The 253,907-nt window shown below is 47.8% G+C and overlaps 3 protein-coding genes across 9 annotated transcripts; 1 reads left to right on the top strand and 2 right to left on the bottom strand.

Annotated features, from left to right (window-relative positions):
• Nucleotides 1–24,885: 24,885 nt before the first annotated feature.
• LOC144724496 (uncharacterized) lies at nucleotides 24,886–126,792 on the bottom strand. Of its 2 annotated transcripts, XM_078603693.1 has the most exons (16): nucleotides 126,491–126,792; nucleotides 95,055–95,130; nucleotides 93,929–94,062; nucleotides 92,973–93,069; nucleotides 90,841–91,361; nucleotides 88,760–88,834; nucleotides 85,632–85,709; nucleotides 80,396–80,555; nucleotides 78,317–78,438; nucleotides 75,619–75,684; nucleotides 74,019–74,162; nucleotides 61,786–61,896; nucleotides 56,572–56,670; nucleotides 54,239–54,359; nucleotides 37,375–37,508; nucleotides 24,886–36,348 (listed from the first exon to the last, which is right to left on the bottom strand). In XM_078603693.1, exons 3-16 carry the CDS (start codon nucleotides 94,046–94,048, stop codon nucleotides 34,588–34,590), a joined length of 3,609 nt encoding a protein of 1,202 aa, XP_078459819.1. In that variant the 5' UTR covers nucleotides 94,049–94,062; nucleotides 95,055–95,130; nucleotides 126,491–126,792; the 3' UTR covers nucleotides 24,886–34,587. The 2 variants fall into 2 exon arrangements, with proteins under 2 accessions (XP_078459819.1, XP_078459820.1); XM_078603694.1 differs by lacking the exon at nucleotides 88,760–88,834.
• A 25,534-nt stretch (nucleotides 126,793–152,326) lies between these two features.
• On the bottom strand, nucleotides 152,327–177,322 carry XXYLT1 (xyloside xylosyltransferase 1). Of its 6 annotated transcripts, XM_078603691.1 has the most exons (8): nucleotides 173,653–177,322; nucleotides 168,941–169,207; nucleotides 165,176–165,693; nucleotides 163,452–163,555; nucleotides 162,851–162,998; nucleotides 157,975–158,107; nucleotides 156,822–157,041; nucleotides 152,327–154,998 (listed from the first exon to the last, which is right to left on the bottom strand). In XM_078603691.1, the coding sequence occupies exons 2-8, from the start codon at nucleotides 169,012–169,014 to the stop codon at nucleotides 154,957–154,959; spliced, it is 1,239 nt and encodes a 412-aa protein (XP_078459817.1). In that variant the 5' UTR covers nucleotides 169,015–169,207; nucleotides 173,653–177,322; the 3' UTR covers nucleotides 152,327–154,956. The 6 variants fall into 6 exon arrangements, with proteins under 6 accessions (XP_078459817.1, XP_078459811.1, XP_078459818.1 ...); XM_078603685.1 differs by having other exon boundaries at nucleotides 152,327–157,041; nucleotides 173,653–175,974; XM_078603692.1 differs by lacking the exons at nucleotides 168,941–169,207; nucleotides 173,653–177,322 and adding an exon at nucleotides 166,829–168,917.
• Nucleotides 177,323–180,482: 3,160 nt separating this feature from the next.
• Nucleotides 180,483–224,052, top strand: LOC144724776 (uncharacterized). Its single transcript, XM_078604162.1, has 6 exons — nucleotides 180,483–180,889; nucleotides 191,078–191,530; nucleotides 193,829–193,927; nucleotides 199,077–199,193; nucleotides 201,438–202,104; nucleotides 218,704–224,052. The coding sequence occupies exons 2-6, from the start codon at nucleotides 191,125–191,127 to the stop codon at nucleotides 219,545–219,547; spliced, it is 2,133 nt and encodes a 710-aa protein (XP_078460288.1). The 5' UTR covers nucleotides 180,483–180,889; nucleotides 191,078–191,124; the 3' UTR covers nucleotides 219,548–224,052.
• Nucleotides 224,053–253,907: the final 29,855 nt, after the last annotated feature.

The raw sequence follows: 253,907 nt of genomic DNA, 5'->3' as shown, positions 1-253,907 counted from the left end.
GCAAATGGATGCCCGAATCTGGCCGACAATGCCCAACGAGCCCCCATTTGCCGCGTAAAATGGCACGTCCACCGGAAGCAGAGGTCGACATTGGACGGGGAGAATGTTGTAAATGAGGTCGGAAATTATAGTCGCCGACGTCCCCGTGTCCACTAACACCCTGACCTCGACCCCGTCTATGAATCCCGTAACGACCAATGAACCCGCCGACGCAGCCACTATCCTGTGACCCAACTCAGACCATTTAATGTCCCCCCGGTCCTGCACGAACCCCCCTCTCTGAACCAAATCCCCGACCCTTAAACGGCCCTCCTCCACCGCAAAGCGACGGCCCATGTGTGTCGTGCATGTAGGCCGAGCATGTGAAGTGCCGCGACTTGCCGGGGGTAGTAGGGATGACTTGGGGCCTTGGTCGTCGTCCAGCCGAGGTCCCATGGCGCGCTGACGTGGAGCGCGGCAACCGGACGCCACGTGGCCCCGGAGGCCGCAGTTGTAACATGTGATGAGGGACGTCGGAGGTCTCGGTTGCTCCAGCTTGCGGGCCGATCGCAGAGGCGAACGACCCCCCGACCTCCAGTCCCCCGGTCATCCAGCGGTGAACGCCTCCTCCCGTGGGCAGACGACTTGGGGCTCGGTGACCACCGGGCCCGGAGCTGAGGCCACGGCAGCAGTGCAGACGACACCCTGTTTACGCTTGAGGACCTCGTACGCCTGGATACTTGTAGCGACCCGCAATGAAGATATGTCGACCTCGTCGGCCGTGTTGATGGGGACCCCCAGGTCCTGCGCCAACTTGAGCAGTTGCTCCAAGACCATTGCATCCTGGCCCTCCTCGTCCATATGAGGGAACGCGGCGTCGGCGAGAGCCAACAACGCCGTGCGGTAGGCGAGCGCGGACTCCGTGTCCGCCTTCCGTCGCTCGTAAAACTGATGGCGACAAGCCGAAGGAGGTCCATAGACCTTGGCCATGAGGCCCAACGCAGCCTTAAGTGTGGAGCGGTCCGACCTCTGTGCGGACCTGAAGGCCGCTAGCGCGTCGTCGTCCAACATGGCAGGCAGTGCCCGCAGCGCCGTAGCGTCGGACCAGGCCGACATTTCTTGATGCGCCAGAAACCTGCGTTGGAATGCGCCCCAGTCCCCGCCTTCCGCCTTGAAGGCTGTCAACGTGGGAAGGCGCTGCTGGAAGATGAGGTCGTCCTCTGCCACGTGGCTCCTCTCCGCCGCACCGTCGGTCTGCAAGATGGCGGCCCCTATGGCGGGTGGTTGATGGCGGTCCGTAGCGTGCGCTGATGACGTAAGCGGGCGCGCTTGGAGAACTCCCGCCACGTGGTTCTCGCCGTTCCCGCCAAAAGACGTCCGCGTGGTTGAAATGGCGGGAACTGCCAAGTCATTTTGGCGGGAATCTGCGAGGCGAGCCCGTTGAATGTCCGCCGACGTCCCCGCTCCTCCCGACGTGGTGATCTCCGCCAGGATGGACGCCGCGGCTAGTAGCAGCTCTGCCAGACGGGAGTGCGCCTCGCGGAGTCCGGCATCAGCCCCCAGCCGCTCGTCCGGCGGCCCCGGTGGGTCCTGCGGTGTCGGCATCTCCTCGTCCTCTCCCCCCGATGCCTGCTGGCCCGAGTCGTCGTGGTTATCCTCGTAGTCAATCCCGTGAGTCCGACGAGTCTTCCTTGTATCCATGCCTGGAAGACTGTTTCACTTCTGACGCCAGTTGAAGTATCTGAATGACGGCGGGAAACCACTTGACGGGTAGCACACTTTATTTTCACTTGTCTTCCACAATAACACGTGTGGTCACTATTTCTCACACTACACACTCTACCTGACACGCGTGGTTACTACAGCTCACGCTACACGCTCACTTGACACGCGTGGTTACTACAGCTCACGGTACACGCTCACGGGCACTCCAGCCCCGTAGCGTCCGTGGCACTACAGACCCACCCCAGCTTGGGCATGGGTCTCGACCTCTGGGTCCCGCGGCCCGGCCCTCACACGGACGTCCGGCCCCGGGTCCCAAGATCCCGCCTCTGAGCCACACAGGGCCCCGGTCCTGACAAGGACGGCGGGACTAGGTGTCTCAGGGCCCTATCTCTTCCTCCTCCATCTTCTGTCTTCACTGGTTACCAACTCCCCGTGCGCCTGCGCGCACCGCCTTATATAGCCTCCCCTCCCGGGAGACGGAGCGTATGCGGACCGCGACGTGAGCACCCCATTAGTTGACCAATCCCCACACGCTTCCACACGATCCCTTCGCTGTCAGCGCGCGTCACTGATACCCAGCCAATCACCGCCTCACAATGACCCCGCGCTGACCTATGATCCTTCACCGTCAGCGCGCGTCACCAACACACACAGCCAATCAATACGCGCTGCCACACGATCCTCACCCCAGCGCGTATCACCACTACACATAGACAGAGAGAAACAACGCATCTGTGTCGAGGCCTTAAATATAGAGGGGGGGTGGGGCAGAAAGAGAGGGGGGGGTAGAGATATTAGGCAGCTGGGACCATAGCCACCAAGAAAACAGTTGGTAACACACTAAGCCGTGAAGAAAACTGAAATCCTGCAGCGCCCGCAAGGTCCCCCTGCTCAAGAAAGCACATATACATGCCCGTCTGAAGTTTGCCAATGAACATCTGAATGATTCAGAGGACAACTGGGTGAAAGTGTTGTGGTCAGATGAGACCAAAATGGAGCTCTTTGGCATCAACTCAACTCGCCGTGTTTGGAGGAAGAGGAATGCTGCCTATGACCCCAAGAACACCATCCCCACAGTCAAACATGGAGGTGGAAACATTATGCTTTGGGGGTGTTTTTCTGCTCAGGGGACAGGACAACTTCACCGCATCAAAGGGACGATGGACGGGGCCATGTACCGTCAAATCTTGGGTGAGAACCTCCTTCCCTCAGCCAGGGCATTGAAAATGGGTCGTGGATGGGCATTCCAGCATGACAATGACCCAAAACACACGGCCAAGGCAACAAAGGAGTGGCTCAAGAAGAAACACATTAAGGTCCTGGAGTGGCCTAGCCAGTCTCCAGATCTTTATCTCATAGAAAATATGTGGAGGGAGCTGAAGGTTCGAGTTGCCAAACGTCAGCCTCGAAACCTTAATAACTTGGAGAAGATCTGCAAAGACTGGGACAAAATCCTTCCTGAGATGTGTGCAAACCTGGTGGCCAACTACAAGAAATGTCTGACCTCTGTGATTGCCAACAAGGGTTTTCCCACCAAGTACTAAGTCATGTTTTGCAGAGGGGTCAAATACTTATTTCCCTCATTAAAATGCAAATCAATTTATAACATTTTTGACATGCGTTTTTATGGATGTTTTTGTTGTTATTCTGTCTCTCACTGTTCAAATAAATCTACCATTAAAATTATAGACTGATCATTTCTTTGTCAGTGGGCAAACGTACAAAATCAGCAGCGGATAAAATACTTTTTTCCCTCACTGTATAAGAATAGGTTTTCAACTTTTTACTGGCACTGAAACCTTTTTTACAAGGAATTATGTCGGCATTAACCAAAATACTTGTCGTCAAAATGCAAATAAAAAACACTGATAACACTCGATTTAAAGCTTTCGTGACTGCAGGGATACATCTTCTTGGTTCTTTCGGTAAAGTCACGTAGAAGGGAAGTAATAAAATAATAAAAATAAAACATAATAAAACAATGTTTTATTATGTTTTATTTTTATTATTTTATTATTTTATTATTTCCCTTCTACGTGACTTTACCAAAAGAACCAAGAAGACTGATAACACTGATAATTGTTTTTTTACCCTTTTATCTGGCAACAAAACTGACACCTTTTTTAGAAGGAGTCATGTGGTTCCAATGAGGTTCCAATGGTGTAAATGCTTACCCTGAGCTCTCATACTCTGGTGGTGCATTGTCTTTGAGTTGTGCGCCTTTTGGCGTCATCTGGTCCAACACCATGTGAGACTAGGCTCTAAGGAAAGCTGTCTCGGATGTGGACCAATCAACTTCAAGGACAGTGCATACATTATCAGAGTTATGCTTTTTGTTTGCATTATGACTGCAGGTATTGTGGTCTATGCAAACATGACTCCTTGTAAAAAAAAGGTGTCAGTTTTGTTGCCAGATAAAAGGGTAAAAAACAATTATCATATTTTTTACTGGCAAATGCGGTTCCAATGGTGTAACTGATAACACTGGTCAACAAAAAAAAAATCTGGCCTGGACTTCTGCAGCTGTTTTAGACTAATTTCAGGGTGCTGATTCCAAATCTGATCTCAGATTTGCTCTATCACATCTCATTTTTATGCTATCGGCATACCCCATTTTCATTGATTTTACCCGAAATTAACTGTCACTTATGATTGCAAGTTGTTGCGAGTCAGTGACTGCTTTAGTGTTAAAATATGGTGCTGTATTTTTAGGATAGTGTGTTTATAATATCATTTTATGTAGATATCCACATTTATTTAATATTTTTCTTCTGCAGGGCGTGATCTAACAATGGATACAACATCCGAAAGAAGGAAATGCAGTAATGACCCAGATATCTTCTGCTACATCTGTGGCAGCTTCACTTTGCAGGATCAAAGGCGCAACATCAATACCTTTGTCAAGAAGGTTCATCTTGCCTACTTTAAAGTACGACTTGGAGACTAAGACAAAAATTGGGCTCCTCACAAAGTGTGTAAAACCTGTGTTGAAACTTTGCGATCATGGTCTAAAGGAAAGAATGCTAAGCTGAAGTTTGGTGTGCCAATGGTTTGGAGAGAACCTACAAACCATTTTGATAACTGCTACTTCTGCCTTATCAATGTAAAAGGTTTCAGTAAGAAAAACAAACAACAATTACAATACCCAGATATCCCATCTGCCAGACAACCAGTTGAGCACTGTGAGGAAATACCTGTGCCTGTATTTACTGAGCTACCAGAGATTGATTTTAAATCCCTCAGTTTACCTGCTTCTACAGATGATGATGATGATGCTCAAATCGAATATACGCCATCTGATGCAGATTGTGATAACATTTTCTCTGTTTAGTCAGCCTGAATTGAATGATCTTGTAAGAGATTTGTATTTGCCAAAGCAGTCTGCTGAATTGTTGGCTTCCAGGCTGCAAGAGAAAGGACTACTCAGACTTGGCACTAGTGTCTCCTTTTATCGTAACAGAGAAGCAGCACTACAAACGTACTTCTATTCAGATGGTCAACTTGTTTATTGTAATGATGTTGAAGGGCTTCTTCTCAATATGGGACTGCCCACATATGATTCAAGTGAATGGAGACTTTTTTATTGACAGTAGTAAAAGGAGTTTGAAATGTGTGTTACTTAACAACAGAAATAGATATGGTTCAATCCCAGTAGGACACTTTGTAAAAATGAATGAAGAGTATGCCAACATCAAGATTGTTCTGGATAGATTGGAATACCATGTTCATGTGTAATGCGAGCAAGGATTGAGGGGGGGGGGGGGAGTCTGGGTCACGTGGGGAGTGGGTGGAGTTAGGGTCACGTGGGGGAGAGGATTTAGGGAGAGAACTGGAAGGGGAAAGGGGAGTTGAGACGGAGTGAAATACGAGGAGGCCACGCTGGGCAAGACGGAGAGTGTGGCGCGGTTGCCACGCGGTGGGAGACGTCGACACCGACGGCCATCGGTGTCAGACGAAGAGAGCTAACGGGGCAGTGAGAGGCTAGCTGTGAAAGGGGCAGCAGTGACGCTAGATAGCGGGGCAGCGGTGAGGCTGCAAGGATTGCCTGACGGGGCAGCAGTGAGACTGCATATTGGAACAGCAGGGAGCCTGCACAACGGAGCAGCCGAGGGCTGTGGAGAGGTCGTCGAGCGGGACGCGGGCCTGAGCGAGACGCCGTGGTACGGAGACTCTAAGAACCCAATAAAGGACAACGGAGATCGACATCTGAGAGAGAGTCCTTTATTACACATGGATGGCTAATTTGTGTTGATTTGAAAATGGTTAATTTTCTGCTGGGTCAGCAAGGAGGTCACACCAAATACCCTTGTTTCCTGTGCTACTGGGATAGTAGGGCTACATTAGAACACTGGCTTAAAAAGAACTGGCCACCAAGAATCAGTTTGACGCTTGTTGACAAGAACATCAAGAATGAGCCTCTGGTTGATAGGAATAAAATTGTATTTCCCCCACTGCACATAAAACTTGGGTTAATGAAGCAATTCGTCAAAGCTCTTGATCACACTGGAGACTGCTTCAGATATATATGTTCAACCTTTTCAAGTCTCAGTGCCGAGAAGAAAAAGGCAGGAATATTTGATGGCCCTCAAGTAAGAACACTCATCAGGGATCCACACTTTGTTACAACAATGACTGCGGCAGAGGCTAGAGCTTGGAATGCATTCTCTGATGTGGTGCGGAATTTCCTTGGGAACAGGAAAGCGGACAACTATCGAGAGATTGTGGAGGAGCTGCTCTTGAGTTTCCAAGCACTTGGATGTAGAATGAGCATCAAGGTTCACAACTTACATAGTCACTTGGCCCAGTTTCCAGAGAACATGGGTCACGTGAGCGAAGAGCAAGGTGAACGCTTTCATCAAGACATTAAAGTTATGGAAGAACGTTACCAAGGCCGATGGGACTCAAACATGATGGCAGATTACTGCTGGTCCTTGATGAGAGACATTCCACAAGCTGTACATCGGAGATCGTCAAAGAAGAGGTCGTTTATGCAGATGTAACATTACTATTGTGAATGACCTTTTTGTACATATTTTTCTTATCTTCACAATTCAATTCTTACATGGTAATATGCATTCAATCACATTGATATGCAGTCACTCTCACAACTTTGTGCTACGGCTCATTAAATGTTTGTTTCATCATTATTGTATATTGTATCTTATCTTTTTGTTTAGCTATTCGTATATGAGCATAAATTTGCTATTTTTATTGAAAATTCAATATTTGATATCTCAAAAACCTGATGTGATAGACAAAAACTGATGCCAGATTTGGAATCAGCACCTCAAAATTACCTTAAAACCGGTGGAATACCTTATGCCAGAAAAAGTGTGTTGACCAGTGTAATATATGCATTGTCCTTGAAACTGATTGGTCCACACCAGAGACAGCTTTCTTTTGAGCCTCGTCTCAAACGGTGCTAGACCAGAGGACGCCAAAAGGCGTACAGCTCAAAGACAATGCATTATCAAAGTAATGAGAGTTCGGGGTAAGCGTCTACATCATGATACCTCCTTTGCCAGTACCAAAATATACGAATAGTTTTTCCCCTTCAAATTTTTCTGGCAACAAAACTTAAACGTTTTTACAAGGAATCATGTCTGCATTAACCACAATACTTGTGGTGAGAATGCGAACAAAAACACTGATAATATATGCATTGTCCTTGAAACTGATTGTAGTAAACTTATAAATATAATGCAATACAACACAGAGAGTCATCTAAAACAACAGTCAACACCCTACCTGGTTGATTATGTTCTTCCAAAGATTGCTAAATATGAGAGAGAGACAAAACACAGACACAGAGATACAGACAGACACACAGAGAGAGACACACATACACACAGGGAAACAACGCCTCTGTGTTGAGGCCTTAAATAGAGAGAAGGGGGGGGGGGGCAGAGAGAGGGGAGGGGTAGAGAAATTAGCATGTCAATGAGAGAGTTGTGTGGAAATCCTCCCCGTAGCGGCTGGAGGAGGGAAATTGACCGATCAACAAACAAACCTGGCACAATTTAGAGAGAGAAATGGGAAGTTTGAGAAAACAGACTCAGTAAAATTTGGAAATTTAATGCAATGCAACATGGAGAGTCGGTTAACACAACAGTTAACGCATAGCCTGGTCGATTACGTTCTTCCAATGATTGCTAAATTAGAAGTTAAGTGTGAGTAGTGTGGAAATCATTCCCCGTAGAGGTGGTTCAAACTTGATTTGAAGCTTTCGTGACTGCAGGAATTACTCTTTGGTTCTTTCAGTAAAGTCACGTAGAAAGAAATTAAATTAAATAATAGAATTCGATGTTTCGATTGCAACACAAGCAACCGTCATTAGGTAAGAATGGATGAGAAAACAAACATAGTAAAATATATAAGAATAGGTTTTTCCCATTTTTTCTGGCAACAAAACAGAAACCTTCTTATGAGGAATCATGTCTGCATTAACCACAATACTTGTGGTCAGAATGCAAACAAAAAACACTGATAATATATGCATTGTCGTTGAAACTGATTGTAGTAAACTTTTAAATATAATGCAATACAACACAGAGAGTCAGGTAACACAACAGTCAACACCATACCTGGTTTATTATGTTCTTCCAAAGATTGCTAAATTTGAGAGAGACAAAACACAGACACGGAGACACATAGACAGACACGCAAGCAGAGACAGACACACACAGAGACACACCAAGAGAGACACACACAGACACACAGAGAAAAAACGCCGCTGTGTCGAGGCCTTAAATAGAGAGGGGGGGGCAGAGAGAGAGGGGGGGTTCTAAAAGACCAAGGTTTACAATTTACAATCTACATAATATACAGACGTAAAATTTTAAAACGTAAATATCTTGGGAACAGTAGCCAATCAGTTATTTTAATTGTCATATTCGAATTCATCACATCAAAATCGATAATAAACAGCGTATTTCATCTCTGAAATTGTAGACCAGTGAATTATCGGGGCTTGGTCAAAGAGCTGCATGTCTAGATATTGCCTTTTGTAAGGTGGTCTTCATCAGACGGAGATAAAAGAAGGCAAGCCTCTAAATGTAACTACTTATAAGGGTTTCCAAAGTGAGTGGGCGGGGGACGAGAGTTGGGGGGGGGAGGAGAGCTTGTGCAGCGTAAACAGCATGGACGGGGCAGCCAGTCAGCCAGTGCTAATATAGGTGCAAACAATGGGGAGTTTGGAGGGGGACTGTGTGTACACAGCATGGGCGGGGAGACAATGGGGGAAGAAGGGGGTAGAGATAGGGGGACAGAGAGGGGGGTAGATATAGGGGGAGAGAGGGGGGGTAGAGTAGACAATGGGGGAGTTGGGAGGAGGACTGTGCGTATGTAGTGCCGTAACGCGCGCGGGGTTTGCAAATAGCGGTTGCATTATGTGCGGGTTTGCAGACAGTGCGGTCAGCTAAGGATAAGCAGGTGCAAGCGGGTGGCCTGGATGACAACAGACAGAGAGACGCCAGCAATTAGGGAAAGTGCATACGTAGAGTAGGTGCCACGTAGGCGAGAGATAGTGGCGATAAGGAAGAGAACACGTGCGTGAGGCGTGAGGAGGATGCCAGCTTAATGAGCGCCATCTGGGAGCACTTAATGAGGAGGAAGATAAAAGAGGAACGTGTGAGGAAGAGGAGTTGAGTTGGTGGGAGTGAAGACAAGAGAGAATTCAAGAGAAGTCCGGGACTCCGCTCTCCACACCTCATCCTCTCCAGTGGTGTTGGCTGATCCCCCACTGGAGGCAAGGGCGAGGATGGAGGAGTGAGGGTAGACAGGCTAGCAGTAGAGAGGCTAGCGGAATCCTAAGTGTGAGTGTGATACGGCGAGCAGTAGGGAAGCTAGCAGAGTGTATTGTAATAGGCTAGCAGTGGAGAAGCTAGCAGAGTGTGTAGTAATAGGCTAGCAGTGGAGAAGCTAGCAGAGCATATAGTAATAGGCTAGCAGTGGACAAGCTAGCAGAATGTGTGGGCTCCGTGACCGCCGGGTGGTCCACTGGGTGCCTGGCTCCTTCTGTCTCTGTGGCACACACTGCACGTTCTCTCACCAGAGGGGGGTTAGTCTCAGCGCGCTCCTGGGGGGCCGTTACCTGTCGGCAGCGTCCCCCCGTGAAGCACGGGCAGGCCTCCTCCACCCTTGCCTCAGCGCACACCGCGAGTCACCTCGACAAGGCGTCCGCGTTTGCGTGCGTCCGCCCAGCCCTGTACTCGATTTGCAGGTTATATTCCTGCAACTGCGTCAGCCACCGGGCCATCTGCCCCCACGGCTCCTTGAATGTGAGGAGGAACTGCAGAGCATAATGGTCAGTGCGCGCGAGACATTTCCTGCTGTACAAATACGGCCGGAACTGCTTACACGCGAAAATCACGGCATACAGTTCCTGACGGGTCACGCAATAATTCAGTTCGGCTCCAATCAGGGTCCGGCTGGCGTATGCGATGATCCGCACTGTCCCATCCTGCACCTGTGACAACACCGCGCCCAGCCCACTGCTGCAGGCGTTGGTGTCTAAAATAAAATCGGTGGAAAAATCGGGGAAAGCCAGGGTTGGGGTATGGGTGAGGTGGTCTTTGAGGGTGGTGAAGGCCGTCTGGCAGGCCTCCGTCCACTGATAGGGGTTCTTAGGGGAAGTGAGTTGGGTGAGGGGGCATGCAATCTCGCTGAATCTCTTCACAAATCGACGATAATAAGTGGCTAGCCCCGAAAATGACCTGATCTCCATCAGGTTCCTTGGCCGTGGCCATTTCACTACGGCGCGTACCTTTTCCGGATCGGTGCGTACCTTTTCCGGATCGGTGTGCACCCCTGCCTCGCTGACGCAGTGTCCGAGGTACCCCACCTCGCGCTGCACAATTTGACACTTACGCGACTTGAGTTTGAGATGGGCTGCTCGCAGTCGTTGGAACACCTCCCGTAACCTGGACCAGTGCTCAGACAGGGACCTACTGAACACTATCACATCATCCAGATAAATTAGGCATTGTTTCCATTGCAAGCCCCGCATCACCAACTCCATCAACTGCTGGAATGTCACCAGCGCGTTAGTGAGTCTGAATGGGAGGACTCGGAACTTGAACAGTTCCAACGGGGTGATAAATGCGGTCTTTGGCCGATCCTCCTCCGCCATCTTCACCTGCCAGTACCCGGACGTTAGATCGAGGGTGGAAAAATACCGCGCCTCTGCGAGGCTGTCAAAGGTGTCATCGATGCGGGGTATGGGGAAGGCATCGCCAAGGGTGACTGCGTTGAACTTTCGATAATCAACACAAAACCGGGTCGACCCATCCTTTTTCGTCACTAGTACAACCGGGGCAGACCAGGAGCTCGCTGAAGGCTGGATTATGTTATCGCGGAGCATATCCACGACTGCCTCTTTAATCTGGGCCCACTCAGGTGTGCCCACTCGGTATGCGGGGAGTTTAACGGGCCAGGCAGCACCTGTGTCAATTTGGTGCTTAATGAGGTCTGTCCGGCCCACGTTCGAATCGTGCTCACTGAACATGTCGGCGTACTCCCGCAATAACCCACGCAGCTGATCGGCCGCCCCCTTAGGTAAATCTGCCCAGGGCACATGTAATGCGTCAAGTAGTGGGATGACCTTGGCTCTGGGAATCGGGCCGACTCGCCAGGTTGTACTCGAGGTGGTAGGGGTCCTCAGCCCAGAGGGCAAACACTGAATCGTTAAAGTGGAGTGCGTGCAGGGGGTGTACTGTGGCTACCATGGTGTGCCGTCGCAGCATTGCCGGGTACTGTGGGGGTTAAATACCCGCATAAACAGTCGGTCCCCATCTGTGTTTACCAGTGTGGACGATCCCACAACCCCGTACCGTGCCGCCAACTCCGGGTGAGGAGTCAGCATTACCTCACCCGAGGGTCGGTGTGCGGGGTCGGTGTAGGGTGTTGCCACTGGTACCAGCATCTCGGCGAGCGGGCCGACGGTGACGGCTGATGCCAGGATAGCGGCCACGGGCTCGAAGCAGGGGTGCCCCGGCTCTTATCCCAGGAACGGAATCCGCTCCCCGCTGCCTTCCACAGTGGCGCATCGCTGGCGGGGCTGCACGTTGAGCCCCAACTTTTCCAGGAGGTCAGTACCTGCAATGCACTCATGGCACAACACACTCGAGACATATAACTCCTGGGTACACACCTAGTGTCCGAGACGGACCTCAAGGGTGACCCTCCCCAGCAGCCCCATCCCAGCTCCGCTTGCAATGTGCAGCGCGCAATCCGGGGCCTGCAGGCGGCCCACGTCAACCCCGAGCACGCTGCAGTGTGTGGCGCTCATGAGTTAGGCCACCGCCCCCATGTCCAGCAGAATCAGGGTATGCCGCCCGTTCACCTTCCCTTCCACCAGTGCCGTGGCCCCCGTGATTGCTGCCACCAGCTCCCGCAGCCAGTTGCCCAAAGTCACCGCGTTTTTGTGTACTGTGGCCGGAATCTGTGTGGGGGTCACTCGCTCGCAATTACCATTACAGTTTATTTGTGTTGGGACCACGTCGATTGCACCCCTTGGTAGTCCCCTCTCTAGGGAGGCCTTGGTATTTGACCTTGGCGTTTGTCTAGCTCGGGCGATCTGGGGACAGTCCCTCACGCGATACCCCCGTTGGCCGCATATATGGCATGCCCGGGGAAGGGTGGTGGCTCCATAGGAGGCCCCTTGCTCACTCCCCCTTCCCCTCCCAGTGCGCATTTGTTTGAGCACTGCCTCTAATTGAGACACCCGCCCGGTTACCCCCCTTACCGTGGAACGTAGCTCTCCCACCTCGGACTGGACGGTCTTCATATTTCGGTTCGCCTCCTCGCGTACTTGGGTCACCTCGCTGTCTATATTCCCTATGCCAATCTGTATCCCTGCTATCCACCCCGGGGTTGTCTCAAGGGGTCCCGGGGGCTCCCTTGCCCACCCCCTTACTGTCCTGGCGAGCTCTTCCTCCTCCTCTAAAAGCAGGCTCACGATGGCGCGCTCTCATCCCAGCCCTCGGAACTGCGTGCGCTCACTGGAGAGTCTCTCGCATGCACGCGCTTGACAAGAGTGTTAAAGGGGAGGCGTGCGCAGCCCACATCGGGCTGCCACCACGAGGTGCCAGCCAAATATTGCTGGACCTTCTCGGCGGCGAGGTCATCAATAATCTCGGCAGCGTACCCCGGGCGTGCGATCTCCTCAGAGTAAAGCGAGCATACACGGCGATGGGAAAAAGTCCTTAAAAATGAATGTGACAATATTCATACAAACAGTAATAAAGGAACCTGTGCCTAAAGCAAGAGTAGTTATCATTAATTCATGGCAAGATTATGCAATTAACGAAAACGAATGACTAAAATATTTCTAAACAATCATATTCATGTATCTCGAAGGGCAGCAATACTTTTCACGATCAGCTGATATTTAATGCACCACCTTGGAATGGCAACCCTTATTGAAACACAAAGATAACTTTATGGAACAATCTTATTAGTCCCGATATGCGTGTTATGTGTGTGGTCTTCTTTTGCCACTTGTTGACTTGGCGGCTTACGCGATACGGCGTTCCTTGTGCTGAAAATACCTTGGGTTCCCAGCAGGGCCGCTGGGACGGTGTGTGTGTGTGTATTGAACACACGGCGCTCTTGTCTGTGCCAACACTCTTCCTCTTGGCGTTGCCAGCTCTCTCCACTGCTGGTTGGTTGAGTTGTCGCGATGCTCGCCGTCGGCGGTGCGCGATGATTCCGTCGTCAGATAGCGCTCGCAGCTCGTCCGCTGGTCGCCGCTCCTCACTCTTGTCTTGGTTCCCAGCTGGTGCTTGTCGGTGTGTGTGTGGGTCGAACCCATGGCGCTCTCGCCAGTGCTGTCACTATTGCTCACGGGCGGCTGGTCAGGCTCTTTCCCCTGCTCCGTGCTCTCTCCTTTATCGTGCAGCTGCCAGCTTCACACGGGCACCCACTGGTGCCTCTCCTGCCCTCACTTCAGGGCTGTACTGGCTTAGGCTCTTTCCACTGCTCCATTCTCTCTCCTTGCTTTCGCCCTTGGCGTGCAGAGGACAGCTTCACACGGGCACCCGCTGGTGCCTCTCCCTCCCTTACTTCAGGGCTGCGCTGGCTCAGGCTCTTTCCACTGCTCCGTTCGCTCTCCTTTGGCGGACAGCTGCCAGTTTCACGCTGACATTCAGTGTTGCCTCTCCCACCCTTCCTTCAGGGCTTCACCTTGTCGTTGCTCAACTTTCGTGCTCTCCGCCCTTCTTCCAAGAGGGCTCTTGCTGTGAGCTGCTCGTCGCTGGCTGGATCACTCACTCTCAAAACTTGTAAATTGTATTAGCACACCTCTTACACAACTCTGATAGCTTAGTACAATACAACTTATCACAATCCTTGATTCTGCAAGCGACTCAAAACATCAGGATAAATGTAGAATAAAACGTTCAGTGATACTCTGCCGGTTCATGCCGAACTCAACTCTTAACAACACATCGTCCCTTCTCTCTGCGAGACACGACACCCATGGTTGATCTCGAGGCCATGCCCTGGACGCCTGCCCCTTGCAAGATTGCCTTGCATAATCTGTCCTTGTTAATATATGAAATTATCTCCCCTCTGCGCGTCTCTTGCGGAAAAAAAAACAGATTCCCTCTGTCTCGTTCTCCTCCCGTGGCCACAGCGGCCTGGCTGCCCCCCTCCCCACCTTTTGACCTTTGACTGGCTGCTTTCGATCACCATGTTTATGTTTTTGTTTGCATTCCCTCCCCCCTGTCTGCCTTTGTGGTGTTTGCTATATCGAGGGGAGGCACTCCCCCTTAATACGCATTTATTACGATCATGTGTTGTGTCACATTGTTGGGAGACAAAGGCGGCCAGGGAGGCTCCGATTCCATGGAATACATATTATCTGGTCTTGTGTGTTTGACCTATTTTCCTTGTATCTCTTTTGAGTTATCCTAGGTCTAATGCCTCATGATTATTATTTGGTTTATGTTTAACCAAGATTTGTAATGTACCGTTGGATGTTAACTCTGGTATTTCAAGGGTTTTATTAACCTTTGCTCCCTGTCTGTATCCAGGGATCCGTGCTTTTTATTCTCGAGTTATATTTTGATATCCTGAGGTTGGAGATATAACTAAGTTTTCACTTAAGCTTCCTTGACTGCCGGAATTCACATTCCTTGGTTCTCTTGCTAAAGTCACGTAGATAGAAAGATACAATGAGATACAATATATGAGTTGAATAAGGGTGAAATAAAATAAGTAATAATAAAGCCACTAATATAAACTGCAGTCTATAATGTCAATTTGTTATTTTTGCTAAGTTTCGAACTTTTACCGTTAAAGAAAACGCCAGTTGTAATGTCCGTTTGTCCCTGCTATGTGCCTGTGTTTTACAGCTCTGGAGATTTGTTTGTGAACTGTCCAAAACGTTCAGGGAGGTCATGTCATGCGGTCCTTTGACAATCTGGAGATTTTCCAGATCATCGTTAACCCCTCTTTGCTCCGGAGTTTATTATTTAATGGCTCTTAATGACCTCCAGATGCTTGGTGTGGCTTGTGGGAGGTAGCGGGGTTGAGGGTGTTTGTTTAATTTTTTATCGATTATAAAAAAAAATTGCCAGAAATATTCTTAATATAAAATTTTGGAAAAAGGCCTACATATACAACAGAGAGACCAAGTGAGCTGAGTTATGTACTACTGAGGTAGTCTTGCCAGTGAATGGAAGCAAGGTATCAGACATAAAACGGGCCAGCTTGTTGGTAGGTGAGTTGATAGTGGAAACGATGGGCCGAAGTGGAGTACCTTCTTTATGGATCTTAGGAAGACTATAGAATCTGGGTGGTCTAGCAGTAGAAGGTTTTAGGGAGATCTGTTTGACTGGTTCGATTAGAGAAGTCGAACTGGTAACGATAGTATTGTTTTTTGTAGTCAGGCTGTTAGTAGGATCTTTGTTGATTTTGGTGTAGCTGCCATCATTAAGAAGGTCCTGGATTTTGTTGTTGTATGTGGTTTTATCCATGATGACAGTAGCATTGCCCTTGTCGGCCGAGAGGATGACTATGTAATCCCTCTTTTTCAATTTTGTGAGTTCAGAGCGCTCGTCTTTGCTGATGTTACTAATGGGTTTCTTAGTATATTTAAGGATGGTGGCAATTTCAGCTCTAGCAACGTCTGTCGGGATGTGTCCCAAGCCTTTGAGGGCTACGTCGACCTGAGAGATTATATCATCCATTGGGATATGTTTGGGGGTGACTGCGAAATTCAACCCTTTAGCTAGTACCGATATTAGGCTGTCAGAAATTGGGATGTTACTCTGATTGATGACAATCTTGTTCACATCTAACTTTTTAACGTGTGGATCTGGCTTCTTTTTTGACAGGAGGATGAATTTAGCGATAAAGTTAACTTGAAATTTGGTTGACATTGAAATTATCAGAGCAGACTGTCATGTTATCTACATGGTCCCAATCAGAAGTGGACATTCTATCTCTTAATATTAGGTGTGGTTGTATGAGTCTTGTCTAAATTATCAAGTTCAAATCGGAGCAATATTATTCTCTCTGAGATTAGTGATAGGCTGGCTTTAAACAAGATCTGTTTAGCGTTAGGAGAAGTGACAGCAGCAGATATGAGTGTAAATGCGATAGGTATTACCTTGTAATCACGGCATCTCTTTAGGAAGGTTAGCGACTCGATTAGTTACGCCTTCTTGTCCCGCTGCCTGTTAAAAGCTCTAACAGATGTGTGGAAACCCTCCCGGTGGAGGCGGTTCAATCTTGACTTGAAGCTTTCGTGACTGAAGGAATCCATACTCTTTGCTTCTTTCGGTAAAGTCACGTAGGTATAAAATAAAATAAATCACGACGTTTCGGGCGCAACATAAGTGTCCATCATCAGGTAGGAAAGCATGATCTGCTGCTGAGGCAGACTGTTTTAAAAGGTTTGAAATAGGTGTAGCCCAAGGGTCATAAAGAATTGGGCAGGGCTAGTGATGTTAATGTGAGAAATTAGCATGTGAATGTAAGAACGGAGAACGGCCTCCTCGACAAGGGCACGGAAGTGGCTATGTTAATGTGAGAAATTAGCATGTTAATGTAAGAACGAAGAGTGGTGCAATCCAAAGGCATGAGAGTGAATCCAAAGGACATGTGAGCATGAGAGTGCAATCCAAAGGACATGTGAGCATGAGAGATCTAAGAAAGAGGCATAGAGAGAGACACAGAGAGCCAGAAATAACAGCTGACATAGGCAGGTAAGATGGAAACATCAGTCAGTTAAGACTTTACCTGGCTAATAACGTCCTTCCAATGATTGCTCAATTTGTACCCATCTTCTCGGTTGAATTTGTGTCAGTGTTTATATATCTGCATGGCTTCATGAACAAATCTCTGAAGGTAGCCAGTCGGTTTGCAGAGTACCTCCGTCTTGGGAAAAATCAATGTCGTGTGAGCCCACAGCGTTGAAACAATGATCAGCAACGGCAGAGGTATTAATCCTACAATGTTTCAGATCTGCCTTGTGTTCACGAACGCGGTCCGAGATGTGTCGTTTCGTTTCCCCAATGTATTTGATTCCGCAACCACAACTCAGTTTGTACACACCAGGGTATTGCATGTCAGGAATCACATCCTTTACAGATGGGATTAAATCACGGATTTTGTGTACTGTGTTGAAACGAACCTGGATCTTGTATTTCTTTAAAATTTTGGAAATATTTTGGTAACCCCTGCTATGTATGGGTAAAGTGATGGTTTTGGTTGGATCCTCAGAAGGTTGTCTCCCCATGGCTGGGGAGACAGCTTTGTGGATTGTACAGTCCGAGTATCCGTTCATCCTGAGGGCTTACTGTACACGCTCCAACTCACTGGCTAGGTGGTGCTGGTTGGAGATGCAACGGACCCTATGGTGTAGTGTTTTGATGAGGGAATTCTGGGCTGGATGGGGGTGGGAGTCAGGATTTAGATAGGCATCCGTGTGCGTGTCATCCCTGTAGACCGAATGTCCCAAGGAGCCATCAGGTCTCTTCTCAATCAAAACATCCAGGAATGGTAGCTGGCCATCCTTTTCCACTTCCATGGTGAGTTTGATAGACGGGTGTATGGAATTGATGTAGTTGAGAAATTGGTTCAGTGCTGGCATGCACGTTCATCATCTGTGGCCAGATGATGAACGTGTCATCTACGTAGCTCTTCCACAAGGAAGGACGTATGGTGGATGTCTGGATGGCATCTGTCTCAAATTTCTCCATTAAAACATTCGCTACCACTGGCGATAAGGGAGAACCCATTGGGGTAACCCTAATTTTGTTTGTAGAAAGTACCATTCCAGGTGAAATATGTATTGGTAAGGCAGTGCCTTACCTCTTCTTAGATCTCTCATGCTCACATGTCCTTTGGATTGCACTCTCATGCCTTTGGATTGCACCACTCTTCGTTCTTACATTAACATGCTAATCTCTCACATTAACATGCTAATCTCTCACATTAACATAGCCACTTCTGAGCCCTCGTCGAGGATGTCGCTCTCCATTTTCACATTTACATCACTAACTCCGCCCACTTCTTTATGACCCTTGGGCTACGCCCATTTCAAACCTTTTAATACAGTATGCCCTGGCAGCAGATCATGCTTTCCCACCGATGACGGATGCTTGTGTTGCGCCCGAAACGTCGTGATTTATATTATTTTATACCTACGTGACCTTAACTTGATCGCTAAATTCAACCTCCTGTCCAAAAAAGAAGCCAGAACCACACGTTAAAAAATTAGATGTTAACAAGATTGTCATCAATCATCGTAACATCCCAATTTCCGACTGCCTAAAATCGGTACTAGCTGAAGGGTTGAATTTCACAGTCACCCCTAAACACATCCCAGTGGATGTTATAATTGCCCAAGTCGACATAGCCCGCAAAGGCTTGGGACACATCCCGGCAGACTTTGCTAGATCTAAAATCGCTATCCTCAAAAACGCTAAGAAACCCATTAGCAACATCAGCAAGGACGAGCGTTTTGAAATCTCTAAATTAAAAAAACAGACGTGACATTGTCATCCTCTCAGCCGACAAGGGCAATGCACTCATCATGAACAAAACCACTTACAACAACAACAACATTCATTACCTTTCGATTTAAAGCTTTCGTGACTGCAGGGATTCATCTTCTTGGTTCTTTCGGTAAAGTCACGTAAAAGGGAAGTAATAAAATAATAATAAAAAATAAAACATAATAAAATAATTCTCACGACGTTTCGGCCACAACGCAAGCAGCCGTCCTCAGGTGAAGAATGAAACACCACCAAGCTTGGAGCGTATATTTAAGCTGGGTTGGAGAGGGGGAGGTGGGAAGAAGAGCGCCTTGACAAAATCATTTGCATATCAAGAGGAATTTAGCATATGGAAAATGCGTAAGAGGTGGGCGGGGGGGTTTCAAATTAATATTATGCCCGTGCATTATGCAGGATTAGCAGCATCAAAGGGAGGGGGAAGGGGGGTAGCATTAACAAAGGAAAGGAATGTTAATAGTATGTAGCTGCAGTTACTAAACAACCACGTAAAAAACTAAAGTATAAACTACATAAACAACTAAAGTATAAACTACATAACATCATCAGTATACTTACTATACTCTACAATACTTACTATACTCTACTCGGACCGCATCCGTGAACATAAAGCAGACCTGAAACACGGTAGGACAAACACCTCAGCCGTGGCAGATCACTGTTATATCTCAGTGGGCTCACATGACATTGACTTCTCCAAGACAAAGGTTCTCTGCAAGCCATCTGGCTATCATGAGAGATTCGTTCATGAGGCGATCCACATATACAAACACAGAGACAATTTCAACCGAGAAGATGGATTCTGGCTTAGCAATCATTGGAAGGACGTAATAAACCATTTCGGATATTAACTGATTGTGTTCACGTTTACGGTGACTTTCAGACCGCGTTCCACTCACTGGCATTGTATTCTCCGCAGGGAATGGATTCTTTGCTCTGCTGCAAGTTTCCCACCACGACTCACCCATTGACACGACAGTCAATGGTACAGTGTATAATAACAAAATAGTATAACATTTATATGCTTAATACAATGTACAAAGTAATATATAGTATCGTAATTGTATAGTAAACATATAGCAGTGTGATACACATTATGGTGGGTAGAATAATACATAGTGTTATATTAAAATGTATAAGGTATAGGGTGGTTTATAGCAATACAGTATATAATTTAATGTTGGGTTTGTCTATGGCAGTATATAGTACGGTGTAGACTCGTGTGATGTAAGAGAATAAAGTTTAGATGGAAGCATATTATATAATTTTTACGACGTAGAATTGTAATGTATTACTTACTGTTAGTAACTCAGCTTATTTTAGAGTATAGTAAGTATACTGATGATGCTATGTAGTTTATACTTTAGTTGTTTATGTAGTTTATACTTAAGTTTTTTACGTGGTTGTTTAGTAACTGCAGCTACATACTATTAACATTCTTTTCCTTTGTTAATGCTACCCCCCTTCCCCCTCCCTTTGATGCTGCTAATCCTGCATAATACACGGGCATAATATTAATTTGAAACCCCCCCGCCCACCTCCTACGCATTTTCCATATGCTAAATTCCTCTTGATATGCAAATTATTTTGTCAAGGAGCTCTTCTTCCCACCTCCCCCCCTCCAACCCAGCTTAAATATACGCTACAAGCTTGGTGGTGTTTCATTCTTCACCTGAGGACGGCTGCTTGCGTGGTGGCCGAAACGTCGTGAGAATTATTTTATTATGTTTTATTTTTTTTTATTATTTTATTACTTCCCTTCTACGTGACTTTACCGAAAGAACCAAGAAGATTCATTACCTTCTTAACGATGGCAGCTATTTTTGATTTAATGCTTTCGTGACTGCAGGGATTCATCTTCTTGGTTCTTTAGGTAAAGTCACGTAGAAGGGAAATAATACAAATAAAACATAATAAAATAATTCTCACGACGTTTCGGCCACAACGCAAGCAGCCGTCCTCAGGTGAAGAACAGGTCTGTCGGAAAGACAGCGTCTGAATGAACACCACCAGGCTTGGCAGCGTATATTTAAGCTGGGTTGGAGGGGACGCTCTTCCCCCTCCAACCCAGCTTAAATATACGCTGCTTGCATTGTGGCCGAAACGTCGTGAGAATTATTTTATAATGTTTTATTTGTATTATTTTATTATTTCCCTTCTACGTGACTTTACCGAAAGAACTAAGAAGATGGCAGCTATACCAAAATCAACAGAGATACCACCAACCGCCTAGCCACAAAAAAAACAAAATACCATCACTAAATCGACTTCTCTAATCGATCAAACCAAGCAGAGCTCCCTAAAACCTTCAGCTGCGAGACCACCCATATTTTATGGCCTTCCAAAAATCCACAAAGTAGGTACCCCGCTCCATCCTATCGTCTCCACCATTAACTCATCCACCTACAAACTGGCCCGATTTCTAAGACCCTGCTTCCATTCACGGGCAAGTCCACCTCAGCTGTACTTAACTCAGCTCACTTGGTTTCTCTAATCAAGGACATCTCCAGATGATTTGCTTGTCAGTTTCGATGTAGTCTCTCTGTTCACCAATGTACCTGTACCTGACACCATTGCAATAATTGAAGACTTGGTTAAACAAGGACTGATCCAAATGTACCAACTTTGGTAAGGCATTGCCTTACCAACACATACTTCACCTGGAATGGTACTTTCTACAAACAAAATTAGGGTACCCCAATGGGTTCTCCCATATTGCCAGTGGTAGCGAATGTTTTCATGGAGAAATTTGAGACAGATGCCATCCAGCCATGGGGAGACAACCTTCTGAGGATCCAACAAAAACCATCACTTTGCCATACATAGCAGAGGTTACCAAAAATATTTCCAAAATCTTAAACACAAGATCCAGATTCGTTTCAAAACAGTACACAAAATCTGTGACTTAATCCCATCTGTAAAGGATGTGATTCCTGACATGCAATACCCTGGTGTCTACAAACTGAGTTGTGGTTGCGACAGCAGTTACATTATGGAAATGAAACGACATGTCTCGGACCGCGTTCGTGAACATAAGGCATATCTGAAACACGGTAGGACCAATACCTCTGGCGTTGCTGATCATTGTTTCAATGCTGTGGGCTCACACGAAATAGATGTTTCCAAGACGGAGGTACTCTGCAAACCTATTGGCTACCTTCAGAGATTTGTTCATGAAGCCATCCAGATATATAAACACAGACACAACTTCAATCGAGAAGATGGGTACAAACTGAGCAATCATTGTAAGGACGTTATTAACCAGGTAAAGTCAGATGTTATTTACGACTCTGTCTCTTTCTATGCCTCTCTCTTAGATCTCTCATGCTCACATGTCCTTTGCATTGCACTCTCATGCTCACATGTCCTTTGGATTGCACTCTCATGTCCTTTGGATTGCACCACTCTTCGTTCTTACATTAGCATGCTAATCTTTAACATTAACATAGCCACTTCTGTGCCCTCGTCGAGGAGGCCGCTCTTCGTTCTCACATTAACATCACTAGCCCCGCCCACTTATTTATGACCCTTGGGCTACACCCATTTCAAATCTTTTAAAACAGTCTGCCTCAGCATTGGATCATGCTTTCCCACCTAATGAAGGACGCTTGTGTTGCGCCCGAAACGTCGTGATTTACTTGATTTTATACCTACGTGACTTTACCGAAAGAACCAGAGTATGGATTCCTGCAGTCACGAAAGCTTCAAATCAGTTTAGATGTATATATTTCCTGACGTACCGTTGTTGATTATTATTATTTATGTATTATCAATAATTTAACATGTATGCAAATTGTGACCGTTATTGCCAAGAGTTAAACATGTGTAGTGATTGACTCGGAGACACTAGGAGTAGGAAGCACTATTTATGAACAGCCTTCAAAGTCCACAATAAACTCCAGCTCCCAGTCAGGATAGCTGGCAGACTACCTGACTGACGACGCCAAGAAGGTGAAGAAGTCGATGGCGACGAAGACTCCAGCAGCACGACGGGATCCCACTCCACACAACAGCCCGAAGCCCTCCCAGCGTGGCCTCCCTCCGCCCCAGCCACGCCCCCTTTCCAGAACCGACTCGCATGTTTCTGGGCTTCTCTCCCGTGCCCCCTCTGTAACCTTTCCCTAACATCCCTCTCTCTGGCTTGTCACAACCACCACCACGACCGGCATTCTGGCGCTAATATGTGCCACTCGCGAACATCACTTGCCCCAACATTCTGTTAATGGCTACACGGGGGTGATCTTTGTTTGTGTGGGGAACGGTGGTGCAGCGGTTAGTGCATTGTGCTATGAACCTGGCCACCCGGGTAGATTTTCGCTCACGGCCAACACCAGTGGCGATTGTCTGAACCGCCACTGGAGAGACAAAGGCGGTCGGGCGTGGTGCTGGCCACCCACCCAATCGTGTGCCGTGCCAGCCTTCATAGGTGCTCACAAACAGAACTTGCCCCAACAGTTTGTTAAGGCTATACCGGGGACCTTGTGGCCGACTGGGCACCTAAGCATCGCACATACTGCGAACTCCCTAATTGTACCCCTGTGGTAAACCCTTTATCCCCCAAGGGTTATGTTCTTGAAAACGCTCACGAATTCGTGAATGTAGAAACCTTGTTAAACGGTAAAAATGGGGTTACGTTCCTGGTACAAGTTAACATAGGGGGGAAATTGTAAATGTTTAATAATAACTACAATAAATATATTATACATAAGGAACAACGTATTTTTATTGTTGGTTATGATGATGATTTGACGACGATGGAGGTGGTGGTAATGGTTGTGCATTCAGGTGGATTGCTCCTCGAGAGATGGAATAAGAGAGGAAAGTGCAGATGCACTTTTATCTCTCATTGGACGCTTGGGAGTCACGATTAAGGATAGAGGACCTTCAGGATGCCGAGTGTGATCTGGAAATGAATTCCAGACTGAATCGGGAGGTAGCCAAACGATTGGAATATTGGGGCGATACCATCTCAAGTGCGGAATGTGACCATGAGACATTTCGGGAGACAGCAGAGGGGGGAGAGAAAGAGAGTTGTATCATCGAGCCTTTTGAAGTGAGTTCCAGCATCTTGTGGCCTTCTACAACGGCATTATTCCTCCTCCGCAGAAGTGGTCGTTGAGCAGCTGCACTGTGTGCCGAGCCATGCACGCAGCATGGCGCCCCTGGGCTGAGTGGCCACGCCGCACAAGTTCCACTGCTTGAGCCTAGACGTCTAAAGTTCGACATTGGACTTGGTGAGACCAAGATCTCTGATCAAGTCGTTTTAGGTATTTTTGGTTAGGGTAGTATGGGTTTCTCTCCTCAGCTCCACCTCTGAAATTGTCATCTGGATCTACGTCTTCCTCGCTCTCTGACTTGCTTCCCTCTTCTAAAGATGGCTGCTCACTCTCCGGAGGAGTGGCTATGGGGAGCTCATGGCAGTGTGGCAATGGGGCGATGGATGAAGGAAGGTCCGGATACGTCATATCAGGTGCATTCTTGCCAGTCCGACGTTTGGAAGGGTCCATCATGCAGAAGTAGCAGTTGCTTGAGTGGTCAGTGGATTCCCGCCAAATTATTGGGATAGCGAACTTAATGGCTCTCTTTTCATCTCTATACCATCCTACAAAAATATTTATTTCACTCATGACTAATGTGTAAGAGATTTTCGCAACATTTTTCATATATGATATATTTTTTCAATAACATTGAAAATTGTAAAACATTTAAAAATAAAAAAGACATAGCAAAATGTGTCTGCCGGATGCTTGCAGCCTCTTGATGCCATCTCAGAAAAATGTAGATATGTATACACTTCGGCAGCTGGAACTAAACTGAACTGGTGGGCTTAAGGCCCCTGTATTTATACTAATATTTATATTACTGGAAAGTTCTAGAATGTTCTAGAAGTTACTCCAAGTTTATTCAGCACTGAATCTATCTGGAATGTTCTGCAAAATAGGTACATTTAGAAATATCACTGTCCTGGCCACAAAAGCAAAGTTTATGGGGAATAATAGTCATTTTCTGTACTTTTGAGGCACAAGCAATTCGAAAATAAGACTTACTACCCAGGAACAAAAACTAATTGTTACACAGTGTAATCTACCAGCTATAATACACCCCTTATATGTCTTGCATCATTTATAGTCAGTCGTAAAAACTTTCAAAACTCAGATTTTGTACAATTGCATTTATTTTGTAAGAGAATGTAAAAATCACATCATACTCTTAGTTTAACTGTAGCTAAAATACCCAACAGCCATTAAACTGCTATAACTCACAACAATCAGACCAGTCCCATAGACATCATGCAGCAACATAAAAACGCAGCCAACCTTATCGCTAACAAAAGCGATACAATGATAAACTATACGTAACGTAAAACAATACGTAAAATATTGCATATATCTCCATTTAGCCTCGTATAATGTCATACTTAATTAAAAAAAAAACACATTTGTTTAAAGGCTTATTTCACAAGTGGAAAGCATAGCAAATATCTCATTCTGTGTGCATCAGTATCCCATAATATGGAAAATTCAACTTAAAATTATTAATGCTTAAGAAGCTCAGTTTCATGAAATATAGAATGCTTCCACCTGGTTACCGTTTGATTGTGAGGTCATGGGGATACATTGGTTGTCCACGACTCTCATGCTTTGTGTCTCATTTTCCATGACAATTCCAGGGGCTGCACTGGAGAACAAAAACATTGGGACACAAGTGTTGATTGTAGACAAATGGCTTCAGAGATGTTACTGGAATTACAATACGTCTATATCAACTTCTGAGAGGACTACTGTGGAGATGGAGGTGGATGTGCATAGCTCATGTGCAGGAGTGAGATGGATTGGTCGCATTGCAAGGACCATGACGAATGGCAACGGAGATGCCTTCATCCATCAGTGGATAGATAATGGCAGAGAACATCAATGTTTATAAACAATGTGGTTATGGAGGCTCATATGCAGATACCAAATTACTTTTCATAGTTAACCAGTCTGATACCCATAAGACACCTCAACACCATAACACAGGGCTGCCCCTTTCTTTGGTTCCAATACATTAACATTAGCTGCCCTGCCCATCTCTAAACCTTTATAAACAGCCTGCCTCAGCAGCTTTCCCCCTCTTTTTTTCTCCTGATGACAATTGCTTGTGTTGCGATCGAAACGTCGTGATAATTTTTATTCACTTTATTTACATTTTTATTCGTATTATCTTATTATTTTTTTCTACCTACGTGACTTTACTGTAATAACCATAGAAAATGAATTCCTGCATTCACGGAAGTTTGAAGTCAAAATTTAAATGGAGATCATTCTCGGTCACATGCATGCTCGTGCACTGTGCAGACATTGTTATCCATATGCATTAACCTTCTCATAGAAAATAAGGATAGTTAAATGTAGGTGTAAAACACTCAAACCCACATTTGGCATATTTCAGCGACTACAGGCCTTAATTCCCCATCTTGGAAAACGGTGATGAAAACGGAAAGGTGCAGTCAAAATGAGGCGTGAACTACACTCCGTTACCATAGCTCTTGTGGCGCATGCTGACATCTCCATAAAACGATTACCTAACTGCTACTGAGCTTTTGTTGTCCAATGCAACCACGTAGCCAGCGCTGCTGCCCTCTCCCAGCTGAATGAGGCTAACGGTCATCGTAATAAGCCCTTGGAATTACCCCAGCCACCAAAATACATGACCTAAAATGTAGTGGTTGTGAATACTCACATTACTTCCAATATTTCTAATAAGATTATGAATGACAAAAACAGTATTAGCATTTCAGCATTATGAATATCTGCAACAGTAACAATAAGTAGGTTTTACTTGAACGTCCTTCATTTAAACTCTTGACCAATTGTTTAGTATTGTATGAAACCTGACTCTACACAACAGTAACATCTATATAAAGGACAGTAACCTACTTTCTGTACAGTCAACCCTTGCGATGTGCGAGTTCTGGATTCGCGAGTTTTGCATATTCACGAGTTACTAAATGTATACTAATTCCCTATTCGCTACCCGCCGGACTCCAGTGTTCGCGAGTGTACGGAGTGCTGACAGACCACCCACGTCGGTGTGGGTGGTCTGCAAGCACGCAGAATGTTACTATAGTACAGTACTGTACATGTTACGCTAGAAACTGTCTGCGAAGATTAAGCACAACTCCTCTGCTGCCTGCTGAGTTCTCAGTGTCACAGTAATCCTGCTCTTGTACATTTTTACTTTATATATACTTAGTCGACTCGTTTATATATTTTGTTATGAGTCGACTGTGAAGTCCATTAAAAAGAACGTGATTGCAATCAGGGAAAGTGTTTGCGGTTATCGCTCCCCAGTGCTAAAATGATAACTGTGTGGGCGTTGTTATCAAACACTTGGATCTCCCGAGGAGTTATCCTCCTGAATTCCTCACCATCACCACCACCTCCATCATCGTCAAATCATCATAAAAAGTTATTAAAGTGTTCTTTATAATGTATTTATTGTAGCCATTGTTATTAAACATTTACCATGTCCACTCGTACCAGGAACGTAACCCAATTTTTCCCAAATGAGCAAGGTTTATGCATGCGCGGATTCTGCAGCGTTTTCAAGAACCTTACCCTCACAGATAGAGTTTACTCTACTAACCTAGGAAGCACAACACATTAACTCAATGAGATCAACCAACCCTACCTTCCAGTCCCTGGTGCACTAAATAACACCACCACACCCACAAGACAGGGTGTCAGTGGGTGATTTTATAACGTTTTAATAGTGTCAGCATCACAACAGCAGCTAAGGGTATGACTAAACAGTTTACCAGTTCCAGGTTCCCCTAAATAATGACCCGTCAGTTTCCTCCAAGAAATGGATGAGAATGTTATCGAGGCAGCATTCCGTTGATACATCACATAGGTCCACACATTCTGCTGGATAAACATAACTGCATTACCGACCCATTGCTGGCTCCGTGACCCTTGCTCAGCTTTGGCGTGCCCTTTTAACTTGACCTTGCAGGTAATTACTATTGACAAGGAAGCGGTGATGCTTCGGACATTTTCCAGTATAACATGGAAAAAACAGCCAACAGAGGGCAAAATTAACAAAGATGTATGGTGAACTTTATGATGGGAATCAGGGTCTACATTTTTTGAAAGCAACCTGCACATTGATTACATTAATATCTCAACAGCTTTTTATCACGTTGTCACGCTGTTACAAGAATCCCCCGCTATATTTTGACGAAATTTGCGTTGTTTCGCCGATACGTGGCTGCTTAGGGAACACATTTCCTTACAAGTGTAATGTTTCGCATGAAAGATTGTGCAATGATGAGGAGCTGTCAAATGATCTGGTACAGCTGGAACGAGCTGAGGAAGAGGCCAATGAAACGATACCACCATGAACATTGACCAGTGCCATTTACTGCTACACGAAGCTGTACCAGCAGCAGCAGAAGATAAATGATATCCAGCTGTCTTTGGACAGACTTGTTCACCGTTCTGCAATCGAGCCAGATGGTCCGGAGAAGAGCCCAGAGGAGAGGCAGCTTCATTTCTGGTGGACATTCCCGTGGCTCCAGCTTCATCATCAGATGAATAGGCCGGTGAACCTGCCCCTTCATCTGCAAAACTCTACCACTGCTGCCCATCGATCAGCAAGCTTCTTAACCATATCTTGCAAGTTTTACCTAGTTATTTGTATTATTTATTAGTTAATATGTATATTAACCTATAATCATATGCATTTGTGTGCACTTCACGACATTTAGTCACGTATTTCTCTCCCAAAATTGTCAGCTAGGAACACAACCCGCCATTTAAAAATTACGTCGATGGGAAATGAGTCCGCTTTAAGTAATTTCGAGTTGAGTAGCATTTCCCAGGAACGCAACCCTTATATATAGCGGGGGGATTCCTGTATTCATCAAAACTAGTTGTGATGTCTGATAAGTTCCAGTCTTTATGTGCCATGAGGGCAGAGTTGAAGGCTTGCTGACAGCTCGGTTTGAAAAAACATGCGATTGTTGGGAATTCCCAAACACATCCTTCACAAGCCCTCTCTTTAGACATATGCCCCGACATCACTAGTATAAGCCATGAACATTTAAACTCGGTCCCAAGATCTCCTGCATCCAATTTTCCCATTTTTGATGGAACCCAATGGTGTTTCTCTTTTTTACATATGGTGGGATGCAAGACAAACATTATCTCTTATTCAGTACCACCCCATGGACTTTTTTCAAAAACTTTAAAGCATCACATTAGAAAGTCAAAAAGGATAAAAAATAACAAAGCACAGATTCTCTCACAAGCACACAGCAAGATTTGCATGGGGGTGACAGGCTTAGGATCCGGTGCCATTATCAAGTCAATGTCTTGACGCCCTCTAAAAGCCAAACAGGTATAGTGATACGTGTCAAAAGTTTTGAGATAGTAATGAGTCACTGCTGTAGTACATCCACTGCTCTGCCCTCTTAAAAGCCGCACACCACTGTTGCGGTCGTGGTGAAGTTGGGAGAACCATCATTGATGGTGCAGAGCTATCAGAGGCCAACACGTCCTACCTTGTGAGATATCGAAAAACAGGAAATCATTAGATTGGCCAGCACACACACGATCAGAACCTTGGGCACCCAGGTCTTTTCCATTATTTGTACAAGAGGACGTCACGTGTTCATCTCTGCAATGTTAAAGTGCAAGGTCAACTAAGTTGGTTACATTTGTGAGTTGTATATAAATTGTGGTTGCCATAGTGAAGGGCACCTGCCGCAGGCTTCAGTTTGGTTTCACACAGTGTGAGCTGCTGTGCACATATGGGCCTAACAAATTCTAACTGTTATACTCAACGAGATCTTACTCTCCAATTTCATCAATGGGATATATGCGCAATGAGTCGTGTTTCACTTTATATTTCATTGAAGACAACTGGCAGGTATGGAGTGGCAGTCTGTGGTGGAGTGCAATGGGGTTGCGAATCTGTGAAAGACTGGTATGCCCGTTATGTAAGGAACACTTACAATAAGCCACCAAAAATCATAGCAGATTAGTACCAAATACCTTAAATATGGATTAATGCATCTGACAATTCCTGTGGGAGTATCGTTTTAAAATCCTGTACTCATGACTCCCCCAGTTACATTGAGGTGCTCAGTGACACGTGTGCATACCAAGTGCACCTTGCACTCGATCCCCTAAAGCACAAGGCTTTATTATCCACCTGAACCAATCCCGAGTTCAAGTATCCCATCTCACGTCACAGTTGCTATTGCAACACAATTTAATTAATACATTGGTGCCTCAACTATTTATACATTCTAGCACTAAAATTAATTACGGTGCCCAATGACAACAGCGTCGAAACTAATTTCCCCCATTCTTCAATACAGCTCAGTAGCGATCATTTAAGTCAGAGAGAGGTGATTGCCGACCACCGATATAAACTAGGGCATCAGAACTCCATTCTGAACCTTGACACACTCTTTCAGCCTCTAAAATATTCCACTAAAAAAGAGTGCACTCGTACTAACACCCGAGACCACTATCTAAACATGAAAAAGATGCCAGAATATCACGCGTATAAAATGTTAACGCTACTGAAGAGCCAGTGACATTACCAATGCCCTGGATGTTTATGAACAGCTGGACCAACAACAATCATTACATCAACACAATTGATCACTTCACTGCAATTTGATGTTTGGGAGCAAAATGTGTCTGAGCCTATTGTACAGACACCAGTCAGTGATGTAAATATTTTAAGACTTCAGTATCAATTCCACAAAAAAAATCGAAGCTTGTGTCAAGTCTAATAATGTCAACTTAACACGTAGGCTTTCGCAACCAATATTATCCATAAGAGGTTTTTGCGTTAGATCGTGTTGTTAAACCCGCCACCACCCAACTCAGCCAATACCTACTATTATCACCCAGGAATGTCTGTCCTTAATGCTCGTGACGTCACTCCACATCGACCAGCCCCCCTCGTTAATATTCATGAGCAGTTGACGTCCTCCAAATGGACACCCCCCCCAATCATAATAATTAGCGGCTGACGTCACTCCACATGGGGGGCCAAGGCGCCTGCCCCCCCCACTCCTCGGCGTCAACTCACAACCCTCACTACAAAGGCAGAACCCTCACGTCACGCGATCTCCGTAACGCTATTGAGACATCAAAGTAAAAAGGACATCATGATGAACAAGAGATTATAACCTTAAAATGAAATAGGTCTGTGTCACCGCACCCTTACAAATTGCACACGCGTTAATGCAATGAATAGCACCTCGCGGTCTGCTTATCACTAGCAAGTATCAGATTTACTGCAATACACCCGTCCTTAAGACGGGCAAAAGGCTAGTTTGTACAGTTTGTCACACCGGTGTGTTGGAGAGTAAACCCACAATATTTACAATTCAAGTACAAAGTTTTGCCGGTAATTACAACCAGCCTCATCAAGCGACAGCCAGAATTGTGGCTCGACTCTCCAACACATCGGTGTGCTGAACTAGTAACTAATTTGCACGTTTTGTTTACGAGACAAACCTTACTAATGGCCTGTGTCTGGTGGTGGTGGCTGGTTTAACGACACATTAATATTTACGCGATCTAACCCAAAATAACCTCTATTATGGAAGTCTAATGATCCTTGTACAATGCCGGATTCTGCAATTTGAGGGAGACTTTCACCGATACAAGTTTCCACTCAACCAATAACAACTCTACACGGTGCCTCCGTATATACCTTACACACTTTGTGGTGTCACAATGTATTATTTGACATTTTGACAGAGTAAAAAAAAGAATGTGAAATTTTCATGAATTGATGGTTGATAAACATGCCATTAATGCTGCAGTTTCATGTGGGGTGATTTAATGCCTGCATACTTCATTTATCTTGTAGAATTTTTATAAACCTTAAATTTCATGTATATGCCACTGCTGGATGGAAATGTGTTGTGAAGATTCAGTTAAAAGACAATTTCTCTAATGCATGCCATTAAATTGAAACTGAAAATACATTGTAGGCCACTAGTTTTGTCTTCACGTTGCTATTGTGTTATAAAAAAATATATAGAACAGTATTTTGTCTGACATGCATTCTTAAAAACAAGTTTTACTCAATTGAAGTTACAAATAAACAATGAAGGCCATCATTAAGGATATGTAATCACCATAAATACCTGATATAAATGGCATTAATTGTATTTAAATAACTTAGAGTATTTTCAATATTTCAGATGAACACAACGTTGTCTACTATCTAACCGTAAGCAAAACAAAAAACGATGTTAGTTGACATGTAGTATGTGTGTATTTTTTAATAGCGAGCGATTGCCATGCAGACTGGCTGGGTAACTCCTGTCTCGACTCAGCGCTGCGTCACCATGGCACTAGCAAAATTTTGTACAATTTACTACGACAAGAAACGTATTACAATTGGAAAGAGAGAGACATCTTCAATGACCTTTCGTAGAAATCTTAAAAAAAAATACAAAAAATATATTTTTGAAATGATTAAAGTCAGTTTCATATCACCATGAAATTCGTGAAAATCTCTTTCCAACATTTCTATGAAATGAAACCCCCTTGTGGTGTCTGTGCTCACTCTGAGGTACGCCTGGATGAGTATAGAGATTGAATGGCAGCCCAAGGAGATAATACATGTGAAGATAACCACTGTGCAGCAGATGGAACAACGAGGTCAGTTCCTAATGAGCGAGATGGAACCATCGCTTAGCAGAATGGCAGCAGCTTGAGACTGCATTCACCAGATGGAGACACTACAGCTGATGCTTATATCAGAAGAGCTGACAGTGATAAGATAATGATGGTAGATGAGGAGCTAATGGCATTGAGGTGAAATAAATTATATGATGATGACAATTTAATTCCTGCTGCCGACCCCATAACAAATCGCTGCTCATGCTGCCACAAGCCCTGAGGTCTGGCACACTACACGATCAGACTGTGACGAAATCATCCTATTTTAAAATGCATTCGATATCCTGCATTTAGTTTTGTCAACTAAAGTGGTTACGCGCATGGGTAATTGCATGATAATTCTGCTCACCTATAGTCACAATCAGCACCCACGACATTAATGTGGAGCGGTGCGATTTCGCTGGAAGGACATTGGTTTTAGGACTCATCACAGTAACATCATTCCACCATCGTAATGCCCTGCCGATGTGAACGATTCCTGTGGATTAAAAATAGGGACAAAATATTGCAAGCGAGGCATTGCACTTCTAATATGGCTGACACCAGCGTGCCTCCTGATTTTGCCATGAAATTATATGAAGAAATAAAAGAAACAGTGAGAAATTAGATGATAATGCGAGTACAAAGTACTTCCTCATTCCATGTTTAAACAGGTCTGGTTTACACGCGGCACGTTCACAGAACGGTCTCTCACGCAGCCACCGAAATTATTTGCAATTACCACAACACAATAGGGTATCCAGGACATTGCAATCGTTTTACTTGAGTCTAAAAGTTAACGTAATTATAAAAAGTGTTGTTTTTAAATCTGCTGTGTTTGAGTCCAAACAGTGTTTGTTTATCATTTACTTGTATTTGATAAAATCAGTAACAAAAAATCCCAAATGAAGATACCTCTTTGGCTAATATGTACAGCCTTATAATCTTTGGTTTAAAATAAAAATGAGTGAACTACTATCCGTATCATAAGTGAAGACAAGGGATTACAGAGTATTACTCAAAATAGTTAAATTTAGTTGAAGGCTAGTTTAGCTCAACTACATAATCGCAAACCACACGCAAGACATTTAAGACCTTAGGCAGGTTTTACGAGACAGCACGTGGAACGTTGCTGCACTTGAAATGTGCCGTGCCGTGAACGCAGCCTTATGATCAGTATACCGATTTCTGTGCCCTCAACAATAAACGCATCTACCATGTGATCACTGCCTTCGAAGGCCTACTGGATAATGCGTGTTTTACATTTCAATGCACGTTTAAAAAAACGTTTGGATTCAGTGGTTTGGACAATGCCTCGCTGTTTAAGGGGGTATATTGTGAAACAATAACCTTTGGATAGCGCTTATCGAATGCTCCCGAAACATGTTGCCAAAATACAAATCTTGGGCGAGCAATGACTAGTGACAATGTAAATTGTATTTGAGCTTTGTATTTAAATATTCTTTGGGTCTTTCGGTAAAGCCACATAGATAGAAAAATAATACAAAATATCACGACGTTTCGATCGAAACACAAGCAATCGTCATAAAACTTTTTAAAAATAATTTTTATATCTACGTGGCTTTACCGAAAGACCCAAAGAATATGAATTCCTGCAGTCACAAAAGCTTTAAATTAAGATCTGTATTTCAACTTTGCAAATAAATGCTGGGATTAATGTAACAAGAATGAACTGTATTCCTTTTATATAATTTCCCCATTACCCTTCGAATTGTACAGCTGTGCAATTCACTTCATTAAGCTTTGTCATTAAAACCATGCATAGGTGTATGGACACACATAAAACAATTGACATGTGAATTCCCTTAACGCAAGCGATGACAAATAGAACTGGAAGGTCTGTTTGGATGCATGGTTGGTCTCTGGTTACTGCAGCGAACTGACATGAGTGATGACAGAATGAGCAAAGAGAAATTCACGACTTACTTCAGCACCGACGCACTGTACAGGGAGAGGCAAACACTGGGATGATGCGTACATCCGTTGCCTGAGTTACGGCGCGTATGACGTTCATGCAGAGGCCACGAGTCTCCCGCGTCACTTGTGTGCACGTGCGCACCACTCCCCACCGGAGCAAGCATCGCATGCGGCTCAGCCCGAAAAGACACTCGCACTCTGGTCGTGTAAGAAGCTCGGCGCGTAACGACGCTTGCACCCTAGTCGTGCGTGAGGCGGGTGCTGTTGTCCCGTTTGGGGGGCGGTGGCGGCGCCGCTGCTCGGCGCAACGTGGCGTACCTCGAGACACCGGGAGAGACCGACGGGCTGTCGGGCTCCCTCAGGAGCTCCGCCGGTGGCGGTGGCAGGGTCGTGTCATCCGGCCCATGCATGGGCGAGCCCACGTGCTGCTTCAGGGACTTGCGCTTTAAGGTGCGATTGAGATCGGCGATGAAACTGGCCTGTGCCAGACCACCTGGCCGGCCCGGAGAGCTCGATGGCGAGGCGGCCGAGAGGGCGCTGGGACTACCCGGGGCTCCTGGGTTGGATGCATCAAGGGCTTCCGCCACGAGCACTGGTGGAGAGCCCGGGGCATCTGCCTGTCCAGAGAGCCGTGTGCTGTCGCTGCGTTTGGGCAGCGTGGGCGGTGCCACTTTTTTCTGTGAAAAAGCTGCCTTGGTAGAGGAGGGTTTGGGCGGGGACGGAGCTGGTCCCTCGTGGCTGGAGGGGGCGGCTTGTTTGCGGAGAGGACTTTCTTGACCGCAGGCCACTTTGGAGGCCTGAGGCATGTGCACGGGTGGTGGCTTGGGCATTGTTGCTGGGGGCCCTGAGGGCTGCTTTGCATGAAGAGGCAGCTCTGGAGGGGGGGGTAAGCAATCTACGTTAATAAATGGCGGCGGAGGAAAGTCTGCCTCCTCTGGAGGTGGAGGGGGCGGCAGCTCAGGAGACGTCACAGCAGACTTGAGCTTGCTCCCAGGTGGTGGGAAGACGATAGGAATATTCCTTGCTGCAAAGTTCAACTTCCCAGGCTTGGCCTGTGTGGAGGGAGCACTGCTCATTGACGTTTGCTCGGTGTCGGTCACACCCATTCTCTCCCCTGCAGATGCCACGCCCGCTCTTGATTCCTTGACACTAGAATTCCGTTGTGGGGTAGGAGGCGGCCTCTTGCCAGAGCGTGGTGAAGCCCCATGCGAGGGTGAACTGGGCACTCTCTCCCCAGGGATGCTAGTGGGAAGCAGGTGATGTGGGATTTGTTTAGGAGGGGGCAGTGGAGGGGGAAAGGGTAGGAAGCCCTTTTGTGTGTCAGAAGCCAGAGGCGGAGGTGGAAAATCCTCATCTGGTCTTGGCGGGCTAAGTGGAAACGTGGAATGGTTGTTGCTGACTGGAGTGGGGAATCGAGCACTGAGGCCAAGCTGTGAGTGTGCTGCCAGAGGGTAGGCATTAGCAGGTGGAGGAGGTGGGGGTGGAGGAGGTGGGGGTGGAGGAGGTGGGGGTGGAGGAGGTGGGGCCTGGCATGCAGACATCTGCACTGGTGGCTGTGTTTTGCAGGCTTTGACTGCAGGCTGAGTTACCGCGGGAAACGGTGGCAGTTGAGGAGGGATTGGTTGTGTTGACAATGCATGGCCTGGCAGTGCCACAGGAGGTATGTGGGAGGTATTCACAGCCGATGTGGACAGTTTAACAGAGTAGTTAATCACCTGGGCAGGAGCAGCAAGTTTCACTGGTGGCTGAGACAATGTTGGCATAGATGGAGGTGGTGGGGGTAGAGGCATCGCCTGAACTCCTGGCAGCTTAGTGAAGCTCGCTGGCAGTGGAGGGGGAGGTGGTGGTAAAGGTCCTATCGACAGATGTAGAGAGTCGGGGTGGGTGGGTGGGAGAACTGAAGGGATGCTACAGTTTTGAAAAGGAGGTTTCAATCCTGACAGAGGGGGAGGTGGAATGGCATTCGCCTTGCTGTCACCCTCAGCTTTTGCATGCCTCTCCTGTTAAGGAAACAAGGGGATAGGTTAGCATTCAGATACATGTGTCCACGTTACATTCAACGTAAAACCCAATTGTAGTTGAAAATGCCATGAACATTCACAATTGCAGCAACTGATATGTGCCAATCTAATCATATACTAATTATTATGAATATTTATTACACTACAGCTATTCCAAAATCAGTGCTCGCCTAAGGAGTTTTAATTTGAGAGCAAATACTGATTCATTCCTTGTAATATACAAGTACACACATAGGAATGTTAAACGAAAAAGATAATTAAACATTAAAATGCTTGCAATATATTGAGCAAACTACGACAAAGCTTTTTTAACTCACAACTGAGTTTCAGCTCAAGAGACATTGATGAGCAGCAGCAAGCCAAGGGCCTTACACACACACACAGGACCTACAGCAAAGTCTCACAGAGTTGGATTCGGGTAAGCCAGAAATTTTACCAAAACAATGGAGACCTTTTTAAATATTCCAATTATCTAAGCTGCAATGCAGCGAGATAAGGTGCAACGCCCGATGTATATATTGTGTAGGAAATCTCAGGTGTGCTTATTAAGACCAGGAAGTGTAAAAGCACTATCCCTAATCATTGTTGGAGAGTAAATACAGCTGACATGCTGGAGCCATTCGAGCTGTATATACAGTTATCTATATACAAGCACTAGCCACACATTTGCGAGGAATATAACTAAAGTGAATTCCTCTCTGGCCTGCTCTCAATCACAACATAGACAATAATAATGACATAACAGTAATTTAACTAATTGACATATCACAAAAGAACATCAACAAGAATGATATATCAACATTAACAACAAAAAGATGAATGTTCGCATCAACAGCATCAACAACATCAACAACCCCCCCGAGAGATGATGGGCCAAGATGACCACCCCTCAAACCCGGATGTGAACCTGATGATTGCGAGTCACCTAAGGCACTGTAACTACTTCAACACGTGCCGTTAATGGCTGCGAAATTCCAATGCAGGGCTCAAGAGCAAGCAGCTCACCTTGCTCTGTTCCTCTATCTGAGTGCCACGCCGCCAGGCCTCCGAGAACATGGTGCTCACGATGCTCTGGGAGCGTGTGTGGCTCCCCGACGTCGCGTCCGACATGCCCACTTCCGTGTGGCCCGAATGGGACTCTGCATGAGAAACGGGCGATGAAAACATGGCAGGCCCCCCCAGGGAAATGCGTCCGTGGATTCGTGGTGTCCCCGTGCCAGGACATGTGCCGAGCGTTTCTTCTCTCAAGCTGATGCCTTTTGCTACTCGCTGTGGGGAATATTGAGCAGTGATGATTATCTGGGGTAGAGAGAGCCAAGTTCCTGCCTCGCTGCACTTGATAGAATGCAATGTAAAGCAGTTCAGGGCGATTTGTGATCCGACACTCACCGATTCACTAAAGTCACACGCTCACTGTCAGTCAGTCACCTCCTCATCACTCTTTCATTGCTACTATATTGTTATTGTTATGATGCATACATTGTTATTTTTCCCGTGAATTTGACACATTAATTACAACACCCATTATAAGGACTTGGGTCTGCCAGTTTATTTTTTATTTTTAATCAACACTGTTCAACAACCACAGTTCAGCTCACATCACACCCACCTACCCACTCACGAAACCACCTACTTGCCACACTGCAGGTCACTACGCTTCTCCTTCTGCTTCTTCCTTTACACTGCTCCACTTTGGAATTCCCTCCCATCATCCCTTTTCCCGACTTCTCATGTAAACCTCACTTAATTCAACAAACGTTATAACTCCTGAACTAGTACAGATTTATCTTCTTGGTTCTTTCGGTAAAGTCACGTAGTAGGGAAATAATAAAAGAATAAAAATTTTACGTAATAAAATACAATTCTCACGACGTTTCGGCCACAACACAAGCAGCCGTCCTCAGGTGAAGAACAGGTCTGTACTATATACTGCCATATACAAACCCAACATTAAATTATATATACCACCCCATACCTTAGACTATACATTGTAATATATAATAAATTACAATGTATAGTCTAAGGTATAGGGTGGTATAGTAATGCAGTATATAATTTAATGTTGGATTTGTCTATGGCAGTATATAGTACGGGGTAGATCCGTGTGATGTAAGGAAAAAGTTTAGCTGGAGGCATAGTATATTTTTTGGGACATAGAATTGTAATGTATGACTTACTGTTAGTAGTCTTAGTTCTTTCGGTAAAGTCACGTAGGTAAAATTAATAAAACTAAAACAATAAAAATCACGACGTTTCGGAGGCAACACAAGCTTCCGTCTTCAGGTGAAACCGTCACAGCAAAATATCTGTACCTTATATAGTGGTTAAGGGGGGAGGAGCCAGGAAGGGCAGCGGGGGAGGAGGAGTTGGGAAGTGGTCAATTACTGCTTTTGTTATGCTGCTGGGTGGGTAAATGAATTAGATATGATTAAGCCGCTCTTTGTTATACTGTTTGTGCGCAAGTCACTGTGGGATGAATGGACTGGTGGTCACAAAATTCTAAACAAACATAAGATCCAAGTCCGATTCAGTACAGTACATAAAATCCGTGATCTAATTCCAGTGAAGGATGTCATCCCTGACTGTGAAGGATGTCATCCCTGACTTGCAATACCCTGGAGTCTATAAACTGAGTTGCAGCTGTGGTGACTGTTACATTGGGGAAACGAAACGTCATGTCTCTGATCGTGTCCGCGAGCACAAGTCAGATTTGAAACACGGCAAAATTGAGTCGTCCACCGTTGCCGGTCATTGCTACAACTCGGTGGGCTCTCATGAGATTGTTTTCTTCGAGACTAAGGTGCTCTGCAAGCCTTCTGGCTACCATCAAAGGTTTGTACACGAAGCCATTCAGATATACAAACACAGACATAATTTCAACCGTGATGATGGGTACAAACTTAGTAATCATTGGAAAGATGTTATCAACCATGCAAAAAATATTTAATTACACATTTTTGGACCATCTTATCTGACAGGCACTATTTTACTTCACCGAGTGTTAACATCCCTAACGTTTAACAGTACTCTTTATTGTCAGCCAACACTGGTAAAAACATGGGCATTTCCGCTCCTTTTCTATTATGTACATCCACAGATACTTGCGCAACACGTCCCTGACCACGAGTCCATTCATCCCACAGTGACTTGCGCACAAACAGCATAACAAAGAGCGGCTTAATCGTATCTAATTCATTTACCCACCCAGCAGTATAACAAAAGCAGTAATTGACCACTTCACAACTCCTCCTCCCCCGCTGCCCTTCCTGGCTCCTCCCCCCTTAACCACTATATAAGGTATAGATATTTTGCTGTGACGGTTTCACCTGAAGACGGAAGCTTGTGTTGCCTCCGAAACGTCGTGATTTTTATTGTTTTATTTTTATTAATTTTACCTACGTGACTTTACCGAAAAAACTAAGAGTATGAATCCTTGCAGTCACGAAAGCTTCAAATCTAGAATTACTGTTAGTAGCTCAGCTTATTGGAGAGTATATTTAGTATATTGATATTGATGTAGTTTATATTTTAGTTTTTTACGTGGTGGTTTGCTGCTGCAGCTCCTTACTATTAAAATTCCTTCACTTTATTACTGCTAACCCTACCTCCTCCCTTTGTTGCTGCTAATCCTACATAATGCACGGGCATAATGACTTTGAGACCCACCCACCTCCTACGCATTCCACAAGTAGTGACTAATCCCATATCTGCATTTTCCATAAATATGCTCTATTCATCTGTTGATATGCAAATTCCTTTGTCAAGGTGCCCTTCCTCCCCTAACCCAGCTTAAATATACGCTGCCAAGCTTGGTGGTGTTCATTCAGACGCTGTCTTTCCGACAGACCTGTTCTTCACCTGAGGTCGGCTGCTTGCGTTGTGACCGAAACGTCGTGAGAATTGTATTTTATTATGTTTTACTTTTATTATTTTATTATTTCCCTTCTACGTGACTTTACCGAAAGAACCAAGAAGATGAATCCCTGCAGTCACGAAAGCTTTAATACAGATTTGATTATAGTGATGTTTGTTGTTGGCCGCTTTACATTATGGGTCTTTTGGCCTGTGCTCAGCAAGTGTTTAATCGAATTCACGTATAAGTTGAAAAATAAGTAAAAATCACTGAGTATGTAAGAGAGCCGTTTCCACTGCCAAAACAGAAAGCGTAATGTAAACAAAGGCAGTCAAGGTCTAAACGCTCATAAATGGGCGTTGCTGATTGACTTATGCATGGTTCAGCCCCACTTATGAGTGCTCGGATTGGCTGAAATTGGTGCCCGCGTGCATAACGTAAACATCCTGTTAATTAACATTTTATATAAGTCGAAACCATGGGGAGTCCTATGGGAGGTGAAACGTTAACTGAAAAACCGGGAACCGATGTCACTGTTAACCGAAGGACTACTGTACGACAACCCATTCCTGTGTGTCGTGCCGGCCTTCATAAGTCTTTGCAAACAGCACTTGACCCAACAGTCTGAAAAAGCTATACGGGGGGATGTTTTGTCTTTGCCTTTATTTTCGTGTATACAAACATGCAAGGCAGCTTTAAGAACCAGGGGATGGAGAACAAAAATTGCTTCTGAAATCCAGCAGGCCGCAATTGTAGTCAACTCCGAAATTCCGCAAGGCTAAACATCGTTTTGTTTAAAGTAGATATGCAAGTTCCAGTGAGTCTGGGACGTGGCTGCCGTTGCTATGGACGAGGTCGTCGTCGTCCCCCTTTTACTGCCAACAAACTGCCGGGCAGACAACCCCATGCAACATGGCCACCGTGACATCATTGCTCTGCGCGCGTTCAGCAAGTCTGTGGCTGCTTATTTACGTGTATTGGAAATTATATACATGTTATTATTCATAATATGCGCTATAAATGTAATTCACGTTCATATTATTGGTTCTTTTGGTAAAGTCACGTAGAAGGGAAATAATAAAATAATAAAACATAATAAAATAAAATTCTCACAACGTTTCGGCCACAACGCAAGCAGCCGTTCTCAGGTGATGAAACAGAGCTGTCGGAAAGACAGCGTCCAAATGAACACTGCTAAGCTTGGCAGCGTATTTTAAGCTGGGTGGGAGGAGGAGAGCGCCTTGACAAAGAAGTTTACATATCAACAGAGGAATGTAGCATATTGATGACAAATGCAGATATGGGATTAGTCACTCCTTGTGGAATGTGTAGGCGGTGGGGGGGTCTCAAAGTCATATTATGCGAGTGTATTATGTAGGATTCGCAGTAATAAAGGGAGGGAAATTTTAATAATAAAGAACTGCAACAGCCCAAACCACCGCGTAATCAAGCTAGTGCATTATGTGGAAAACAAAAAAGGAGTTTCTAAAGAACTACACATACCCTACTATCATACAATAAACCGATGTGAAAAAGCTAAATATAAGCTACATCAATATAATCAATTTACTCAATATATTCTCCAATAAGCTGAGCTGTTAACATTAAGTAACTGGGTATACACTACACTATATTATGACTACCATATAGTAAACTGATAAAAAACATAAAATATAAACTACATCAATATAATCAATAAACTCAATATACTCTCCAATAAGCTGAGCTACTAACAATAAGTCATTTTACATTACACTTCTATGTCGAAAAATGTGGCGGTTTTATCTTTAACGTTAGTGTAATGTAGTAACTCCACGGGAGACGACTTCCCGGGTAACACACTCTTTATTTTATCAAACTTGGTTACAGGTGACTAACACCTACTTTGTATCTCGGGTGACAAACACCCACTTCGCTACTTGGCGACTAACGCCCACTGAGTTACTCGGATGACCAACATCCACTTAGTACTCGGGTGACAAACACCCACTTAGCTACTTGGCGACTAACGCCCACTGAGTTACTCGGATGACCAACATCCACTTAGTACTCGGGTGACAAACACCCACTTAGCTACTTGGCGACTAACGCCCACTGAGCTACTCGGATGACCAACATCCTCTTAGCTACTTGGCGACTAACGCCACTGAGCTACTCGGATGACCAACATCCACTTAGTACTCGGGTGACAACACCCACTTAGCTACTTGGCGACTAACGCCCACTGAGCTACTCGGATGACCAACATCCACTTAGCTACTCGGCGACTAACGCCACTGAGCTACTCGGATGACCAACATCCACTTAGCTACTCGGCGACTAACGCCACTGAGCTACTCGGCTTCACTAGGTCTTCAGCTCCGTCTTCGGGTCTTCAACTGGGTAACTCTCCCCGAGTGCTCTCGCGCGTCCCCCTTTATACCCCACCTGCGGACGTCGCTGCGAGCACCCACTTATTCGACCAATCGCCGGGTGCTGGCTACGATCCTCTTTTCCCACATCTCATCGTGCCTCACCACTCACTCCGCGCCGCCTCGTCATCTGTCACTCCCGGCGCGCGCGTCCACACCACGCCCACAACGCGTGCCCAACCCCGCACCCCGCGCCGCCCCATGATCCATCACTGTCACAGTCGGCGCACGTCAATACCACCACTACATCACCCCCTACCACATAGCTCGCAGCCGCCCCGGCTGCTACAAAAATTACAAACCCTCCCTGTGTGCCCCGTAACACAACACAACAACAAGAACAACAACTAAGCTAACAACACAACACGACGCGAACACCACCATCCGCAACCCTCAACCAATGCCACCGCGACAACAGAACAATATATACAACCCGGCGAGTGACAATAGCAATGTGTATACACAAAAAAAAATAAATGGAAATTTTTTTTTTTTCTTTCGACTCGTGCAGTGTCCCCTTTTCTTCCGAGCGTCCCTACAACGGGACATTATCCCGGCAGAGGGGAACACCGGGCGAGCTCGGTGTAGAGCACAAAAAAAACCCGTCCTCATGAAAATTGTTGAGACCTAGCCCGAGTCCGCCTTGCCGGTCCGTCGTACGGCACCAGACGCGGTTGAACGTCCGGTGGTGCCGGCGGTTCAGGAAGACATCGGCCAGGCATCGAGGACTCGTGCGTGCCCCGGGGTTCAGGCTCTCGATGGTCAGCAGCCGTCAAGCCCGAGGCACCTGGGGGTGGGTCAGGTGGAGACACGTGAGGATCAGCCTGCGACACCTCCCTCCCCGAGTCGACGGTCACATCACACGCCCGGTCGTCACGGCACAGAACGGGGTCACACGGTGCCGCATAGGGCTTCAGTCGGGAGGGGTGCACATACCAACGGCGTTTCCCCCATTTAATCTGTATACTCTGGGGCCGTGCAACCCGCACAATTTCCACCGGTCCCCTCCAAGGTCTCAACAACTTGGGGGACGTAGCCAACGGTGCATGTGGACAATGCAGCCAGGCCTTATCGCCTGGTTTCCAATCATGCGTATGCACCCTCCGCTCATGCAATTTCTCGTTTGCAATTTGCCGCGACCGCGAATTCAACCTTGCCCCCTCCCGCGCTTCAGTCAATTTGGCGATATTAAATTTGATGTGGTCTGCCAATTTAGATTTTGCACGTGGCTGGGAAATCCCCAGTTGGACGTCCATGGCCGGATCGGCCTCCCGCCCATACATAAGAAAAAATGGGGAAAACCCTGTCGCCGCATGAGGGGCCATTCGATAGGCCGCGAGTACCCCCGGCACCTGTAAGTCCCAATCAACCTGATCGTCGCAGACCTGTTGGCACAACATAGACGTAATCGTTCTGTTCAGACGCTCAACCATCCCGTCAGTCTGCGGGTGGTAGGGGGAAGTACGCACTTTCTTTGTACCCAACAGGTCGCACACCTCGCGCAACAAAACGCTCGAAAAATTCTTCCCTTGATCCGTCAGCAAGCGTTCGGGGGCGCCCTTGTCCAACACATAACCCTGGACAAAGGCGTCCGCCACCGCCGCAGCCGACTGGTTGGCGAGCGGCCATGCCATAGGCCATCGGGTGAAGTATTCCACGCCAACCAGCAGGAACCTATTTCCCCTTGGTGTAACCGGAAAGGGCCCCAAGATGTCCAACGCTACCAATTCGTTTATACGCGAAACCTGAATGGATTGCAGCGGTGGATTAGCCGCCAATGGTGGCGGTTTCCTTTTGGCGCACTCTACGCATCCCTTAAGAATATTCGCCACGTCGTTACCCATCCCCGGCCAATAATAGTCTCGCTGGATTAGGGCGAGCGTTTTGTGAAAACCCAGATGCATGAGCCGTTCATGAGCTGCCAGAACAATCCTACCCCGCATAGCAACAGGCACCACGAGCACGTGACGCCGGGACATGTTGTCCCACCTCATCAACAGGCCCTGTCTGCACACCCAGGAACCGACCCGCGCCTCCCCTTGTTCGGGAGCGCCAACTTTCCGACGCAGCGTAAGTAGGGAGCTGTCGGACATCTGGAGGCGGCCCCACTCAATGAGGGGCAACGACAACAGCGAATCCCTCCCCGTGGGGGCGTCCTCTCCCGGGGTGTCAGTGGCGGCGAGCGCAACTCCCGGGGCGCCGGCGACCGGGGGTTTGCACCGCGCTGATCCCAACAAACATGTGCAGTCCGTGCACGGCGGCAACCGCGACAAGGCGTCCGCGTTTGAGTGCCGCAACCCTTTTCGGTAAATCGTCGTGAATTGGTAGTCTTGAAGGACCTCCAACCATCGGGACAATTGGCCCGATGGCTGCGCCACGCGCATAGCGTATTGTAGAGCCGCATGGTCCGTCCGGACCGTAAAATGACGGCCGTAAAGATACGGCCTGAATTGCTGTGTAAAAAACACAATGGCTAACAATTCACGACGAGTTACGCAATAGCGTTGTTCTGCGGGGGAAAGAACCCTACTACCGTAGGCGACCACCCGTTCAACCCCCCCGACCAACTGTGAGAGCACCCCCCCGATACCCGTATTGCTGGCGTCCGTGTCAAGCAAAAACGGTTGTGTGAAATCGGGGTAACACAAGGGGGGAGCCTGCACCAAAGCGTCACGGAGGGAGCAGAACGCATCCTCCTCCTCTGCCCCCCAGTGAAACCTCACACCCTTAGCCGTCAAAGCGTGCAGGGGCTTGGCTATGGTGGCAAATTGCCTGACAAAACGACGGTAATAGGAGGCAAAACCAATGAAACTACGAACCTCCGTGACCGAGGTTGGCGTTGGCCATGAGCTGACGCAATGCGTCTTAGCAGGGTCCGTCGAGATCCCTGAACGACTCACGATATGGCCCAAATACCTGACAGATTCCCGAAGCAGAAAACATTTAGCCGGTTTAAATTTTAGCTTAGCGGAACGCATCCTGAGGAACACCGCTCTCAGTCGCTGGAGGTGCTCCTCGAAAGTCCGACTAAAGACGATAATATCGTCAAGATAAATCAAACAGGTATCCCATTGGAGGCCTGACAAAACCAATTCCATGAGTCTCTGGAACGTGGCGGGGGCGGAATGTAAGCCCATGGGCAAACGGTTGAATTCAAAAAGGCCCCCAGGTGTGCGGAAAGCAGTTTTAGGTTTAGACTCGTTATCGAGTGGCAATTGCCAAAATCCAGAAAGCAGATCGAGTGTGGAAAAAAACTGCGCTCCCGCCAAGGCATCCAGCGACTCATCCATCCTGGGGAGCGGATACGCATCCGCCATCGAGATTTTGTTTAAGCGGCGGAAATCGACACAAAACCGCAAGGACCCGTCCTGTTTCTTTACTAGGACAATAGGAGCACCCCACGGACTAGAAGAGGGCGAAATGATATCGGCCGCCAACATATCATTAACCGCCGATTGCACATGTTCCTTCTCGGCCGGGCTGAGCCGGAAAGGATTCTGACGAATAGGGGCCGCGTCCCCTGTAGCTATGTGGTGGCGCAACAGGTCAGTGCAGCCGATATCGTACTTATGTTTGCTGAACACGTCAGCAAACTCGATGAGCAAACCCCTCAATGCTCCCAATTGCACCCCGGACAAGTTAGCAGAACCCGCACACAGCGAGTCCAACCACTCAGTCCCCTCATCACTTTGAGGATGCGACTCGACAGTAAAATCTGCTTGAGCCACGAGCCGTTCCTCAACGGGCAGCGGCGCGGCGTGAGCCAGCACCGTTCCCTGCGCAATTACGGCCGGCCGCGACCCCGTATTCAGGACCATTACGAACGGCTCACTGTCCCCTCTCACCATGGTTTGAGCAACCGCTAAGTCGAGGCCCTTACTGGCTCTGTTTGACGGCCCCAACAGCACCCCCTGTGCCTCCGCACCCACCTCGAGTGGCTTCCTGAACCGAAGGGGTACTAACATTTGCGATCCCGGGGGTACCCGTACAGTGTGAGTCGCCAGCGCCTGCACCGTCGCACAAACCGTGCGCACTTTGATAGGGCTCGACAAGAAGGCAACCCGCCGACCTGACGGAAGCTCTATGCAGGCCTGATCAATAAGAATTTTGATGGGCATTTTTGACAAAAAGTCCGTACCTAGCAAACAGGGAACGGCCAGCGATGATGATACAAAAATAGGGCCCGCTAATTTAATGTCCCCAATGCAAATAGTCGCCCGAATCTGGCCGATGATCCCCAGGGATCCCCCATTCGCCGCATAAAATGGCACGTCTACCGGCAGAAGGGGTCTACTTTGGACGGGAAGGATGTTATAAATAAGGTCCGAGATGATGGTGGCCGACGCACCCGTGTCAACAAGCACCCGGACCTCAACCCCGTCAATGAACCCCGTTACCACGGACGACCCGGCTGACGCAGCCACGATCCTGTGGGCCAATTCGGACCACTCGACTGCTTGCGGGCCGCGTACGGACCCCCCCCGCCGAATTGAACCCCCGGCACCCAGCCGCGAACCCCCCACCGCGAAGCGGCGACCCGAATGTGCCGTGTTTGTGGACCGAACGTGTGAGGTGCCGCGACTTGCCGGGTTTTGTTGGGATGACTTGTGGCCCTGGTCGTCGTCCCGACGTGGTCCTGCGGTGCGCGGACGCGGGGCCCGGCACCCGGCTGCGACGTGACCCCGAAGGCCGCAGTTGTAGCAGACGACGGACGTCGTAGGTTTCGGTTGCTCCAGCTTGCGGGGCGAACGTGTGGGCGAACGACCTCCCGTTCTCCACTCCCCCGGACACGGTGCAGCGAAGGCCCGCTCCTGCACCGCAGCTGGCTGAGGTTCGGCGATCGTGGCGGCCAGTGCCGCATTCCCCGGCCATTTGCAGACGACCCCCGGCTTGCGTTTGAGGACCTCGTACGCGTGAATGCTCGTGGCGATCGCCAGGGAGCAGATCTCCATCTCGTCTGCCACGTTGATGGGGACCCCCAACTCGTGGGCCAACACCAGCAGCTGCTCCGTCACCATGGCGTCCTTCCCCTCCTTATCCATGCGGGGAAAAGCCGCGTCCGCCAAGGCGAGCAGTGCCGTGCGGTAGGCTAGCGTCGTTTCCCCAGCCACCTTCCGCCGATCGTAGAACTGGTGGCGGCACGTGGAGGGCGGCCCGAACACCTTCGCCATCAGGTGTAGTGCGGCCTGGAGCGTAGAGCGGGACGACCTTGCAGCAGATGTGAAGGCTGCAAGCGCGTCGTCGTCAAGCATCGCTGGCAACGCACGCAGGGCAGTGGTGTCGGACCACCCCGACATCTCCTGATGAGCGAGGAACCTTCGTTGGAAGGCTCCCCAGTCGCCCCCATCCGCCTTGAACGCCGACAGCGCGGGCAATCTTTGCTGGAGGACCCGATCGTCGTCGACGTCGGAGAGATTTTCCCGCGCTCCGCTGGAGTTGTGTAAAATGTCGGCTCGGTTGTCAGGCGCAAAATGGAGGGCTCCGGCGCGCGCCGATGACGTGGGCTGCGCTGCGCGGAGGTGTCCGGCCACGTGGCGTCCGTCTTTCCCGCCAATCGGTGGCGGCCCCCCAAAAACGGCGGCAACTTCCAGGCTTTTGGCGCGAAGCGCCCTTTGGCGGGAATCCTCCACCGTCGCTTCCTCCACGACCCCCGCAGCCGTTTTTCCGCTCGCCGGAACGGAGATGTCGGCCAAGACAGCGGCGGCGGCGAGTAGCAACTCCGCCAAGCGGGCGTGCGCGTCCTGGAGGCCGGTGTCGGAGGCAAGCGGAGCGTCGGCCATCACCGCGAAGTGCTGCATCGGCGGCAACTCCTCGTCCTCTACTCCCGAGGTCGGTGTCCCCGGTACGCCGTCGTCATCCCGACCTCGCTCGTGGGTACGGGTAGTCTTCCTTGTGTCCATACTTCTTGAAGACAGGTTTACTTCTGACGCCAGTTGTAATGTAGTAACTCCACGGGAGACGACTTCCCGGGTAACACACTCTTTATTTTATCAAACTTGGTTACAGGTGACTAACACCTACTTTGTATCTCGGGTGACAAACACCCACTTCGCTACTTGGCGACTAACGCCCACTGAGTTACTCGGATGACCAACATCCACTTAGTACTCGGGTGACAAACACCCACTTAGCTACTTGGCGACTAACGCCCACTGAGTTACTCGGATGACCAACATCCACTTAGTACTCGGGTGACAAACACCCACTTAGCTACTTGGCGACTAACGCCCACTGAGCTACTCGGATGACCAACATCCTCTTAGCTACTTGGCGACTAACGCCACTGAGCTACTCGGATGACCAACATCCACTTAGTACTCGGGTGACAACACCCACTTAGCTACTTGGCGACTAACGCCCACTGAGCTACTCGGATGACCAACATCCACTTAGCTACTCGGCGACTAACGCCACTGAGCTACTCGGATGACCAACATCCACTTAGCTACTCGGCGACTAACGCCACTGAGCTACTCGGCTTCACTAGGTCTTCAGCTCCGTCTTCGGGTCTTCAACTGGGTAACTCTCCCCGAGTGCTCTCGCGCGTCCCCCTTTATACCCCACCTGCGGACGTCGCTGCGAGCACCCACTTATTCGACCAATCGCCGGGTGCTGGCTACGATCCTCTTTTCCCACATCTCATCGTGCCTCACCACTCACTCCGCGCCGCCTCGTCATCTGTCACTCCCGGCGCGCGCGTCCACACCACGCCCACAACGCGTGCCCAACCCCGCACCCCGCGCCGCCCCGTGATCCATCACTGTCACAGTCGGCGCACGTCAATACCACCACTACATTAGCACCACGGAAAGCGGCGAGCGTTGTTCAGACAGACGAGTCCATCTATGCTCGGAACGGAGGAGGGGGGAGATAGAGAGAAACAACCATGGTGCGCTATTCTGTCCTGTGCTGCATTACAATTATGCTACAAACTAGACTACTATACATTGTAATATTATACCTTCCAATATAAACTACACTGTATGATATCGTATACACAGCCCAATATAAGCTCTAACATCATGCATTATATTGATATGCCTCCAACTAAACTTTTTTCTACATCACACGACTATACACCGTACTATACACTGCCATAGACAAACCCCAACATTGAATTATACACTGCGTTACTATACACTACCCTGTACCTTAGACTATACATTGTAATATTACACTACTAGCTGTACTACCCGGCTTCGCCCGGGACTTGGATCCACCACGCCTGGCCACCTTTGTCTCCCCAGTGGCGATGTTAACACACCACACCAGTTACTCGTTTGAGGCCGAGTCGACCTAGGGGAGGCCCAGGAGCAGTTGAAATAATCGTTACCGGTGGTGGCCGTGAGCGGGAATCGAACTCGGGTCGCCGGGTTCGTAGCGCGGCGCACTAACCACTACACTACAATGCGCCGGTCACGTGACAGATTTGACGTCACAGCTCACCTGCTGTGCAAACAATATATGCATTCTTGAGGTCCGCTCCAAAAAACAAAAACAAAAGTGTACTTTTATAATTTTTGCATTGTGTACAGTCTGGAAAGTACCCACATGGCAAATTTGCAGTTTGTTGCATGTCGGGAAGTACGCTAAACATTTTGAACAGACACACATATTCACAACTTTGCCTTTCATATATATAGAGATGTATTATTCTACAAACCCTACTGTATACCACACTGTTGTATATTCACTATACAATTACGATACTATATATTATCTTATACATTCTATTAAACATTACACTATTGTACTATTTATTATTATACAATCTACTAAACACCATACCATTGACTGTCGCGTGAAAGGTACTAAGAGGAAGCAAAGAAATATGTCAGTGGGAGAGTGGTAGCAGGAAACTTGCAGCGGAGCAAAGACTCCGATCCGTGAAGAGAATACAAAAGCTATATAGTCAATGCCAGAGAATGGAATGCGGTCTGAAAGTTACCGTAAACGTCAACACAATCAATCAAGACCCGAAAAGGTTTATCACGTCCTTCCAATGATTGCTGAGCCAAAATCCATCTTCTCGGTTGAAATTGTCTCTGTGTTTGTATATGTGGATGGCCTCATGAACGAATCTCTCATGGTAGCCGGATGGCTTGCAGAGAACCTCCGTCTTGGAGAAGTCAATGTCATGTGAGCCCACTGAATTATAACAATGGTCTGCCACGGCTGAGGTGTTGGTCCTACCGTGTTTCAGGTCTGCTTTGTGTTCACGGATGCGGTCCGAGACATGTCGTTTGGTTTCTCCAATGTAACTGCTACCACAGAGGCAACTTAGTTTGTAGACGCCAAGGTACTGTATGTCTGGAATCACATCGTTTACAGACGGGACCAGATCACGGATTTTATGTACTGTGTTGAATCGGACCTGGATCTTGTGTTTATTCAGGATTTTTTTAGATCTTTTTTGTGACCCCCGCCTATCTCCGGTTGTAGCCAACGTTTTCATGTAGAAATTTGAGGCTGACACAATCTAGACTGCCACTCTACGCCCGACCTTATGGAAGAGGTACGTGGATAACACTTTTTTCATCTGGCCACATGGCCGGCCTGCTCTAGACCAATTCCTCGACCACATCAATTCCATACACCAAGCCATCAGATTCACCATGGAAGTTGAAAAAGATGGCAAGCTACCCTTTTTGGATGTCCTAAATAAAAAAGAGACCTGATGGTTCAATGAGCCACTCTGTCTACAGGAAAGCTACCCATACGGATGCTTACCTAAAACCGGGTTCCCACCATCATCCATCCCAGAAGAATTCCTTCATCAAGACTCTACACCATCGAGCCCAATGCATCTCCGACCAGGAACACATTGCCAGTGAACTCAAGCACGTACACCAAGCTTTCAAGGATAATGGTTACTCCGACTACACAATCCGCAAAGCCATCACTCCAACCATGAAGAAGGATCCTCTTGAGGAGCCATTCAAAACCATCACCTTACGCTACATTGCGGGGGTCACAAAAAATATCTCCAAAATCCTGAATAAACACAAGATCCAGGTCAGATTCAACCCAGTACATAAAATCCGTGATCTGGTCCCGTCTGTAAAATATGTGATTCCAGACATACAGTACCCTGGCGTCTACAAACTAAGTTGCCTCTGTGGTAGCAGTTACATTGGAGAAACCAAACGACATGTCTCTGACCGCATCCGTGAACACAAAGCAGACCTGAAACACGGTAGGACCAACACCTCAGCCGTGGCAGACCATTGTTATAATTCAGTGGGCTCAAATGACATTGACTTCTCCAAGACGGAGGTTCTCTGCAAGCCATCCGGCTACCATGAGAGATTCGTTCATGAGGCCATCCACAGAAACAAACAAAGACAATTTCAACCGAGAAGATGGATTCTGGCTCAGCAATCATTGGAAGGACATGATAAATCATTTCGGGTCTTGATTGATTGTGTTCACATTTACGGTGACTTTCAGACCACATTCCATTCGCTAGCATTGACTGTATAGCTTTTGTAGTCTCTTCAAGGATCGGAGTCTTTGCTCCGCTGCAAGTTTCCTACTACCACTCTCCCACTGACATATTTCTTTGCTTCCTCTTAGTACCTTTCACGCAACAGTCAATGGTATGGTGTTTAGTAGATTGTATAATAATAAATAGTACAATAGTGTAATGTTTAATAGAATGTATAAGATAATATATAGTATAGTAATTGTATAGTGAATATACAACAGTGTGGTATACAGTAGGGTTTGTAGAATAATACATCTCCATACATATAAAAGGCAAAGTTGTGAATATGTGTGTCTGTTCAAAATGTTTAGCGTACTTCCCGACATGCAACAAACTGCAAATTTGCCATGTGGGTACTTTCCAGACTGTACACCATGCAAAAATTATAAAAGTACACTTTTGTTTTTGTTTTTTGGAGGGGAGCTCACGTATGAATATATTTTTTGCACAGCAAGTGAGCTGTGACGTCAAATCTGTCAAGTGACCCGCGCATTGTAGTGTAGTGGTTAGCGCGCCGCGCTACGAACCCAGCGACCCGAGTTCGATTCCGCCTCACGGCCACCACCGGTAACGATTATTTCAACCGCTCCTGGGCCTCCCCTAGGTCGACTCAGCCTCAAACGAGTAACTGGTGTGGTGTGTGAACATTGCCACTGGGGAGACAAAGGCGGCCAGGTGTGGTGGATCCAAGTCCCGGGCGAAGCCGGGTAGTACAGCTAGTAGTGTAATATTACAATGTATAGTCTAAGGTAGTAACGCAGTGTATAATTCAATGTTGGGGTTTGTCTATGGCAGTGTATAGTACGGTGTATAGTTGTGTGATGTAGAAAAAAGTGTAGTTGGAGGCATATCAATATAATGCATAATGATAGAGCTTATATTGGGGCTGTGTATACAATATCATACGGTGTAGTTTAGATTGGAAGGTATAATATTGTCATGTATAGTAGTCTAGTTTGTAGTATAGTTGTAACGCAGCACAGGACAAAATAGCGCACCATGGTTGTTTCTCTCTATCTCCCCCCTCCTCCGTTCCGAGCATAGATGGACTCGACCGTCTGAACAATGCTCGCCGCTTTCCGTGGTGCTAACGTTAAAGAAAAAACCCGCCACTTTTTTCGACATAGAAGTGTAATTTATAATGACTTATTGTTAGTAGCTCAGCTTATTGGCGAGTATATTTAGTTTATTGATTATATTGATGTAGTTTATATTATAGTTTTTTTAATCAGTTTACTATATGGTAGTCATTATATAGTGCAGTGTATACCCAGTAACTTAATGTTAACAGCTCAGTTTATTGTAGAGTATATTGAGTACATTGATTATATTGATGTAGTTTATATTTAGTTTTTTCACATCGGTTTATTGTATGGTAGTAGGGTATGTGTAGTTCTTTAGAAACTCCTTTTTTGTTTTCCACATAATGCACTAGCTTGATACGCGGTGGTTTGGGCTGTTGCAGTTCTTTATTATAAAAATTTCCCTTCATTACTGCTAATCCTACATAATACACTCACATAATATGACTTTGAGACCCCCCACCGCCTACACATTCCACAAGGAGTGACTAATCCCATATCTGCATTTGTCATCTGTTGACATGTAAACTCTTTGTCAAGGCGCTCTCCTCCTCCCACCCAGCTTAAAATACGCTGCCAAGCTTAGCAGTGTTCATTAGGACGCTGTCTTTCCGACAGCTCTTTTTCTTCACCTGAGGACGGCTGCTTGCGTTATGGCCGAAACGTCATGAGAATTGTATTAATTATGTATAATTTTTATTATTTAATTATTTCCCTTCTACGTGACTTTACCGAAAGAACCAAGAAGAAGAATCCCTGCAGTCACGAAAGCTTTAAATCGAAATGTAATTCACGTTATTATTAATGTTTTTTCTACATGAATGTTGTAAATATTTGTTATTTTATAAAAATATTGGTTGACTGACAAAATCAACTTAAAATTGGTCCTTGACTATCCCCAACTTCTCTCCTAACTCTACAATGCTTAGCCATCTTAACTCCCTCATAGAATCGGGGTCATGGCAAGATTTGGCTGAAGCAAATTTTATAACAGCACATGTCATTCTGTACTCAGGCTCCCAGGGAAGCAACGTACCCGGAATGCTTCCAGAGCTTGAAGCGGACTTCATGCTGGAGGAGGAGAGGGATGACCAGTCCGAGGTCACCTCGGCCCTCTTCAAAGCATCTTGATAGTTGTCGTACATCGTGCGCCCATACTATAAAAATAAAACAAGTCCATTGTCTCTATTGTACACACCATTATTAAGAGGCATCATTACTCCCCTACGAGCCCCACAGGATCAAAGGATTTTAACAAGGAGACAAATATCTTCTTGGTTCTTTCGGTAAAGTCACGTAGAAGGGAAGTAATAAAATAATAAAAATAAAACATAATAAAATATGGCCGATGGGTGGGCAGGGTGGCGCATTGGGAACAAATGTTTGCTCAGCAAGAAGGGCCTGGGTTTGATTCCTGATTTGGGCACCTTTGTGCATGATGTTTGTTTGTTCTCTCGCTCTGTCCTGCATGGGTTTCCTCCAGCTTCTCTGGTTTCCTCACATACTGTCAAAGGTATTGGCCAAACATGTCAATGCAAAAAAAAATACCTGAAAATTAAGCAATTTGGATCATACTTTCGCTATGACAAAAAACATTTTGCAGAAACCTCCTGAAAAATATTTTTGGGACTCAATAAGGCCTTCCAGGGTAACAACATATAAATAAATAATAGTTTGAGTACGTGCATCGTATGCATCCCATAAAACATTGGATAGTTTCTAAGACGTAATGTAACATACCTGGTCTACAAATTTCATTATTCACCATCGATTGCTTTAACATCAACTTACTGAATGTGCGATATGGACACACTTGAAATTGAATGTCAGCTAAATTGCAAACGTAACTGAAATTAGACACAGTTTGTAAAACACTAACGAGTCATGTGATGCAGCAAATTAATGGTCAGCTCGCTGCGCTTGAAAGCCGGAGGTCACCGGTGGAATTCCATTTCCAGGTGCTGCAGTTGCCAATAACAGGGCAAGTGGCCCAAAACCTGCCCCTGGCTGTGTCCACTCAGCATTGTAATGGAGACTCAGTGGTTAGCTGGTCAGCAGAGACTGTGTGTGGTGGGGTAAAGTGTGGGTAACTCTACGTCTTTCAAGACGTGTGACCGGCATGGCGAGCAGTCTGTTCTCCTATAACGCCGTGTGTTTTCATTATGTAAAATGGATATAAGGCAATTAATGTATTAGGGAATGCATTTTTGTTATAAGGCGGATGCACAATGGATATAACGTGATTGAATGAACAGAACTATGTTGCGCAAGTAGGAATGAGCGGTTACATGGCTGCCTTGGCGTAGCATCACACAAGGCATTGGGATGCTGCTGGATGCTTCTAAATGCTACCCACGCGCCTTATTCTTTGTTAGGCCTGCGTACGCATCTCACGTGTTATCATGGACTGTGCTTTACACCCTATATTATATATTATAGCGCGATTTTTCCATCACATGGTGTTCTTCAGGAATGCAACTACCACTGAGTTATAAGAGGACAGACTGTGGGTGGTGTTAGCGGAGCTCCCCCTGCTGGAGACCCTTCTGCCAACGTTCGCATAGTTGCATAATTATCTCTCTTTCTTTTTTTTACTTACAATCGGATTTCATGAAACTAAGTTGTAACTTGAATATCAAGGAAGGGTAAAGGAAGATAAATATCATAGTTGCTGGAAAACCGGGTATAGCATAGGTAAAGATATTGATCACGGAAGATGAAGGGTGTGTAGCAGAAATAATATCAAGGGTTGGTTGGCAAGAGGAATTTGGTAACAGGGGAGAGTTGTCGATAAGGATAAGAAAAATTGTCAAGAGGGAAATTATCACAACGGTGCAGAGCACAGCTTTGAATCGAGAGGACATGTGGACAAAATGAGACAGTTTAGAAGTGTTCATGATGTGGATATGGAGAAGGATGCAGAGAATGATCTGAGCAGAGAAGACGAATGAAGATATCTTGAATAGCATTAACGAAAGAAAAACACCAATGGAAGTCACCAGGGGGAGAAAGAAGAACCGGATTGGACAAATTATATGCGGGGACCGTTTGACGAAGGACGTTATAGAAGGAAAAATGAAGGGGAAAGAACGAAACGGTTGGGATGTTGGAGGAGCTGAAGGAAGGGGGCATTTGTGGACATGAAGAGGGCAGAGAACAGAGGAGGGATGGAGACGATGTCGGCCTTGGACCTGCCGCTCAGACAGAGCACCAAATTAGCATAGACAACAAAGTCAGTGCTTTTGACCATGCAAAACAGAGGGAGCATGGAATTAAAAAGCCACATTTGTATCGTGCATACTGTTCGTGTTTTCCATTTACGAGCAAGATGCTGGGGGGTGGGGGGCAGGAGATGCGATGGAGACCCACCTTGGCGACACGAATGCCAGTCACCCACTGCTGCAGCCCACTCGCATCATCACAGCAAAGGTACTTGATGTACTGAGACTTCTTCTGAATTTGTGGATGCTGTGAACAGAGACGATACACTTATTTTCCCGTTCCATTTATGCCGCTGTTTTGTATTATTTAGACGTGTGTTTTACTTAGGGCTCGGTTTATTTGAGCATGGATGACTAAATACATTTCCACTGTGTCGAATTACCTTTCAATTTGAATATTAAACAAAAATGCTAAACTTAACAAACAAAAAATAGCTCGAAAATTACTGAAATTCAAGGTATGGAAGAAATAATAATGATGCTGTTATTCTCTTTAATCAGGTTCACCAACACATGGTCCACTCAAACAATAAACATACCGGCCGGAGTTACAAGTCGTACGCGTTCTTTATGGAGCCCATCGTTGGAATTTTAAATATATGAGGGGTGAGGAAGGAGAAGGGGGGGGGCGAGAGCAGGGAGCTGCATGCGCTGTCTGAGGGAGAATCACGTTCGATTATAAGGAATTTGCAGCTGGTAGCACTGAGCCCATGGGCTATCTAAGAGTGGATCTGCCTCGTTTCCTTTAAGCACAGTAACCCCACAGGTGGTCCCGAGAAGCTAACCGATAAACAAAGCAGGTAAAAAAGGAATTCCAGATGCCTTGTATAATTTTACCTGCTGCTACATCAAATGTTTTGAGTGCAGCATATTGACTTTTCGAGAAGCCTCGGCGAGGGTTGATTCCTAAAAGTGAGACCTCTAATTGACGGAGTGATGTTTGTTATATGATTTTTTTTGTTATTTAATTGTTCGATGGTAGTGGTGTAAAACTCTTCGATGTCCGGGCAAGACCGGAGCACACGCTCGCACGTTCGGGCCGCGCCTCGTCGGCATCTCATGAGACGTCGCTATAGAATGAGCGCCACTCCTGGCTGGTGCCGCAAGTGCCGTGTGGAAATTGTAATTAGATGGTCCCTAGGAGGGAAGATCTGGGACTATTATATAGTGACTGAAAGTCTGATGGGGTTAGCACATATCCCATCCCATAGCACCTTAGTTCTGGATTTGATTGGCCTGTTATATGATGGCGGGATATTGCAGGATTCTGCAATTGTATATGTAGTTCTACCACTCCAAAGCCAGGTTATCAATTCGGGGTTTAGTAGTTAAGTCTTTGTTCTGGGTCTTGTTGATGGTGCTTCTGATATGTAAGGTGTCTGAAAAAGTGTAAATTAGGAATATCGTTCATGGTTCCGATGTTTTGAAAAGTATTGACCCCATGAGCAGCTCCGGAAATTATTTTAATATTTGCATTGCTGCAGGAGAGGCAGTCCACACCATCTTTGTTATTTATGCAGATGCTTAGGTTCCCCCAGGTGGCCGAGTGGGGCTGGATGCTTGAGGCGGACACAGCATTGACATCCGAGCGATTCTCCACATCGTGCAGCTGGCTGACCAGTGGATTAAAGCGAGCGACTGTGTCCTTGGGGTAAGGAGATGATGGTTGGTCCTGCCAAGCCCCGTGGAGCTACTGATACCTCTACCTATTCCTTCCCAGTACCTCAAAGACTGCCTGGATTAATATAACTTTGTATAAGTGCTCCTATTTATCTTCTTGGTTCTTTCGGTAAAGTCACGTAGAAGGGAAATAATAAAATAATAAAAATAAAACATAATAAAATCATTCTTACGACGTTTCGGCCACAACGCAAGCAGCCGTCCTCAGGTGAAGAACAGGTCTGTTGGAAAGACAGTGTCTGAATGAATTCAGACACTGTCTTTCCGACAGACCTGTTCTTCATTCATTCAGACAGTCTTTCCGACAGACCTGTTCTTAAACCTGAGGACGGCTGCTTGCGTTGTAGCCAAAACGACGTGAGAATTATTTTATTATGTTTTATTTTTATTATTTTATTATTTCCCTACTACGTGACTTTACCGAAAGAACCAAGAAGATGAATCCCTGCAGTCACGAAAGCTTTAAATCGAAATACTCCTATTTAGCCAGTTAATATTTACAGAAGTCTGAGATCGCAAGTTCTCATTTTCCCTTCGCGGAGGATATAGTCTGGTAATCTATACTAACAAGTTTGTGGCCACAGATTAATGGAGAAATGTGCAAATTCTTGTTGGGATCATCAGAAAGTGGTAAAGAATATTGGGTAGAACCATCATTTTCAGGAGGTAAACTCAATTCAGAAGGGAAAAAAACGTATTCCAATCGAGGAGAGAAGCCTTGATTTCTTGTCATATGAGGGGAAAGTTTGCCTGAAAGTTTCTTTGGAAACGACGTCATGATAGTCAATGTGAGAGGGGGCTCCAATGGAAGGGGCGGATAAAGGCAGCAGGCTTGGTGAGCGCGAGGGACATCGCCTCTGATTTATCAATGAAGAGTTTGTATCCTGAGGCCATTCCAAAAACCTCAATTCTCTGAAAAAGTGTTGGGATTGAGGTTTTGATTTCAGAGAGGGTCAGAGGGATATACTCTGCACGTAGCTTGATTTTATGCTCTCTTGCTCCAAATGCAATTTCCCAAATCTCTATTGTGGCTCTAATCATTGCCGCAAGGGGTTAAATTGCATTTTCCAGTCTGGAAAATAATGTTCTTGTGGAATTGGAGGAGCCGCTGAAAGGCAAATTTGAATTTCAGACAAAGGGTGGTGATTTTCTCATTCAGGAGTCTGTCAAGTTTAACTTTGGTCTGGGTTATCTCCTCCTGGGTGACTGGCTTCTTAGAGGATGTACAGTAATTGTTGTCACGTAAACAGAACATGCTAATTCGTCACTAGTATAGCACACCGGTGTGTTGGAGAGCCAAGCCACAACATCTACAATCTGAGTATGACGTTTCACCAGTAATTACAACAAGCTTCATCAGGCGACAGCCAGGATGGTGGAGAAGTCCACCTGTTTCGTTCCTTATGTAGTGACTTAATTCTAGATTTGAAGCTTTCGTGACTGCAAGGATTCATATTCTTAGGTTTTTTCGGTAAAGTCACGTAGGTAAAACATCAAAATTAATGGAAAAAAAAAATCACGACGTTTCGGAGGCAACACAAGTCTCCGTCATCAGGTGGGACCGTCACAGCCGGATTAGCTGCATCAAGTGAGGCAATGATTCAAGATGTAATCCCTTAAAAGCAAGTTTAGGGGGGAGGAGAGGGGGGGGGGGAGCTCATCAGAATGTGGTAGCCAATGAATGGAACGTATCGGGAGGGAGGGGGGGGGGGCTCAAAGACGGCACGGAGTGCCACGTACAACGCATCGGGAGGGGGAGGGGGGCAGGGCCAAAAGGATGGACGACGGCTTGGACGCGGTTGCTGCTGCACACGCCAACGCATTGGACAGAGAGGGGGAGGGGAGGCCTGATACACATGATAGAAAGAACGAATTGAGTTGCATTTGTGGTGATTGCTACATTGGAGAAACGAAACGTCATGTTTCTGATCGTGTCCGCGAGCACAAGTCAGATCTGAAACACGGCAGAACTGATTCTTCGGCCGTTGCCGATCATTGCTACAACTCGGTGGGCTCTCATGAAAATTGTCTTTTCCGAGACCAAGGTTCTCTGAAAACCTCCCGGCTACCATCAAAGGTTTGTACACGAGGCCATACAAATATACAAACACAGACATAATTTCAACCGTGATGATGGGTACAAACTTAGTAATCATTGGAAAGATGTTATCAACCACGCAAAAAAGACTTAATTATACTTTTTTGGACCATCTTATCTGACAGGCACTATTTTACTTTACTTTACCGAGTGTTAACATCCCCAGTGTTTAACAGTACTCTCTTCATTGTTCTGCCAGCATTGGTATAAACATGGGCATTTTCGTTCTTTTTCTATCATGTGTATCAGGCCTCCCCTCCCCCTCTGTCCAATGAGTTGGCGTGTGCAGCAGCAACCGCGTCCAAGCCGTCGTCCATCCTTTTGGCCCCGCCCCCCTCCCCCTCCCGATGCGTTGTACGTGGCACTCCGTGCCGTCTTTGAGCCCCGCCCCCCTCCCTCCCGATACGTTCCATTCATTGGCTACCACATTCTGATGAGCTCCCCCCCACTCAACTTGCTTTTAAGGGATTACATCTTGAATCATTGCCTCACTTGATGCAGCTAATCCGGCTGTGACGGTTCCACCTGATGACGGAGACTTGTGTTGCCTCCGAAACGGCGTGATTTTTTTTTTTATTTTCATTAATTTTGATGTTTTACCTACGTGACTTTACCGAAAAAACCTAAGAATATGTAGTGACTGTGATTGTCACTGTGTGGTGCCGGGCTTACGAAGCCACGGCGGATAATGTGCTGACATTATGTGTAGCTCGCCAACGGGGCGTAGTACCAGCCCTAGCGGGGCTTGGGTGAGCGCTGGTCAGCGCGGAGGCACCGCGAGCAGTGTGCGGTGCGGGCTCCCGGTGAGGGAGCGTCAGCCAGCCAGGGTTACGTTGGGGCATAATACACTGGTTGACCTGCTGACACGTGACCGGATGATATTGGAGGGGGGCCACCGGTGGATGGGGGCCACTGGGCGGGTAACGTAATATAAAAGAGCTCTCTGTGGCCTTCGAGAAAGAGGTCGAGAGATCTGGAAGGTGGGCGGGGCGAAGGGCGGAGCCAGCGCCAGCCCAGGGGGATAAAACGGGGCCCTGTGAGGAGCTCGGGGTTCTTCGTGTGCTGGTATGAAGATCCACGTCGGGAAGAAGAAGCCTCTAGCCAAGCGGTCCGGGACCCCGTTTGTGGTCCGGGCCGGGATAGCGAACCGTGTCTAGTTCTGCCGTAGCATGGTTAAGATGGTCATTCGAGACCCGAGTGTAGATTGTGGAATGTTGTGTTAAAGTTGCGTAATAAATAGTGTTGCTCCCAAGATAACGTCTGCGACTAGTTGGACTCACTACACTTATATAGAGACGTAGATGTGACAACACAACTTCCTGCTTATCAAGCAAGGTTGTTACCATTAAAGGAGAGCTGACCTCCTGTTTACAATCTTGAGCCAGTAAGTTGGCCACAAAATGTATGGCCCAGAGGTTGTTAATAATTCTGCAGGGTCAGCCTAAAGTTATAAATTGTATAAAAAAATATATCTCTCTAACCACTTATACATAATAGGTTCCCAACATTAGTGAATCAAGGGGTGTAATGCTGAAGCCAATACATATCAGGAAAGGTTGACCATGATCACGTTGCAGAGCTCACCTTGAGGGCAAAACAGTATTCCGTAGGAGCTTTGTATTTCGTCCGGAAGTCTTGACCATAGTACACGCTCACGTGATCAAACTGAATGAAGCAGGACAGGTCACGCAATGTCTGAAAATTAAACACACGTGCAAAAAATATTAAATCCAATCACTGTATTAATCGCACAACTGGAATACTTTTGGCAGCCAACATTCCGACAACAGCAATGTGATCGTCATAGTTGCTTTAATCCGCGTAATCTCCATGGACACATTTGCAAAAAAAAAAATATTCCAGGATTCTTAATAGATTTTTGGATTAGGCCACGTAATGGCTTGACCAAATCTGCATCATGCTAAACCCTTTCCCATCCAACACAACTGAAAGAAAAAGGCCAATTATCATTGTTTTAACTCACCGCTGAGTTTAAGAACAAGTCTTCTCAGGCACATTCAGCATGAGATACGCGGCGTTTAACTTGACACTACAATCCAGGAAGTATGATACTCCAACTTCCCAGACTGTTACTCTGACTTCCTGGATCTTGTCCTGATGATGCTTGATGCCGCACTCTTAAGCAGACAGTCTGACTCAACTGCTGCATTTGGTTGCGAGAATTGTTCTTCAACTTACTGGTAAAACACGTAGGCTTTCGCGACCAATATTATTCATAATCAACGTTTTTGGGTTTAGATCGCGTTATTTATAAATGTGTCGTAACCCTCCACCACCCGACACGGCCAATCAGGTAATACCAAACGCAGTTAAAATAACACATCACATAAAGTCTTCTAAAGCTAACAAAATACTACACAAAGCTAGCGAATTATTATTAATAGAGAGAATACAACACAATAGGAGTGAATTATCCAACATTTCTGAAACGCTAAAGCATTTACACTTAAATATAAGCAATAGTGTGTCCGTGCATGATTGGAATATAATCGATACTATAACACAACAATCGGCTGATAATGTGTTTAATCTAACAAATGCTAACCAAATTAACAAATTTCAAAGACTTTACAATAAACAAATCCCTATTAAAAACGAACAATTTAAAAACAAAACCGTAATGAACTTGACTAACACTGATTTAACCACTGACATGATTTCTGTCCTTTCTAAAGGCCTTAACTTTGCCGTTACCCCACGCACAATTCCAGTGGATGAGATAATTGCTGAGGTAGAATCAGCAGTAAGACTCCTTCCACATAATGAGGCAGAGATGACTAGACACGAGGTTGCCAAAATAATTGAGAATAGTAAAGTACCAAAAGTAAATATTAGCTCGAACGAGGCAAAAGCCTTAAGAGAGCTTCGTCTAAATAAAGATATTGAAATCCTAGCAGCTGATAAGGGCCGCACTACTGTAGTGATGTCACGAGCCGATTATGATAATAAAATTAAAGATTTATTAGAGGAAATTACCTACATTAAAATTAAACGAGATCCAACTAATACTTTGGAACGTAAGACTACTGCAATCATTGCAAATTCATTAATCCCAAAAAATGAGCAATTCCTAATTAAGCCAAGGGCTTCAAAACCACCTAGACTGTATGGGCTACCTAAGATCCATAAAATCGGCATCCCTTTACGACCCATAGTCAGTACAATTGGCTCTGCCACATATAAATTAGCAAAATATGTAACTAAACAAATACAGCCCTACATCGGTAGGACATCATCATTCATAAGAAATTCAGAACATCTTGTGAATATGATCAAAGATATTAAACTTAACCCTAATGATATTTTGGTGAGTTTTGATGTGATTTCGCTATTCACTAAGGTTCCAGTGAGCGAGTCGCTTAAATTACTTGATACACTGGTAAAGAATACAGGTTTACCAAAAGATATTCCGAAACTCGCTGTTATGGAGAGGCGAATTCTTTAAACAAAGGGAGGGAGCAGCAATGGGATCTCCTTTATCTCCTGCTATAGCAAATTTGTACATGGAAAACTTTGAAACCAGAGCACTTGCCTCGAGCACATTAAAACCATCCTTTTGGTTTAGATATGTGGATGACACTTTGGTTGTCTGGCCACATGGCAAAGATACACTTAACGATTTTCTAAATCATCTCAATGCACAAAACCCGGCCATTCAGTTCACCATGGAAATGGAGGTGAACACACTCCCGTTCCTAGATATTTTACTTGGGCATGGCCTAAACGGTAAAATAACACACAGCGTTTACAGAAAGCAAACGCACACTGATGCCTATCTGAATGCAGATTCACATCATCACCCAGCTCAGAAATCCTCTCTTATCAAGACGCTCATACATCGGGCTAAAACAGTGTCAGATGGTGAAAGTCTAGTGAGAGAGATTAAACATGTTAAAGAAGCACTAAGACAGAATGGCTACAATAATGCTCAAATTAACAGAGCACTAAATGCCAAATCACGATCGCAAAGCAACACTGCTGAAAGCGATCAGATTATCAAAACAATAAAAATATCATTCATCTCAGGAGTTACTGACAAATTAGCCCGTGTTTTGCAAAAGCAAAACATTACAGTAAGATTTGGTACAGTACACAAAAATCAACAACTAGTAACGTGCACTAAAGACGAATTACCTAAATTATCAACAGAAGGTGTATATCGGATTAATTGTGTATGTGGCAAATGCTATATTGGACAGACAGGGCGTAACGTTAGTGTAAGACTAAAAGAACACCAGAGAAATATTAAACTATCGCAAACACAACTGTCAGCAGTGGCAGAACATGCATGCCAACAGGGACACTCAATTGATTTTGACAACGTTGAAGTGTTGTGTAAAACTAGTTACTACTGGCAAAGACTAATTAGAGAATCCATTGAAATTGAGAGAAACAGAAATAACTTTAATCGCTCAGACAGCTACAGGCTTAGTGCGGCCTGGAAGCGTATTATTAAATAAGATACATTACAATTCCTTATAAGGGAAACAAACACTAACTGATTACTAATGTAGCATAATCACAATAAAACACATGCCAAATGATTACTAATCTACAACTCGCATCGTAACAATAGCCTGATTACTAATCTAGTATATAATTACAATAACCCCCCCTCAAATCTTTGCACCTGATGAGTTAATGAGTTAATGATGACGTCACTCTGCTGCTGCTCTATATAAGAACGGAAGACACAGCAGAGCCTCACCATTCTGGCGAATTGCCCGATGATGCTGGATGCAATTACCAGCGAAACGTCGTACTCAAATTGTAAATGTTGTAGTTTCACGCTTCAACACACCGGTGGGCTAAAGCAGTGAACTAATTGTCCTTTGTCAACGTGACACTTTTTTACTGATTGGCCGTGTCGGGTGGTGGAGGGTTATGACACATTTATAAATAACGCGATCTAAACCCAAAAACGTTGATTATGGATTACTGGTAAAAGTTGAAAATATAATAAATGGTACATTAAACACTTTGGCTGTGTCGGGTAGCAGAGGGTTTTTAGATTCAGATTTGGGGCACCATGGTGGCGAGATGTTAACTACCTCACTTGGTATGCAGAAGGTCGTGGGTTCTATCCCAAGCCCTGACACCTGTATATTTGGAGTTTGTGTGTCTCTCTCCCCATGATCGCGTGGATTTTTCTTTGGGTCTTCTGGTTTTCTCCTCCACATTTAGAATCAACATCATGTATTTAGAGTATTTGGCTGCTGTAAATTTCCACATGATAATCCACTTCTTTGAGCTATCATTTGGGATAGCCAGGTCACTTCTGAAAAAACAGCTATATAGCTCAGTGGGCCTCACTTGGTAAATAAAACAAACTTTATAGTTTTAGTTTAGTCAAATCATTACATTGCATAACCCAAAACTCTTAGAGGAATCATATTACGGCTCCCTCTCGTTTTACGTGGGGCTTGTGTTCTTGAAAAATGATGCGTAACTCAAAATCGTGTAAATTAAACAGTAATTTCCCATAACAAAAAAAGGAAGTGGTTTGCAGTTAGGGAAAGCATGCTATCGAACCTCATTCTCACGTCTACATATTTCACTGGTTACAGTAACATATTATATTTACAACACAAGCATACATGTATTAAAGATAGCAACAGCCAATTTTAAGAAAATAATAATTAAGCAAACCAAAAATATTTTTAGCATGTAGTGAAGATGTTTACCGGAAATATTGGTAGGCAAATGTATGCAACACAAAGTTCATGCGGGACAAGATCTTAAAAATGGTTCGTGAGATACTGACTGATGCTGCTGCCCGTGCTTTGTGGTTGCCGTACTGCACCTCAGGCAGCATCGCGACTGAACTTTGCTGCCTAACGATGAGCTCGCAACGTGTTCCCCGTATACCGTGGCCCGATGCCCTGGAGCGCGTTATTTCCATAACAGTGCGCACGCAACAAAAATAAGTGTAAATTAATTGAATGCGCTATTTCTAAAATCTCGCTACGTTAAACGTGTGTAGAGACACAGATGCCTCTACGTAGGCCTCGGCAAGGTAAGGTAATTTACCTTTTTTACCGGGTAAAAGGGTAAAGGTAAAGGGTAAAGGTGTCGACATGCCAAGAGGTAAGTTAAAGGGTAGGGTAAAGGTAGCTCGGAAGAATTACCCGGTAGGGTAAAGGTAGCGCAAAATATTACCCGGTAAATACGGTACCTTGTTTACCGCTAAAAGCTCCGTGGCGCAGTCCGTGGCCTACATTTAATAAGTAATATTAAAACAAACTTTATTAAAAACACGCTTTTATGAAACGTACGAGTAATGGCAGAACTCCACGACTCCAGGAAGTGGCCCCGAAGCTTGCCATAACGTAAGGGACCGTGGCCAATTACAGCAAACGTCAGTTGATTGTGGACAATTAGACCCAAGCCGAAACATAAAATATAAAAAATAATGTTTAAAAACATATTTTTTATGATAGGATATAGTATTGTCATCAGTATGACCTACGTATACCAAGTTTGCAGTCGATACCACATTAGGAAGTGGGTAAAAATTGAGTTTCAAGATTTGAGGATACAACAACAACAATAACAACAACGACAACAACAGTGTGAGTTAAAAGAAAGCGTGTAAAATTGGAATCATCGAGAGTATTCTATTTGAATAAAGCGCTCTACCTAGCATTTACCGTTATAAACCTTGTTCATGTGTAGTAGTTGCCTAGTAATTACCCTGTAATCGGGTAATTTGTATGGGGTAAGGGTAAAAGGTAGGGTAAAGGTAAGCTCGTTGCTTTTTACCTTTTACCTTACCTGCTAAAGGGTAAAAGGTAGGGTAGAGTGATTGTATTGTGGTAAGGTAAAAGGTAGGGTAAAGGTAGGCTCGTTGTTTTTACCTTTTAACTTTTACCTTACCTTGCCGAGGCCTACCTCCACGGGTAGCACGATCTAAGGGCACGTGACCGGAAGCGGTGCTCGATTGGACGAGCTAAAGGGCATGTGTCCCGAAATGGGCCCGATTGGACAGGCAAGGACATGTGGCCTTGATACAGTAAGGGGCGGGGCCGGGGCCAAGGGATAAAGGGGGAGCGTAAGGGGGATTCGGGGTTCGTTTTAGGGATCCAGCTAACAGACACGCACATAGTGAGTAGCCTAACTAGAGTTAGCCACACTTAGTAACAGAACCCAGTTTACAGTAAAGTTGTTAATAAACGCATTGCCTCCAAGAACGGTGCGTGTGCGCCTCAGTTACATATGTAGTGGTGGTGTTGACGTGCGCCGACTGTGATAGTGATGGATCACGGGGCGGCGCGGGGTGCGGGGTTGGGCACGCGTTGTGGGCGTGGTGTGGACGCGCGCGCCGGGAGTGACAGATGACGGGGCGGCGCGGCGTGGGTGGTGAGGCACGCTGAGATGTGGGAAAACAGGATCGTAGCCAGCGCCTAGTGATTGGTCGAATAAGATGGGTGCTCGCAGCGACGTCCGCAGGTGAGGTATAAAGGGGGACGCGCGAGAGCACTCGGGGAGAGTTACCCAGTTGAAGACCCGAAGACGGAGCTGAAGACCTAGTGCCCCGAGACCCCTAGTCCCGCCGTCCTTGTGGGGACCGGGGCCCTGTGTGGCTCGGAGGCGAGACTGTGGGACCCGGGGTCCGACGCCCACGTGGGTCGGGCTGGGGACCCACAGTCAAGACGGACACCCCGGGCAGGGAGTGTCCCGAATAGCTCAGTGGGCGTTAGTCGCCAGAATAGCTCGGGGGGCGTTAGTCGCCAGGGTAGCTAAGTGGGTGTTTGTCACCCGATTAGCTCAGTGGGCGTTAGTCGCCAGAATAGCTCAGTGGGCGTTAGTCGCCCGGGGTAGCTAAGAGGGTGGTTGTCACCCGATTAGCTCAGTGGGCGTTAGTCGCCAGAATAGCTCAGTGGGCGTTAGTCGCCCGGGGTAGCTAAGAGGGTGTTTGTCACCCGAATAGCTCAGTGGGCGTTAGTCGCCAGAATAGCTCAGTGGGCGTTAGTCGCCAGGGTAGCTAAGAGGGCGTTAGTCGCCAGGGTAGCTAAGAGGGTGTTAGTCACCCTAATAGCTCAGTGGGCGTTAGTCGCCAGGGTAGCTAAGAGGGTGTTTGTCACCCGAATAGCTCAGTGGGCGTTAGTCGCCAGAATAGCTCAGTGGGCGTTAGTCGCCAGGGTAGCTAAGAGGGCGTTAGTCGCCAGGGTAGCTAAGAGGGTGTTTGTCACCCGAATAGCTCAGTGGGCGTTAGTCGCCAGAATAGCTCAGTGGGCGTTAGTCGCCAGAATAGCTAAGTGGGTGTTAGTCACCCGAGATACTAAGTGGGTGTTTGTCACCCGAGATACTAAGTGGGTGTTTGTCACCCGAGATACAAAGTAGGTGTTAGTCACCTGTGAACGAGTTTGGTAAAATAAAGAGTGTGTTACCCGTGAAGTCGTCTCCCGCCGAGTTACTACATTACAACTGGCGTCAGAAGTGAACCTGTCTTCAAGAAGAATGGACACGAGGAAGACTACCCGTACCCACGAGCGAGGTCGGGAAGACGACGGCGTACCGGGGACACCAACCTCGGGAGGAGAGGACGAGGAGTTGCCGCCGATGCAGCACTTCGCGGTGATGGCCGACACTCCGCTCGCCTCCGACACCAGCCTCCAAGACGCACACTCCAGGTTGGCGGAGTTGCTACTCGCCGCCGCCGCTGTCTTGGCGGACATCTCCGTTCCGGCGAGGGGAAAAACGGCTGCGGGGTTGGTGGAGAAAGCGACGTTGGAGGGATCCCGCCAAAAGGCGCTTCGCGCCAAAAGTCTGGAAGTTGCCGCCGTTTTTGAGGGGCCGCCATCGATTGGCGGGAAACACGGACACCACGTGACCGGAGACCTCCGCTCAGCGCAGCCCACGTCATCAGCGCGCGCCGGAGCTCTCCATTTTGCGCCTGACAACCGAGCCGACATTTTACACAACTACAGCGGAGCGCGGGAAAATCTCTCCGACGTCGACGACGATCGGGTCCTCCAGCAAAGATTGCCCGCGCTGTCGGCGTTCAAGGCGGATGGGGGCGACTGGGGAGCCTTCCAACGAAGGTTCCTCGCTCATCAGGAGATGTCGGGGTGGTCCGACACCACTGCCCTGCGTGCGTTGCCAGCGATGCTCGACGACGACGCGCTTGCAGCCTTCACATCTGCTGCAAGGTCGTCCCGCTCTACGCTCTAGGCCGCACTACACCTGATGGCGAAGGTGTTCGGACCGCCCTCCACGTGTCGCCACCAGTTCTACGATCGGCGGAAGGTGGCTGGAGAAACGACGCTCGCCTATCGCACGGCACTGCTCGCCTTGGCGGACGCAGCTTTTCCCCGCATGGATAAGGAGGGGAAGGACGCCATGGTGACGGAGCAGCTGCTGGCGTTGGCCCACGAATTGGGGGTCCCCATCAATGTGGCGGACGAAATGGATATCTGCTCCCTGGCGATCGCCACGAGCATTCACGCGTACGAGGTCCTCAAACGCAAGCCGGGGGTCGTCTGCAAATTGGCGGGGTACGCGGCACTGGCCGCCACGATCGCCGAACCTCAGCCAGCTGCGGATCAGGAGCAGGCCTTCGCTGCATCGCGTCCGGGGGAGTGGAGAACGGGAGGTCGTTCGCCCACACGTTCATCCCGCAAGCTGGAGCAACCGAAACCTACGACGTCCCTCGTCGTCTGCTACAACTGCGGCCTTCGGGGTCACGTCGCAGCCGGGTGCCGGGCCCCGCGTCAGCGCGCCACAGGACCACGTCGGGACGACGACCAGGCCCACAAGTCATCCCAACAAAACCCGGCAAGTCGCGGCACCTCACACGCTCGGTCCACAAACACGGCACATTCGGGTCGCCGCTTGGCGGTGGGGGGTTCGCGGCTGGGTGCCGGGGGTTCATTTCGGCGAGGGGGGTCCGTACACGGCCCGCAAGCAGTCGAATGGTCCGAATTGGCCCACAGGATAGTGGCTGCGTCGGCCGGGTCGTCCGTGGTAACGGGGTTTATTGACGGGGTTGAGATCCGGGTGCTTGTGGACACGGGTGCGTCGGCCACTATCATTTCGGACCTTATTTATAACATTCTTCCCGTCCAAAGTAGACCCCTTCTGCCAGTGGACGTGCCATTTTATGCGGCGAATGGGGGATCCCTGGGGATCATCGGCCAGATTCGGGCGACTATTTGCATTGGTGACATCAAATTGGCGGGCCCTATTTTTGTATCATCATCGCTGGCCGTTCCCTGTTTGCTAGGTACGGACTTTTTGTCCAAAATGCCCATCAAAATTCTCATAGATCAGGCCTGCATTGAGCTTCCGTCAGGTCGGCGGGTTGCGTTCTTGACGAGCCCTACCAAAATACGCACGGTTTGTGCGACGGTGCAGGCGCTGGCAACTCAGACTGTACGGGTGCCCCCGGGATCGCAAATGTTGGTACCCCTTCGGTTGAGGAAACCACTCGAGGGGGGTGCGGAGGCACAGGGGGTGCTGTTGGGGCCGTCTAACAGGGCCAGAAGGGGCCTCGACTTAGCGGTTGCTCAAACCATGGTGAGAGGGGACAGTGAGCCGTTCGAAATGGTGCTGAATACGGGGTCGCGGCCGGCCGTAATTGCGCAGGGAACGGTGCTGGCTCACGCCGCGCCGCTACCCGTTGAGGAACGGCTCGGGGCTCAAGCAGATTTCACTGTCGAGTCGCATCCTCCAAGTGACGAGGGGACAGAGTGGTTGGACTCGTTGTGTGCCGGTTCTGCTAACTTGCCCAAAGTGCAATTGGGAGTCGACGCTCCCACGGGGAGGGATTCGCTGTTGTCGTTGCCCCTCATTGAGTGGGGCCGTCTCCAAATGTCCGACAGCTCCCTACTTACGCTACGTCGAAAAGTTGGCGCTCCCGAGCTAGGGGATGCGCGGGTCGGTTCCTGGGTGTGCAGACAGGGCCTTTTGATGAAGTGGGACAACATGTCCCGGCGTCACGTGCTCGTTGTGCCTGTTGCTATGCGGGGTAGGGTCGTTCTGGCAGCTCATGAACGGCTCATGCATCTGGGTTTTCACAAAACGCTCGCCCTAATCCAGCGAGACTATTATTGGCCGGGGATGGGTAACGACGTGGCGAACATTCTTAAGGGATGCGTAGGGTGCGCCAAAAGAAAACCGCCACCATTGGCAGCTAATCCACCGCTGCAATCCATTCAAGTTTCGCGCACAAACGAATTGGTTGCGTTGGACATCTTGGGGCCCTTTCCTGCTACACCGAGGGGAAATAGGTTCCTGCTGGTTGGCGTAGAATACTTCACCCGATGGCCCATGGCATGGCCACTCGCCAACCAGTCGGCTGCAGCGGTGGCGGACGCCTTCGTCCAGGGTTATGTTTTGGACAAGGGCGCCCCCGAACGCTTGCTGACGGATCAAGGAAAGAATTTTTCGAGCGTTTTGTTGCGCGAGGTGTGCGATCTGTTGGGTACAATGAAAGTGCGTACTTCCCCCTACCACCCGCAGACTGACGGGATGGTTGGGCGTCTGAACAGGACGATTACGTCTATGCTGTGCCAACAGGTCTGCGACGATCAGGTTGATTGGGACTTACAGGTGCCGGGGGTACTCGCGGCCTATCGAATGGCCCCTCATGCGGCGACGGGGTTTTCCCCATTTTTTCTTATGTATGGGCGGGAGGCCGATCCGGCCATGGACGTCCAACTGGGGATTTCCCAGCCACGTGCAAAATCAAAATTGGCTGACCACATCAAATTTAATATCGCCAAATTGACTGAAGCGCGGGAGGCGGCGAGGTTCAATTCGCGGTCTCGGCAAATCGCGAACGAGAGATTGCATGGGCGGAGGGTGCATACGCATGATTGGAAACCAGGCGATAAGGCCTGGCTGCATTGTCCACATGCACCGTTGGCTACGTCCCCCAAATTGTTGAGACCTTGGAGGGGACCGGTGGAAATTGTGCGGGTTGCACGACCCCAGAGTATACAGATTAAATGGGAAAAACGCCGTTGGTACGTGCACCCCTCCCGACTGAAGCCCTATGCGGCACCGTGTGACCCCGTTCTGTGCCGTAACGACCGGGCGTGTGATGTGACCGTCGACTTGGGGAGGGAGGTGTCGCAGGCTGCTCCTCACGTGTCTCCACCTGACCCACCCCCAGGTGCCTCGGGCTTGACGGCTGCTGACCGTCGGGAACCTGAACCCCGCGGCACGCACGGGTCCTCGATGCCTGGCCAATGTCTTCCTGAACTGCCGGCACCACCGGACGTTCAACCGCGTCTGGTGCCGTACGACGGACCGGCAAGGCGGACTCGGGCTAGGGCACGACAATTTTCATGAAGACATTTTTTTCTCAACACCGAGCTCGCCCGGTGTTCCCCTCTGCCGGGGTAATGTCCCGTTGTAGGGACGCTCGGAAAGAATGGGACGCTGCACGAGTCGAAAAAGAAAAAAAAAAAATTTCCATTTATTTTTCTTTCTGCATACACATTGCTATTGTCACTCGCCGGTTTGTATATATTGTTCTATTGTCGCGGTGGCAGTGGTTGATGGTTGCGGATGGTAGTGTTCGCGTCGTGTTGTGTTGTTACGTTAGTTGTTGTTCTTGTTGTTGTGTTGTGTTACGGGGCACACAGGGGGGTTTGTATATTTTTATAGCAGCCGGGTCGGCTGCGAGCTATGTGGTAGGGGGTGATGTAGTGGTGGTGTTGACGTGCGCCGACTGTGATAGTGATGGATCACGGGGCGGCGCGGGGTGCGGGGTTGGGCACGCGTTGTGGGCGTGGTGTGGACGCGCGCGCCGGGAGTGACAGATGACGGGGCGGCGCGGCGTGGGTGGTGAGGCACGCTGAGATGTGGGAAAACAGGATCGTAGCCAGCGCCTAGTGATTGGTCGAATAAGATGGGTGCTCGCAGCGACGTCCGCAGGTGAGGTATAAAGGGGGACGCGCGAGAGCACTCGGGGAGAGTTACCCAGTTGAAGACCCGAAGACGGAGCTGAAGACCTAGTGCCCCGAGACCCCTAGTCCCGCCGTCCTTGTGGGGACCGGGGCCCTGTGTGGCTCGGAGGCGAGACTGTGGGACCCGGGGTCCGACGCCCACGTGGGTCGGGCTGGGGACCCACAGTCAAGACGGACACCCCGGGCAGGGAGTGTCCCGAATAGCTCAGTGGGCGTTAGTCGCCAGAATAGCTCGGGGGGCGTTAGTCGCCAGGGTAGCTAAGTGGGTGTTTGTCACCCGATTAGCTCAGTGGGCGTTAGTCGCCAGAATAGCTCAGTGGGCGTTAGTCGCCCGGGGTAGCTAAGAGGGTGGTTGTCACCCGATTAGCTCAGTGGGCGTTAGTCGCCAGAATAGCTCAGTGGGCGTTAGTCGCCCGGGGTAGCTAAGAGGGTGTTTGTCACCCGAATAGCTCAGTGGGCGTTAGTCGCCAGAATAGCTCAGTGGGCGTTAGTCGCCAGGGTAGCTAAGAGGGCGTTAGTCGCCAGGGTAGCTAAGAGGGTGTTTGTCACCCGAATAGCTCAGTGGGCGTTAGTCGCCAGAATAGCTCAGTGGGCGTTAGTCGCCAGAATAGCTAAGTGGGTGTTAGTCACCCGAGATACTAAGTGGGTGTTTGTCACCCGAGATACTAAGTGGGTGTTTGTCACCCGAGATACAAAGTAGGTGTTAGTCACCTGTGAACGAGTTTGGTAAAATAAAGAGTGTGTTACCCGTGAAGTCGTCTCCCGCCGAGTTACTACATTACACATACATTACACGTGCGTAAAACGTGAGGCGGCCATGCTGGCTTGGGGGTGGGGGGAACGGAACACAAATGTCACCCGAACTTCTGACTGACCAACCTTGGTCTTCCCCTTGGGTACGTAGTAGATGCCAGATGCTCGCAAAAGGAAGTAACGCTTCTTCCACGATTTCTTGCCATCCTCCTTCAGGTACAGCACTCCCTCCAGCTCTGGCACCGTCACAGTGGAGCCACAGAAACACTCCTGCAGCGCGACGCATGCGCAGAGAGTGACGATATGGCACGTCAAAACACGTTTTGAAATGATTGAAATTGAAGGTATGGAAAAAAAAAAATCTAATTGGAACAAAATATTCAGAACCTCCGCATTCACATTGTTTTTTTACTTACACTGCTTTTGAAAGCCTTATCAAAAATATGGATAGCATTTAACATGAACTTTGAATTCAAAAGGCAGTGATTTCCTGCTCAAATCAGGACCGAAGTAGCACTGATCTTTTTTCATAGCCGTGAGCTCGGAGTGGAAATTCCACATTCCTATGGTGGGAACGAGTCTCTCCACAGGACAACCACATGGCAACACATTTTTTTGCACTTCCCCTCATCTCACTCTGTTGCTAAACTCCTGATGCACTCCCTCACTTTCCCTCACATCACAACAACTCTTCTTCTCGGCTTCCTTGCCAACTACAGCTTCTTCGCTCCTCTCCAACAGATACAACATTCCTCAGCCAGGATCATTTTAACCTGTGGCACCACAGTGGCGAGATGTTAACTACCTCGCCTGATATACAGGAGGTTGTGGGTTCGATCCGGACTCCGACACCTGTATATTTTGCATTTGCATGTTCTCCCCGTGATCACGTGGATTTTCACTGGGTTCTCCGGTTTTTCCCTCCACAATAACATGCGTTTAGAATATTTGGCTGCTTTAAATTTCCACGTGATCATTTGTGGCTAGGTCCCTTCTGAAAAGAGCTATTACAGCTCAGTTGGCCTTACCTGGTAAAATAAAAAATATTTATAGTTTAATCCGCCCTACAATTGTTACCGTTCTGCTATACGACTTTCTTAACTCAGCTGGCTCCCTGTCTACTATTGCTGTCTGTTTAAATGTCTCACTCTAGTCGATAAATCCCTCCATGGTCTTGCCTGACCTCTCATCTCTCACTACTCTATCCCATCCTGTCCTCTACGCTCACCATCTCTACCATCCCTCTCTGTGCCTCCCTCACTACCCTGCACCCAGTCACGCTCTCTCGCTCAAGTTAAATGGAACCAACTCCCACTGCACATAAAACAATCATCTTCACTCACCTGCTTCCACTCCTCCCTTAAAACAACCCCCATCTCTTCTCCCCCAGCCCATCATCCTGCTACTGCTACTCCCTGCCCCCCAACTTCGACCAGGCCTACCCCTACCCGTATCACTACACCAACCACTATCACTATCCCTACCCCTTCTTAACCCCTTCCGCCTGCTCTACTGTCACTATAACTACACCACGACTTTTAATAATACCTCTTTATCTCAACCACTTTCATCTTATATACAATGTTATAGTTTCTGGAAAGAAGCCTTCAACATGCTACAACAAGCAGCGAACGCTCCACAACAAGCAGCTAACGCTCCACAACGAGAAGTGAACGCGCTTCCGCTGGACCACGTCACCGCCCATGCAGACGTCCGATGACCTTACCTCCAGCAGAGCCTCCTTATTGCGATCTGCCATCTCACTCGTTTCATTTGTGCCCAGAAGGTAGTTCTAGATAAAGAGCAGTGAAGCATCAAAATCATAAATCTCGCATAAAATCAGTTATTCATTATTTGCTATTGTGTTACGTGTTTACCCAGTAAAGCCTCAATGAGTCTCAAGACAATTTTTTAGGAGGATCGCGCCAAGTTTTTGTTGCAACAACGGGGCGATGTTGCTGCTGCGTCTTAATCCCAATGGAGTAATTGTTGGTAATTTTTCAGCATTGGAATGTTTGGTCAATGCCAGTTAAGATTATTTTTTTACTCTCATAAGAAATCAGAGAACCCAGAGTAAACCCGTGCCGAACAGGAGTTGAATATACAGGGGCGCCGTGGTGGCTAGATGTTAACTCCCTCGCCTGGTATGCAAGAGGTTCTATCCAGACCCCAATGCCTGTATATTTGGAGTTTGCATGTTCTCTCCCTGGTCGCATGGATTTTTCTCCAGATCTTCCCTTCAAATGTAGAATCAATGTACGTTCAGAGTATTTGATTGCAATAAATATCCACATGATAAGCCACTTCATTGAGCTATCACTTGTGGCCTAGGTTGCATCTGAAAAAGAGCTATATAGCTTAGCGAGCCCTACCTGGTAAAATAAAAAATAGTTTTTATCGTTTAGTTTAGATTATACAAACTCCACACAGAAAGGGTCCGAGTTGATAAATCAAATCAATGCCCTTCTTTATGTGAGGCATGAGTACAATAGAACCTCGGAGATCGAACACACCAGAACTCGAACAAATCGGTGTTCGAACGATATTTCCGAACATTTTTTGCCCCGGAAACCAAACGAAATTCGGAGGTCGAACGGGCAATCGCGACTTGAAAGAACCTGTACGGCTGAGATGCGTATAGCCAGCGTGCATGACGCTTGCCCAGACAAAGGTTTTACCACCTCTTCCTCCTCACCACCTTCCACTCAAGCCATCAACTCTCTTTACTACAGGTAAAGTGAAGTTCAATGTTCATTTATTTCATTTGTTCCATATATTTATTCATTTATTCCATTTATTTATTGTGTTTCTGTATAATTGTATTCATGTAATTACTGTAAACTTCGTGTAAAAATGCTTTATGAGATATTTCTTGTGTCTCGATAAATTAATGTCCTTTACATTTATTCTTATGGTAAAAATGAATTCGATGTTCGAACAAATCGGTGTTCGAATGGCCTTCTGGAACGAATTAAGTTCGACCTCTGGGGTACCACTGTATTGCCATTGTGCCTCCTGCTGCCAAATAAATAAATATCCTATACCACTCTGGATGGATCAAAGGTGAAATATCATTTTTCCCTCAAAGCCGGCTCTCAGCTGGCATTTGAGAGTTGTTTGGACGTACATGTGGGGTCCAGCATGGCCCATTTGCTGTGAGGCCAAGCCCCACGATCACGATCCCATTCCACTAGATCCAATTGACCACTAAACACAGCAACAATAAGCATTGCGGTTGAGAAGATAAGCAACACGATAAATAAGCAGACAATTTACCTCCTTCCCATATATGTCCCTCCGCATGAAAAACACGTTAGGTGCCCATCAAGCACATGGCCTTCAGTGTTGAAACGCTCCTAAAATTAAGCACTTCCTCGAAGGCTGGTGTGACTAATGAAATGACTAAAAAAATAATTTCGTGTGCACAGACAGATGTATGTATATGTACGAATGGTGACCTTCTTTCGCACCGTACGTAGCCAAATGTGCTCATTGGAGGTGCAGGGGAAGGACAACAAACTCCACGCAAAAAGCAGTTCTAAATAAATGAGTTTTCAATGTAGATTTAAAAGTGCATAGCTCCAGTGGCTTCCTAATATCGGGAAAAAAGAGCGTTCCAGACAGCGGCAGAAGTGCATCTGAAAGCGAGCGATGCAGTAACCATCTTTTTTTATGGTTATCCAAAAGCTGCTGCGAGCATTACCGGAGTTCGAGTGATGGTTTATGCTCCTTGACGAGATCAGCAAGGTAGTGTGGTTCATTTGTGGCAAGCACTTTGTGTGTAATGAGTGCGATCTCATAATGTATTTGTTCAGCAACCGGAAGCCAATGCAGCTCGATGAGCACTACCATCACAACACGTGCCAAAATTTTTTATACATGCTACAGCTTGGTAATGTTTTGCTAGACGTCCCGTAGAGTCGTGACAATAACCGAGCCTTGTCGATACTACGCTACACACCACCGTGTTGTCTATGCCATGATTCAATCGTGATCGAATGTGTTGTGAAGTTCCGATAAGAAATTTGCAGGACCTAACTATATTTTGCACGTGGTGATCAAACGACATTCTGGTAGAGTATGGTGCCGAGGCTCTTGAGAGGAGTAGAAAACTGAATCCTGGAGTCAGTGACCGCTATACCTGATACTCCCACAAATGTTTTTGCCTGAGCGCAGCATTTCGTTTCGTGCAAACCACACATGCACCGCTTGCATGTGATCTTTGAGGTTACCGAGGCTCTCCATATCTAACTTTGACTTCACTGCGATGTACAATTGTGTATCATCAGCATATTTCTGCCATATAATAGATCAACAGGATACATTCATGTTCACACTGAACCAGCACAAGGTGTGAAGATTCACCGACTCTCTTTGGGCACAATGCATGTGTGTGCCATCGGTACCTAATGCGTGCGCCTTACCTGCGGGTTTTTAAAGATGGCGTACTTTTCCTTGCGTGCCACAAACATGAGCATATTGGGGCTGTCCCGTGTCCAGTTCAGCAGGTTCTCCACCAGATTCTCGCTGTCTTCAAAAAAGCGCTCTGCAAAGCAGCACAGCAGTCCAAGGAGCCACAGCGGAAATCAGTACCACCCGGTAGCAGCAACGTTTTTGGTCATACCAATGTATTGTGAAGCTAAGAGTAAATTATTTGATAAGCTGCTCATTTCAAATGGTTGTCACGCAATTTACTTCTGTTGGCCACAGACAGTTACAGCCACCTCAGTTTGCACTGATAAGTGAAATATCTGGCTCATTATCGATGCAACACAGAACGTACTGGTAACGTTATTTGTGTGCATGTATTTGTGGGTGCCTATGTACGCATTGTTTTATCATCGACTCCAAATATATTTTTGGGAATGTCTTGCAATTAATCAAATAAACGCCCAACTATATCTGTGATGAATATGATGAACGCTGCACTTCCCGTCGTTTTCATGCAGGGGGCGCTGCAAACCTACGCGCCCGTGCATGAACGACGGAGGCGCAGGGACAGACGTTCGATTACATTGGAATCGATCTGCAGACGGCGGTCTTCTCACACGGCCAGCAGCTCTATGTCACCTTATCTCGATCCCGCAATCCCAAACAGGTGAAAGTCCGCATCAAACCGAACCGCCAGCAAGGACAACTACTTAACGACGAGAGAAAATTCACACGAAATGTCGTTTTCAATTAAGTCTTCCAGATGTAAAATGATAGTTATATATAAACAACTTTCTCTATATGTCTATGATGAATATGATGAACGCTTAAGAGAGAGAATGAGGCGGTTCGGTGTTGATTCCCAGAATCGACTTGGCCCCCACCGACCCGACTTTGCCATTTGTTTTGCGACGATGACAATTTCCCATTTTCCCCACATACACTATCACAATCAACAAGTCGCAGGGACAAACGTTCCATTACGTTGGTAAGCGCACAACTTTATCTATCTTTCTATGATGAATACTATTGTTATATTTAGAGTATCGCCACATAGCTGAAGACATTTGTAAACAATACGGGCATTGCAATATCCCTGTGTATATCCCACAATGGACAGGCTTTCAGCTGTTTCTTGGAGTACCATGGAGGCTTATGCTTAAGTCTGGCAAAATCTCCCGATGATGCTGGATGTAATTACAAGCGAAATGTCGTACTAAAATTGTAAATGTTGTGGGTTAACTCTCCAAAACACCGGTGTGCTGAACTAGTAAATAATTGTCACGTTTTGTTTATGTGACAAACATTACTAATTGGCTGTGTCTAGTGGTCACGGGTTCTTACACGTGTCGATATAACCCAACATTTTTAATTAAAAATACTGGTCGCGAAAGCCTACGTATCAAACAGATCTTTGTTTACATTTGGTCAGTCAATGAGAGCGACATACGCTCTGAGCCAAAGCGCACCCCACTCCCCCCACGATTAGATTATCATGGTCACGATTACATTTTTTACGTCGATTTTTTCTTTCTTTTAAGAATGTATTATCCAATGTTATCACGGTATAAGCTCAAGAGCCACGCAGAGCTCGCCAGTTTTTAAGAAAACACGCCCCGCCCACCGTCATTATTACTCCACCTCAGTCTCTCTTGCTCTGCCTTAGTTCCGTGTGCTTTTGTGAGCATTTTAGACCCATAATAATGCGTGGGGGAAACGCCTGCAAGTGTGTTAGTGCCGGAAATGAGTCCAAAGCGTAAAGTACAGTTTAACTTTGGATGTTAAAATGCAAGCAAATGAGGTGGGTCAAGGCAGCAAGTGGCAGGTGGATTGTGCGTCGTGAGTGCCAGGTGGATTGTGCGTCGTGAGCGCCAGGGGAATTGTGCGTCGTGAGCGTCAGGGGGATTAAACACAGTTTGCATGAGATTAAACAGTCAGTGGGTGGAACGAATGAATGAGTGAGAATATCACAGGAACAGTAACCATGGTAGTACCGATACATGAGTGATAAAGAGGAAACTGACCATCTGTGAGAGAGTGATCAGAGTTGTGAATCGGTGAGTGCTGTGTACCCATGTGTAATTCTGGAATGACTTCGACCAGGGACCAGTCCGGACTGCCGTCCGTGTGGGACTTCTCCGCCAGGCTGTCGAGGACTTGCCGCACTGTCTGACGTTCATCCACCATCATCGTCTTTGAGCTGCTATCCGTTAAATGAATGCGAACCACCAGCTGCCAACACACGCAAACAGCAAGAGACGGAACATGCAGCGTCACAATCACACATGTATGCCAGATAGAAACAAACAGATTTAGAACAGAGGTGTAGAGAAACACAGGGTTAACCTCCACACATTTTCAGATGACACGCATCCCTTCCACCTCTATCTGCCCCTCCCCCCACCCTTCTTCCACTGCCGCAGTCTCCGTGCTCTCAATCCTTCCTGGCTAATCTCCTTTCAGTCCTAAGCCTTCCTTCCCACAGACTATTCCTCTCTTCACGATGACGCTGCCACTTCTACTCTTGCGTTGACTCTCCCTTCCTCTCCCAGAACCCCTCGCTGCTCTGCGTTCCCCACTTACCCCCCCCCCCCCCGTGGCCCTCTATTCATGGATTTCTGCCCCCCTCAAAGCCGAGCGCTGCTGGAAAGCCTCCCACACTCAGCCCAGACCCTCGCAGCAAACCTGTTTTCTAAATTTTTTGCAGATCTTGAATCTGCAACACTGCACAATGTCCTTTCTGCCTTGCCCATCATCAACTCTTTGCCACCATCAACAACTTGCACCATCCCTCTGATTCTACCGGATCGTTTCCTCCCAATACCCAATGCTCTCTTCTGCTCTGGCCTTCCCCCCACCATTTCTCCTCTAAGGTTGAGCACATTCAGTCGTCCATTCTGCCTATCACTGCTCCATCTTCTTCACTTTCCTCTCCTCGCATCACTGCACCCCCTCTCTCTCCACGTCCACCCCGACATATTCATCGGAGCTCTCCACAGCCATTTACAAAACTCACCCCCTATCTCTTCACCCCTTAAGCCCATTCCTGCCTCCCTTCTTCCTTTCTTCCTCCCCGTATCCTTCCCTACCTCGTGTCCCTCTTCAATTTCCCCCTCTCCAGTGGTGTCTTCCTCCTCCAACTTAAAATCTGCCGTTATTTTTCTTCTCAAAACAGGACCCTGCGGAGTGGGCTGGTAGGAACGAATAACCAAAGAATATAAACATAATGTATTATTACACTTGTTTAGCCAGGAAAGCCCCACTGAGTCTAAAGGTTTTTGTAGGGTCCTGCCAAGTGTTTGCAGTAGGGGGCGATGTTGCTACACCTAATCGGACGATACGAAGGGAGAGTTTGAGGCCTAGTTCTAGGCTTTAGGCCTAGCTGTAGGCTTTAGGCCACTGTGAGTTAATTTTTAATTTAAATGTTTTAATTATTTATGTAAAAGCTTTAAATGTAAATGTTTCTATTTAAAAACATCAGGGAATGTAACATTGTTAAACATTAACTCCCTTTCACACACGCGAGGGTACGATACGAAGGGAGAGTTTGAGGCCTAGTTCTAGGCTTTAGGCCTAGCTGTAGGCTTTAGGCCACTGTGAGTTAATTTTTAATTTAAATGTTTTAATTATTTATGTAAAAGCTTTAAATTTAAATGTTTCTATTTAAAAGCATCAGGGAATGTAACATTGTAAAACATTAACTCCCTTGCACACACGCGGGGGTACGATACGAAGGGAGAGTTTGAGGCGTAGTTCGAGGCTTTAGGCCGCCGAGTTAAATTTTAATTTAAAAGTTTTAATTAAAAGCTATCTCAGGGAATTATAAGGGAATGTTACACTTGTTTAGCCAGGAAAACCTCTATAATTTAAATGTTTTAATTAAAAGCTATGAGGGAATTATAAGGGAATGTTACACTTGTTTAGCCAGGAAAGCATCATTGAGTCTAAAGGTTTTTGTAGGGTCATGCCAAGTGTTTGCAGTAGGGGGCGATGTTGCTACACGGACGGACAGACGGACGATATAATCTATTGTAGGCTGGTTCACTTCGTTCCTACCAGTAAAACCTTCCCTTGACCCCAATATTCCTGGCAACTATTACCCTATTTCTTTGACTTACTTCGCAACAATTCTTGAACGCCTTGTTCATAACCGGCTCTCCCACCACATGTCTTCACATTCCCTATATCCTCAATTTCAGTCTGGTTTCCACCCTTTTTTATTCCACTAAAACAGCCCTTCTCAATGTACAGAACCATCTTGCAAATTATTTTCTCCCATGCATCATTATTCTGGACCTTTCCTCCACCTTTGACACTGTTGATCACCCCACTCTAAAACTAAACTATTTTTTGTTACCAGGTAAGGTCTACTGAGCTATGTACAGTGAGGGAAAAAAGTATTTGATCCCCTGCTGATTTTGTACGTTTGCCCACTGACAAAGAAATGATCAGTCTATAATTTTAATGGTAGGTTTATTTGAAGTGAGAGACAGAATAACAAAAAAATCCAAAAAAACGCATGTCAAAAATGTAATAAATTGATTTGCATTTTAATGAGGGAAATTAGTATTTGACCCCTCTGCAAAACATGACTTAGTACTTGGTGGAAAAACCCTTGTTGGCAATCACAGAGGTCAGTTGTCTTCTGAATCATTCAGATGTTCATTGGCAAACTTCAGACGGGCATGTATATGTGCTTTCTTGAGCAGGGGGTCCTTGCAGGCGCTAAAGGATTTCAGTCCTTCACGGCGTAGTGTGTTACCAACTGTTTTCTTGGTGACTATGGTCCCAGCTGCCTTGAGATCATTGACAAGATCCTCCCGTGTAGTTCTGGGCTGATTCGTCACCGTTCTCATGATCATTGCAACTCCACAAGGTGAGATCTTGCATGGAGCCCCAGGCCGAGGGAGATTGACAGTTCTTTTGTGTTTCTTCCATTAGCGAATAATCACACCAACTGTTGTCACCTTCTCACCAAGCTGCTTGGCGATGGTCTTGTAGCCCATTTCAGCCTTGTGTAGGTCTACAATCTTGTCCCTGACATCCTTGGAGCTCTTTGGTCTTGGCCATGGTGGAGAGTTTGGAATCTGATTGATTGATTGCTTCTGTGAACAGATGTCTTTTATACAGGTAACAAACTAAGATTAGGAGCACTCCCTTTAAGAGTGTGCTCCTAATCTCAGCTCGTTACCTGTATAAAAGACACCTGGGAGCCAGAAATCTTTCTGATTGAGAGTGGGTCAAATACTTATTTCCATGGTTAAAATGCTAATCAATTTATAACATTTTTGACATGCGTTTTTCTGGATTTTGTTGTTATTCTGTCTCTCACTGTTCAAATAAACCTACCATTAAAAGTATAGACTGATCATTTCTTTGTCAGTGGGCAAACGTACAAAATCAGCAGGGGATCAAATACTTTTTCCCTCACTGTAGCTCTGTTTCCGAAGTGACTTGGTCACAAATGTTCGCTTAACGAAGTCCCTCATTACGTGGAAAATTATAGTAGCCAAATAATTCTACATATATGTTTCTAAACGTCAAGGGAAAAACCAAAGGATCTGGAGAAAAATCCACATGACCATGGGGAAAACGTGCAAACTCCAAATATACAGGCATCAGGGTCAGGATCAAATCCACGACCCCCTGCATACCAGGCGAGGAAGTTAACATCTCCCTTCTGTAGCACCCACTCTTATTTCCACTCTTCTACCTCGGCATTTCTGGAAACCCTCTCTTGGCTCAAGTCTCACCTTCCCGCTCGCACATCCTCAGTCCCCTGAAATCACTCCGTTTCCGCTCACTCCCATCTCAGTGTCCGGTGTTCTGCCGGGTTTTGTTCTGTGTCCCTTCTATTATCTGCATAGTTTGTCTCTTAAATCTGTTATATCCTCTTTCCGCTTTCCTCGTCATTTATATGCTGATACCACAATTTTCTTCTTTCCTTAATTTATCCATGACTTTTCCTCTCCTATCACATCCCATCTGGCTGCCATCCAATCCTGCATAGCGCAACACTCTATCGTCCCAATCCTTCCAAAGCATCAATCATTCTCTTTCTTGCCTCTCACTCTCCTCCTCCCCCACCAACCCATCTCCTTCCCTACTTTCTTTCTCACTCCCCATTCCTCTGCTCTCGACGTTGACATCACCTTTGACCTTTCCCACAGTTTACATACCCACATCTCCACCGCTACTTGCATCTGCCACGTTCATCTATTCAACAGGAGGAACATCCGCCCTCTGGTTTTAATTTCTGCTGCCAAACTTCTGGTTCATTCTCTGATCTTTAACTGTCTGGACTATGATTGTAATACTCTTATGTTTGGTCACCCTGCCTTTACCCTCACTCCCCTCCAAAAAATTGAGAAATGCTTCTGCAAGATTCATTTTCAATCTTCTCTTTAATTATCACGCCTCGCCTCTCCTGCTTCAACTCCCCCGGCTTCTCATTCACTACAACGCTGTCTTTACAAATCCCTGACACTTTTCTTACAATCGATTCATGGCTAAGCCCCACATCATCATCCCGCCACTCTGATCTCCTTATATGTCCCTTCTCGTCCTCTTCGTTCATAGACATCTCTCTGTCGCTCTCTGTCCCTCTATCTCCCTGTACCCAATCCCGTTTTTGGTTCTCAGTCTTTGCACCCCTCCACCAGAATCAACTTCCTCTTGTCCATTAAGCAGTCCTTCTCAACCTCTCTTAAAGCATCACCTCTTCTCAATTGTCCATTCTCTTCCTTTGCCCTCCTCTCGCCCCTCCACTTCTTCCCGTCCCTCCCCTAAAATTTCATGATCCCCAAGTACCCCTCTATCGCTGCACTCATTCCTCAACCCAAGTACACCCCTGTCAACCACATCTTTCCATTCTGCCATCGTTTTCTAAGTTATGTCGAGCACTTTGAGTGAAGGCGCTCTGTAAATATAAGTTAAATTAGATTATATCCAAGTGCATGAAAATAACACTAACTTTTACTTTCAGCTGGCTGCTAAAACTCTTGAATGTGGCCCGCAATAAAGTGCAGCAAACAGAGCGAGGCTTATGGGAAGATCGCAGAGGGGGACACAGTGCTCACCCCCAATACTCTATTAATTACCTACTGTGACCCTCACGGGCATTACTAATTGTTAACATTAGCCAAGTGACCAGTGGGTAGGAGCCTGGATGTCGAAATATCATCTTCAGAGACCGTTCTCCACCATGAAGCCTCAGATATATAATAGGCCAATGTGCGCACACTCCACTATGACAATCCACTGTTAGCATGTAAGCACACCACTATCAAATTGTAAGCACACGCATACCTTTTTTATTTGAGCCTCCTTGATTTTCTCTAGAGCCATTTTGATCTTCTCAGCTTTGAGTTTGGCTTCCTGTTCCTCCTACAAAAGAGGACAATCCCATACCACATTCGTTTACACTAGGCAACTTCCCTTCTGTGACAACGTTAGTCAACCAGGAAGGGGTCTGTTAACAAAGTCTTAGAAGTTTAAGTATATGTATAAGAATTTAATCATTTGTTGTTTTTGCATGTTGTTTTTGTTGTCCTTCCCCCGCACCTCCAATAAGAACGGTTGGCTACATATTGTATGAAAGAAGTTCAACATACATACGAATGCTCGCAGCCTTCCATCAATGCAACAGCGTAGATACGACCATTCATAGTTTTGTAATAATCTTCATAACAGAGAACGCATCATGGGTTATTACTGAAGATGGACCAATAGCAAATTGATGAAAGGTGATATGGGTGCGAGCTGGTTAAAATTATTTAGAAACATTTATTTGATAATGAAAAGCAACACGACAATGTTTATTATGATAAAAGTTGTCAATCTGTGCATATTGGTGACTATGACACCTGGGACAGAACCTGGCCAATGACAAACAAAAGTGAAAAGTACACAAACAAGTATGGAAATGTGCAAGTTGGGAACTGCACCGAGAGACAGAACTCATAGATCAGAGAACAAACTCGTTACGTGGACTTCTAAGAAGTGTGCATGGACAGGACACGTCACTAAAATAATGGCCAATGGACAAGGCTGGAGACAGAATGGCAGCTAAACGAGGGAAAACACGTCCAAGAGGATGAACCAAAAAATAATAAGATTCCATTGGCAGTTTTATTTTGGTTTTGAGTGAACAGCCGCACTCACAGAGGTCTTGCCCATGTATTTACAAGTGGCAGCAGTGTAGAGAGCTTACTTTTGTTTTGGATGATCAACTCCCATTATAACCTACAAGATATAATTAAACTTGCCAACTTTGATTGGCTTTTGGAATGTTGCAATGAAATGGCAATGCAATGAGTTATATATTTACAACATGGAAGTTACAATCTCACAACGCTGAACACGTTTTGACGTGCTCAGCTTTCTAACAAGAGGCATGGGAAAGTACAAATGGGTAGGCAGCCAGAAACTGGCACTAACAATGTCCAAGCTCCATGGACTGCCAATAGGGGGCGATAGTTGCTGTGTACAGGGACTCCTCTACTTACGAACGAGTTAAGATTCCTGGTCTTTTCTTAAGTCGATTTGTCAATTCTAAACATGCTGTAGGCGTGTACACTAAACATGGGGAATGGCTTTAAAAGTTGTGTACTCTCCTGTATATGAAGATGCCAATGGTTCTTCATGTTCTGCAGATGTAGATGCCACCACCGCCATCTATTGCGCAGCGGTTGAATTTATGACTCTTGATCCGAACAGGCAATTGGACATACGGACAGGTTTGCGCGTATCTCTGAAAGTTCACAAGTCGAATGTTCGTAAGTAGAGTAGCCGCTGTAACACCCAAATGAGTTGTTTAGAAAGTATTTTTTTGCCACAAGTACATGTGGTTACTGCAGACTTGATACCTTGCAAAAGGAATCTATTTGGTGTTTGAACCTCTTAACACCTGTTGTATTGCCAGAAAGGGGTCAAACTTATTACTATTTTGCAACATTTTTGATACTCCCAAAAAAGGTCCCATAGATAAAAAATAAATATTTGTCAAATTTAGACCATGACACAGGCACACAATGGCCTACTCTTCACAAATTACATTATGGGATATATTTAATGTGGTATATTTAATATCCCTGTGTGAAAACAGATGGCGTGCATGTTATGGTTGATACACCTGCAGTAATGAACAGGGCAACCACTGCAATGCACCTCTGAACATCTGCAAAAAGCAGCAAATGTGCTCCCGCTAGGCCATGAGACTACCCCAAAACAACAGGTTTGTGCATTTCAAATATAGTGTCCAATGTTTACATGTACATTTCTCACAAAATGTATTTTCACCAATATTTTACATTGAAGAATATTAGCCAAAATGGTGCGGAAACCATTGTGCTAAGGATACTTGGGCATTGTACACACTTACATGATGAGATTTCAGCACTCCATCTCCTCACTGGCGACATAATGCTTGGCCATTGGCCATCATCCCTTCTAGGGCAGTGTCCTGCCAAACCCACTTACCTTTTAATTAAGTTTGGATGTCATTAACCTGCGGATGCTCTCTATGCCATGTGTTCTCTTTAGATATCTCCAAACTTCTTACAGTATATTTAAGTTTTCGTTCGATCATTTTCATTAATAGCCGCACGAATGAGTTAAGCCACAGCGCACGAAATGTCCAAACTGAATGTATGTTGAACTACTTTCACACCATACATAGCCAACCGTGCTAATCGGAGGTATGGGGGAAGGGCAACAAACTAAACACAAAAATAATATTCTAAAGAAATTAATTTTCAATTTAGATTTAATAGTGCATAGCTCCAGTGGCTTCCTAATATCGGAAGAGCGTTTCAGACGGCTGCAGAAGTGCATCTGAAAGCGAGCGATGCAGTAGACATCTTTGTTCGATGATTAGCCAAAAGCTGCTGCGAGGATGATCGAAGTTTGCACGAGGGTTTATGCTCCTTGACGAAATTAGAAAGGTGTTGTGGTTCATTTGTAGCAAGTACTTTGTGTGGTATAATGAGTGCAACCTTATAATATGAACTAATTTTATGCTCCAGGCATTTTTATTATTTGCTTAGTAAATCAAAAATCCACTATCTGCTGCCCTGGATAAAAACAAACAAATAATCCAGATAAACAATACCGTACATAGGTAAACAATACATAGATATATTATCTGGATTAAAATGTTTTAGCATTATTCATGTTTTTGTTTCATCCAGACCAGCGGACTGCACGAATGAATCAAAAATCTCTACACACAAATGCAGCAATTGAACAGGGCCATTGAGTGCATGTCACGAAGCGGTGACAAGACAGAGCATGTGCAAGTATACAATCGTGTTCGTGTTGGCATTTGTTAATACTTTTTTGTAAAGGAAAGTTAGTAAAGCATAGACATAGAGGTGGTGGGCGAGTGGCAGGATCATGCAACACCAATGGGGGGCGCAACTGGGATCAGCAGTCACCTGTGTCAGCAAGTGGTTGGGTTTTCCCGCCAGGTTTCGCACAAGCACTGAGGTCCTCCTATCCAGATACGGGTGCTTGGGTGTGCGCGAAACACGAGAGGAAGAGAAGGCGAAGCGAAGGGGTGCACAATGGGCAAAGAGGCTTCACACGTTATCAGCCACGGCATGCAGGGTGCCCAGTCCACGCGCAACAGCATTCTCAACCCACCACCACCATCAGCACTACCACCAGCACCACCACCAACCACCACCAACCACCACCACCAACCACTAGCACCACCACCACCCGGCCGGCTCTTGACGTGTTACACCAAGTGACACCGTTTAACTGAGGTGACGTCGCTTCACGGTAACACCAGCAAAATAGCAAGGGTGAATATTTATTTATTGTTTATTATTGTTGTTTACCCAAGAAAGCCTCACTAAGTTTCACGATTCCTTTTCAAGAGGGTCCTGCCAAATGTTCACACCTTGATTAGGATGGTTGGCTACGTGTGATCTGCAAAAGAAGTTGAATGTACATACGTACACACTCCTGTGTACATTTCAATTAAGTAATTAGCAGGGTTTTTTTTTACTCTGGAAAATTTGAGTCATGACGCCAGCACACAATGGAACGTCGCAAGATCGTTAACGTCCACTGTGAACCAGCTGGGGTGCATTATGGTCAATATTCACTGTAGTATTTAACAGGATTGTAACACCATGAACGTCTGCAACGGTGATTGCCCTTACACTAGGCCATGTGGCAGCTCAATAATAAATATTGCTCTTGCTCTTGGTGATGCTCGGTAGAAATGGGGAAAATAAACCATTTTGATAACCAATGCAATGATGTCATTGTTATAATTTAACTAAGAATGCAGAGGGGCTTCAACACTTGGAGCATGCAAGCAAACAAGGTTGAGAACCAGCACCCAGCAGAACCTACAACAGAAGTAAGAACAATCACAGCAACATTATGGCTTAAGACCCCACATGAGATACACATTGCTGCACAAGTGGCAGCGCCCGAGATTTATTTGGTTGGTCACGATCACGAAAGACACCGCTCAGCATCCTCTTCTGAAGCATTTGTTGGGGGCACAGGCTTCAACTACTTCCGCATCACAAGGCCCAAACCACATCCTGACTAAAATTCTAGAAATTTGGAAACACCCTTCTGCCTTCTCTTTCGAATGAGAAGAAGACTTCTGACTTGATCCTGCTCATCTCTCTGGCCACTTAACCAAGAGTGCAATTTCTCCATCATCATATTCTTACCAGAGTTTATCCACAGTGTTTGATGCTACCAATATCCAATGCTATACTGTTTAGGCTCACCAATGATCATGCTGCACTTACCTGATGAGCATATAGGCAAAGCATCGCTCCAGTCTAAATAAAGATTCTGATTATGATGCAATATCTGTGTCTGGACCTGATTGTTAATCTGGGGACTTCCTTGTTGATGCATTTATACAAAGGTCAGTAATTTGCCTGGCACCCATTCTTCCCTTCTCTACGTAGACAGAGCTTTCTTCCCCAACGTTAACCATCACCTTATGATGCCGCATTGGATTGTGCAACTCGGTTCATCTGAATGTCCTCTGAGATGGTGTGATTGTTGGTGGTTAACAACAGCTGTTCCTCTCCCAGTCCCCAGCTCAATAAAACACATCAACGTTTTGAACATTGCAGCTGTTGATGAGGAAAATGGCAACAAGTAAACACATTTTAAGCGATTAAAAAAAATTATGGGTTCGGCCATGTCTCGTCAAGCACAGTTTGAGCCATCAGACGCAGCCAAACCAATTTAACAGTCACGTGCACAAGCGGTTTAACGATGCACCAATTACGATCATTACGGCGCACCCACAGGCAAGTTGGAAAACAATCCTCACAGCCAAACCACAGCGATTAGAGATGGGACGTATTTGCTTGGTATTGCACCCAGCATCTTGAGTACGGCACCGAGGAAGCGGGAGGGCGCCGACGCGTCATACTGGGAGGCGGCCGACGCATCACGCTGGGAGGGAGCCGATGTGTCGCGCTGGGAGGGGGCCAACGCGCCACGCTGCTGTGCGACGTTGCGCCATTACCTCATTGACGGGCGTCGTCATGGAGGCCTGCTGGGAGAGGTCGGACTCGCGTGAGCGCGACCGCTCCGAGTCCTGGCTGGATGCAAGCGAGGCGAGGCTGGAGCGAGACGATGTCGAGTCGGAGCTGACGTCGCCCGATTTGGACTCCTGGGCGACTCTGTCCGTGGGGGCAGGCTGCTGCTGAGGAGGGTGTATAACCGCCGGCTGGGCAGCTACGGACGCAGCGGCCTCCTCGATGCTGAGGGAAGCCTGCTCCAGCTGCGCCGTCAACTCCTCCAGCGATAGCTGTGCTTGGTCGCAGGCGTTGACCTTGGCGTGAGACTTCGCCGAAGCCGGCTTGACCCGCACACCCGCTGCTACGGGTGCAGGGATAGCCCTGACCGGCTCCGGCGCCGCAGGAGGCTTAGGAGCAGCAGCAGGCTGCGAGGGCTCTTTGGTGATGTTCTCCAGCTCCTGGCCCATGGAGCACAGGTCAGCCATCAGAGCGTCGAGGTCCACTTCCTCTCCCTGGTTCAACGCCTCTGGAGAGGACACACAAGGGGGGTGCGTCAACACGGATCTGTGTTTTTAAAACACGTAGATTTTTTTTCACAACCAGTGCTATGACTTATGATTGGCGGTGCCTATGTGTGTCACACTGCCTGCTCAATGCTACACAGCCAAAAAACGGAAGTTGTCAAGAAAACAAACGTTCCAAGCTATTCTTCAGAGGGAGTTTGGGTTTAGATCGTGTAAATCTCAATGCATCATTGAACCCACCACTACCCGACAGAGCAAAAAAGTAAGGTTTGTCCCATAAAAAAAACATACCAATTAGTTACGAGTGGAGCACACCAGGGTTGAGTGGGTGAGTGTGTTGAAAGGTTGAGTGGGTGAGTGTTGAGGGGTAGAGTTGGTGAGTGTGTTGGAGGGTAGAGTGGGTGAGTGTGTTGGAGGGTAGAGTGGGTGAGTGTGTTGAAGAGTAGAGTGGGTGAGTGTTGAGGGGTAGAGTGGGTGAGTGTGTTGAAGGGTTGAGTGGGTGAGTGGGTGAGTGTGTTGGAGGGTAGAGTGGGTGAGTGTGTTGAAGTGTTGAGTGGGTGACTGTTGAGGGGTAGAGTGGGTGATTGTGTTGGAGGGTAGAGTGGGTGAGGTTGTTGGAGGGTAGAGTGAGTGAGTGTGTTGAAGGGTTGAGTGGGTGAGTGTGTTGGAGGGTAGAGTGGGTGAGTGTGTTGAAGGGTTTAGTGGGTGAGTGTGTTGGAGGGTAGAGTGGGTGAGTGTGTTGGATGGTAGAGTGGGTGAGTGTTGAGGGGTAGAGTGGGTGAGTGTGTTGAAGGGTAGAGTGGGTGAGTGTGTTGGAGGGTAGAGTGGGTGAGTGTTGAGTGGTAGAGTGGGTGAGTGTTGAGGGGTAGAGTGGGTGAGTGTGTTGAAGGGTTGAGTGGGTGAGTGTGTTGGAGGGTAGAGTGGGTGAGTGTGTTGGAGGGTAGAGTGGGTGAGTGTGTTGGAGGGTAGAGTGGGTGAGTGTTGAGGGGTAGAGTGGGTGAGTGTGTTGGAGGGTAGAGTGGGTGAGTGTGTTGGAGGGTAGAGTGGGTGAGTGTTGAGGGGTAGAGTGGGTGAGTGTTGAGGGGTAGAGTGGGTGAGTGTTGAGGGGTAGAGTGGGTGAGTGGGTTGAAGGGTTGAGTAGGTGAGTGAGTGAATGTGTGAGCGAGGGAGCGGCTAAGTGTGTTTGTGCTTGAAAAGTGTGGATGAAATGCAACAGGCAGTCCAGTAGGCAAAGTCATCGATATCGGTGGAGGAATGAAGTTGACGGAAACAGTAACCATGGTAGTAGTGATAGAAGAGTAACGAGGAGATGACTGACCACCAGTAGGCGAGTGAGTGGAGTGAATCAGTGAGTGCTGCATCATCAATCACCTTTACTGCTCAATGTTCAATTCTATCGAGTGCAGTGAGTTAGGAGCTGGGTGCAGCACCCCAAACATGGGGCCGAATTTGTGCTTTACATTACAGCAGTAACGCTCGTTGAGTCAATGCTGAAAGATTTGGCGTGAAAGAAAAAAATCGATAAGTCCTTTGCTAGACAATTCACACAGCCATTCCGCGAGTGCTCTGTGAAAGCGGACCTGCAGAATTCACAATACCAAACCAGCACTTACCGTGGAGGTTATGCATTGAAAATCTGTATCGGAAGTTAGCCAAGTTGGATTCATTCTTCGCAAGTTTGGCCACAGGCGCCTTGTTCGTGTCCAAGTCCTGAAAAACCAAACAAGGCACGGGGTCAACGTCTCGGAAATAAAAAAAATAAGCACGGCACTTGAAAAAAGGGTGACTGATTATACCCTCGTTATAGGTGTAATGCTACACGGTGGGTTCCATCCTAACACTGACACCTGCTGCATATTTGGAGTTTGTGTGTCTCTCTCACTCTCCCTGTGGTTGCGTGGATTTTTATCCAGGTCCTTCAGATTTACCTCCACATTTAGAATCAACTTTATGCGTTTTTGAGTATTTGCCTGCTATAAATATCCACGCGATAAGCTACTTCATTGAGCTATCATTTGTGATAGCCAGGTCGCTTCTGAAAACGAGCTACACACCTCAGTGGGCCTTACACCTGGAAAAATAAACAAAAGTTTTGCTATAGGTGGTTTATTTACTATTTAGTTATTTGTATTAATGCGTGGGCCCATTACGTCACGTTGTGACGCAAGTACACACCATCAACATAAGCGAAACCGGTTATAAAAAGCTGGGGATACAAAGATGGGGAACGGGTGCTCGCTACCCCAAACCATACCAGGGTCCCACGGAAAGGGGCACGGGTGACTTTTTTAAGCAAGGGTAAAGAGGGATAAAAGCGAAATACAGCTGCCAAAGATAAGAAAAACATAAGAGGTGACCTAAACCAGCATTTTATCTTTCGACCCCTCTGAATCCGGCTCTTGTCTAATCTGCAGTGGTTACGCACCTTTTCCTCAGTCCCTGTCTCCCAACCCTCCATCCTGCTAACTTACTTCAGGTCTTGTATAAGGTGGGACCATCTGGCCTCGAGTTTAGGTGGATTCATAACAAAGGGAGTATGTGAGAGTGTGGATGACCGGAATTGCATCACCTTGGTGAGCGTGTCGAGCTCTCCCAGCCAGTTCCCAAACATCTTGTCCAGATCTTCAGCATCATCGTGGTCACTGTCCTCCTCGGCTGGGTGCTCCAGCTCCTCGTCCGACTGCTCCATGTGACTGCGTACCGCTGTGTGTGTGTGTGCATACCGCTCTGTATCACTGCATACCGCTCAGCGCGCGCGCCTGCCGCTCAGCGCGCGTGCCTGCCGCTCAGCGCGCGCGCCTGCCGCTCAGCGCGCGCGCCTGCCGCTCTGTGTGTGCCTACCGCTCTGTGTGTGTGCGTATCGCTCTCTGTGCGCGTACCACTGTGTGTGTGTGTACTGCTCTCTGTGTACACCGCTCTGTGTGTGTACCACTCTGTGTGTGCACCGCTGTGTGTGCACCGTTCTGTGTGTGTGTGTACCGCTCTGTGTGTGTGTGCACCGCTCTGTGTGTGTGTGCACCGCTCTGTGTGTGTGTGCACCGCTCTGTGTGTGTGTGCACCGCTCTGTGTGTGTGTGCACCGCTCTGTGTGTGTGCACCGCTCTGTGTGTGTGTGCACCGCTCTGTGTGTGTGTGCACCGCTCTGTGTGTGTACCGCTCTGTGTGTGTACTGCTCTGTGTGTGTACCGCTCTGTGTGCCTACCGCTCTGTGTGCGTATCGCTCTCTGTGCGCGTACCACTGTGTGTGTGTGTGTACTGCTCTCTGTGTGTACACCGCTCTGTGTGTGTACCACTCTGTGTGTGCACCGCTGTGTGTGCACCGTTCTGTGTGTGTGTACCGCTCTGTGTGTGTGTGTACCGCTCTGTGTGTGTACCGCTCTGTGTCTGCACCAGTGTATGTGTATACCACTTTGTATGTGTGCACCGCTCTGTGTGTGTGTGCACCGCTCTGTGTGTGTGTGCACCGCTCTGTGTGTGTGTGCACCGCTCTGTGTGTGTGTGCACCGCTCTGTGTGTGTGTGTACCGCTCTGTGTGTGCACCGCTCTGTGTGTGTGCCACTGTGTATGTGTGTACCGCTCTGTGTGTGTGCGTGTACCACTGTGTGTGTGCGTGTACTGGTGTGTGCGCACCAGTCTGTGTGCATGTGCGTACCACCCTGTGTGTGTGCGTACTGCTGTGCGTGTGTGTGTGCGTACCACTATGTGTGCGTATCGATCTGTCAGCGTCTCGGACTGTTGAGAGCTTTCAGGCCAGAACCTTCGACTCCTCTACCTGTAAAATAAAACAAATCAAAAATACGAATGGAGTAAAAAAACTAAACCCACAGGCATGCTATTCTCAACAGTGACAAGTAGAAATACCATGCCAGTATAATGGTGGTAACAGTATCCACAATTGTTCTGCAGTACTACAGTAAGTTAGTCACATACAGCTGAGCATCGATTATCTGGCGCGAGATTATCTGGCTTCCAACATTATCCGGCGGTCCCGGGCCGATCCGGCGAAACCAGCAAAACTTCTCCAAAGACTGCATCGGTCCGGCGATCTTCAAACACGTGGTTGTGTTGAAACAAGAGCGTAGTAGTAATACGTACACCACCCCATGCCGAGTCTTCGAGATTGGAGTGGAAAGTACGGTACAGTAAATACAGTAACTTTTTACATAAGGATATTTATTTTTGTCTATTTGTATTTTTATTTACGCCAATTTCATAGCGTAAACACATTTAAAACACAAAAAACCATACACATAATACCTACAAACATAATGCGCAAACACATTTTAAATCATGATTCGTGATTATCCGGCATTTTTGAAAATTCGGTGCCACCTTCCCCCCCGAAGCCGCCAGATAATTAATTATCTACTGTATTAGATATCTCCTCCAAAAGACTAACGCGTTACAAGACAGATATCAATAGTTCATTATATTATTTTCATAATCTTGATTTGGAAGTGGAGAAGGATGGTAAGCTACCATTCCTGGATGTTCTGTTTGAGAAGAGGCCTGACAGCTCGTTGGGACACTGTCCACAGGAAAGCCACCCACACATATCCTATCTAAAACCTGATTCCCACTACCATCCGGCCCAGAAGAATTCCCTCATCAAAACACTACACCATAGGGCCCACTGCATCTCCGACCAATACCACCTAGCCAGTGAACTGGAACACCAGGCCCTCAAGATGAATGGGTACTCGGACCGCATTATTCGCAAAGCTGTTTCTCCAACCATGGAGAAACAATCTCCTGAGAAACCAATCAAAACTATCACTTTACCATACATAGCAGGTGTTACCAAAAAAAAATCCAAAATCTTTAACAAATACAAGATCCAAGCACAATTCAATACAGTACACAAAATCCGTGATCTAATCCCATCTGTGAAGGAGGTCATTCCTGACATGCAATACCCTGGAGTCAACAAGCTGAGTTGTACCTGCGGTAGCAGTTACATTGGGAAAACGAAACGACATGTCTCGGACCGTGTTCGCGAACACAAGGCAGATCTGAAACATAGCAGAACCAATACCTCTGCTGTAGCTGACTATTGTTATAACGCTGTGGGCTCGCATGATATTGTTTTTTCCGAGACCAAGGTACTCTACAAACCTTCAGGCTACTATCAAAGGTTTGTTCATGAAGCCATCCAGATATATAAACAGACAAAACTTCAACCGAGAAGATGGATATAAATTGCACAATCATTGGAAGGATGTTATCAACCAGGTAATGCCTTAACTGGTTGTTTGTTTCTACCTACGTTACTTTACCGAAAGAACCAAAGAGTATGTATTTTGATAATATTTTTTAAACCTGTATATACGAGTCCTGTACTAAATGTCTGTGTGTTGACAGAGACAGATAGGCACTGTAACTGACACAGCTCATGTGTAAACACTCAATGGAGTTAGGCAAACATCCAAATAGAGGAGCACACAACTTGGGCAATAATTGGTAGCAGATATGGCTGCCTTCCCCATTCGTCTGTGGGCCTCTGAGCGAACAACTACTGAGCATGTTAGATTCAATATGGTTATTGGCAGAAAATGGTTATCGGCAGATCCTTGTACTGTCACTTCTCGTCACATAATTCCAGGAACACACTGACGCACTTCTGCCATTGTGGAACCAACTTTAAAATGCCACCTTGATAGAACCATCACCAAACTGTTCCGTCCTCATCTTAGAATTAGGGGTGTAGCAACGAATCGATCAACTAATGTCCATTATGATATAAAGCTCACACACCACTCACGAATTGTGTTAGGTAACAAGAATTATGTTTGGGGCTCATATTTATTTTACTTGTTGGCCCATGAAAGAATTTAAAAAACACTTTTTCACGAGGATCATGTCAAGTTTTTGCAGTAGGTGGCGATGTTGCCGCTGCTGTGTGTAATATGCATTCAACTATTTTCATGGTAATTATTTAGCACTGCTGTATTTGGTCCAATACCGATTACACGGTGGTTGTGTTTTTCGCTTGACCCCACAGCCGTTCAGACGCTGCTGCTTTCTCACCACAACGAGGGAGAGAGATAATCCATCCTCGAGTTGAATTGTCACCCAGGAAAGCTACAATCACCGGGGCGGCTCTTTACATCAGACTTATAATAAGCAAAGCATGCTTTGACATCTTTGAAATTCCGTACAAATTGAAATGCTTACATATGTGTAGCCGCCCCGGTGACAGCAGTACACATCTGCTGAAAAATCTGAACAAAGAAATGAGCTAAGCTGTCGATTCTTTCAAACTTAAACCTGATATTGCATTTCACCCTTTCTTGCTCTGTCGACGTCTGGAAACGTCATTAGTTTTTCTTCCAATTCCATTCCGATAGCATTATGAAAAGGAATCCGAAAGAAAAACGAGAATAAAATAACTTTATCGGTAATGAGGCTCCCACAAGGCCATGCGGGAGGGAGTGGCACAGTTTTGTCGCTAGCTATCGGAGTGGTGGTCATATCACTGCGGTCCTCTGCAGTGAGTAAAACATCTTTGAAAGCAGCGGTGCTATTCCCCTCTAAATTAAATTAACGCTAACAGCTTACACGTTCTGAGATTCAGCGATGAATGGGACCCACCCTGCAACTTGCAGACATTTTTGCAACAGGAACAGGTTGACCCGTATATATTTGTCTGTTTACATACTCGTGCAATAGTCACCCTATGTCTGTTTCATGCTTCTGTAACTTAATTGTAATTGCATCACGATCAGTCTAAACACAATCTGCCTGAGCTGACTTGCGCCACAGAGGATTTATTATTTAACACTGGCGCTGCCTGCCTGACAGCAAGAAGGCCCTGGGTGAGATTCCCGACTTGGGCATCTTTCCGTGTGGAGTTTGTTTGTGCTCCCCCTGTTCTGCGTGGGTTTCCCAGGGGTTCGCCAGTTTTCTCCTCTCATAGCTAAAAAAACCCAACACAACTGAAAATGGCCAAACATCCCAAAGCTAAAAAACCCTGCAAATTATACAAACGGGATTATTCACAGCAATACCGTCCCTAGTGTGGAAACTTGGCAGGGCCCTCTGGAAAGTGTTGAGATACGGTGAGGATTTCCTGGGTTAATAAGTGTAATAATAGTAATGTTAGATGATACTGAGATACATGAAGTGAGATAGGGTATGTGGAAACCAGAGATTGATTCCCTGCTACAATTCGCATCAGGGACAAATCAGGTTGCTACCCTCTTGCACAGACCAAAACCTCGACGTATTTCTCAGTGAGCCTAGGCCTATCAATCGTGCAGAATTCTATCAAACTTCAAGACAACACCCCCAAGATCTCAGTACAAAGACGTAAATTCCGGATTTTCGGGGTCAAGCCCAGACAGGTGGCGACCCTATAGGCAGCGATATCAGCACCGACCCGTCCTGACAGGCGTAGGTGTAGTGGTGGTGTTGACGTGCGCCGACAGTGATGGATCACGGGGCGGCACGGGGTGCGGGGTTGGGCACGCGATGTGGGCGTGGTGTGGACGCGCGCGCCGGGAGTGAGAGATTACGGGGCGGCGCGGCGTGGGTGGTGAGGCGCGCTGACACGAGGTGGGAAAAGAGGATCGTAGCCAGCGCCCAGTGATTGGTCAAATGGGAGGGGTGCTCTCAGCGACGTCCGCAGGAGGTGCATAAAGGGGGACGCGCGAGAGCACTCGGGGTTGTTGTTAACCAGTTGAAGATCGAAGACGGAGTTGAAGAGGTAGTGCCCTGAGACCCCTAGTCCCGCTGTCCTTGTCAGGACCGGGGCCCTGTGTGGCTCGGAGGCGAGACTGTGGGACCCGTGGTCCGACGCCCATGTGGGTCGGGACTGTGGGACCCAGAGTCGAGAGGGACACCCCGGCTGGGTGTGTTCCGAGAGGCTACGGGGCGTAAGAGCCCGTGTTGGTGTAGCCAGGAGAACCGTGTGGGGTAGGCTGGTGTTAGCCACCCGTGTAACTAAGTGGGTGTTAGTCACCCGAGTAACTAAGTGGGTGTTAGTCACCCGAGTAACCAAGTGGGTGTTAGTCACCCGAGTAACCAAGTGGGTGTTAGTCACCCGAGTAACTACAGTGGGTGTTAGTCACCTGTGTAACGAAGTTGGTGAATAAAAGAGTGTGCTACCCGTGAAGTCGTCTCCCGCCGAGTTACTACATTACATAGGCAAGCGTGGCCACAACAACAATAACTGCCATCCACCACGAAGTGGCAGTGACGTCACCACAGCACTTGTGCCAAGCTACGAGCACTTTAAGGCCACGTGAAGTGTCGAACGCCCGCTGGTAGGTCACAGGACAGGCAAAAGTGCCATGGGTTAACTGATTGAGATGACTGGCCGATACACCACCTGTGATTACCGTATTTTCCCGCATATAATCCGTGGGGTATACCACTTTTTACAAACAAGACCCTGCGGGGTATATGGAGGTGCGGGCTATCCCAAAAATATTTTACACGTGTGACATGTCATAACTCGTTTAATTTTTTCATGGTAGGACTATCCACTATGCAACACTTACCTTTGACTAAATCACTGCTGAATAAACCACTCACACTAAAATTGCACATGGTATCGCGTTTTAAATTATTCAAATTGTTTCTACAATGAAACGACAATGTTTTAAGTGGGTGCACTTTGTTTACCGTAATACTTCAGTGGCTGTAGGGGGGTGTGAAAGTTTCAGCTGAGGCTATGGATTGCACAATGGGAAGGGCCTTAACAAGTGTCTCCTCAACGTGGAATCATAATTGCCAAGTCCCTTAGGCCGCTGCTATTAGCCGAGCACTATACAGTCGCGAACATGAGCTTTGTTTCAAACTTCCAATGGCTTTATTGCCAGAAGGCAATGGCGTTACCGTAGTGCCGCTATTATCTGCGCAGTGCGCAATCTACCAGTGCTAAAACTGTACTTACTTATCTACCAGTTATGTGTTACTATTTATTGGATATTTACTTTTGTTATATATATACTGTTCACTCGTTTCCGGTTAGTTTGTTTTCTTTGTGCACGTTATGATTTTAATGTTAACAATTGATAGTGGAATGAATTACAAATGTAAACTTTGTATTACTATGATGGAATTAAGCTGCGGTAACGACGTTAAAGATATGAAGGCATGCGGGGTATATGGAGGTGCAGCCTATCTGAAATTTGTTTTACACAAAACGCTATTTTTGCGGGGTATATGCGTCGGCAGATTTTATGCGTATGCAGGCTATATGGGGGAAAATACGGGACTACTGCGCCAACGAAGAGTGGTCAAACAACCACCACCACAACCACCACACAACCACCACAACCAAACAACCACCACCAAACAACCACCACAACCAAAAAAACCTACACTACCACCACAACCAAACAACCTCCACCACCACAACCAAACAACCTCCACCACCACAACCAAACCGCCTCCACCACAACAACCAAACAACCTCCACCACCACAACCAAACAACCACCACCAAACAACCACCACAACCAAAAAAACCTACACTACCACCACAACCAAACAACCTCCACCACCACAACCAAACAACCTCCACCACCACAACCAAACAACCTACACCACCACAACCAAACAACCTCCACCACCACAACCAAACAGCCTCCACCACCACAACCAAAGAGCCTCCACCACCACAACCAAACAGCCTCCACCACCACAACCAAACCGCCTCCACCACCACAACCAAACAACCACATCTTCTTAGGTTTTTTCGGTAAAGTCACGTAGAAAGTAAAATAAAATAAAAACAAAAATCACGACGTTTCGGAGGCAACACAAGTCTCCGTCATCAGGTGGGACCGTCACAGCCAGATTAGCTGTATCAAGTGAGGCAATGATTCAAGATGTAATCCCTTAAAAGCGAGTTGAGGGGGGAGGGAGAGGGAGGGGGGAGCTCATCAGACTATGAATCATTGCCTCACTTGATACAGCTAATCTGGCTGTGACGGTCCCACCTGATGACGGAGACTTGTGTTGCCTCCGAAACGTCGTGATTTTTGTTTTTATTTTACTTTCTACGTGACTTTACCGAAAAAACCTAAGAAGATGATTCCTTGCAGTCACGAAAGCTTCAAATCTAGAATCAAACAACCACAACCAAACAACCACCACCACAACCAAACAACCACTACCATACCCAAACAACCACCACCCAAACAACCACCACCCAAACAACCACAACAAAACAACCATCACCACCACCAAACAACCACGAAACAACCACGAAACAACCACCACAACCACCCCCCACCAAAACCAAACAACCACCACAACCAAACAACCACTACAACCAACGTGTCGTGGGGGGGGGGGAGGACATTATCCACCGGTGATTTGGCAAGATCATGGTGACATTTCAGCGGACATTATCTCCAGTTTGCAAACGCTGCCACCAACGATGTTCTTGGGACTCAGGAAGATGTGCTCCCACAGAGCTTGGAGAGCTGAATTGAGTTCAAAAAAACTCAAACAGACAGCTTGTGAAAGACCTCAACGCAAAGATCCCTGGGGTTTGATCTTCCACAAACCTCATTATCCACAATAAACCGCATTCGCACAAACCATGGCAGGAGATAAGGATACCTGATGTACACATCTAAAATAAATAAATAAATACATCCGGTATTGTGCGACTGTGGTCATCCAGAACAGACCGAAACATCAAATAACGACACAATTCCAAATCTACCAGTACGAAGGAGACATCACAGCGATACACTAAATTTCGATTTAAAGCTTTCGTGACTGCAGGGATTCATCTTCTTGGTTCTTTCGGTAAAGTCACGTAGAAGGGAAATAATAAAATAATAAAAATAAAACATAATAAAATAATTCTCACGACGTTCCGGCCACAACGCAAGCAGCCGTCCTCAGGTGAAGAACAGGTCTGTCGGAAAGACAGCGTCTGAATGAAACACCACCAGGCTTGGAGCGTATATTTAAGCTGGGTTGGAGGGGGAAGAGTGCCTTGACAAAATAATTTGCATATCAAGAGGAATTTAGCATATTTATGGGAAATGCAGATATGGGATTAGTCATTACTTGTGGAATGCGTAGGAGGTGGGCGGGGCGTTTCAAAGTCATAATATATGCCCGTGCATTATGCAGGCTTAGCAGCATCAAAGGGAGGGAGTAGGGTTAGCATTAATAAAGGGAAGGAATGTTAATAGTATAGAGCTGCAGCAACTAAAATGCGTATAGACTATACATTGTAATATTACACTATGTATTATTCTACCCACCCTACTGTATACCACACTGCTGTATATTCACTATACAATTACGATACTATTCATTACCTTATACATTGTATTAAACATTACACTTTTATACTATTTATTATTATACAATCTGCTATACACTATACCATTGACTGTCGCGTGAAAGGTACTAAAAGGAAGCAACGAAATATGTCAATGGGAGAGTGTTGGTAGGAGACTTGCAGCGGAGCAAAGAATTCATTCCCTGCGGAGAATAAAAGATATATAGTCAATGCCAGTGAGTGGACTGCGGTCTGAAAGTCACCGTAAACGTGAACACAATCAGTTAAGATCCGAAATGGTTTATTACGTCCTTCCAATGATTGCTGAGCCAGAATCCATCTTCTCGGTTGAAATTGTCTGTGTTTGTATATGTGGATCGCCTCATGAACGAATCTCTCATGGTAGCTAGATGGCTTGCAGAGAACATCTGTCTTGGAGAAGTCAATGTCACGTGAGCCCACTGAATTGTAACAGTGATCTGCCACGGCTGAGGTGTTTGTCCTACCGTGTTTCAGGTCTGCTTTATGTTCACGGATGCGGTCCGAGACATGTAGGACGGCTGCTTGCGTTGTGGCCGAAACGTCGTGAGAATTGTTTTATTATGTTTTATTTTTATTATTTTATTATTTCCCTTCTACGTGACTTTACCGAAAGAACCAAGAAGAGCGATACACTACTCTACTCCTGACGCGGTTCTCTGGCTTGACCACCTCAATGTAAAATTGTAGTTGTTGCTTTGCATCTACATCAGCAGCCGTATGACAAGCAGAAGAAGCGGTGTGGGATGACGATTCGCCTGCTTGAGGGGGTTGGAGAGTCAATGGAGCCACGCATTGTGTGGATAATAATTAGGATGCCATGTCACTGTAAGTATATTCTTAGAGTTTACAATCCTGTACATTATATTTTTACATATTCAACTGAAGCTATGTGAATATAAGTGTTATATTTTTTGAGGTGTGGACACAAAATAGACAAGTGCAAGGGCCAATTAGAAGGAGAAGTTAAAACATTCCGGACTATTTGCCTTTTAGCCTTTCGTGGAGATGGTAAAAACTGGTGAAGTTGATGTACTATTTATTACCCACAATTGACTTAGACGGCAGACAGTGAATGTCATAAAGTCGTATTGTGCTGCTCTGGAAGGGCCCCACTCTCTTGAAAGGGCCTCGGCTGGCAGCGATCCAGCAGTCCCTGTCTAGAACAGATTTGCCGCATGTTTTCCACAGTGTACAGCGGCGTATACCAATACACACCGCCGCTGGCTTGCATTGTAAAGCGCCCTGGAAAGGACGCTATATAAATACAAATTATAATAGAATGCGCAGAGGCCTGTGTCGGTCTAAAAGTCGCACACTTCACTTTCAATCCAAAGGTCGTGATTCTATCCAGTCTCTAATTTATTCAATTACCTCACCCAGCAGCCTAATGGCTACTCCACAGTTAGTCACTTGGCAAGATTCACGTGGAGACCTACCCCCTTCCTGCAAATCCCTGTCAACGTGGAATAGAAGTGACCAAATATTCTCTCAGAGCTCCCCCCTCCGCCTCTGGTGGGGGAGGCCCTACCGTACACGGTGGCATGAGCGAGCGATTGCCGGGCTGCGCCTCTGCCCCTTCATCTTTGACCCACGGCAGCCACGCTGCTTGGGGCCCTCCATGCGGTGCTGCCACTAGCATATCCACGACGTTCGTTCCCCGACGTTCCAGAGGAAATGGCTGCAGGTTCCTGACTTGTGGACCGGTAACCAATGATGTGATCGGTTACCCATTTACCAGTTGTCGTGTAACCATGTCGAGAGGGCCTACACGGTAATGGCCCCGGATGTAATTTCCGTTTTTTGCTTTGACACTCACCAATGTACAACTCGCTACTGACAATAATGTGCATTTCTACAAGCAGAGGCCCTGAAAGTGAATATACATTGCACAGCCTATACAAATATTTCCCAATGGATTGGATACACTTGTGTTCACTGATGTGTCACTGATGTGAACACAAGTGGTTTATTACGTCCTTCCAATGATTGCTAAGCCTGAATCCATCTTCTCGGTTGAAATTGTCTCTGTGTTTGTATATGTGGATCGCCTCATGAACGAATCTCTCATGGTAGCCAGATGGCTTGCAGAGAACCTCTGTCTTGGAGAAGTCAATATCATGTGAACCCACTGAATTGTAACAATGATCTGCCACGGCTGAGGTGTTTGTCCTACCGTGTTTCAAGTCTGCTTTATGTTCACGGATGCGGTCCGAGACATGTCGTTTGGTTTCTCCAATGTAACTGCTACCACAGAGGCAACTTAGTTTGTAGACGCCAGGGTACTGTATGTCTGGAACCACATCTTTTACAGACGGGACCAGATCACGGATTTTATGTACTGTGTTGAATCGGACCTGGATTTGTGTTTAATCATGATTTTGGAGATCTTTTTTGTGACCCCAGCAATGTAGGGTAAGGTGATGGTCTTGAGAGGCTCCTCAACAGGATCCTTCTTGATGGTTGGAGTGATGGCTTTGCGGATTGTGTAGTCTGAGTAACCATTAGCCTTAAGAGCTTGGCGTACGTGTTTGAGTTTACTGGCAATGTGTTCCTGGTCGGAAAGGCATTGGGCTCTATGGTATAGGGTCTTGATGAGGGAATTCTTCTGGGATGGATGGTGGTGGGAATCCGGTTTTAGGTAAGCATCCGTATGGGTGGCTTTCCTGTAGACAGAGTGGCTCATTGAACCATCAGGTCTCCTTTTAATTAGGACGTCCAAAAAGGGTAGCTTGCCATCTTTTTCGACTTCCATGGTGAATCTGATGGCTGGGTGTATGGAATTGATGTGGTCGAGAAATTGGTCCAGAGCAGGCCGGCCATTTAGCCAGATGACAAAAGTGTCATCTACGTACCTCTTCCATAAGGTTGGGCGTAGAGTGGCAGTCTGGATGGCGTCAGTCTCAAATTTCTCCATGAAGACGTTGGCTACAACTGGAGATAGGGGGGAGCCCATTGGGGTGCCCTCAGTTTGCTTGTAGAAAGTTCCATTCCAGGTGAAGTATGTATTGGTTAAGCAGTGTCTCACCAGGGGGGGTACCCCAGCATTCAGTCCTTGATGAACCAAGTCTTCAATGATTGCGATGGTGTCAGGTACAGGAACTTTGGTGAATAAGGAAACCACATCAAAACTGAAAAGCAGGTCGTCTGGGGACAGGGAAATCCCCTTGATTGTCGATACCAGGTAAGTAGAGTTTAGTACCGCAGAGGTGGGTTTTCCAGTGAAAGGCAGTAGGATTTCAGACAGAAAACGAGCCAGTTTGTATGTGGGGGAGTTGATCGTAGAGACAATGGGACGAAGAGGTGTATCTTCTTCATGTATCTTTGGCAAGCCATATAATCTTGGTGGCCTGGCTGCAGAAGGTTTCAACGAGAACTGTTTGGTCTGATCAAGTGACTGCGTCAGGCTGGCAATTCGGCATCAGGGGCGAGCGTTGGGCGTGAGTGCTGTGGTGTGGGAAGAGTAATGGACATGAGGGTTTTGTGTTGAAGACAAATTGAATGAGTATACACATGTAGAGCTGTTGTGGACGGCCGGATTTAGACTTGCCGCGGATGGCAAACAAACACAATGGGCGTGGCTACGTCGGTACGCGGGGCAGGTGCTCGCAGCGACGTCCTCGCCGTACGCTGGGATCCCCTACAGCCCCTCCCCTCAGGGGGGAGATGGCTATTTAAGGTGGTGAGCCGAAGGGCTCGGGGTCTAGTGTGAAGCTGTAACCAGTGAAGAAAGAAGACCAGCTAGACCGGCCCTGGAACTCCCTGGGATCATATTTTTAGGTTTTTTCGGTAAAGTCACGTAGGTAAAACATCAAAATTAATGAAAATAAAATAAAATAAAAACAAAAATCACGACGTTTCGGAGGCAACACAAGTTTCCGTCATCAGGTGGGACCGTCACAGCCGAATTAGCTGCATCAAGTGAGGCAATGATTCAAGAAGTAATCCCTTATAAGCAAGTTGAAGGGGGGAGGAGAGGGGGGGGGAGCTCATCAGAATGTGGTAGCCAATGAATGGAACGTATCGGGAGGGAGGGGGGCGGGGCTCAAAGACGGCACGGAGTGCCACGTACAACGCATCGGGAGGGGGAGGGGGGGGGGCAAAACAATGGACGACGGCTTGGACGCGGTTGCTGCTGCACACGCCAACACAATGGACAGAGAGGGGGGAGGGGAGGTCTGATACACATGATAGACAAAAGAACGAAAATGCCCATGTTTATACCAATGCTGGCTGAACAATGAAGAGAGCACTGCCAAAAAATAACTGGGGATGTTAACACTCGGTAAAGTAAAGTAAAATAGTGCCTGTCAGATAAGATGGTCCAAAAAAGTGTAATTAAGTCTTTTTTGCGTGGTTGATAACATCTTTCCAATGATTACTAAGTTTGTACCCATCATCACGGCTGAAATTATGTCTGTGTTTGTATATTTGTATGGCTTCGTGTACAAACCTTTGATGGTAGCCGGGAGGTTTGCAGAGAACCTTGGTCTCGGAAAAGACAATTTCATGAGAGCCCACCGAGTTGTAGCAATGATCGGCAACGGCAGAAGAATCAGTTCTGCCGTGTTTCAGATCTGACTTGTGCTCGCGGACACGATCAGAAACATGACGTTTCGTTTCTCCAATGTAGCAATCACCACAAATGCAACTCAATTTGTAGACTCCAGGATACTGTAAGTCAGGAACGACATCCTTCACAGATGGAATCAGATCACGGATTTTATGCACTGTACTGAATCGGACTTGGATCTTATGTTTGTTTAGAATTTTGGAGATCTTTTTGGTCACGCCTGCTATGTATGGTAACGTGATGGTTTTGGTCGGAGTTTCAAGTGGCTGTTTCTGTGTGGTGGGAGAGACAGCTTGGCGGATAGTACGGTCAGAGTATCCATTCATCCTGAGGGCCCGATGTACATGTCTTAATTCACCGGTCAGGTGGTGTTTGTCAGAAATGCCATGGGCTCTGTGGTATAGCGTTTTGATGAGAGAATTCTTTTGAGATGGGTGGTGGTGGGAATCCGGTTTCAAGTAGGAATCTGTGTGGGTGGCTTTCCTGTAGACAGAATGTCCCAAGGATCCGTCAGGCCTCATCTCAAACAGAATATCCAAGAATGGTAGTTTACCGTCTTTCTCCACTTCCATGGTGAATCTGATGGATGGGTGTCTAGAATTGATGTGGTCCAAGAAGTGGTTCAATGCTGGGAGGCCATGTGGCCAGATGACGAAAGTGTCATCCACATACCTCTTCCACAGGGAAGGACGCAGGGTAGATGTCTGGATGGCGTCTGATTCAAACTTTTCCATGAACATGTTGGCTATAACTGGTGACAAAGGGGAGCCCATAGGGGTACCCTCATTCTGTTTGTAGAAGGTGCCATTCCAGGTAAAATAGGTGTTGGTGAGGCAATGCCTAACCAGCGCAAGTGCATCAGAATTCAATCCATGTTGGACTAAGTCCTCAATTATTGTTAGGGTGTCCGGTACTGGGACTTTGGTAAACAAAGATACTACATCAAAGCTGACGAGGATATCATCAGGAGATAGTACCATGTCCTTAACCATAGAAACTAATTGGGTTGAGTTGAGTACTGCCGAAGAGGTCTTGCCTGTGAAAGGGAGCAGAGTATCTGATAGAAAACGGGCTAGTTTGTACGTAGGAGAGTTTATCGTCGACACAATGGGTCGTAGCGGGGTGCCTTCCTTATGGATTTTGGGAAGACCATAGAGTCTGGGAGGTCTTGCCGCCGATGGTTTTAGAGAGGGACGTTTGCTTGGTTCGATTAGGGAAGTCGAACTCGTGATGATACTGTTGGTTTTCGTCGTTAGGCTTTTAGTGGGATCGTTTTTAATTTTGGAGTAACTCCCATCATTAAGAAGGTCCAGGATTTTGTTGTTGTATGAATCTTTATCCATGATGACCGTGGCATTGCCCTCGTCTGCCGAGAGGATGACTATATCATCTCTCTTTTTTAGGTCCGCGAGTTCAGAGCGTTCGTTTTTGCTGATGTTACTAGTGGGTTTCTTAGCATTCTTAAGAATAGTAGCTATTTCAGCTCTTGCTACATCCGCATGGATGTGTCCTATGCCTCTGAGGGCTACATCAATCTGAGAAATCATATCCTCTACTGGTATATATTTAGGGGTGACGGCGAAATTTAGTCCTTTGGCCAGTACCGTTTTTAGAGTGTCAGAAATTGGGATGTTACTCTGATTAATCACGGTCTTGTTAACATCCAGCTTTGCGATGTGTGGCTCTGGTTTCTTCTTAGATAGGAGGTTGAATTTAGAAATCAGGTTAGCTTTGCATTTGGCTGACATTGAGTCAGCAGAAGCAGAAGTCATGTTATCAACGTGGTTCTAATCGGAAGGTGACATTTTTTGTGTTAACATTAAATGTGTTTGTAAGAGAGTCTTGTCTAAATTATCGAGTTCAGATCGGAGTAACCTTATTCTCTCCGAGATTAGTGATAGGCTAGCTTTAAATAAGATCTGTTTAGAGTTCGGTGAGGACACAGCAGCGGATATGAGTGTGAAAGCGATGGGTATTACCTTGTTATCTCGGCATCTCTTGAGGAAGGCCAGCGTCTCGAGAAGCTGTGACTTCCCTGGGATCGCTGTCCTTTTCAGGACCGACCAGGCAAGCCAGCGGCGTGGCCCCCAGAGCCCAGAACCGACGCTCTTCTAAGAGCGGGTCTGGGTATTCGGGGTGCCGTAACCTAGGTGTAAGCTAGCGTGTGAGCTAGGCTGTTGTGTTCCGTAGGTAGACGGGTGAAGGGGCCGATACCCCTTCAGTTACTGTAAGCTTCTGAGTTACGTGCTGGTGTTAATAAATAAGCGTGTGCCTCCAACTACGTTGCCAAGTCTCCCTGGAACCATACTACACACACACAAGACATGGAGAACGACATCAAGTCTGCATTAACCACACAAGTTGTGGCAACAAATGCAAACAAACATGCTCTGATAATATAAACATTTTGTTTTAAACTGCTTGGCTTACACCAGAAGACAGCAGTCTTTATGGTCTAGTCTCACCAGTGTTAGACCAGAGAACGCCAAAAGGTGAAAAGTACAAAAACAATGCAAGTATCAGAACACATAGCTCGGGTCGAGCAGTTATATCTAGTTAGAGTTATAATAATATCAGAGCATGTTTGTTTGCGTGTTTTGCCACAAGTATGTGGTAAATGCAGACTGGATGCCTTGAAAAATTGATCTATTTGGTGTTTGAACATCTTAACACCTCACGTTTTAGTGCCAGAAAGGAAAAAACCTATTATTATTTTTCATCGGCTTTTTAGACTTTTGGATTTTCTAAATTTTCTCCAAGACATAGAACACTATAAAAAAAATCAGCATTCTACGGGGTCGTGCTAAGTGACATCTGCATGAACTGCAATACAACATTGTAAGTAGTGATGTTAAAAAAAAACACTGAAGTGCAATATTTGAGTGAAGAAGTCTGGAAGGCATTGGAAAGCAAAAAATTACACGAAAAGCCACTGATGAGCAGAGAACCGAAGTAAAGTTCCAAAGCACATAAAGAGCTGCTGTTTCAGTACGTGGTTTGCTTATCACTGGAAGGCATTCATAGCCCACAACCACTCCTTAACACAGCAGCACATGTGCTTACATTTTAGCCACGCGGTAAGGCAGCACGGCTAATGCACAATGGGGGGGGAGGGAAACATTGCTGCTGCTGTCGTCTCGAGAGACCGTGAAGTGGCAACACCCTGGCCCAGCACAGCCCACAAAAGTTGGACGCATATAAGGTCGCAAAGCTGACACGGTTTCACAACCGGCAAATCCCACTTAATAACGGTGAATTTGCTTGCACCTGACAGTGACGCCCCAAAATACATTGGAAAGGGGACTGGGTTCACGAGCCAGTGACAATTCTCAAGCGAACGCTTGCACTGCAATATTGAGAATCGTTCACTGTAAAAGCGGTCCCAATGTCACGCAGTATAAAAATACTCAATCTACTTTTTGGTGCGAGAAAAAGCCATCACACATCAACGTTTCTCAACTGTGCATGAATACAGTGCGTCCCCAAAGGGGCGACTGTACATCAGGCCTTGGCTCATTCCACATCATTCAATCTGGCCCTCAATGCAAAGCATTTGGACAGCGCTGACATTAGATAGGAGAACTCTTGTTCGACACGACACAGCCACTCCCACCGCTGGCCCACTAGTCTCTCAATCACATCCATGCGCTCTCCGGCCCCGAAAACTGAAATCGTCTGAAAACAAAATCAACATTTGTGCACACGGCAGACACCTGTGACCACACTGGGGCGCCTGAATGCCATGACTGAGAGTTGGGAGGCTCAAGTTGTCCCTATAGGATCTTGCTATAGGATCTGACAGATAGAATGCCTATCATTCCTCCCCTCGTCTACACCGGGATCGTCCCTCCCTATTACACGTGGGCGTTTTACGGCAAAGAGGAGCGACCTGGAAGTGACAGCACATTACTTGAGCTATAAGTGTTTGTGAGGAGCATAAAACAAGCAAACAAACCACCACGGCTAACAGTGGGAGTTATCCACAGGTCGCTTCATGTCTCATAAGAATTGCGTAACAACTGCCTAACGTCTACGATTCATCCAGGGTGGTGATGATTACGATGATGCCCGGTTGTGATGATGATGCCCGGTCATGATGATTATGATGATGCCGGGTGATGATGATTGTGGTGAAGATGCCCGTTGATTGAAGCGTGGGCAAATAACTCCTGTTACATTCTTTGGTTCTTTCGGTAAAGTCACGTAGATAGAAAATAAAAATAAAGTGAATAAAAATAATAAAAAATATATATTGAAAAAATAAAAACACTAATGTAAACTGTAGCCTGGTTCTTAATCGGGGTGAGTGCACTGGCAGTCTATAATGTAGAATGTAGCCTGGCTATTAAGTTTGGTGAGTGTACCGGCAGTCTATAATGTAGACTATAGCCTGGTTCTTAACCTGAGTGAGTGTACTGGCAGTCTATAATGTAGACTTATTCTTGGTTCTTTCGGTCGTGGTTTTATTTTTTATTTTAATTTTATTTTTATTACCGAAAGAACCAATAATAAGTGTACATTATAGACTCCCAGTACGCTCACTCAGGTTAAGAACCAGACTACAGTCTACATTATAGACTCATAATATAGGTTTTTGGGTCAGATCGCGTTATTTATAAATGTGTCGTAACCCTCCACCACCCGACACGGCCAAACAGTAAAAAATGTGTCACGTTTTTCAAAGGACAAAATAATTGACTTCTTTAGCCCACCGGTGTGCTGAAGAGAGAATCAACAGCATTTTGAAATCTGAGTGTGACGTTTCGCTGATAATTACAATCAGCTTCATCGGGCAAGAATGGTGAAGCTCTCCTGTTGCTCCCGGTCTTAAATAGAGCAGCATCAGGATGACGTCATCATTTAATTCAATTCAATCTGGTGCAGTGATTCGAGGCAAAGAGGGGGAGGGTATTGTAAATATATAGATTGGTAATCATTCAATTGTTATTCATTGGTATTTGTTTCCCTTATACGGAATTGTAATTGTATTTATTTAATAATACGCTTCCAGGCCGCACTAAGCCTGTAGCTGTCAGAGCGATTGAAGTTATTTCTGTTTCTCTCAATTTCAATGGATTCCCTAATTAGTCTTGGCCAGTAATAATTAGTTTGACACAACACTTCAACGTTATCAAAATCAATTGAGTGTCCTTGTTGACAAGCATGCTCTGCCACTGCCGACAGTTGTGTTTGAGATAATTTAATGTTTCTTTGGTGTTCTTTTAATCTTACGCCGTGTCGGGTGGTGGAGGGTTACAACAAATTTATAAATAACGCGATCTGACCTAAAAACCTATATTATGAATAATATTGGTCGCGAAAGCCTACGTGTTACATTATAGACTGCCGGTGCACTCACCAAACTTAATAACCAGGCTACATTCTACATTATAGATTACCAGTACACTCACTCCGATTAAGAACCAGGCTACAGTCTACATTGTTGTTTTTTTCTTTTTTCTTTTTTATTCACTTTATTTTTATTTTCTATCCACGTGGCTTTACCGAAAGAACCGAAGAATATTAATTTCTGCAGTCACAAAAGTTAAGTAAAAATGTAACTCCTGTTATCTTCGTTTATCTGGAGCGGTCCACTTGGATAGCAGTATTACTTCTCAACTACATCTATATATATAAAAGGGAAATTTGTGAATATGTGCGTCTTTTACAAATGTTTAGCATACTTCCCAACATGCAACAAACTTGAAATTTGGCATGTGGGTAGCTTCCAGACTGTATACAATGCAAAAAGTATAAAAAAATACTTTTGTATTTTGGGGGGGGGGGGGGGGGGGGGAATTACCATTAAGCGTGTGGCGTCAACCCGCATATGGGACTCGTGACAATCGATATCTGGTGAGCGTTTGTGGTATCAATTAAACGGGAATAGGCCGATTCTAAAGAAATCTACAACCTTCGACTCCTTTGCGCGATTTAAAAAACCTAATCTTGGCGCGCGAGCGTAAAGTTTTATTTCCAACGCGTGTTGGGTTTTATTTTAATTAATGAGGTAATGATCAAAGTTTTATTTTCATTTGTATATGTTATGTTTTTAAGTTTTGAGAAGTTTTGAAATATATTTTCCCCCGGGCAACGCCGGGTACTTGGAAGCTAGTTGCGAATAAGAGGAATTGTAAAACAGTACATCCATATAACAGATAATAGGGCCTTCACTGAACCAACATCTGGTAATGGTAAAGCTGTTAATTTTAATATGTACAGACAGAATGAACAGAGTTATTAAGACTTTACGCGCTAGACTGGAAAGCACAGACCATACATTTCACGCATTTATGAGTTTAGAGCCATAACTTAACAAGTTACTATGAGCCACAAATCCGCACTTTCAAGTATTGTACATTTGACAACATAGATCCATCAGGGTGGCGTAGTGGGGACACTCGTGCCTCAAGCAAGAAGGGACTGGGTTTGATCCCCGACTCGGGCGCCCTTCTGCATTCAGTCGGTGTGTTCTCTCCCCCTGTTCTGCAGGGTTTACACTCTGGGATCTCCGCTTGTCCTCCCAAAGCTAAACCAAACACACAATTCCAGATTTGAAGCTTTCGTGACTGCAAGGATTCATATTCTTAGGTTTTTTCGGTAAAGGCCACTCAACAGAGACGATCTCTCTCTCTATGTATCTTGGTGATATCTGTCTGCTTATATGTCTGTCTATAGTTTTTCTGGTTAGAATTTTTTGTTGCTATTTCATTTATACCTGATGATGATTGCTTGTGTTGCAATCGAAACGTCGTGATTTTTATTTTTATTTTATTTTACTTTTATTAATTTTAATTTTTTACCTACGTGACTTTACCGAAAAAACCTAAGAATACAAACACACAATGTCACTGGTAGTATTGGCCAAACATCTTTAATACTGAACGATTACCTGCAAATTGCGTAATTGGATTCCACATGGCAAAAATCGTTCTCTATTGCAAAAAGACTTGACAGGACCCTCGTGAAAGAGAGTCTTGAGACTCAGCGAAGCTTTCCTCAGTAATGAGTGAAACAATAATTTACAGCGCCAAAACCCCTCTGGCTGCAATTTTTTGTTGCACAGCTTCCAGTGTGCACGACACAGCGCCTCAGGGCAGCAGCAGCAGGAGTCTGTTACCCAACACACAGAACCTGTCAAACGGCTCGCACATTCTCACCTGCAGCGGTCCACTTGTGTTCCCACACAGCGTGCACCGTCAAGTCACGAATGCCGCACGGTTACAAGCCGTATCATCAACGCCATCAACCCGTTACTGCGCCCAAGAGATTCCCAGACTACAGTCTCCTCTTCTCATCGTGGGGGGGGGGAGGGACCAGCTCATCATCATCGATTCCACACGACCACGCTCGTCAACAATCTCACTTCGTTCGTGTAACAAGGAGTGCCTCACGAGAGGGTTTTTCCCCTCGAGTTGACCCCTCCCATCCCGGCCAATCAGCCGCACCCCATTCTGGGCAACAGTGGTATTCATTGGGTGGTAGGCAAAAAATACAATACCTACACACATAACGCACGTTACACAAACACAGACCCCCAGCAGATCCGAACACAAGGAGCGCAACTCGGATCAGACCCATATTTGTGTTCTTTTGAAGCAAACCACAATAACTACTTAAGAGCGTTTTCACACAGATGCATTGCATTGTATAATTAGCGGGGTAAAGGTGACGCTTTATACTCTCGAATTTTAAGCTTTTTTGTGGTTTTGAAGAATTTATTCTTTCATTCACGCCCACTGACATTGTTGACTTGTGCCCGATATCTCTCCCAGGTCTCCACTGCAACAGAATCGTCGTGTTATTGGCTCCTTGCGAGTAAAAACGCGTTACAGGCCCCGGACAAGTTGCCCTTCATAAAGAGCTGTACAGCTCAATGGGCTTCACCGTGTAATAAACTTCTGACTTCTAATAGTTGCTGACACACACACACAATGATACACAAAGATCTCCCATATAGCCTTATTAACAGGCTGTTGGGGAAAGTGCTGTTAGCGAGCACCTATGAAGGCCGGCACTGCACACAACCCCACTGTCTGTCCAGAGGTATTGTTTACACACTGTGGCACCCAGTACTCATTTAAGGCTGAGACAATCTAAGGGAAGCCCAAAATAGATCCAGATATGCATCACTGATATTGGCTATTGAACTTGGGTCGCTGGGATCTTAGCACAGCTCCCCCCACACACAAAGACAAAGACTGTTAGAGGAAATGCTGTTAGTGAGCACCTATCAAGGCCGGCATGGCACACGATGGGGTTGGTGGCCGGCACCACATGCAGAGCCGCCTTTGTCCCTCTCGTGGTGATGTTTACACACCGCACCAGGTACTCATTTGAGGCTGAGTCGACCTGGAGGAGGCCCAGGACCGGTTCAGATATTCGTTAGTGGTGTTGGCCATGAGCGGGAATTGAAGTCGCTGGGTTCAAAGTACAGCGTGCTAACCACCGCACTACTGCTGCTCACACATTCACTGACATGCACCCAACCATTGACACAACAGCCGCCATTCTTCACCAAGAAGTGGTGACGTCACCACAGCGATTGTACCAGGCTAGGTGCACTATGAGGCCACGTGAAGTGTCGAAGGCTTGCTGAGCAGAGGTCACAGCATAGACCCGGGTGCCATGAGTAGACTGAAATGACTGGCAGATGCACCACCTGTGCCCCCTGCTGTGCCAACTTGCTGCATTTTAGCCGCCTGGCGCTCTGCTCATTGTTGTGAGTGTCACTCCTCTGCCCTCCACTGTTGTTGAAGGGTAACTGCCTTCAACTGCCCAGTTAAACCGCTGGTAACCAGCCTTCTGCAAGTCCTCTCAGCTCCACATCCTACCATACCGCATACATGCATCACTTCTCCAACCCAAGCTGCGCGTACATTTAGCTCCCTCTGTCCGGCCAATCATAAGCTCCTTGGGCATGTGGTGGCTGGGCATGTGGTGGCTGGACATGTGGGCAACGTGACCCAGACAATGCATCCTTGCCTGCTGGAGGAGCTCACGAGCTGAGACCAAGCTACTGTAAATTTAAATAGAGTACTCGGTGGACGTCCACCACTGCAGTGGAAGAATGGCAGGCACATTGTACAGATGATAAGCTGGTAATCAGTGGGCAGATCAGCTCCTAGTGTCAAGGACATAGGCCCGCATCCACTGTTCCATCACTATATAGTGCAGCAGATGTCCTTTCTTGGACCTCGCATGCACCCATGATGTTGTGTGGATGCGCCGATACCGGAACAGCGTGTTGGAAATTCCAAGCCCATGGGGTGTACAGAAATATAACAACCTCCTACTGTTGGTACTGAGCTGATCTGGCCCATGTGTAATGTTCATCGTCGGTGAGGGCATAAGAAATCACAACCACCATGGGAAATGAGCCCACAGCAGCCTGGGACTTACGGCTTCCCACCCCTCGCCTCCACGCTCCCACACCCCATTCATTCTGTTGTATGTCAGCAATGCCACTCCCTGTTCTTGGTTCTTTCGGTAAAGTCACGTAGTAGGGAAAGAACCAAGAAGATGAATCCTTGCCGTGAGTGGAGGACTGTCCACCCCTCATAATGACTGTAGCCAGAGCCGGTCCACCAGACCTCCTGTATTCCACCACAGAGGTCCAGGCGGTACCGGTCCATCTCCCAATAGAGGAATGGCTGTGTTTCCTCCACAGCGAGAGTTTGAACATCCCATGCGGCCAACCACAGTGGTCTCCTTTAGGAACCTCGAGTAGGGCGGGGGGTCAGTCTGGCTGCACCAAATGGGGTTTGGCCAGATGGCGTCATAAACGCCTGTTCCTCTGGGGCCTCTAGCACGCATGTATGCTGAACCTCTTTCGCACCGTATGGAGCCGACCATGCTAATCGGCACAAGCTTAGTTGGGCGTTTCCACCGTGGTATTTAATGAAAAGTAGTACCAGGTGGAAGGGTTACCAGGTCCTCGTACACACTAACATAACTACAGACACTCACTGACAGACTTATAAACCCCCTACTCACACACGCTCACCCCCCGCTCACACACGCTCACCCCCCTGTTCACCCCCCCACTCACACCCGACCAACCGCAGTGCTCCCAAACCCGACCAACGTCAGTGCTCCCACCCCCATACCACGTCACCTACACACTGCCCCATACACCACACTCCACAATACACACCACCACATACAGAATGTACTACACAGCACTGTAAACCATGCATCACACTGCAACCATAGAAACCACCACACGAACCACTTCACACTCCCGTGCTGTGCACCACTCCAGTATCAGACATTCACTAATACACATACAAATATCCCCCGTATTACTCTAAAAGACTGTTAGCGAGCACCTATGAAGGCCCGTACGGGACACGAGGGGGTGGGTGGCAAACACCACTCCGCTTTGTCTCCCCAGTGGCGATATTTAAACACCACACCAGGTACTCATTTGGGGCCGAATCGACCTAGGGGAGGCACAGGACTGGTTCCAATAATCGTCACTGGTGTTGGCCGTGAGATATACTTGAATTCGAGTCGCCGCTACACTACCGCTCTCTATAACACACAGACACACATTTGCCGACACACACACATGCTGGGACCCGATGTGACCCCCGAGTCCCCAGGCCCCACCTCCCTCATTACCTCCTTGCTTGTCCGAGCACCACCTAAGTCACCCCTTCTCCTGCACTCTCACTCTGCCCTCTCTGCCTCCCCATCTCTCGTGATTTAATGGAGTTATTTTAATTTATTATTATTTTATTATTATTATTTTACATACGTGACTTTACCGAAAGAAACCTAAGAGTATATACTCTCCGTTTACTCTGCATTTCCCTGTTCCGCTAGATCGCCATGTCTTCATCGCTCTCTTTCTCTTGGTCTCTATCCCTGTCTACATACAACCACCTCTCTGTCTGCTCCCACATGCAGCCTTGATGTAGTCTCATCCCGTATGGGTTCAGATGCTCTCTGGCAGCTAAATGTTACCTAAATCTAAATCGCTCGATGAAGACTGAAGATCTGAACCTCGTAAACTGCAACATGACTGGCGATGAGTTCATGTTCTCAGGGTGGCTATACGGCCCAGCAGCAGCGCTCGCTCGCCGCTTGTTCCAGAGGTTCACAGCTCGAGTTGGCGGCCAGCGCGGTGATTACAGTTGGCTATGCGCGGTGCGAAAGAAGTTTAATATGCACACTGTACCAGTGTACGTTCAATATTCCATGCTGTCATTAGAAAAACATTAGTAGGCCATTGTGTGCCGGGGCTTATGGGCCACCTTTGCCAGATTAACAAAAAAATACACCGCAAATTGCTCAATTGGGATCACACCGCAGCAATAATCGCCCCCTACCGGTAAATGAATGTCCACTTGCAGGTCAGGTGCCGAGTTATCTTGCGCCCACAGGGACAGCAGCCACTGGGGGTGCCCCTTCAAATGTTTTACTGCCACATCACTCAACTCTGTACTGCGTTCAACCTCAACCTGTATCCACTACTTTGTCCATTCTGCTGCCAAGATACTTATACATGCATTTTTCCACATTGACTCCCATAACTCTCCAAAGTGCATATAATCCAAAATGCCACAATCAAACCTCGTACACATACACGAGCCCACACAGAGACAATGCATAAAGATCTCTGCAGTGGCTCCTAATTTCCGAGTCAGCAACAAGATCACCCTCATCGTCTTAAACATCCTCCATGAGCTTGCCCCATGCCTCACGCTGCTCCACTTTAAAGTGGCTCCACTTCCACAGCCTTGCTCCCTCTGATTAAGTAAACATGGCCCAAATCAATATCCTCTTATTTAATAATTGGGTTTATGGGTGAGATCGCATAAACACAGAGTCAGTGTCGTACAACCCTCCTCCTCCCTACACCCCAGCCCCTCATGCTTCCAACCCCCTTGGTCTGTTCAAGTCCAGGCTCAAGACCTTCCTCATCTCGTCTGCCTCCTGTGGCTGCCTGCCTCTTCTCTATGAAGTGTCATTCAGTCACAACTCACCACAGAGTCTGTTCTCCTAGAAAGCGGTGGTAGTTGAGTTCCTGAAAAACATAGCGTTATGGAATATCTCGTTATAATAAATAATACAGGGTGTTTAAAAAGATGGACCCAATTTCAAAGCAGTATATTTCACGATGGCAAAATGTTACAATTACAGAGAAGTGACAAACGGTTGAATGAGTTATCAAGTTTTACTAACCATTTTATAAATGCTCTATGTGCCCTCCACCTGCTGTACGGACAACATCGAGACGATAGTTGAATTAGTCCCAAACGTCTCTCAAAGTGTCTTCTTCCACTGAACTCACCGCTGCCGTGATTCTGTTTTTGAGGTCATCCAGATTAGTCGCTAATGGTGGCACAAAAACACGGTCTTTGATGTATCCCCACAAGAAAAAGTCGCAGGGTATGATGTCTGGGGATCTTGGGGGCCAAAAGTGTAGCGCCAAGTCTTGGGATCTTGTGCGACCTATTCAACGTTGAGGAAGTGTGTCTTGCGAATGACTGAGGCTAGGGGCTGTTTGTGCGCTGGGAGATGCATCTAGCGGTAATCATTTGAAACTATGCCCCGCCCTTTCAAGTGGTAAGCGTTTCATTCATGGGCAGTTCGTGGTTGGAGAGATATAGCGATTTCAAATCGGGTCCATCTTTTTTAAACACCCTGTATATAATATAGGGTACAGCACACTCCGCGATAACGTGAGATTCGTACGCAGGCTGAACAAAGACTGAGGTGCATGAGTAGCATTTAGAAGCATCCAGCAGCATCCCAATGCCTTGTGTGATGCTACACCGAGGCAGCCGTACGACCGCTTATTCCTACTCGCGCAATGTAGTTCTGTTCGCTCAATCGTGTTAGATCCAATTCACATCAGTGTTGTAAAAAATGTGTTCCCTCATACATTCAACATGTTGTATCCAATTTGCATTATGAAAACATGCGACGTTATAGGAGAACAGACTTTACTTCATATCCTTCCCCCTTCTCGAGACCTCGTGAAGCACATGCCCAGCTATGTTTTTTTACAGGAACTCGCGATGCAGTGACATTTCATCATAGCCATCATCAACAGCCATGAACAGTACACTGTTACGCTTGGCCTTGACATGTCTCTAAGATGTGGGTGTTACCATCAACCGCATCAGAACATCAACAGGCAGCTGTGCACACCTCCTTTGGGGATGAAAAAAATCAAAGACAAGCCACAGTCGTGCGATTGTGGCCACGCAGCCCAAACTAAGGACCATAAAGTGAATCCTGTAGTCTGGGCTCCCTCAACAAAGGTGGAATAGAAAACCTAAAACTCTCTCCTGAAGACCTATCATGGCCAGCAGACCTCGACATTCGCATTTAGCTCCTGAAAAGGCATATTCGCAAGACTAGAGAACAGTCCACTGCTGGATGATGGCACCCCATGTCACAGTCATCCTTCACGGCTTTGCAATACCAAAATCCATGATGTCCCTGATGAGATGATGTCATCGCTTCTTCTCCGTGGTGGTCATCCTCTCAGGAGAGTGCCTCACTTTGGAGCCCTGCCTTTTTGTTAGCCTCTTATATCAGCCTACATTATGGGACCTCCTTTGCCGGTACCAAAATATGAAAATAGGTTTTCCCCTTTTTTCTGGCAACAAAACAGGTGTTAAGATGTTAAAACACCAAACAGAAACCTTTTACAAGGAATCATGTCTGCATTAACCACATATACTTGTGGTCAGAATGCAAACAAAAAACTTACTCTGATAGTATATGCATTGTCTTTGAAACTGATTGGTCCACACCAGAGTGGACCAACCCTCCCATGAATGTCTTAGCTACCTACAAACACATCACGATGCACTTTCTCCATGCCCCTCTTCATCCAGAGTGGTGTGGACCTATCAGTTTACCAGGCTTGCTGGGTATTTCTCTCCCCCGGCCGCCGCGAGGTGGATTTCCACACAGGTCTTTCATCGACATGCTAATTTCTCTGCTCCAGCAGACCCACCTCTCTCTCTGCCCCCCCCCCTCTATTTAAGGCCTCGGCACCGAGGCGTTGGCTCTGTGTGTCTATGTTGTCTCTCTCTCTGTGTCTCTGTGTTGTCTCTCTCTGCTTGTGTGTCTGTCTGTGTGTCCCCGTGTCTGTCTCTCAAATGTAGCAATCTTTGGAAGAACGTAACCACCAGGTAAGGTGCTGACTGTTGTGTTAGCGGACTCTCTGTGTAGGATTGCATTGTATTTCTAAGTTCACTAGGTTTCTTTTCTACCTGATGACGATTGCTTGTGTTGCAATAGAAACGTCGTATTATATTATTTAATTTATTTTCTTTCTACGTGACTTTACCAAAAGAACCAAAGAGTACAACCATTATTTTCTTTCATTTCGTGAGCTGCACTTTTGTTTTGCCTTCACCGTGTGCATCTGTAGCCCCACTCTGTAGCCCTCTGTGTTTAAGTTCTTCAGTTATTTCCTTCTGCTCATTTGCATTGGCTGCCATAATGATGGTCGTCACAGCGAATCTAACAGGGTTCACGTTTTCTCTAATTGTGTTTTTGCCTTTTTCGAATTCAATGAAATGCAAATGTCTTCTAATGTTGATGAGAGAAGCCTCATGAGGGAGCATCTCCTTGCCCAGTCCCTTTTCTCATGTGCATTGTTAGTTCATACATGCAATTTCAGGGCAGCTGACTGCATCAGTTTTAAATTAATGAAATGTGGACTATAACAAGACAGTTATATTTAGATGCGAATAAAACCACACACCACCCTCCAGTACTGGAATTTTGCTGGTTCATCCTTCAGAATATTTTTTTATACTGGAGGAATCCAATGAGCTATGAAGCACTTTTTCACGGATGTCCTGTAGGGGCGGGTAAGAACGTTCCAACAAGCAATAAAAAAGATGATAGGAGTGCAAAGTACAACAAAGGCAAACAAATCGCCTACAAACATACCAATGAAACTAAACCATCCTCATCTTACCAGGCAAAGCCCACTGAGGTTTTAACTTATTTTTCAGAAGCAACTTGACCACAAATTATGGCTCAAAAAAGTGGCTTATCACGTGTAAACGTATCACTGCAAAATAATTCAAATAATCTTAATGCATGTTTCTAAATGTGGAGGGAAAAACCAGAGGGCCTGGTGGAAAAAAATCCACGTGACCACGGGTGGGGGAGACATGCAGACTCCTTGATTCAGTCTCTGCAGAAATCCGCCTCCTTGGCGTCACGTCACATCGTGAACTTACTACCCCAATTTACCCCATCTCAGATCTACTGCACAGTAGCCAAGTTCACAATCCTGTATTTCAGGAAATAACCTGTAAAACTCTCCATGATAATAACAACTTTGACCAGTAAAAATGCATAATTTACCCTCCCATGAATGTCTTAGCTGCCTACAAACACATCACGATGCACTTTCTCCACCCCCCTCTTCATCCCAGGTAGTATCCACATCACGAACGCGGATCATTATACTAAAACTAAACTTTTTCTTTTACCAGGTAATGCTTACTGAGCTATCTATGTAGCTCTTTTTCAGAGGCGACCTGGCCACAAATCATAGCTCAACAAAACAGCTTCTCAGTATGGAAATTTAAAACAGCCAAATACTGAAAACGCACATTTCTAAAACGTGCAGGGAACAACCAAAGCACCCAGAGAAAAATCCATGCGACCATGGGGAGAGAAACATGCAGACTCCAAATGTATAGTCAGCAGGGTCGGGATCGAACCCGCAAACTCCTACATACCAGGCGAGGAAGATAACATCTCGCCACAGAACACCAATCACGAACGCATATCGCTAAGGCAGATCACTAACGTGGAGCATAACTGTACAGGGTTTAGGAGCAGCTGGACCAAATCCCAGTTTCGATATTTCATACTATAATGCGAAGAGTAGAAACAATAATAATAAGTGTTTTACATAGCAGCGTCATTCATGCAGACTGCATCGCACACCGCCGCACAATCCCGCGACACACAGCGGTGCGCATAAAATGAATATGTTTTCATTCTATGAATGATGAGTGTTCATCCGTGTGGGAGGAAACCGGAGCAGCCAGAGAACAGCACACGTGTGATGTCCCATACAGATGGAGCCAGATAAGAGATTAGTCCACAGTTGCTGTGCCACCTCCGGGCAAGCCATGGTACGCTCACGGGAAGGGAGTTCACAACATTTGTGCGATCCACCAACCCTCGCTGCCTTATACAATGCTGGATTACAGACTGCCACAAGCACCTGGCAACACAAGTGTTCCCAGTTTGATTGTAAAGTACTGTACCATCTGTCTCCATAGCAAAACAAACGACACCACCATTCAAATAACCTGAATGCAATGAACACTAATTTTAGAAACAGTTCCTGTAGCAGCCCAAATACTACGTATTACAGTTAAGTGTATCCGCAGAGGCAATGGCAATCAAGTAGCCCATGTTAACAACCGTCTTCATGAGGCACATTGGTACTGTAAAGGTTACTTTCATTATCAAATTTAGGCCATCATCCGTTCAAGCTGTGGCGTTTTCTGCCCAAGCCCACTTACATTACTTCACTAATTCACCGATGTCATTAACCTTTGGGTGTTCTCCAATCCACGCTTTCCACTTTGTCTCTCAAATTTTTATCTCGGCATGTATCTCTACCTCAGTTTATTGACACGTAGGCTTTCACGACCAATATTATAAATGCCGTACTCAAATTGAAAATTGTGGATATACTCTCTAACACATTGGTGTACTGAACTAGTAACTAATTGGCACGTTTTGTTTACGTGAGAAACCTTACGAATTGGCTGTGGTGGCAGGCTAACAACACATTTATATTTCCACAATCTAACCGAAAAAAACCTTATTATGCATCTCTACCTGCTTCTTTGCCCACTTCAGTTGCCGTTCTAACATCTTTATAAATGACCTTTTTACTTCCGTATGTCAGAGCACCTCGTACGCAAACACATTTACAATTTATTCCACAGGCACATTTCAGGTACTTTTCATTTTAGCGACTGATTTCAATAGCTATCCTAGGTACACACAAACTGCTGTGTTTACAGTGGTGTGTGTGCCTCCCAACCCTAGAACATTCAGTCAGAAATTAAAACGTGTTTTTGTCCCCATGCTTATAATCAGTGAAACGTCATTGTCATCCTTGAGGTATAATCCAAGCATCCTGTCATTGTTTCCCCATGGTGGGCATGGTAGTATAGTGCAGCAATAATGCACAGGCACCTAACGTTGCATACATCTTGATTCAACTAAACTAAACACTTAATTATTTTACCAGGTAAGGCCCACTGAGCTATTTAGCTCGTTTTCAGAAGCGACCTGGTCACAAATGACAGCTCAACGAAGTAGCTTATCATCGTGGAAATTTAAAGCAGCCACATACTCTAAACGCACACGACCACACAGGAGAGCCATGCAAACTCAGGAGTCAGGGTTGGGATTGAACCCACTACCTCCTCTATACCAGGGGAGGTAATTAACATATCGCGTGGTATTACTATTCACACCACTGTGTGAATGAATGGGCCGATTCACGCACATGGTGGTGAAACCTCTGAGAGGCTGACTACAGTAATTGGGGGCAGGGTCCCTTCCTGTTACAAGGGATGTCCGGCATGCTGCAAAAAAATAATCTAAGTATTTACCGAAAATTACATTTGATTAATAATATAATGCCGCTTGTTAAACCAGGAATGCCCTGCCGGGGGGGGGTGCGACGTATTATCCCAATCGAGTAATTTGCAGATACATGTTCAGCATTTGGATGTTTGGTTCAACACTCGTGACACTGCATGTTTTTAGCTAAGAGAGGGAACTGGAGAAGCCGGAGGAAACCCATGCACAACAACAGGGAGAGAACATACAAACGCCACGCAAAAATGCGTTCGAGTTCGTAATCAAATCCAGCGCCTTCTTGCTGTAAGCCACGAAGTATCATCACCACTCTACCATTCGGTCACCCAAAACTGCATAAAATGCTGAAGATGGTAAATGTCCGATATGTCTTTCCTTCTCAAATGTTCACAGCCACGTTTAGTGCGTCAGTAGTTATACTACTCGCTGTTCTAGTCAGGTTTAAGCAGTGCACTGCCATGCATTTACGACAGATGAAGGCTACAAGGTTCAGAGTCCATTCTACAATGTCAAGTCAGCCAACGTTACCAACTCGCTGGAAAAGCTAACATCAAGGGTGGCACACACACATATAGTGTGCATAAGCAAGCACGTATGTCTGTCATCAGTCTGACCCAGCCGTAAATAAGGAAACATTACAACCGACCAATGTGGATACACGGACCAAACTGGACCAAGTACACGGTACAAAATGAAGGCAAAGATCCCCCACGTAGTCTACACAAGCGATTGGGGCAACTGCTGTCAGCGACAATCTATGAAGGGTCCATACGGCACACGATATTTACACACGGCACCAGGTACTCAAATAACTAGTTCGTATATTCATCACTGATGTTCGCTGTGGCCGGGGGAAACTGGAGAATTGCACAAACCACTGCACCAACATTATCCTCTACGGTGCACGCACACACAGCCAGTCCAAGCAAGCGGTCATCAACGTAGATAAGAGTTGATACGTTGATTGAATCGAGCAAGGTTATTAGTTTGGGAAAATATACGATGGGAGGGAATTCCCAAGTGCAGGAGTGCGAGGGATGAAGCAGAAAGATTTGTGTTGTGACCTGCAGTGTGATGAGCGGGTGATTGAATGGATGGATGGGCGAGTGAGTTTTTTGTGATCTGCAGTGGTGGTGGCTGAACAGTACGGACGAGACGAAACAGTTAGAATGGGAGACCGAGTCCTCAACATTGGTGGAGGAATCAACGAGTGATGTTCACGGCAAAAGTAACCATGGTCGTTGCGAGAGAAGAGCAATAAGGAGGCGACTGATTGACGACCTGTGAGCGAGTGACTATTGTGAATCGGTGAGCGATGAATCATCAACCATCTTCACTGCTTTACGATTCTGGGCGTAGGCAGCAGCATCATCATACTACACAACAGCTGTGCCACCACCAGCACGCGCTGGGGACACGGAGACACACACAGACAGACAGTGGGCACACGGACTGACAAATCCCTCCTCGCTCGCTCACCACCCCGGGGCCTCGCTCACCACCTCGGGGCCCAGCTCCGGGCCACCCTCTTGTCCCCCGCCTCGTCCCCGTTCCGTGTCCGCGGCTCGGGGTGGGGTCCCGACCCCCCCAGCTCCGCGGCGAGGGGACGCGCTCGGCATCTCGCGAGGAAGGAAACACTCACCCAGACCGCGACCACAACCACCTCGTCCTGCGGCCGTGGACGAGGAGGAGAGATGGCGAGTGGGAAGCGTCGGGCAGCAGACGACGAGGAGGAGACGGGAGACGCTCATCCAGGGCCGCAACCACAACGAGCTCCTCCGGCGAGGCGAGGAGTGAGACGCGGGGCGGAGGGGGACGAGGAGGAGCGGGGAGACGCCGCGCATCCAACGAAAGCCGCAGAGCTCGCGGCGGGGCGGAGGAGGGTGGGAGGGTGTGGCTGTGCTGAGGGTGGAGGGGGTGAGTGGTGGGATGATGGTGGCGGCAGAGGAGTCGAGGATGGGGGGCGGTAGGGGCGGAGGGAGGGAGCAGGAGGAGAGGGGCTCTGGATTGGGTGGCGGCTGAGAGGAGAGGTGGGGGGGGACAGAACGGGGGAGGGAGGAGGCTCGCGGGGGGCGCACAGCGGATGGAGGAGATTGCTGGGGGGGGGGGCGGATGGACGTGCGAGGTGGGGGCTAGAGGGGGATGACGTCGCCACGTGTCCGCCCGCTCAGGCTCGGCCGCCTTGAGCCCGGCGCTGCTGCTGATGAGTCACCGCCGGCTCGCCTGAGCCAAGTGGCCGTGCTGATGATCAGATAGCAACATCCTCACTCACAATGGCTCTGCTTCTTAACCTGGGGTGCTCGCACCCCCTGGGGGTGCAAGATGCCCTTTCTGGGGGTACGAGACATGGGCAGATTTTTTTTATTAGAATATAATTCATCAAACACAAATGAAAGCACGGGAAAGTAAGTACGACTACTGTGCTTTGTTTCATCAAAGCTATGTATTAATTAACATATTTTACGCTTGATAACCAAAGGGGTGCAAGGCTGCAGTAAATGTTAAGAACCAATGCCCTAATAGAAGGCCGTGTGGCTGATGATGGTGAATATGGGTCTGTGTGAATGAGCGCTGGCGGATTAGCCGCTTGCATATTTTGTTCAGAGGCAGCACAGTGGTGACACGCCTGACAGTGACACTTCCCGGGTTCGATTCTCGACTCGGGCGCCTTTTCTGTGTGCAACTGATATTGGCCGAATATCCCAAAGCCGTGAAGTTACCTGCGAATTAGGGATCACGCAGCGATATCGAGTCAAGGACCCTCCCCTGCTGCCACCCAAACCTGAACTAGAGCAGAGAGGTCGTTTGATGGGCCCGCTGCTGCTCAATTTAACGGAGATATTTATAACGCGTAAAACCCACCCGGCACGTGACTCTAAATGGAACAAACATTGTGAAATTTGAACCACGTCGCTCACTCGTTCAAATCGAAATTACGAGAAAACCTGGCCAATGCAGGCTAAAAACAAAGCCACAAAGGTGCGCAACATTATTCAAATATTTATACTGGAGGAACCCGATGAGCTATGAAGGTCTTCTTACCACAGAACATAATTAGAATATGTTTAGACTGCAGGAATCCAATGAGCTATGAAGGTTTTTTTCACAGATGTTGTGAAAAGTACAGGAAAGATGAACAAATTACCCAAAACATTGCACGGGAAGTGACAGCAGCAGGTGATGGAGAAGAGGGGAGAGTTCAGGGTCAGAGTTGGGGCCAAGGGAGGAAAATGTCAACCCGGGACATTGTAAAGTTAACACCGTTAGAGCATGACCGCATTAAATAATAATCCCGTCACAGGATAGCAATTGCAGAGAGAGAAAGCACAAAACTGGAAGGGGCCTTCGGGGATGGAGACAAAGAAAGGAGGCACTAGGGCAGTGTACGTGGGCAGAGACAGGGGCAGCATGGGCGCAGTCACCTATTTCAACAGGGGAGGTATGCAAAATACGACCGTGGGCCCAGTGCCGGATTAAGCTAGTGCGGTGCCTGTAGCATACTTTATGAAGGGGCCCTAACAAACACAAATAATAAAACACAAATTTTTAACCTGCATAGTAAAGTAATTGTATTTTTTCAGTTGCTATACAGCCAGATAATACGACAGATTGCTAACCTTAAACACCCAGTCGTTCATAAAGTTGAAGGCAGTATAGTACTATAGTAATAGAGCAAGTGCAGAATCACTGAACCGGAATTGATAGCTTGAAAGCATTTAGCGCGGGACCCTTGAAAGTGCAGGGACCGTAGCATATGCTACTTTCGCTACTAGGATAATCCGGCACTGTGTGGGCCCCCCTCCTTTCTCAAGATTCACTTCTACTGAAATAGCTACGGATGTCTTAACCCGTAAATATAGTTTTGGTGATCTCTGCCTAACGCCTGACACTGTACACTATGTGTAACGCTGGGTAGGTTATGTGGATCCGAGTGACGTCACAAATTATTATCCAGTAGAATTTATGCACACACTAACACAATCTGGAATGCCACCTCTTATATTGGTTTTGAAATAAGGAACCATTGTAATGCTGATTTGTGAAATGCACTGTAATTTTGTTGTGGCTGAAATCATTTCAGAATCCAATCGTGGAGATATTGTCTTTATTCTCAGAATTGATCTGGCACCGTCTGATGTGAATTTATCAGTTATTTTGAAGTGAAGACAGTTTCCAATCATTCCTGTATTTGCTATCACGGTCAATAGATCACAAGGGCAACCTTTTGAGTATGTTGTACTTCATCTCAATAAACTTGTTTTTTTCCCAGTTAACGTCATGTTGCTTTGTCAAGATGCAAAAATCCAACAAGCATCAAAGTGCTGAATCAACAAAATTTATCTCAACTTTTGGGAGATGATCATCAATTTACACCAAATATGACATATATAGAGCCACTTTTTTATTCAATACATTTAATAAATCTAAAAAGTTGTCTTTTTCATTAAATGTAAGTTTTATGAACCCATCATATGATGGCCAATTACACGAGTAACTATATATACGGTAAACTCTTGATGATCTGCGTTGCGGTTGATCCCATTTGCGGATTAACTGTGAACCTAAGATTTTGACATAAATTAATAACTCATGGATTTTGCCTAAAGCCCAAATTCATAATCTAAAGACAGTTATACATTGTTAGTTTTGGAAATGTTTATTACAAGTCACGTGCTTAAACCAACCCAATATGTACTCCGGTTAATCCCAAATCCACGCGATCGCCGCTACAGTACTGTAGTTGCATTCCTTTACAACAGTGGGTGAAGTTATGTTTTGATTGGCGTGGCTCTGCTATCCACTTAGTGGGTGGAATCTTCTGAGCGGGAGCAGGAAAGTTATCACTGAGCATGCGCATCGATCTGTCAATTCTTTACTACAAATTTTATTTTTGTTCACGAACAAATTACATTTTCTTAACTTGAACATAATTTATACCTATGTAGTGCTGTACTTTACGCAGACAACTTCTTGCTTTTCTGTCGTCACTTTATTTCTACGAACGCAGCACATCTCAGCATCATTCTCCGGCGTGTTCTCTGCTCGCTCGCCGCGCTCCACCGGCCTCGCTCGCTCCTCTCTGCCGTCTCTCCCGACTCTCCTCTCCGCTCCTCCGACACAGTCCAGCTGCTCTCTCGTGAGCTCTCCGTCTCACTCCAGCCACTCTCTCGCGGCTTCTCCGTCTCACTCCAGCCGCTCTCTCGCGGCTTCTCCGTCTCACTCTAGCCGCTACACTATACTTCTTCCTTTACTCCACTGCTACTCTATGCTTCTTCCTTTACTCTACTGCTACTCTATACTTCTTATTTTACTCCTTGTCTTCAGCTCTGACCGTTTGTATCCACTCCCAGGCACGACTCCACTCCAACTCCCCTCAACTCCAAAACTCCCCTGTATTTATCCCCGCCCCTATTAATTCCCAATTAATTAGTTGGCTTCTCCCCCGACGCCCCTCGCCCCCAGCCCCCGCTGCCATCCGTCTTCATTTCCAGACTTGGAGGCGCCACTTCACACCCAACTACAACAACTAGCCAATCACAGCCCTGCATCCCTAATTGCCCAACGGGCCGTCTCCGACTCACCCGTTGGCCCCTGGTAACAGCAGCATGTCCCGATATGCCCTCACTGTACTCCACACGCACGTATGTGCAATTTCCCCCTTTGGCGCGTGTTAAACCACTACATTACCTCCCCCCCCCCCCATGATAAAGAATTAGCCGGCTAAGCACAACCAAAGTATCACGCGGCAAGCACACGACAAAACCCCACATACAATTAAAAGATCCCCCCCCCAACAACGTTGCAACCACGGCGCAACGGAATTTAACGAAAAGTCCTTCCTTGAGAGCGGGTTCCCGCTGCCAGTCCATCACCCCGGCCTGGGTGGACAGGGGACAAGGGTAGGAAGCACCCCCTCATTGGCACGGGGCAGCGTTTTGCCCTCGATGCATGCCAGCCCTCGTAATAGCGATCATCCGCTGGCGCGACCGCATTCCGCTCCCTTGCATCCCAGGGCGGCTCACGAGGTTGCGGCCGGCCAGCCGGCACATGGCCAGAGAGCCTGCCAGAAAGCCTCTCCCGAGTCAATAGCGACGGTCCTGCAGACACACGAGGGTAGACTGCTGAGGTGCGTTCCCATGCCGCCGCACCACAGGTTCATCGGACACATCTAATACAGTCCGTTCCGGGATGGGAGATGACGCATCACACAAATTTCTTAAGACGCGACGGGTGAACATGCCATAACCGCCGGCCGCATCGAATTCGTACATTCTGGTCCCGACGAGTCTCCACAATTTCAACGGGACCCTGCCAGGGTCGATGGAATTTTGTGGACGTGCCCACCAGCACAATAGGGCAGTGCAACCAAGCCCTATCCCCCACTTGCCATGGCTCCCGCGGAGGCTGAGTACCGTGCAGGCATTCATTGGCAACCTGCCTCTGCTCTGTGTTACCCAGTGAGGCCTCTCTAGCCTCCTTCAGACGGTCCAATGCCACCTGCATGGGGGCAGGCACTGCCGATGACCTCCCCTTCGCTTGGACGCCCAACCTGACCAGGGCTGGGGCCTCCGGTTCCCGACCATACATTAAGTAGAATGGCGAATACCCCGTCGAGGCGTGTGGGGCCAACCTGTAAGCGGCCAGGGTCGCCGGAACGTACAGGTCCCAATCAGTTTGTGCTGAATTAACCTGCTGGCACAACATAGACGTCAGCGTCCTATGCAGGCGCTCGTCGGTTTGCGGGTGGTATGGGGACGTCCGAATTTTTTTCGTACCCAGTGAGTCACACACTTATTTCAGTAGGCGGGAGGAAAATGTTTTGCCCTGATCGGTGAGCAAGTGTTCTGGGGCGCCTTTATCGAGAACGTAACCCTGCAGGAAGGCCTTGGCGATCGACCCTGCCGATTGGTCTACCAATGGCCATGCCATGGGCCACCAAGTGAGGTACTCGACACCCACCAGAAAATATTTGTGACCCCACGGGGTGACGGGGAATGAGCCCAATATATCCAGGGCGACAATTTTGTTTACGCGTGAGACCCGTATCGATTGCAACGGCACTCGATATGGTTGCGCCGGCACCTTTCGCTGCGTGCACTCGTGACAGGCCTTAACGAACAGGTGAACATCGTTTTGCATACCCGGCCAGTAAAAATCATTACACAAGGTCAGCGCAGTCTTCTTCTCCCCAAAATGCATCAGCTTCTCGTACATATCACGAATGAGTTTGCTCCTCAAGCATAACGGAACCACAATACAAAATTTTTGCAATACGACGTCCCACCACATGAGGAGAGCGTTGATGAGCCGAAGGAAGCGGCGATCCTCCGACCCTTTAGAGCGGGAGGCCCGAAGCCTCATTCTGGTCAATTAAGAATCGTTCACCTGTAGGCGCGTCCAACAAGCCAGCGACAACCCCAGTAAGCCGGATTCCTCGGCGGGGACCCCACCAGCTGGGACAGAATCGGCTGCAGCGGCCATGGCCGGAATGCCCTGCAACGGCGGACCGCAGCGCAGCGAACCCTCAGTACATCTGCACGAGCCTGACGGCTGAGGCAATCGTGATAAAGCGTCGGCGTTGACATGACGCGTCCCCTTTCTGTGTTGGACCGTAAACGAGTATCTCTGCAGGACCTCGAGCCAACGGGCCATCTGACCCGAGGGCTGGTCAATCCGCAAGGAGTATTGCAGCGCCGCGTGGTCAGTGCGGACCAAAAAATCCCTGCCATACAAATACGGCCGGTACAGCTGCACGAAGTGTACAATTGCCAACAACTCCCTGCACGTTACACAATATTTTTGCTCTGCCGGGGACAGCACGCGGCTACCATACGCAACAACCCTTTCAACCCCGTCAATTTTCTGTGACAAGGCGGCGCCTATGCCAGTATCACTGGCGTCTGTGTCGAGGATAAACATCTCGGTAAAATCCGGATATCCGAGCGGCGGCGTGTCTGCTAAAGCGTCCCGAAACATCTCAATTGAACGCTGTTCCTTGTTACCCCAGAGGAACTTTTTACCCTTGGCGGTCAGTGTATGCAGCGGCCTCGCAATCGTGGCAAAATCTTTGACAAATCAGCGGTAGTACGACACAAATCCCACGAAGCTACGCACCTCTGACACCGTTTTCGGCACTGGCCACGTGCGTACACAGCTCGTTTTGTCCGGGTCAGTGGCGACTCCCGCCGCGCTGACAACATGACCCAAATATTTGACAGACGTCCTCAACAAGTGGCACTTTTGGGGCTTAAATTTCAAATTGGCATCCCGCACCCGGCCAAACACAGCACGCAACCGCTGCAAATGCCCTCCAAAATTTTTACTGAACAAAATGACGTCGTCAAGGTATATCAAACACGACTCCCACTGCAATACAGACAATACGAGTTCCATTAGTCGTTGGAAGGTGGCCAGCGCATAGTGTAGCCCCATTGGAAACACGTTGAAATGGAACAATCGCTGCGGTGTTCGGAAGGCCGTTTTCGGCTTAGATTCTTCGTCTAGGGGCAATTGCCAAAAGCCCGACAAGAGGTCGAGGGTCGAGAAAAATTTCACGCCGGACAGGGCGTCCAATGAGTCATCAATGCGTGGAAGCGGGTACGCATCTGCTACCGAAATCTTATTGAGCTTGCGATAATCGACGCAAAATCGCAGGGACCCATCACGTTTCTTAACCAGTACGATGGGAGCCCCCCACAGGCTGGAAGAAGGAGAGGCAATATCCTGTTCCAACATATCGTCTACCGTTTTCCGAATACAATCCTTCTCCAGCGGACTTATACAATGGGAATTTAAGTGAATCGGAGGTGCATCTCTAGTATCAATGTGATGCCGCAACAAGGACGTACGACCAACATCATATTTCCCCGAGCTAAAGACGTCCTTAAATTCCAAAAGCAGCTTACGGAGACGCAATCGCTGCTCGGGTGTCAAATAATCATTTCGCTCGTACAAATCCCGTAACCAGCCCGGTTCCTCGTCACACTGCGGCAGCACATCTCCCTCGCTCACTGCCAAGCACACCTCCACATCTAAGTTCTGCGCCGCCGATGCATGCGTTAGCATAGTCCCCTCTTGAATAACAACGGGCTCGTGACATCGTGTATAATTCTGCCCCAAGGACTGTACTGAAGAAGCTTGACTTAATGTATCACTCTGCCTTAAGATTTGCATTGAACTGCCCATATAGGACTCACCACTGTGATCTCTACATTGGGTCAAACTTAACATCTCTCAATGTTCGACGGCTTGTGCATCAGATCTTATTTATTCATGATGTACTTACAAAAAAAATCCGAAGATTACCTGCTGGATCTCCTCTCTGTTTCAAAGAACAAATTTGACCTAAGGTCTTCGCTCATTTACCAGCTTCACATTCCCTATTGCCGTACAAATACTGGAGGAAGGGCCTTTGCTATTGATGCCCCCAGGGTCTGGAATGCTATTGCCAATAAACTGCAACTTGAATCACTACCTATGAGATCTTCACTCAAAACTGCTCTAGAGGAGTTGTACACCCCTAGCTGCCACTGCAATTTAGTGGCCTAAAATACAATGTTTCGCTCCGGATGATCACTGCAAAGTATGCAAAGTATGATCTGTGTTTTGATTTAGTGTGCTGATCTTAAAGGCGCACGCCCGAATGTACCCGACGACATCAGTCGTCATGCCGTGCCAAAAATAATCCCGCTGTAACGTCAACAAGGTTTTCTGCACTCCGAGATGTAACAACTTCTCGGAATGCAGAATCCGAATCAATTCATATCGCAGCGACACCGGCACAACAAGCCACCAGCGATCGTGCAAGCCTTCCCTCCACATCAGCAAGCCATCCCGGAGAGCAGCTCCCGACGTCCCATCGGACAGCGGGCCACCCCTTACCTTCGCAGCCCGACCCCGCAAGGCCCCCAGCGAGTCATCAAGCAATTGTTCGCGAACCCATACCAAACGTGGCAAATTCAAAACCCCATCAGCCGGCTCTGGACACGTGGGAGCCTCAGGCACCTCCACAGCGGACATAACCGTCCGAGGTGGCAGCGGAACTCGCGTGCACCTATTTGTGCCCAAAGTAGAAGCGCACGGGGACCCCTGCGGCAATCTAGAAAGTGCGTCCGCGTTGGCGTGATGCGATCCCTTCTGGTACTGAATTTCAAATGAAAACTCCTGCAGGGTTTCCAACCATCGTGGCAATTGGCCAGATGGTTGATCAACCCTCAGGGCATATTGCAGAGCAGCATGATCCGTGCGCACAATAAACGTACCGCCGTATAGATACGGCCGGTATTGGCGAAGAAAATGTACTATGGCCAAGAGTTCCCGACGAGTAACGCAGTAGCGGGTCTCCGCCGGAGACAGCACGCGGCTTCCATAAGCTACTACGCGTTCGACGCCGTCCCTAGATTGGGACAGGACGGCCCCAATCCCCGTGTCACTCGCGTCGGTATCCAGGATAAATGGCCGAGTAAAATCCGGATAGTCCAGCGTCGGTGCCGATGCCAACCGATCGCGTAGGCTCTGAAATGCCACCTCCTCCGCCGGTCCCCAACTGAACCTCCGGCCCTTCACCGTAAGGAGGTGTAAAGGCCTCACGATCGTGGCAAAGTCAGGCACGAACCTGCGGTAATAAGAAGCGAACCCGACGAACCGACGCACGTCCCCCACCGAGACCAGAGTCGGCCAGTTCCAGACGCACGCCGTCTTCTCCGGGTCAGTGGCCACCCCGTCCGAGCTGACTATGTGGCCCAAATAGCGCACGGATCGCTGCAACAGGTGACACTTTTTAGGCTTAAACTTTAATTTAGCGGAGCGCATCCTCGCAAACACCGCGTCCAATCTCCATAGATGTTCCTCAAACGTGCGGCTGAAGATGATAACATCGTTCAAATATATCAGACACGTGTCCCACTGCAGACCGGTCAACACAAGTTCCATCAATCGCTGGAACGTCGCCGGGGCGGCGTTCAAGCCCATGGGGAGACAATTAAATTGAAACAAGCCCTGCGGCGTACGGAAAGCCGTCTTTTCCCTCGAGGACTCGTCCAGGGGAAGTTGCCAAAATCCCGATGAAAGATCGAGAGTAGAAAATTTTTTTGCCCCAGACAAGGCATCGAGGGAGTCATCCATACGCGGCAGGGGGTACGCGTCCGCAACCGACACTTTACTTAACCTTTGAAAATCGACACAAAACCGCAATTTCCCATCCTTTCTTTTCACAAGTACCACTGGCGCGCCCCACGGACTGTTGGACGGGGAAATAATGTCGGCGGCCAGCATATCCTCCACCGCGCCCCGTATATGATCCCGCTCCGACGGACTCAACCGATGCGGGTTCATCCAAATCGGAGCGGCATCCCCCGTATCAATATGGTGGGAGAGCAGAGAAGTGCGTCCCAAATCGAAATCGTCCGAACTAAAAACGTCGGGATACTTTCCCAACAGCATACGAAGCGCGAACCATTGGTCGCCAGTTAAGGACACATTCTCCCGGCACAATTCTGCAATCCAGCGATCGTCCTGTGCCGTGGAGGTCGAGACCCCCCTACGAGGCCCCGGGGGCCCCCATCCCATGGGCCGTGAAAGCAGTCGTAGCATGAGCTAAAACCGTTCCGGCCGGCACACTAACACTATCCGCGGTCCCATTCAACACTTGTAAAAACGGGGGTTGACCCGGCCGAACAATCGTCTGCGCCCTGACCAGCGTCAAACCCCCCGCTATAGCATTGGACGGCGACAACAGCACACCTTCCGCCCCCTCGATTCCCGGCACCGGTTTCCGATAACGCAGCGGAATAAGCATTTGCAACCCAGGTGGAACATCAACCGATATGTCGGAGAGCGCCTGCACTTGGCGGTCAGGAACGGACTGGCCCCAGGGTGATGGCAAGAAGGCAATTTGGCGGCCCCCCGGTAATTGGATACAATTCTGATCCACCCTAATCTGAATGGGCATATTCGCCAGGAAATCCGTTCCCAACAAGCAGGGCACAGCGAGGGACTTAGAGATCAACACCGTCCCAGAAACCGAAACCCCCCCAACCGCAATGCTGGCGTCCACCTGACCCACAATGCCCATACTTCCCCCATGCACAAGTCGTAAACCGGTCGCACCCGCTCTGGAGGAATGGACAGGAGGTGAAATATAACATCTGAGATAATGGTCGCGGACGCACCCGAGTCCACCAAAATACGCATGTCCACCCCTTGGATGGAACCCGGCACAGTGGACGACCCGGTAGTGGCCGCAACCACCCTCCGTGCCAATTTAAGCCACTGTGTCAGCGAGCGACGCGGCCCTTCCAGCCTTCCCCCGCCAGTAACAATTATCCGGACCCTGCGGCGAAAGTGATGCATGAGGTGACAGGCCCTGCCGGGTGTCTGATGCATACCGACTTGCCTGTCGTGGTTGTTCTTGACGCGTCGCCTCCTTGGCAGGGGCCTCCTGCTGGAGCGGCGGGCGAGGACGAGCCCAACATTCCCTGGCAAAATGGCCCCGACGGCCACAGCGGAAGCACAACAGGTCGGGCCACCGTCCGGCGCCCCCCCTGTCCTGGCGATCTCGTAACGGTGGCCCCGGCCCCAACTCCGCACCCCCGCGAGTAGGCGGCTGGGTCGCGGCTGCCGTCAACTCCGCAGGCCCCCTCTCGTCCGGCACGTACACGGCCTTGGACGGGTCCCATCCCGCAGCACCTCCCTCGATCTTGGGGCTCCCCATCCAGGCTGTTACCTGCTTCCAACGGCGCAGGTTGAATTGCGCGTCCAGGCACTTAGCCGCTATCCGGGAAGTCAGTTGTTCATGGCCGCACACAGGCATGGGTATGCCCAAATCCCTGGACAGCTACAACATTTTTCCTAAAATCAAAGGCTCTAGCAAGTCAGGCTCTGTGTCCGGGTATGCGGCCATAGCCAATTCCAAGACGGCAGCCTGGTAAGCGACGGGAGATTCCTCCGGAGCCCGTTGCCGATGAATAAACCTGCGATGGGCATTGTCGGGGGGCTCATACGCTTCCGCCATCTCTTCAAATACAGCCTTCAGCGTAGTCTTTCTCGCGGCTTTAATGGAACGGAAAAACCTGACCGATTCGTCATCCAGAAGCGTCGGCAGGACTTCTAGAGCCTCCGCATCCGTCCATTTTGCCGAGCGGACTGCCGCCTCAAAGCGGCAGGCAAACGCACTCCAGTCACCGCCAATGGAGAATTCCTTGAGCGTCGTCAGCCGATGGCTGCGGGACCCCGAGTTGCCGTACTCCGCCGATGGTGTTTGACGCGGTGGCGACACGACAGCGTCCTCCCGCATAGCCAAGATGGCGGCCTCCCGCGGTGACAAGATGGCGGCTTCCCGCGGTGACAAGATGGCGGCTTCCCGCGCTTCGCCCGCGGCCCCGCCCAAGATGGCGGCGTCTTGCCGCGTGGCGGAGAGGGCGGGAAGCGTCGCGTGGGCCCCAATGGCGGACGTCTCCCCACTCGGGCGATCCGGCCTCACCGCCATCGTCACCAGGGCGCACAGTTGTGTCAGCGTGGCCCGCAGCAACTCGAGTTGAGTCACGTGCCGCCAGCCTTCCTCGGCGCCCGTCGAAGCAGACGGCCCCAGCGCACCGACGATTTCTTGCACCCCCGGCGTGTCGCCCGTCCGCACTCCGCCCACTCCTTCCATCATCGGGAACGCCTCTTCAATTCGAAGCTCATCTTCGTTGTCCAAGGATGGTGCAGGTACGTTCTTCTTCTTAAGATGCTTAGACATCTTGGTTAACTTTTGACACCAGTGTAATAAAGGACTCCTTCACACGTTGTCACTCTCCGTTGGTCCTTTATTGGGTTCTTTTCCTTTCACCCGCTCTTCCTCCACCGACCCTCGCCGTGCGCGCCGCGCACGCTCCGTGTGGCTCTCTCTCTCTCTCCGTCGCCGTACGCCCGCGCACACTCCGTGTAGCTCTCGCCACGCCGTCACCTCCGGCCCCTCCGTATGCTCTTCCTCACCCGCTCGGGCCACACCGCCCGTCGGGTACCCCACACCCGCTCTGGCTCTCTCTCTCTCCCGTGCGCACCCGCTCGCTCCGCTGCCCACGCACACTTCACCCCAGTCCGCCTATCGGGCCCAACAACGTGGCAATGGCGCCACTTCTCCCCTCACCGCCAGCGTGGCTCCCCTCTGTCATTCACTCTCTTCTCCTCCCAGCTCCTCCTCCGTCTCTCCCTGATATCCCCTCTCTCACGTGACCCAAACTCCAACTTCTCATCCTGCCCTTGTCTCCGCCCCCACTCACCCCGACGACCAGGCTCCGCCTCTCCAATACACCGGCCTGTGTGAGTGGTGCGGAGGCAGCGCCCACCCTGTCCTTGCTCGCATTACACTTCTACATTTTGTTTAAATAGATATTTCTCAGTGATGTTAACTACTTCACCTGGTATACAGGTCGTGTATTCGATCCCGACCCTGATGCCTGTATATTTGGAGATTGCATGTCTCTCTCCCCGTGGTCGCGTGGATTTTTCTCCGGGCTCTCCGGTTTATTTCCTCCACATTTATAAACATGCGTTTAGAGTATCTGGCTACTCTAAATTTACACTTGATAAGCTACTTCGTTAGACTATCATTTGTGATGGCCAGGTCGCCTATGAAGAAGAGCGACATAGCTAAGTGGGCCTTAACTGGTAACAAAACCACATTTGAAAAGTTTCGACCCTTGTTATGATGTCACATACGGCAATCGGCACACACACGCCACCCTCCCTCACAAGTTAATTTGAGAGATCATCTCCACCCGGTGCTTTACCTGGTTTCAAGCTCTGGATCGCCCTTCGCACTTCCTCAAGAGATGGCACATCAGCCAACCACTCACAAGGAGTGGCTACTTCCTCCAATGTTTGAGGCACAGCAGCACCAGCAGGGTCAACCCCCAACCCCCACCTTGTCTTGTGATGTTGTTTGAGCTGAGGTGTTTTGCCTCCTCCAAGACCTCATAGAAATGTTTAGTATTTAAAGAGCAGAGATTATGAACTTAACGGAAGGTGGGTCTGTACTGTTTCTACAGGTTTGAGTCGCTGCACTTGTTTCTACCTCAACATCTATGTGCGGTCTCTGCATCGCAACACACGAGATATGAACCCTTACTCATTGCGAGACGTCTGCAATTTGCAGGGTGGGTGTCCCGTTCACCATTGAATCTCGGAACGCGCAAGCGGTTCAGTATTAATTTTATTTACAGAGGCGTAGCGCCGATATTATTGAAGACATGGTACTCACCGCAAATAATTTTAGCGACGCGACCACCACAATAATCCTGGCGTCTGGGTACCGTGGATATGGGATGTAGACTGCCCCCGTATTGTCCCGTTTTGATGACTTAAGGAGCCGTCCATAAATGACGTCATGCACCTAGGGGGGGGGGTCAGACATGATGTGTGACGTCACATCAAAATACGCAACTTTAAATAAATATAGACAACACGTTCTACTTAATCAAATGTACTTTTTAAAATAAATTTTTCTCATACAACATTAGAGTGCAGCGCCACATTAAATACGCACTACAATGACAATAGTTTAAAGCGATTTGAAGCATGTTTATTTGGGGGCGGGGGGGAAATAGAGCTTTGTGACGTCATATTTGAGGGGGGGTCTGACTGTTTGTGACGTCGTGTGACAAGGGGGGGGGGTCAAAAATCATCCAAAATCGCGTGACGTCATTTATGGACGGCACCTAACGACGAAGTATCGTGCAGTATTAGTGTCAGGTTTGATGAGATCCCCTGGTGTCAAAGGTCCGCCTTGTTCCACCGTGCACCTGATCTTTGCCTTTGCAGTCCGTGCAGCTCCTGGCTCCGCGACCGAAGTCCTGGTCACAGGAATGCTGCGAGGCCACGTGCTCCCTGACTTAGCCCACGCACTTACTACAGTGGAGTGGATTGATTTGATCGCGTCAGGAACTTATTATTCTTGGAGTGACTGGTATATAACTGGAGTTCTTTAGCACTGGAGCAGCATGTCCCATGTTTTTCTGGGTTGAACACCTCAGCTGGTGAGAGGTCTCAGCCATGATGGAAGCTTCGTTTTCGGAACGACTCCAACCCGGTGGTTGTTTCTCCTCCCCACGTGTCTCTCACGTGCCTCTCCCTCACCTTTCAGCCAGTTTGCCCTTCCTTTGCAGTTGCAGCATTGGCGTGGTTTTAACCCACGCCCCTGCAGGATTTATGTGTTTTTTCCCATGTCACCTTCACCCCCCAGTGCCGTTACTAACACTTCGTATATTGGCTCTCGTGGGGGCGATTTGAAACTCGCTCCGTCACACATTTATATACACAGACACAAAGACAAATACCCCCCGTATATTTAATTTGGAGCTTTCGTGACTGCAGGAATTACTCTTTGGTTCTTTCGGTAAAGTCACGTATAAAGATCAAATAATTAATTAAATACTAGCATACGACGTTTCGATTGCAACACAAGCAATCATCATCAGGTATAAATTAAATAGAAACACAAATCTAGTATACTTATAAATGTAATGTAATACAACAGAGAGTCGGATAAGATAACAGTCAACACCCTACCTGGTTGATTACGTTCTTCCTGAGAATGTCTCTCTTTAAAATTTCACACTTAACTTCTAACTTAGAAATCTTTGAAAAACGTAATCAACCAGGCTATGCGTTAATTGTGTGTTGACCGTCTCTCTGTGTTGCATTACATTACATTTCGAAATTTTGCTAGGTTATTTAATTTAGTGTGTCTCTCTCCCTGTCTCCAAATTTTTTCAAGCTTTCGCACCGTACCACTCACCGTGCTACTCATTGACATGCTAATTTCTCTAACCCCTCCCTCTCTCTCCGCCCCCGCCCGCTCTCTCTATTTAAGGCCTCGACACATAGGCGTGGTTTCTCTGTGTGCCTATGTTTGTTCTCTCTCTATGTATCTCTGTGATATCTGTCTGCTTATATGTCTGTCTATATGTCTTTGGTTCTGTGTTTTATCTCTCTCTCAAAATTTAGCATTCTCAGGAAGAACGTAATCAACCAGGTCGGGTGTTGAGTGTGTTGACTGTTATGTTATCCGACTCTCTGTTGTATTACATTACATTTATAAGTATACTAGATTTGTGTTTCTATTTCATTTATACCTGATGATGATTGCTTGTGTTGCAATCGAAACGTCGTATGCTAGTATTTAATTTATTATTTAATCTTTATACGTGACTTTACCGAAAGAACCAAAGAGTAACCCCCCCCGTATAGCCTTCACAGATTGTTGGCGCACCCACCTCCTCGTGTGCCGTTCCGGGCGTGGTGGCCAGCACCACGCCCGGGCGCCTTTGTCCCCCAAGTGGCAATATTTACGCACCGCACCAGATACTAATTTGAAGCTGAGTCGACCTAGAGGATGCCCAGGACCGGCTCAGATAATCGTCACTGGTGTTGGCCGTGAGCGGGAATCGAACTCTGGAGGGCTGGGTTCGTAGTGCAGCGCGAGAGCCGCGACACTACTGCACCCCACACAGACTCAAACACAAATACATACACGTGAGACACACACAGTCAAACAAGGAGACACAGATATGCTCTCGCAGTGGGAAAATTCTTGTCACGGATATTGGCACCACTTGATTTCATGTTCTCGACAAGATAAACCAGGGATTGTGAATGATCTATCAGCTTCTACCCCCCCCCCCCCACCTGGGCCCACGGGTATGTCTGGGTTCGGTGTTTGCGTGAAGATCGAGCAAGCTCGAAAGTGTACTACGGAATAAAACGGCTGAGAAGCACAATAGTTTAGACCACCAACTCAAAGACTTAAGAAAATGTGATTACCGAATGGGAAATCCACATCAGTAACAACTGAACACAACCAATGAACAAAACTACCCGGTGAAATAAAAGCGACATTTTTTGAAGCTGCACTCGTGTACATGTGGGAAATGTCTAACTTTAAATACAGTTGTATGCCCAGGTGTGGCGATCATACACCCATTACCGGAAGGACAGGGGGGTCACTTGATTTCACGTGGAATTAATCATTGAAATTCATGTTTTACTCATCATCTGTAGCTCTTAGTTCATTCCCACGTGTGGCCAAATGCTTACACAAAGACGTGGCCAAGTATACGAATGCAGGATCCCCCTGAAAGAGTATTTGAGACTCTCGAGTCGTATCGTTTAGTGATACGGCGACGATGCCACAGTTGGAAGTATGGAGAAAATAAAACAAAACAGACGATTATTTTTGTAAGCGTTATTCCAGTGCACATACTTTTGCTGGCTGGGAATCTTCAACTCTCGCTCATTTTCACTTTGCGCGCGTCAGCATCTGGGGTTTTCAAAGAATGTAGATAGCGCATGCGATGAGGAGGACTTCTGCTGGTGCCTATGACATCTCAGCGGAATGCGGAGTCGGGGGGTGAGGCGCAACATCTGACTTACATAAGCGCCGGAAGCCGCGCGCTGCTCTCCCAGCAAATGTGCCCCTTGAGGAAAAGCAGCCGCAAGTGGAGGCTCTTTCCAAAACTAGTTTCGTAAACAAATCAAATTTGCCGGATGTTGGTGACCATGCCATGCACCCGTGATGTAGCACTGTGAGTGTGCGGCAAGGGTTGGTGGATCACAAAAGACTATCGTGAAAACTCCCCTCGCTGCCCATGCGCGTCGAGGCTGCCATCTCCGAAATGTGCAGGGTATGGCGGTACAGTGAGTTTGGATTGACCACCCGGAAGCAAGAGTTCAGGTGGCCAGCAATTTATTAATAAAATCCAACTGTTTTATGCCAGCAATGAAATAATAACAGCAATGGACACTACGTGTGTCTACGTGTGTTGCGAGTTTACTCTGTATCGCAGTACGGATAGGTGGAGTGCAGCTCACACACGAGCCCTCTGACCGAGGTCTCCGTCGAGTCTGCGCTGCAGGTTCTCTCGAGCAGTGGTTTCTAACCTGGGCTGCGCGCATCCTCTGTGGGTCGAGATGCCCTTTCTGGGGGAGCGAGACATGCCTGATTCTTATAGAAGGCAACTCATCGAAACACAAACTAAGAACGGGCACGTAAGTACAACTACGTTGTTTCATAAAACCGATGTATTAACATGGTGCATGTTTTAACGATTAAGAACGAAAGGGGTGCAAGGCTGCAAAAAAGTTTAAGCACCACTGCTCTCGGGGCTCGCTCGACTCTTGCCCCAGACGAGTCCCGTGGCCTGGCCGCTGGGACATCCACCTGCGCCTCGCCACTCACCCCACCCGTTCTTCGTCGTCGTTGTGTGTTGCACGTGATGATAATAACCCACCTCGTTGATAAGAGGTTTTTTGGGTTAGATCGTGTTAAGCTGTCATTTGTGATAACCAGGTCGCTACTGAAAGTTAATACCTCAGTGTGCTTTACCTGCTAAAATAAAACATTATTTAGTTATATCTATATTTTAAGTGATTTGTTTACCTTTCCGATACTTTGCTTGTGTTGCCTCCGAAACGTCGTGATTTTTATTTTATTTTACTTTTATTAATTTTAATGTTTTACCTACGTGACTTTACCGAAAAAACCTAACAATATGAATCCTTGCAGTCACGAAAGCTTCAAATCTAGAATTTTTGTATTGTTGTTGTAACGTTCTGACCCGCCCTGTGAAAAAGAGCTTCATAGCTAATCGGTTTCCTGCAGTATAAATATCATGAGTCTGCCCATCTCGTCACATCTCTCCCCTCTGCCTTCCTTTAGTAACTCCCACCACGTCCCTGGTGGACTACTCCCCCCACCTCACCTCATGGGCGTTGTCAACAATTGGGATTTGATTCCCGTAGCAACTCCCGCCATAGCAACTCCTGCCGAAACACCTGCGACATTTGTCCCTCCGTCACCTGCCACCCTCCGTCTCGGTTATTCCGACCTGTCCTTAACCCACCCCCCATTTTCTATTGGTCACAACACGCACACACGGGGATTGAGTGTTAGCCCCCGTGCGTGATTGAGTTTTCTCCGGGTGCTCCGCTTTCCTCCGTCTTGTATACACACTCATGAGTGGAATTGGCCAAACGTCCAAATGTAGGACCGAAGAACTCGGGAAATTATCGGTGCTAATTCTGTCTGTGCACATTACAAATTCTAAATTATTATTCTTTTTTGTCTTTGTTAGCTTGAAGGTACGCATACTTTTCGGAGTTAAGTCATTGGCAGGAATAGAAATATTATACGTTTGATGTTGAACTTATTTCGCACCATATGCTGCCAACCATGCTAATCGGAGGTGTGGGGGAAGGACAAACTAAACACAAAAAGTCGTTGTAAAGAAATGTTTTTAATCTAGACGATTTATAAGTGCATAGCTCCAGTGGCTGCCCATTATCGGAAGGAAGTGTTCCAGATGGCCGCAGAAGCGCATCTGAAAGTGCGCGATGCTGTAAAACACAGACTGCTAGAAAAGGTCAAATGCAGTGCTGGCTAGGGGGCTATCACCACCCTGGTTCGTGGGGTTTCATTAAGGCATAGAGCAAGGAGTTGTGGTGTATGCCAACTTCACGCGTAGGGTTCTGGCATAATTAATTGTGCGGAGTCGGTGTAGCCTCATCATGAACAAACTCGCAGCCAATCAGCAGCCAGGGGAGAGCGCGGGAGATTTATTTTAATAAAAAAATTCACCTGGACGATCGATTCCACCAATCACAACAATGCATGCAGAATGCTCGTAGGAAGCTTCACTGCTGACAGACCACGAGCTCTCTCGAAGTCCCCTTTTTATCCTCTTTTGCCCGTTCCTTCCTGAAACTTCTAAAATGTCATCCTCCTCCAAATACTGTCTTTCCCCCTCACCTACCCCTACCATCCCTCAACCTCGTCATCCTGTCTTCCCATCTCTCACCCCCATTTGCACCCCTCAACCATGCCCTGCTTCCCAGCAAGTATAGAGCAATTAATTAATTAACGTTAGTGTCTTTACATGACCCTCACATCACCCCCTCCCCACTTTTTTGAGAATAAGCCATCCTCGGCTCTAACAGCCTCATTTACCATTCATCCCAAGCCCCCAGCCTGACGCAACTGTGAAAACAGATAGCACAGAACACGAATACCCATGTAATGCGGGCGTAAACAGCCTCGTGGATATGACGTAACGGGGGGAGGGGTTAGGTCACGTGGGGGAGAGGGGAAAGCTCTTAAGGGCGTTAACCGGAAGAGACAGGAGAAGAGTGTAAGAATAAAGACGGGAGGAGGCCACGCAGGGCAGAGGGTGGAGAGTGGCGCGATCGCCACAGGACGGGACTCGGCACCGTTGGCCAGCGGTGTCCGGGCACGGGGGAGACGGAGAGCAGCGGTGGGGCTGCAGAGAGAGCAGCTGAGAGACTGCACAAAGGCGGAGAGGCTAAGAGGGAAGCCAGCAGCGGAGCTGCATCGGGAGCGGGGAGAAAAGGCTACGTGAGCGATAGCAGCTGTCAAGCTGCCAAGCGGAAGGCTCTGAGCGAGGGCCGTGTGGGGCAAAGTTGTAAGAACCCAAATAAAGGACAACGGAGACACACAGTGAAAGAGTCCTTTATTACATTGGTGTCAGAAGTGAAACGGCATGTCAAAACAGCTCAGAAGAAAGAATATTCCTGCACCATCGTCTGCTACATCATCCGACGACGACGACCTTCCTCAGGCGGTGGACCTGCCTGCGATGGAGGAGGAGATCCGAGCGGGAACGAGTACGGGTCCGGGTGTTCAAGATATCGCCGCGTCGGTGGACCCGTCTGCGCCGGAGGACGCTGACTTACGATGGAGGCAGATGGCGGTGCAGCTGGAGACCTTGAAAACCGTGCTGGCGCAACTGTGCGACCTCGTCACGCCGGCGACGGCGTCGGGGAGGCCCGGGGGTGATCCGCAGGCCTCAGTCTTGCCTGCGCTGCCAGCGCCATCTGCCACGCGGCACGAAGACGCCATCTTGGGCGTGGCAGGGGAAGAACGGCGGGAAGCCGCCATCTTGCGCCCTCCGCGGCGGGGGGCCGCCATTTTGGACACGTTGCGGTGCGACGCCATTTTGAATATGCCACGCGACGAGTCACCTGCTGAGGACGGCGCAGCAAGGAGTCGCAGCCGTCATTTGACAACTGTTAAAGAATTCTCCATCGGTGGCGACTGGAGTGCTTTCGCCTGCAGATTTTTGGCGGCGGTGTGCTCCGCCAGGTGGACTGACGCAGAGGCCCTGGAAGTTCTGCCAACTCTTCTCGACGACGAGTCGGTGCGATTCTTCCGTTCCATAAAGGCCGAGAAAAAGAAAACGTTGAGAGGAGTTTTTGACGAGATGGCGGATGCGTACGAGCCGCCGGATGATGCTCACCGCCGGTTCGTTCAACGCCAGTGAGCACCCGAGGAGTCGCCGTTGGCATACAGGGGTGCTGTCTTGGAGTTAGCCATGGCTGCATACCCGGAGACGGAGCTTGACCTACTCGAACCCCTCATTTTAGGCAAAATGCTCGAGCTGTCCCGGGATTTGGGGATCCCTATGCCGGTGTGTGGCCATGAGAAGCTGACATCCCGGGCAGCCGCAAAGTGTCTTGATGCCCAGTTTAATCTACGCCGCTGGAAGCAAGTCACAGCGTGGACGGGGGGGGGCCATCGTCGAGGTGCTGTGGGTTGGGATCCCAAGAAGGCGGTGTACGTTCCTGACGGGGGGAGGCCCGCAGGAGCTGACAGCCGCCTCTGCGCAGTGGTCGGCTCGCGGTGGACCGGGGCCGCGATCTGCGCCGCCGACGCGGGAGCGTCGGGATGGGGGGCCTATGGTGCGGCGCAACGACATCGAGTGCTTCCGCTGCGGTCGTAAGGGCCATTACGCCAGGGACTGCTGGGCCCGTATCCCAGGACCACCCCAGCAGGAGGCCTCGACAGCAGACGTGCCGCGGAAGGACCCTCCTGGACAGGCAAGTCGGTGCGCACCAGACACCCGGCAAGGCTTGACACCTCATTCATCACCATTGCCGCGCGATCCGGGTGTTGTTAATAACGGGAGGCCATCGACTGGGCCATGTCGCTCAGTAACGCAGTGGCGTAAATTGGCACGGCGGGTCGTCGCGGCCGCTACTGGTTCGTCCACTGTACCGGGTTCTATACAGGGGGTTGACGTGCAATTTTCCATCTGTTGGGCATCCCATCAGAGGCCGTGCGTCCGGTTTACGATTCCTGTGTTGCGGCGAACGGGGGTAGTATGGGCATTGTGGGCCAGGTGGACGCCAATATATCTATCGGGGGAGTGTCGGCCTCGGGAATTGTGTTAATCTCGAGGTCCCTTGCGGTTCCGTGTTTGTTGAGAACTGATTTTCTGGCCAAAATGCCCATTCTAATTAGAATTAATCAAAACTGTATCGAATTACCGGGGGGTCGAAAAATTACATTTCTGCCGTCGCCCTGGGGGTGATGGGGGTGACCTGGTCCGGTCGGCCAGGTGCAGGCGCTGTCCGAGGTATCTGTTGACATTCCACCTGGCTCACAGATGCTTATCCCCTTGCGATATCGGAAACCTGTACCTGGTCGGGAGGGAGCAACTGGAGTTTTGTTATCGCCGTCCGCTACTATAACGGGCGGATCGGCGCTCGTCGGGGCACAGACTATTATCCGGCTGGACCAGCAGCCATTTTTGCAGGTGCTTAATGGGAGTACGGAAAATGTGTGTGTACCGGCTGGAACGGATGTGGCACATGCCACTACAGCGTTTACGTTCCAGGACTATCTGGGCCGTCGGGAGATGGTTGCCGGTGTTTCGGCCTTTACGGCCCCAGATAATCGCTGGATCGCCGAATTGTGCGGAGAAAATTCTTCCCTTTCCGGGGAACAACGTTCCGCGCTTCGCGCGCTATTGTTGAGTTATTCCGATGTGTTTAGCTCCGACGATCTGGATTTGGGACGCACCTCCCTGCTTTCCCATCATATTGACACAGGGGACGCTGCTCCTATTCGGTTGAACTTGCATCGGATGAGCCCGGCGAAGCGAGATCATGTTCGAGGGGCAGTGGATGACATGTTGGCTGCGGACATAATATCTCCATCTAACAGCTCATGGGGCGCGCCTGTTGTCTTGGTTAAAAAGAAAGATGGGAAATTGCGATTTTGCGTGGATTTTCGGAAATTAAATAAAGTGTCCGTGGCAGATGCGTACCCCCTGCCGCGTATGGACGATTCCCTCGATGCCTTGTCGGGGGCGAAGTTCTTTTCGACGCTGGATCTCTCTTCGGGATTCTGGCAGCTTCCCCTCGATGAGTCCTCGCGGGAAAATACTCTTTTCCGTACGCCGCAGGGGTTATTTCAATTTAATTGTCTTCCGATGGGGTTGAATGCTGCCCCCGCCACATTTCAGAGGTTGATGAAACTGGTATTAACGGGGTTGCAGTGGGAGACATGTCTGATATATTTAGACGATATTATCGTCTTCAGCCGCACATTTGACGAACATTTACTGAGGTTGGAGGCGGTGTCCGCCAGGATGCGCTCCGCCAATTTGAAATTTAAACCTAAGAAATGTCACCTACTGCAACGGTCCGTGCGCTATTTGGGACATATCGTTAGTGCGGACGGGGTTGCCACGGATCCGGACAAGACGGCGTGCGTCCGTGACTGGCCAACCCCGGCCACGGTGGGGGGATGTGCGTCGCTTTTTGGGGTCTGCCTCATATTATCATAGGTTTGTTCCCAATTTTGCAACGATCGCGAGGCCTCTGCACCTCTTTACGGGTAAAGGACGAAAATTTGATTGGGGACCGCTGGAGGAGGTGGCGTTTCAAGTCCTGCGCGATCGGTTGGCTACGGCGCTGACGTTGGATTATCCAGATTTTGATCACCCCTTCATTCTGGATACGGACGCGAGTGACACGGGCATTGGGGCCGTGTTGTCACAGTCCAAAGGCGGTGTGGAGCGCGTGGTGGCGTACGGTAGCCGGGTTTTGTCTCCCGCCGAAACCCGCTACTGCGTCACTCGCCGGGAACTTTTGGCTATTGTCTACTTTCTCCGCCAATTTCGACCGTATCTCTACGGCCGTTCGTTTATTGTGCGCGCGGATCATGCGGCTTTGCAGCTCCGAAGGTGGACCAACCATCCGGCCAGTTGGCGCGATGGTTGGACACGCTGCAGGAGTTTTCCTTCCAAATTCATCATCGGAAGGGGGTGCGTCACGTGAATGCGGACGCGCTCTCTAGGTTGCCGCAGCAATAGGTGTGCGCCGATCCAGCAGCCCCCTCGGCCTGTTGCGTTAGCGGTCGAGGTGCCTGAGGCTCCAGTGGGGCCGGGACCGGCCGATGGGATTTTGAACCTTCCAAGGGCTGTATGGATTCGGGAACAAATGCTGGACGATTCATTGGGGACCCTGCGGAGTCGGGCTGCGAAGGAGAGTGGGGGACCGGGTTCCGGGGGAACGCCGGGAACCGCTCTCCACGACAGACTGCTGATGTGGAGGGAAGGGTTACAGGAACGCTGGCGTCTTGTTGTACCGGCATCCTTGCGGTACGAATTGATAAGGACTCTGCATTGCGACACACTGTTATATCTGGGGGTGCAGAATACCCTATTGACGTTGCAGCGAGATTACTTTTGGCACGGCATGACGACGGATGTCGTCGGGCACGTTCGCGCGTGTCCCGATTGTGCCCGGCGGAAGCCGCCTAAACACCCATATGTGCCGCCAATACAGTCTATTCGGGTGTCTCGAGTTAATGAGCTGGTGGAGTTAGATATTTTGGGACCCTTCCCGCCAACCGCTAAAGGTAATAAATACTTGCTAGTTGGGGTGGAGTACCTCTCCCGCTGGCCGATGGCCTGGCCCTTGCCCGACCAGTCGGCGGCGTCCATTACGGACGCCTTTATATTCGGGTACGTTATGGACAAGGGGGCGCCGGAGAGGCTCCTCATGGATCAGGGCCGGAATTTTTCTTCCAAGTTGTTGGGGGCAGTGTGCGCGGCTCTGGGAACTAAAAAGATCCGGACATCTCCCTACCACCCGCAGACGGATGGTATGGTTGAACGGCTGAATCGGACTCTGTCCGCCATGCTGTGTCACACGGTGAATGAAAAACAAGCGGATTGGGATTTGCATATCCCTGGGGTACTCTCGGCATACCGGATGACGCCGCATGCGTTTACAGGTTATTCGCCGTTTTTTCTTATGTACGGTCGCGAAAACGTGCCGCCGATGGATGTGCAGTTGGGAACAGGAGCGAGGGGACCTATTAAGCCTCTTCCTGATTATATTCAGGACACCGTTCGCCGCGTCACTGAGGCGCGGGAAGGGGCCCGCATGGCTATGGCCAAAGCCCAGGCCCGGAACGAACGGTGCGCTCGACGCTCTAAGGGGAAGTGCCCCTGGAAGGTGGGGGACATGGCCTGGCTGCATTGCCCACAGGTGCGGCCAGGGACCTCCCCTAAATTACATAAACCATGGCAAGGGCCTATTCGGCTCATCGAGGTTCCCAACCCACAGTCTGCACGCGTTCGGTTCGAATCTCGGCGTTGGTACGTCCACACGTCTCGCTTGAAACCATACGTGGCCCCTCGAACGGATGCGTCATCTCCTGATGTTGCCTTGCCGGTGTCTGTTGCTGCCGACGCACCCTTGCCTGTGCCTGTTGACCCTGCAAGAGCGCCTGTCGTGCCTTTTACAGACAAGCCGGCCGTGACACTGCAGGAGACAGGGGACTCTGCTCGGGGTGGGCCTACCACGGCTGTGGGGACGCCGAGCTCCGCCGCCCTTCCGACCCCGCCGCAGACACGATTGCGGGACACCCCGGACTCTGGTCCTTCGGGAAAACGGGACCGTGGCGTTGGCGGGGCCTCCAATAGCGACAGGCAGTCTTGATCCTGTCGCTCCTAAAACCCCGTCGCGTTCTCGGTCTGCAGGGGGGCCGCTGCCTGTCCGGGACGGGCCGGCGACCCGCACGCGGTCGAAGTCCCTTACTTTTCGTTGATTTATGCTGTTCTTGTTGTTATTGTTATATTTATTGTATGCTTCGTTATCCTTGCATGTCTGATGGTTGGTGGTCGCTCGCATTACTTGTTGTTGTTGTTCAGCCGAGGACGGCTGGAATTTTCTCCACGGGGGAGGGTGGTGTAATGCGGGCGTAAACGGCCTCGCGGATATGACGTAACGGGGGGAGGGGTTAGGTCACGTGGGGGAGAGGGGAAAGCTCTTAAGGGCGGTAACCGGAAGAGACGGGAGGAGAGTGTAAGAATAAAGACGGGAGGAGGCCACGCAGGGCAGAGGGTGGAGAGTGGCGCGATCGCCACAGGATGGGACTCGGCACCGTTGGCCAGCGGTGTCCAAGCACGGGGGAGACGGAGAGCAGCGGTGGGGCTGCAGAGAGAGCAGCTGAGAGACTGCACAAAGGCGAAGAGGCTAAGAGGGAAGCCAGCAGCGGAGCTGCATCGGGAGCGGGGAGAAAAGGCTACGTGAGCGACGGCAGCTGTCAAGCTGCCAAGCGGAAGGCTCTGAGCGAGGGCCGTGTGGGGCAAAGTTGTAAGAACCCAAACAAAGGACAACGGAGACAGACACAGTGAAAGAGTCCTTTATTACACCCACATGGATTTGGAGAAAGAAAAACAAAGAGATAAAACAAATAATACAGCAACCAAAAATAATTGAACTCCATAGCATCCCAACAACAACCGCCATTCGCCATTAAGTGGTGGTGACGCCACTACGGCACTTTTGCCAGGCTATGTGCACGTTAAGGCCACGTGAAGTGACGAACGCCCACTGGCAGGTCACGGGGCACACCCAGTTGCCATGGATCAGAGGTCACAACCGGGTACCCGATACCCATACCCTACCCAATACCCGGCTACCCGTACCCGGCCGGGTACGGGTACCCGTTTGCGACCCTGGTGCGGCCAGGTACGGGTACGGGTAGACCGTTAGTCACTGGTAACTGTTTGTCACTCACTTCCCAACGTCTTGTCTCTTCTCACAATTCAAGTTCCTAGAATCAACCCACCCCCGCCTGCAACATGGCTTCATCCCAGAGGTCGCAATAAGGTACCCGATACCCGTACCCTACCCGTACCCGGCCGGGTACGGGTAGGGTACGGGTATGGCCGGGTACCCATTTGCGACCCTGGTGTGGCCGGGTACGGGTAAGGAATCAAAACCCGTTTGCGACCTCTGCCATGGATCGACTGAGATGACTGGCCAATGCACCACCTATGCCTCCTATTGTGCCAACTTGATGTGTTTTAGCTGACCGGCTCCCCGCTCATTGCTGTGAGCATTGCTCCTCTGCCCTCAATTGTGGCTGGAGGGCGACTGCCTCTAACTGCCTAGGAGCATCCTTCACGAGTCTCCGCTGGTACCAGTCATTAGCAAGTCCACTCAACTCTACATCCTCTTGTACCACATCACTCCATCTCTTTTCTAGCCCGTGCCACGCCCGTTTAGCCCCCTCTATCCGGCCGTACAAAATCTGCTTAGGCATGTGGTGGCTGGGCATGCGGGCTACATGACCCAGCCAACGCAGCCTTGCCTGCCAGAGCTCACCGATGGGGATTTTGTCCAAATCTTTAAAGGAATTGTGAGCTCCTCACACAATCCAGCCTGGTTAAACCCAGGATGGTTCATAGGCAGGCCAGCCTAAATGTTTCTAACCAGTGAAGATGTTCCATTAGGGGAGTCCACAGCATCCCTGCACAGTCCGACATCCGCAACGCGACATCACAGGGGGAGAACAACACAACAACCAACCCAAGGCGAACACAATGGCAGGACCCTTCATTCCGGAACTGCTATCGGAAGATTAGCGACAAAACGCCTATGGTGGTCCGTGGAAGGAAACGGAGCTGGTTGAAATTGGCAACTTCATGGCCAGATATGTGACGGATGGGGACCCTGGATAAATCTGGTGAACCTCCAGATGTGGATGATGAAAGTTGAAGAGTATCTGATGGACATACCATTTCAGACGTCAAGGATGGATGAACCAATGACAGCGACCACATTGCGGCCTTACAGGGTCCTGCCGTTGGTCTATGCAATTTACCGGATGTCAGTGGGCAGCTGCGGATGTAACCACACTAAGTCATTGACTATCGAGGCCGAGGCCAAATATGACTTTTGCTCAAACTCATGAATTGGTGGTTTGGGCAGACGCCGGATATTGCAAGAGTGGTCTCTCATCCCGTGTGACGTGTGACAAGGAATGGTCGAAGGATGCCAGCCAAGACGTCTGTTGTGTGAGGGAATGCTGCTCAAATGTGTTTTTTATTGGTTGTGTAGGATCCCAAGCATACATAAGGGGGGTGAACTCTTGCGCTGCATGTGGAGCGAAGACAATATGCTGCAAGGACAGCGAGGACACACACATCTCAGTTTGCTTGGCATAACCATGTGACTTGGCATGGCAGTTTAGTCATTCGGCCATCCCATCTCTCTGAAGAATGGTATGGGGAGATTGAAACATTTTTTGTACCTAGAATATTGCATGCATACGTCCACCGATTGGGAAGCAAAATCCTGCCCTGGTCTGTAAGAAAACTCTCAGGGAGGCCCTTTTGTCTTACAACACAGCCATTTATGAATACATCTTTAATGGACTGCGCCTTCTGGTCCAGAAGAGGCCAAGCAACAGGCTAACGGGTGCCGTATTCAATCCCGACTAACAGATTTTAAGTGAAGACTGGTGGCACATTTTTAGTTTGAGAGATTCTTGCAAGTTGACCCTTTCCGGTTCCGATGACGTAGGTGTACGTCGCAACACGACGCACTCTGATAGCTGGCAACAAATTGCCACATTCCCTCCCGCATGGCCTTGTGGGATCATCGGTACTGATGAAGTCATCGGAACCGGAGGAAAAACTAAAATAACTTCATCAGTACTGATGCTCCCACAAGGCAATGCGGGAGAGAATGTGGCCGTTTGTTGCCAGCTATCAGAGTGTGTCGTGTTGCTACAGTTTTCTGAGGTAACAATGTATTTAAAACAGCGCTACGCCTCTCTAAATAAAATTAACGTTAAACCGTTTGCGAGTTGTGAGATTAAGCAATTAATGGGACCCACACCCTGCAACTTGCAGACATCTCGCAACGGAAAAGGGTTAAGGTAGCTGTGTCTGAACGAGAGTGCACTTGTTCGTATTCTTACTCTAGATCGTGTATGACAGAGTTCTTGTTGGACTCAAAGAATCAGAATCAGGTGCTCGCTGTGCCGGACCGAGCAGAGCTCCAATCCATCTAACACGGACACATTCCAAATAGGAAGTTCGTGAGCTGTAAACAAAAGAGCACGTGTTTGTTTATTATAAAAAAAAACGAAATAATATTATTTACCACCGTAATTTGTCAAAAACCTTGGTAAAATACGTTAATCCAGTTTAGGAGCTGTGTAAAGCCATTATAAATCCTTACCCAGGGAATGCAACTACTTTACATTGATGATAGTTAAACACGTTTGCATTTGTAATTTGCGGTCAAATGAAATAGTTTTAAAAAATCTAAAAAATAGATTTGTTGCTTTGCCACTTTGGGAAATTAAGGAAATTCAATACATTAAAATATTTCATTCAACTGGAAGATGACTCAGTTCTGCTTGTGCATTTTACAATTACATGGAAGCAGGCTAATGAACTACCCCAGGTGTTACCATGATTAATAACCCATTTTCAACATTAAAATAAAAAAATACGAACACAGAACGGTATATGAGATTTATACAATGACATCGATGAATATGGACAAATGTAGCACTTGAGCTACAATTTCATTGAGAATTTCCTCATGAATTTCAGAGTCCACAAATATTGCATGAAATATATATACACTAGATTTACTACCCGGCTTCGCCCGGGACTTGGATTCACGACGCCCAGCCGCCTTTGTCTCCCCAGTTACTCGTTTGAGGCTGAGTCGACCTAGGGGAGGCCCAGGACTGGTTCAAATAATCGTCACCGGCGGTGGCCGTGAGCAGGAATCGAACTCGGGTCGCCGGGTTCGTAGCGCAGCGCGCTAACCACTACACTACCGCTCCCCACACACAAACGCGTGCGCGTCCATAGGTACACATATACACGCTTGCAGCAGACACACACAACTTTCAGGGTGCATACGGCAGTAAACGACCGAAATAATGAAGCAATGCTGCGCGAAGAACGCCTTAGACCTGCAACACATTTGTATTTCACTTTACCCGCGATCAGCAGGCACACTGTTACGCTTCCGCACATGGATCACATGATAGATGTGACGTCACAGCTCACGTGCCATGCAAAATATATGCATTATTGCGCCCCCCCCCGTCCCCCCCCCCCCCCCCAAAATACAAAAGTCTATTTTTATAATTTTTGCATGGTGTACAGTCTGGAAAGTACCCACATGGCAAATTTCAAGTTTGTTGCATGTCGGGACGTACGATAAAGATTTTGAACAGATACACAATCACAAATTTCCCTTTTATATATATAGATTATAGTAGTGTATTATCATTCTGGTAAAAACAGGAACGCCTCAATCAATGGACTCCTTTTCAGGAGCAACCTGCCAAGTTTTCAAAGTGGAGGGTGATGACTGCTATATATTTATATTCCAAATGAGTAGTTTCCAGGTACGTTTTCTAATTTGGAGTAAAGGCAGCAAAAATGTTTCCAACTCTAGCGCACGACATCATATGACCTTTAACATCCAATGTGAAGAAGTCTAGGATGTTTACGTTTAATACAAATACAGTATTAATCAGGAAGGCCGCTGGATTTGAACTGAACGCATGAAACAAGCGGAGAACACGCTACTGCTGAGCTAGGTCACCAACCCTAAGTGCAGTTGAGTAGTGCAGCTGAGGTTGAGGAAACTTGCGTCTCTGCCTGCCGTCATTTCAGAAGTGGAATCTATTCATCTGGGATTGGAGTGTTGCAGTTTCCGTGGTATATTCGTACCGGTTGGTCGCACGCAAAGTACCTATCAAACACATCGGCATATCCATGGTCTCGCCACCATGTGCACAGCTGTCGGTTCCAGCCGCATGGCAGCACGTGGAACAGATGAGGTTCTGCGGCCCCTAATACCGTAAAGAAGTCCTGGTCACCGAGGTGGCCACGAAACGAGAAACGGGTCGCCAAGTCCTTGACAGCAGACGGCGTCAGGGCTTCCGTGTATTTGGCTGAGTTCCGCATACGAACTAAATCCAGGAGCAGGACACCACTGTTGAAGCCCGGTAAGCCGTCCGCGGGCGGCTCGCCAACGTGTGTGCCAGGGTGGTCCTTGCGGTACTGCCAAAATGCATGCCTGTAAGAAAATGTGACGGTAATGTGTATAGAGTAATAATTATTTGTTTTTGAAAGCGCATCCTCCTTTATGCCAGGGCAAGCTCAGTGTTTTGCACACAGATAAATGTCTTGCAATCACGTCATCTCAACACATCTGAAAAGGCACCCAAAGTGGGGGCAGCTGCCCCTGGGTAGTGAGGTGACTTGGCACTCGGCCTGCGAGCAGGCGTCAGTCTGTGGGTAGGAGGCAATGATTGCAATGTGTATTTATATTTGAGTAATTTATACAGCACATTCAATTATGTAATACTACATCGCACAGAAATGCTTTCCCTCTTTCTGCCTGAATTCTTTACATGCAATGTTTAATGATTATTGCAAGGTTAATCTGCACTTTAAAAATGGGAGGCAAATTTCAACAACTAACGAATACCAGGCTAGCGTGGGTTTGAATGGGGTTCTAGGTGGACGCCCACCACCACTGGAAGAATGACAGTCCGATGGTCAGTGGAGAGATCAGCTGCACGGTCGGTCCTGATGTCAATGACTTGGGCTTACATTCAGTTCTGCTACTACATAGTCCAGCAGATGTCCTTGCTTAGAGTGCACCCAATAATGTTAGAGGTGGAACAGCATGTTGGTGATTACAAACCCATGTACAGATATCTAGTAGATCCTACACTTATTATTAAGCTGATCTGACCCATGGCCTTCCAACCACTCCCACCCACCCAACTACTAACATCATCACCCAGTCTGCAATTAAAGTCACCCAATAGGATGACTATCCCAAGCGGATACGTTAGCCAACGCCAGGGACAGTAGACCACAGAAGGTATCAGGACTGCTCAGCCTTGGCCGCGTCCCTCTAAAGATGTTCATATATCGGTATTCACCGATACTTGCATAATTGACAATGTGGATGATTATTGGTTTCTGCGATGCCGTGCACCTGTACACAGGCTGCATCTCGTGGGCGATGCCGATAACAGCGTCCGGTCCAAACTTATCAAACTCGGAGAAGAGGAGGCGAATGTTGGCCATGAGCTTCAAGTCCAGATCCAGCTGCACGATTCGCTCCATCTCTACTCGGTCGTTCACAAACCGGGGGTGGGGGAGGGTGGAAATGGTCAACTTTGAAAAATGTTTGTTTGAAAAAGACAAAACATAACAATATCTATGGGACAATTTTTGCCAGTAATGTATCAAGATAAAAAAGGCTTTACCCTTTTGGTCACAAAGACCAGAGGTGTTAAGATGTTCTAACACCACATAGACACCTACAAGGTGTTAACGTATGTATGTTGAACTTCTTTTGCGCCGTACGTAGCTAACCTTGCGAATCAGAGGTGATGAGTCTGCATTAACCACACATGCTTGTAGTAAAACATGCAAACAAAATATACTTTGATCATGTACGCATTGTCCTTAAAACTGATTGGCCTACACCAGAGACAGCCTCTTGGATGGCTTTGTCTCACCAGTGCTAGACCAAAGGCTGCCAAAAGGTGAATGATACAAGGACGTTAATAGCTCGGGTTAAGCAGACATATCCATGGGACCATTTATTGGCAATACTGTACAGTACTGGCAACAGTAGTTATATCTATGGGACCCATAGATGCGTTGGCGTTTGCATTGTCGATTTTGTTTGAATTTTTTACCAAAAGTATGTGTGGTTAACGCAGACTGCATGCCTTGAAATAGGTGGTTATTTGGTGTTTGAACATCCTAACACCTTTCGATTTAAAGCTTTCGTGACTGCAGGGATTCATCTTCTTGGTTATTTCGGTAAAAACATACATGTTTTATGTATTTATTTTATTATTAAATACAATTGTATTTTATTATATTTAATTGTAATTATTTTATTATTTCCCTTCTACGTGACTTTACCGAAAGAACCAAGAAGATGAATCCTAACACCTGTATTCATGCCAGAAAGTGTAAAGCCTATTTTATAATCTTGATAACAATAATCATCTTTGCATTTATACCGCAGCATTTAACTGCCTCAGCAACTTAAAAGCGACTTAAATTGCATCTCATTGCAAACATTGCACGGGCACCCCTATCAGCAGTTGTCCATGTGCGGCACGTGACTCGGCACCAGGATACAAGCTGGTGCTCAGAAAAGTAATTTGATCAATGACTGGCTAGAATACAGGATTTTAAGGAATATATGCGTTAAAAAAATACGGCATGCAAAAAATGCCTACTTTTCCTCCACTCTCCTGGAATCACATGGAAATGCCAGCTTAACATCTCTTAATATTTGACGGCTTGTGCACCAGATCTTATTTATTCACGATGTACTTACAAAAAAATCCACAGACTACCTGCTGCATCTCCACTCTGTTTCAAAGAACAAAATTTACCTTATTGCCATATAAATACTGGTAGAAGGGCCTTAGCTATTGATGCCCCTAGGGTCTGGAATGCTATTAATAATAATAGTTCAATTTGTAACGCGCGCAAATTTGCAGACGTAGTGGCCGCAACTCAGAGGCGCGGAGCCAAGCTTAGAGTCGCTCGAAAGCGTGATTGTAGAGGTGAGTTTTTAAGTTTCTCTTGAAGGAGGCGATTGAGGTGATGCTGCGAATGTGCAGAGGGATATCGTTCCAGACTGTTGGGGTTGCCACCGAGAAGCGGCGCATAGACATGACCATCCTGGATCTTGGTATCAAGAGGAGGTCGTGAGTCGCGCTGCGCAGGCATCTGCCGTGTGCTGAGCTGCAAGTTGTCAATATTGCCAATAAACTGCAACTTGAATCACTACCTATGAGATCTTCACTCAAAACTGCTCTAGAGGAGTTGTACACCCCTAGCTGCCACTGCTATTCAGTGGCCTAAATAAAATGTTTCGCTCCGGATGACCGCTGCAAAGTATGATGTTGTGTTTTTGATTTAGTGTGCTAATCTTTAAAGGTACTGTTGTGGAGTGACTCAGGCAGCCAGCTATGGCTACAGGGTTTTGGTGGTACATGTTGTTTATGTCGTTTATTGTGAAATTTCGGTCACAGTTCCTACGATCACTGTTACATTGCTTTTATGACTTTATTTTGGTGATTTAGAAGAAGTTTTTTGGTTTGGCCATGTTTGTTTGTTGTAGTACGGAGTTAGAATGATGGCTTTAATCTAAGTTGTCTTGTGATTGTTGTTGTTTGACTTGCATCCCACTGGGATTTTTGCACAGAGTGTTGGTGTATGGTGCTTTTTCTGGAAGATTATTGCTGTCTTTTCCTGGATTTTTCTGTTTGCGCATAGTCACTTTAAGATGTTTTCTTGTTCATGTTTTTGTTTGTTGCAGTTGCACCCGATTCAAGAGCCAAATGGCTCACAGGGCTATACCAAATAAATGAAATGAAAACTGAAAATGGCATCGGTCTGCCAGTTGAGGGGCGATGTTGAAATGTGTAATCCCTACTGAGTAATTTGCAATTAAGTGAAATCAGAGAAAGTAAAACGGCAAATGTTTGAATTTTTCTGAACAATTAAGCAACATTTTGCCAACTGCAAAATATTAACATTCGAAATGTGTTATAACATCGGATAAAAATATGGGTTAAGGCGTCTATCGATAAAGTTCACGAGAATAGTAACCATGGTAGCAGCGATAGAACAGTGATAAGGAGGCAATTAACCGCTGGTGAGTCTTTGACTGGAGCTAATCGGTGAGTGCTGAACGATCAAACACCACTCCACTCCAGATATAACAGCAGTATCAAACTTTGACCGAACTTGTGCTTTTTTTACCACAATCCCTTGCTGTCGTTAATAGTTGCACTTGCTAAACAATGTCTGGTGTGCCACAATCCATTGTTATGAGCATGCATTCCTAGCCGCCATAAATGAACTCAACACGAGCAAGGATGACATCTGCACTTACTATGAACTTGCATGTGTACTGTGCTCTCTCTTTCAGAGAGCAGAGCCCCCTATTGGTAGCTGTCCCTGAGCCGCAAAAGATGATGCAACACCTATTTTTTTTACCAAGGAAGGCCCACTAAGCTATACAGTAAAACCTTGGATTGTGATTAACTAGGTCTGTGATTGTTTTGCAAGACGAGCAAAAATTATATATATTAATTTGATAAACGAGCGAGGTCTTGCAATACGAGTACTGTAGTACGTTCAGTATACGCTGTCTGCCGAGCATCACGTGATCACAACTGAGCCAATGGTTCTTCTCTCTCTCTCGCTGCGGGATTGTGGGTAATCGTCTCCCATACTCGGTCTCAGTCGGCGTGCCTCACTCGTATAGTCAACATCCGTGCGAGCGTATACCGTTTACTATAGTGTTGTGACCACGTGTGTGTGTAAAGCATTTTTTTAATTTTGTGTCCAAGTGTAGTGACTGTTCTTTAGTAACTGTACTGCAAGTGAAAGTCGTCCTACACAATAACCCTCCTCTCCTCTCTCTCGTCTCCCTCAGACCAGCCACGATTATATTTAATTCATGAATTTGATTACTTTATATTAATTTAAATAATAGAAATATAAAAAGGTATTTTGTATTAATAATTGTTATATGAATACAGTATTATTGGGTTGTGGAACGAATCATCTGAGTTTCCATTATTTCTTATGGGGAAATTCGCTTTGATATATGAGTGCTTTGGATTAAGAACACGTTTCCGGAACGAATTATGCTCGCAATCCAAGGTTTTACTGTATAGGTCTTTTTCAGAAGCCACCTGGCCACAAATTATCACTCAATGAAGTGGCTCAACATTTTGAAATATATAGCAGTCAAATACTCTAAACACATGTTTCTAAATGTGGAGGGAAAAATCAGAGGACCCGGAGAAAAAGCCACACTACCATAGGAAGACATGCAAGCTACAACTATAAGGCATCAGGGTCGGAGGATCAAAGCCACGACCTCCTGTATACAAGACGAGGGAGTTAGCATCTCGCCACCATGGCACCCCATTACTCGGCGATGGGACATCAGTCAGCCAGTGAAGGGCAATGCTTGCTATGCAAGTAACGTATGGGTACGTTTTCAAATTTCTATCGGGATTGACTTTTTTTGCTAAGTTATGAGGGGAAACTGGGAGAACTTTGAGGAAACTATACAGAACAGGAGAACATAGAGTTCCCACACAGAGAGACGCCCCAGTTGGGAATTGGAAAGAGGCCCTTCTTGCTGTGTGGCGCAAGTGCACATTTAGAAACATGCGTTTCGAATATTTGGCTGCTATAAATTTCCACATGATAAGCCACTTCGTTGAGCTATCATTTGTGATGGCCAGGTCGCTTCTAAAAAAGAGCTATACAATTAAGTGGGCCTTGCCTGATAAAATATAGTTTAGTTTTTAGTTACCATTGTGCCACCACCCTGCTGCCACAAATACATTTTATAGAAATCTTAGCAAACAAGAGGATGGATAAGAGGAATTTCTATGTATTCTTACCATCAGTGAAGTCATATTCTTTAAGCAAACCTTTGTCTAATGGGGACTTCTGTTCAGAGTGAATTCCTTCCTATATGAGCATTTAGGTGGTGCTCATCTGTTTACAGCACTAAATCTGTGGCAGAAAGTCCACATTCCTATGGCTGGGGAAAGCCTATCCATAGGGCAACCACAGATAACTTCCCCAAATAGTGGTGCTTATTTTGTCGACCCCAGAGGGGATGATGGGCCGAGTCAACCTCCAAGCAGGATATGAACTCACAACCTCATGATTTAGAGCCATTTGCTCAACAGTTGAGCCACCAGGCTGGTTATTGGGGGTTTACGGAGCACGCTGTAACATTTCACACATCAGGATCGAGAGGCAACACAAGTAGCACTGAGGCCCCACTTTCCCCTTGCCCTCACCTCGTGGCATAAAGAGGTGCATGGCAACAGACATAAAAAAGATGGCATCATTGAAGTAAGATCCGGAGCCAGCACTGAAGTGGCTCTGCATTGGCTCCACAATGGGATGCAGCTGTTCAGCCAGCTGTCCCACACCATGCACAGTCACCTGTAGACACACGTCAATACACATCACTTGTAGGGAGACTTTGCTAAAGACAGTTGCAATCTGATTTTTGTTAACCAGACGAGAACTCAAAGAGGGCAGGATAGTCTAATTTTAACTGACCTGGGTCGTCAAAATGACAAAATGAATAACATGAATACTAAGTACACAGATGAAGCAAATAGAAATAGGAACAAAAATCAACCAATTCGATTCAGAGTAGAAACCAAACAGAAATAAGAGCTAAAATAATCACGGAACATAAAACAATCCAAAACAGTGCACAAACATATATTTAAAATAAAATACATTTCCTGTAATGGCTCAGGAAAAACATTGTTAAATAAAGCATTCACAATAAAGTTACATTACAGAAACATCTTAGTTGAGCAGGCTGAAGTCACATGTACATCCCATGTAGAGCAACTATTTGATTTTTTTTTAAACCAAATGTACCTTGGAATGAAAGGAAGCCTTCCCGAGGAACGCATCGAGAAGCTTCTGCCCTAGGGCTCTGCTCGGCTCGTCACAGACCAGGTGCATATGAAGTAATTCGTTCTCTGAAAGGAAAATAAATGCATTCAACATCAGAATGGTGTCCAAAAAATTAGTTATACATACATTGTTCTTACAGTCAGTGAAACAAACTAATTATCACATTCCATAATTTGTATAAATAATTTTAATATCCTCAGTGTTACCTTTGACAACCACATCCTCAAAACGACAGAGAGATGCAATCACCATCTCAGGGCCAAATGGAACACACCACCCAATGTTGACTATAGCCACAGCAAACACGATGGTGTGCAGCATTATCAGCACCCGCCTTGATTACAAAAACACATCCTCCATCAGAAAAACACCTCAACAAACTGCAGCATTTCCCAAAAAACCTTGAACCGGCTCCACATCAACTCAAAGATGCAGTACAACATCACAATCCTTTTCAAGGTCTCCCGTCATACCTCTTCACCATTCCAACTCTACTGACCACAGCAAACAGCCACTTCCTACGGATAACCGTCAATCTGTTCATGGTGCCCACAACCAGCACGATACCGGTTGAGCAGCGTTTCTTCGGTGCTGCACGAGCAGCCATCTGGAACTCTTTCCCACTGCGCATATGCATTCAAGCAGCAACTCAAGGCTCGCACATGTTCAGGCTGCATACGAGGGGCTGAGCTCTGGCCCCACGCCTCCGAATTTTCGTTTGAATATGTCCAATTCGTGAAATATGTACACCCTATAAATTTTGATTATTCCCGATTCCCAAAATATCAAACGGTAAGCAACAAAGAGCACTATTACATTTGTAATTGGTTAGAGTGGATGAGTGAGTGTGTGGGTCAATAAAGAGGTGAGTGTGCAAGTGAGGAAGTGGGCGAGTGAGTGGGTTAGTGGACGAGTGTGTTGTTGCGACCTGCAGCGTGGTGGTTGAACATGACAGGGAGGTGAAACAATCAATCTGGTAGACCGAGTCCTGAACAAAGGTGGAAGAACTTAAGAATTATGTTTATGGGAACAATAGTCATGGTCGTAGCGACAGTACCAATGTAGACTATCTTAGGGTGACATAACCGTTAGTTCTGGGGAGGCATACAGCTTTCCAGTGCTGCAATTGCACAGCCTTGTATGTCTCACTTCTCTCATATTTGGCTAGATCTTTAAACTATTATGAATACATCTATGTCTTACATTTATCTTGGAAATACACCTCTCAGCCTAGTGCAGCACTGGGTAAAGATAGAAAATGTTTGTTTCCTGACCAAGGCCCATCATCTGCAACCATCCGTAAAACACAAGATGACTAATTGTGTCCTATATTGCGAGTTTGCTCTATCTTAATCCGCTCCTCCAACGTGCAAGGCAGTGTAATTATACTTCAGAATGTAATGTCATGTTTATTTAACTGTATTCCAATAAACAACAAAAATAATTCATCTATGACACTGCTATGAAAGGGAATGTATATAATAGACAATGTTTCAGGCAATGGCTCATCTTGATTGCACATTAACTTTTCCTTTGACGGCAGTTATTGACGAACGTGTTGAGATGAGTGCTTGCGCACCACCGCCAACGCAGTATCACCAAATCATTTACATTTCAATAAGGCTTAAAGTGAACAACAATGACAAATCGAAATATATATAGTATGTCAATATAATGCGATTTACCTTCAAAGTGTGAGTGCATCACCAATGATTTCATAAATATCTTGAACTTTTCTTGGAGATCATGTTTCTGATTCACCTTGGTGAACATCATCAACACGTGGTACTCTGTGGAACCCAACTGCTGTGCCTTACTTGTTTTAAAACCAGTGGGTTCCTCAACCAAAGGCATGCGAACGTTACCCTCACCACGGCTTTTGCCATTTTGAAACTGCTCATCCATTTGGGGTTTCAACACGGGTCCATCGGTCTTTGAAGCGCCAACAACAGGCATGCCGCTTTGGCCCCCACTGTGGCTGCCGACATGGTCGCCGCCGGCCTTTCCGTGGTTGGCTTGCAGCATAAGCTTGCGGGTCGCGCTGGAGAAGCTCTCTTGCCCACCGGCCAAGTAGTAGAATCCAAAGACGGCGAGCGACGCAATGGCTAGGCACAGCAGCTGGTACCAGCGAGATGACACCACGCGCACCATGGCCCGTCCCACGTAGTGACTAATTCCCATCTGGAGCAAGCCAGTCTGGGTGCTGGGGGGACCAAATCGAGTCATGAAGACAGACACAGAACATTAGTACATCTTTTACCTTCACGGAATTATATAGCACGTTAACCAAGGCGCTTTCCAGAGAATTAAGATTGGTATGTGTGGATGTAATGGCCATGAGGTGAACACAATATTTGAGAGGAATCAATGGGGATAAGTTGTGGTGGTGATGGGTGAATTCGGTGAAAACGACCTTGATGACAGAAAATTATGGATTGAATGAATGAGGAATGAGTGACAGCCAGAAATGTGAATGTGCTTCACATTTTTGGGTGGCAGGGTGTCGCAGTGGCAACTTTCGTCTCGCAGTAAAAAGGGAATGGGTCTTGATCCCTGACTCCAGTGCCTTGTGTGGGGTTTGTATGTTTCCCCCCCCTGTTGTGCATGGGGCTCCAGTTTACCCCCACAGCTAAAAATGCATGCAACGTATCCGGCATTCGCCAACACATCTCAATGGGATAAAAAGAAGAAAAAATACCTCAAAGTTACTTCATTGAGATATCGCCCCCTACTGTGAAAACTTGACAAGACTCTTGAAACTCAGCGTGGCTTTTCATAGTACTGTACTGCACTGTGAATCACTGGAAAAATGGACTTCCAATACTGGTTTAATGGGCAGGTTGCCCAGACGGCAGTCGAGATGGCGAAGTGTGCCAGAGCAGCACCGCGTATTTGACACACGGGGGGTTGTCAGTTGCTTCTTCGTTGGGTACACTGGATAACAACCTTAAATAATACCACTTCTGTGAGCAGGTCGAATATTGCTCAAGCTCAATAGTTCAATCAACATATAATTCGTATATACATGCTCATGGATAGACGATGGAAGTGCGATGTGGTTTGAGAAGTGGGGGTTATATTTATAAACAGAAATGTATCCAAGGACCCAAGAATGAGTGGTTGACAGTGTAATAGAACTGAACACTTAACAAAGTTGAGTACTTTATTTCAGCTATTTAATTGTTTAAACTAGCAAAGATCCCCCCGTATGGATTTAACACTGTTGGGGCAAGTGCTGTTAGCGAGCACCTCATGAAGGACGGCACGGCCCACGAGGGGGTGGGTGGCCAGCACCACGCTCGGCCGCCTTTGTCTCCCGAGTGGCGATGTTTACTCACCGCACCAGGTGCTGTACTCATTTGAGGCCGAGTCAACCTAGGCGAGGCCCAGGACCGGTTCAGATTGTCACCGGTGTTAGGCGTGAGCGGGAATCGAACTCGGGTTGTCCGGTTCGTAACGCAGCGCGAAAACCGCTGCACTACCGCTCCCCACAAGCATGCAATCCCCTCTCTTCACACTCACCCTCGCTGTCACACTCACCCTCGCTGTCACACTCACCCTCGCTGTCACACTCACCCTCGCTGTCACACTCACCCTCGCTGTCACACTCACCCTCGCTGTCACACTCACCCTCGCTGTCACACTCACCCTCTCACACCTCACCCTCGCTGTCACACTCACCCTCTCACACCTCACCCTCTCTCACGCCTCACCTTCTCTCACGCCTCACCTTCTCTCACGCCTCACCCTCTCTCACGCCTCACCCTCTCTCACGCCTCACCCTCTCACGCCTCACTCTCTCTCTCACGCCTCACTCTCTCTCTCACGCCTCACTCTCTCTCACGCCTCACCCTCTCTCACGCCTCACCCTCTCACGCCTCACTCTCTCTCACACCTCACTCTCTCTCTCACACCTCACTCTATCTCACGCCTCACCCTGTCTCACGCTCTCTCACGCCTCACTCTCTCTCACCCTCTCTCACACTCACCCTCTCTCACGCCTCACCCTCTCACGCCTCACTCTCTCTCACACCTCACTCTCTCTCTCACACCTCACTCTATCTCACGCCTCACCCTGTCTCACGCTCTCTCACGCCTCACTCTCTCTCACCCTCTCTCACACTCACCCTCTCTCACACTCACCCTCTCTCTCACAATCACCCTCTCACGCCTCAATCTCTCTCACTCTCTCTCACCCCCCACTCTTATCTCACGCTCGCTCACCTCTCGATCTCTTGGCCTGGCGACTCGGATTGTGACCCCTAACCCTCAATCGTGACGTAGAAGACACAGCGCGGGAGCCCGGATGATGAACGGGCGGGGTAAGGGGCGGGGCGATGGGGGTAAGGGGCGGGCCATAATAATTCAAATGATGATGCGCATTCCATCCTATGATCCCAATGCCCAACGCATGAAAAGTTGTAAATTAAAACAGAACCAGGGCAACCGACCAATCTCCAAACCCTTATAAACAGTTTGCCTTTAGAGGCTGACCCCTTTGCCTGATGACGACCGCTTGTGTTGCGATCGAAATGTCGTGATTCATTTTATTTTATTTCTAACTACGTGACTTTACCGAAAGAACCAAAGAGTATAGATTCCTGCAGTCACGAAAGCTTTAAATCAGACTACCGACTCTGATTGTCTGATTTCAAGTGGCATAGCTTTGGTGCCACGTTAACAAAAGCCATAATAGGTTTTTGTTTGGGTTAGATCGCGTAAACTATATAAATGTGTCGTTAAAACCCGCCACCACTCGACACAGCCAACGAGTAAGGGTTGTCAAGTAAATAGAACATGCCAATTCGTCACTAGTACAGCACACCGGTATGTTGGAGAGCCAAGCCACAACATTTACAATCGGAGTACGACATTTCGCCAGTAATTACATCAGGCTTTCGCCTGATGAAGCTAGTTTTAATTACTGATGATGTCGAACGTAACGACCGAAGACCGAAGCAACGTAGTCCAATGGGATGATTCCAGCAGACAGCCCCATTCTGCTCCCAGAACCCCCTTTTTATCCCCTGAGCATGGCCTTGCTCCGCCCTCAGCCACGCCCCCTTCTGGATATGCCCAGAGAGTTCTGGGGCGTTCCACCACCTGCCATTCTCGTCACCTATCACATCAACGGTTATCAGAGAGAGACTGTGATACACACAGTTGCACTCATCTCTCAGTAGCTGGCACTAAGGGCGAAGTGACTCAATATACGTCACTACATCACCCCCCCCCCCCTTTATAAAACACAGCCGTCCCAGCTCATAACTATCCTCAACCCCAGAAATAAGCCTCCCAAAAATGTAAAGGTGTAATAACAACAACCGCTGACCGAGCAATAAATACAATACATACAATTTCCGAGAAGGGGAGAGAAAAAAATGTTAGTAAAAAAACTGACCCAACCTCCAAACAAAAACCCAACCCTACCCCCGTATGCGTGTCACCACCTGCGAGCACAAGAAGGGCCAAGATCAGCCAATAACCCATCCAGCTCGCGAGTTTGACCACCAACAGATGGCATAGGGGTAGTTTGCACATTGGAAGAAAGTCATTTGAAGCGGACGGTCCTTGAACGGGTCCTTGTCACCGGACCTCCCGAGAAGACGACGGGGAATCAACAGGAGGAGAAGGAGTGTGTGATGGCTGCTCCCCTCTCCTCAATCCACCTCCTGTGGGTGCAACCGGTGGCTCCAAGGGTGCTAGATGCTGGGACCCTGTGGGCGAAAAACCAGAACTCCCCTGAGACACAACCTCCGCAGACACACGCCCCAGCGGGTCGGACACACCAGACACCCGACCGTTGGTTAGTGGGGATGAAGAGATCTCGCCCGGTGGGAAAAACGGTTTCAGTCGCGTTGGATGCACGAACCAATGCCGGCGACCGAACTGAATCCGCACACATTTCGGCCGCTTCACCTCTATCAATTCGACCGGGCCTTGCCATGGTTTATACAATTTGGGGGAGGTACCTACCGGTACCTGGGGGGAAGTATAGCCAAGCCCTATCCCCCAGTTCCCATTTAGTTGTCGATTCCTGAAGCCTCCTTAGCCTTTCGTTTGCTGACTGGCGCAAGACTGAATTTTCTCAAGAAGCCTCTCATGCCTCCAACAAAAGCCTAGAGCCGGGCATATAAACTTTTGTCTTTTTGACTCAGCATTCAATTGTACATCATAAGAAAAAACGGTGAGAACCCGGTAGAAGCGTGAGGGGCCCTTCTATAGGTGGCGAGAACACCCGAAATGTGCAAGTCCCAGTCTGACTGGGCTTTGTTGACTTACTGACACAACATAGATGTCAGGATGCTGTGTAACTGTTCCACCATCCCATCAGTCTGTGGGTGATAGGGTGAAGTATGAACCTTCTTGGTGCCCAACAGATCATACACTTCCTTCAACAGTTTTGATGATTAATTTTTGCCTTGGTCCGTAAGGACTAACATATAGCCGTGAAGGAATGCTTGAGAAATGGCCACAGCTGACTGGTCTGGCAGCGGCCAGGCCACCGGCCAGCTAGAAAGATACTCTACCCCCACCAATAAATATTTATTACCCCGTGGGGTGGTGGGGAACGGGCCGAGAACGTCGAGCGCGACGAGTTCTTTTATCCGGGACACAGCAATAGATTCCAGGGGTGGACGTCCTATTCCACACACCCTTTTAACACATTGTAAACATCCCCCGACATTCCAGGCCAAAAGAAATCGAGTCTGAGGGTTGACAATCTTTTCTGCACTCCTAGGTGTATCAATCGTTAGTGTGCGGCCCGACCCCCCAGAACAATGGGCACCACAAGGCCATAGCATTGAATCTCTCCTTCCCATCTCATCAATAACCCCCCTTTGAGAATCATAGGGGACAACCCTTGTTGGCTCTTCTCACTCTCAACACTCTCGACGCGGTGCCTCAGTTTCAATAAGGAGGCGTTCTCCGCCTGGAGTCGCCCCCATTCAGTGTGCGTGAGGCTGATAGTATTGTCACATGCGTCAGCAGTATCGAGAACATCCCCTGACGTCACAACAGTCTGAAGCAAACCTGTCTCCGCGGGTTTACGCCGCACCGCACCCGTGAGACATGCACACTGGTTCTTTGGTGACAGCCATGACAATGCATCCGTATTACCGTGGCGAACACCTTTTCTATACGAGACTTTAAACGAGTAGTCCTGGAGGACCTCTAGCCACCGAGAGAGCTGCCCAGATGGTTGTTTGACCCGCAACGCATGATCCATGCGTACCTCAAATTCTCTGCCATAGAGGTACGGACGGTATTGCTGTATAAAATGGACGATGGCCAACAACTCACGATGCGTCACGCAGTAGCGCTGCTCTGCTGGGGACAATACTCTACTCCCATATGCCACAACATTCTCAACTCCATTTACAGCCTAAGACAACACGGCGCCAATTCCGATGTCACTGGCGTCCGTGTCCAGGATGAAGGGCAAGGAAAATGAGGGTATCGGAGGGGAGGTGCCTTGACCAACCCATCCCTCAGCGTGACAAATGCCTCCTTCTCTTCCTTCCCCCATAGAAATTTTTGGCCTTTAGTCGTGATAATGTGGAGAGGTTTCACGATTGGTGCAAACCTGGACACGAACCGGCGGTAATAAGGGGCGAACCTGACCAAACTTCGTACTTCACCCACCGACTTGGGGGTTGGCCACGTGCACACGCACACCGTCTTGTCAGGGTCAGTAGCTATCCCTGATTCGCTCACAATGTGTCCAAGGTACTGAACGAATCTTTGTAACTAATGGCATTTTTGTGGTTTAAATTTGAGATTGGCTGCCCGCATCTTAATAAAAACTGCACGCAACCGTTGCAGATGTTCCTTGAACGTACATCCAAACACAATGACGTCATCCAGATAAATTAGGCATGAGTCCCATTGAAGTCCTGCCAACACCAATTCTATGAGTCTCTGGAATGTGGCTGGACTGGAATGGAGCCCCATCGGGAGGCGGTTAAATTCAGACAACCCTTGCGGAGTACGAAACGCAGTCTTTGGTTTAGAACTTTCAACCAAAGGCAACTGCCAGAATCCAGATAATAAATCAAGGGTGGAGAAGAACCGAACCCCCGATAAGGCATCCAGGGAATCACCCATCCGTGGGAGCGGGTATGCATCAGCCACGGATACCTTATTAAATTTCCTGAAGTCGACCCAAAATCTCAAACTCACATCCTGCTTTTTGACCAGGACAATGGAAACTCCACACGGGCTGTTTGACGGGGAAATTATGTCTGCAGCCAACATCTCGTCGACTGCCTGACTCACTCACACATCATACACTGACTCACTCACACATCATACACTGACTCACTCATCATAATCTGACTCACTCACACATCATACACTCACTCACACTACCACTGACTCACACATCATATACTGACTCACTCATCATACGCTGACTCACACATCATACACTCACTCACACTACCACTGACTCACTCACACATCATACACTGGCTCATGATGCTGGATATGTCTGCAGGTTTGGTCGTACATGTTGTGTGTATCGTTTATTGTTAAATTTGAATCAAAGTTTCTATGATTACTGTTGTTACATTGTATTTTATAGCTTTATTTTGGGGATTTCGAAAACATATGGTTAAGCCATGTTTCTTGCGGAAGTGCGGAGTTGGCCTGGTAGCTTGAATCTAAGTTGTCTTATGGTTGTTGTTGTTTGACTTGCATCACACTGGGATCTTTGCACTCAGTGTTATAATACGGTGGGTTTTTTTCTGGAAGATTTGATGGGTTATCCAGGATGTTTCTGTTGTGCGTCGTCGCTTTAAGATGTTCTCTGTTCATATTTAGTTTGTTGCGGTTGCACCCGACTCAAGAGCCGCATGGCTCACAGGGCTATAACAAATAAATGAAACTTGAAACTTGAATACGCATTACCCAGAGGAGGAGGGATATTTCACGAGGAGAGCCTAGCGTAACTCTGCCTATGAACCCAGCTACTCAAACGTCCTACCACGTGACTTGAAACTGGACTCGCGGCGTCCCACGGATGCCGAGAGAGTCGAAAGGAGAAGGACGAGAGAAGACTTGCCCAATCATTGTCTCGCAGCAGCACTCGCTGGCATCACACAGATGCTGTGAGCGGCTTGAAGAGGCAGGACGGGAGGCAGGGAGTGGGTCGTGACGGGCCGGAGGTTGTAGACAACTGACCCAATCGTCCCGGGGCTCCCACCTTTATACTCTAAACTTCAAAGGCCCAGAGGGCGTCGCGTAGCCAATCACCTTTCGATTTACAACTGATGCCCTGCCATCACCTGGAGCGTCCGTTACGCCCCCACCCATTGTCCCTTGCTCAGAGTTCCTTGCTCAGGGTGCCTTGCTCAGGGTGCCTTGCTCAGGGTTCCTTCCTCTCATTGTTCTCCTGTGCCCAGTAGTCCTAGCTTTCGGTCTTGCTCTTTACGCCTAATATTCCACCCTCCGTCCTCCCCCCAATGTGAGTAACTCAATGCGGTTGACCCAGGGAATCTTTTCTTTTTGCGCCCATACAATTTTAAACCAATTTAGGGGCACCGCAATGTAACCTGTCCTGTGGGGGTCGGCCAATCTCCTGGCACCGGGAAACTGTGGGACTATCCCCCTAGGGGTCCTTCGGATTAAAACCCGATGTGCCAGGCAACCCCCCGCTAGGACACTACGTGGATGCGCTGCGTGTTAAGGACGGGAGGGAGTCGCGGCGCTTGCAGAGTTGCTCCGTGATCGTGGCACCACACTAGCACTGGCCCCGTAATCCGAATGTTACCAATGCAGACTGTCGCAGAAATTTGACCAATGATCCCCAATGACCCACCATTAGCAGCAAAACATGGAATTTCAACAGGGCTGAGGTGACATAATTTTATGGGCAAAATTTTCAAACAAATTTCATAAATAATTGTCGCGGATGCTCTGGTGTCAATGAGCACTCGTACCTCGACCCCTTGCATGGTTCCCACGATCGCTGACGATTCTGCCGCTTCAACCATATGATGTCCCAATGTTCACGACTGACCCGGACGCCGCGACCACCCCCTACCCGCCAAAACCCTACTTTCATACTCCTCAACCTGGCAAGGAGTGACAACACGCGACTCAGACCCGGCGCACGAACGCGATGCAAGGGCTGAGTGTGTGGTGTTTCGCGACTCACCTGAGGACCCAGCGGAGTGGAAGACGGCTGGGTGGAGGATGATGGCGCCAGGCAGAATGTTCCTTGGTTGGCACGGCATCCACTTGAATAGTGTCCAGGCAGGCCACACTTAAATCAGACGACGGGGGTGCTCCCTGGGCGAAAGAAGATCTCATCCTCCTTGTCATTCTGTATTTGTCTTTTCTTTATTAATAATCACTGCTCGGCTCCGCACCCCCTTTCCAGATGGTCTCTCTCTCTCTCTCTAAGGCACGTGCTCCCTCGTCCTCTCTTGCCGTGCGTCTCCCCTTGCTCTCTCCTTCGCTCGCCACTGACTGGCGGCGCGCAGGGAGTAGAGAGGGCTTCTGCCCCAGAGGTTGCCATGTGGCCGGTGGCGTGACAAGGTGGCGGAGATGCAGTTCGGACTCCTGGTACCCACACCGACCACGAGTCCTCTCCCTGCCTCTCCTTATATCACTCTCGGCGGAGCTAAGCCCCGCCTCTAGCCATGCCCCCTTCTGGAACCTTCCGAATGCTTCCCCCGAACGTACCCCCAGAGCTTCGCCCATTACCATTGGCCCAGATGGAACCTATAACTCTGATTGGCTACGAATAACCCAGCAGTGCCTATACAGCCCATCATCGTTCCTCGGTGGCGCTCTCTCATTACACAAGACACCACAATAGATTGTAGCGGTGGCTGGACCTGCCTCGGCGGCGGCTTGCGACGTGCGAAGTCAGTGAAACCCCTGACCATGTGGTACACGTCATCCGTCATCCCGGGCCAAAATAATTCACGCTTCAATGTCAGCAAAGTTTTACACACCCCAAGGTGCATTAATTTCACGTGGACAGCCCATGTAATTTTACCCCGCAGAGCAGTCGGCACCACAATGCAATAACGTTGCAGCTCCTCATCCCACCTCATCAAAAGCCCATCAGGGAGGGCTATAAAGGACATTCCCGTTGGTACATTTTTACTACCACTCGTCCCAACGCGACGCCACAACTTTAACAAGGAGGCGTCTTCTAACTGGAGGCATCCCCATTCAGCGTGTGTGAGACAAAAAATTGAGCAGTTGTCGTGGGTGGTGGAACATCAATGGACGTGACAACAGCGCACGGCAATCCCGCAGCTGATGGTTTACATCGGCCGACACTCATTAAACCGGGACAGCGCATCCGCGTTGCAGTGACGTACGCCCTTCCTGTAGGTGACCATGAAGTAGTCCTGCAAAATGTCTAACCAGCGGGTTGCCTGGAAGGTTGGTCAACCCGCAAGGCATATTGAAGAGCTGCATGGTTCATGCATATGACAAAATTCTGTCCATAAAAGTACGGCCTATACTGTTGCACAAAGTGCACTATGGCCAACAATTCTCGGCGCGTCACACAATAACGCTGCTCTGCAGGGGACAGCACACGGCTCCCATAGGCCACAACCCTTTCCACACCATTCACGACCTGGGACACTACAGCGCCTATTCCGGTGTCGCTGGTGTCCGTATCCAACACAAAGAGCACAGAGAAATCAGGGTATCCAAGGGGAGGCTTATTGGCGAGGCCATCGCGCAGCATGACAAACGCGGCCTCCTCCTCCTCCCACCACCAAAATATCTGGCCCTTGGCGGTGAGCGCGTGGAGTGGCTTAGCGATCGTCACGAACTTGGGGACGAACCGGCAATAATACGACGCGAACCCGACAAAACTGCAGACTTCACCCACCGATTTAGGGGTTGGCCATGTGGGCACGCAGTTTTGTTGGGATCCGTGGTATCATGGACCCACGAACAATGTGGCCAAAAATACCGCACCGACGTTTGCAAAAGATGGAACTTTCTGTGGTTTGAATTTAAGATTGGCTGCCCGCACCCTGATAAGAGTGAAGACCCATCAGGAGGTAGTAAAATTGAAATAACCCTTGTGGTGTCCAGAGCACGGTTTTAGGCCTGAATCTTTCGTCCAAGGGCAGCTGCCAAAACCCCAACAACAAGTTGAGGGTCGGTAAAAACGCGCACCCGACAAAGCGTCCAAGGAATCATCCATGCGGGCGAGCGGGTACGAATCCACCACAGAAACTTTATTCACTTTACGGAAGTCGACGCAAAAACGCATACTCCCGTCTTTTAACCAAAACAATGGGAGCCCCCTACAGACTGGTGGAAGGGGAGATAATGTCCGCGGCTAACATTTCGTCAACTGCCTGGCGAGCGTGGTTCTTCTCCTTGGGACTGAGCCTGTATCAATTCTGCTGAATTGGAGCAGCGTTATCTGTGTTGATGCAATGTTGCAATAGTGACGTGCGGCCAATATCAAATTTACCCTGACTAAAAATATCCTCAAATTCTCGGAGGTAGGGCACGCAACTCGCCCCGCTGTTCCCCGGACAATTTAGGATTATCCCAACACAACACATGCATCCAAGCCCCATCCAACTTGCCTCCCTGCTCCACCATGGCAACGACCTCTCCAGCCTCCTGGCAGGCCTCCTCACAGCGCACGGCCGTTGCGTGGGCCAAAACTGTACCCGCTTGGACCACCGTAGCCCCCAGCCCAACGTTCAACAATTGCAAAAAGGGCTCCTGGTCCCCTCTTACTATAGTTTGGGCCCCAACCAACGTGAGACCCCACATCACCTTATTCAAAGGGGTTAAATGGATCCCTTCAATGGTATCCGTCAAATCAAGTTGCTTTCGCAACCGCAAGGGCACCAACATCTGAGCGCCTGGAGGAACCGTAACAGTTTCCTTTGCCAGGGCCTGAACCATGGTGTTGGCCATTTCTAACCAGGTCGGAGACCTCAAAAAGGCCAACTGCCATCCCGATGGCAACTGAATACAACTCTGATCAACCAAAATCTTGAGGAGCATCCTCCCGAGAAAATCGGTGCCCAAAAGACAGGGCACAGCCAAAGTCCTAGAAACCAACACCGGCCCTGTCAACTCAATATCCCCAACGTGGACTTTCGCCAGTATTTGGCCTATAATGCCCAAACTCCCGCTATTTGCGGCAACACACGCACTAGCAACCAGGCTAAGACAACAGGACCTCGGTGGCAATAACTTAAAAATAAGCTCCGAGATCATAGTAGCCGACGCTCCAGTGTCGATCAGCACCCTCAGCTCTATCCCCTGAACATATCCAACTACCACTGATGACCCCGCCGCCGCTGCCACGACACGGTGTGCCAACGCGTTCCACTGCCCCGCACCCCGCAGCCACCCGCTCGACGCCGAAATCCGTTACTCGCGCGCCGAAACACGATGAGGGATGACAGTGTGCGAACCCGACGCGCTCAACAAGGGGGATGCATGATGTGACAATAGCGGCCAGGTGTCTGATGCATTGCGACTCGCCTGCGGGCCAGAGGAAGCAGATGTCGGCGGAGTGGAGGACATTGAAGGCAAGGAGAGCGATCCAGTGCCGTTGCGACACCCCCTGGCGATGTGGCCCGGCTGGTCGCATTTAAAGCAGGCGATTGTGGACCTCCACGCTTGAAGGGGGCCCCTCTCTCGCTGTTCCAGCTCCGGTTGTCGCCCCTCGATTTTCCTCCCGCGTGGACCTCGGTCGAATGATGCACAGGCCCACTCCGGCTCCCACAGCACCAGCTCCCCCGCATCCCCCGAAAGTCCCGCGCACGCAGCCATCCCGGGCCACCGCTATAAGTCCACGTGGTCCTGGATGCAGCGGGCCACCTTTAGGGACGACAGGTCATCCTCTTCCATGACGGGAAGAGAGACACCCAACTCCTGGGCCAGCGACAGCAGTCTCTCCAGCGCAGTGTGCTCCATCCGCGGGTATGCTGCGTGGCCTAAGGCCAGCAGCATGCTGTGGAAGGCGAGAGGCATCTCAGCCTCACCCCGCCTCCGCAGCACAAACCTTCGACGCGCGTTGGATGGAGGGTCAAATATAGCAGCCATCTGAGTGTATGCCCGAGGCAGCATTGCCCGGTCAGCCTCGGGGATGGCCTCAAACACCGCCAGGGAGTCATCGTCCAGCGCCATGGGCAGAGCTCGTAGCGCCTCCTTGTCTGACCACCCGACCAGGGCGCAAGAAGCTTTGAAGTGGCGCTGGAAGGCTGTCCAGTCGCCCCCCGCAGCCACAAACTCACGGACGGTGGGCAGGCGCTTCCATAGAGACAGCGTCCCTGCAGAAGCCGCCGATAGTGACTTGAATTTGTCGGGAAGAATTTCCCGCTCAGGCGACAAAATGGCGGTCGCTTGCTGCACCGCGCTCATGGCAGACAAAATGGCGGCGGCCCGCATGGGCTGGACCTCCGCAGTTTCCCGCATTGGTGCGGCGAGCCATCCGCCTGTCCTAGTGCTGCAGCATCTCCGGCAGGCGCCACGGACCCGAGCTGGACGACCAGCTCCACTGCGATGGAGAGCCTCGGGACGTATCACCGGAGTCCCAGATTCCAGGTATGTCGAGGGGATCACATTCCCGTCGTCCTCGTATCCAGAAGACGCTATTGGTGGGTTATTTCTCTCGGCCAACTTTGACATGACGAATTTATTGTTTTTCTTTAGCACTTCTGAAGAGTTGGAGGCACTTCTTTATTAAGAAGCACCATCGGGGTTAACACTTTCATAATAAGTCCATCTATGATCAGTGACAATACTGAGTCAGGACAGTTGGTAGGCTGCCTGACTGGTGATGCCCCGAGATGGTGAAGACAGAGACGACGACTAGAAGGATGGTGAAGACGACGAGAAAAATGGTGAAAACAAGAAGAATGGTGACGAAGACTTCAGCAGCACGACGGGGATCCCACTCCATACGACAGCCCCGAGGTCCCCTACAGGGGCCCCTCTTATACTGTCAGCATGGCCTGGCTCCACCCCAGCCACGCACCCTTTCTCGAACCTACCAGCGGGTTCTTGGTGTGCCCCTTCTGTGACCTTTCCCCTCGATCCCCCTCTGGTGTATAACCTGGCCTGTTGATGTCAGGGCTGCTGTAAGCCGCAGATCCCCTTCCCCGCCAGCAGCCACCGCAATTCTGCTACATTACTTATTCTATGCCACTACACATACATATCTGGTGACCTCATATTTAAACCGTTTGATCTAGCCACATGAAACGTGGCAAATTTAATATCTCAATAGCACTAACATACCTGCCAATTACCAAACGTTGGCTTATGCGATATATTTTATCCACATTTATTTAGCAAATTCCATCCCTAGCCCCGCCCACTTACCCTTGGGTTGTACCCACCACAAACGTATATAACCTCTGGTTGCAGTAGCTCTCTCACTACATTTCCTCCTGCTTCAGCAGTTCGCCTGCTGCATTGTTTCACCTGAAGACGATGGCTTGTGTTGCTATCGAAACGTCATGATCTATAAGTTATTTTTCTTATCTACGTGACTTTACCGAAAGAACCAAACAGTATGAATTCCTGCAGTCACGAAAGATTTAAATCAAGATAGGATGGGGATGGTTTAGTTGTATTTGTATGTGTTTGGGTGATTTGTTTACCTTTGTTGTATTTTGCACTATCGTGTTTTTGTATTGTTTGTTGTTGTAACGTTCTTACCCGCCCCTCATCGGATTCCTTCAGTATAAAAACATATTCTGACTCTGACATGTATCACCATACATGCCGTGTGGTGCAAGCCCTAAATGATCGCTCCGATATCACACTTCTCCACCAAAGATTTATTTCCCAGGAAGCCTAGCGGGTGACCTCGGTCAAAGGTTTCCTAAGAGGGAGATATTGGCCACAGGTCTGATGTGCAGAGGGGGAACCAACCTTTGTGATAACCATCGGATGAGTCCAGTGACGGACTGGGACTAAAATCGGCCCAAGTATTTGTAAACGCACCGGCCCAAATTCGGGCTATGGGCAATTGTTTTTAATTGGTTGTGCAATTTTGCCGTGCGATCTTAATGGCCCATTTGGGCTCGTCCAAAAAACAAATGGGCTGGTGCAAAAAACAAATGGGCTGGTGAGGAACGATCTTTGGGACTACCGAATATGGGACTTCATGCCAACTGAGAGCATACATAAGCAATGAAACGTACAGATCAGAGGTCATATTTATTTTTTTACTCTGATCACATGTGCCTCTTTGCCTGCACAGACCGGCCCACCGGCCCTCAGAATGGACCAGCCCACCGGCCCTCAGAATGGACCGGCCCACCGGGTGATCCTAATACAGGGCTATCTCGAGGTGAGCCGGGCGGCCATGAAGGCTATTACACGGTGCACTGTGGAGGCAGCGCCGTTATGGGCAATGCAGGCAGAGGAGGGGGTAGCCAACAAACGTAACGTATCCAAGAGTATGTCCACAGAGGAGATTGAGCAATTAAATAAACTTGAGTTCAAACTCTGGTTCGGTGTTGACTCATTTTATCGTCTACCTGGGGTTGATAAAATAACGACCACTTTGTGAGGAAATCAATAGTGATTGGATATACTCGTCCCCGCTATGTCTATTTAATTAAGTAAAACGTGTTGTCACACATCGTCACAAATGTCTGACCCCCACCCCCCCCCAAAGTGCGTGACGTAATTTATGGACGGCCCCTATGGAAATTTGAATTTCCATCACAGGCTCAGGGCTGTAAACAGAAGATGAGAAGGAAATCGCTGTGGCTTGTGTGCAGATGCCAGGTGGATGAACTCCAATTGTGTATTCTCTTTGTAAACCAAAACGTCCGTCTCGTGCTGAATCGATTGCATTCGTCTCGAAGACCACGTGCGTGACATGTGGTGATGGGCGTGGCCATTACAACCGGCGGACACGTGACCCGGTCGCGCGCACGCCTCGCCCTGAACGGAAATGACGTCATCTAGGCGCTCGAACACCGACCGGAAACTCCGCGCACGCGCTGAGAGGAAGTGACGTCAACGATCGGCCGCGCGCGCGCGCACCCTCACTTCCGCTCAGAGCCTCGCGCCTCCATCACCGCAACTCGCGGCACTCACTCCACCTCACCACTCAACTCACCTCACCCTCTCACCCTCACCACTCATTCTCACCACTTACCCTCACCACTCACCCATTCTCCTCTCACCCTCTACACTCACCCTCGACACGTACCCTCGCCACTCACCCTCAGGACTCGCCCTCGGCATTAACTCTCGCCACTCACCCTCCTCAACCGCGACTCACCACCTCCAATTGCTTCTCTGCGCGCGGAGCCATCTTCGGCCCGGCGGACGAGCGAGCGGGCGGGTTGGTGGTGGTACGGGAGAGCGAGCCGGGGGGGATCGACTGCCTCGTACCTTGACGAGCGTCGTCCATTGAGGTGAGAGCGGGGGGTGGGGAGAGACGGGACAGGAGGGAGGCGTCCGCTCCTCGCCTGACCCTCGCCGCGCAGGGCGGGAGGCGTCGCCCAGCCTGGGTCTTTGTTTTGCCTCCGCGTGATAGTCTCAGAGAATAAGCGCGCGGGTGAGACGCGAGGGGGCGAGGTGGGTGACCGTGAGTGGTGAGCGCGGGGATTGCACGACGAGCCTCTTCGTCCTTTCCTCGCAGCCACCGCTGTGCCTCGTGTGACTCAACCCAGTTATCACCCATCACTCCCCACAACCACACAGCGCGATGCACAATCCGGATAAATACAAGCACACCAAACCCAGGCACACACCACACACAGTAAACATCACACACAGGCACACACCACACTCAGGCACACACCACACTCAGGCACACAACACTCCCAGGCACACACCACTCCCAGGCACAACACACACAGGCACACAACACACACAGTAAACATCACACCCAGGCACACACCACACAGTAAACATCACGCTCAGGTACACACCACACACAGGCACACATCACACCCAGGCACACACCGCACACAGTAAACATCACACCCAGGCACACACCACACTCAGGCACACACCGCACTCAGGCACACACCACACATAGGCACACACTACACACAGTAAACATCACACCCAGGCACACACCACACATCGAACCCAGGCACACGTTACTCTCGGGTACACATCACACACTGGCACACATAACACGAGTGTAAACACATTCTGAAAAAAACACCCAGGCAAATACTGGCGAAACCGCACCCTGCTGAAAGTAGTGAGTCAAAGCAACCAACGCAGATTGAACAATACGTGTACCAAGCTTGTGATTTCAGCTGGACACGTGACTAAAACATTGTGGGGACGTTTTAAATACGAACCTCACAGAAACAAGTTGGCAGTTTTGTGTTTTTTTGCGATTAAATAATTTAATAAAGTGTCCAAGTAAGATTCCGACTGCAATAAGCTCATTGGTGCATTGTATGAAAGTGTATAATCTTTGTGGTGGTTAAAAATGTTTAAATGTGAGGGATAACCTATTTACATGCGTGCTGACGCATAATTACGATTTCCACTTTTGGTGATTTTCCAATTTACGAATTGTCTTGCCCCTATACTTTGTTTGTAATGTCTATGTTATGCATTTGAAACTTCACTTAAACCATCACTCATGTTCATCCCCACTAAGTTATTTTCATGCATAACAATTATTGTATGCGGGTGAGGTGTGATAGACGAGATATATTCAAAAGGTAATGGATGACGGGAAGTTTATTCAAAATAAAAGAAGACGTAAAAGGTATATGTAGTGTTCAGAAAACATGATGTTCGGAAGCGGTATGTAGATAATATAAAGACGTATGAGGTGTAAGAAGCAGGAGAGAGCTGGAGATAACAGCACGTGGGTACTGTGTCAGGACACCCTGAAACCGCTACCCTCCACACTCCGTGCGACTACAAAGGCTACATGCTGGGTGAGATAATTACCTTAATGTTTTCACAGTAACGTGAAATAATTATATAATTACACACATGAACTTTATGGCGGGATCCCGGGGTGCCCATAAGGGGCCACCCATTTAGTACATACACAAAAATCTGTCAAAACTTGACCCCTCCACCCCTCCCTGTACGTACGCGTACTTTTTACCCCCCCCCTCCCACCTGCGTACGTATGCTTGGCGCACCCTCCTCCCCACCCGAATCCTATAGAACGGCCGATATTTAATTTCGATGTAAAGCTTTCGTGACTGCAGGGATTCATCTTCTTGGTTCTTTCGGTAAAGACAGAGTCTGTCTTCTCGACAGACCTGTTCTCCACCTGAGGACGGCTGCTTGCGTTGTGGCCGAAACGTCGTGAGAATTATTTTATTAGTTTTATTTTTATTATTTTATTATTTCCATTATACGTGACTTTACCGAAAGAACCAAGAAGGCCGATATTTAATCCACGCAGAAACAATCAAGGCATAATTAAGCAAACAGTCCACCGCCGGACTATCTAACTCGTTTGAAGGCCAATGTAGACAAATTATTATTGAGGCTTCACCCCCCCCCCCCCCCGTTTCCTACGCATACGTACATTGTCAATGGACCCCCTCATACGTAAGCGTACGCATTTGGGTTAAACCCCCCCTCCCCCCTCCATGCGTACGTACTAAATGGATGGCTCCTAAGCCCCCGGGTTTCGCATAAACATAATGTAAACAAAAACTTTGCTCTTTTTCACCAATGGGTTTGAAGGATGGTGGCATGTGTTGTCTTGTTAAACTATGCCTTTAAAACTGAAAACTACTTACCTGCATTACCTCTATTTAAATACACTATCTAAAAACAATGTATATACCCCTCTGTCAATCATCGTGTTTCTCAATGTGGATTTGTGAACACATTTTGTAAACAGTACATAAAATAGTACGCGTTTTTAATGCGCTGTTCATGTTGTAACAAGCATTGATACAAATGTTACTCTACAGAGTAGTGGGTCGCCGCTCCTCTTATCCACATTGATACGAGCGGTATGTGGGGACTATGGCTTAACCGCAAAAAAAACCTATCTGCACAGATGCATACGGACAAGAGAAGTATTATCAAAAAGGAGGAATTAACGGTTCAACGCATCTCATCTGTTAAATATCTGCAGGTATTAGGATTGTCATTGATTGATCCTGGCTGCAGACATTGGTAGGTCACTAATAATAAAGATAAGAGAGCAGTTTCACTGTGTTATGCATAACGTTATGACAAATAAAGGACTTAAGTCGTGTAGGCAGTTTGAGCAGCTTTGGATAAGACTTATGATCCTGCCCATACTCGAGCATGGAGGGCATTCGCTTGTTCAGCTCTTATGCGCATTCGTCCTCGCTGCGCTTGGACGACATGACTACAGAATGATCCACGGCAGGTGGATCGCGGCGTTTATGTGCGCGGTGGGGCGGAGTCGCCAAAAATAAATTAATTAATGACGATTTTGGCTTCCGTTTATTCGGGACCCCGGGGTCCCGCCATAAGGTTCACATGGCGAAATCACTTTTTTGTCATTTCCAAACCAAATGCATTCACAATTTAGCAGTCGGGATTGCCAGGATGCTAAGTATCCCAATTATTATCTTTCACAGATAAGTGTAACCTGTATTATTAGGGAACGGCCCAAGAAAGTGTATATCATGCAGCTACCTCTGAAGTTCTATTAAGTGACTTCTCTGGTACACAGTCAGGTACATTTTCCTCCCCCCTTCCTGCAACCAATAGTAATATTCTTCGCATGACGAATCTAAACTCAGATTTATTTTTATTTTCGAGCTGAAATTTTGCCAAATTAAGTGCAAAAACAAATTTAATGTGATTGCTTTGTTTTATTCACAGGTGACCTTGCCACATTTGACAACCTGGTTTAATAGCAGGCGACTGCTTTGAATTTAACCCAGGATACAAAATGGGTCCGGGTCCAGCACTATGACCTCCGACTACCTCCCCTATTATCCGGGCTTATTGGCAATTCGTATTATCTGTGGTCCGAATCTATCCCTGAGAACTCGTGTTCACAGGATACGAGCCGTTCACTTGGAAGTAGCAATTGCGTGAATCAAGTTGATTATTTTATTACGAGGTGAAGAGCTCAAGAGGCCAGGGCAGTCACATTTGAAAACGTGTCCTGAGTCACCAAAATTACAAAAGCATGAACAAACATGAATAAAGAGTAGCGCAGGAAATGCCTCCTGTTATCTACAGTAATTGTTGTGATGGATAAGAGGAGGTGCATGGCTAATTCCTTCTGTTACCTGTGCTTATCTGTGGAAATCTAAAGTGCCTAGACCACTGTCTCTTATCCATTGGCCATTTTGGCGATTTGCACAACTTCCCCGAAATAACCGTGGATAAATGATGATGGTATTTATGCTGAGGGTGGTGGTGATGGTTTAGTCCTCGACGTTTCCTGCAGGAATCAAGTTTATTTTGGAGAGTATGGGAATTGTCCAGTAGCACCCCCTATTAACTGCAATGGTGATGCCGAGAATCAGTCCATAAGGTGGATTGTTGCATTCACAGATCGTAAATGATTGTAAAGGCTTGGGGGGGGGGGCCTTAATCCCACAGAGGGTTGACCATGGCTGGTGATAAGTCGGGCAGCAAATTACTCCACATTTTTCTCTGGCTTTATCACTTGGAAGTGGTCTCCAGAAGGGGATATTTTTTTAAAATGTCAAATATAGGGATGTCTTATTATATATCTCTTCATTTGAAAGTGTGAATAGGGAGTCTTGGCTGTAGGATTCTGGTTTGTGAAGAAATTTATAAAGGCCATAGGTAGAATACTACTCGTGAGATGTGACAGGCATATATGCTGTATTCTCCAGGTTATAAGACATTTTTTTTTCTAAATAATTTGAAACCAAACGTTGAGGGTGTTTCTTAGACTGTGTCCTGACACCTTGTACCTGGACTATGTAGCAACTCGACCTGCTCGCCACTCAATTTACTCGTCAATCCGTCTGCCAGTTTGGATTTAACAAGTGGTTTGAGAGAAAATGTCTTACTGGTCGTGTACACAGACGCCTTGTATTTATTTTATTAACATGTGGAAAAGCAGAATTAAATCCTGATATCTCGTGAACCATGGCAGCTGCTGTCTCAACACCGTTACAGTAGCAGTGAAAGAATAGAGAAGCATAACACTGGTCAACACACTTTTTCTGGCATAAGGTATTCTAACGGTTCTAAGGTAATTTTGGGGTGCTGATTCCAAATCTGGCATCAGTTTTTGTCTATCACATCAGGTTTTTGAGATATCAAATATTGCATTTTCAATAAAAACAGCAAATTTATGCTCATATACGAATAGCTAAACAGACATCCATACAAGAATAAGAGAAGATACAATATACAATAATAATGAAACAAACATTTAATGAGCCGTAGCACAAAGTTGTGAGAGTGACTACATATCAATGTGAGTGAATGCATATTACCATGTAAGAATTGAATTGTGAGGATAAGAAAAATATGTACAAAAAGGTCATTCACAATAGTGATGTTACATCTGCATAAACGACCTCTTCTTTGACGATCTCCAATGTACAGCTTGTGGAATGTCTCTCATCAAGGACCAGCAGTAATTTGCCATCATGTTTGAGTCCCATCGGCCTTGGTAACATTCTTCCATAACTTGAATGTCTTGATGAAAGCGTTCACCTTGCTCTTCGCTCACGTCACCCATGTTCTCTGGAAACTGGGCCAAGTGACTATGTAAGTTGTGAACCTTGATGCTCATTCTACATCCAAGTGCTTGGAAACTCAAGAGCAGCTCCTCCACAATCTCTCGATAGTTGCCCGCTTTCCTGTTCCCAAAGAAATTCCGCACCACATCAGAGAATGCATTCCAAGCTCTAGCCTCTGCCGCAATCATTGTTGTAACAGTGTGGGAATCCATTGATGAGTGTTCTTATTTGAGGGCCATGAAATATTCCTGCCTTTTTCTTCTCGGCACTGAGACTTGAAAAGGTTGAACATATATAGCTGAAGCAGTCTCCAGTGTGTTCAAGAGCTTTGACGAATTGCTTCATTAACCCAAGTTTTATGTGCAGTGGGGGATATACTATTTTATTCCTATCAACCAGAGGCTCATTCTTGATGTTCTTGTCACCAGGCATCAAACTGATTCTTGGTGGCCAGTTCTTTTTAACCCAGTGTTCTAATGTAGCCCTACTGTCCCAGTAGCACAGGAAACAAGGGTATTTGGTGTGACCTCCTTGCTGACCCAGCAGAAAATTAACCATTTTTAAATCAACACAAATTAGCCATCCATGACCATGGTATTCCAATCTATCCAAAACAATCTTGATGTTGGCATACTCTTCATTCATTTTTACAGAGTGTCCTATTGGGATTGAACCATATATATTCCTGTTGTGAAGTAACACACATTTCAAACTCCTTTTACTACTGTCAATAAAAGTCTCCATTCACTTGAATCATATGCGGGCAGTCCCATATTGAGGAGAAGCCCTTCAACATCATTTCAATAAACAAGTTGACCATCTGAATGGAAGTACTTTCACAGTGCTGCTTCTCTGTTACAATAAAAGGAGACACTAGTGCTAGGTCTGAGTAGTCCTTTCGCTTGCAGCCCAGAGGCCAACAATTCGGCAGACTGCTTTGGCAAATACAAATCTCTTACAAGATCATTCAATTCAGGCTGACTAAACAGAGACATTTTATCACAATCTGCATCAGATGGCGTATATTCGATCTGAGCATCATCATCTGTAGAAGCAGGTAAACTGAGGGATTCAACATCAATCTATGGTAGCTCAGTAAATACAGGCACAGGTATTTCCTCACAGTGCTCAACTGGTCGTCTGGCAGATGGGATATCTGGGTATTGTAAGTGTTGTTTGTTTTTCTTATTGAAACGTTTTACATTGACAAGGCAGAAATAGTTATCCAAATGGTTTGTAGGTTCTCTCCAAACCATGGGCACACCAAACTTCAGCTTAGCATTCTTTCCTTTAGACCATGATCATAAAGTTTCAACACAGGTTTTACACACTTTGTGAGGAGCCCAATTTTTGTCTTGGTCTCCAAGTCGTACTTTAAAGTAGGCAAGATAAACCTTCTTGACAAAGGTATTGATGTTGCGCCTTTGATCCTGCAAAGTGAAGCTGCCACAGATGTAGCAGAAGATATCTGGGTCATTACTGCATTTCCTTCTTTCGGATGTTGTAGCCATTGTTAGATCACGCCCTGCAGAAGAAAAATATTAAATAAATGTGGATGTCTACATAAAATTATATTATAAACACACTATCCTAAAAATACAGCGCCATATTTTAACACTAAAGCAGTCACTGTCTCGCAACAACTTGCAATCATAAGTGACAGAGTTAATTTCGGGTAAAATCAATGAAAATGGTTCATGAGATATCAGGATCTCTGAGTCTGGATATTTAAAAAATTAACCTTAAAAACCTATTTATACCCATTTATACGTTTCCGCTTGGTAAAAAAAGGCCTCATTTTGTAAATTATTCTTAAAATGTATTTATAATATTATTATTTTTATGCTGAGTGTCTACTGAGGCTGTCCTGTGCAGCACTTGGAGATCCTTGATGAAAAGCGCAATGTAAATGTGATTATTATTATTATTGGTAAGTGGATGCATTGTGAGCATCATATTTCCTATACGTTTACCCGCATCAAATGTATCCGCAATAATGTTACGTTAAATAACCCAAAAGTAGTGACCCGTCTTAAACTCCAGCAGAGAATATGGTAAGATATCTGCAGCCGAGGGGTCGAGATATGACAAATGCTTGAGATATTGCGCAGATCATGGTATTATGTCCCATAAGCTTTGTACTAAACACGTATAATAATAGTAGTAGGTTTTTACCCTTTCAACTGGTACAAAAACTGACACCTTTATACAAGGCATCATGTTTGCAATAACTACAACACAAGCAGTCAAAATGCAAACAAAAAGAAACAACTCTGATGATGATAAGGACAGTGCATATCATTATCATCATCAGAGTTGTTTCTATTTGTTTGCATTTTGACTGCTTGTGTTGTGGTTATTGCAAACATGATGACTTATATAAAGGTGTCAGTTTTTGTACCAGTTGAAAGGGTTTAAACCTACTACTATATTTTGCCACTGGTAAAGGAGATATCTCATAATGTATAATAATCATCATGCTTTCCCACCTGATGAAGGATGCTTGTGTTGCACCCGAAACGTCGTGATTTATTTTATTTTATACCTACGTGACTTTACCGAAATAAACAAAGAGTATAAAAATTCCCCTCCAAAGAGTACATATAATAAGTAATTAATTAATTGCCCAGGAAAGCCACACACGTATAATAATTTACTTATTTATCCAGGAAAGCCACACTAATTTGTACTACTGTTTTTGAATATGGTGCTGCATTGAGTGTTTATTTTAAGATGCTTTCGGCCAATTAATCTATATATATAAAATCGCAAATCTGTCTGTCTGTCTGTGTGTCTGTGTGTGTGTCTGTCTGTCTGTGTCGCCGGACCATACGCAGTTTCATTGGACGAAATGTGAGGGATTTGCGAGACACGATTGGTCCGTTTGGTTTTCCACGGCGGTTGCCCCTGGCAACGGGTAGCGACGCATTCGCTGCGGGGTGGACGCCATTTTTAATTCCCGTAAAAAATATGCGCACGCATTAACACGCGACTCTCAGGTAAATTCATCAAAGTTTCACGTCCTCTTCACTCCCCCCCCACCACAATGTGTGCAATTACTATTATAGGCTCGGTAGATAATAAAATTATAGCGATTAGACAGTATTATTGTAGCGCGGGGGGGGGGGGGTAACGGCCCCGGTACCCAGCCTCAGCCGGGTGGGCAATCTAGGCGAGGCCGGAGGCTCTGCACGGTACTAGGCCTCGACACCCAGCACGCGACTCTGAGGTGAATTCATCAAAGTTTCACGTCCTCTTCACTCCCCCCCACCACAATGTGTGCAATTACTATTATAGGGTCGGTAGATAATAAAATTATAGCGATTAGACAGTACTATTGTAGCGCGGGGGGGGGGGGGGTAACGGCCCCTGTACCCAGCCTCAGCCGGGTGGGCAATTTAGGCGAGGCCGGAGGCTCTGCACGGTACTAGGCCTCGACACCCCACCACATTATAGGCCGTACATATTACTGCACAGCGGCCCAGGAGATCGTGGCTGGGGGGGGGGCAGGGGTAGCAGCCCATCTGTGTATATATGTAAGGTTATTAAGAAATATATTTTTCACCCGGGCAACGCCGGGTACTTTTGCTAGTGAATGTTTACACGTGGGAGGAAATCGGGACAACACTCTTTGCCCATATAAATGGGAACAGATTGGGATTAGTCCACTTGCTTTACTGCCTTCTTTAGGAAAGCCAGGGTATGGCACCTCGACAGCCACGAGAAGGGAGTTTCTCAACATTGGTGTATTCTACCAAGCCTTGCATAGTCACCACCGTCTGGCTACGTCAGGGGTCGGCAACCAAAGTAACAAGAAGCAATTTTGATCGAATTTGGTACAAAACTCAATATTCCAAGAGAAACGATACATGCGAGTACATACATTCTGTCATTTAGCAGTCGGTAAAGAGCCGCATGCGGCTCCGGAGTTGCAGGTTGCGGGCCCCTGGGCTAGGTGAAACGTTATTTGGTGATACTGCATTGCAAGTGGTGCACGAGCACAAATAAAGACTCAACTCGTTAATCAACAACACTGAATTAAAATGATAAAAACACATCTTGCTATGAAGGGATATTGCTCCAAATGTCAACAATAATATACTTTTCATGATGATTTTGTGATGAGTTTGTCACACGCAGTGAAAGTAGGGGCTGAGGATACCAACCGCAAGGTAAAGGACCAACTTAGCAGTGCGCTTCTGATTTTTTTGCTCTACTGTGACGAGGTCGTCGGTTCAATCCCGACCTTGACGCCTACTGTATATTTGGAGTTGGCATGTTCTCGTGGTCGCGTGGATTTTCTCCGGACCCTCCGGTTTTTCCCTCCACATTTAGAAAAATGCGTTATAGTATTTGGTTGCTATAAATTTACGCGATAAGCTACTTCGTCGAGCTATCATGTGTCTGGAGAGATCACTTCTGAAAAATAGTCACAACGTTCAGTGTGCCTTGCCTGGGAAAATAAAATAGTTTAAGTTTAGTTTCATGTGAGATTGTATATCATAAAAAAACACAACTTTTGTAATATGTGCAGTTTGTTTTATTCAAAGTCGCAGGAAACCATAGACAAGTGGGAATGCAGCCAGAACCAGTACCAACAATTGCCGAATCTCCGTGGCTCTCGATTAGGGTGTTCATGAGTTGGAGGAAACCGGAGTGCTCAGAGAAAACCCACATGTGCGAGGGGGAGTAACACTCAATTCCCGTATAGATGGAATAGAGATGGAATAGAGATGGAAAGTAACCCACTTGCTGTACTACCACACACTTTTAAGGCAGTGACCTCGCTGCCCAGCTAGTACGGCAATTAGCGTGCGGTCACCAACCCTTGCCATCTCTATGGTGTTGGATTGCCGGTTATGCGCGACCGTCGCCCCGAGACATTCTCAAGAGAACCCAAGGTCTGAGGTCCGTGTCCCGTTCTCTCTCTCTCTGTTGCTGCTGCAGTTGTCCCGAGTCGTCTCGTGAAAGCAGAGCCGGCGCCGTCGCAGACGATGGCCTGCGAGGTGCTGGTGGACCCGCGTCAGGACTTTCCCGGCTGGCTAGCGGCACGGGGCATGAACCCTCGCTACGCCACTGCGCTCGAGACCGAGCTGGGCATCACCGACTACGACTCCCTGCTGGCATGCGCGCGCCACCCCACAGTGCGTGGCGAGCTGTTCACGCTCGCCCGCGAGCGCCTGCCGTTTGCCTTCTACGCCGTCCTCCGCCAGGTGCTGGAGGGTTTCGGCGCAGATGGGTTGGGGTGCGGTGCCGCGGCCGCCCCTTCCGCCCTGGCAGACACGCTGCAGGCCATCGTCAGCATGCTCAACGGGTTGAGCCAGGAGCTGCAGACGTCGGCTCAGCGCTTCAGCTGCATCTACACGGACGCGGTGCACGGAGAGGAGCCCCAGAACACCGGTAGGTGTGGCATTGATGGGTCTACGATGAGTATAAATTGTGACGATGGTCCTATGAATGTAACAGTTGTCTCCTCAGATTTCAGGGGAGATGCTCTATCGCTTAATTTCATGATTTTGGTCCCCAGGGTTGCGCAGGTTCTAGAGTAGGCTTATTAAAATGGTTTATGCATTAATCAGTCAACCGGTTACCAACTTTCTGCATGTATAGAATTGTATACAGCTTTCAACAAGTCTGGTCAGCGTGGAAGAGTAGACCGCATACCCTCTTGAGCACCCATTTGTGCATTAGCATGCAATTTCAGAGCTGCATTTACCTTTTATCTGAGAAACGGGGGAGAAATTTACCTCATGGTGATTGCGGCCGCCGTGCCGTTTGAAACGTTCGCACGTGCCAATCAGTGCACTTCATTACTAAAAGTCTGCGGGAAACAATGACCGAATACTGATTTTTGGAACTAGTAGCCGACTGTGAAAGCTGTTACCAGTTACTTTTTTACCAGTTTACACTTGTCGAGAGCCACGTCGAGCCACACCGAGACGCGTTCACACAGACGCTGAGGCCTCATCCTGCATCAGTCCCCTCTCCCTGTCCCCACACTGCCTCTTGCACCACATTCCCCTGTCCCCACACTGCATCATGCACCGCACTCCCCTCTCCCTGTCCCCACACTGCCTCATGCACCGCACTCCCCTCTCCCTGGGTGTGCAATGGCAGCGATAGCCCCAACACAGCCCCCACCTCAAGTTCGGTAGAGATTTCTACGACTATGCCGGTCTGGCTCACCCAGGAAAGCCTGACTGAGTTCCAAAGACCAGGCCTAGGCAGCAAGTTTTTTGCAGTCGGGGGTGATGTTGTTTTTTGTAATCCGAATGAAGGTACTTAAAGGTAACTTTTGACCATTGGGATGTTTGGCTCATACCAATTAAATTGTGGGTTTTTTTTAGCAATGGAAGGAAACCAGACAACCAGAGGAAACCCATGCAGAACAGGGGGAGAACATACAAACTCTGCACAGAAAGGTACCCAAGTTGGAAACGAACCCAGGTCCTTCTTTACTGTGAGGCATGAGTGTCACCACTGAGCTACCCTGGAGGCAAAGGGAGATGGGGACACATATATATAGAGAGAGAGACAAAGACAAATAAAGTAAGGCAAAGATGTATATGCAGAGGAGGAAGGATATATGGTGAAAAACAGAGGAAATTAAAGAAACAGAGTGAGGGACTGAATAAGAATGTGAGCAGACGTACAAAGCTTGGGAAAAAACATCCATCAGAGTCTTAAGAGAGTCTTCCCTGAATCACAGCCAATGGAATTTGCAGTTGAAGAGAGTAATGTATATTTGGATTGTTATAAATGTAAACTAACGCTATTCAAGATTTTATATACGGTCATAAAATCTATTCGGGATCCAACGTATATATGAGGTTGCACGCATCACTGACCAGATGGGTTTTTGAGATGTATTCCTTTTTTAAAGACGTCAAACAGCAAAACCGAGAGGTTGACCAAACAATAAAAAGTTGACTCTTCAATTTGTAAAGCATTTGAAAAGTAATTGACAAAACATAACTATGAGTCTGGAAATCCATTCGATAGCATCAAGAGTTGCTTGATGTATGGCTTACATCCCTCCTGTGTAAGCGCATAACGGGCAGTTTTCGGTTTTGTGATCAACAGATCGCACATCACGTCCTGTGGCTACTTTCATTCTCCATCTGCTAATCAAATTTCCACACGCACGTACCTTATGTTGTTCGAATGCGATGAAGCGCAGTCCTTTCACCTGCGTAGGCTAAAGCCAGTTTATTGTTACACAAGCTTACTGTGGAAAACCTCACCGAATCTTGAGACTTTTTCATGGGAGTCTTGCTAAGTTTTCGTAAGATGGTGCAATGTTGCTGTGTGGAACCCCAATTGAGTCATTTGCAGGCATTTTTCTCAGCATTTGGATATTTATCCAACCCATTGATGTTTGTCTTGTTTTGCTATGGAAGGAAACAGGAGAACCTTAAGGAGACCCATATCGAACTGGAGGATAATAAACTCCACGCAGAAAGATGCCCGAGTGGGGAATTGAACCCAGGTCCTTCTTGATGTGAGGCACAAGTGTTACTGCTGCGCAACCCCATGGTAGGGGTATTCGAATTAGTTGCTTGTTCGGGACGCCACAGGCCGCACAGCTTTCACGACACCGATCGCTGACGTCCTTCCTTGAAAGCCAGCTGAGAATGCGCTTGTGAATAGGTTCTGTGTGCTTCTTGGCCATTGAGCTGTGCGCATTGTTCCCTGCAGAGGAGAGGGTCGGCAGTGAAGAGGAGCAGTCTCTACCCGGGGAGGCGGGGGAAGCAGGAGGCAGCCCGGCTTCCAACCCAGCTTGGCACCATGGCCATGGTAGGCAAAAGGGGTAGAGAAGTGTCTCACTTCTTATATGCGACACCTGCTAGCCAGTGGCTTCATAACGAAATGGTGTAGTCAGGGGTTCTAAATGTAGAAGTGCCGGTGTCAAACTATCTGTCCCGCAGCCCAAGTTTACTTACACAACTACTATTTGTCACCAAGTACCAGTGACGTTACCACAGTGCTTGTGCGGGCTAGGTGTACTTTGAAGCCACATGACGTGTGGAATGCTTGTTGGCAAAACGTCCCAGGACAAAGCCAGGTTTTAGGGATTCACTAACTGAGATGATTAGTAATGCATACCCCAATGTGCCAACTTGTTGCTTTTTAGCCACCCAGGGCTCCTCTGCCTTCTGTAATTGTTGGAGGGTAACTGCCTACATATGCCCAGTTGCGTATTTCACGAGCCTCCTCGACAGAGGTTGATCTTGACATTGCAGATCCTACCAATTGCACTGCCTCATGTACAATATCGGCCCATCACTTCTATATCCTTGCCGCTCACATTTAGCCCCTTTAACTCTGATCAAGGTGCTCTGCACCTCTGATTAGCACGGTTGCCAAACCGGTGCGAAAGAAGTTCAACATACATCCATACATTATCTGGCCAAACAGAAGCTGCAAGAGCATGCAGTGACTAGACATGTCGGCTAAATAACCCAGTGTTGGTGTTCATGTTTGTTGTTTTGAGAAGTGCCGTTTTGGCATTCTGTTCTATAATGGCACATTTTGACCATCGAGAGTAGCAATATATTAAATGTTATATGAGAGCACATGTTGTCATTTCTGAACACACACTGCCCGGAGTAAACCCTAAAAGTCGTTTACAATGAAGTGGCAAAGCTAATGCACCAAATATCAATTCACTTAATATCCGTACATTAATGTTTTAACCAGTGAGATTATTTTTTATTCGTAAAAATATAAAATAGTGCAACAACAAGAGTAGCTATTCACCACTAAGGGATGGTGGCATCACCACTGTGTTTGTGCCAGGTTAGTTGCACTTGGAGGCCACTTGAAGTGTGGAAAGCTCGCTGGTAGGAGGACATGGATAGCCGTTTGCCGCTCCGTTCGTTGTTAGCATTGCTCCTCCCACTCTTGTTTTTGGAGGGAAAATGTCTCCCAACTGCCCAGTCGCGTCCTTCACAAGCCTCTTCTACAGATGTCGATCTTGACAGTGCTGGCTCCAGTCATTGGCAAGTCCAGGTTAGCTCCACGTCATCCTATATTACATCAGCCCATCTCTTCTCTGGCATGTGCCTTACCCATTTATTCCCCTCTTTCAAGCAAAACAAGCTGGTTGGGCATTTGGTGGCTGGGCATGTGAGCTACATGACCCAGCCAATGATGGGATGGGACTGTGTACAGATCTTTCAAGTTTCTCTATGCTCCGTGTACTATTCGGCCTGATTAAAGTCAGAATGGCTCATGGACTGCTTGTTTCAGGTTGAGCATAAACGTTTCGAACTTAGTGAGAAGCAATTACCAAGTGTAATTTGTGATCTCGAGCTGCCGAGGCAGTTTCCATCTCCCGGCAATCTGCAAACCACCACTTATTCTTGCAGGAAACCCACAGCGCTCCAAACCTTCTTTTGTACTATATGTAGCCAAACGTGCTAATTGGAGGTGCTTAGGCTCTGGTAGGTCTCATTCTCGGGTGTGAGGGATGTTGTGTAGACAATGAGGGTGGTCCTGCTGCATTCTTGTGCCACGTTGGCGAGATGTTAACTATCTCGCCTGGTATACAGGAGGGCGTGGGTTCGATCCTGACCCAGACGCCTGTATATTTGGTGATCACGTGGATTTTTCTCCTGGTCCTCCGGTTTATGCTTCCACTTTTAGAAACATGCATTGAGAATATTTGGCTGCTATAAATGTACACACAATAAGCCACTTCATTGCGCTATAATTTATGAACAGATCACTTCTGAAAAAGAGCGTTATAGCTCAGTGGGTGTTACCTGGTAAAATAAAAATAGATTGTTTTTAGCTAGCTGGAATATGTCTGTAAACCAGGTTTTCTGTGGAAGTCTGGACTGGGGGTACCCAATGAGCCTAAACCTCACCCATTCCCTTTGGCGACAGGAGCGGGAGAGAATTATTGTTCCAATTAGCACCTGTCAATGATTTGAGTGTTTTGTTGTTTCGGGTATATTTGAATAATGACAGTAACCAATGAAAACCGGATCCGTTTGATATTGCCACATGCAACGGAATGATTGAACACACTAGTAAACCACACCTATAAAAAAGTATTTTAATACAAGCAACTATTTTCTTTATTAAAAGTCAGAATACCAGTTATTAATATGCAAAGGGTGTTTGGTACAGCTTATATAGAATACTGTTACGAAGGCTTTGGTATGAATCAAAAAGCAAGTAAATCAGGCAATGCTCTGTATGCAAAAGCAATCAACATTAAACAACCCAAGATCAAAAGTAGGAAATGAATAAGTACTTGATACCACAGACTCAAAGTAATTGTGATGCGCACTAATACATGCGTAGTGTCTTCAAGAATTACTCACACCGACACGTTGTAACAAGTCACCTGCTTACACTTTAGTCACCTATTCTTGCACCAGTTGTAGGCACTCCTATAACTATACGGTCACTTATGTTTAACTTCTCCCCACTCTTATCTATCTTTCACCTCACCTATCCTGCACTCGGCAGCTCTGCTCTACGCGACTCTGCAAACAGCGTCTCCGCACACAGCAACTCTACATCTCCACTGCTGCCCTCGCCTACGCTCCCTCAGACCCGCTCACCTGTCTGTCCCAGGCGGGGGGATCAGCCAATACCCGCCCGGCGACGGCGTGTGGGTTGATGTCCCATTGACGGCTGGAGCGGCAGCGGCGAGATGCCTTCACTCTTGTCCCTGGCAACAATTCCCCCTCGCTCACGCACACACCCTTATATCCCTCTGCTAATTATCTGAGACCTCTCGTGCGTCTCTTTAAGCTCTTGCCAGGCCGGCGCCTGTTGGCCCATCGATCAACCCTCATCTCCTGTCTCCCTGGCAATACCTCCGGTCTCAACGTGCACAACCGGTCGACCCCGTTTACACCTGCTTCGCCCCTTAACAACTGACGGATTGTTCGTGCAACTTCATGTTGCACATGCGCACCTGTTTGCCCTCGGTTGCCCTCGGTTAACTGTGCGCACTGGGTATTTCTCTCTTCTACATATGGACTTTAAGCATAGTCCGGTATCTTTAGTCGCAGTCAATGAGGGGGGGTCTTGTTTTGCCTGTGGGAGCCGTTGCGCGCGATACCTCCTCCAGTCGACGTGAGCAGTGCGATGCCGCACCAACGCGGCCACATGGCAGCAGTGGCCGCAACTGTCAGCTGGACGAACGAAAGCCTCCGTCACATTGATGACTCAGTTGCGGGCTGTTAATGAGAGCATAGAAGCAGCGATGCTATCGGCGCAGAATTCTGACGAAGTGTAGATGCGACCTCCTCGTGGGTGTCGACAGCACAGCACTTTTTCCCCATCAGGTGAAAAATGGGCAGATATCTTCACCATGATGATAGTCCATGGACTTGTTATAAAGTCACTATTTAGCTCGTTGGCTCGATTGGCAAAGTTTAGTGCAATTGGTGTTCTCTCTTGTGTGTGGATCTCCTCCTTGAGTCATCCTTATCTCTACTTATTTTCGAACAACTCTTTACACGTTGATTCTTCAACAACTTGTAAATCTTCAGATCTTCCTTAAACAACTCCACTGCTGTGTTTCTTCAGGTTATCAAATCCTGATTCTCTATATCATATTGCTATCAACTTATTACAGCTGTGGTACACCACCTCCTCCTCTGATTCTCCACTGCCTTCCACTCTATGTTCAGTGGTGGCTCTCTGTCATGACGGTGTACGGCCGGGTCTCATGATGGTGGCGGATTTTCACAGCGCCCGAGCCACTGCTGGGCTGTGCCCACAGTTCAGTGGTGGCATGTGTGGATATACAATAGACTCTCAATTATCCACGCTAATGACGGGAACGACGGCTACGGATAATTCAAAATTGCAGATAATCCAAAAATATTCATTTTCCACGGATCTCTATGCCAAAAACCACGAATATAGGTATGCATTACCAATCGATGTGCATGCTCAGTGATAACTTTCCTGGTCCCGCGCAGAAGATTCCACCCATTAAGTGGACAGCAGAGCCACGGCAATCAAAATAAACCAAACTCTGCCCACTGTTTTAAATGTATGCAACTGCTGTACTCTAGACGTGATCACGTGGGTTTCGGATTAACCAGAGCCACATATATGTTCAGTTTAAGCACGTGACTTTTCATAAACATTTCCCAAAATTAACAACGTATAACTGTTTTTAGAATATTAAGTTTGGCTGAAGGGAAAATCCATGAGTTATTAATTTATGTCAATATATAAGGTGCGCGATTAATCCGCAAATCGAATAAGCACGTGGATAATTAAGCTTCTACTGTACTAACATCAAGAGTTGATGTTAGTGGGTGGGTGGGTGAGTGGGTGGGTGACACAGGCTTGAGAAATCAATAGCCAATTTGCCTGATAAAGAGGAGGTCTCTCCTATCTTCTGTGAGGCAATGGAGGCCTTACATATTGGACCTCCACAGCTTGGCCATCAGTCTGTGCTCTTTCGGAGACGAAGGCAGTTTGTATGTCTGACCTCGTGTTCCGTGGCTGGTGCGGCACAGCTGATCAGTAGAATGAACACCCGGAGTAGTAGGGGATGTCTCCGGCACATTGTGAGCCAACCTCAAGGACCTTTCTCTGCAGGGTTCTCTTTCCTACGAAGCTTTTAAGTCAAGTTAGACTCCGGTCTTGAGTTGTCCAGTTATTTTCCATTAAAAGACTTGTGTAACAAAACGTTAAGCAACCACAGCAACCAATGCATTGTTATGCACAACTAATTCATTGAATTGCATGCCCACTTCACAATGCCAACCCCAGCTGCACCCGACTTCTCGCTTTAAACATTCATCAGCCAAGCGAGATCGGGCTTTTTGTTTGAATGGGGTCCGAGGTGCATGACCACCGTGCATTGTTTATTAGTTTTGTGGTTTGAAGTTTGTGTTGTGTTCATGATAAGTTTAGCACGTTTGGTGTAATTTTAAGGCGTATGTTTGTGGAATTGTGGCAGGGAAGGCACGAGGAAGCCAGCGCCGAGCGGTAGCGAGGGCTGAAGACGTGACCTCTCAGAAGCCGCACGTGTCAGGCTGGACTGGGATCAAGATCGAGCAGGATGGTCGCTGGAGAGGTACAGGTTTAGCTTCTGTTGCCACACATTACATACATATTATCTGGAGGTTACTCATTACCTATATGTTCTTAGTCACAGGTTACCTAATAAATACATATTTGTTTAAAACTGTATCACTAAACTATTTAGATTTTACCAGGTAGGGCCCACTGAGCTATGGCCACAAAGGATAGGTCAACGAAGTGGCTCATCACGTGGAAATTTATCGTCGCCAATTACATTATATGCATGTTTCTAAATATGGAGGGAAAAACCAGAGTACCCGGAGAAAAATCCATGCGACCACAGAGAGAACATGCAAACTCCAAATATACAGGTGTCGGGGTCAAGATCAAACTCACGACCTCCTGCATACCAGGCGAGACAGTGGTGCCCTTTACTTTTTTCTATCAACTGTATCACCATTTGTGCTGTGGGCTCTAATGTTGTGAGTTGAAGTTTTCTTTCCAAACTCTCTGAGCAGTGCATCACAGTACATCACGATGTACAGGGGCCACTCGTGCCGCAACAGTTTATTGTTACATTACACAGTGCATGTGCCAATGTATATAATCCTGGGATATCAGCACTACTAAGCACAGGAAGACCAAGGTCCATTACTCAGTTAAATGAGGATGAGGCATGAACTACGGTGGAGAAACACGTGACTAAAACTGGCCTCAGCCGAGGCAGCCCTATCCAGCCGATGATGCTTGACGAAGGTCACTGGAGCAGACTGACAGTGTAGCTGTTCTGCAGATTGCTGCATTCATACAGCCACAGCCCAGGAGGTAGAGTGAGCCAGAAAGTATCTGGATATTTGTTACAGTGCTTGTGACAGAAGTAAAGTAAAAATAATTATGTTCTGTTATAGTGCTCTTTATGTCAGGGCATCTGAGAGCGCTTCACACATGATAAGCAACTTAATATCTCATCTCTGTGCAATACAAGGTGCTTCAGCATCTGGCCTGCAAGTGGGCATTAGTCTGCCAGTAGGGGGCGATGATTGCTATGTGAATCTCAGTTGAGTAATTTGCGAGTGATTTTTAGAATTTGGTCAATTCGGACCGTGACACCGGCACGCAATGACCTATTTTCGAATGACGTCGCAGGTTCTTCAACTTGAAGCAAATGACGTCCATGTTTACGGTTAACCCACGCACATTAATAACTAGGGTGGCCCACACAGGCAGACATAAGCAGAGAGAGAAAGACTCACAGAGACAGAGAGAGACACACATAGGCACACAGAAAGACAACGTCTCTGTGTCGAGGCCTTAAATAGAGAGTCTCTGTGTGAGTCTCTCTCTGCTTGTGTGTCTGTGTCTCCGTGTCTATGTTTTGTCTCTCTCTCGAATTTAACAATCTTTGGAAGAATATAATCAATCAGGTGGGGTGTTGACTGTTTTGTTGGCTGACTGTGTTGTTATTGCATTATATTTCCAAGTTTACTATGTTTGTTTTCTCATTCATTTATACCTGATGATGGTTGCTTGTATTACAATCGAAATATCGTATTCTATTATTATTTTATTTTATTTCTATCTACGTGACTTTACCGAAAGAACCAAAGAGTAATTCCTGCAGTCACGAAAGCTTCGAATCTAGTTTAAAACGAAACTCTTTTAATTTTACCAGGCAAGGCCCACTGAGCTTATACAGCTCTTTTCCAGAAGTGACCTGGCCACAATTGATAGCTCAACGTAGCGGCTTATCATGTGAAAATTTGTAGCAACCAAATGCTCTAAACGTGTGTTGTTGATTCGAAATGTGGAGGAAAAAAACGGAGAAAAATCCACATGACTGAGGGGAGAGAGAAACGCAAACTCCAAATATACAGTCATCATTGTCGGGATCGAACCCATGAACTCCTGTATACCAGGCAAGGTAGTTAACATCTCCGAGCTACCGCTTAGTTTGGCACGAACAAGGATATATTCCTAATAAAGTTTTAACTTTATTATAATCTCCTTAATGTCCATAAACCTGCATTCTAGTGGCCCCACACCATTTTTGTTCTCTGTGCTTGATCTAGTGGATAGTGGGTAAGCTGGTCTTATTCACAGTCCCTGAGCACAGGCTCAGAGGCCCGATACATCAACCGGCTAGCAGCAAATGGTGCTATACAACTTGTAATTGATCAATGCGAACAAGTTTCTCTCAAATTGAGCGAGGTTTTAATGAGAGCTTTGAAAATACAAACTAGAAAGAATTCAAAAGTATAGCAGTGTGATGAAATCTGAATGCTCTGTTGATGTGCAGGTGAGAATGAAGGTGTGAGCGGGGAAGAGGGACGCTACTTCTTGCCGGAGGTGCACCAGGAAGACCGGAAAGTGGCTGTCATGGAGCAGCCCAGTCATGTGGAGTCCTCCCATGGGTATCTGGGGAACTTAGATGATGGGAATTGTGGCTACTCTGGAGAGGTCAGCGGAAATGACTTTGCCGGAGGTGGCGGAAATGGGCGTTTTCCGCAGCAGCAACAGCAGCAACAGCAGCAGCAGCAGCAACAGCAGCAGCACCAGCAGCAGCAGCATCCAGGGCAAAAGAAAGCTCGCAAGGTTCGGCGTAATTGGTCGACCAACTTGGGGGCTCCTCTCCAGCAACAGCAGCAGGCTGATGAAGCCACCGCCACTGCATACCCAGGTGATAAACCCTTCCAGTGCCAGTCGTGCGGGCAGACGTTCACGCAGCGTCGGTACTTGCAGATCCACGGGCGCACACACACGGGCGACCGCCCGTACGCGTGCGCCACCTGCGGGAAGCGCTTCCTGCAGTCGTCAGACCTGGTGCGGCACACGCGCACCCACACGGGGGAGCGCCCGTACGCGTGCCAGCACTGCGGCCGAGGCTTCCGCCTCAACCACCACCTGAGGGACCACCTGCGCACGCACGCCGGTGCCAGGCACGTGTGCAGCATGCCCCCCGCCACGTAGCCAGCACTCACCATAGCCCACAACACCTTCTCACACCTGCACCCTCGTTTTACAATAATAATAACACTTTAGAACGTTTTGTATTCGCAGGGTGGCACGTTGATAATACTTGTGCCTCAGAAAGAAGGTCCTGGGTTTGACTTCCTACTCGAGCACCTTTCTGTGCAGAGTTTTTTTGTTCTTCCCCTGTTCTGTTTGGGTTTCTATGAGTTCTCTGGTTTCCTCTCATAGCTAAATACTCACACACACACAATGTTACTGTAATTGGCCAAACTTCTCGATGCTGTAAAATAACCTGAAAATTACCTAATTGGGTGACATGCAGCAAAATCACCCTTCTCTCCACAAACTTGGCAGCATTCTTAGGTAAGCAAGCGTAGTAGTAGTCCCGTACACGGCTATCACGAAAGGGGGGGACGTACTGTGTTTCAGAGGCAGTCTGCAGTAGTTTCACAGTCCGCGGGCGATGTTGCGTGTAATCCCAATTGAGTTTGTTTTCTTTTGTTTATGTGCATAGCTTTGTACAGACGCAACAAGTTCTCGATTTATTTTCATTTAAGATTGGCACCGTCAGGTCTGGCATCTATCTGACCCCCCTCTAAGCGGTGCGGTGGAGATGGATGGGAGGTTGCTTGTGTAACGACTCCAGGAGACACTGCCTTTTTAAATCCTTTATATTAAGTTCGCTTGCTTGCGCGCTTACGACCGTGCAAATCTTTCGGTCGTTTTTTAACCCACTTCCCGTGATCCAATCGAGCTGACATTTTGCACACAGACTCGTTGTGCGTGACAATTTATTTTCGTGAAAAATTCCAAAATTTTCCACTTTTTAGGATTTTTTTTTTTATATTTAATTACCAATTGCTTAATGGTGGCAGGCAATCATCTGACCCATAGGTGGCAGCCATCTCAAGCCAGAGGACGAGAGGACTAGCCGCCCGTTTCAAAGACCAATGTGGGCTGGGTTGTGGCCCATTGAACACGCATAAAGGATTTATAGCGAAAAACTTTGTTTTTACGGGTTCATTTTTTATGATTCTTCTTCTGAAGACACATTCACTTGACAGCGAAGACCCCGACTCCAGCAACAGCCCCGAGTTTCTCCTCTAGACCCCTTTTATCCCTAGCAGGTCCATCCCTTGACCCTTGGCCACGCCCCTAGTCTCGAACTCTCTCGCTGGCTTTCGATCCTTACTTCACACCTGTCCCCTTCTATCATTTGGCAACAGCCCCTATTCTTGATCCTTCTTGTAGACCTCAGATCATTCCCCTGTCTGTCTGTTCCTTAACCTGTCATTACCCCTTGTAGCCCCTAGTCTCTTCCCATGCTAATTCTGTCATTACCCCCTGTGCCCACTATCAGTTAACGTGTCATTACCCCTTGTGGCCCCTAGTCTCATCCTTTTGCCAATTCCCCTGTCATTACCCACTGTGGCCGCTAGCCCCCTGTACTGTCTTTACACTTGTAACCAGTCTGTCCGGTTTGACTGGCTGACCAGATGACGGATGTTGTGAGGATCATTCAGACATAGCGGCCAGCCAACTGTAGTCTGGATAATGGTCCAGTGGGGTACATGGATAACATCAGACTGGTCCGGGCAATCGTTGAAGTGTCCCTCCCTTGAGCCAGATATTCTTTATAACTACAGACTGGTGTCTCACCTGCCCTTTCTAGGTTAGGTTATTGAGAAGCTGGTTGCACAGCAGCTGGATAATGATTTGTCTATCCAAGTGTCGAATCTAATGCTAATCTAATTTAATGCTTATGGAGCGCCTTCGTTCAAGGCGTTTGATGTAGTTTTAAAAAACACTGACAAAATGGAATTATTTAGAGGGCAGGGGCTTGCAAGGGTTGAGCAATGAGTGACCACGATATAAGATACTTGGGGATCACGAAAGGGTAGGTGAAGGAGTGGAGGGGCGAGGGTAGGGAAGAGAAACAGAATGGGCACTAAAGAAGCACTATGCTTCATGATTCTCTCCAGTCAGGATTTCAGAAGAGGATTTTTACCAAGATGGCTTCTTGATATTGTATTCTCCAAAGAGCGAGAGATCGGAATATACGTTTTATCTTGGTTCTCGTGATCTCTCCATGCCATTCGACACTGGACCATGTCGTGCTGTTGGAGTACCTCAACTTCAATTGTGGATTGTCCGGCACTGTCCTAAGGTGGTTTCGGCCTTACCTCGAGGGTAGGATACAGTGAATAGTCTGGGTTTTATTCCTCTGTGGGGTGCCACAGGGCTCCATTTGAGCAACCCATGTTTGCGCTGTCTATGTTGCCATTGGGGGACATTATTAGGCGGTACGCTTTGTTTTCACTGCTATGCAGCTGCACATGTCCTTTGAGCCGGGCAATATATTCTTATGGTGTTGTGTTCTTGGTTGAGGTTGATCCCTCTGAGAGAAGGCTCCGGTAAACCTAATTCTCCGACGTGGGATGCTGTGGATGGTGGGAGTGGGCTTGTCGCTTTTTCTCAGCAAGCCAGAACACCTCCTCTGTCAGCCAATGCAGCTGCATGAGCCACTGTCCCGAACCTCACCCATTTCCCCTCGTCATCAGAGTGGTTTGGGGGGGACGATGCCAACCCCTGCTGCAAGCAATGATGAAATTCTCGCTTGCAACTTTGATCAACTAGCTGAGACACCTACCACTCTAGTGGAAGAATGCAGGGCACATATTGCAGATGACAAGCTGATGGTAGTCTGTTATGGACAGATCAGCTCCATGGTAGGTCCTAGTGTCAAGGACATGGGTCCACATCGGCTGTTCCAGTGTCATGGTCTCGTCACCTTCAAAGTCGGTCTAATGACCAATAAAGCTACACGTAACCAGGCACCCCCGCAACCTGAATGGTCTCCTTTCTTCCTACTGCCCCTTTCGACTGCTTTAATCCACTGACAAGGGACTGCTCAACTTTTCCAGGGTGTGACTACAAACATCTTTGGGGCCCAGTATTTTGCTTACGTGAGGTTCTCTACCTCATCAGATAAGGCTCTGCCTGACTTTCGCATAAAAACAAAAACTTAAACGTGCTGGACCTGTTCAGCCTGCATTCACGGATGAAGATTTAAAGTGTCACAAAATGTATGGTTTTAGATTAACCTGATTGTTCTAATTGCACGTTTCGAAAGTCGTATCGCAGAATAACAATGTGTTTAGCATGTGCCTCGCTTTAAGGAAGGCGCCTTTTTAAAAATAACTCAAGTTTTCGTGCGCCTTGCATCTCACAACGCCTTACGATTTGTAAGCGCAGTTTTCGCATCGAGTTGCGCGGGAAACAACCAGAGTAGTTCTTCGGAAGACAACCGCAACCGGCAGCAACAATTTTTTTCCGAAGATGTTTGGGCCTAAATTGGGATGTTTGGCCAACTCTCCACTCATGAGCGCTGACACGTGGGAGTAAATCAGGGCACCCAGAGGAAATGCATTTGTGCAAGGGTGGATAACACCAATCGTTGCAGAGACAGACATTAATCCACTTGCTCTTCTACCATAACCCCTGACAAACCAGGAGATGGTGAGGTTTCTGAGCAGGGATTGGGTTTCACAATGCATGTGCGTGTGATCCACCAGCCCTCGCTACCTCCACAGTGTTGTATTGCAGGGCTACGTGCAGTATAGCCACCAGCGCCCTGGCAGATAGACCCATGTTCGTGCATATAGCAGTGTCTAGTGGGTTTAATGCAACAAACACTCCGACTTGTGTAGTGCTATGATGGGGTTTTTGTGGTTCATACCGAAGTGTTTGTTAGAACTTGATTTGAAGCTTTCGTGACTGCAGGAATTATTCTTTGGTTCTTTCGGTAAGTCACGTAAAAAGAAAATGAATTAAATAATAGAATACGACGTTTCGATTGCAACACAAGCAGTCGTCATCAGGTAGAACTAAATTTGAGAGAGAGACAAAACAGACACGGAGACACAAGCAGAGAGAGACAGACACAGAGAAATAGACACACAACATAGACACACAGAGAGATGTTTATTAGATTACAGACTTATGATTGTGGTTGAGAGGTGTTGGAAGGTGCTTATTGTGAACTGTCATAAGATGTGACACTTTTTAACATTGGGTATACACATTAATGAAAATATGAATGGAAAGGAATTGCTTTGGTACTGGCATTGGATGACGACACAAGCAATAGCAGAGTAAGGGTTACATTTACTCGAAACTCGGCACGATCCCCGTAAGAAGCATTAATAACTAGATCATAGATTAAATTGTATTTCTCATCGCGGACTTAATTGTTATGACATATTTTCTGTAAATTACCTACCTATAAATGTCATTGTCTGTCTGTTTGTCCGTGTGTGTGTGTGGCCGAAACTTGCGAAGGATTTTGCTCGCACACCGTGGGGTTTACGTTTAAAAAAAGTAGCCAGGTAGCACGCCATAAGCCCCGTGCTGAGCCAGCGCTATTCCGATTTCACATTCCTTCACCTTTAAAGTAGTTTAATTAGCGATTTAGTGCTGTTTTCGTTTATTTATTACATAGCACGCGCTCGACCATACCAACTCACGTGTTCGGTGGGGATGAAGGGGGATTTCTCTTTCGTGTGGACATTGCGCAAGGTAACACAGATTTACAGCTCCCTTCAATCATATTCTACCAGGACTGTTTCCTCATTACAAATTGCCTTTTATAGGTTAAGATTTAATGACAGGGATGAACCATTGTTTATGAAGAATAGCCTTTTTCTGGACTCTTGAGGCATAAGCAGCCACGAATATCACTTACTGCACAAATAGCAAACCAATAAATATACTCAATTACATTATCATTCTATAACATTTACACTTGCCCCTCAGTAGGGGGGTTGAGTAGTGACGTTATGTCAATTACGCTTGATTGGTGCGCATTTGCTCAGTTCCAGGTAGGTTAGGTTTATTTTGTATTCGTTGACTTTCATTAGTTTGCCGCTCTTGCTCGCGGCAAATTTTTGCACCAAAATGGCGGAATACCCTCGCAGTCGCTCCTAATTACTTATTATGCACGCGTGCATTTCCCCTCTCCCTTGCTTATTTCTCTAAAGTCACTTACATAGAAAACTATTACAAACTTATTTAGTATATATAAAGGTTAGTGTGTGTACGTCCATGTGTACTTGAGTCCATATGTATGTGTGCCTTGTGTCTGTGCAAGTCCGTGTATGTGTGTGTCAGTCCATGTGTGTGTGTTAGTCGATGTGTGTGTAAGTCCATGTGTGTGCGTAATTCTATGTGCATGTGAGTCTATGTATGTGTGTGTTTAAGTCGATGTGTTTGTTCGTCGATGTGTGTGTGTGAGTTCGTGGGTGTGTGTGTGTTAGTCGATGTGTTTGTGCAAGTCGATATGTGTGTAGGTCCATGTGTGTGACACTATGTATGTGTGTGTAAGTCGATGTGTTTGTGTGTAAGTCGATGTGTGTGTGCGAGTCGCTGTGTATCTGTACATCGATATGTTTGTGTGTGTAAGTCCATATGTTTGTGTGTGTAGTTCCATGTGTGTGTGTGTAGTTCCATGTGTGTGTGCGTCGATATGTGAGTGTGTATGTCAATGTGTGTATGTGGGAGTCGATAAGTCAATGTTTCTGTGTGTCTGTGTGTGCGTAAGTCGATGTGTGTGTGCGCGCATCGATGTGTGTGTGTTAGTCAATATGTCTGTGTGTAAGTCCACGTGTGTGTAGGTCGATGTGTGTGTGGGTCTATGCATGTGTCTATGTATGTGAATCGATGTGTGTGCGTGGGTCCATGTGTGTGTGTGTAAGTGCATGTGTGGGTCCATGTGTGTGTCTTTTACGCCCAGGCAATGCCGGGTACTGCCCATTAGTACTCAATAAATATCTTTCCTTAATTGAGTACACAGTGCAATATACATTGTTGTGGTTTTTTTAAACTGCCCGAAGATAGTTTTTTTACAGAAATGGCCATTTTTTTAAGTTAACTTGCGTAGATTTGATTTTGAGAAGGTATTAAATCTTGTACGGGTAGTGAGCTGACACTATACAAGTTTGTCAACTCTGTCACCTTGTACTCTTAAATTGGTTTGGACTTTTGTTGTAACTGGAGAAGCTTGGGGGAAATGTCGTCGTAAGGTCTGCCATGGTCACGGAGATAATTCCAACGTTCATCGTCACATGGAAGAGGACATACACTTCCATTCGTAAGGTTTTGTGTGATTGCTAACTATAAGTAAAGTAAAACAATCTCAATGCACGATAATTTGTAGTATTCATAATATGTAATGTATGTGTAATTTTATGACCAGACATGTTAAGGACATGCCTGTCATAGTGTTCTAGATTTCAAGCGTGCCGATGTCTAGCCCGGCAGTAGTGGCTGCGGCGATGCACGTGGCCTGTAAATCCAGCACTGCGAAGGCAGCAGCGAGGGTTGGTAGTGTCACGTTGCCTAATCCGGAGGGCTGATGGTCAGGGTGTATCGCGTTGTGCTGGTGTTCGACCACTCAGAGTCCTGGCTGTTAGGGATGTCAGCTTTTTATTACTCCGAGCTGACACCGACCACCCCAGGCAGAGGAGTTATGCCGTGGAGCAGGCTACCACAACGAACATCAACCAAATAACAATACCAGATCACCCACACGCATCCACTCACACCTACGGTCCCTACCGCTTTCCCGAGACACACAGAAGCTTTTGGGGAAGGGGGGTCGTCCACCTCCCCTATGCAACTCTGCTTCAGAGATACCTCGTTCCTTCTCCAGGGGTTTTTCTCTCCCCTATGCAACTCTGCTTCGCAGAGTACCCGTCCTCTGACAGTGGAAGATGTCCGTGGGCCACCCAAGCAGCCACCCTGGTAACCCGATAGCACCCGACTTCACTCTTGGTCAGTGCCAGGCTGCAGCTCGCTTGTTTCCCTGTGCCTGATGCTCCTGGCATGCTCTTGGGGGTTTTAGACGTCCCACCGGCCCTGGTTCACTCCCCAGATCGGTCGCTGGAAACATAACAATAATCATACCGTCACCTAATGTTTCCCTGTCCGATATCTATTCTATCGAGTTGGAGACAGCACTCAGCTCCTACTTGGTGACGATCCCCTGGTCCTCACTCGTGTCGCTCTTTGAGGGTGGGAGCTCGCCCAGCCACTCTTGCTGCTGCCGCCGCTGCTCCTGAGTTGCGTGCCCCCACACTGCCGATTTGGGCACTCCTTTTATAGGGCTGTGCAGCCCATTGTGCGGTCCCTGGGCCAATCCCGTGAGACGGGTCCGTCAATGAAGAGCCGACGCTGCCCTAGAACTGGTTGGCTTGTTCTCTTCCCAAAACCCGTTCCTACACTGGTCTGACCACACTATCTCCAGCTCACGGGGAAGGCTTCACGCACTACGCCACAGGTGGATCACCACAAGATGTGCTACTTATACCCTGTTTCACCAGGAGAATGCAGTATAGCAAAAATGTGGACTCGACCTATTCCATCTGCACGGGATAGCGTTTCTCCCTCACGTGTGTGGGTTTTCTGCTGGTGCTTCCGGTTCCTCACGTATGGTAAACACTCGTTAATTGGCTGATATCACCTTCATGTACAAAGAGGTGCGGAGCTTGGGCTAATTGTTGGTGCCAGCTTGCCATGTGGCTGCCTCCCCTGTTTTTCTGTGGTTCCTCACACCCCATTGAGTTGTCTCTATTCAAGCATCAGTGAATGCTGCATGGTCCAAGTTGAAACGATAAATATCGATGGTATTTTGGCATGAATTGGGATCCCCAGAACGCTTATTTTGCGGTGTTTTTCACGGCCCACTTGTTTGGTAGGGCTACATTTGGTCACGGTGTCTTACCATGCCAGTCAAATTCAGTTGTCTGTTGGACGTGTGGAGAAGGAGCATGTCGAGCATAGAGATAGTAGGCGGTCCATGGCTCGTGGTTGGTTATTACAATTGCAGCTTTGGGGTTTTTCCTCGTCCTTTTGTGCAGACTCTTCCTGTTCTGATCTGCGTTTTGCACGGGCTTAATGTCATGATAGAGCTAAGTCCAGTGAGCTGATTCCTTAGTTTGGTCTTTCGTGTAGTATTTGTGCCATATCGGTGCACTATCCAGGTTATTCGCCAACATTTTCCAAGAGAGTTTTCATTATTCTTAGGCGTAGTTTTTAGCAGCTGGTAGAGCTTTTCTAGAGTTTAGGCTCGAGTCCTGTGGTAAGATATTGATATTGTTTTGCGAATGGGTCTCGCTTGAATGCGGTTCTATTCTCAGCGTTCTGTTGCCTCTGTGGATATTTTGCGCAGCGGTGAGCGCGAAGAGCCAAAGTGAGAGCGAAATTGTGTTTGTCAGCATTCCTCCGACTGTCCACCACGCTGGGGTGCTGTGTTATAGATCTAGCAGCTTGACATTTGGGCAACTTTCGATTTAAAGCTTTCGTGACTGCAGGGATTCATCTTCTTGGTTCTTTCGGTAAAGTCACGTAGAAGGGAAATAATAAAATAATCAAAATAAAACATAATAAAATAATTCTCACGACGTTTCGGCTACAACGCAAGCAGCCGTCCTCAGGTGAAGAACAGGTCTGTCGCGAAGATGGCGTCTGAATGAAACACCCCAGGCTTGGAGCGTATATTTAAGCTGGGTTAGAAGGGGAAGAGCTCCTTGACAAAATAATTTGCATATCAAGAGGAATTTAGCATATTTATGGGAAATGCAGATATGGGATTAGTCACTACTTGTGAAATGCGTAGGAGGTGGGCGGGGGGTTTCAAAGTCATATTATGCCCGTGCATTATGCAGGATTAGCAGCATCAAAGGGAGGGGATAGGGGTAGCATTAATAAAGGGAAGGAATGTTAATAGTATGTAGCTGCAGTAACTAAACCACCACGTAAAAAACTAAAGTATAAACTACATAGTATCATCAGTATACTAAATATATTCTCCAATAAGCTGAGCTACTAACAGTAAGTAATCCATTACAATTCTATGTCGCAAAAAATATAATATGCTTCCAGCTAAACTTTTTTCTCTTACATCACACGGGTCTACCCCGTACTATATACAGCCATAGACAAACCCAACATTAAATTATAAACTGTATTACTATACACCACCCTATACCTTCGACTATACATTGTAATATTACACTATGTATTATTTTACCCACCCTACTGTATACCACACTGCTGTATATTTACTATGCAATTACGATACTATACATTACCTTATACATTGTATTAAACATTACAATTTTATATTATTTATTATTATACAATCTGCTATACACTATACCATTGTGAAAGATACTAAGAGGAAGCAACAAAATATGTCAATGGGAGAGTGGTGATAGGAGACTTGCAGCAGAGCAAAGAATCCATTCCCTGCGGAGAATACAAGCTGAAAAGCTAGACGTTAACAAAGTCGTAATTAATCGCAGTAACAGTTCTATTTCTTATGGTCTGAAATCCGTTTTAGCTAAAGGACTAAACTTTGCAGTCACACCTAGACACATATCAGTTAATGATATCATTGCCCGAGTAGATGTGGATCTCAAGGGCCTGGGTCACATCGCTGCAGACGTAGCAAGTTTTGAAATCGCTGCAACCCTCAAAAACGCTAAGATTCCAGCTAGCAACATCAGCAAAGATGAGCGTTTTGAATTAGCTCAATTAAAAAAGAGGGATGACATTGTCATCCTCTCAGCCGACAAAGGCAATGCCACTGGCATCATGGACAAAATAGAATACAACAACAAAATTCAAGAACTACTCAACGATGGCAGTTATACAAAAATAAAAAGAGACCCCACCAACAGCCTCGTCATTAAAACCAACAAAATCATTTCTGATTCAACCGCATTAATTGATCAAACCAAACAGTTCTCGTTGAAACCTTCTGCAGCCAGGCCACCAAGGTTATATGGCTTGCCAAAGATACATAAAGAAGATACACCTCTTGTCTCTACTATAAACTCCCCCACCTACAAACTGGCTCGTTTTTGTCTGAAATCCTGCGGCCTTTCACTGGAAAAACCACCTCTGCGGTACTAAACTCTACTGACCTGGTATCGACAATCAAGGGAATTTCCCTGTCCCCAGACGACCTGCTTGTCAGTTTTTATGTGGTTTCCTTATTCACCAAAGTTCCTGTACCTGACACCATCGCAATCATTGAAGACTTGGTTCATCAAGGACTGAATACTGGGGTACCCCCCCTGGTGAGACACTGCTTAACCAATACATACTTCACCTGGAATGGAACTTTCTACAAACAAACTGAGGGCACCCCAATGGGTTCCCCCCTATCTTCGGTTGTAGTCAACGTCTTCATGGAGAAATTTGAGACTGACGCCATCCAGACTGCCACTCTACGCCCGACCTTATGGAAGAGGTACGTCGATGACACTTTTGTCATCTGGCCACATGGCCGGCCTGCTGTAGACCAATTCCTCGACCACATCAATTCCATACACCCAGCCATCAGATTCACCATGGAAGTCGAAAAAGATGGCAAGCTTTCCTTTTTGGATGTCCTAATTAAAAGGAGACCTGATGGTTCAATGAGTCACTCTGTCTACAGGAAAGCCACCCATACGGATGCTTACCTAAAACCGGATTCCCACCACCATCCATCCCAGAAGAATTCCCTCATCAATACTCTATACCAGGGGTCGGCAACCTGCGGCTCCGGAGCCGCATGCGGCTCTTTTGAACCTTGACCGCGGCTCCGGGGCGGATGCTAGCGAGGGGAGGAGGCGCACTGTGACACCTGCTCTGGCGTTGCCGCTGCTGACAGGTCGCCGCTCAGCTCCACACTGCCCGCCCGGTGACAGGCAATAACGTTGCCGTTGCTTTGTCACATGTTTGGAAGAAGTAAAAACCTTCCTGGGCAGCAAAGAGCTCACCTTTGCTGAGCTGGAACAGCCAGAGTGGCTGGAAAAATTACATTTTATGGTAGACATGACAGCACATCTAAACACGCTAAATACAACCCTTCAGGGGAAAGGAGGCACAGCCCTGCACATGCTGGAGGAGGTTTTGGCATTCGAGCGCAAGTTGACAGTGTTTGTCAAAGATTTACAGAGAGGTACACTGTCTCACTTTCCCTCTTTGAGAGAGTTCAAACAAAGTCATGATACGATAAATTTGGAATATTTCAAGTCTGCAATCACCACAATGCAAAGTTCGTTTGGGAAACGATTCTGTGAGTTCAGAGAGGAAAAAACGACATTATCCTTCCCTGTCACTCCCCTGGCGATCGATCCATCCCTATTGAATATGACTGCATTTGCAGGTGTAAGTCAACCTGATCTTGAGATGGAACTGGCTGATATAGCCGACAAAGATATATGGGTGTCCAAGTTCAAATGCTTGACCGCTACTCTTGAGGATGTTGCCCGTCAGAAGGCCATTCTGGCTCAGAATCATAAATGGAGTGATATTGAAAACCTTCCCAAACAGGACAAACTTGTATTCGAAACATGGAATGCCATCCCCAACACTTATATAAACATGAAAAAGTATGCATTTGGAGTCCTGTCGATCTTCGGCTCCACATATGTATGTGAGCAGGTCTTCTCCAACATGAACTATATTAAAAACAAACATCGATCACGCCTCACAGATGACAGCTTGCAAGCCTGTGTGAAAATGAAGGTGACGTCTTACAGCCCTGATGTGCAGACACTGTGCACTGAGGTTCAGGAGCAAAAATCCCATTAACCAGGTAATTTAGCTATTAATTTGCAAAAATATATTTTACATTGTTAAGTGAAAAAGTCCTTTTTTTATTCAGATTGACAGCTGACTGCACGATCCTGTATATAGCAATAAGGTAAGAAACAATATATGCAGTGTTATATTTGTTTTAATAGTTGCAATGGTTTTGCGGCTCCCAGTTTGTTTTTTCCTTCGGAAACGGGTCCAAGTGGCTCTTTATGTCTTAAAGGTTGCAGACCCCTGCTCTATACTATAGAGCCCAATGCATCTCCGACCAGGAACACATTGCCAGTGATCTCAAACTCGTATGCCAAGCTCTTAAGGCTAATGGTTACTTCAACTACACAATCCGCAAAGCCATCACTCCAACCATCAAGAAGGATCCTGTTGAGGAGCCTTTCAAAACCATCACCTTACCCTACATTGCTGGGGTCACAAAAAAGATCTCCAAAATCCTGATTAAACACATGATCCAGGTCCGATTCAACACAGTACATAAAATCCGTGATCTGGTCCCGTCTGTAAAAGATGTGGTTACAGACATACAGTACCCTGGCGTCTACAAACTAAGTTGCCTCTGTGGTAACAGTTGCATTGGAGAAACCAAACGACATGTCTCGGACCACATCCGTGAACATAAAGCAGACCTGAAACACGGTAGGACAAACACCTCAGCCGTGGCAGATCACTGTTACAATTCAGTGGGCTCACATGACATTGACTTCTCCAAGACAGAGGTTATCTGCAAGCCATCTGGCTACCATGAGAGATTCGTTCATGAGGCGATCCACATATACAAACACAGAGACAATTTCAACCGATAAGATGGATTCTGGCTCAGCAATCATTGGAAGGACGTAATAAACCATTTCGGATCTTAACTGATTGTGTTCGCGTTTACGGTGACTTTCAGACTGCAGTCCACTAACTGGCATTGACTATATATCTTGTATTGTCTGCAGAGAATGGATTCTTTGCTCCGCTGCAAGTCTCCTACCACCACTCTCCCATTGACATATTTCGTTGCTTCCTCTTAGTATCTTTCACGCGACGGTCAATGGTATAGTGTATAGCAGATTGTATAATAATAAATAGTATAAAATTGTAATGTTTAATACAATGTATAAGGTAATATATAGTATCGTAATTGTATAGTGAATATACAGCAGTGTGGTATACAGTAGGGTGGGATAATACATAGTGTAATATTACATTGTATAGTCGAAGGTATAGGGTGGTGTATAGTAATACAGTTTATAATTTAATGTTGGGTTTGTCTATGGCTGTATATAGTACGGGGTAGACCCGTGTGATGTAAGAGAAAAAAGTTTAGATGGAAGCATATTATATTTTTTGCGACATAGAATTGTAATGGATTACTTACTGTTAGTAGCTCAGCTTATTGGAGAGTATATTTAGTATACTGATGATACTATGTAGTTTATACTTTAGTTTTTTACGTGGTGGTTTAGTTACTGCAGCTACATACTATTAACATTCCTTCCCTTTATTAATGCTACCCCTATCCCCTCCCTTTGATGCTGCTAATCTTGCATAATGCACGGGCATAATATGACTTTGAAACCCCCCGCCCACCTCCTACGCATTTCACAAGTAGTGACTAATCGCATATCTGCATTTCCCATAAATATGCTAAATTCCTCTTGATATGCAATTTTTTTTTTGTCAAGGCGCTCTTCCCCCTCCAACCCAGCTTAAATATACGCTCCAAGCCTGGGGTGTTTCATTCAGACGCTGTCTTCCCGATAGACCTGTTCTTCACCTGAGGACGGCTGCTTGCGTTGTAGCCGAAACGTCGTGAGAATTATTTTATTAGGTTTTATTTTGATTTTATTATTTCCCTTCTATGTGACTTTACCGAAAGAACCAAGAAGATTTGGGCTACTGTCTCCGGCTGGTGGAGTCGATGAGACCGATTGCTGAGGGCTCGAGCACCGGCCCTCGTAGATGGATGCCGTAAAAACGACCTGTCACGTCACTCAGGCAGGGGAGCCTTGAATTTAAATAGCGATGGTCGTCACCAGCATCTGCCACTTTGCTGATGGTTTGTCATTTGTTCTCAGTCTCAGCTGCTGTGCTTCGATAATTGAATCACATCAAGATCAAAGTACGCTCATTTCAGTGCGGAGTTATCCTCTGCAATTGACTGTTGATTTTACACCAGCCGAAATGAGATGTTCAACTTCAGCTTCTAGCATTGAAACATCATACCTTAGATATGCTTAAATTGACATCTCGGTGTCACGTGACATTGTATCTTCTGTAGAGATCGCGTCATTTTATGTCACGCTGCGTTTCACGTTAGAGAGTGGATTGTTATTTTTATTTAATTTTTTTATTTAATTTTTTTAATTGCTTTTTATCGAAAGAACCAAGAATATGAATTCCTGCAGTCACGAAAGTTTTAAGTCAAAATTTTGAGTGGATTGTGTTTAACTCGAACTTGGTGATAGAAGAATACAATTTTAAATGCGTGCATCTTATGTTAGTGTGAATATCAAACTAATAACAACGTGCTTAATTAAGTACTAAGTTTAGTTTGAAATTATAGTATCTGCAAAACTACTTATTTTAATAATCTCAAATTCCTCAGGCTGTGTAAAGAAACGTCCAGGATGGTGAACAGGGTACCTTGATTCTGGCAAGGTCAATTAATTTCCTATGATAATGCCAATTGCAAATGTAGCTCTTGCCAAGATTATGCATTTCATTTCTACAATGATTTTTCTCATTAGTGCTGATTGTAAAATGTGCATTAAGAATAAGTTGACATTTTGTAAATTCCACGTTTTTGCAGTATGTTTCGTCTCTGGGATGTAAATTCAATGCATTGGCAGTGAGTTTAATTGAACGCTGATTGTATTAGTGATAGTTTGAGGCCACATCAGGGCTCTGAGACACGTGGAAGTGTTCCTTGCGATGTATGTTAGCATTAGATTTATGTGATTGATTTTAATTAGCAAAGAAAATGCAGAATTGTTTGACCTGTAAATAATCCACATGGCAACAATTAGTTGATGGAAAATTGGAGTTCAACTGTACAGTGGCACAATGTTTTGGAATAAAGCTATCACTCATCAAAAGTATTATGTGCTTTTATGAAAGATGGTCGATGCTGTATTTTGTCAGTGTATGGGCATGCAGACCTGTGTGCATGTTAAAGCTTGGGTACCGCGATATACGTCCCGTGGTTTCTGACTGCATAGATAAACACAGCAGAGTGTCACTGTTGACCTTTGTGGCTGCTTTTCCCAGAGCGAGTCACAGCTCTTCCTCAGAGAGGGCACAGGACACTGGAACGTTTTGCTGCAATCACTCTGCCCCTATTTTTTTACCCGGTTATTTTTTTATTAAAATATTTTACCTGGGAAATCCCTTGCAATGGAAGATCTCGTTTGCAAGGGCGTCCAGGGTGTTGAGCATACGTTGTAGCTGACAGGCAGCAAATCACTTGTGGTTTGAGATACATTGACAATACAATAACTTAGGTGTGCATTTTGTTTATGAAAGATAAACATTTGGTGAGACCGTTTGAGCCACCCCTTCTATCTCTAAAAACTCAACACATGTCACACTGTGTGGGCTTACATGGAAAAATCTCTTAATAGGGGATGATTTGGGCAATGGCCCTTGACAGCTCATGAAAAAGATATTTATCTCAAGTAGTTTCATCGTTTATAAATCATATTAGAGATGATGGAACTTTATAAATATTTGAAAATAATTGTTGATATTGAACTGCAGTTGGATTAGGCAAATCTAAGTGATTGCATGTCCCTCCTGCCAGCGTGACGTGGGGGGAGCGGTCGTGTAGTAGCGGTGAGGACGCTGCACTACGAATTGGGTGACCCGAGTTCGATTCCCGCTTACAGCCAACACCAGTGACAGATCATCTGAACTGCTCCTGGGCCTCCCCGAGGTTCACTCAGCTTCAAATGAGTACCTGGTGCAGTGTGTAAACATCGACACTGGAGAAACAAACGTATCCAGGCGTGGTGCTGGCCACCCATCCCCCATGCCATCTTTCATAGGTGCTCGCTAACAGCACTTGCCCCAACAGTCTGTTAAGGCTACATGGGGGGTCTTTGTGGCGATGGATGTGGTGGCGGATGCTGTCGGTGTTAATCCATGGCTGCCCGTGTGAGCTTAAACCATGGAACCTTGCTGCATATGGATCAAACTATTTGGCGCTTCTGCTCATTTATGTTCACGAAAAGTATATGTTCATATGCTGATCATATATCAATATGCTAGCTTATTAATTGTTGGAAATACCACGAACAGGACTGACTTAAAAGTTAAAGTTTACAAACAAGCAAGGAATGATTACCATGCAATTTTTCTGGTGTTTTAATATCAAAACTTTTTTAAATGATGTCAAATTTTTCGAGTCCCATTAAGCAGCCGAACTAAAGCGCTGTCTTGTGTCTTGTCATGGAGTTCTGCACTGAAACACTTAACTGGTTCGGCACGAAGCTTCGGTTTGGATTTGTTTTCTCTTGTGATCCTCACCGGTGGAAACCCATCATAGAAAGCTCCACGGTCACTTTTTAAGGCGGAATGTCAGCCTGGCATTTGTCATCGTGACGGCGCTTAATATAGAAGCCCTTGTGAGTCTTGATGAGGCAGAATGTCTTCACCTCTCCCTCCTGCAAGCCACTCAACTCAGCTCCCCTTGCCCCTTTGCACCTTTGCTTGTGTGTTTATATTGATATGTATGAACGAGAATCACCCCCGCCTCACGAAAGACACTTTCCTAAAATAAAACATAAAAATGCTGTACACTGATTCGGTGCTGATAGCGGGTGAGCGCATGTGGTCAGCCTGCTTACACTGTGTGCCCATAGTGTTTGTGACGTGTGAATTGTTGCGCTGGCTATGATTAAAAGCGCAGCTACACCATGGCATGTGTGAAAATTTGCCCGAAGCAACATCCTGTATAACAGCAACCTTGGTGGCCTTTCAGATCATGACGACCTGCCAGGCGGGGTGGCTGGGGGCACACCGGAGGAGCTCTGCTTTGGCCGGGCGGACCAAGAGCCGTTACCGTTCCTGCGCAAGGACGATCGCCCTGGGCCGCCGGCAAAACCTGCGCGGCGGAAGAACGCCCGCAAAGGGCTTTCCCGCAAGCTGTCGGCCGTGGATGGGAAGGAAGCATTCCGCTGCCAGGACTGCGGGAAGGAGTTCTCTCAGCGCTCCCACCTGATGGTCCACGTTCGCAAGCACACGGGCGAACGGCCGTTCGCGTGCGAGGAGTGCGGCAAGCGTTTCTCACAGTCCTTCTGCCTGGCGCGCCACCGTCGCATGCACACCGGCGAGAAGCCCTTCGCCTGCACCGAGTGCGGGATGACCTTCAAGCTGAAGCACCACCTCCGACGGCACCAGAAGACGCACAGCGGCGAGAAGCTGTTCATCTGTGAGGAGTGCGGCATAGGTTTCTCACATATCGGCACGCTTGCCCAGCATTACCGGAGCCACGGGCGCGGAGCCACGGCAGAGGATGGAGAGAGGGCGGAGCGAGCGTCGCCTCCCACGCTGCAGAAGAGCGCCGACGGCGCTGTGGAGATGCCCGCAGCGGCAGCGGCCATGCAGGAGTCGGAGCCGATGAGCGCCGTGTTCGACAGGCGGGACATGGGTCTGGAGTACGGTCGACACGAGCACGCGATGCACGGCTCCATGATGCCCGAGGCATTCGGCATGGCCCAGGGGTTTGGCAGCCACATGAATGAGATACCCAGCTCCTCACTGCAGGGATCCTGCAACCAGAACTAAAAGTAATGTAATGTATTTTCCGGGAGACTACCTTGCCGAGAAAGGGGCTTTTGGGCATTCTCCTATAATGGATGTATTGTCTGCTACTAAATGTTACGTGAGAACTCTACATTTGGTTGGGCATATGATGCAGGATGTGCAAAGTGTGCCATTGTTCAGACAATCATTCCAACAGCTTGCTGGCTAATATCAGAAGTCCATTGCAACAGTGTTGTTTGTCTGGTAGAGTGAAATGTATGTGAATGTGTTTTGCCCGAATTGTTTCATTCTTAGATTTTAAATGCTTTCCTTAAGTCATGTAGTATATCAGCCATTCACACCTACAGAAATGTGTATGATTTGTGATTTCCCCCAGAAATGTGTGTGTATGATTTGTGACTTCCCCCAAATTGTCATTAAATAATGAATGGTAAAAAAATACCAAAATAAGAGAACCTCACCCGGACAAGGGATACCGGGACACACCCCTGGAGCCAGGCCTGGGGGTTGTGTTCGCCTCTTGGCCGGGTGACCCACGTAACCTGGTCGGGCCCAGCTGGCGGGACGAGGTTGCTCAGCTGGCCTGGGAACATCTGGGAATTCCCCAGGAAGAGCTAGAGTTTCTCGCCAGGGAAAGGGAGGTCTGGACTGCCCTCAATTTGCTGCCTCTGGGACCCTCACTAAGACATGCGGACTGAGAAACGAACGAAATGTTGGAATCTATTCCAGGTAACCTGCAGATCTTTGCAGGCTTGATAAATATCACATTAAAGATTAAAGCCGATCGTTATCCCCTGAGCAGGTGTGCACAGGCTGAGGGAGCCTGCAATTGGCACACTGGCAAGTCGAGGCTTGTTGTAACGGACTTCTGAAGAAAACTTGCTACAGGTATATCCTGCGATTTGTAATTTTTTTGTACATTTTAAAGTTACATTTTTTTATCTTTTAATTTTAGATTACATTTTTCGACGTCACTTACGCGAAGCATCGTGGAACTTCCACGTGGTGATTGCCACTGTGTACAGCGACTTGGCAATGTGAAAATGTAAGACGTTAAGATTTGAAATTGCCTAATGCTTGGAGATTTTTAAAATAAGCTTTTTCCATTGTACGAAAGGCCTTGCATGATGGCATTATGTCGTATCCTCTCCGAACAACTCATCAGCATTTCATGGACACAACCACAGGCTGCCGAGAAAGCCCAGACAACACGGCAGGGTGGCGCAGTGGTGATACCCATGCCTCAAACCAAGAAGAGCCTCGGTTCCATTCCCGACTTGGGCACCACGTTATATGGAGTTTATTTATTCTCCACCTATACTGCGTGGATTTTTCTCTTGAGTTTCCCACTTTCTTCCGATAGCAAAAAAAAAAATTATGCAATGTAAGCAGTGTTGTCCAAACATCCCAGTGCTGAAATATTACCTGTAAGTTACTCAACTGGAATCACACACAGCAACATTGCCCTCTTCTGCGAAAACATGGCAGGACCTTCCTTAAAAGTATTGAGACTCCGGCTTTTCCTAGGTAAACAAGAGTAGTAGTAATAATATGGTTATAATTGCAAGGGAACTGCAGTTTAGCACTTGAAAGTAGCTGCATACATAAATTATTGGAGCAGAAAATACAAAATGTGTAATCGGAGTCATTGGGGGAGCCTATCTGTGTTTTGGGGGAGGTATCTGATGCTGAGAATAATGAACTAAGGAACTTGCTCCATTCACGTATAATTAACACCAAGGAATTTAAACAGAATAATAAAATATTTACAATTGCATAAATAAAATCACTCCAGTTTATTCAGAGAAGCGTATCCTCACCGTGATGAGGTGGAAGGCTGAGTATATTCCCCCGACTGGCTTTAAACACCGATTTGGAAAGTGAAAATCTTGCGCGAGCCGCCGGGGGTGGTGCGTGGGAAACTGCGGGGACCGGGCCCCACCGACTGTCTTGCTCCACTGCGGGCTCCGCAGTGCTCTCCATTTTTAGCATTCATTTTATGAATCAAATGAAATGTTTGTTAAATATTTATTTTAATACAAACTCAATTTACTTCGTTTAGGTTTTTATTTTGGCACAGGTAAAATAAAATGGGTAATAAACACTCATGTTCGATGGGGACCTGGTTACACCGTAGACGCCTGGTTACTGCAATGAACTGCACCGTGTGGACTGCTGATTCCTTTCGCCAACTGCAAAATGCCAAATATTACCATGTAGCAGCAGCAACAACTGGAATAGGGTACGAACAAAGTTTCAGTCTGAGTTTGTCCATTGTGGCTTACTGGAGTCCAACTTGGAGAGATTTTACGATGTAATGACTGGGCTCATCTGGCAGTCTGCAGCTTGATATAACATGCAAGCGAGCTCTCGTAAGCCCATGTCTCCAATAGTGTGGGGCTGCCCAATGTCTGTCTGTGAGGCCTGTAAGCCGAGGTGTTCAACTATATTGGTCAACAATGCTCATGTAAATGACGAGAAAATATCGCAATGCAAATATTAATGCCGGCTGGAAACAGATTTAACACAGAGGTGTGCAGCCTTGCATGTACACATGCTCTCAGCCTTTATGCAGACCACCAGCTCAAAATACCTGAGTGATGCACTTCTTTCGTACCGTACATAGCTAACCGCGCTAATCAGGTTTTGGGGAGGGACAACAGACGATACGTAAAAAGCAGTCCTAAACACACGAGTTTTCAATTATAAATTTAAAAGTGAACAGTCCCAGTGAACTTGTAATGTCAAATGGAGAGTATTCCAGACAGTTGCAAAGGCATAGTTTAAAGCATGCGATGCCATGATCATCTTCATTCGGTGGGTAGCCCAAAGTCACTGCGTGAGGATGACCACAGTTCTCGCGATGGTCTGTGATCCCCTTACAAGCTCGGCAAGGTGTTGTGCTTTGTCTCAAGCACTTTGTGTGTCATAAGCACTCCAGCCTCCTGCGGGCCTGCTTTGCTGCATCGCTATCAGAAGTGGTGTGGCAGTGGAGGCGCTCTTCTGTGACCGTGTGGACGTAGGGGCGGGAGAACTGTCCAGGTCTGCAGTACAGTCGTGTGTGAGGTGTGGCGAGCGACCCAACGCAGTCGGATGGAGGACAATTTCCATCAGTAAATCGTAGCACAGTTGGTGCAACATTAAACTGAACTAAAAAAATATTTTCTTTTACCAGGTAAGGCTCACTGAGCTATGTAACTCTTTTTCAGAAGGGACCTGGCTATCACAAATTATAGCTCAAGAAATTGGCTTGTCATGTGGAATCGTATAGCAGCCAAATACTCTAAATTCATGATGTTGATTCTAAATGTAGAGGGAAAAAACTGGAGGAACCCAGAGAAAAATCCACGCGACCACGGGGAGAGAGACATGCCAACTCCAAATATACAGGCATCATCGGGGTTTGGATCTAACTCGTGACCGCCTGTATAACATGACGAGGTAGTTAACATCGGCCCAGAGAAATGGGCTATGTGGGGTGGCAATGTGAGAAGGCCCCACCAGATAGTGAGTTTAATATTTACAAAAATGCTAAAACATTTACATGAAAAAAAATCACAGCATATTAGTTAAGATTTTTTTAATGTTAATTAACGTAACCCATGGGATGTTGGCTATCAACAACAAGGCAACTCCTATGACTAATTGGGAATGGGACGCAAGTGTAGGATTGATCACCCTGTCGCTGGCCGCCTTTGGGGAGGGTGTATAGTGTGAAAGGCCGAAACACCCTAGGAACCAAAGGTACACTACTGTAGATGCGCTCCCCAAATTTCACCAGGCTCACTGTTCATGAACTCTTGGAAGTGCTTGCACAAAGGATAGTAACATCTCATCCTGTGTTCTTGGAATCTAATGTAAATAATATAGATTTCAAAAAGTAAAATTGCTGGCAGGAGTGGCAACATTCTCTATGTCCCCGACTGGTGCACCACTGCCAATATTCACAAGTGAGGCTGAACTTGAGTTTGCAATGAACATTGTCAACTGGTTTGCTCTGTGCCCATTGTTGGTCTAAGTGACAAAATGGCCACGGTCAGTTCTCTGGAGTTGGTGGTCTGGAAAAGGCAGGTAGCTTTTGCAATGCTGTACATCTGTGTTTTGTTAAATCCGCACTCTGTATGTTATTACACAGGAAGTTTTGTATTGTGCCCCTTGGATGTTATGGTGACCCATATGTTAACCCATTTGATAGTTTGAGCCGACAATGGGTTTTAAAGACGGTAAACTTTTACTAATAATGCTCATTAGGATGACTTCTAACTTGACTCGTGGATATTTAAACTCTCGGAAAAGTTAATTTGTGTTGTGTCATGTGCTTGGGCAGGTTTCAGTCACATTGTTTTATTCCATCAGTACCGTATTTAAAACCAATTTAATACGACGACTGTTCGAAGGATATTTTGTAATATTAATCGGTTATAAATCTGAAGTTCAGACTACTACTTGTCACGATGTTATCAAATTTTTTTAATATTCCAAAACTGTAATTGACATTGGTAATAAAATAAACGTTTTAAGACGAATTCATCTTTGTTTGACATTTTGGATTTGTGTGAATGTGCTAAGCTCCCTCATTAATAACACAGGCAATCGCCAATAATGTCAGTGGGACAGTATGCCATATCGGCATTTCTTGCAACACCAAACACTCTTCACAGCGGCTGCTATTCCTTCTGCGGTTTTTACGCAGAGGGGAAATTGCAGAGAACGTGAGCTGCTGCAGGATGAATAAGTTCCATACCGCCACTGCTACATTTTACATTTCGTCCGCTGATGAGCAGAAAAGTGTCATAGGCTTGGTGCTTCAGGTCGGGCAGAGCGACAGACTCCAGTTTGAGACCAAGAAAATTGGGAGATTTTAAGAATGTTGACAACTGAGTTGAATTGACATTTTATGCTTTTGCATGAGTAGAAATTAGTAATAAATAAACCCTTAAGTCAAAATATATAGTGTACCTCCATGGCCGCGGAGCAACTCCGCAAGCGCCGCGACTCTCCCCTGCCCCCACCCTGAGCACACGCACGCAGCGCACAAACACGTCGTGTCCCGGCAGGGGATCGCCTGGCACAACGGGTTTTCATCCGAAGGGCCCCTAGGTGGGAAGTCCCGCGGTTTCCCGGTGCCAGGAGATTGGCCGATCCTCCCAGGACAAATCGCATTGCGGCGCAGGATGACGTAACTGGATTTCAAAATTCTAGATTTGAAGTTTTCGTGACTGCAAGGATCCATACTCTTTGGTTCTTTCGGTAAAGTCACGAAGGTGAAAATAAAATTAAAATAACTAAATCACGACGTTTCGGAGGCAACACAAGCTTCCGTCATAAGGTGGAACAACCCCAGCAATTATTTTTTACTGTAGTGGGCAGAGAGAGCTGTATGTGACAAGCGATTTTTAGGGTAACGACAACAGCTTAACCCCCGCCCCTGACTCCACACGCCCCCCCCCCCCCTGCATCCCTCCTCCCTTGCTCTTACCCAATATAATCGCTTGTCACATGCAGCTCTCTCTGCCCACTACAGTAAAAAAAATTGCTGGGGTTCCACCTGATGACGGAAGCTTGTGTTGCCTCCGAAACGTCGTGATTTAGTTATTTTTTATTTTATTTTATTTTCACCTACGTGACTACCGAAAGAACCAAAGAGTATGGATTTCAAAAGTCAAGGGGATAAAAAGGGGAGCGAAAAGCGTTTCTTAATAATTTATCTTCAACAGCTTGGTCGTCCTGCCTCCTCGAGCCGCTCGCAGCATCCGTGGGATGCCAGCGAGTGCTGCTTACGAGGCAGTAATAGACAATGTTTTTTCGTCACCCTCTGACTCTCACAGCATCCGCGCGACGCCGTGAGTACAGCATGGAGGTACGTGATAGGGCGTGTGAGTGTTTGGGCACTTGGATAGCAGTAGTAGGCTAGGCTCTGCTCGCAGAATATTCCCTCCTAGCAGTGCAGGGTTTTGCGCCGTGAATACACGTTAGCACAGAGCATCGGTGCAGTGTGATGTGTGTGTTGAGTAGCTGTGTGGGCGGGCGTGCGGCGAGTGAGGGCAGAGGAGCAAACGAGTGCTCGTTGATATAATCGCTTGCAGGTGTGGGCGCGGTTGGACTGCTGCGCACCGCGTTAGCGTGAGTGGTGGTGTGCACAGAAGAGTAATCACGGAACCGCAGTGTGTATGCATGTTAGAATATAATCGCCAGCAGGAGCGTGCGCGTTCGCGCAGCCGCTGAGCGTGAGTTTTAGTGCGGGCGCGGGGTAGGATATAACCACCCGCCGGCACGTGCGTGTTTGCACCGCCGCTGTAGAATTAATTGTGGAGCGTGCACATATTAAAATATAACCGTGCGCGCGTGTTCGTGCAGCTGCTGGCGTGTTAACTGGGGGGCGTGCGTTTATTAGAATACTAGGTTGTTTGGGGGTGCCTATGGCGCCCCTCAACCATTTACAGCCTTCGGCCAGGAAAGTCACAAAATTTGCACACGAAGACGCATTCACGCAAGCACCCGATGCTCCGTTTTGATGTTTTGAAATTAAACATCTCTGAATTTTATTATGTTTTGAATTAGAGAATTTTATTTATTCATTAAAAGCTTATATAATTTTACATGTGGAAGACTTCATTGAAAACGACATTTCATGTGAATTTTCTTTCGTTGTTAAGTAGATGTCTTTGCTGGGGGTTCGGTTCGATGCGGACTTTCAGTTGTTTGGGATTGTGGCATCAAGATAGGGCGACATAGAGATGGCTGTGCGAGAAGACTGCCGTCTGCAGATCAATTCCAATGTAATCGAACGTCTGTCCCTGCGACTTGTTGATTGTGATAGCGTATGCAGGGATAATGGGAAATTGTCGTCGTCGCAAAGCAAATGGCAAAGTCGTGTCGGTGGGGGCCAAGTCGATTCTGGGAATCAACACCGAATCGCCTCGGTTACACTCGGAGATGATCCGCGCCTTGATGAAATTTCTCAACAATCAGTCGCGTGCCATTGCAAAGTCATCTATTTGGGTCGAGATTCCGCAGAAGCATGATGATGACGCCCTTCTTCAGCAGCAGGACGTGTGATGGCATTCCCGATGGCGTCTGGTCGTTGAGAAACTCACAAGAAAATGTATTGTGTCACTGGGATCTTCGCTCACGACTGAATCGCCGCTCTAGTAGATGGCGGGCTCGCCAGGCATCTGTCCGATGATCTTGCAGTTCATTTCGAGTGTGTGCATTGGTCGGTGCGACAATGACTCGCTTCGAAAGGTCGTCTATAGACATATCTCCAATGCTGCCAAAGATGGATTCGATTAAATCCCCCGTTGCAACCATCTGCTCCGGGATTTGAATTGTGCCCTCTTCGAATATTCCCAGCATTGGGGGCAAGCTGCCTGTTCCAACTTTAAGCAGCCATTCGTTGTGCTCATTTTGTCTCTCGCTGCGCATGTTTGTTGTAAACATGAGCTGCGTGAAGTACTTCCACAACCAGTTTGCCTTGATACAGCACTCAACGATGTCTGTTCGCGTTCCTCGCGGCACAATGGGAAGAGTCTGTCGGAAGTCACCGCCTACAACGAAGACTTTGCCGCCGAATGGTTTCTCGTTGCCCATCACCTCGCACAAGAGCTTGTCGATGCAGCGAAGTCCATTCTTCGGTAGCATAGTAATTTCGTCGATGATGATGAGCCAGGCTTTGCGCAGAATTCTAGATTTGAAGCTTTCGTGACTGCAAGGATTCATATTCTTAGGTTTTTTCGGTAAAGTCACGTAGGTAAAACATTAAAATTAATAAAAGTAAAATAAAATAAAAATCACGACGTTTCGGAGGCAACACAAGCTTCCGTCTTCAGGTGGAACCGTCACAGCCACGACAGCTGTATCAAGTAAATGAGAGATTGCAGGAGCTACCACTCCGTTTATATAATGGTTGGAGAAGGGGGGGGGGGTAAGGGCCAAGTACAGCACACTTTTTATTAATATGGTAAGGTGAGGCTTAAGAGGGTGAGCCTTTGTTATGGAGAGGTACGGTTTGTGACTCAACCTGTGACAAGGAGAAAACCACTAAACATGGTGAACCTGTAATAGTTGTCTGTCAAATAAGATTGGCAAATAAACATAGTTAAATCTTTTTTGCATGGTTAATCACATCTTTCCAATGATTACTCAGTTTGTAACCGTCATCACGGTTGAAATTATGTCTGTGTTTGTATATTTGTATGGCTTCGTGTACAAACCGTTGATGGTAGCCAGGAGGTTTGCAGAGAACCTTGGTCTCGGAAAAGACAATTTCATGAGAGCCCACCGAGTTGTAGCAATGATCGGCAACGGCCGAAGAATCAGTTCTGCCGTGTTTCAGATCTGACTTGTGCTCGCGGACACGATCAGAAACCTGACGTTTCGTTTCTCCAATGTAGCAATCACCACAAATCCAACTCAATTTGTAGACTCCAGGATACTGTAAGTCAGGAACGACATCCTTCACAGATGGAATCAAATCACGGATTTTATGCACTGTACTGAATCGGACTTGGATCTTATGTTTGTTTAGAATGTTGGACATCTTTTTGGTCACGCCTGCTATGTATGGTAACGTGATAGTTTTGGTCGGAGTTTCACACTCACATCCGCTGATGTGTCCTCACCAAACTCTAAACAGATCATGCCTCTGAGGGCTACATCAATCTGAGAAATCATATCCTCTACTGGTATATATTTAGGGGTGACGGCGAAATGTAGTCCTTTGGCCAGTACCGTTTTTAGATTGTCAGAAATTGGGATGTTACTCTGATTAATCACGGTCTTGTTAACATCCAGCTTTGCGATGTGTGGCTCTGGTTTCTTCTTAGATAGGAGGTTGAATTTAGAAATCAGGTTAGCTTTGCATTTGGCTGACATTGAGTCAGCAGAAGCAGAAGTCATGTTATCAACGTGGTTCCAATCGGAAGGTGACATTTTTTGTGTTAACATTAAATGTGTTTGTAAGAGAGTCTTGTCTAAATTATCGAGTTCAGATCGGAGTAACCTTATTCTCTCCGAGTTTAGTGATAGGCTGGCTTTAAATAAGATCTGTTAGGAGTTCGGTGAGGACACAGCAGCGGATGTGAGAGTGAAACTCCGACCAAAACTATCACGTTACCATACATAGCAGGCGTTGGAGAAACGAAACGTCATGTTTCTGATCGTGTCCGCGAGCACAAGTCAGATCTGAAACACGGCAGAACTGATTCTTCGGCCGTTGCCGATCATTGCTACAACTCGGTGGGCTCTCATGAAATTGTCTTTTCCGAGACCAAGGTTCTCTGCAAACCTCCTGGCTACCATCAACGGTTTGTACACGAAGCCATCTATATATATAAAATCGCAAATCTGTCTGTCTGTCTGTGTGTGTGTGTCTGTGTGTCGCCGGACCATACGCAGTTTCATTGGACGGCGGTTGCCCCTGGCAACGGGTAGCGACGCATTCGCTGCCGGGTGGACGCCATTTTTAATTCCCGTTAAAAATATGCGCACGCATTTGTGGTATAAACTCGATATACCCAGCGTTGCCCGGGGGGAAAATACATTTAAAATCTTATGAAAACTTTCAAACATTACATACCAATGAAAAAACAACTGTGTAATTACTTTTAAACCCGACGCGCCAAGAATCGATTCTCTGAATCGCGCAAAGGAATCGAAGGTTGTAGATTCCTTTAGATTCGGACGATTCCCGTTTACTATAAGTTGGTTAAAGTCGATATAAACTGCTACGAACAGGAAATATCCGGCGTTGACCGGGGCAAAAATGTAATTAAAAACTCCTGAAAAAATAAAAAAATAAAATAACAATGAAAATGAAACTCTATCATTCAAAATGTAAACCCCCAACATGCCAGGAATCGATTCTTTGAATCGCACAAAGGACTAATCGAAGGTTGTAAATTACTTTAGGATCGCGCTTCCTATTTAATATAAGTTGCTTATAGAGTTGATATCAACTGCTACGAATGGGAAATATCCGGCGTTGACTGGGGCAAAAATATAATGGTGAGGGCGGTTGTGAGTGGCGATTGTGAGTGCTGATTAGTGAGTGGTGAGGGGAGGTTGAGTGGTGAGGGTGACTGGTGAGGGTGAGTGGTGAGGGTGAGTGTTGAGGGTGAGTGTTGAGGGTGAGTGGTGAGTGGTGTTTGGTGAGCGTGTCATTGGTGAGGATGAGTGGTGAGGGAGAGTGGTGAGGGAGAGTGGTGAGGGTGAATGGTGAGGGTGAGTGGTGAGGGTGAGTGTTGAGGGTGAGTGGTGAGTGGTGATTGGTGAGGGTGTGATTGGTGAGGATGAGTGCTGAGGGAGAGTGGTGAGGGAGAGTGGTGAGGGTGAATGGTGAGGGTGAGTGGTGAGGGTGAGTGTTGAGGGTGAGTGGTGATTGGTGAGGGTGTGATTGGTGAGGATGAGTGGTGAGGGAGAGTGGTGATTGGTGAGGATGAGTGGTGAGGGAGAGTGGTGAGGGTGAATGGTGAGGGTGAGTGGTGAGGGTGAGTGTTGAGGGTGAGTGGTGAGTGGTGATTGGTGAGGGTGTGATTGGTGAGGATGAGTGGTGAGGGAGAGTGGTGAGGGAGAGTGGTGAGGGTGAATGGTGAGGGTGAGTGGTGAGGGTGTGTATATATGTAAGGTTATTAAGAAATATATTTTTCACCCGGGCAACGCCGGGTACTTATGCTAGTACAAATATACAAACACAGACATAATTTCAACCGTGATGACGGTTACAAACTGAGTAATCATTGGAAAGATGTGATTAACCATGCAAAAAAGATTTAACTATGTTCATTTGCCAATCTTATTTGACAGACAACTATTACAGGTTTACCATGTTTAGTGGTTTTCTCCTTGTCACAGGTTGAGTCACAAACCGTACCTCTCCATAACAAAGGCTCACCCTCTTAAGCCTCACCTTACCATATTAATAAAAAGTGTGCTGTACTTGGCCCTTACCCCCCCCCTTCTCCAACCATTATATAAACGGAGTGGTAGCTCTCATTTACTTGATACAGCTGTCGTGGCTGTGACGGTTCCACCTGAAGACGGAAGCTTGTGTTGCCTCCGAAACGTCGTGATTTTTATTTTATTTTACTTTTATTAATTTTAATGTTTTACCTACGTGACTTTACCGAAAAAACCTAAAAATACTTTGCGCAGAACTTTGGCTTGTGGCGATGCAGGCCGCATGGAAGAGACTGAAGTGTCGAGCAAGGGAACTGGAAGCTTTAATCTGCTGTGAACAGTACGTCCTCCTTTGAGCATTGTTCCGGCGATGTCTGTCGTTGCAAATGGCAGTACAATTTGTCCTCAATCCCGGATGTACGCCATTAGAATTGTGTAGAGGAAGGACCGTCGAGATAGAAGCATCGGTTCGTCACATTCTCTTGTTGAACGCGTCAAGCTGCTTCCAGTTGAGCATCGCGAGACGTCGTGCGCCCTCGTTTGCTTCCTCAACTTGGTCATACACATCTACTTCCGGTGGGTTTCCCTTTGGTGTTGGCAAGCTTTGCAAGAGAATCCGCGCTACTGCAGAACGCTGTTGATGTCGTGAAGTGCTTTGTTGATTGCGGTGTCGTCGGCATTTCTTCGCATGTAGTCGAGAGTTAAGTCTAATTTGTGATCCTCCCACAGCTTGAGAGGTGATGCGGGCTGAGAGAAGTAGCAGATGAAAGCAAACATCTCGCGCAACTGCTTCGGCATCATGTAGGTGCCAGCATCCGTCAAGCAGCGATCCTCGTGCTGAAGCTGCTGCCTTGAAGCTCTCGTACATCACTCCGTCGACGGTTCGCAGTGACTCAAAGCTGGTCGCACCTCAAACATGCAACAGCAGCATTCGAAGAAAGAAACGTTCTTCATCTTTGACGCTGACCGTGTACATGCGGGACACGATCTTGTCAGCTCCTCTCTGCTGCTTCTGCCAGTTGTCTCGAACATAGACGTAGTGCTGCGGGATGTCCGTGTAGAGCAGACATGGGCAAAGGACGGCCCGCGGGCCCTATGCGGCCCGTTGGGCTTTTTAATCCGGCCCACCGAACTTGTCCAAATATTATTATTAAATTAAATTTTACCTTCCTCCTGTAATGCCCCCATTTCCCCAATAGATGGCGCACTTTGACCGGGAGAGAGAGCATATTCGTATGAGCAATTCATGTTTCTATTGAAAGTAAGTTAACAGTAATATTTGGGTACAGTATTGTTTTTGGAAGCATTCACTGTAATATCGTATGAACGTTTACTTCACCGCATCATCGTATGAATGATGCGAGAAGAGATTAACGGGTTCTTATGTTAGCGATTTACGTACTCGGCGCTTTCGCTCTCTAAATTATGGCTTGAATGAGGGGGAGGGTTATGACATCACAAAATTAATATCTTACTAGGAATTTTATATAACAAAAGTTATATACATAACTGTTACGCTTTGTGTAATTCAACAAAACAAACAAAACTTAACTCCGAGTTCTCTCCGAATTTCACGAGACCCCACAATTGTTTAAGAGTTTTAAGCAAAGAAAACAATTAAAGTTTGAAAAATTATTAATTATATAAACTTTTCAATAATTTCCTTCTTCACTTCGATTTACATTTTCTTTAAAAACTTCTTTTCACCAACATTACCACTCATTACCACTTTCTCCGAAGGCAAGTTTGTAAAAGAATACATGGTACAGACAGCAGACATCTTGTGTCCGGAGATCAAAAGCAAATTTGATAAAGTCAGTTTATCACGCAGGACTGTGACTCGCCGTGTGGAACTGATTGATAAAAATATAAGCAGTCAATTAAACAAAAAGTCTGATTCCTTTGAATTATATTCACTAGCACTGGATGGAAGTACGGACGTAAAAGACACTGCTCAGCTCCTCATTTTTATCCGAGGCATTGACGACAGTTTTGCGAAAACAGAGGAGTTTTTGACCATGGAGTCCCTGAAAGGAACAACGCGGGGAGATGACTTGTATAACCAGGTATCTGCTGTCATCGAAAGAATGACACTACCTTGGAGTAAACTTGTCAATGTCACAATGGATGGATTGCCAAATTTAACTGGAAAAAATGTTGGCCTGCTGAAAAGAATCCAGGATAAAGTGAAAGACGAAAACCCTGTCCAGGATCTTATTTTCCTTGCATCATCCATCAGGAATCCCTGTGTAAGTCTGTATTGCAGCTTAATCATGTCATGAATCCAGTCGTAAAACTTGTGATTTTATACGAGCAAGGGGACTTCAGCACCGTCAGTCTATTACGTTCCTGGAGGAAACTGATGCGGATCATCAGGACTTGCTCTACCACTCTCGTGTCCGCTGGTTAAGTTTGGGGAAAGTGTTACAACGAGTGTGGGAGCTGAAAGAAGATATCATCGCATTTTTGGAGTTGATGGGGAAATCTGACGAATTCCCTGAGCTAAGCGACAAGAACTGGCTTAGTGACTTTGCGTTTGCTGTGGACATATTTTCACACATGAATGAGCTGAATGTGAAACTGCAGGGGAAAGATCAGTTTGTTCACGACATGTACAAACATGTGAAAGCCTTCAAATCCAAGCTCAATTTGTTCTCCGGACAAATTGCGAACAAATCTTTCGCTCATTTCCCCACACTTGCCATGCAGGAAGAGGCACCACGAAACGCAAAAAATACAGCAAATCACTTGAGGACCTGCACGGAGAATTCTGGCATAGGTTCTCTGATTTCGAAAACATTGAACAGTCACTTCAGCTGGTGTCCTGTCCCCTGTCACAAGACCCTGAAACAGCACCACAGGAGCTGCAGTTGGAACTGATAGATCTTCAGTCTGACTCCGTCCTAAAGGAGAAGTTCAACTCTGTTAAACCGAATGACTTTAATGCTTCACTTAACAGAGCCACGTTTCCAAACCTCCGGAGGACTGCACAGAAGATACTGACTTTGTTTTGCTCGACTTATGTGTGTGAGCAGACATTCAGCGTCATGAACGCCAACAAAGCCCGTCACAGATCAAAGTTAACGGATCAGCACCTCGGATCTATCCTGAGAATTGCCACAACCAAAATAACTCCAGATTTGTATGCACTGGCAAAAATGGGAGATCAACAACACTGTTCCCACTGAAACTGAAGATGTGTTGCTGCAGCGAGGTTGGAGCCAAATCTCCATTACACAGCCTGCATGGCTGCTCTAACCTGTCAATGTAGATAATAAAAAAGTTCAAGTGAGGTAATTGGTTTGGGTGCAGGCTTCAGATGTTTTCATGATGTTTGATCAGTCACGTTACGACATGTTTTTGTATTGTTCATGTTCGTGCAATTTGTTAAATTGCCTTGCAAATAAATGCTTTGCTACCTGTTAAAGGCCAAATCCTTTCATGTAATGATTTTTACATGTCATTTATATTAGTTCACACAAACACTCCATCCATCTGTTCCTGGCCCGGCCTCTCTGTCAAATTTTAGAACCCATTGTGGCCCGCGAGTCAAAAAGTTTGCCCACCCCTGGTGTAGAGCCACTAACGTGCGTCTTGATCACTTCCGTTCAGCAAGAACCACGATTCCAGCTTTGTGCGATCGGTCTGTGCTGCTAGCAGAGCTTCCTCCTCGTGTCCAGCTTCAAAAATTATCGTCTGTTGGTTGGGCAGATGGACTGGCAGTCTCATCACCATGTGCGAGCGATCGTGCATCTTCGACTCGAGGAGCCGCCACATCGCCTCTGGAGCACTCACGTACCGGCAATCGAAGTGAGAGCAATGCTGGCACAATCGAATCCCTTGAAGATGTATTTATAAATGTACTTGATGGCTTGAAGGGAAGTGCACACTTCCACGTTGATGTGCGCATTGTACTTGAGCATCAAGTAGGGGTTGTACGGGCACGACGTATTGATTGTCCATCGAAACGCCTCTGACTTCTGCCTGCTCAGCGTATCGACGACGGTAGAGTGGGTAGCCGCTCACATTCGGAATTGTGGTGTTGTTGAAAACTTTTGGGAACTCCTTGCTGCAGTTTCCATCGTTCATGCAGGGGGCGTGTAGGTTTACAGCGCCGCACGGACCGTGTATCATGCATCTCGTGACAATCTCGCGCAGTCGTGGATGGTCCTGCGTTGGAATTTCGGCGCACACAAACTGGATGATCTGTTTGGCAGTTGTGAACTTGTCCTGAGCTCGCAGTCACCAAATTGTAGGCGTGCGAAAAGCCTCGCTTCAGGAACTCGATGGTGAAGACGTGCGTCTTCGATTCTCCAAACACGCCGTGTTTGGTCAGATTGTTGATCAGAGCGTCCAACTTGATTTTGAATACACGTGCCACCGAGCTGATGGCTGCTCGCCCAGCCGAAGGTTGTCGGTGATTTCTGGCCAGCTCGGATTTGCGGTGAATGTTATGAAAAGGTCGGGTGCACCCCATCTCGCAAAGATCGACATTGCATCACAGCATCGCTCGCGCATGTTTTTCGGTGATCCCTCGAAGCTCGAAGGGAGGATGACTGCAACACCAGCTGCAATGTTTACGTTTTTGGCTAAGTTTGCGACGTGGTCTGCGAGACCTTGGTACTGCTCTGCTCGCAATCGCTGCTGATTTTGGCTTTTGTAGTTGTGATTGTTGGCCTCGACTTGCAGGTACGAATCCACCAACGATTGTTGAGTCAGCTTTCCGGCACTCATGACTGGATTGAAATTGCCTCGAATCGCCGTTTGAGCTGCTTTACACTGAAGCATGCTGACGTTGTTTCGAACTCTATTCAGTTGTGCTCCCTCGTAAGCTTCGCACTGCCAGTTCGGTTGCCATCCGGGCTCCCCGTACGGATACAGAATCGCGTACGTCATGGGATCCATGTTGGGACTCAAAATATTGAGGTTGATGAACTGCTGATTTGGATTCTGTGGATTCCTCTGGTAGATGCGAATGTCACACTCGAACGGCGGCTCGCCATCCTCGTTGACGAAGACCATCGCGACTTCGTTTGATGTTGCTGCATTGTATCATCGTTGATCCGACTGACGATCACGTCTCAGCACCATGCTGACCACAGTCAACTTCTCGTGCTTCGACTTCGCACATCAACTGGTAGCTGTTGGCGAATCTGTTGTGCCGGCGGAAAAAACTATTAATTTCGTCCAGGATAGGATTGACGACACTCAGCATTCGCGGTGTGCTCTTGACGAATCTTCGTTGCTTGCGTGCTGTCAAGCACGTACAGCTGTGCGTACTGAGGTGATTGATTGTCAAGCGGCTGTAGGTGAGATATGCGGTGATATGTCTGGCCCTGGACCTTGAAGACATATGGGCCTCGTCCTAGAAAATCGACGATCTTCGCTCCCATCAACGCGAAGGAGACCGCGCTGTTGTAGGATTGTATTTGATCACGGAAGTGAGCGTGATTCAGATGAGTTGGGTCATTCAGCAGTGCGCGGAGAAACTCAGGATATTCCAGCTCAATTTCGTTTATGTCCTTTGGCCTTGGCAACTTGAATTTGCCCTTACGGCAGCACGAAGTGAATTTCCGATCAACAGGGCATTCTGAGATGAAGTTCCTCGAGCCACAGATGTAATGGTCCGATAGAGGCACTTACACTTGTGTGGAGGCAACACTATTTATTTAACACAACTGCATTACAACTGCAACACAACTGTAACACACCCTACACATAAGGTGGTGACCACCGTCCTACTCTCGCTAACACTCGAGTACTACTTGGCGTGGCCAAGCCAGGAGGGCTTCTGCTTGGCCAGGATGACTGGAGGCTTCTTTATTCAGAGTCTTCATGAGACGGCTTCATCCCAGCCACCAACAGCCCAGCTCTCCCCGCTGAGCCCGCTTATAAGCCTCTCTGGCGTGGCCAGCCACGCCCTGGCCACGCCCCCCTTCTCCAACCCACGAGAAGGCTCCACTCCCCAACCACGTGACCCCTAGGGTCCCCCAGGGCTCCTGGCCCCCTCTTGGATCCGGTCACGTGCCCAGCCGGGGTCACTCACTCGGAGTGCCACGGCCTGACACAACCCCCGTGGCACCCATCAACAGCCTCCATACCGAACAGGCAGTGACGTCACGTGTACAGACCGAACATAGCAGTGACGTCATATGTATACAGACCCAATACAGTAGTGACGTCATATGTCACTACACCCCCCCTCCTCCCTCCATGTAACTTACAGCCGTCCCGGCTGTGACCATATAAAGAACGAACCGTGTGCCCCACAATCAGAACGCCAATAAATAACCGGCGAACGACAATAAATTACGCTAATAACATATGTACACGTCAGAGAGAGAGAAAGATAAAGAAAAAAACACAACAATAAAAAAATATAAGAGGGTGGAATAACAACACAACAAGCATGCATGAAGAAGTCAGCTCACAGGACCCCCTCCATCTCCGGTGCACCCCTGTAAAATCATGCACCACCGAACAATAAACAACCAGAGTGACAACATACAACGCGTGAAAGTCATTTAAAGTGCACAGTTTTTGAACGGATCCATGTGGCTGGACCTCCAGGCGAGGTGGGCCTAAGCTCCCTGTCAGCACTGGCGGGCGAGTGCAGCCGCTCAGTCACGGGCAGCAGCTTCGACAGGGGGCGGTCGGTTGCCAGCCGCTCCGCACTCAGCGAGACGTCCATGGAAGCAGCAGCTGGTAGCGCCGGGGGCTTCATGAGCTTCGATCCTGTGGGCGGTACCACAGAACCACCCTGAGGAACCATCTTTACGGGCGCGCCCCCCAACTCATCCGGTACATCCGACACTTGGCCCATGGAATTTGGAGATGAGGGGACGTGACGGGAATGAATGAACGACTTAAGTCACTACGGATGAACAAACCAATTCCGGCGTCCGAACCAGATCTTAACACACTGAGGCCGGTCGACCAGTACCACTTCGACCGGACCCCGCCAGGGCCTACACAGCTTGGGGAATGTACCGACAGGCACTTGAGGACAGTGCAGCCAAGCCTTGTCTCCCGGAGCCCACTGTTTGCCCGATTCGCGGCGACCCCTTAACCACTCGTTGGCCAGCTGCCGGGCGGCGGAATATTCTCTAGAGGCCTCGCGCGCCTCCGAAACTCTTTAGAGGGTAAATCGCATAGGTTCCGAGATAGAACACTTCAGCTTCCCAGTAGCCGTCTTAAGTTGGACATCAATGAGGGGGTTCGGTTCCTGCCCATACATCAGAAAGAAAGGCGAGTAGTCAGTGGAAATGTGCGGGGCCATTCTGTAGGCTGCAAGTACACCAGGGATGCGCAAATCCCAGTCTTTCTGTGACTCATCGACCTGCTGACTCAACATTGAGGTCAGCGTCCTATTGAGCCGTTCCACCATCCCATCCATTTGAGGATGATAGGGCGATGTGCGGACCTTTTCTGTCCCCAAAAGGTCGCATACCTCCTTCAGCGGTTTAGCCAAAAAATTATTTCCTTGATCGGTGAGGAGGCGTTCCGGGGCCCCCTTATCTAGTACGTATCCATGCAGGAATGCCTCAGTAATATTAGCAGCCGTTTGATTCGGGAGCAGCCAAGCCACAGGCCAGTGGGAAAAATATCCAATGCCCACAAGCAAGTATTTATTACCCTGGGCCATAGTGGGGAAGGGTCCCAAGATATTCAGAGCCACCAGCTTATTGATGCGGGACACTTTGATCGACTGCAAGGGTGGGCAGCACTTGACAGGTGGTGGCTTGCGGCGGGCGCATGGCACACAGCTCTTCAAAATGTTTTCACGTCCGCCGCTATGCCGAGCCAAAAATAATCGAGTCTGAGGGTGGCCAGGGTCTTATGAACCCCTAAATGCATCAGCCACTCATGGATCGCCACAATCAACCTGCCTCTGAGGTTCGTAGGCACAACAATACCATAACGTTGCAACCCGCCATGCCAACACATTAACAGACTCCCCTTTAAAATGGCGGGAGCAACCTTGCGTCAGCCAGAGCCGTCAACCGACAACCCAGACGCGGCATTCTCCACCTGGAGGCGCCCCCATTCAGAATGGCTCAGACCCAGGACAGCTTCCCGTGCCACGGAAACACTGGGCTCCTGGGGGGGATGTGTCGATGCCGACGCGACGATGGGAGTAGCAACCACGTCTGACAATTTACAGCGGGACGAGCCCGTGAGACACGCGCATTCGCCGTCGGGGGGAAGCCACGACAGCGCGTTAGCATTAGTGTGTCGCGTACCCTTACGATAAGACACCCGGAACGAGTAATCCTGCAAGATTTCTAACCAGAGTGAAAGCTGGCCTGATGGTTACTCAACACGCAAGGCATACTGAAGGGCGGCATGATCGGAACACACCTTGAACCGCCTGCCATATAAATAGGGCCGGTACTGTTGCACGAAGAAAACTATGGCGAGTAGCTCCTGGTGCGTTATGCAAAAACTCTGCTCAGCCGGCGAGAGCACTCTATTGCCATACGCCACCACCCTCTCCACACCATTCACCACCTGGGACAGTACAGCACTGATTTCCGTGTTGCTAGTGTAGTGAGCCCAAAGACGAGGGAGAGCCGGTACTTGAGGCAACACTTTTACTTAAGAAATAACTCAATACAAGGTCCCTAACACAAAGGGGTAACGGCCCCTTACACCTGCTACCTGGGGAGGTATGGCCTCTGGGCTATCGTACCTCCTAACACTCTGGACCACTCTACACTCAGCCCTCCAGCTAGGGGCCCTAGGGGGGGCTATCCTGACCCGACCCAGCCAAGGTCTTCGGGCCCCAGCCACTGGCCCACTCAGTCCTGGCCCTTACAAGTGTAATGCGGGCATAAGCGACCTTCCGGATGTGACGTCACGAGGAGGCGGAGCCAGGTGACGTGGGTGAAAGGTTGGGGTCCTTAAGCGGGTAAACCGGAAAGAGAAGGGAGTCGGGTTGTGAATGGAAAAGGGTGAGGCCACGAGGGCGAATGAGAGGAGGGGGGCACCGCCGGCGAGCGGGAGCCGACCCCAGAGTACAGCCAGGAAGGCTGTGTGTTAGAGGCAGCGGTGTGGCTGCAGAGAGTCGCAGGAGCGACGAAGAGAGAGGAGAGTACAGCCAGGAAGGCTGTGTGTTAGAGGCAGCAGTGTGGCTGCAGAGAGTCGCAGGAGCGACGAAGAGAGAGAGAGACAGCACGAGGCTGTCAGCGCTGCGGAGTGAGCAGCAGCGATTACAGCCAAGGGGGCTGAGAGTGAGTAACAGCAGCGGAGCTGCTGTGGGGGCTGCAAGAGCGACAAAGAACAGCAGCGGGGCTGCTGATGGTGACTGGAGTGACATCGGAACCAGCACTGAGAGAATAAGAAGAGACAGCCGTGTGGGTAATACAGTACGGACCAAATAAAGGACACTGAGCCAGAGATCGTGGTCAAGTCTTTTATTACACTGGTGTCAGAAGTGAAACGGCTTGTCAAGACGGCTCGGAAGAAAGAATATTCCTGTGCCATCATCTGCTACATCATCCGACTTACGATTGAGACAGATGGCGCAGCTGGAGACCTAGAAAATCGTGCTGGCGAAACCGTGTGAGCTCACCACGCCGACGACGGCAGTGGGGAGAGCCGATGGTGGTCTGCAGGCCGACGCCTTGCCTGCGCTGCCAGCGCCATCTGCCACGCGGCACGAAGACGCCATCTTGGGCGTGGCAGGGGAGAAACGGCGGGAAGCCGCCATCTTGTCTTCACCGCGGCGGGGAGACGCCGCCATCTTCAACATCGCGGCGGAGAGGCAGCCTTGCGCTGCCATCTGGAGGTGCCGCGGGGAGAGCAGCCTGCTGTGAGCTGCTGTTTTGCGAGGGGGAGCTGCGAGGAGAGGACGACGACGCTACAGCTGCTGGGGCGGGAGCTCTCCCGTCCTGGCTCGGGTGCGTGACAACGGAGCAGTCAAGTCGCCGAACGAGTTCTGCGAGACGACTCAAGTTGCCGCCCTGCCGTCCTCTTCTTGCTGCAGCCCCGGGCGGGTCGTTACGATACGCACCCGGCCTTTACACACACCTCACCCATCTTTCGAGGGCCGGGGGAGGGCGATTTTGTTTTCTCTAATGACTCGATTGTGCGGAGCGCGGTTCGGACTGTGGGTATGTGTGTGTAATAACGATGAACGCGCTATCTGCTTGTTGCTCGGTGTCAATTAAAGTGTGTACGTGTGTTGAGAATGGATGGAGAGTATGCTGTGCTTGCTGAGTGTTAAATTGTGTGTGTGCGCTGCGGTGTGGAGTTGTTATATTGATGGCGAAGTTAATTATTAACTCGGGAGCGTCGGGTATCTTGCGCTGTATCATCTCGTGGGTTACCTTGTGCGATGGGCTTAATTGGAAAATATATATTTTTATTTTGGTCTATTGTGCTGCGAGGTGCTATGTGCGATGTGGTTGTTGCAAGAGAGAGAATATTTGTGTTGTTGCTGCAATGTTACGACTGGATTAATGGTGTGTTGGTTACCTGCAGATCGGCTTGCTATTGTGCTTAAATGTGCGCGTGTGATCGCGATATGCTGACTGTATGTGCTGTTACACCGTTCTGTACGGTTATGGGGTGCGATGCATTGATTGACTATTGGGGTTGGGATGTTATTAATTGTGCGTACCTGTTTGGAAATTGGTAACAAATTCGAGGGGGACCCTATTATTTGGTCGTATGGATGTTATGTACACGCGATTTTGTGTATATTATGGGTAACGGCGCTTTGTGAGAGAGAGAGCGCGCTTTGAGGGTGCGTGATGACGCCGTTGTGGGTGTCTCAAAGGTTAATGCTAATGGGACCGTAAATTGGCGCCAAGTTGCGTCGCGTATTCGGTTGGTCGCATGCAGCCACGAGTTGCTTTGCGAGTTGGTTTGTGTAACCAATGTGGTTGGTAAAATATTGGTTAAAAATTCCCCGATATGACTGCTGCGCGCAGCAAGCTGGGGCTGTGCGTCTATCGTTGTTGGGATTGTTACAATAAGACGGGGGATGCAATTTGTGACCCCCAGCAAAAGGGAAGCTGGGGTGCACGAATGGAGAAAACTGGCCACGTGTTCGCACGTTGGGCCGCCATTTTGCGCACACGCGGGGTATGGCGTCGATGCGCTTTGCGGAAAGGGCCGCCATTTTGAGTGCGCGCGAGATATTGCGCGAACGCGCTGGGCGAAGGGGGCCGCCATTTTGAGCGCGCGGGAAAAACCTCGGTGGGGCAAATATTCCATCTGTTATGCCTGCCATTGTTGATTGGGTGATGCACGAGTGGTGGTCACGTCGGCCTATGGCTGATGGCTGACCTGACAGCCCGGAGGCGAAACCTCCGTGGTATGTCTTAAACTAATGGGCCGTGTGCTCATATGGCTCGGGGAGTCATGGTTCAGTTGTGCGGTGGCAGACTGAACCTGGTGTGCCGGGGGCTCACGGGTTTTGGGTTAGGGCGTTATTGTCTCTATAAGAGAACATTACCCCGTGGGGGGGGTCGTTGATATCTGGCCTTGCCGAGGGATTGATCTTCCCTTGGCTATGAAGCGCATTTCAAAGATTGATGGAGCTCGTTTGACGGGGTTGCAGTGGGAGACGTGTCTTATATATTGGACGATATCATTGTCTTCAGCCGCACATTGAGGAACATTTAACACGGCTGGAGACAGTGTTCACGAGGATGCGCTCTGCGAATTTAAAATTTAAACCAAAGAAATGCCACCTACTGCAACGGTCCGTCCGTTATCTGGGGCACATTGTGAGTGCTGAGGGGGTGTCCACGGATCCGGAAAAGACGGCGTGCGTCCGGGATTGGCCGACTCCGGCCACCGTGGGGGATGTTCGGCGGTTTTTGGGATTTGCCTCGTATTACCGAAGATTTGTGCCGGGTTTTGCGACGATTGCGAGGCCCTTGCATCTCCTTACGGGTAAAGGACGGAAATTTGTTTGGGGACAGCCGGAAGAGGCGGCCTTTCGGAGTCTGCGTGATCTATTGGCTACAGCTCCGACATTGGATTATCCCGATTTTGATCGCCCTTTCATTCTTGATACGGACGCGAGTGACACAGGTAATGGGGCGGTATTATCACAGTCTAAAGGGGGCGTAGAGCGCGTCGTGGCGTATGGTAGCCGAGTCTTGTCGCCTGCGGAAACACGCTACTGTGTCACTCGTAGAGAACTTTTGGCGGTTGGTTTTTCCTACGGCAATTTCGACCGTACCTTTACGGTCGTTCTTTTATTGTGCGTACGGATCATGCGGCCTTGCAATATGCACTTAAAATGGACCAGCCATCGGGACAGTGGGCACGTTGGTTGGACACGCTACAGGCATTTTCCTTCCAAATTCAACATCGGAAGGGAGTGCGCCATGCGAACGCTGACGCACTTTCCAGATTACCAGGGCGCGCCCCTTGTAAATGTGCGTCGGGGACGCATAGGTGTTCGCCGATTCTAAACCCCCCTCAGCCGCTTACGTTGGCCGTCGAGAAGTCGGATACTCCGATGGAACCGGGACCGACTGACGGGGTTTTGAATCTGCCGCGGTCTGTCTGGATTCGGGAACAAATGATGGATGAGTTGTTGTTGTCCATGCGGAAGCGGTCTATGAGGGACAATGGGAGTCTGAGTACGGCTGTGGGGCCGCGAACCGCTCTCCGAGATGGTCTGCTTATGTGGCGAGAAGGGTTCCAGGAAAGCTGGCATGTGGTGCTACCAACGTCCTTGCGATTCGAGTTGATTAGAACTCTCCATTGTGACACACTATTGCATTTAGGGGTGCAGAAGACTTTGTTGACGTTGCAACGTCATTATTTTTGGCAAGGCTGGTGTGTGTCCATCGCTGATGGGATAGTAAGGGAGGAGCATGGCCGAGTGCTGCTCATCCCCGAAATGGCACTAGATGAGAGTATGGTAAATGGATGTTGCCGTGGGTTGACGACCACGGTGAGGGTTACGGCGAATTAAACGTTACCGCTGGGGAGCGTGGCTCTCTCCACGCGAGGGTGTGCGATTAGGGGTTTTGTTGGTTTGTTGAGAGTGACTGTGGGTACATGCTGTGTACGTCTGAGGTCTGTGCTGGTCCTCAAGGGAGGACTGCTGGTGGGTAAGAGCAGACATTTTTTTGTTGTTGTTGTTTTCACGTGTAAATAATATTGTTGTTAAAATGTAAATACTGGGGCGTCCATCGCGGTTATTTGGGTAATTATTGGGGTTTTCTTAAGCGGCCCGGGTGGCTGTCGTGTACGACATGCGGATGTGCGTTGTTGTGCTTTGTGCCATTGTTGTTCTTGTTGTTATATTACATGCTTAGTGTCCTTTAAGGGGGAAGGTCGGTTCACCGCATTACGCTTTGGTATTGTTCAGCCGAGGTCGGCTGGGTTTTTTCTACGGGGGAGGGTGGTGTAATGCGGGCGTAAGCGACCTTCCGGATGTGACGTCACGAGGAGGCGGAGCCAGGTGACGTGGGTGAAAGGTTGGGGTCCTTAAGCGGGTAAACCGGAAAGAGAAGGGAGTCGGGTTGTGAATGGAAAAGGGTGAGGCCACGAGGGCGAATGAGAGGAGGGGGGCACCGCCGGCGAGCGGGAGCCGACCCCAGAGTACAGCCAGGAAGGCTGTGTGTTAGAGGCAGCGGTGTGGCTGCAGAGAGTCGCAGGAGCGACGAAGAGAGAGGAGAGTACAGCCAGGAAGGCTGTGTGTTAGAGGCAGCAGTGTGGCTGCAGAGAGTCGCAGGAGCGACGAAGAGAGAGAGAGACAGCACGAGGCTGTCAGCGCTGCGGAGTGAGCAGCAGCGATTACAGCCAAGGGGGCTGAGAGTGAGTAACAGCAGCGGAGCTGCTGTGGGGGCTGCAAGAGCGACAAAGAACAGCAGCGGGGCTGCTGATGGTGACTGGAGTGACATCGGAACCAGCACTGAGAGAATAAGAAGAGACAGCCGTGTGGGTAATACAGTACGGACCAAATAAAGGACACTGAGCCAGAGATCGTGGTCAAGTCTTTTATTACACAAGGACGTCAGGTCTGGGGGTACCCAGGGTCCGACCACTGTCCCACCTCAGTCCCGGCCCTTAGAAAGACAGCGGGTCTGGGGGTCCCAGGGTCCTACTCTAAGCCCGGTCTTCTGTCTACGGCTTGGGGACGACTGCCGAACCCGTTCAAGGGTCTGGCTTTTATATACCCTCCATGGTCTCTCCGTCCCTGGCCATGCCTCCTTTCCAGAATGTTCTAGGGGATCCTGCAATATTCCCCCAGCCCCCCTCCTGGGGTCTGGGGAACCCTAGCGGCCCACATACCGCCACCTCCTGACGTATGTCTAATACTGCAGGTAAGTTACCACTGTTCATGGCGCTACATCATCCCCCCCCCCCCCCCCCCCACTTGTAGCATCTAGCCATCCCGGCTGTCAAAACAACAATACAACCCGTGAACAAACTAAAAACAGTACGTGTGCCTCAATAAAGCGAGAACAATAACAACAACAAGTGGCCCCACATAAATGCCTCAACCCACCTGTACAAATATACTCTAAATACATAATTACAAGTGGCTGCACGTCCAACCGCACCCACGCAACCAATCAATTGACGAAACGGCCGGCCGCTGGCAAGACAAAGTTAAGAACGACAGCAGAAGAAAACAGCCAGTCGGACGTGAGGGTAAGTGCGCGGTGCGGAGTCCGTGAAAGTGGGGATATGTCTTATGAGAACTTCAGAGTTTTTGAGCGAGTCTGCATTGCTGGTTCATCAGGAAGAGCAGGAGTTTGGGGTGGCCGGTCCCCAAAGACAGGGCCCACTTGCGGGCCCGGCGGCTGTGCGGGCAGGTGCCCTGCAGGAGGAGCAGCCGGCATGGATGGCTGTGACGGTGTCACTCCTGCGACAGAAGGTGCAACAACACGGCAGGTTTCAGGTTTAGGCACTCCCGGCGCATGGCCCGGCCCGTCGGACACCTCACGCTCTCGGCCCCTGTGTAGTGTGGGGTGTGGGTGGAGTGTGAGGCGTGACAAAAGGTTGAAGGCGCGACCGGTGAATGTACCAGCGGAGCCTACCATACTGGAGCTTAACATATTGTGGCCTGACAACCCGGATAATCTCGACGGGGCCCCTCCAAGGTTTCTGCAATTTTGGCGAAGTCGCCAGAGGCACCTGGGTGCAGTGTAGCCAAGCTTTGTCCCCTTCAACCCAGTCATGACTGGACATACGAAGGCCCCGTAGGCGTTCGTTGGCCAGCTGACGCCACTCAGAGTTGTGTTTAGCGGCCTCCTGCGCATCAACCAACTTCTGTACATTAACTCAAACGTGGTCGGCGATCTTAGATTTAGGTCCGGGCAGCCTGACGCGCAATTGGACGTCTACCGGGGAGCTGAGGTCGCAATCGGGTACCCGATACCCGTACCCTACCCGATACCCGGCTACCCGTACCCTACCCGGCCGGGTACAGGTACCCGTTTGCGACCCTGGTGCGGCTGGGTACGGGTACGGGTAAGGAATCAAAACCCGTTTGCGACCCTTGCCGGGGAGTTGACCTCCCTGCCATACATTAGGTAGAACGGCGAAAACCCAGTTGCCGCGTGAGGCACCATTCGATACGTGGCCAGGACTCCCGGAATATGCACGTCTTAATCGACTTGTGATTCGCACACCCGATGGCTCAGCATGGAGATGAGTGTTCTGTGGAGGCGCTCGACCATACCGTCTGTTTATGGATGATATGGCAAAGTACGATCTTTATGCATGCCCAGCAGGTTGCACACGTCCCGCAATAAGGGAGACGCAAAGTTCTTCCCTTGGTCGGTCAGCAGCCGTTCGGGAGATCCCTTGTCCAAGACATAGCCCTGGAGAAAGGCCCTCATGATGGCTGCTGCCGATTGGTTGGGGAGTGGCCAGGCCATAGGCCATTGAGAGAAATATTCGACCCCAACCCACAGGTACTTATTACCCCTGGGAGTGGTGGGAAATGGCCCCAGAATGTCCAGCGCTACAAATTCATTCACGTGGGACACGTGAATGGACTGTAACAGCGGGCAGGATGGTCTGGCGGGAGGTTTCCGGCGTGTGCACTGGACACAACCCTGGAGTAAATCGGCGACATTCCTTGCCATGCCCAGCCTGAAGAAAGCACCACCAATTTGTAAGTCTGCGAGTAGCCATCCCATCTCATGAGAAGGCCGTCCCGCATGGCCCCCATGACCTCTATCCCTGCTAGACTCTCTGGTTCAATGGCGCAATTTAAGGAGGGACCCGCCCTCCAATTGAAGACGCCCCCACTCAGCCAAAGTTAGGCCCAATAAAGCATCCCGCATGACCGACGCCTCGGGCACACTAGGGAAATCGACCACAGCATCGGCCGCAGTAGCAAGGGCCGGAGGCGAGCCGTCAGTTGGCAGTTTACAACGCCCTGACCCTATGAAGCACGCACATCTCCCGGCAGGCGGCAACTGTGATAGCGCGATAGGTGACCGTGAACCTGTAGTCCTGGAGGACTTCGAGCCAGCAGGATAGTTGGCCAGATGGCTGGTCAACACATAACGCGTACTGAAGCGCCACGTGGTCCGAATGCACGGTAAAATGTCTCCCATAGAGGTATGGTCTGTCCTATTGGATGAAGAAAACAATGGCCAACAGTTCTCGATGGGTGACGCAACAGCGTTGTTCTGCGGGTGATAACACCCTGCTGCCGTAGGCAACGACAGGCTCGACACCATCGACGACTTGGGACAACACCCCCCCGATTCTGGTGTTACTGGCGTCCGTGTCTAGGACGAAGGGCACGAAAAAATCTGGGTATCGCAAAGGAGGGGCATTGACCAGGGCGTCACGGAGGGAGTCAAATGTGGCTCGTTCCGCTTCTCCCCACTGAAATTTCGCGCCTTTAGCCATCAGTGCATGGAGGGGCTTTGCAATGAACGCAAATCCTGCCACGAAGCGCCGATAATAAGAGGCAAAGCCAATGAAGCTCCGCACACCCCCGACAGGAGTGGGGTTTGGCCATGAGTGGACGCAACTCGTTTTTTCTGGGTCCGTGGCAATGCCAGACTGACTAACAATGTGGCCAAGGTAACAGACAGAGTCCCGTAGGATGATGATATTTCTGGGGTTTGAATTTCAAATTCGCAGCCCGCATTTTAATGAAAATGGCTTTCGGCGGGCTAAAGATGATAACATCGTCCAAGTAGATAAGGCACGTGTCCCACTGGAGCCAACGAGGACCAGCTCCAACAGGCGCTGGAATGTCGCTGGGGCCGAGTGGGTGCCCATGGGCAGCCGGTTAAACTCAAAGAGGCCTTGTGGTGTGCGGAAGGCCGTCTTAGGCTTTGACGCCTTGTCAAGGGCAATTGCCAGAACCCTGGCAAGAGGTCCAGTGTCGAGAAATAGCGTGCACCAAACAAGGCATCAAGCAACTCGTCCATACGCGGGAGTGGGTACGCGTCGGTGACCAAAATTTTGCCATCGTGCTTTTTGATGAGAACGATGGGAGCTCCCCATGGGCTGGTGGACGGGGAGATAATGTCAGCCGCCAGCATGTCGTTAACGGCCAATCTCGACGGGACTCAACCAGAATGGGTTTTGTCGGATGGGAGCGGTGTCTCCCGTATCGATGTGGTGGCTAAGCAATTTAGTGCATCCAATGTCGAATTTGCCATGACTAAAGACATCTAAAAAATCACACAACAGCGTGTGCAATTTACCCTGTTGGGAGTCGGTTAGGTTGCTATCAGCAGAGCAAAGCGCATCAATCCACTTTTCATCGAGGTTCGAATGCAGCCATGAATGGGAAACGTCACTCACGTGACCCACCACTGATTCCCCCAGGGACACCGGTGCCGCGTGAGCGAGCACTGTCCCTTGTGGGATGATAGTCGTTCGCAACCCCGCATTCAGGACCTGGATGAAAGGTTCAGCGTCACCCGAACAAAGCATCTGCACACTGACCAGGTCCAAACCTCTTACTGCGGTGTTCGATGGTCCTAACAGAACACCCCCCGCCATAGTGTCTGAGGAAAGGTCGTGCAGGCCGTGCGCAATCGAGTGGGTGAAGGTGTGGACCGCTGCACTGGTGAGATGGCGTAAAATTCCGCCAAGGCGTCATCGTCAAGAGAAGTGGGGGGCGCTTTCAATGCTTCTTCCTCCATCCACCCCACCAACGTGCAGCTTGCGGTGAAGCGGCATTTGAATGCCTCCCAATCCCCGCCAGCAGCTGTGAATTCACGAACAAATGGGAGCCAGCGATGCAGCGCAGGAACGTTCCGCGGCGTGCCCGGCGGGTGAGAGGAAATAGCGGCCTCCCCACCATGCGTTCACGCAAAAATGGATGCCGCTCGGTCGGAGCCACCTACTGGCGCGAACTCGATGCCGGAGAGCTGTCGACAGAGAAGATCCCCCCGGAGCCACGTAGCGTCGACATCGATGCCACATGGCTCTGGGGCGATCTTCTCTGTCGACAGCTCTCCGGCATCGAGTTCGGCGACCAACTCGGCTGTGGCGCCCAGAAACTCAGCAAGGCAGGCGCTGGCCATCCGACGAGTGTCGGACGGCGATGTGTCTGTCGCCTGAGACGCACAGCGCTGTTCCGCTGGCAGTGAAGCCTCGGTGGAACCCTCCGAGGTTGCCATCCCCATGCCGCCAACTCTAAGTGAGGGGTGAACATTAACTCACCCGATGGCCGGTGGGCGAGGTAAGTGGCGGGCGTCGCTACCGGTACCAGCATCTCTGCGAGGGGCCCGATGGTGACAGCCGACGCCAGGACAGCAGCCACGGGTTTGAAGTGGGGTCGATCCAGCCCCTGTCCCAGGAACAGAATCCGCTCCCCAGAGGACCCGGAGAAAAATCCATGTGACCACGGGACAGAGACATGCAACTCTAAATATACAGGCATCGTCAGGTTCAGAAGCAGAACCCACGACTTCCTGTATACCACCATGGCCTCTCACCTCTTACAGCCTGAGGTCACTACAATTGTGGTGGCCGGCGTCCACCCCACCGCCCTAGCCGGGCAGGTGGGGCGCGATATCCGCCCCTTCCACTTCCTCCTCCACTCCCTCCTCGATCAGCCCCTGCCGGGCCCCCACCGACCAGGTGATCGGCCCCCCGCGTTAACGCCCCCTCTGAGGGACATAGCTGAATTGCTGGCTCACCGTCGCACGGGGTTATTCCACACACGCCCACGCACACCACTTGTAATGCTCACGCAGTGGCGAGCATGCGCGGCGCTCCCACTGGTGATGATACTCTACTATGCGCACGCCCCACAGTTAACACTACAGCGGCGGCATGAATACACGCACGCGCCTGCGGCCGGTTATATCCGAATCTGCGCCTGCACAAAGAATAGCACTAAAGCGGATGCACGAATATGCGCGTGCGCCTGCGGGTGGTTAAATCCTAATCCGCTCATGCACAAAGACTAGTGCTAAAGTGCATGCGCGAATATGCGCGCATGCCTGCGGGTGGTTAAATCCTAATCTGCTCACGCACAAAGACTAGCACTAAAGCAGATGCACGAATATGCGCGTGTGCCTCCGGGCAGTTAAACTCTAATTTGTTCACGCACAAAGACTAGGACTACAGCGACTGCGCAAACACGCGCGCGCCGGCGGGTGGTTATCCGCTACCCCGCACCCACACTAAGACTCGCTCTAAAACGGTAGCGCGAACACGCGTGCGCCGGCGGACAGTCACTCCATGCACACTCGAATCACAACACTGCACTGATGCTCTGTGCTAACGTTTTCATTTGTGCCACAAAACTCTGCATTGCCCGGAGGGAATATTCTGCGAGCAGAGCCTATCCTATTATTACCCAATTCTCGCGGCGTCACATGGATGCTGTGAGAGTCAGAGGGACGGAGATGAAATAGGACTTTACCTATCACTGTCTCGTAGCTGCATTCGTGAGAGGCTCGAGGAGGCAGGCAGGGAGACGGTTTGGGCGGCCAGGCGGTCAAAATGACAGAACTGACCTGAACCGTTTCGGTTCCCCTTTTTATTCCCCTTGATTTCGGCCAATCTCCTGGTGCCGGGGAACTGTAGGACTTTGGATGAAAACCCGTTGTGCAGGTGATCCCCCGCCGGGGAAACTATGTGTGTGTGCTGCATGTGTGCGTGTGCTCGGGGAGGGGGGGGGGGGGGGTAGGGGGGAATCGTGGCGCTTGCGGAGTTGCTCCGTGGTCGTGGCACCACGTAATCCCCCGAGGTGCGAATCCCCGTCCCGGGCTGACTGGGGCACGTCGCCTGGGTCGCTCCAACCAGGTAGCGCCGCGGAGTCCATGGGACTCGCCTGGCCCTTGTTGCCAGTTTCGTGGGCGGTGGCTCAGCTGTCCGAGGCTCCTGCGGCAGTCTCCGTCTCCATTCCAGAGGCTCCTCCCACCCTCCAGCGTCCACTGGCTGGTGAACAAACTCAGGGGTGGAGGGGTTTAGGTGCCGCCGCGCCCCTCGCCTCCTTGCTGGGCCGGGATCCGCTGGGAACTGGGGCCCAGCGGGGTCCATGTATGGCATGAAGCCATCGGGTACGGGGGGCATGGGGTGCGGGGATTCTTGGGTTTTGGGGTACCCAAAGGATGGGTTCTTCCCCCACCGGGGCCGATCTTCAGGGTTTTCATTAGCGGACGTTGACCACCGTCTCTCGACGCCTCTCCCCGCTCTAGATCAGCACCATCCAGGGGGATATCTGCTGCACCATGGTCCAGGGTCCGCGCCAGTAGGTGGTCAGCTTCCCCACCTGTTTGGCTCCTACATGCGGGATATGCAGCCATACCTTAGAGCCCGCTGAGTAGAAAGGGGGGCTCCACACGGGGGCAGCCTCCCCTTGTTGGTGTAATAGATGACTCCGTCAGTCACTGCTGGTCTCCGCTTGTCTTTTATTCAGGTTCTTCTCCACACCCCACTGGTCTCCTCTTCGGACCAGCGTCGTCTCACGCGCGCCCTGCGCGCGCTCCCTCTCGCGTGCCACACACGTTCCTCCGTTAGCTCCTCTACTCACACACTCCGCACACCGCTGGCCGACGGCGTGCTGAGGTCCTTCGGCCACGTGGCCGATGGCGCGGATCTCTCTCTCACCACCCAACGTGGCTCAGATTCTTAACTTCCCCGACTGCCCCGATCTCTTCCGGGCTCCCACTTATATACATTTCCCCCACGTGACCCTGACTCCTCCCCTTCCGGATCGTCAGATCCGGCCTTCCCATACTACCCCGCTGGCTCCGCCCCCATTCACCTCGCCTCCCATTGGAGCCGAGGTGAACGGTGGCCCCTCCCACATGCCTCGCAGACCAGGCTCCGCCCCCCAATACCCTGGGCGATGTGATTGGACCAGAGCCCAGCAACAACCCCATTATGCTCGCATTACATTGGTAGGCCCGGGCACATGCCCCTCGCAGGGTCCCCATTAGGTGCTCCACGGGTTGGCTCCCTTACTCTGGTTGTGGCGGGGGAATGCCGAACAACAGATCTGCCGGAAGGCGAGACTCACGACCAAACATTATTAGGAATAAGGTCTGTCCAGTGGATGTGTGTACCGTGGTGGTGTAGACGAACAGAGCATAGGGGAGGTATTCATCCCAGTCCTGTTGATTGGCGGCCTCCATATGTTTGAGCTTTCAGGCCAAGGTCTGGTTCATGTGTTCCACCATACCATTTGCCTGGGGGTGGTATGCGGTGGTTCACCTGGCAGACATGGAACGGCCTGAGGGGCACCTGATACCGCGCTAGTTTCTGCTCCGACTGTGACAAGCAGGGCAGCCCTGTACCCAGGCGGCCACGTCTTGCGTCAGTTTGGGCCAGAGATACTGTCGACGCAGGGTCTCCTGAGTACGCCGTTCCCCATCATGGTCCCCGAGCGGGTGGTCATGCACCAGCCGTAGCAACTGGGGCCGCACCTGGGCGGGAACACAAATGCACCCCGGCTGTCCGGTTTCGGCTAGTTCCGCATCACCCCATCTTTCACACACAACCGGGAGTACAAACCACTCCAGGGTCCCTGTACGGCGATCTTCTCGTCCTGCAGGGCCGTCTCCACCGCCACCAGGTCCGGGTCCTGCTGCTGAGCCTGTCGCAGTTGCTCGTTGTCCAGGTCAGGGAACAAACAGCCAACGTCCTCTTGGATCCGATCGGGTGGGGCAGAGCATCCCCTCGGGACCCTGGGTGCGGGCTCCGGACCTGCCGGGCGGCACCCAGGGCCCCCGGCCCCCTCTGCAGGGACCTCTGTGAAACACACGGCACTCTCTCTCAATAGGGGGGGGGGGGGTTAGTTTCAGGGCATTCCAGGGGGGCTGCTGTCTGTCGGCAGCGCCCTCCCTTGAAACGGGCAGTTTCTCACGAGATGCCCCCGTCGGTCGCATAGATAGCATGCCCGGGGAAGGGTGTTGGCTCTGTAGGAGGCCCCTTGCCCACTCCCTCTCCCCTCCCGATGCGCATTTGTCCGAACTCTGCCTCTAATTGAGACACCCACCCAGTTAGACCCCCTACCATGGAGCGTAGTCCTCCCACCTCGGACTGGACCACCTCCACTGTGGACTGCAGCTTGTTCATATTTCCGTGTACTCAGGTCACCTCCCCGCGTACTTGGGTCACCTGCTCGCTTACTTTGCTTCACGTTACCTCCCCGCGTACTTGGGTCACCTCCCCGTGTAAATGGGTCACATGGCCTGCTATATCTTCTATGCCAGTCTGTATCCCTGCTTCCCATCCCGGAGTTGTTTCATTGGCTTCCGGAGGCTCCCTCGCCCCCCCCTCACCAATATTTAGCTGCTGCTGCTGCTGCTGCAGCACCTGCACGTCTGGGGCACATCTGGGAAGCGAACGCGGAGCCTAATTAGGCTGGTTGTAAACAGTATCGCAATAAACTGTGGATTAACTTTAGCAAGTTGTGCGATCTCCGTGGGTGGTTATAGCTTACGGCAGTGGTTTTTAACCTCCTGGCGTGCACGCATCCTTAGGGGTGCAAAACATGACTGATTTTTTTAAAGAAAGTAAAATAATCGAAAACACAAATTAAGCACGGACACGTAAGTGCAACTACTTTGTTTAATCAAATCTATGTATTTATTAACATTATACATCTGTTTTAATATTGAGAACCAACGGGGTGCAAGTTTGCAGTAAAGGCTAAGAACCACTAGCTTAGGGGGAACATAGGCGCGGTTGGAACAAGGCACCTTGTCAGATTAAACACCCCTCCCTGGTGTCCTAGGGCTTAGTGGGTGCGGCATGAGCGGTCGCATTGTGGGAAGCGAACGCGGTGCCTCGCCCGCCAACCTTGTGGAGTGCGCCCGTTTGTAGCCTCCCGTTGTGTAGACTGCAGCGGCTTCTCAACCTTTTGTTGGCTACTGTACCCTACCCCCTTGTTGAATTTTGTTTCAAACGAATACCCCCCTAGCTTGACCCAACATGGTTTTCTGAGAAATAAATGTATGAGTAATGAACATCGATATTGTAACCAATTGTCCATTTTGTGAGGTATCCTGACTAGCAGGTAACTGCAAGCGAATACAAACAAAATCAATGGATGCTCCGCATG

This window comes from Lampetra planeri, chromosome 21 (assembly GCF_965212315.1).
Source record: "Lampetra planeri chromosome 21, kcLamPlan1.2.h2, whole genome shotgun sequence".
Taxonomy (NCBI): domain Eukaryota; kingdom Metazoa; phylum Chordata; class Hyperoartia; order Petromyzontiformes; family Petromyzontidae; genus Lampetra; species Lampetra planeri.
This window is presented reverse-complemented; position numbering and strand designations above follow the sequence as displayed.

Coding starts and splice junctions, on each gene's coding strand:
- LOC144724496 (XM_078603693.1), bottom strand. CDS start 94,048: ATGGAGCAGTCGGACGAGGAGCTGGAGCACCCAGCCGAGGAGGACAGT. Junction 93,070..93,928: donor AGCTCGACACGCTCACCAAG/GTGATGCAATTC, acceptor TTGGTTTTTCAG/GACTTGGACACGAACAAGGC. Junction 85,710..88,759: donor CCAACCACTTGCTGACACAG/GTGACTGCTGAT, acceptor CCTCTTTTGTAG/GAGGAACAGGAAGCCAAACT.
- XXYLT1 (XM_078603685.1), bottom strand. CDS start 169,014: ATGCCATCTGTTGGTGGTCAAACTCGCGAGCTGGATGGGTTATTGGCT. Junction 162,999..163,451: donor AGGCTTCCTTTCATTCCAAG/GTACATTTGGTT, acceptor GTGTGTCTACAG/GTGACTGTGCATGGTGTGGG. Junction 158,108..162,850: donor GCACCTCTTTATGCCACGAG/GTGAGGGCAAGG, acceptor ACGACCGAGTAG/AGATGGAGCGAATCGTGCAG.
- LOC144724776 (XM_078604162.1), top strand. CDS start 191,125: ATGGCCTGCGAGGTGCTGGTGGACCCGCGTCAGGACTTTCCCGGCTGG. Junction 191,531..193,828: donor AGAGGAGCCCCAGAACACCG/GTAGGTGTGGCA, acceptor TGTTCCCTGCAG/AGGAGAGGGTCGGCAGTGAA. Junction 199,194..201,437: donor GCAGGATGGTCGCTGGAGAG/GTACAGGTTTAG, acceptor GTTGATGTGCAG/GTGAGAATGAAGGTGTGAGC.